At 45.2% G+C, this 253,630-nt stretch overlaps 5 protein-coding genes, 3 long non-coding RNA genes and 2 pseudogenes across 38 annotated transcripts; 4 read left to right on the top strand and 6 right to left on the bottom strand.

Moving 5' to 3' along the window:
• Nucleotides 1–49,286: 49,286 nt before the first annotated feature.
• LOC145525177 (ATP synthase F(0) complex subunit C1, mitochondrial pseudogene) lies at nt 49,287–49,690 on the top strand (annotated as a pseudogene).
• Nucleotides 49,691–59,486: 9,796 nt separating this feature from the next.
• Nucleotides 59,487–60,347, bottom strand: LOC145525432 (CBY1-interacting BAR domain-containing protein 1 pseudogene; annotated as a pseudogene).
• Nucleotides 60,348–80,080: 19,733 nt separating this feature from the next.
• Nucleotides 80,081–81,757, bottom strand: LOC145526162 (uncharacterized). The gene is made up of 2 exons (XR_014068726.1): nt 81,272–81,757; nt 80,081–80,596 (listed from the first exon to the last, which is right to left on the bottom strand). It is a non-coding gene; the product is annotated as an uncharacterized LOC145526162 (long non-coding RNA).
• Nucleotides 81,653–108,226, top strand: DDX6 (DEAD-box helicase 6). Of its 13 annotated transcripts, none has more exons than XM_081541165.1 (15): nt 81,653–81,689; nt 83,098–83,226; nt 84,691–85,158; nt 87,745–87,808; nt 88,701–88,805; nt 96,552–96,678; nt 97,564–97,710; nt 98,839–98,933; nt 100,298–100,420; nt 100,869–100,997; nt 102,069–102,185; nt 103,418–103,481; nt 105,695–105,796; nt 106,216–106,422; nt 107,566–108,226. In XM_081541165.1, exons 3-14 carry the CDS (start codon nt 84,959–84,961, stop codon nt 106,389–106,391), a joined length of 1,449 nt encoding a protein of 482 aa, XP_081397291.1. In that variant the 5' UTR covers nt 81,653–81,689; nt 83,098–83,226; nt 84,691–84,958; the 3' UTR covers nt 106,392–106,422; nt 107,566–108,226. The 13 variants fall into 13 exon arrangements, with proteins under 13 accessions (XP_081397291.1, XP_081397288.1, XP_081397284.1 ...); XM_081541162.1 differs by having other exon boundaries at nt 96,549–96,678; nt 106,216–106,398; XM_081541158.1 differs by having other exon boundaries at nt 96,549–96,678.
• Nucleotides 108,227–128,220: 19,994 nt separating this feature from the next.
• Nucleotides 128,221–153,294, bottom strand: LOC145526160 (uncharacterized). The gene is made up of 3 exons (XR_014068724.1): nt 153,154–153,294; nt 132,880–132,980; nt 128,221–128,622 (listed from the first exon to the last, which is right to left on the bottom strand). It is a non-coding gene; the product is annotated as an uncharacterized LOC145526160 (long non-coding RNA).
• On the top strand, nt 152,680–164,433 carry TREH (trehalase). Its single transcript, XM_081541154.1, is given in 17 exon segments — nt 152,680–152,768; nt 159,109–159,209; nt 159,345–159,489; nt 159,561–159,657; nt 160,844–160,944; nt 161,099–161,191; nt 161,301–161,417; nt 161,513–161,562; nt 161,565–161,634; nt 161,848–161,897; nt 161,987–162,181; nt 162,684–162,901; nt 163,166–163,275; nt 163,624–163,736; nt 163,996–164,051; nt 164,295–164,392; nt 164,394–164,433. Coding segments are annotated over 17 exon segments (1,743 nt in total).
• Nucleotides 164,434–164,735: 302 nt separating this feature from the next.
• PHLDB1 (pleckstrin homology like domain family B member 1) lies at nt 164,736–213,214 on the bottom strand. 13 transcript variants are annotated; one of them, XM_081541140.1, is made up of 26 exons: nt 212,970–213,214; nt 207,272–207,352; nt 206,485–206,608; nt 205,427–205,597; nt 197,248–197,373; nt 194,179–195,524; nt 191,339–191,620; nt 190,792–190,932; nt 190,546–190,683; nt 187,898–188,026; nt 187,382–187,537; nt 184,861–184,971; nt 184,596–184,685; nt 183,879–184,022; nt 182,151–182,324; nt 181,537–181,677; nt 179,999–180,139; nt 179,718–179,820; nt 179,203–179,247; nt 178,297–178,591; nt 178,110–178,200; nt 176,584–176,730; nt 174,916–175,032; nt 174,555–174,657; nt 167,084–167,169; nt 164,736–166,149 (listed from the first exon to the last, which is right to left on the bottom strand). In XM_081541140.1, the coding sequence occupies exons 2-26, from the start codon at nt 207,329–207,331 to the stop codon at nt 166,009–166,011; spliced, it is 4,602 nt and encodes a 1,533-aa protein (XP_081397266.1). In that variant the 5' UTR covers nt 207,332–207,352; nt 212,970–213,214; the 3' UTR covers nt 164,736–166,008. The 13 variants fall into 13 exon arrangements, with proteins under 13 accessions (XP_081397266.1, XP_081397269.1, XP_081397268.1 ...); XM_081541143.1 differs by lacking the exons at nt 181,537–181,677; nt 182,151–182,324; nt 183,879–184,022; XM_081541142.1 differs by lacking the exons at nt 182,151–182,324; nt 183,879–184,022; nt 187,898–188,026.
• Nucleotides 173,282–177,862, top strand: LOC145526161 (uncharacterized). The gene is made up of 4 exons (XR_014068725.1): nt 173,282–173,354; nt 173,450–173,530; nt 173,851–173,947; nt 175,510–177,862. It is a non-coding gene; the product is annotated as an uncharacterized LOC145526161 (long non-coding RNA).
• LOC145525247 (uncharacterized) lies at nt 209,218–213,629 on the bottom strand. Its single transcript, XM_081538059.1, has 5 exons — nt 213,578–213,629; nt 212,970–213,124; nt 211,433–211,908; nt 211,049–211,134; nt 209,218–210,789 (listed from the first exon to the last, which is right to left on the bottom strand). The coding sequence occupies exons 1-5, from the start codon at nt 213,627–213,629 to the stop codon at nt 210,173–210,175; spliced, it is 1,386 nt and encodes a 461-aa protein (XP_081394185.1). The 3' UTR covers nt 209,218–210,172.
• A 3,880-nt stretch (nt 213,630–217,509) lies between these two features.
• ARCN1 (archain 1 coat protein complex I subunit delta) lies at nt 217,510–248,116 on the bottom strand. Of its 7 annotated transcripts, none has more exons than XM_081541113.1 (12): nt 247,989–248,116; nt 241,254–241,384; nt 241,104–241,139; nt 235,048–235,311; nt 234,393–234,572; nt 234,058–234,263; nt 233,061–233,225; nt 227,110–227,275; nt 224,661–224,808; nt 224,255–224,363; nt 221,653–221,857; nt 217,510–219,562 (listed from the first exon to the last, which is right to left on the bottom strand). In XM_081541113.1, exons 4-12 carry the CDS (start codon nt 235,243–235,245, stop codon nt 219,473–219,475), a joined length of 1,467 nt encoding a protein of 488 aa, XP_081397239.1. In that variant the 5' UTR covers nt 235,246–235,311; nt 241,104–241,139; nt 241,254–241,384; nt 247,989–248,116; the 3' UTR covers nt 217,510–219,472. The 7 variants fall into 7 exon arrangements, with proteins under 7 accessions (XP_081397239.1, XP_081397241.1, XP_081397238.1 ...); XM_081541115.1 differs by having other exon boundaries at nt 235,051–235,311; XM_081541112.1 differs by lacking the exon at nt 241,254–241,384.
• Between the last annotated feature and the right edge of the window lie 5,514 nt (nt 248,117–253,630).

The raw sequence follows: 253,630 nt of genomic DNA, 5'->3' as shown, positions 1-253,630 counted from the left end.
GAGCACGGCTGAGCCCCATCCCGAGGGGTGATGTGAAGATGGAAGGAGGTGGGATTCAGGCTCTGCACCGGGAGCACCTTGTCCAGCATGCACCCAAGTCTGCACACTCATCTACATGTGTAACTCAAGAATGTTTTCAAAGCAACATACATGCATGCATTTGAACCCAATGCAGGCCAAGTCCAGCAGTGTGGAAGGTACACAGTGTAGGAAGTATATACCCAGTACTCCTTTACACGCCCTGTGTGTTAATGTGCCGTGTAAACTGTGGAAAGAAAGCCAGGTTTTGTAGCAAAAGGCCTGGACTGGAGGCCCAGCATTTCTATTTCCCAGCAAGGCTGCTTTTAGACCAGACCTGCCTAGATATTCCAAGACACATAAAATACAGAATGCCAAACAGGGCATCCTTAGGAAAGTGGGTCTCAAACATTCTGCCTCAGAGTCACCAGGAAGGCTTGTTGATAAGATGGCTGGGCCCTCCCTCAGGTTTTCTGATTCCCGAGATCTGGGATGGGACCTGGGAATTCGAATTCCTAACAAGTGATCAGGTGATGATGATGTTGCTGGCCTGGGAACCACACTTTGAGGACTGCTGCCCTAGGCTACACACCGTTGGCATCTGGAGATTGGCACCTGGAGTTGGGCTACAAAGCCCAACCCACCCAGCACGGCTCTCAGCCTCTCCACACAAACACTGCCATGGCTGAGGCTTCTCTAGAACAACTCACCTCACACAGTAGGAACCACAACCCACAGATGGTTTCCCCCAGAGCACTGGCTTCCCTGGGCCCCAAGCTGGCACTGCTGAAATTTAGGTCATGGCTCCCATCTCTGGCCCCTCTCTTGTCCATCTCGGCCTCCACCAGAACTTGTGAAGCTTCAGTCCTTCTTGTTAACCCTTCAGCACACTGTGTAACCCAGTCTCTTTGACCGTGGCCCATAGTATGAAATGTCTTATATCACAGACTTGTTGGCATGTGTACACACACACGTTTTCCCAATAATACTTATTCTTTACTTATTCTTAGTATGTGTGACATACTCATATTTTCTACCCATCCTTTCTTCCTCCCTACCTCCCTCTGGGTCTCTTTCCTGTCTCTGCTTCTCTGTTAATCTATTTCTCCTTGTTCCTTTTTTTCTTCAGTGAAACTCACTCCACCAAATTGCTTTAATGGATCCACAAGTTAAGTACAATCCCTGGGTATAGAAATTACAAATGAAATTTCTCTGAGCCTAACTTCCTAATCTGTACATTTATAAAGTGCCTGCACTGCCAATCTTGCTACTATTTATCTTGAATGATATCATATATGTAAAATGTCTTTTTTTTCCAACTAGAAATCCTGCATAGGTACAAACTGCTATTAAACACACACACTCTGAGTTCCTTGGTGGTCCAGTGGCTAAGACTCCGTGCTCCCAATGCAGATGGGGCTGGCTTTGATCCCTGGTCAGGGAGCTAGATCTTACAAGCTGCAACTAAGAGTTTGCGTGCTGCAATTAAGACCTGGTGCAGCCAACACACACACACGCGCACGCGCGTGCAAACACACACACACATACACGCTGGTCAAAGGGGCTTGGAAAGGAAGGAAGTTTAGGCAGGACTTTGAGGGAAGGGAATGGGGAATGCCTGAGCCCCAGCAGAGGTCTGCAGGTGGGTACAAGCATATCTTGCAGAGAGGATGGTCAGCAGCTTGTCTGGACTGGAGCCGAGGAAGATGTGTGAGAAGGCCAAGAGGCCGGGAAGGTAGGTTCTGAGGGGGCACAGAGAGCCTCTCTAGGCATTTGGATCACAGATGGAGAAACTGGGAAACGTGAAAGCTTCTTCAGCAGCAGAACTTCACAACAAAGATGGAATTTAAGGAAGTTTGTTCATTTCAACTTTCAAAAAACACTTAAGTGTCTACTACATGCCAGGGTGAAGCAGTGAACAAGACAGACCAGCCTCCCAGATGTCTCTTGGGAGAATCGGTAATGGGTCCTCAAATCATTATTCTTTAAGCCTGCATTACATTCTGGGCACTGCACCTATACTGGGAAAATAAAAAGAAACAACTCTAGACATGATTTCCGCCCATTGCACACGTAACTTACACTCTGGAGAGGAGGTTGGCAGTCAACAAGCCAACAATTTCTTAGTAGTTATGATATCTTATAAAAGTCTGTAAGTGCTCTAAAGGAAAGGAGCAAGATTCCCAGAAAGAGAACAATAATGTGAACTCAATCTCCACAAATTAATAACGGCAATCAGAATACTCCCAGATTAATTTACTGTTTATGAAGCCCTTTCCCACGCTTTGTCTCAGAAGGACCTCGTCTCAAGCCTGTGGAGAAAACCAGGCAGGAGTTCTTCAACTATTTTTTTTTTCTCAATTACTTTTTAATTATTTACTTTTATTTTCAAATTAATTTTTATTGGAGTATAGTTGCTTTACAATGTTGTGTTAATATTTACTGTACAACAAAGTGAATCAGCTATGGTGCTGGTGGTTGATTTAGTTGCTAAGTCATGTCTGACTCTTGTGACTTCCATGGACTGTAGCCTGCCAGGCTCCTCTATCCATGGGATTTCCCAGGGAAGAATACTGGAGTGTGTTGCCATTTCCCCCTCCAGGGGATCTTCCTGACTCAGGGATTGAACCGGTGTCTCCTGCATTGCAGGCACATTTTTTACCCCTGAGCCACCAGGGAAGCCCAAATGAATCAGCTATACATATACATATATCCCCTCTTTTTTGGATCTCCTTTCCATTTAGGTCACCACAGAGCACTGAGTGGAGTTCCTTGAGCCATACAGTTATCTAATTATACATAGTGTCAACAGTATATTTATGTCCTGAGAAAACCAAGGCTCAGCCCGTCTCATGAGTTGCTTGAGTCTATCCAGTAGGAAAGGAAGCCCAGTCAGTTCTTCTGACTCCAGACCCAGTGCTCTGCCCTCCAGGGAGCAAGAGATGAACCGGCCCCCAGTGGGGCAGTTAGCCTGCTTGTTCTGGAGGAGAAGAAAAGTGGCAAAAAGTTCATTTTCCCCACCTGCACGTCCTCAGAGCCTCTACAGTGAGGCTAGAGCAAGGAACTGTGGTCAGCAAGGGGGTAGATTAGGGGTCTGGCCTGGGATGGCCCAGAATGGGGCGGGCAGGACAGAGCAGCCTTGAAAGGCAAAGGCAGGAAACAAGAAGCAGGACCGTGAGCGGGCATCATCAAAGGCATCCACATCACACCTTCTCCGTCTCCGTCTCTGGCAGTGAAAGTGAACCGGGCCGAGGCGGAGGTGATGGGCCAACGAAACTCACCGCTGCATTCACCTCCGAGACTGGGGACACGGTGAGGCAGGCCCACCTGCCGTATCAGCACCTTGATCACGGAGCTCATCAGAGAGAGGTTTCCAAATGACTCGGCCCTGCTGCCCCAGGAAGGAAGCCTTCTGGGCTGCTGTGTGGGGGCTGCTGGGTGTGGGCCAGTCACTTAAAAGAGAGTAAACGATGACACAGCAGCGGGGGACAGGGCTGCTGACACTGTGGTTCCAGCTGCTGGGGAGGAGGCTGGGAGAGGCCAAGACAGGGCAGACACCTGGCCTTACCCATCAAAGGGGGATGCTGGGAAAATCCCTAATGGCTCTCTGTTAGCAAGAAAACAAGCACCAGATTTTGTAATTTGGCATTTTTGGTCTCTGTAATCTGGCCCAAATGTACTGTTTTTCAGGTAGTAAGTATTTAGAGAATGTCCACAACCTATTTCTTCTTTTCTAGAGGTGGGGCGCATGCCACATGGCATGTGGGATCTGGTTTCCTCAGTTCAGTTCAGTCTCTCAGTCATGTCCGACTCTTTGCGACCCCATGAATTGCAGCACGCCAGGCCTCTCTGTCCATCACCAACTCCCGGAGTCTACCCAAACCCATGTCCATCGAGTCGGTGATGCCATCCAACCATCTCATCCTCTGTCGTCCCCTTCTCCTCCTGCCCCCAATCCTTCCCAGCATTAGGGTCTTTTCCAATGAGTCAACTCTTCGCATGAGGTGCCCAAAGTATTGGAGTTTCAGCTTCAACATCAGTCCTTCCAATGAACACCCAGGATTGATCTACTTTAGGATGGATTGATTGGATCTCCTTGCAGTCCAAGGGACTCTCAAGAGTCTTCTCCAACACCACAGTTCAAAAGCATCAAATTCTGCGGCACTTAGCTTTCTTCACCGTCCAACTCTCACATCCATACATGACCACTGGAAAAACCATAGCCTTGACTAGATGGACTTTTATTGGCAAAGTAATGTCTCTGCTTTTAAATATGCTATCTAGGTTGGCCATAACCTTCCTTCCAAGGAGTAAGTGTCTTTTAATTTCATGGCTGCAATCACCATCAGCAGTGATTTTGGAGCCCCCAAAAATAAAGTCTGACGCTGTTTCCACTGTTTCCCCATCTATTTCCCATGAAGTGATAGGACCAGATGCCATGATCTTAGTTTTCTGAACGTTGAGCTTTAAGCCAACTTTTTCACTCTCCTCTTTCACTTTCATCAAGAGGCTCTTTAGTTCTTCTTCACTTTCTGCCATAAGGGTGGTGTCATCTGCATATCTGAGGTTATTGATATTTCTCCTGGCAATCTTGATTCTAGCTTGTGTTTCTTCCAGCCCAGCATTTCTCATGAGGTACTCTGCATATAAGTTAAATAAGCAGGGTGACAATAGACAGCCTTGACGTACTCCTTTTCCTATTTGGAACCAGTCTGTTGTTCCATGTCCAGTTCTAACTGTTGCTTCCTGACCTGCATACAGGTTTCTCAAGAGACAGGTCAGACGGTCTGGTATTCCCATCTCTTTCAGAATTTTCCACAGTTTATTGTGATCTACACAGTCAAAGGCTTTGGCATCGTCAGATCAAATTCATGCCCTCTACATTGGAAGCACAAATTCTCAACCATTGGACCACCAGGGAAGTCCCTCCACTGTCTATTTCTAAAACTCGAGCCTGCTATTCTCTTTCAGGTACATCATCTTCCAACCACACAGGCTCCTATCGTTTTTTCCCTTCCTTTCTCTACCCCTTCCCGCCTCCACCTTTTATTGAATGTATTTCCTTTAATCTCAGCAGTCCTTCCCCCATAGGCCAAGACAGGGCAGACACCTGGCCTTACCCATCAAAGGGGAGTGCTGGACCCAAAACCGAATATCTTCAAGGCCCATCTCATTGCCCCTTCTCCGCAAAGATTCTCCTAAATCAGAGTAATTTTTTCCTCCTGGAACTTGATCTAGCATTTTACTTACATTTCTTACTTTTCACCTGGCATCATAATTATTTATGTATACTCTTCTATTAGGCTATGAGAGTTTTTGGTGACCAAATCTTTTATGAGTCATTTCCCCACTGTCCCAAAGAGTTTTGCACCTAGTAGGTCCTCAATAATTGTCTTTGACTGACTCACTGAATGAAGGAACGAAGAGGAAATGAGAGTGAGGCCAGTGGAGGAGAGGTGGGAAGTCTGGGTAGGGCCCCAGGGGTTGGCTTTCCCTGAGTCTTTCTGTGGCCTGAGCCTGCAGTGTTTATCCTGGGACTGCCAGCAAGGTCAGGAGAAAGAACACAGGCTCGGTAGCTGTGTGACCTTAGGAAAGTCTCTGCCTTCTTCCTCATGTGCAAGCGATCTTACATGCATAGTCACTCAATCGTGGACTCTTTGCGACCCCATGGACTGTAGCCTGCCACGTTCCTCTGTCCATGGGATTCTAGCCTTTGTTCAGGTCAGAATACTGGAGTGTGTTGTCATGCCCCTCTCCAGGGGATCTTCCCAACCCAGGGATCGAACCCATGTCTTCTGTGTCTCCCACATTGCAGGTGGATTCTTTACCCACTGAGCCCAAGTGATCTAATACCTACCTCAAAAGTTTATTGTGAGGATCAATATATGATCAATACAGGAAAACAGTAGTGTTCAATAAAGTCACTGACCACTTAGCCAAGTGAGAGTGAGTTTTTTTTAACTGCTTCTTTTAGGTGGGGTGGGGTGGGTGGGGCACTTGCCTTACTCCTCTTTGTAGCAGAGACATCCGCACAAGGGTCCTGCTAGATCATGACTTAACACAGTGCCAGGCACACAGGGCAGTGGAGTCTGTAGTCCACAGAGGTTTGATGAATGATGGATGAACACATGCGTGATAATTGAGTCAATAGCCTCTGGAATCTAAAATCCTACTTCTAGAAACTAAAAGAATATAAGCTGTTTCTGTTATGGTTGTTCAGCTTCAGGCAGAGAAATTCTTTTCCTCCAAGCGGCTGATCCAGCCCTATGATCCTCCAGGGCTCCTGGCTAGATGCCGAGGGGAGGCTGTGGAGGCAGCGGTGGAAGAGAGGCTCAGCTTGTGCAAAAGGGCAGTCACCCTCTGCTTGACGGGCTGATCCAGAAAAGAAACAATGCTTTTTGTCCTTATCAGGTCTAGGGTGGGGAAGAGAAAGCCACAAGTCACTGAGTCTTATGAATCAGTGCAGTGCCCAGAAAATGGACATTGGCCAAGGTTGCACAGCTGTAGAGTTCTCTGTCCTGGAGACTGGCCAGGGAGGCTGAACCCTGGTCAGGAGCAAAGAGAGGGCTCCTCAGGCTGAACAGTGGGGAAAGACAATGGCTGGGGAGGGGCCTAGGGATGGGGTAGAAAGAGCCCAAACTGGCCTTGACAACATCCATGTGAAACAAGAGGGAAGGGGGCAGGGCGTAACCTTTAAAAGAATATCCTAGCCATAGGACATGACAAAAACTGGTTAGAATCAGCTGGGTCCAAGATGGCGGATGATTTGACTTCCAGTGGACCTTGTTGTTGTTTAGTCACTAAGTTCTGTCTGACTCTGCAACCCCAGAAACTGCAGCACACCAGGCTTCCCTCTCCTTCATTGTATGCTAGAATTTGCTCAAATTCATGTCCATTGAGTCAGTGATGCTATCCAACCATCTCATCCCTTTTCTTCCTGCCTTCAATCTTTCCCGGCATCAGGGTCTTTTCTAACGAGTCAGCTCTTCACATCAGGTGAAAGTATTAGAGTTTCAGCTTCTGCATCAGTCCTTCCAATGAATATTCAGGGTTGATTTCCTTTAGGGCTGACTGGTTTGATCTCCATGCTGTCCAAGGGACTCTCAAGAGTTTTCTTCAGCACAACTCAAAAGCATCAATTTGTCAAAGAAAGCACTCAGCCTTCTTTATGGTCCAGCTCTCACATCCATGATCTTGAGCCTCTTTATATCCTCATTGTAATACATTAGCATCTGAATGACCCACCCACAGGTGACAGTCCTGAGCTAACCATAAAAGACCAAAAAGTGGGTGGTGGCCCAATTCGGCAAATCCCCACCACTTCCCCCAAAACAGCTGGACTACTCCTCCCACTCATTAGCCTATGAAACTACCTACCTTTATAAAAACTGACAACCCCATACCGTGGTGCCTCTCACCCACACTCTGTGGAGTGTTTCTCTCTAAATAAATCCACTTCTTACCTATCACTTAGTCTCTCACCGCATTCTCTTTGTGAGGAGACATCAAGAACCTGAGCTTCGTTAAGTCCTGAGACCAGGTGAGTGATTGTAATTAAAAGATCATGGGTTCAAGTTCCAGTCTGGGTTCCGTGGTTTCACATGTGCCCAGTTCCTTCTGTGAGATGGGCCGAGTTTGGAACACATCACAGAAGTTTCTCGAACCAGTGGCACAGAAGGCTGATGAGGATCTCCTTCCTGTAATCTGAGACTAGTGCACCGGGATGTGGCATGTGTGCATGCACCCTGGAGCAAAACCTGCCTTGCTGCTGTCCAGAGGTCTCTGAGCTGCTGGTCAGAGGACCCTTGTGAAACCATACAGCTCACACTGGGACTCAAACCCAATCACACCTCAGATGGGACTTGAACCCAGCCAAAACTCAGGCTGGGACTTGAACTCCTGGGCTGGGACTCGAACCCACTGTCTTTTAACTGTAATTGCACTCCTGGTTTCGAGACTTAAAGAACAGTTTTGTTGCATGTTGGAGTCTCTCCTATGGACCAGACTTTTTCTTTCCAAAGAGGCTTCTTCCAGGCTTATTTTTTTAATCTAATTATATCATATATGAACACTGTATATACAGTTATTTTACAGTTATTTTTAGAAATGATTTACAGAAAAAGCCCTATGATCAAGACAAACAATGTGCTTTCCCTTCTCTCCAGATCTGTTCCAGGTACTGCCGAAAAGATAAGGTAAGCTTTGCTTCATTTTTCTGTCAAGGATGTCATGTTATTCCTATTTCAGTAAGTCAAACTTTTGTTTTAGAGACAATTTTAAATGAAATTGGAAAATAGCAAGAAATTCCTTGTAATGTTACAATGAAAACTAAAGCAACTTTTGTGCCCTGTCTTTTTCTTCTACATATCTTGCAAATTTGTAATCATAGTATCTGTGTGATTTTGTAGCCTTTTCATTTAGCACGCTCTCATAAGCATTGTTTGTAGATTTTTAGCAAGAAATGTCAATGCTTAAAATTGTTGTTTTCCAGACTCTTACTGTTTCCAAAATGATAAAAGAATAACTAGAGTGAATAGATATTAACTAAATATATTCACAATTATTATCAGGAATGTATTCAGTACTGTATGCCAGGTTTTGTTTTAGGATGTAGCAGTGAACAAAATAGACAAGGATCCCAGTCTTCACAGAGCTTACTTTCTAAAAGTGAAAGACAGAAAATAGGCAAAATAAATAAGAAAATTAGATAGTATATTAGATGAATAGTTTGTGAGAAGGACACATGTACTATTCAAAAAGGTAAAGCTGGAAAGGAGAACAGGGAGGGCTGGAGCTGCCAGGAAATACGTAACATTTAGAAGGGGACTTTTGGGTGAAGATTTGAAGGTTACAAGAATGAGCCAAGAGGATGACTGGGGTAAAAATGTTCCAGGCCTCTGCTAGCAAATACAAAGATTCAGAGGTGTGGGAACATGTGAAAGACTGTTGTGACTGCAGTAAAGTGAGCAAAGTGTAAAGAAGATGACAGCAGAGATGTGGGACAAGATTGTATACAACTTCATAGGTCCTACAAGGACTTTGAGTTTGACTGACTCTAAACAGGGAGTCTACAGCCATGTTGCCCTGGACGTGCCCGATCTCATCTGGCCTCGGAAGCTAAGCAGGAGTGGGACTTGGTTAGTACTTTTGGAGGCTTCCCTGGTAGCTCAGACAGTAAAGAATCTGCCTGCAGTGCAGGAGACCTGGGTTAGATCCCTGGGTCAGGAAGATCCTCTGGAGAAGGGAATGGTTACCCACTCCAGTACTCTTGCCTGGAGAATTCCATGGACAAAAGCAGGCTACAGTCCATGGGGTCGCAAAGAGTCTGACACAACTGAGCAACTAACACTTTCACTTTTCACTGAACTGGGAAGTACTGGAGGGTTTGGGGCAGAAGAGTATCCTAATATGACCTTTGTAAACTTAGTTAAAATAAGCTTACCCTGGGTGCTATGTTAAGCATAGACTTGGAGGGACTTCCCTGGTGGTGTAGTGGATAAGAATCCACCTGCCCATGCAGGGGACACGGGTTTGATCCCTGGTTAAGGAAGATCCCACATGCTGCGGAGCAACTAAGCCCCTGCACCACAATCACTGAGCCCAAGCTCTAGAACCCGCGAGCCGCAACTACTGAGCCCACGTGCCTAGAGTCTGTGCTCCGCAACAAGAGAAGCTACTGCAGTAAGCAGCCAGCACACCACACCTAGAGGAAGCCCGTGTGCAGCAATGAGGACCTAGCACAGCAAAAATAAAATTTTAAAATTTTTTAAAAAGTAGACTTGGGGATAAAAAAAACCAAAAAAGAATAGGCTTGAGGAGAATAAAAATGAAAGCAGGGACACCAAGAAGCTATTTCATTAGTCCAGATAAGAGGTGACAGTGACATGAACCAGTGTGGTTATAGTGAAGGTGGTGAGGAGTGGTCGGATTCCAGGTGTATTTTGAAGAAAGGGCTGATGTAATTTGCTAATGGGTGACTCCAAGGGCTTTGGCCTGAGCAGGTAGCAGGGTGGAGTTGCCATTACCTGAGACAGAGAAAACCTGGGAAAAAGCAGGTTTAGGGAGGGAGATGAAGAGTTCAGTGTGGGTCATGTGAGGCTTAAGATATCTATTATATGTCTAAGAGGAGTAGTCCATCAGGCAGCTGGGTATTGAAATGTAGAGATCAGAGGAGAGGAAGGAGCTCAAGGTATAAATTTGGAAGGAATCCAATGGTATTTAAGCAAAGGTAGTGAGTGTAGGCAGAAGAGATGAATGATTCTGGCCTAAGGCACAAGGTTCAGAGGTCAAGGAAAAGCATTCATTCATTTAACCTTCACAACAAAACCCTCTGAGGAAATTACTATGATTGTCACTATTTTGTTGTTTAGTCGCTCAGTTGTGTCCGAAACTTTTGTGGCCCCATGGACTGTAGCCCACTAGGCTCCTCTGTCCATGGGATTTCCCAGGCAAGAATACTGGAGTGGGTTGCCATTTCCTTCTCCAGGGGATCTTCCCGACCCAGGAATTGAACCTGCAACTCCTGTGTCTCCTGCATTGCAGATAGATTTTTTACCGCTGAGACACCAAGGAAGCCCTGTCATCATTTTACAGATGAAATTCAAGCATAAAGAGATGAAACAACTTGGCAAAAGTCACATAGCCGATAAGCAGCAGTACTGGGATTTGAACTAGCCAGTCTGGTTCTAAGTAACACACACTTAACCTCTAGGTTATATGGGTGGGTTCTAGTCATGATCACAGGTGAAGAAACTGAGCCTTGGGCTGAATAATTTGCTAATTGGTGACAGAGCTGGGATAGGAAATCTCTCACTGACTCTCTGCTTTGAGAGATCTCTGCTTCTTTTAAATCATTCTGCCATGGTGGTGGTTTAGTCGCTAAGTCATGTCTGATTCTTGCAAGTCCATGGACTGTAACCCACCGGGCTTCTCTGTCCATGGGATTTCCCAGTCAGGAATACTGGAATGGGTTGTCATTTCCTCCCCCAGGGAATCTTCCCAACCCAGGAATTGAACCAGGGTCTCCTGCATTGCAGGCAGATTCTTCACTGATCAAGCTACAAGGCAAGCCCCAACATCTCTCAAGTTAAAGCCTTTAAACAACAGGCTTTCCTTCTCTCACACAAACATTTTTTGACTTGTTACTGTGCTTGGAAAAATGGGATGCCAGGTCTAGCTGCCAAGGCAGCCTTGGACCCCGCGACACTTCCCCTCCCCTCTCTCCCAATCAGAAAGTCCATGGTTGGATATGGTTCCAACTTCCTGAAGCTCAGGTCTTAAGGTGATTCCTACAGAATGGTTCTGTGTGGCTATTAGCAAGTTGCTTCCCTTCCCAGCCTCAGTTTCCTCTTCAGTAAAACAAGAGGATTGGGTCAGGACAGTGGTTCCCAAGCTGGCTCCATACCTGATTCACCCACCTGGGGACTGTTCAGAGTCTGTATTACCCACAACAGACCTATTGAATCAAACTCTGCAGGGGTGAGGCCCCGCCAGGAACTTGATGGGTCTGACACATCTCTGGTTAGGATGCCCTGGGTGAGATGATCCTGAAGGCCTCTTCTCAGCTCAGTGTGCTGATCTTGGACTGAGCTTCTGTGATGTCTCTCAGGCACAGAGCAAGGTGGACCTCTGAATAGAGGTCAAGAACTTGAGTTTTCATTCTCGTCAGGCCCATAATTCAGCTCAAACAGGACGTCCCTCTGGACCTCAGTTTCCCCAACAGCAAGAATAGTTTATTGAGGGCAGGGCATAGGATTGCCCCAGAATCATTCACCCAGCAAGTATTCATTGAGCACCTACTGGACTCTCTACCAAGCTCTACAATTTGCTGGGTCTGAGTCTAAATCACATGGAAGGGTAATATCACAAGAGGTGAGGGTGGGAGGGTGGCTGCTGCCAGGCAACTGGTCCCAGTTACCTAGACTTCCAGGCATGGATGCCATACATCTTTTTTTAGCATAAGTGTGATGGTCCCTTCTCCCTAGACCCTCTTCCTGACCCTGGCAGCTCCAGCTGGTCTCCACAGCAACAAGCAAGCCTGCCAGACTCTGGGAGGGAAGAATATGCAAAACTGGCCAAATAAAAATCATTAGCTTTTCTAGAGAATCACAGTTCAGTTCAGTCGCTCAGTCATGTCCAACTCTTTGCGACCCCATGAATTGCAGCACGCCAGGCCTCTCTGTCCATCACCAACTCCCGGAGTATACCCAAACCCATGTCCATCGAGTCGGTGATGCCATCCAACCATCTCATCCTCTGTCGTCCCCTTCTCCTCCTGCCCCCAATCCTACCCAGCATTAGGGTCTTTTCCAATGAGTCAACTCTTCGCATGATGTGCCCAAAGTATTGGAGTTTCAGCTTCAACATCAGTCCTTCCAATGAACACCCAGGATTGATCTCTTTTAGAATGGATTGATTGGATCTCCTTGCAGTCCAAGGGACTCTCAAGAGTCTTCTCCAACACCACAGTTCAAAAGCATCAATTCTGCGGCACTCAGCTTTCTTCACCGTCCAACTCTCACATCCTTACATGACCACTGGAAAAACCATAGCCTTGACTAGACGGACTTTTGTTGGCAAAGTGATGTCTCTGCTTTTAAATATGCTATCTAGGTTGGCCATAACCTTCCTTCCAAGGAGTAAGTGTCTTTTAATTTCATGGCTGCAATCACCATCAGCAGTTATTTTGGAGCCCAAAAAAATAAAGTCTGACACTGTTTCCACTGTTTCCTCATCTATTTCCCATGAAGTGATGGGACAAGATGCCATGATCTTAGTTTTCTGAATGTTGAGCTTTAAGCCAACTTTTTCACTCTCCTCTTTCACCTTCATCAAGAGGCTCTTTAGTTCTTCTTCACTTTCTGCCATAAGGGTGGTGTCATCCGCATATCTGAGGTTATTGATATTTCTCCCGGCAATCTTGATTCTAGCTTGTGTTTCTTCCAGCCCAGCATTTCTCATGATGTACTCTGCATATAAGTTAAATAGGCAGGGTGACAATATACAGCCTTGACGTACTCCTTTTCCTATTTGGAACCAGTCTGTTGTTCCATGTCCAGTTCTAACTGTTGCTTCCTGACCTGCATACAGGTTTCTCAAGAGACAGGTCAGACGGTCTGGTATTCCCATCTCTTTCAGCATTTTCCACAGTTTATTGTGATCCACACAGTCAAAGGCTTTGGCATAGTCAATAAAGCAGAAATAGATGTTTTTCTGGAACTCTCTTGCTTTTTCGATGATCCAGCAGATATTGGCAATTTGATCTCTAGTTCCTCTGCCTTTTCTAAAACCAGCTTGAACATCTGGAAGTTCACGGTTCACGTATTGCTGAAGCCTGGCTTGGAGAATTTTGAGCATTACTTTACTAGCATGTGAGATGAGTGCAATTGTGTGGTAGTTTGAGCATTCTTTGGCATTGCCTTTCTTTGGGATTGGAACGAAGACTGACCTCTTCCAGTCCTGTGGCCACTGCTGAGTTTTCCAGATTTGCTGGCATATCTAGTGCATCACTTTCACAGCATCACCTTTGAGGATTTGAAATAGCTCAACTGGAATTCCATCACCTCCACTAGCTTTGTTCGTAGTGATGCTAAGGCCCACTTGACTTCACATTCCAGGATGTCTGGCTCTAGGTGAGTGATCACACCATCGTGATTATCTGGGTCGTGAAGATCTTTTTTGTACAGCTCTTCTGTGTATTCTTGCCACCTCTTCTTACTATCTTCTGCTTCTGTTAGGTCCATACCATTTCTGTCCTTTATCGAGCCCATCTTTGCATGAAATGTTCCTTTGGTATCTCTAATTTTCTTGAAGAGATCTCTAGTCTTTCCCATTCTGTTGTTTTCCTCTATTTCTTTGCACTGATTGCTGAGGAAGGCTTTCTTATCTCTCCTTGCTATTCTTTGGAACTCTGCATTCAGATGGGAATATCTTTCCTTTTCTCCTTTGCTTTTCGCTTCTCTTCTCTTCCAAGCTATCTGTAAGGCCTCCTCAGACAGCCATTTTGCTTTTTTGCATTTCTTTTCCATGGGGATTTTCTTGATCCCTGTCTCCTCTACAATGTCACGAACCTCTGTCCATAGTTCATCAGGCACTCTGTCTATCAGGTCTAGACCCTTAAATCTATTTGTCTCTTCCACGGTATACTCATAAGGGATTTGATCTAGGTCATACCTGAATGGTCTAGTGGTTTTCCCTACTTTCTTCAATTTAAGTCTGAATTTGGCAATAAGCAGTTCATGATCCGAGCCACAGTCTGCTCCCGGTCTTGTTTTTGCTGACTGTATAGAGCTTCTCCATCTTTGGCTGCAAAGAATATAATCAATCTGATTTCGGTGTTGACCATCTGGTGATGTCCACGTGTAGAGTCTTCTCTTGTGTTGTTGGAATAGGGTGTTTGCTATTACCAGTGCGTTCTCGTGGCAAAACTCTATTAGCCTTTGCCCTGCTTCATTCTGTACTCCAAGGCCAAACTTGCCTGTTACGCCAGGTGTTTCTTGACTTCCTACTTTTGCATTCTAGTCCCCTATAATGAAAAGGACATCTTTTTTGGGTGTTAGTTCTTAAAGGTCTTGTAGGTCTTCATAGAATCGTTCAACTTCAGCTTCTTCGGCATTACTGGTTAGGGCATAGACTTGGATTACCGTGATATTGAATGGTTTGCCTTGGAAACGAACAGAGATCATTCTATCATTTTTGAGATTGCATCCAAGTACTGCATTTCAGACTCTTTTGTTGACCATGATGGCTACTCCATTTCTTCTAAGGGATTCTTGCCCACAGTAGTATATATAATGGTCATCTGAGTTAAACTCACCCATTCCAGTCCATCTTAGTTCACTGGTTCCTAGAATGTCGATGTTCACTCTTGCCATCTCCTGTTTGACCACTTCCAATTTGCCTTGATTCATGGACCTAACATTCCAGGTTCCTATGCAATATTGCTCTTTACAGCATCGGACTTTGCGTCTGTCACCAGTCACATCCACAGTTGGGTATCGTTTTTGCTTTGGCTCCATCCCATCATTCTTTCTGGAGTTATTTCTCCATTGATCTCCATTAGTATATTGGGCACCTACTGACCTGGGGAGTTCATCTTTCAGTGTCCTATATTTTTGCCTTTTCATACTGTTCATGGGGTTCTCAAGGCAAGAATACTGAAGTGGTTTGCCATGCCCTTCTCCAGTGGACCACAATCTGTCAGACCTCTCCACCATGACCTGTCCGTCTTGGGTGGCCCCACACGGCATGGCTTAGTTTCATTGAGATAGACAAGGCTGTGGTCCGTGTGATCAGATTAGCTAGTTTTCCCTGTCGGCCGCCACCCCCGGCCCCCGGCCCCCAGCCCGGCCTAGGCCCTGTCGGCCGCTGCCGCTGGCCCCCAGGTCCCGGCCCGGCCTAGGCCCTGTCGGCCGCCGCCCCCGCAGTAACAGGTTCTAAAATATTAGATTAAATAATCTCATTCCAAATAGCACAACCACAATCTCAGTGATCAGCGTGTAGGCCCCAACACCACAGCAGCATCACCCCAGAGCTTGCTAGAAATGCAGAATCCTAGGCTCTGCCCCAGGCCTGCTGACTCAGAGTCTGCTTTTCAAGATTCCCAGGTGATGGTATGCATATCAGAGTTTGAGAAGCACTAAACTAAAAATAAAATCGCCTCAGAAAACCCCCTGACAAGAAACCTGTGCGAGACCAGCATGCAGACAAGCACGTGACTTCCCTGACAGACAGCATGTAGCACATTCCTGGATGGGGCGACTCAGCGGTGTGAAGACGTCTGTGTTTACCACCACAGAATGTGTCAAAGTGATTTGTGAAGTTCATCTGAAAGAATAAAGGGCCAAGAATAGCTTTTTTTTTTTTTTTAAGAAAATAAAAATAATGAGATGAGATTTGCCCTATCAGAGAGAAATGGGTGATAAGTAAGAATTCAGGTTCTGGAGGAAGCAGACCTGGTATTGAATCTGGCTCTACCACTTCCTTGAGTTTCCTTCCTTGAGCACATTTTAGGAGATAGTGGAGGACAGAGAAGCCTGGCATGCTGCAGTCCATGAGGTCACAAACGGCCAGACACAACTTAGCGACTGAACACCTTCTACCGCTTCCCGGACATGTCCCTGTTATGGCATGGTGTCCTGCCAAAATTCACATGGCCAGGCCTTAACCCCCAATGTGATTGTACCCAGAAAGAGATCTGTCTGTCTGTCTCTCTCCATGCCTGAAAACAAAGGAGAGGTCATGAGAGAACACAGCAAGAAGCAAGTCATCAGCAAGCCAGGGGAAATCAAACTCCATCAGAACCTGGATCTTAGACTCTCCAGCTTCAAGAACTGTGAGAAAATTAATTTCTGTTGTTTAAGCCACGCAAACTTCAGTGCTTTGTTGTAGCAGCCTGACTGGACTAATATAGTCACCTTTGGAAAGATTTCCAACATTTTGTAGCCTCAGTGTCCTTATCCAGGAGAATGGGGAGAAGAATACCATTTAGAGTAAAGGTTTTTTTTTAATTTTTTATTTTATATTGGAGCTTCCCAGCTGTCACAGTGGTAAAGAATTCTCCTGCCAGTGCAGGAGACGCAAGAGACATGGGTGTGGTCCCTGGATCTGAAAGATCCCCTGGAGGAGGAAATGGCAACCCACTCGAGTATTCTTGCCTGGGAAATCCCATGGACAGAGGAGCCTGGAGAGCTACAGTCCATGGCGTTGCAAAGAGTCTGGCATGACTAAGCACACAAATAGCCAATTAACAATGTTGTGATAGTTTCAGGTGGACAGCAAAGGGACTCAGCCATACTCAATACAGGTATGCATTCTCCACAGACTTATAATATTGAGTATCAGCTGGATGCAAAGCACTTAGCACAATGCTTAGCCCTCAACAGCTGTTCAATGAACAAGTACAATGATAACAACTGTGCCACTGGAGCAAGAATTCAGAGGAAGACCAATGGAACAGAATAGACAACTAAAAAACATACCTCAGTATTTACATAAGCTCTGGGAGTGAGAAGAAGGACTATATTTTTATTCATCGTTGTTTCATTCCCCCCATGCAGTATAGGTATGGCACATACTAGGTGCTAAAAATATTTGTTGACTGCCTGAACTAGAATTTAGCACATACTAAAGGAGGACTCATATTAATATTAATGGTGAAAGAAATGGAATGATAGATTATATCATTACAGTTTATAAAGAAGCTTTCAAACCATGACCCACAGTAAGAAATATGAGACACCTCAGCCAAGTAAATACACTCATAAATATAAATTCATAACTAAAGCAACAGATCATAAAGCAATATTTATCCTTATTATGTCAGATGGACTCTGATCTGTTCTATCCTATCCCATTCTACTCCTAGTCTATCCTATTAGAAAGAAAATTCTTGTCCCTACCCAGTCCATCAACAGTTTGAAGAATACTACCTTGTAAGATTAATTTCCAATTTGAAAAAGGAAAAGAAATTATAGCTAAATAATATAAAGTTCTGAAGTGAGAAAGGACTTGAGAATTAAAAAACGATGGGATAGGCACTTCCCTGGTGGTCAAGAGGCCAAGACTTCAATCTCCCAATGCAGAGGGCCCAGGTTGGATCCTTGCTCAGGGGACTAGATTCCACATGCCACAATTAAGACCCAGTGCAGCCAAATATATAAACATATATGTTAAAAAAAAAAAAAAAAGATATAACAAGGGCTTCCCTGGTGGCTCAGGGGAAAAGAATCCACCTGCCAATGCAGGAGTCACGGGTTCAATCCCTGGGTCAGAAAGATCCCACGTGTCTCGGAACAACTAAGCCCGTGCACCTCAACTATTGAGCCTGTGCTCTAGAGCCCATGCTCTGCAACAAGAGAAGTCACCGCAGAGAAGCTTGTGTCCTCTGATGAAGAGTAGCCCCTGCTCGCTGCAACTACAGAAAGGCCTGTGCAGCAGCGAAGACCCAGCACAGCCAAAAATAAATACATTAATTAAAAAAAGAAAAACGATATAATGAATTTACAGTAGGTCCTTGTTGGTTATCCATTTTAAATATAACAGTGTGTACACGACAATCCCAAACTCCCTAACTATCCCTCCCCTCGCCCCGGGCAACCATAAATTTGTTCTCTAAATCTTTGAATCTCTTTCTGTTTTGTAAGTAAGTTCATTTGTATCATTTCTTTTTAGGCTTCACATACAAGGGATGTCATAATATATTTCTCCTTCTCTCACTGTAAGCTCTTTTTTTTTTTTTTTTAAAGAAAATGATGGGGAAAATGCCACAGAGGCAAATGTTAACAGGTTTGACTATTTAAGCCTTTTAAAACATCCGTCAGAGGGATTTTGTGGGGGAAGAGGCAGCTGTGACTGAAACAAGACGTGGCTGTGACGGGAGGGAAAGAGGACACTCAATCTTACGCTTTCTTCTTCCTCAAGCTCACCTGCCTCTGAGCATCTCCAAGGCGTTTGGATTCGGCCTCCGTCTGTGCCCTTATCTCCCTCCCCGCAGCCTCATCTTCCCGCCACCATTATCTCTCACCTGAGCTGCCGCCTCCACCTCCTAACTGGTCTCCCCACTTCCACTCTGCACCCCACAGTCCTTTCTCCTCACAGCAGCGAGAGTGAGACGTTTAAAGTATAAATGAAGTCTCTCCCCTTTTAATACTCTTTACGTACAATCCAAACTCTTGGACGTGGCCTGGCTGCTGCCCACCCCCCGCCTCATCCTCAGACGCTCCCCATTCTCTTCCCTCCACACTCCCCTCTCAACTCTGGCCTGTCCTCGGTTCCATCTGAACTCAACACTCTTCCCTCAACTCCCTTCTCCCCTGGTTTTTCATCCCCCGTTCCTCAGCCTGGGTCACCTGCACCCAAACCCAAACAGCTCCCCTTCTCATAGTGTGTTTTTCCCCCCAACTGTATAAATATTTGCTATTTGTTTTCTCCTTTCTTTACTGCTCAACTCCCCTGAATAGTCTAAGTTCCTTGAGAGCAGGGACCACTCAGTCTTCTTGTCTACAGCAGCTTTGATATGCAGCACAGTGTCCGGCCTGTAGTAAATGATCGATAGTCACTGAGTATAATACATGCTAAGACAGGAGCAAGGAGGGCTCCAACTTTGTGCCTGCACTTCAGAAGCCCCTGTGTGGCCCTCCCATACTCTGCCCCTCCCTATAGGAAGCAGAGAATATGTGTCCACCAGGCTTCTCCCCTCAAGTCCATGTACCTGGGATCCTAGAATTCCTTTCCCAATGCCCCTCACCCTCTTCCACGGCCTTCAAGGGCCTCTTTCCTGGGTCCATCATCCCAAGGGCAGGTTGGCTCATCTATGTGTGCATCCCTAGGCCTGAAAAGTGGCCAGTAGTGACTGAAGTTTGGGTGTGTAGTGGAACTTAGACATGCTGGTTGAGGTGGCCACAGGCATGCCCCCAAGACCCTGTGCAGGATGGGGCAGAGGTGTGGGGTTAGAAGAGGGAGAGGCCAGCCCTGCCTGCACCTCCACATTCTGGAGAGAAACTCTAAGGAGTCCAGGAATTCTAAATTAGAGTCAGGACCGCCTGGTTGCTCTGAAGGTGTACTTCTCAAGGTAGGAGGATAGACTATATGTACGTACATACATATTTAAATGTATTTTATTGAAGTATAGTTCATTTACAATGTTGTTTCTGCTATATAGCAAAGTGATTCACACATACACACACAGATATATATATACACATATATACTTTCATTTATTTATTTTTAATTGAAGGATAATTGCTTTACAGTATCGTTTTGGTTTCTGCCAAACATCAGCATGAATCAGCCATCAGCTCAGTCGCTCAGTCGTGTCCGACTCTTTGCGACCCCATGAATTGCAGCACGCCAGGCCTCCCTGTTCATCACCAACTCCCAGAGTCCACCCAAACCCATGTCCATCGAGTCAGTGATGCCATCCAACCATCTCATCCTCTGTCGTCCCCTTCTCCTCCTGCCCCCAATCCTTCCCAGCATTAGGGTCTTTTCCAATGAGTCAACTCTTCGCATGAGGTGGCCAAAGTATTGGAGTTTCAGCTTCAACATCAGTCCTTCCAATGAACACCCAGGATTGATCTCCTTTAGGATGGATTGATTAGATCTCCTTGCAGTCCAAGGGACTCTCAAGAGTCTTCTCCAACACCACAGTTCAAAAGCATCAATTCTGCAGCGCTCAGCTTTCTTCACTGTCCAACTCTCACATCCTTACATGACCACTGGAAAAACCATAGCCTTGACTAGATGGACTTTTGTTGGCAAAGTAATGTCTCTGCTTTTAAACATGCTATCTAGGTTGGCCATAACCTTCCTTCCAAGGAGTAAGTGTCTTTTAATTTCATGGCTGCAATCACCATCAGCAGTGATTTTGGAGCCCAAAAAAATAAAGTCTGACACTGTTTCCACTGTTTCCTCATCTATTTCCCATGAAGTGATGGGACCAGATGCCATGATCTTAGTTTTCTGAACGTTGAGCTTTAAGCCAACTTTTTCACTCTCCTCTTTCACTTTCATCAAGAGGCTCTTTAGTTCTTCTTCACTTTCTGCCATAAGGGTGATGTCATCTGCATATCTGAGGTTATTGATATTTCTCCCAGCAATCTTGATTCTAGCTTGTGTTTCTTCCAGCTCAGCGTTTCTCATGAGGTACTCTGCATATAAGTTAAATAAGCAGGGTGACAATATACAGCCTTGACGTACTCCTTTTCCTATTTGGAACCAGTCTGTTGTTCCATGGCCAGTTCTACTGTTGCTTCCTGACCTGCATACAGGTTTCTCAAGAGACAGGTCAGATGGTCTGGTATTCCCATCTCTTTCAGCATTTTCCACAGTTTATTGTGATCCACACAGTCAAAGGCTTTGGCATAGTCAATAAAGCAGAAATAGATGTTTTTCTGGAACTCTCTTGCTTTTTCAATGATCCAGCAGATATTGGCAATTTGATCTCTGGTTCCTCTGCCTTTTCTAAAACCAGCTTGAACATCTGGAAGTTCACGGTTCACGTATTGCTGAAGCCTGGCTTGGAGAATTTTGAGCATTACTTTACTAGCATGTGAGATGAGTGCAATTGTGTGGTAGTTTGAGCATTCTTTGGCATTGCCTTTCTTTGGGATTGGAATGAAAACTGGCCTTTTCCAGTCCTCTGGCCACTGCTGAGTTTTCCAAATTTGCTGGCATATCGAGTGCAGCACTTTCACAGCATCACCTTTGAGGATTTGAAATAGCTCAACTGGAATTCCATCACCTCCACTAGCTTTGTTCGTAGTGATGCTAAGGCCCACTTGACTTCACATTCCAGGATGTCTGGCTCTAGGTGAGTGATCACACCATCGTGATTATCTGGGTCGTGAAGATCTTTTTTGTACAGTTCTTCTGTGTATTCTTGCCACCTCTTAATATCTTCTGCTTCTGTTAAGTCCATACCATTTCTGTCCTTTATTGAGCCTATCTTTGCATGAAATGTTCCTTTGGTATCTCTAATTTTCTTGAAGAAATCTCTAGTCTTTCCCAATCTGTTGTTTTCCTCTATTTCTTTGCATTGATCGCTGAGGAAGACTTTCTTATCTCTCCTTGCTATTCTTTGCCATAGGTATACATATTCTTTTTCACATTCTTTTCCATTATGGTTTATCACAGAATATTGAATATAGTTCCGTGTGTTATACACTAGGATCTTGTTGTTTATTCATTCTATATATAATAGTTTGCAGCTACTAACGTCTAACTTCCAAACCATCACTCCCCATCCCCCATCCCTTGGCAATCACGTTTGTTCTCTACGTCTGTGAGTCTGTTTCTGTTTCATAGATAAGTTCATTTTTGTCATATTTTAGATTCTACATGTAAGTGATACCATATGGTATTTGTCTTTCTCTTTCTGACTTTCTTCACTTAGTGTAATAATCTCTAGGCGCAGAGGATAGACTATATTTTATCTAATAAGTCTCTTAGCTTGACTTATGACTTCTACTTATTTATTTTCTTTTCAAATGATAATTTTATTTTTTAGTTGAAGTATAGTTAATTTACAATGTTTTATTAGTTTCAAGTGTACAGAAAAGTGATTCAGTTATATATGTAAAACTGAATATATATATGAATGTATATATGTATATATATATAAAAAGCTGAATATATATATGAGTATATGTATGTATATATATCTAAAACTGAATATATATATTAATATATATATAACTGATTCACTTTTCTGTACACTTGAAACTAATAAAACATTGTAAATTAACTATACTTCAATTAAAAAATAAAAATAAAAAATTATAGGAATAATTTGAAAAGAAAATTAAATTAATAAGTAAAACTATATATATATATATATAACAGCTTTATATTATATATAAAACTGAAAAGTGAAAAATGTTAGTCGCTCAGTTGTGTCTGACTCTTTGCCACTCCATGGACTGTAGCCTGCCAGGCTTCTCTGTCCATGAGATTCTCCAGGAGAGTATACTGGAGTGTGTAGCCATTCCCTTCTCCAGGGGATCTTCCAAACCCAAGGATCAAACCCAGGTCTCCCACATTGCAGGCAGATTCTTTGCTCTTTGAGCCACCAGGGAAGCCCCATATATAAAACTATATATATATAAATTAGTAACCATACACATATAACTATACATATAAGAATATATGTTAAAAAAAGAATATGTATTATTTTTTTTCAGATTCTTTTCCATTATAGGTTAATACACAATATTGAATACTGTTCATTTCCCTTTATTGACTGATAACTTAATTCAGTTCCCTGTATTGACTTATAACTTTTAAATATTATATATATGGTCTGTGGACGCCCATTTGCACTCTTGCCCTGGGCCTGGCTGGATTAGGCACAGGCATGGCTGAATGAATGGACAGTGACTTCTTGGGGCTGAGCTCTCCTTCCTGTGATAGGGAGTGGGGACACACACAGACTCTCAAATCTCTGATACCTTGATAGGAGGGGAGGAAATGAAAAACTGTCCGTTTCAAAGCTGACTTAAATCCACTTTCATTCTAGGGAAACCTCTTAAGGGGACTTTTAGTTATGCAAATATAGAGCAGAACTACGCTGAAAAGGAGATGCCTCTGGCCCAGTGGCCCGATGGTCCAATGGCCCAGGAGCACCATTTGTGGTCAGATAACAGCGATGGCCTTTGTTGTAGGCAGAAAGGCATCTCTTCAGATTCTATTTCCAAAAAAAGTTTTTTTTTTTATATAAAGAGTAATATATACAATAATATTAAATGAACAATCATGTGTCAGATATTATGATAAGCACTTTACATGGATTATCTCATTCAGTTTTCATGATACCCAATATTATCATCTTCATTCTATAAATAGGGAAGCTGAGGTTCATAGAGTTTGAGTAACGAGTGCAGAGGTCATTCAATTAGCAAGTGCAAGGCTGGGATTTGAACCTTCGTCTGACTCCAGAGACAGAACCACCTCTATCAACCGCTGGAATTGTTAGTAATCCTCTACTGTGGGATGGTCAGACAAGCAGAGCAAAAGAAGCCATCATTCTCTCTGAGGTGAATGCCAACTGGAGTCATCCTTCTGACTTCTAAACTTGTTTCTTGACCCAAGATGGAGAGGGTGGAACCACTTGACAACAAGGGCACAAAGATGCAACAGGCAGGAAGGAGACAAGGCCCTTTCCCACTCTGGGGCAGGCCAGGAAGAGCTGAGCCCCACCCAGGTGATCAAGCCAAGTTCAGAAGGGTGATGTTGAGGACAGCTTCAAGGTGATGCTGATAGAGATAGAGTGTCTCCCAGAAGCAGAGGGCCCACTGGACAGGGGCCAGTGGCCAGAGTGACTGCTGGGGTGATCCATTTCAGCAAGTTGAAGGAAATCTGAAAGCACTTCCCACAAGCAGCCTGAAGCCATCTCCTGGACAGAGCTGCCCCCTTGATGCATACTGGGGACTGGGCACTGTATTGGAGACCTGCGGGTCCAAAATAGAGGGATGGATGTTCTTATCCTTTTGGGTGTGGAGGCCTGTAGGACTCAAGAGAACTTTTGTTTGTGGATTTAGCATTTTTTACTTTAAACTTTTCAAACCACGTAGTTAGCAGAGCACAAATGCCGCCTGCCTCCTATCTACTCACTTTGCATTTTTTGGGAATCCAGGTCGGAGGTTGAGCAAAGAAATTGTAATAACTCCATCCTCTCCCACCCCTCCTCCAAGAAAAGAACCCTGCCTATTTGTTGCAGCTCAATGGTTGCACTTTTATCGATACTTCTTAACTTTATGTTGTAAGCTGTTGGTTCATATTTAGCTTGTGGTTGACCTAAACCACCAGATCTTTTTCACACAAACTGCTGTGAGGCCAGTTTTTCCCAGCCTAAGCTTCTAGTACACGTGCAACTGATCAAAAATAAAGTAAAATGTAAATGCAGGGCATTTCACTTTTTAATTTTATTTGATTCTGGTCTGCTGAACTACTGTAAATATTTTACTCTGTCACCTTTTATAATAATCCCTTTGCAACTTTGTATCATCTGCAAAACTGATGAGCATCAATTACTTTGTAGTTAGTAAAAATTAATTACAACATATTCATTAATAATTAATGAAAATGAAAAATAGGGCAAAACAGAGCCTTGTGGCATAGCATGACATTGGGGGTTCTCATAGTGTGGTCCGCAAATCCTGGAGTTCCCTGGGACCCTTTCAGAGGATCTGTGAGATCAAGACTATTTTCATAATAATGCTTAAATGTCTATCCCTCTCATTCTATCGTGAACAAACCTTGAATTTTCCAGAGGTTACATGACATGTGATGTTGCTCTAGACTATGCAGAAGTAGTTATGAGAATCCAGCTGTCTTCCATGATCCAGATGTTAAAGAAATTTGCAAAACTGTAGAACAAAACTTTTTTCACTATTTTTTTTTCTTTTTGGAAGATATAACCATTTTAAATTAAAAGTTTATATAATATAAAATAGAGAAACAACAAGGACCTACTGCATAGCACAGGGAACTATATTCAACATTTTGTAATAACCTGTAATGGAAAAGAATCTGAAAAATAATATATATATGTATATAAATATGTATATAAAATAATATGTATATATGTGTATTTACATGTGCGTATATATATATAACTGATTCACTTTGCTGTACATCTGGAACTAACACAACATTGTAAATCACCTATACTTCAATAAAAAATATCAAGTCTTGTAGAGCCTGTCCTCTGCAATGAGAGAAGCCACCACAAATGAGAAGCCCACACACCACAACTAGAGAAAGTCTGTGTATAGCAACGAAGACCCACTACAGCCAAAAAAAGTCTAAAAAAATTGTTTAAAAGTTACACAACATACAATAGATTTATCATGATTTTAAAAGCAATTAATAGAACATTTAATGTATTTTATTTTAATTTCTAATACAATAATTTTCCATTAAAAGATATAGTCCACATAAATGAAAATTCTGAGGGTCCTCAATAATTTTAAGTGTCAAGGGATCCTAAGATTACAAGGCTCAAGAATCATAATGTTAGACATATCCCTTCAGGCTGATAGCAAACCCTTACTCTATGAGTTGTCATAAATAATGTGAAGATTTGCAGAATTTCCCTAGCACTTTTCTTCTAAGGCAGAGGCAGTGTAGTCAGGCAGACACTAAAGATTAATGAGACTGGAGCTCTAATTCTGGCTGTGTCATTAACCAGCTGTGTGATCCTGGGTGCTGTGCTTAGTCACTCAGTCATGTCCAACTCTTTGCAACCCCATGTGGATTGTAGCCCACCTGGCTTTTCTGTCCATGGAGATTCTCCAGGCAAGAATACTGGAGTGGGTTGCCCTCCCCCAGGGGATCTTGGATCTTCCCAGCCCAGGGATCAATCTCAGGTCTCCTGCACTGCAAGCGGATTCTTTACCATCTGAGTCACCAGGGAAGCCCATGATCCTGGGTAAATCCCCTCATTTCTCTAGAGAATTGTTTCCACATTTGTAAAATGAGGAGCTTTATGGGATTGACCTTTAGGGTCAATTTTTTAAAAACTAAAGCACTTCAGGGGGACAGAGGAAGGGACAGGTATTTATTCTTCGTTTTACCAATAAGGAAGTTAAGGTCAAAGATGTTAATGAGAAAGAAATGCTCAAGGATATGTCTTGAGTTGGTATCAGATTCAAGATTGAAGTTGGTGTTCCTTGTCTTCTGGGCTAAGACTTGATGCATTCAATTGGTAATATTAATAATAATAGTATTTGCATGTATATAGCATTAAAAATAAATTCATATTCTGAAAAAACTCCAAATTTCAAAAAGTTGGACAGACAGAAAGAACTTTATAATTTTCATGACTATGGGAGCCAGCCTCTGAGGTGGCCTGCAATTATCCTTTCTTCTGGTATTTGTGGGCTTGGGAGTCTCCACCCACATTCAATAGTGCTGACCCGTGTGACCAACAGAATATTGGCCAGTAAACTGAAGCAAGAGGGTGTGTCATAGAAGACATTGCAGCTTCCACCTTGCTCTTCCTTAGACTGCTCTAGGGATATCTCAGATTGCTCTAGGGAAAGCCAGCCCCAGTGTTTTGAGGACACATAAGCATCCCTGTGGAGAGTCACATGTGATAAAGAACTGAGTCATCCTGCCAAAAGCAGCACCAACTTGCATTCATGTGGAATGCAAAGGAGGTCAGAGGTCTTTGTAGACTAGACGATGACAAAGGCCGAGGGAGGAGCTGATCAAGCCCTAGGATAGAGCAATGAAGGTATACTGCTGGACCTGCCAACTAAAAGAAAACTGCGTTGGATGGTCTCTTCTAAAAGGTATGGAGTAAAAAGCACTAGTCAAATCAATAGCAAACTAAGTACCATGGGATATGTTGATTTGCTTTAGCGAAGAAATCATACCTAGAATAGCAGTTGTGATTGAGTCATCAAGTTTGGATAATCCATTGTCATTCTCCAAGTTCCATCAGTCTTTGGAGAGACAAACAGGTGATCTGAATGGGGCATATGGTAGGAATAACTACCTCTGTATCTGTCAAGACCTCGTTGGTGACACTCATCTCTTCAGTCCTTCCAGGAATGCAATACCACTTTTGGTATCCTGTTTTAGGAAGTGGACACAGTTCTAGTGACTCCACTAAGCCTTTTCTTTTCTTTCTAAAAAATATGTATTTATTTGGCTGAACTAGGTCTCAGTTGTGGCACATGGGACATTTAGGTGCAGCATGTAGGATCTAGTTGCCTGACCAGGGATGGAACCTGGGCCCCTTGAATTGCAAGCAGGGAGTCTTAGCCACTGGACTACCAGGGAAACCCACTTGAATTTTTCTGTTATGATCACCTTTACTTCCTGGGTCAGGGGAATGTCTATCGGTTGCTGATTTTATCTTCTCAGATACCTGCTGAGTATTTCTAAGCTTCAGTGTATATCCATCTATGTATTCTTGAACTGAAGAAAAATAATGGGATGGTTTCTGGGAGCCACTGGGCTTGTTGTGATATGAAGCTAAGCCAAAACTCTGAAGATCATCTGACTTTCCTCAGCCCCTACTTTGACAGTGGATCACAGTGGCATTTTGAGTCTCCAGGGATTAGTAACAGTTCAGAGCCAACGTTCAGTAATCCCCTAAAAATCTGGTTATCTCCCCTTCCTAACGCACAGTTGCCATGGTAAATGGCTGCAGGTTCCTTCAGGAGAAAGGGTTGGTAGAAGATTTACAGTGTGACTTTTTGGCAATAGAGCAGAGTCCTTCCTTAGGTGGTTCCAGTCTTCCCTTCATTCCAGGAAACAGGAACCAGCTCCAATCTAAGAACTGGTTGAAGGGCTCTTGCTCTATTGTTAGAAGTCAGATTTCTGATTACCACAACTAGAGTGTTTCACTCACACTAACCAAGTAAAACTTCTGTCCCAGGGACACTCTGATCAGTTAGCTGCTGCCAAAGCTCTGTAGGCCAAACCACTTTGATGCCTCTTTGGGGTCTCCAGCCCATTAAAGTAAGTACACTAACTTGTCTAGGTTACTAAATGCCTCCATTTTGCTTCTGACACCTAATAGCCTGTCATTCCTGTTGAGTTAATTCAGGAATCCTGTTTTGATGACTGCGTTCCCTACCACCATGCCTGCCTTTAGAGAAAAGCCACTATAGCGCTCTTCAAGGATGCTGGTGTTCTAACCAATGTCTGTCTCAAAACCCTGGTGAGGGGAGTATCTTCTGGATCCTACCCAGGAAGACTGTTCATTGGTTTTATGTTATCCACCTACTCTAGTGTTCAGAATACTTTCCTCCTCAATATTGGAAATTCTGACATCTCAGCTTCCTTCAGTGAAAGCCCTTTTTGGATTTAATCAAACTATTAGAGCTATTTCCAGCCAACATGAGCAAATACATTAAATCCAGAATCTCTGTTTAGTGTACTCATGTTAACACATTCAGCCCAAACCACAATAATATTCCTTCCATCCTGACCCAACACCTTTAGGATCCATCCTCACACATTTTCTCTGGGTTTCTGTCCATATACATTGGCATCAGAGGGGGTCTGGATGAAAGGTAAAGAGTATCGTTTGTACTATTCTTGTAACTTTCAGTAAGGGTGAAATTCTGTCAAAACAAAAAGCGAAACGATATATGAACTGACAAACTTTCAATATTCTTTTGGTGTGTCTGGTGCTTCCTCATGGGTCACGCTGGGGCCTGCTGTCACTTGAATCAGGTCACAGATCTAACAGAGGTGGTGGGGTTAGGTTTCTAGGAGCATGAGTTGCCTGTGAGGCAATGACTTCTGGGGAGATCATTACAGGTTCTTCAGGTAAAAGAAGAATAACTTCATTTTTACTGCCCAGGGAGGGTCAGCAGAACTTAGAGGTTAAGGACTTCTTCGTTTCATCAGAATCTGTCCGTGTGTCCCCATCCTAAGATTCAGGATCTCATTCCTTCCCAGTCAATGTCTTATTTTACATGAGACCCTGCTTGGTTATGAATCCAATTTGTATGAAAATTCAGTTCCCTGCCAAGTAAAAATTGAGGGTTTGGTTATCAGAAATCTTGACCCTGAGGCTACAAGAGGTAAAAGTTTCCTCCATGGCAGTCAGAGAAAGTTTTTGGTCCCTTTCCTAGATTTGGGGCTGGGAATTTAAAGGCCTAGGTTCATTATTTTCTTTCTCGGAACTCTCCAGCACACTTAGAAGCAATCAACAAAGCTCACTGTTTTTACTAAAATGTTTTAGGACTGCAAATATTTGGTTACTCTAAGGTTTGCCTTCTATAGGCATTTATCACAGTGAGCATTATCTACAAGTGGGGATTAACTGACTGCTTTGCCACTGAATGCCTTGGACACCGATGGCCCCTGTCCCACTGACAATAATCATTAATGTGTTTAAATTTCATTAGATTAGAAAACCAATTCCAGATTCCCATCCTTAAGAATCTATTTCCCTGAGACCACAGTCAGAACCAGTAAGTGTATTAGTCAGGAAAGCTTAACCACTGTGAACTATGAAATAAGAAGTTTACTATGGGAGGGATTTCCCTGTTGAGTCAGTGGCTAAGATTCTGTGCTCCCAGTACAGGGGGTCCTGGGTTTGATCCCTGGTTGGAAACTAGATCCCACATGCTGCAACTAAAGATCCTGAATGCCACAAGTCAGAACCTGCATGCTGCAACGAAGATCATAGATTCCATGTGCTGCAACTAAGACCCGGCATGGCCAAATAAATAAATATTAAATAAACAAATGGCACCTCAGCCAATCACAGTGCAAGACTGTTAATAAAAGTGTAGTTTTCTATGGGAATTAGAGCTTACACAGTTTTGGAAGAGCTGAGAAGTGAAGGGCCAACAGAGAAGTCAGAGGATCAGGCAAGGCGTCACGAATATGGGAAACCCAGCACATCCAGCAGACACGGGACGCAGTGAAAACTGCCACCTCTGTGGGTCTACCAGCAAGTGTCTGGAAGTGGGCCCAGGACCACTGTTGGTCAGCAGGGTCAACAACTGGGAAGCATTGCAGGACTCTGAGAAGAGCAGAAGGGGACAACAGAGGATGAGATGGTTGGATGGCATCACTGACTCAATGGACATGAGTTTGAGCAAACTCTAGGAGACGGTGAATGACAGGTAAGCCTGGCATGCTGCCGTCCATGGGGTCGCAAAGTGTTGGACATGATGTAGCGACTGAACAACAACAAAGGCGAGCAAAGCAAGAACAGGCTTGAGCTCATTTTAAACACTTGTTTCCAACAATCACCACATCTAACCACAGTGATCTTCAGAGAATCATACTTGCTGCTTCTGCCCTCTGAATCGCATGCCCATCCCTCATTTGACTAATTCTACCCTGAAACCATCCAGGGAACAGGATTCTGGCAAACATAGCTCCAGCTGAACCAAGTTCTCATAGTACAAATCACTGCAGTACTGTGCAACATGTGAGCCTGGACTGGATCCTGGACTGGAGAAAAACAACCCGTACAGACATTTTGGGGGACTCCCTTGGTGGTCCAGTGGTTAAAAATCCACTTGCCAATGCAGGGGACATGGGTTGGATCCCTGGTCCAAATCCGGGAAGATTCCACATGCCTTGGGGGAACTAAGCCCACTCGCCACAACTACTGAAGCCCACACACGCTAGAGCATGTGCCCCGCAAAAGGAGAAGCTGCCGCAAGGAGAAGCCCACGCACTGCAACTAGAGAGTAGCCCCTGCTCACCACAGCTAAAGAAAGTCCAAGTGTAGCAGCAAAGACCCAGAGCAGCCAAAACTAAAATAAAAAAGACATTTTGGGGATATTGGGATGGTTTCTATATAGGCTAGCTATTAGATGATTAAAAGGGACTAATGGGTGTTTTTCTGGCCGTGATGTGCGACTTGTGGGGATTTTAGTTTCCCGACCAGGAGTTGAACCTGGAGTTGTGGCAGTGAAAGTCCAGAATTCTAACCACTAGACCACCAGGGAACTCCCATGAAAGAGATTATGTTAATTTTTATGCTTGATCATGGCACTGTGGTTATGTAAGAGAATGTTATTATTAGGAGCTAGGTGCTTAAATATTTAGGGGTGAGGTTTCCAGTGGTTTAGCATTTATTTATTTTTATTACTCATTAAGTAAATATGGTATATTGTTAATCATCACTGAATCTAGGTGGTGGATCTGCAGATGTTTCAACTTTTCTGTGTGTTTGAAATTTTTAATAATTAAAATATTAAGGAAAAGAAAAGACTGCTGTGGTCATTACTTCCCCTGGAAACCTTTCCTGCCCATCTCCCCTCTTCTCCTCCAAGGTGGTTATGTTGTTTCTTTTACTCTGCAAGCACCCCAGATGTAGCATTGAAGCATTTATCACATTGTACTTCAATTTCTTGTTTTCTCATCTCTCTCCCCCTCTAAACTTTGAAGTCTTTAAAGGACACAGGTGGGACTTCCCCAGTGGTCCAGTGACTAAGACTCCCCGCTCCCAATGCAGGGGGCCTGGGTTCCATCCCTGGTCAGGGAACTAGATCCCACCTGCTGCAGCTAAAGATCCTTCATGCCACAGCTAAGACCTGGTGCAGCCAAATAAATAAATGTTTTAAAAAGTAAAGGACACGGATGTCTCTGGTCTTTAACTCTTCTAATGTTTCTTCCTGTTTTTGGCACAGAGTAGGTACTCCATTAATCTTTATTCAGTCAAGAACAGAAGAAAGTCTAATTGAGGAATTTCCTTCAGGGATACCATCAGATTAGGGTTCAAGTGAATCTAAGGAAAGCAAAGTTTTGAGTTTAAAATTTTTTGTTTCAAATTACAAAAGTAATACATGCAAATAACAATAATAGAGTAGCAAAGAGAAAATGAAATTATTGTTTCATTCCTGTTTTATACATATACTCCAACCAGGAGTCAAGAGTTTAAAATGTACCCTTCCAGATAATTTCTATGCAATTATAAACACCCCCCCTACCCCCCACCCCTGGCCAAATGTTTGGTAACTTACTTCTTTCTTTAACTTGATGATCCACAACTTTGTATAGATAGATCTACATCATTCTTTACATAGACTACATTGTAATTCATTGCATTCATATGCATTTACTTATATAACAGCCACATTTAAATGAGTACGTAGACAGAGGAACAGTTTCTACCCGAAACCAGTACTGTCGACCAGGGGTCTCCAAACTCCAGGATCTAGTGCCTGATGATCTGAGGTGGAGCTGAGGTAATAATAATAGAAATAAAATGCACAATAAATGTTATGCCCTTGAATCATCCCGAAACCATCCCCGTCTCCCTGGTTCCTGGAAAAATTGTCTTCCATGAAACCAGTCCCTAGTGCCAAAAAGTTTGGGGATGGCTGCCCTATGGCACCCCACTCCAGTACTCTTGCCTGGAAAATCCCATGGATGGAGGAGCCTGGTAGGCTGCAGTCCATGGGGTTGCTAAGAGTCGGACACGACTGAGCGACTTCACTTTCACTTTTCACTTTCATGCACTGGAGAAGGAAATGGCAACCCACTCCAGTGTTCTTGCCTGGAGAATCCCAGGGACAGGGGAGCCTGCTGGGCTGCCGTCTATGGGGTCGCACAGAGTCAGACACGAATGAGGTGACTTAGCAGCAGCCCTACAAAAAGGAATTTGGTAACTCCAGTAATCAAAGGAGTAAGAATAGCTCAACGTTGCACTCTGGGTTCAGAGGCAGGGTAAACAGGCTAGGAAGGGACTTTACCAGAGTCTCAGCTTACAGAAGACTTGGCCTTTTCAAGGAATAAAAGAGAGAGCAAGATGATAATGATCAGAGTGTGAAACTGAACTGAGCCAAATGACAAATGTGTGACATGTAACCCCCTAATCTGCATCCACTGACACCTTCCCAGTAAATTAACACAGCCCTTCGCAGACTGCGCACAGACACCAGGGAACAAGAGAAAGTGGCCAGTGTATGGGCCTGGTTCATCTTGGAGGAGAAAGTCCCCCAGGTTTCCCAGTGACAACAGAAAGTTACCCAAACGAGTGTTGATGAAATCCTACCAGAAGTTTGTTTCGTGGGCCTTTCTGATCTCATCAATTGGGCCCCTCCACTGCTTTCGCTTTCCCTACTTGTTCCTCATGCACAAAAACAAGCTTGTTTTGTCCTATAGTTCTGCCTCCTCTTTAAGGGTCCTCATGCTCCCTAACTATCCAATCTTATCTCCCTGTAAATTTCTAATGCCCAGTTTGTGTTCCCCTTAAACTGTTACAGTGTCAACAAAAAGATGCTGGAATGCACTGAGACTGTTAAAATGTGTTGTATCATCTTGGTGGTGTTGACCTAAGCCAAAGCACAGCATGATCCCATTCACATCAATTTACCTTCACTGCCATCTCAAAAGTGTGTGTTTGGGGTTCTTTCTGCTGCTAACAGCAGGTATTCACATTCTCTCCAGCAGGAATGCTGACTTTCATTCAATAAAAAAAAAATTTTCTTTATGTTTATTTGTTTGGCTGAGCCAGGTCTTAGTTGGCACTCAGGATCTTTGATTTTCATTGTGGCATTCAGTATCTTTTCTTTTTTTAGTTGTAGCATGTGGGATCAGTTCCCTGACCAGGGATCAAGTCCAGGCCCTTCCATTGGGAGCTCAGACTGTTAGCCCTTGGACCATCAGGGAAGTCCCAAGAATGCTGACTTTTAAATACTAAATATTGGTAGCTGCTGCTGCTGCTAAGTCATGTCAGTCGTGTCCAACTCTATGTGACCCCATAGACGGCAGCCCACCAGGCTCCCCCGTCCCTGGGATTCTCCAGGCAAGAACACTGGAGTGGGTTGCCATTTCCTTCTCCAATGCATGAAAGTGTAAAAGTGAAAGTGAAGTTGCTCAGTTATGTCCGACTCTAGCGACCCCATGGAAGGCAGCCCACCAGGCTCCTCCATCCATGGGATTTTCCAGGCAAGAGCACTGGAGTGGGGTGCCATTGCCTTCTCCGAAATATTGGTAGCATTATCTCTCAATTTTTAAGACGATTTTTTTCTGGCATTGATTTTGTGTTAACTTTTTAGAGTGTCATTCAGTGTTTTCTGTTATCAAATGTCTGTATCAGGTAGAGATCATGTTAACATGTTATTGAAATACATAATCTTGTCACAATATATTGGTTCATAATAATAATAAATGTGCATTTATTATTACATTGCTTTTTTGTAGCAAGCCTCTGAAATGTTTAGTATAACCTCATTACAGAGAACTGATTATTATTATGATTACTCACTGTTATTTAAAACATGTAAATAAAGTGTTATGAAAAATACAGAACAGTTTATAACATTAAGAATTCCCGGGGATTTTTATTTCTTATTCCTAGATCCAGAAGGTTGTAAGTTGATAATTTTTGAAGCTGTTCTTATCATGAGGGGGTTCATCATACTGCTATATGTTGTCATATGTGTTTACATTTTTCTGTAATAAAAAGTAAAACAAAACTGGATCATGCTACATTCCTGCCTAAACTTCAAGGGCTTTCTAGTGCCTTTAGGACAAAAGCCAAAAGCTTTCAAAGCTTTGCATAAATTTGACCCTTTCAGCTCTCTGGCCCCAACTCATCTCAATCTCCCACTACTTTGCAGCAATGGTAGCCTTCTTTCAGTTCCTCAAACTTACCAAATATTTTCTTGACTCAAGATCTTTGCCCATTCTGTTCACTCAGCTTAGAACACTCTTCCTGGCCCTATTTCCCTGGTTAACTCCTACTTATCTTTAAATATGAGCTCCTGGGCTTCCCTGGTGGCTCAGCGGTAAAGAATCTGCCTGTCAATGCAGGAGACATGATCCATGGCTCATGCCACAGAGCAACTGAGCCTCTGCACCACAACAGCTGAGCCTGTGCTCTAGAGCCTGGGAGCCGCAACTCCTGAAGCCCACGTGCCCTAGAATCTGAGCTCTGCAACAAGGGAAGCCACCGCAGTGAGAAGCCCAGGCACCACAGCTAGAGAGTAGCCCCTGCTTGCCACAGCTAGAGAAAAACCCACACAGCAATGAAGACCCAGCACAACCAAAAGAAAATAATAAATAAACGAATAAATAAAATCTCTTGGAGGCTTTACTTGGAGCAACCTCCCCTACCTTGCACCACCAAGTCTAAATGAGGTCTCCCTGTGATAATCTTACACAATTTCTTCATAGCACTCAACACACTTTGTATTGGATAGTTATATGTCTATTCATTACTTATTGTTTAAATGACGATCTCCCTCAGTACATAGTAAGAAGAGACAGTATGTCTGTTTTTCTCACCTCTGTTTTGCCTGCACCTAGCACAACGCTTGGTACAAAATAGGCCTATAGAAAATATGAGTTTAAACAATCCCAACTGTGCAAGGGAGGTAGATATATAACATTTAGAAAATAAAGCAAAATTGTTCTTAATGAATATACAACAGCTTTCAGTGATCACCAAGTTTTTTGTATTGCTCACAAACATGTCTATAATCTCACCCAAGATCAACAATGAGCTTGCTTTTTATTGTTTCTGGAGTCTGCCTTTCTTCCTAACAGCTTTAACTAAGCCTAAAATGGATCCTTCAAGGTTGACTGAGAAAAGAAAATAAGCATAGGAGACCTAAGAGACAGCAACCAACTGTAATGTGTGGACCTTGTTTGCCTACAATTTGAAGTCTGACTCTTGTCCCAAGATTTAGTTTGGGGTGCAAGTAAAAAAGATGATTTTACTATAGATCTTACAGATTTTTAAAAGACAGCAATGGAAATACGAAAAACCTTATTCCAATAAAAATTTGGCAACTTAGATGGGATGGAGACAAATTATAACAACTGACTCAGGAAGAAATAAAGTATTTGAATTGTCCTATATCAATCAAATAATTGAATCTGGAGTGAAAAAAATCTTCCTTTAGGCCCAGATGGCTTCTTTGTTAACAGAATATTAGTAAATGGAATTCAGCAAGTAAAGAGGATAACACAGCATTCTCAAGTTTGGTTTGAAGTCCAAGATTGGTTTGAAATCAATTAATGTAACTTACCACATTAATAGAACAAAGGAGAAAAGCCATATGGCTATCTCTGTAGAGGCAGAAAAAAGAATTTAAACAAATTCAAAATTAATTTGTAACAATAGCTATAAAACACTCACTAAATTTTGTTTTGTTTTGTCCAAGATTCACCGTGTATGTAGCCTAACTTCCATGTGATTTCACTGTACTCTGAGTCTCCCTCTACAGCCAATCCTGAGGGAGTCAACACACAACCTTGAACAAATATTTGTGAGATAGGAAAGAAAGGGACAGGGTGCGACTTTTAAAAGAATGATATAGCCATTGAGGATACCATATAAACTGGTTAGAACCAGTGAGGCCCAAGATGGCAGAAGACTTGACTTCCAGTTGCCTTGAGCCTCATTATACATTCATTGTAATACATTCAGTTCAGTTCAGTTCAGTCGCTCAGTCGTGTCCAACTCTTTGCAACACCATGAATCACAGCACGCCAGGCCTCCCTGTCCATCACCAACTCCCAGAGTTTACCCAAACCCATGTCCATCGAGTCAGTGATGCCATCCAACCATCTCATCCTCTGTCGTCCCCTTCTCCTCCTGCCCCCAATCCTTCCCAGCATTAGGGTCTTTTCCAATGAGTCAACTCTTCGCATGAGGTGGCCAAAGTATTGGAGTTTCAGCTTCAACATCAGTCGTTCCAATGAACACCCAGGATTACCATATGCTAAAATGCACACCCATAGGTGCTATGATAGTTCCAAGGCTGAACATAAAAAGTCAAAAAGTGGGCAGTGGCCCAGTTCCTGGAAATTCCCAATCATTCCCCCAAATAGTTAAAATAATCTTTCCACTTTTTAGCCTATGAAATTACCCAGCCCATAAAAACTAACCACTCTGGCACCTGGAGGCCTCTCGCCTTCTGAGTCTGCTGACAACTCTGACTATGGAGTGTGTGTATCCCTTAATAAACTTGCTTTCATGTTGGTATGGCTTGCTCTTCAATTCTTTTCTGGGTGAAGCCGAGGACCCTCACTTGGCGGCCTGCCCCAGGGACTCACCCAAGACCTGGGACATGACCACCATCCTCTTGTGCCCCATTCTCTTGCAACATTTGAGTGCCTATAATGGGTTAGTTATGTTCTAGGAGCCGAGGATACAGATGTGAACCAACAGAAGAAGTCCCTACCTTAAAAAGTTTGGAAATAGGTTTGATATTATTAAAGGTTCTAGAAGAATTCTCTTTTCATCTTACACAAATCACTTCTGAAAAATCAGATCTGTGCCTGTCTTCAAAACTTCTCATCCCATGGGACTGCCCTGGTGGTCCTTGCTTCCAATGCAGTGGGTGCAGTTTCCATCCCTGGTCAGAGAACTAAAATCCCACATGTTGTGTGGCCAAAAAATGAAACAAAACAAAAACAACCCCCTCAAAGAGCCCCATGATAACATAAATAAAAACCATATTAAAAAAAAGAACTTCTCTTCCCTCCCCAATTCTCCAGAATTTCTCTTAGATTTTGGGGTAAATTCTGGGCTTTCCAGGTGGCACTAGTGGTAACAGAGCCCACCTACCAATGCAGGAGACGTATGAAACTCGGGTTTGATCCCTTGGTTGGGAAGATCCCCAGAGAAGGGGATGGCAACCCACTGCAGTGTTCTTGCCTGGAGAATCCTATGGACAGAGGAGCCTGGTGGGTTACACTCCATGGGGTCACAAACAGTTGGACACGACTGAAGTGGCTTAGCACGCACACATGCATAGGTTAAATAGTGACCAGTCCTACAATTTCTTTCAGTGCCCTAGGAGGTAATTTATTTGGGCTTTGGAGTCTTTAAAATACACAGAGGCTCACTTATTATCTTTCCTGTATCTTGGACTTCAATTCACATTTAACTCCATTCTCTTTAGTGGAGCTCTAAATAGGAGATGCATGTTTTTCTGTCTGTCACTTGCAAATCTGGAACCTTAGGCCTGAGCACTAGTTAATGATGCTCTTGTTCTAAACACTTTTAAAAAACAGCTTTATTGAAATATGATACATATACAATTGGAAGGGTTTTTCTATTTAAAGTATATAACTCAGTATCTCTTAGTATATTCACAGTGATCTAATTTTAGAATGTTTTCCTGTCCCCTTAAAGAAATCCTGTACCTATTAGTAATAGTCCTAAGCACTTTTAAAGTGGCTTTATGACTATTCTTAGCTGGTTTTCTCAGGCCTCATTCTAAGGGTGGTCTTCCTCCCTGGCTTCAGTCTCTCTAGAACTGCACACATAACTGGTGCACACATTCTCTCATATGTATATTTGAACTTGCCCTTCTTCTATTTTCTTCTCTTAGGATCATAGCGGATGTTTTCTTCACAATATCCAGCCCACCTCCCCCACTTATGCAGCAGCAAGCATAAGCTGGAGTTCCCGCTCCTGGTGAAAAGAGGTTCTGACTAACCTGCACTTAAAATCTTTACTTTCTCTGTACTTTTCAGTTACATGAGTCAATAAATTTCCTTTATTAAGTCAGTTTGAGTGGGCTTTTTTAATAAAACTGATTATGGGATCCTACTTACCTTATTCACATTAATTTTTAACAGCTTTATTGAGATAGAATTTTTTAAGATACAACTTATGTACATATGATCCATCCATTTAATGTGTATACACAGATGGATGGTTTTTAGTATAACCACAAAGTTGTGTGACCATGACCAGAATGAATATTAGAATACTTTCATCACTTTTAACAGAAACCCTGTGCGCAGTGCCAGCCACTCTCCATTTCTACCTGTGGTGGACTTCTGACTTCCACAGCTAAAAGATAATAAATGGCAGTAATAGAAAATGAATAAGCAAATTAGAAAGAATGACATTTGTAATTCTTCTCTAGAGAAATGTCTATTCAAGTCTTTGCCCATTTTTCAACTGGATTATTTACCTTTTTATTGTTGAGTTATAAGAGTTCCTGGCTTCCCTGGTGGCTCAGATGATAATGAATCTGCCTGCAACGTGGGATACCTAGGTTCAATCCCTGGGTCAGGAAGATACCCTGGAGGAGGAAATGGCAACCCACTCCAGTATTCTTGCTGGGAAATCCTATGGACGTGGTGCCTAGTGGGCTACATTCCATGGGGCTGCAAAGAGTCAGACATGACTGAGGGACTAACATTTTATAAGAGTTCTTTATATATTCTGGGTACAAGTCCCTTATCAAATAAATAATTTGTAAATATTTTCTCACATTCTGTAAGTTGTCTTTTCACTTTCTTGATCATGTTCTCTGATCTGCAAAATATTTAATTTTGATAAAATCCAATTTATCTGTTTTTCTTTTATTGTCTGTGCTTTTGGTGTCATATTTAAGAAGACTTTTTCTAACCTAAAGTCATGAAGATTTACCTCTATGTTTTCTCTTAAGATTTTATAGTTTTAGCTCTTACATTTAGGTCTATGATCCAGTTAAATTTTATGTGTGGTGTAAAAAGGGGTCCAACTGCATTCTTTTGCATGTGGATATCCAGTTATCCCAGCATTGTTCATTGAAAAGACTATTCTTTCCCCCACTGAGTTGTCTTAGCACCTTGTTGGAAATTGATTGACCATAATAGGAAGAGTCTATTTCTGGACTCTCGAATCTGTTCCACCTATATGGCTCTCTTTATATCAGTATCACCCAGTCTTTAAAAAAACTTTTTTAATTAATTAATTTGGCTGTGTGAGATCTCAGATGCTGCATGCAGGAGCTTCGCTGTGTTATGTGGGATCGTTTGTTGGGTTCCAGAGCAAGTAGACTCAGTAGCTGTGGCACTTGGGCTTAGTTGCCCCATGGCATGTGAGATCGTAGTTTCTCAACCAGACTGGAGCCAATCAAAAAAGATATTCTACATCCAAAGATATAAAGAAGTCCCAACAAGATGGCAGGAGGGGCATACTTGTGATATAATAAAACCCATATTCCCAAGGTGGGCAACCCATAAACTCGTGGTGGTTTAGTCGCTTCAGTTGTGTCCAACTGGTGCGACCCCATGGACTGTAGCCTGCCAGGCTCCTCTGTCCACGGGATTCTCCAGGCAAGAATATTGGAGTGGGTTGCCATTTCCTTCTCCTGGGGATTTTCCTGACCCGGGGATTGAACCCGGGTCTCTTGTATTGCAGGCAGATCCTTTACTGAATGAGCTACGAGGGAAGCCCAACTGGAAAACAATTATATTGCAGAACTTCTCCCATGGAAATTAGAGTTATGAGCCCCATGTTAGGCTCCCTAGCCTAGGGGTCTGGCATCAGGAGGAAGAGTCCCCAGGGCATTTGGCTTTGACGGCCAGCAGGGCTTGATTGCAGGGGATCCTCAGGCCTAGGGGAAACAGAGATTCCACTCTTGGAGGGTGCACATAAAGTCTTGCATGCAGAGAAACCCAGGGCAAAAGCACTGACCTCATAGGAGCCTAGGCCAGACCTACCTGCTGGCCTTGGAGGGTCTCTTGGGGAGAACCTAATTAAACTTAAAAACTTTTTGCACAGCAAAGGAAATCATACACAAAATGAAAAACAACCTACAAAATGGGAGAAAATATTTGCAAATGATACTACTGACAAGAGATTAATTTCCAAATATATGGTTTTTACAGCTCAATATAAAAAAACCCCAAACAACGCAATCAGAAAATGGGTAGAAGATCTAAATAGGCAGTTCTCCAAAGCAGATATGCAGATGGCCAATAGGAACATGAAAAGATGCTCCATTTTGCTAATTATTAGAGAAATGCTAACCAAAACTACAATGAGGTATTACCTCTCTCCTGTCAGAATGTCCATCATCAGAAAGTCTACAAATGGAGGGTTCCCTGGATGCCTAGTGGTTAGGATTCCAGGCTTTCACTGCCGTGGTCTGAGTTCAATCCCTGGTTGGAGGAACTGAGATCCCTCAAGCTGCACAGCTCAGTCCAAACAAAACAAAACAAAACAAAAACGCATTCAATCTTTCTCTATGCAAAAAGAAAAGTCGACAAATAATTAATGCTGGAGTAATAAATGTGGAGAGGGTGTGGAGAAAATGGAACCCTCCTACACTGTTGGTGGGAGTGTAAATTAGTGCAGCCACTATGGAGAACAGTATGGAGGTTCCTTAAAAAACTAAAAATAGAGCTACCATATGACCCAGGGATCCCACTCTTAGGCAAATATCCAGAGAAAACTATAATTCAAAAAAGACACATGTATTCCTATTTCACAGCAGCACTATGCACTATACACTATAGCCAAGACCTGGAAACAACCTAAATGTCCATCAAGAGAAGAATGGATAAAGAAGTTGTAGTGTGTGTGTGTATGTGTGTCTGTGTGTGTCTGTGTGTGCCTATATATATATATATATATATATATACACACAATGAAATATCATTCAGCCATAAAAAGAATGAAATACTGTCATTTATAGCAACATGGATGGACCTATAGATTATCATACTGAGTGAAGTAAACCAGATAGGGAAACACAAATATCATATGATATCGCTTATATGTGAAATTCGAAAAAAAAAAAGATACACATGAACTTATTTACAAAACAGAAATAGACCCACAGACATAGAAATCAAACTTATGGTTATCAAAGGGGAAGGGGGAGGAGATAAATTAGGAGGATGGGATTAACAGATACACACTACTATATATAAAATAGATAGCCAACAAGGAACTACTGCATAGCACAGGGAACTACACTTGATATTTTGTAATAACCTGTAAGGAAAAATAAACTGAAAAAAAAATCTCTATCTACCTGTCTGTCTGAATCATTTTGCTGTACACCTGAAACTAATACATTATAAATCAAAATACTTCAATGGAAAATTGTTCAAAAAAAAATCAAAAATTAAAAAAAGAAATCAAAGCATTTCCCCAATTTACTAGAAACTATGCAAAGCATCTTTTCTAATGATTGCATTAATGTTCTACTCTGGGAATAAACTGAAATGTATTTAACCAGTTTCATTTTTTGGTACTTAAGATGTTTCTATTTTTTTCAGACTCGTATATAACACTGAATATTTGTAAATAACTCTTTGTATATATTTTGGATAATTTTTTAGGATAATTTAACAGAAAAATACTTAATATGCATCACCAGATTATTTCTCTAAAAGCAGTATCAATTTGCCTTCCCATCAGCAGGACATAAGAATAGCCTTTGCATTGCATGCTTGCCAGCACTGGATAGTCTTATTTTTTTCTTTTCTTTTTTTAACTTTTGCAGGTTTTGATAGATAAAAAATGGTACCTGGTTTCAAAAATTTGCATCTCTTTTGTTATTAGTGAAGTTGTACATTTTCCCACGTGTCTTTTAGCCATGCATGTTTCCTCTTTTGTGAACTGTTCAAGTTCATTTACTTTTCAGGTGGGGTCCTTGACCAATTCTGACAAATTACTTTGGATCCTAGCTTTCCTGTTCCTAACCACCCTCTTAACACACCTGGGTCATTTGCTCAGAATATACAGAAAGCGGCTTTCTAAATAAAGAGGATATTAAACAATACATAGATATCTAGAAATGGGCTTTTCTTTGTAAAGTGGAGAGATTGAAAAAGTGGGGTCAGAGTACACATATCCATTTCTGAAAGGGCTATTAGCACTTTCTGACCAGATTCAACAGCCTGAAAAGTTGACAAATGTAGCCTTGGGCAAAATACCACTGGTCTTGAGAATTTCCATTCTTAAAAATCTCCAAATTTAAGTTCCCATTGTCTTACATACAACCTTAAATTTAAGTGCCTTAAGACTGTGGTAAAGATCTAAACGTGCTTCTCTGGTAGCTCAGACAAAGAATCTGCCTGCAGTGCAGGAGACCCAGGTTTGATCCCTGAGTCAGGAAGATCTCTTGGAGAAGGAAATGGCAACCCACTGCACTATTCTTGTCTGGAAAATTCCATGGACAGAAGAGCCTGGTTGCAAAGAGTCGGACATGACTGAGTGACTAACACACACAGAAAGATCTAAATGGTCTTGTATTTGGAAAAGATTTGGTATGGGGGGCCCTGCAAAAGTGATGCAAGGTCATTACCTATTTATGCCCAAGGCAGGAAAGGAAAAACTAAACACAAACTGTCTTAGGACAGGTATGGATTAAATATCAATAAGGATGAGCCAATTGTCAGCTGAGTGAGTTTCTGGCTCAGATCATTGAGAAAATCTGGTTATTTCGTAGGAAGAAATTGAGAATTCCTTGATAACTTTTTGGATATAATAAGCATGTCGTATGGGAGACTGAGATGGGTTAATTAATCTGAATTTCAGCTGGCACGTGGAAGGCAAAAGAGTATGATCTCAGAGGGCTGTGACATCATCACGTCATCCACCCGTGTCTAAATTAGACCAGTCGATTAACATGCAGGAATTCTGGGCCTGAGTGGGAATCCCACAGAAGTCACACTACAACGTGAAGGTTAAGGGGGAATACCAGACCGGAACCTGACATTTCATTCTGCTTCCCTGGCAGGACCTTTTCAAAGAAACAAGAACTGAAATGTAGCTTGAACTGGCATGCAAAGCAGGCCGCTATTTCAGTCTGAATCATGAATAGGGGCCTCAGTAGGCCATGTGAAACCTAGGGGCAAAAGAAAGCCGAACACCAAGGCAGGAGCTGCACGTGATAAAAAAAATTGAAACGGTCCGGGTGACCGGACAGTTCCAAGCATTAGCACCCTGGGAACCGGGCCAGGAAGCAGAATTTTATAGCATTTCCTTTCTGGCTAGAACCGTGCACCAGTGGTATTCTCTCTCCTCTTTCCCAGGATTCCTGCAGTTACGCCCCTGATCTGCCGCAGGACTGCAGGACAGCAGGTCTCTGAGAACTGCTTGGCCATGTTCTGCAGCATTGCCACGTCACCTGGTGCTCTGCCCCTCCCCCTGCCCAGCCCAGGGTCACAGCAGTCTGTGGGGTTGCCAAGGAGCTGGCATCACCCAGATCCAGAGGGCAGACCAGTGGCTGAGATGGCCAGCCACGTCAGTCATCTACAACCCAGAGTGTTTATGTTCCCTGCAGTCCAGTGACGCAAGAATCTGTCAACAGTCCTCATATTTATTCTGCTTTCTTGAGCCTTCAAGAAGTGAAGAGCTGTCATGAAAACAAAGCAAAGAAAGCTCTGATGGGCAAAAGGTTCAGGCTGCCTTCTTGAATTTCCTGCCTTTTTCTGCTAAGTCGTTTTCTTCCCTTCCTCCTGCGTGTCTCCCCTGATGAAAAGCTTTCCTTAACTGTGGCTGAGACCTGCTCACTCAGGTTCCTGTTCATCTCTCCTCTGACCATCAAAAAAGAGTTTTCATTCAAGGTCAAGTTACCTCCTAACCAGGGAAGCTGAAAGAGTGTTTAGAGAAAATAAATGGATTTTACTATTAGCTTAAGTTAACATATATGTCTTCAGTACATAGTAAGCTAGGAAAGACTGAAGGCAAAAGGAGAAGGGTCAGGGGGCAGAGGATGAGATGGAGGGGGCAGAGGATGAGAGGATGAGATGATTGGATTCAATGGACATGAATTTGAGCAAACTCCAGGACATAGTGGAGGACAGAGGAGCCTGGTGTGCTGGAGGCCACAGAGTTGCAAAAAGTATGACACAACTTAGCAACTGAAAAACAACACATAGTAAGCACCAAATGTATTTAATTTAATTGATAATATCATAGGGCTTCCCAGGTGGTGCTAGTGGTAAAGAACCCACCTGCCAATACAGGAGACATAAGAGACTCAGGTTCATTCCCTGGGTCAGAAAGATCCCCTGGAGGAGGACATGGCAGTCCACTTCAGTGTTCTTGCCTGGAAAATCCATGGGCAGAGGAGCCTACAGTCCATAGGGTCCACAGGCAGGCTACAGTCCACAGGCGAGCTACAGTCCATAGCGTCCCAAAGAATCAGACATGACCGAGGCGACTTAGCACACACATGTACTTGAGAGCCAAGGCAACTTTAATTTTTATATTATCTATGCACACATCATTATTGAAATCCCAGGATCTTTATTTAGACCGACCTAAGTTTAACTCTAGGCTTTACCACTTAGCCCAGTTGTGTCCTGGGCTTCCGGGTAGCTCAGATGGTAAAGAATCTGCCTGCAATGCAGGAGACCTGGGTTTGATCCCTGGGTCAGGAAGATCCCCTGGAGAAGGAGATGGCAACCCACTCTAGTATTCTTGCCTGGAGAATTCCATGGACAGAGGCTGTGACCTTGGACAATTCATTTCACTTCTCTGAACCGCTTATCACATGAAATGAAGATCCTAATATCATGCCTCATAAGGCTTTGCAGAGGATTATGTACAAGAGCCTCTTGTTCACACTCGTAAAGAGTTAAGTGACAACTGCATTACTATGTGTACACGTTATTTCATATCTTCTCTCTGTACACCTCTGCTTTGTGACCATGATCTCCATGAGGGTGGTGCCAGGCTCTACCACCTGAGTTGGTGGTTGTCCAGCTGATTGATCCTACATGCATCATGCCAAGAAAGCTGAGATACAGTCTCATGGTACTTGGGGTACCTTCCCCAGATGGCGCTAATGGTAAAAAAATCTGTCTGTAATGCAGGAGTTGCTAGAGACACAGGTTTGATCCATGGGTCGGGAAGATCCTCTGAAGGAGGAAATGGCAACCCACTCCAGTATTCTTGCCTGGGAAATCCTATGGACAGAGGAGCCTGATGAGCTATATAGTCCGTGGAGTTGCAAAGAGTTGGACATGACTGAGCATGTATACAGTAGAAAGGCCTGAACCATTGATTTTGAGAAACATGATTAATATCTGCATAATGAACCAAGCATGCTACATCAGGCCATGATACATAGTTGTGAAGTTTTAGGAAACTCAACTGTTTAATCATTTGATTAGTCACCCACATATTTATTGAACATCTGTTATGTTGGAAAACATACAAGTTCTCTTTCCACCTAAACTTAGAGTTTCCTTATTTAACCTAAAGAAATAATGGGGCAATTTAACTAATATTCATTGGCAAGCATTTCAACTATGTAAGAGAACATTGTGGTTTATTAAAATAACCAGAACCTTTGAAGCTTAGCTCTTGAGAGAAAATATCTAGATAGAATAACTGGCTGACCAGGGTCTTGACTCTGTCCCAGGTTCCCCCTCCTTCAAATTTCCTTTGTCTTTTTTTTTAAATTGAACTATAGTTGAGTTACAATGTCGTGTTCATTTCTGTGCTATCAGTAGGACCTTGTTGTCTATCAGATTTCCTGTGTCTTTGCTGTTTCCTCCCTAACCCTCTGGCCCAAGCATAGATTATAAATCTTTTGTGTATTGATGAAATCAGCCGCAGTACTCAACAAAATACTCTATTATAAAAAAGTATGGGAGGGGCTTCTTGATGGCTCAGTGGTTAAGAATCCGCCTGCCAATGCAGGAGACACAGGTTCAATCCCTGGTCAGGGAAGAACCCATGTGCTGTGGAGCAGCTGAGCACATGTGCCACAACTATTGAGCCTGTGCTCTAGAGCCAGGGATTTGCAGCTACTGCAACCTGCTCGCCCTAGAGCCCATGCTCCACAACAAGAGAAGCTACCGCAGTGAGAAGCTGCACACTGAAACTAGAGTAGCTCCTGCTCGCCACAACTACAGAAAGCCGGCACGCAGCAATGAAGACCCAGTGCTGCCAAAAATGAATAAATGGATTGAAAAAGAAAAAAAAAATAAAGAACAAAAGGACATTCGTGAAAGCAGTATGAAGCATTTTATGACTTCGGAGAATTGGTGGTATTTACTAAAGCCAATCACAATCATATACATGCAAAGACTCAGCAGGTTCATTCCTAGGAATGTACCCAATGTGCATTTTTTCACTAAAACCGTGTACTAGGACGATAATAGCAGGATTATGTGTAATAGCCAAATATTGGAAACAACCTAAATGTCCATGTGAAGTAGAATAGATAATTAGGGTATCTTTACACAGCACAACAAACAAACTACAACTCTAGGTAAAAAATGCGTGAATCTCACCAACACAATGTTGAGGGTTAAACCAGGCACGAAAGAGGATCTGCTGTATGGTTCTATTTATCTAAATTTCCCGAACAGGGAAATCTGGGGTGTTTGCAATCAAGTCATTGTCACTGGAACTAGTGACTACAAGGGGCACAGGGACTCCTGGAGGGCTAGTAATGTTCTCTTTCACTGATTTAGGTTCTGGTTACAGGGGTGGAAGTTCATTGAGGTGAATTCATTCGTGCACTTATAATTTCTGCACTTTTCTACATATACAGTATATCTCAATAAAATGATTTTTAGAAAATAGTATAGAAGAGTCTGATTTCCTGATCATTTTCTAGCTAACTTATGAGCTTGGTTTGAATGATCTGTAACCCGCTCAGACTGGGTGAATACCCGAGCACTTTGCATACGTTCCTGTTTCCTCTGTCCCCTGAACACTCACTGGGAGCAGGTGTGCTTTTATTTCCCACCACACAAGAGCTAATGTCTAGACAGTTGTGTCACCTTGGTGGCTTAGCTTACCATCCCCCTGGGTCTTCTAGTCAGTTTCTGTTTCCCAAATGAGGGATTTTCCCGACCCCAGAAAATTGGTAGGACTACGGTGAATGATTCAGCGAACGTGTGTGTGTGTTTAGTTGCTCGGTTGTGTCTGACTCTTTGTGACCCTTTGGACTGTAGCCCACCAGGCTTCTCTTTCATGTGATTTTTCAGGCAAGAATACTGGAGTGGTTGCCATTTCCTTCTCCAGGGGATTGTCCCCACCCAGGACTGAACCTGCATCTTCTGTGTCTGCATTGCAGACAGATTTTTTTACCCGTTGAGCCATCAGGGAAGCCTGATTCAAAGAATAGGCGTATCTTTTGGGTGAGATCCCAGCCTCTGTATCTAACGATGGCTACGCCCCTAATATGGGCTTCCCTAGGGGCTCAGATGGTAAAGAATCTGCCTGCAATGTAGGAGGCCCAGGTTCGATCCCTGGGTTGGGAAGATCCCCTGGAGAAGGAAATGGCAACCCACTCCAGTGTTCTTGCCTGGAGAATCCCAGGGACGGGGGAGCCTGGTGGGCTGCCGTCTATGGGGTCACACAAAGTTGGACACGACTGAAGCGACTTAACAGCAGCAGCAGCAACAGCCAGTACTCTTGCCTGCAGAATTCCATGGACAGAGGAGCAGGGCAGGCTACAATCCATGGGATCAAAAAGAGTCAGAAATGACTATGTGACTTTCACTTTTTCATGCCCCTACTCTAGACGCAATAATAAAGTAATCCTGTAATAAAATAATTATTGCATTCATGTCATAATTTCTCCCCTTCCTTAGGAAAGCTTTATGAGGGCAGGAATTTTGTTTTATTCAGTGCCTTATTTTATTATACTCATGGCTGCTATAGCCCTAGCACACAGAACAGTCTCTGGCACATAAAAGGCACTCAATTAAACTGTTTTGGGATTTCCCTGGTGATCCAGTGCCTAAGACTCCCAACACTGGGAGCCTGGGTTCACTCCTTTGTCAGGGAACTAGATCCCACATGCTGCAACTAAGAGTTTACTTGCTACAACTAAAAAGATCCTGTATGCCGCAACTAAGACCTGGCATAGCCAAATAAATAAATGAAAATAAATATTTTTAAAATGTTTTGAATGAAATAATTATTTTCAAAGAAAAGAAACATACACAGAGGATGAGCGTGTGTCCTAGAATTAGACTGCTTAGATTCAAATCCTAGTTCCACCACTTGCCTGCTATGAGATATTGGGCAAATTATTTATTCTATTCATGCTTCATTTTTCTCATCTGTCAAATGGAGGAAGTACTAGTATATCTTCCTCTTAGAGTTACTGTGAAGTTTAAAGAACACATGTAAATATCATGTATAGAAACAGCTTGGTGACCACTATGCCAAAAGTGGGCTTGTCCTGTCTCTTAAAAATGCAAGAAAATTGAAGTATTCTGACCATCTGTGTGGCGTACAATAGAATAAGTAATAAAAAGAAATTTAATAAAAACAAAATAAATGAAGAAAACACTTAAAAATGTTAAAATTCAAGATCCAAATAAGATTTTTTTTTTGTACAGACAAGTTTAACCTAAAATTTATATGGAGTCCTAGAGATAAAGCTGAAGTTGCTCAGTTGTGCCCGACTCTGCGACTCCATGAACTGTAGCCCACCAGGTTCTTCTGTCCATGGAATTCTCCAGGCAAGAATACTGGAGTGGATTGCCATTTCCTTCTCCAGGGAATCTTCTGGACCCAGGGATTGAACCCAGGTCTCCCGCATTGCAGGCAGATTCTTTATCATCTGAGTCACCAAGGAAGCCAGAGTTAAAGCTAAGAGACTGAAAAAATGCAGACCACCAGGGTACTACTCATTCCTCCTGCTCTGATCCGCTCTTGTACCAGGTCTAATTAGTCCTGTGTATGATTTCTTCCTGAGGAGGCCAGAGGTACCATTTGAACAGCCTTCCTATAGCAGTGTCCCAATCCAGGTGGCCAAGCAGAAGTTGAAGAAGTTGGCTAGACGAGACATTGACATAGCGGCCAAGTTTACTGGTGGTGTGGCTGCCATAGTTTGTGCAGCTGGTTCAGGGGCCGGCATTGGAACAATGTTTGGCAGCTTGATCATTGGCTGTGCCAGAAACCTGTTTCTGAAGCAGCAGCTCTTCTGTTATGCCATTCTGGGCTTTGCTCTGACGGAGGTTATGGGGTTTTTCTGTTTGAAAAACCCTCCTCATCCTCTTTGACATGTGAAGCTCCATGGAGGTTACCTACCCACCCTACTTCTACAACTCCATGCCTGGTGCTGGAGTGAGCTAAACTTCAACATTAAATACAATGTTTCTCTAAAACAAATAAATAAATAAAATGAATTCATATGAGGAGGCCAAGAAGCTAGAACAGTTAAAACAGTTTTGAAAGAGTAAAGTGGGAGGAATCACCGTCTCATGTTAAGGCTTATGGACACATAGATAAATGGAACAGACCAGAAGACCCAGGAATAGACCCACACAACTATGCCCAACTGAATTTTCACAAAGGGGCGAAACAATTCAATAGAGGAAGAATACCCTTTTCAATAAGTGGTGGTGGAGAAATTAAATATCTACAGGCAAAAGAAAGAAAAAGAAGAACCTTGACCTAAATCTCATATCTTATACAAAAGTTAATTCAAAATTGATCATGAATTTAAATGTAAATATGATATCTGGAAAAGAAAAAACCCTAATTAGAAAAGATACATGGGGACTTCCCTGATGGCCCAGCAGCTAAGACTCTGCACTCTCAGTGCGGGGGACCTGGGATGGATCCCTGGCCAGGGAACTAGAGCCCATATACCACAACTAAAAGGTCACATGCTGCAACTAGAGCCAGCGCAGCCAACAAAGAAAAAAGATACAAGCACCCCAATGTTCATAGCAGCACAGTTTACAATAGCCAAAACATGCAAGTGACCTAAGTGTCCATCCACAAACAAGTGGATAAAGAAGATGTGAAATATACATGTATGTGCTACTCAGCCATAATAAAGAATGAAATAATGCCATTTGCAACAACATGGATGGACCTAGAGATTACGATGCTAAGTCAGACAAAGACAAATATATGATAGCACTTACATATGGCATCTAAACAAAAATGATAGAAATGAACTTATTTACAAACAGAAACAGATTCAAAGACTTAGCAAGTGAACTTATATTTACCAAAGGGGAAAGTGGAGAGGAGGAGGGAAAAATTAGGAGTTTGGGATTAACAGATATGTATTACCATATATAGGCTTCCTAGGTGGCTCAGTGGAAAAGAATCTGCCTGTCAATGCAGGAGATGCATGTTTGACTCCTGAGTCAGGAAGATCCCCTGGAGAAGGAAATGGCAACCCACTCCTATATTCTTGCCTGGGAAATTCCATGGACAGAGGAGCCTGATGGGCTACAGGCCATGGGGTCGCAAAGAGTCAGACCCGATTCATTGACTGAGAAGAGCACTACTATGTATAAAATGGATACCGACAAGGTATACTGTACAACACAGGGAATTAGAGGTTATGCTTGTAATAACTTATAACGGAAAATAATTTGAAAAGGAATCTATCTACAGCCATAGGACCCAGCAATCCCACTGCTGGGCATACACACTGAGGAAACCAGAATTGAAAGAGGCACATGTACCCTAGTGTTCACTGCAGCACTGTTTACAATAGCTAGGACATGGAAGCAACCTAGATGTCCATCAGCAGGCAAATGGATAAGGAAGTTATGGTACATATACACAATGGAATATTACTAAGCTATAAAAACGAACACATTTGAGTCAGTGCTAATGAGGTGGATGAAACTGGAGCCTATTATACAGAGTGAAGTCAGTCAGAAAGAGAAACACTAATACAGTATATTAATGCATATATATGGAATTTAGAAAGATGGTAACGACGATCCTATACACAAGGCAGCAAAAGAGACACAGATGTAAAGAACAGACTTTTGGACTATGTGGAAGAAGGCAAGGCTGGGATTATTATAGAGAGGAGCATTGAAACATAAATATTACCATATGTAAAATAGACAACCAGTGCCAAGTTCGATGCATGAAGCAGGTCACTCAAAGCTGGTGCTCTGGGACAACCCAGAGGGATAGGGTGGGGACGGAGGTGGGAGGGGGGTTCAGGATGGGGGGACACAATGTGCACCTGTGGTTGATTCATGTCGATGTATGGCAAAAACCACCACAATATTGTAAAGTAATTATCCTCCAATTAAAATAAATTACTTTAAAAAGTTAAATTATAAAGAGAAATCTACCCATCTGAATCATTTTGCTGTACACCTGAAACTAACACATCATTGCAAATCAACTATATTTCATTAAAAAATTAAAAAACATAAAATATGAAAAAAGTCAATCACTATATGATTCCATTGATAATGACATTCTCGAAATGGCAAAACTGTAGAGAACGAGAGATGATTGATGGTTGTTGGGGCAGGGATGGTGTGTGTGTGTTGCTCACAAGTATGAAGTGATAGTGCATCTGTTGTGGTGATAGAACAGTTCTTTATCTTGACTGCGGTGGTGGCTCCATGGATCTACGTGGTTTAAAAATTGCGTAGAACTACAAACGTGTGAAAGAATGCATACTAAAAAATGGCAAAAGCTAAATAAGATCCAGAGTCTAGTTAAAAATACTATTCCATGTCAATTTCCTGGTTTTCATATTGTGCTACAATTCTATGAGATATTACCATAGGGGAAGCTGAATGAAGAGCAACTAGTAATCCATATTCTACTCCTTCAGCTTTCTGTGAATCTATAATTATTTCAAAATAAAAAGTGTAAAACTTCTCACAGCACATGATACAGTAGTAAGTGCTCGGTGAACATTAACCATTATTCTCTTCTTAATTATTGCCGTTATTATTATAAAAGAATTATTCATTCACACTCTTTGGCACATAGTAGGTGATCAATAAATATTTGTTGATTAAATGAATGAATGATAGGTATGGAGGAAAGATGGAAGAATGATATTAATAGATTTTAAAATTGTGGGCTTCCCTGGTGGTCCAGTGGTTAAGAACCTGCCTGCTAATCCGGGGGACACAGGTTCGATCCCTACTCTAGGAAGATCCCACATATCTCAGGGCAACTAGATCCGTGGGCCACAACTACTAAAACCACATGCCCTAAAGCTTGTGCTCCACAAAAGAGAAGCCACTGCAATGAGAAGCCCTCGCACTGCAATGAAGAGTAGCCCCACCTTGCCACAATTAAAGGAAGTTCACATGCAGCAACGAAGACCCAGTGCAACCAGAAATAAATAAATAAGGAAATCTTAAAAAAAAAAGATTGGAAGCAGCCTTCAGGGACCTTCCATGCTAAAGGAAGAACCAGACATGAAAATAACTAAACATTTATTTTTAGTGGTGGTTTTGTTGCTAAGTCGTGTCTGACTCTTGTGACCCCATGGACTGTAGCCTGCCAGGCTCCTCTGTCCACAGGATTTTCCAGGCAAGAATACTGAAGTGGGTTGCCATTTCCTTCTCCAGGGAATCTTCCCAACCCAGGAATCAAACCCGGGTCTCCTGCATTGCAGGAGGATCTTTACCGACTGAGCTGCTAGGGAAGCCCCTTCATGGAGGTGGTGGCTTTGAACGGAGACTTGAAAAATAAGTTGATGGAGAAGAAGGATGAAGAATATAATCAGAGATGAGAATATCAAGGAGATTGAGGAGGGTTTTGAATGCATTTAAAGAGTTTAGTCCTATATTATTCAGGCGGAGGAAGGCCATTAAACAATATATGTAAGATAATTCCAGTGTCAGTGTGAAGGATGGATGAGCATGGAAAAGACTGTAGGCCACCTGTAAATATATAGTCCCTTACTAGGAGATGGGGCTTCCCAGGTGGCACAGCGGTAAAAAATCCATCTCCTGCCAATGCAGGAGATGCAAGTTCGATCCCTGGGTCAGGAAGATCCCCTGGAGAAGGAAATGGCAACCCACTCCAGCATTCTTGCCTGGAAAATTCCATGGACAGAGGAGCCTGTTGGGCTATATAGTTCAGGGGGTTTCAAAGAGTTGGACATGACTGAGCACAGCACTAGGAGATTACAGTTTAACTCTGAATTGACAAGGTATATTTATGTTAACATGTCAGCAGTCACATGTCCATGACCAACTTTTCTCTGGGCTGGATAGACTTTGTAGAGGACTTTTCCTGACCTGTTACAAGAAGGAAGTAAAAAATATGAAGAAGACTGTTCCAGTCATCTCCATTTTGAATAATATTTATTTTCTAAAATTCCAGGACTGAATGGAAATGAAATCAGTATACAGGCCCCTTTCTTCAGAGATAGTTCTTAACTTCCCCCAAACAAATAGGTATCTTGCAGGAAAAAAATTAAATATGAAATCTAAAAACAAGTGATTTCTATAAAGTTAACACAAAGAAACTCTGCAACCAGTTAAGGATGTTGTGATTTGGGGATTTGCACTTCTCTTTCTTTCTCCACCTGGCCTATTTCCTGTTTCCAAGGTACTTTGGTTGCCATGGAAACATAAACAAACATAATTTTTTCCCCTAGTTGGACTGCTGAATTCCACCCTGAGCTCTATCCGTCTGCTTTCTCCCTCATGGCCACTTCCCATAACTCGGCAATTAACCACCTTTTTCTGCCAACCCACCTATCCCCCTTCTCTTTGTCCCCTTAAATTTCTCTCCTAATCTCCCTCTCCTGGTGTGATAGCACTCTTGAGTGTGTGGATTACTATTTGCCTCCCAGGTTATACATTCTTTGTGGAAACTAAGGTCTCACCAATGGGATTGCCTCCTGCAAAGACTTCCATTTTTTTTGTGGCACTAAATAGATTAGAATTATGAATACTTTGGGTATTGACACTTTGCTTTCCATTAAAGCTGTATAAGTAAATAGTAATCCATTTTTATAAGAAGATGAACAGCACAGAGCTTCAAGGAATTAGTGATATGTAAACAAATTGGTGGGCTTCCCAGTGGTAAAGAATCTGCCTGCCAATGCAGGAGATGCCGGTTTGATTCCTGGGTTGGGAAGATCCACTGGAGTAGGAAATGGCAACCCACTCCATTATTCTTGCCTGGAAAATTCCATAGGCAGAGAAGCCTGGTGGACTACAGTTCATGGGGTTGCAAAGAGTAGAACACCACTGAGCTACTGAGCGTGGCATGGCACATACAAATTGGTACAAAATAGTGATCCAAAACAATGAGTGACCTAGGTAAAATTAAGAATTAGAGGAAATGGGGGTGGGTGAGAGGGATGCATTCGTGGATTGGGATTGACATATATACACTACTATGTATAAAATAGGTAACTGATGAGAACAGACTACACAGCCCAGGGAACTCTACTCATTGCTCTGTGTTGACCTAAATGGGAAGGAAATCCAAGGAAGAGGGGATACATGTATACATGCGGCTGATTCACTTTGCTATACAGCAGAAACCAACACAACATTGTAAAGCAACTATACTCCAATTAAAAAAAAAAGAATTAGAGGAAATGTGTTGAGGGGAGCGAAGAAAATCTGGAAAGTTCATAAATGAACTATGTATTAACCATTCTTTCTCCTTCCTTCTCCTCATTCTCCTTCTTCCTAATAAAGTCATAACTTGGGACAAGCTGTGATCACAAACACTGCATGATGCATGCTGACATTCCTAATGGGTTGCGATATAGATCAGCTGGGGAGGAGATCTGACTAAGCAGAAGCTCCTAGAATGTCCTGTAGCAACAGGCGAATCTAACGTCAGAGCTGTGTGTGATATGGGAGAAGGGATGAAACATGTCATCTTCTGTGATAAGCACTGTCGATATGAAAATCCAAGAAAAACCTTCTTGTACTTTGTGTTGCCAGGGGCAGTTCCCACCAACATACACTCTGCTAAAAAGGAAACTACAAAAGAGAACACAAAGATTAAACCCAGATCTCCAGAGAGAGATGTATTTACACACTATATGTAGGTAAAGTGGGTATATTTTTAGCTCAGCAGATCTGGCCAAGCAAGCTTAACGTGAAAACATGAGTATTGTCCTATCTCAATAGACCCACCCAATTCAATATTCTGTCTTTGAGAGTAGAAGTGAAAACTTCATTTTTGTGTAGAGTTTATTATGTAAAAGACTGATTCAGTTCTCATTCTGCACTGCCATGTAATAAATCTACACCAGCTTCCCCAAGAGATTAACTTTTCTCTAGGACAGAGTCCCTGTTAAATCACCAGCTATCTGGAAACTTCGAGAAAAGTCATTGTAGATGGACAAGTTAAACACATAGGCAAGCACTAATTTTTCAACATACACAAAAATTTGCTAAATTGATAGCAATAGGGTAAAGATTATAAAGCAATTTGTACACCAAATGTCTCAGAATGCTGCATGTCTAAGTTTTCTTATCAGTTTCCCTAGTATTGGCTCCCACTTCTCTTTGCTCTTAGAGTAGAGCTTATTTATGACAGACTGTCTTCCCTTCTAATACAGTTTCTAATCTACTATCAGCAGATGATAAATGCTACTTACATTTGCACTACACTTTAGCAGTTGCAAAATGCTTATCTGACCTTTGCAGTTGACATCAATGTCTGTCAATAGCGTGACCAATCAGAATATTCCATCTCCCTCACCAAAGACTGATTCAAGGATGGACACATGACCCAATCTGGGCCCACTGAATCTGTCCTAGGATTTTTGTCAGATTGGTCGAGGAAACAGTACTTCTGAAGATTATCCTAATGCTATAAAATTGGGTAAACCTGGAGCTGCCCGTCTATCTTACTGCCAAGATCCTAACATACAGAAAAACAGCTGGGAGATGGAGGGACAGAGACCTGACAACAATATCGTCTGAACATCTGAATCCTAGACTTTTGAGCTTACATGAGCTCACTCCACCATACATATCCATTTTTCATTTATCTTTGTTGTGTATAAACTGGCTTGAGTTGGGCTTCTGAGTTTCTTTCATTTGTAACCAAAAGAGTTCTGACAAATACAAACTTCCCATCAACACTTTGAGATAATGGGAATATTATTATTGGTTTTACATATTGAGAAACTAATAATTTAGCTCACATATGAATACATGTCATTGTAACTAGAAAGGAACTTCAATCCAGGTCTCACATTTCTTAATCTAGGGTTCTTTTTTTTTTTTTGCTTTATTAAATTCCTAGTAACCAAATGTGTTAAAATTGCATATAAAACAGGGGAAAGTATGCTCTGAGAAAGGGCCCGCAAGTAAGACATCATGGGGTCTAAACATTCAATGCTTCTGGGGACAGATTTGCTGTGGCCTGGCTCCATCCTCTGCAACTCACAGCTCAGAAACTTCCACCCTTCAGTGAAAGAATCCAGTCAGTAGGAGCTCCAGGACTGCCTGGGGGACAGATTTTCAAAAGCAAAGACTCTCAAGGACTTCCCTGGCAGTCCAGTTGTTCAGAATCTGCTTGTCAATGCAGGGGACACAGGTTCAACCCCTGGTCTGGGAAGATCCCACATGCTGAGGGGCAATTAAGTCTATGGGCCACAACTAGAGAGTAGCCCCCCACCCCTCCCAACTAGAGAAAGGCTGAGAGCAGCAACATAGACCCAGCACAACCAAAAATAAATAAATAAATAGAAATAAACACCACCACCCCAATTAAGACTCTCAAAACAAGTTAACAGTTTCACTTTGAACATTTTCCCCTGATGGATATTCTCTTTTTCCTTCCTCCCTCCCTTCCTTCCCTTCCCTTTCTTTCTTCCTCCCTCCTCTTTCTCTCTCTCTGTCCCTTCCTTCCTTCTTCCTTCCTTCCTTCTATTTTTTTTTTCCCAGCCATGCACACTTGTGGGATCTTAGTTCCCCACCAGATATCAAACCTGGGCCCACAGCAGTGAAAGCACCGAGTCCTAAATGCCAGACTGCCAGACAATCCCTTCTCTATTTTTTTGGTTTTCTTTCTATGTTTAAAAATTTTGCAAGACTTATTACAAAAAACAAAAACAGTAGTCTCTTGCTCCCTCCAACCCATTTTCTTGCCTCACTTTTTACTCTTTTAACTGATTCCTTTGTATTTTCCAGCATATTTTGAATAACATGGTTATTACTGCTACTTACTGATTTTTCTGTTTTACATATTTTCTACTGGCTTCCCTGTTATGGAAGATGAAGATTTATCTCCCTTTTACACTTACACACCACCACCATTACCACTGGTTTATGTGTCCCATTCCTCATTCCCTAATATAATTATATCATAATTTTGGTTATTTAGACTTATTAAGATTATGAAGTCATTGTCATTGCTGTTTAGTCGCAAGTCGTGCGACCCCATGGACTATAGCCTGCCAGGCTCCTCTGTCCATGGGATTTTCCAGGCAAGAATACTGAAATGTGTTGCCAAATTTCCTTCTCCAGGCCATCTTCCCGACCCAGGGATCGAATGTACCTCTCCAGCATTGCAGGCGGATTCTTTACCACTGAGCCACCTGAGAAGCCTTATTAAGTCATTAAGGCTTTGTAAATACTGCTCATAAGTGAGTCATATAATATCATATTGGTGTTCCTTTCTTGCAAAACTTTTTGCTTCCTGGAAGTTAATAATTATCTTTTCAGTTTATTTGTCTGAATGCTTAGTTTTCTAGGTATTTATTAATTCAGCCCCAAACGTCCCCCCCACTATGAAATCCTCGCTCAATACATTAAGTGCTATGGATGTTCTAGTGCTTTTGTTTTGGCAACATCTCTCCAGGAGTCACTGGACCCACTCTGATCTGGACTGGTTGCTGTGGTCCCAAGTGCACAGTGTCTGCCCAGGACTTTTTTTCACCATCATCCTCAGCTTCCCTTCACTTTTCTCTGAGCTGGGTCTTTTCAGCCTGTGTTTTCCTCCTTGGTGTATTTCTTCATTTTGGCGAAGTACATCCCTCAATAACTTCCTGAATACAGCCACTATTTCCTGTAGTTGGGAAATTAATTTTTGAAGACTTTGCATGCTTGAAAATGTCTTTGCTTTCCTACATCATGGATAGTTGGGCTATACTGGGGGGTTCTAGGCTGTAAGTAATTTTTCCCCAGAATCTTAAAGATATCTCTTCACTGCCTTCAAGTTCTAATGTGGTTGCTAATAGGTCTGAAATCATTTGGATTCCTAAGTCTTTCTCTAGGTTTAATTAGTTTTGTTTCCTTTCTCAGATCTGTTCTTCTCATTATCCCAGATTTTCTGATGTACCTTGAAGATGTAATGTTCCTCGTTGTGGGTCTGTTTTCACTCACTGTGCTGGCTCTAGGTGGGACACTTCAATGTGGAAAGTAACGTCTTTCAATTCTGGGGAAATCTTCTTTAACTGTTCATCTGATAACTTCCTCCTCTGATTTCTCTGTTCTCTTTCTTGAGTACCTATTATTCAGATGTTGTATCTCGTGGTCTAACCCAATTATTATGGGGCTTTTTTGGTTTTTGGTTTTTAACCCCTTTATTATCTATCTTTATAATTTCTTCTGTAAGATTTCCTCAAGTTTGTCTTGCAAGCTTTCTGCTGTGTATTTTTTTTTAATTTCTGTTATCACACAGAGAAAGACAAATACTGTATGATTTTACTTGTATGTGGAATCTAAAAAGTAAAACAAATGAAGAACATAACAAACTAGAAACAGTCACAGATAGAATAAACAGGTAGTTGCCAGAGTTGAAGACGGTGCGGGGGAGGAAAGAAATAGCTGAGGGAGATTAGAAGGTACAAACTTCCAGTTGTAAAATAAATGAGTCACAGTCATGAAATGTGCAGTGTGGGGAATGTAGTCAATAAATGTGCAATATCTTACTATCGTGACAGTGTGTAAGTACACAAAAAAGTTCTGCTATCATTTCTTTTTTGGTTGGCATAAATTTCCTTTAATAATTTCTAAATTTCCAATAGGATTTAATTTTGAGGTTTAAAGTAATAAGCCAGTATTATGCTTTACAATTTTAGTAATTCTGGATTCCAGGTCATTTAAGATGAAAATGGAAATGCAAAGTTTACTTAAGAAATTTAATTTTCATCTTCTATAACATCTAAATCTTCATCCTCTTCATCATCTTCTGTTTGTTGATCCTTTCTTAGTGGACAGGTCAATCAATACCCGTCCTGTTCCAGATACACACTTAGCTGACAGTGATCTCTGAAGAGGTAACTTTGAATTTGCTCTTACAATATCTAAATGGGATGAATAATCTTGTGGATACAGAGAATGTCAGAAAACCTCTAAATCTTCTTCAACAATCTTTTCTATATTTTGGTAGGCAGCAGTATAGACCTCTAAAGCTTTTCTGTGAGGTAACATTTCGATAGTGGTAAACTCTGAAAATACAGTCTTTATATCCTTTATTTTCTGCTTTTCAAAATTGTCGGTAATTTCCTCCAGATGACGAGTTGTTCGGGTCACATCCATTGTAGCTCTTTGTAATTCAGTTTCTGCCTGCAAAATAACATGTCGATCAGATGGGTTTCTCTGACGTGTTCTTTCTGAGTTAACTGTTTAACTTCTCGATTCCTTGCTGTTAATGTTGCTTTGAGATCATCTCATTTCATTTTTACAATGGTTCCATAAGCTTTCAAAGGTTCAATTACTTTGGCTTCAAGTCTTTCAACCTCAGCTTGTGGATAATCCTGAAGTTTGGCAAACTCGTCAGCAAAGTTTTTCAGGCCCTGCTTTAAATGCGAGGTCTCGGCAGAGGCATATACATTGATTTCATTCACCAGGAGGTCTGCTTTGTCTCGCAGTCTGGCAGTTCTCTGCACATAAGCAGCAAAGATTTGGCACAGCTCTCCAAAATGTTTCTCCACATTTGTGACAGCATCTTGCAGTTGTCTGGTTTGAGCGTGCCGGTTTTCCAAGCTACGCCTTAACATGCCGCCTCACTCACGACTCGAGACCCCGGGCTGGGCCCAATGACAGAGTCTCGGCGCCTGGAAGTATGCCGGGGCACCCATATTTTTAATTTGCAAGAGTTCTTTCTTGTTTAAGTGTTTCTTTTCATAGTGTCTGTTCTTGTTTCATTAATTTGATAGCTACTCATTTCTCTGAGGATATTAGTGATATATTTTTAGTTTAATTTCTCTTTTTATCATGAGAGAAGTCTAAATTAAAAAAAAAAAAGACAAGAACAGGTTGTTTGTTTTGCTTTCTGGTGTCATGCAGCATGTGGAATCTTAGTTTCCCAACCAGGAATCAAACCCATGATCCCTAAGTGGAAGCATGGAGTCCTAACCACTGGACAACCAGGTAAATCCTCTCAAGAATAGATTAAAGAAAATTTTTCTTAAATCATTTGAGAGCAAATTGCCAACACGACACCCATCATTCCCAATACTCGACAGTATTTCCTCAAACAAGATCAACCTAACAATATCATTAGAATCAACACATTAATACTGATATATGACTGCCATCTAATCCACAGACCCCAGTTAAATTTCTCCAATTGTCCCAACGCTGCCTTTTGTAACAAAGGATCAAATCCAGGACCATTCACTGCATTTACTGTCATGTCTCTTTAGTTTTTTCAGTCTAAAACAATTATTCCACTGTTTCTTTGGATTTCATGACCTTGATAATTTTTTTACAGGTCACTTATTTTGTAGAATGTCCCTCAGCTGGAGTTTCCTCATGATTGAATTCAGGTTATGCTTTTTGGGAGCAAGAACATCATGAAATGATGATGTGTTCTTCTTATCGCCTCCTATCAGGTAATACTGGAGGCCTACACCTGCCTGTGCGTGCTCAGTTGTGTCCAACTCTTTGTGACCTCATGGACTGCAGCCTGCCAGGCTCCTCTGTCCATGGGATTTTTCCAGGCTAGGATACTAGAGTGGGTTGCCATTTCCTTCTCCAGGGGATCTTCCTGACTCAGGGATCAAACCCGTGTCTCTTGCATCTCCTGCAGGCAGGTTCTTTACCACTGGCGCCACCAATACTGAAGGAGGAAATTTCAACCTAGTCCAGTATTCTTGCTGGGAAAATTCCGTGGACAGAAGAGCCTGGCAGGCTGCAGGCCATGGGGTCACAAAGATTGGACACAACTGACCACACACACACACACACACACACACACATCAGTTAATACTCAGGTAATAACTGGTTTTAATGTGTCCCATTATTAAGACTGTTTTGATCACCTGATTAAAGTGGTATCTGCTAGGTTTCTCCATGTGAAGTTACTCTTTTGCCCCATGTCATTTAGTAAAAACTTTGTGCAGAGGTACTTTGAGACTGTGTATATATCCTGTTCCTCTTCAAACTTTTAGTCATTAGTTTCTCTGGCTTAATGAATTTTTACTATGATGGTTGCCAAATGGTGATTTTTCAATTTATTATTTGTTTTAATTTATTAGTTGTCATTCTAAAAGTAAGGAAAAAATTTATCTTCTACCCATTCACTTATTTATTCATTTTTTCATCACTATGGACATATAGATTCCTATTTTATTCAATGCATTATAACCTTTGACTGTCATTATTTGATGCTCAAATTTTGTTAATGAGAGTCCCCATTAAGCCCCTTTTATGTTTTTTTGCTTTGTCTGCATCATTCTTTAAGCATCTTTTTATTTCTGACACAGAAAGACGGTCCAGGTTTATCTTGTACTTTCCCTATCTCAATTCTGGAATCAATCATTTCCCCAAGGGTCCCATGTTTCTTTTAGTGGAGGATGGTATTTAGACACGAGGATTTAGGAAGTAGAGGTGTTAATTGCCATTGGAGTATTGTTGTTTCCGGGCTTCCCAGGTGGCACTAGTGGAAAAGAACCTGCCTGCCAGTGCTGCAGATGTAAGAAACACGGGTTCAATCCCTGGGTCAGGAAGATTCCCTGGAGGAGGGCACAGCAACCCATTCCAGTATTCTTGCCTGGAGAATCCCATGGACAGAGGAGCCTGGTGGTCTACAGCCCATAGGGTCGCAAGCCAAAGAGTCGGACACTACTGAAGTGACTTAGCATGCACGCACACACACTTGCATTGTTGTTTCCAAGCTCTCTCTCAGTGGATGAAGCTAGAAAATATGTGTATTCAGAACTCCACTTGCAGACACTTGCTTTCCCCGGATCCTAGTCATTCTTATTCCACTTAGATATCCATAACCTGTTTGGGGCCACTGTCACATCCAGCCCCCACCCCATTCAGATGCTATCTTCTCTCCTCTTTGGCTCTAACATATCACACTGCCTATGGACATAACTCCTTACTCTGCTCAAACTCTGATCTCCCAAACTGTATGGCTGCCCCTGCCTCCCCTGGACAAATACTCTCCTTGCCCTGCCCAGGCTCTGACAACAAGCTTGGGGCTAATGCCACCTACCCCTCAATGCTTTGGGCTTCTCAAGTGGTGCAGTTGGTAAAGAATCTGCCTGCCAGTACAGGAGATGCAAGAGACTTGGGTTTGATCCCTGGGTCGGGAAGATCCCCTGAAGGAGGAAATGGCAACCCACTCCAGTATTCTTCCCTAGGAAATCCCATGGACAGAGGAAGAACCTGGCAGGCTGCAGTCTATGGGGTCTCAAAGAGTTGGACATGACTTAGCAGCAGCAGCAGCAGTCTCAATGCTTGATGGCCTGTCTGACTCATCTGGCCTCTAATACCTTGGCAGGTGGCTGCTGCTGCCACTCTCACTCCCTCTGCAAATATTCTCTTTACCCAATTTGGGCTCAATATCTATGTTGAGTCCATGTCACTCTACTTAGACTTCAACAGCCTATACCTGGCTGCCAGTGTCACCATCACTGTCTCCACCCACAGAAGTCCTGCTCACCCTGCTGTTAATACCACCTCTCCCAACCCCTCATAGATATCTATGTGCTCATACCCATGGCTTTGGGACTAAATTAGTGAAGGGGAGTGGAAGAGAGGAAGACAGGAGGCAGGTTTCTACCTAGTCTGTTTTCTGTAAGTAGTTTTTTTCTGTTTGTTCTGGTCTCATCTTCATATAAGAGGACATTCTCAGATACCTAGTGATTTTTGGTTGTCTATGTGGGGGCAGGTGGGTGGAGGGGAGTGTTTGCTTATCCTCTGGGTACTTTACTGATCTTGCAGGTCTATTTCTTTGAGGAACAGCTAAAGGCTGTATCTTTAGGTCTTGTCTCTTTTACCTGCTCCAGAAACTAGACCTCCAGCTTTCTGTTGGAATAAGGGAAGAAAGAGGAGAGGTTGCCCAGCCACTTGGGGTCAGTGAGAGATTCTGGATGTCTAACAGCATTTTAACCAGACTCTCAATCCACCTCCTGTTCATAGTCCCTCCTCTCCACAGCTTCAAGAGGTACCAATGTCATCAGTTCCTGAGCCTCTGCAAGTTGTGGGGTGGAAATCCAAGTTGCTTCTTGGCTTTCTCTGTCAGTTTAGGAAGCCACTTCCCTGGTTCTGCTAACTCGGTCACCGTTCCTCTCCTTTCTTGTTCTCTATGTTCTTAAGAAGTGTTTTGTTCTGTTTTGTTTTTCCAGTCTCTTTTCTGTCATTTTAGTAGAGTTTCGAAAGGAAATGGAATTAAATGCGTGTTTAATCTGGTGTTGCTTACTGGAACTCCAATTTGAACTTTCAGGCTTTTAATTTGCCTTCATGACTCAGTATCGAGGTCAAAAACCCAAATACAATTTTTTTTAATTACATCTTCTTTTAATCCCTCATCTTTTTAGTTCTTTGTGTTTCTTTCCATTTGGCTGTTCTTACCATTGACCTATTTGCTATCTCTTTCACTGTCCTATAGAATCCTCATTGCAATAGCAACAATAACAGTAATAAACAAATCTTGATTTCTCCCTGTTGATGAATAATTATTTGGGCCAAACTGAAGAGTATAACTTGGGAACAGCCTCTCAGAAAGCGCTGAGAACAGTTCAGCCCATTAAAGGTCAAAACACCGTTATAACAGTTTTTGAGACAGAGGGCTCTATTATATTAAGTGATGTATTATTGGCAGTTTACACAATTCAGATTATGGGTCATTGTGGCTATAATATTTAAGTAAGAAGGATATCTCCTGAGGAGTTGTGACCCATAATGAGATCAAGAAAGATGTTCTCTCCTAAGGAGATCTAGTTAATGCAGATACACAATACACACCAAAGGGAAAGGAGGAAGCTCAAATGGGCAAAGAAAAATTTTGTTTAAATTTTTCTTGTCATGACATAAAATATAAAATTATAAAATTCATCATCTCTTAGCCACAGATCAAATTTATCCCCAAGGCCTGGTGATTCTTCTTCCTAAATATCTCTAGAACCTACCACTTCTCTCCCTCCACATTTGATTCCCACTCAAATCTTCATTTCTCACCTGGATTGCCTTCTGATCTTCCTGCCTCTTGCCTAGCTTCATTCCATGCATCTAATTTCTTTTTCTAAAAGACAAATACGGGGACTTCCCTGGTGGTCCAGTGGCTAAGACTCCACCCTCCCAATGCAGGGGGCCCAGACCCTATCCCTGGTCAGGGAACTAGATTTCACATGTCACAACTAAGAGCCCATATATTGCAACTACAGATCCCACATGCTGCAACTAAAACTTGGCACAGCCAAATAAATAATTAAAAAAGAAAAAAAGTGATTGTGGCTCTTGCCCAGGTCACAGTTTTAAAATTCAAAGTTGAGTGCTTTCAGGGAAGTGTGCACTCTGGCAGTCTTTGTGGGCCCCATTGCTTTCTCTGGGACATTGATTTAGGCCACCTGCCTTCCCCTGAAGGCATTTGAGCTTCTGATTCCCTGCTTAAATGATTTCTCCATTGCCCTCAGGCTTACTCCTTGGAAGGAAGGTTGTGGCCAACCTAGATAGCATATTTAAAAGCAGAGACATTACTTTGCCAACAAAAGTCCGTCTAGTCAAGGCTATGGTTTTTCCAGTGATCATGTATGGATGTGAGAGTTGGACGGTGAAGAAAGCTGAGCGCCGAAGAATTGATGCTTTTGAACCGTGGTGTTGGAGAAGACTCTTGAGAGTCCCTTGGACTGCAAGGAGATCCAACCAATCCATTCTAAAAGAGATCAATCCTGGATGTTCATTGGAAGGTCTGATGTTGAAGCTGAAACTCCAATACTTTGGCCACCTCATGCGAAGGGTTGACTCATTGGAAAAGACCCTAATGCTGGGTAGGATTGGGGGCGGAAGGAGAAGGGGACGACAGAGGATGAGATGGTTGGATGGCATAACTGACTCGATGGACATGGGTTTGGGTGGACTCCGGGAGTTGGTGATGGACAGAGAGGCCTGGCGTGCTGCAATTCATGGGGTCGCAAAGAGTCGGACACGACTGAGCGACTGAACTGAACTGAAACTACAAACTCTATCTGACCTATAAGACCTGCATGATCTGGCCTTGCCCACCTCTCTCCAGCCTCGTCTTTCCCCATAGCTCTGTTCTCTTGCCAACTGGAACTACTTTTATTTCAAATGTGCCAAACTATGTCTTGCCTCCAGGCTTTGTGTGTGCACTTCTCATTCTCCCCTCCCATTCATCTGGCTAATTCAGACTCACACCTCTGTCTCAGTCTAGACTTAATTTCTTTTGGAAAACCCTGCCAGTTATGCTCCCCCTCCTGCTGACTCTTGCAGGGAACTCTGTCTACTTCCTCTATAATAGCATTTATCACACATAATTCTAATTACCTGTTTATTGTTTTATTGTTCTATCCCCAGAATGTGTCTCAGTATTTCCACATAGGCTGTTCTATGCTTAGTCACTCAGTCATGTCCAACTCTTTGGGACCCCATGGACTGTAGTCTGCCAGGCTCCTCTGTTCTTGGGGATTCTCCAGGCAAGAATACTGGAGTGGGTTGCCCTCCTCCAGGGGATCTTCCCAACCCAGGGATCGAACCAGGTCTCCTGCATTGCGAGCAGATTCTTTACCAGCTGAGCTACCAGGCATGCGTGCTCAGTTGCTCAGTCACCTCTGACTCTTCATGACCCCTTGGACTGTAGCTCACTAGGCTCCTCTGTCCATGGGGTTTCCCAGCAAGAATATTGGAGTGGGTTGCCATTTCCATCTCCACAGGATCTTCCCCACCCAGCGATTGAACCTGTATCTCCTGCATTGCAGGCGGATTCTTTACCACCTGAGCCACCAGAGAAGACCAAGTTATAAACAATATTTCTGAAATAAAGTTGATCAATTTAATTCAGACCTCTAGGTTTCTGTCTTAGATGAATGACGATATCATTAACCAAGATACACAATACAAGAAGACCAGGGAGGTTGCGGGGGTTAGACACAGGATGAAAGGCTAGTGAGGCAGCCAGGATAGATGTATCTAGTCACTAGATGGGACACAAGCTTGGGGGTTATACAATCGATTGTTAACAACACACTAAATGCCTGGTGACCTCAGGATGGGTGAGATCATCTGCGAAGGACAAAAAGAGAAGCAGGAAAAGTGGAGTCCTTAGGAGTTAGGTGAGGAAGATATGGAGAAACAGTGACTATTCAACAATATGTAACACTGGAGAGTAACATGTTCCCGTGTGTGTTTTATAAATTCCCCCAGGATGTTTGGCGGTATTCTACTGGGAGTGTGAGAGAACAAAGAGAGCTATGGGCAATTGAGTTTGGAAAATCCTGATCTAAATACATTTGAACAAATTTCTTCTGTGTAGGGTTTTACATTTAGTATATTCACATTGTGATTTCCCCCGAGGGCAACATATTCATTCATTCATTCAATTCAACAATCATCTTTTACGTGCTAGAATATGGGACTATTCAGTAAAAATCAGGTAAGGGTCCCTGCCCTCAAGAACATTCATTTCTCAGAAAAGTCAGATATTACAAATTAATTGCAAGTGAGCTAAATGCTACAGAGTTGAAGCACAGGATGCTATAAAGGTGTTTAATAGGAGGAACAGGAACACACTTTTTCATTAGAGCCACTCAAGGGACCAGTGTTCTGTGGAACCAAATTGAGGAAGTGTGGCTGTCAAAAGGTCAAGTAGGCTGAGAAGTGGAGCATATGTCCGTGGATTTAAAAACAAAGAGGTCATTCATGGTACTAGTGAGAGCTGTTTCACAGAGTGGGAGTGGATGAGGTCTAGACAGACAATCCACTCTTTGGTCAAGTAAGGGAAGAAGCAACAGGGCTGCAGCTGCAAGGGGAAGAGAAAGTCGAGGGTAAATCTTTAGCCTTTAGTCTGAGGAGTCTTATACCTATTTGCAAGTTAAAAGAAAAGCTAGACAGTTTGCACTTAAAATAGTGAGGGCACTCATTCGTGTATTCACTTGTACATGTTTGGTATATTCTTTGCTCTAGGGACTGTACTAGGCACTTGGGATACAGTGGGGAATAAAATATATGTTGTGTTCCCTGCTCACCTGTATTCTAATAGGGCAGTCAAAAAGTAAACAAGTAATCATGGTGGACTTCCCGGGCGGTCCACTGGTTAAGACTTTGTATTTCCACTGCAGGGGGCAAGGGTTTGATCTGTGGTCAGGAAACTAAGATCTCACATGCCATGCAGCCAGAAACAATCAGACAAACACCTCCCCAAACCAAGTCATCATGAAAAAATATAATAATTAGAACTCTGATAAGAATTATGAAGAAAATAAACAAGATCCTGTGATAGAGGACAGGGTGTATGTGTGTTCGGGAGGGTCTTTGAGGAACGACATTTGTTCGAAGAACAACAAGAAGCCAGCTGTGTAAGGAGAGAGGAGAAGTGTTTTTGTTAGAGAAAACAGTAGGTCCTGAGGTGGGAAAGAGTTTGCTGACGTTAAGAACTTCCAAGGACCATTGTGGCTGGAGTAGAATGAGCAACGAGGAGAGTGGCAGGAGCTGAAATAGGAAGGACAGGTAGGACTTGGATAATACAGGTCCTTGCAGACCAGGGAAGGGAAATGGGAGCATATTCTCAGCATGTTGGGAAGCTATTGACAATGCAAGGTGCTGATGCTGTCATTTACGTGAAAAATATCACTGAGGCTGTGTGGAGAATAGATTGGGATAAGACAAGAATGGGCAGTTAGGGACCCCAGTTTAGGACACAACAGCAGGAAACAAGCCAGTGGAAAACAATTTTGTCTGGTTGATTATTGGAGGCAATGGGGTAATAAGGAGCAGACAGATTCAGGAAATATTTTAGAGATTGAACCCATAGGACTTGGCAATGCATTGGATATAAGACATCAGGAAAAGATCTAGGATGAGGAAGTAGAAATTGAAATAATATGTAATTCCTTTGGAAGGATTATTTTTGAAAAGGAGACTAAAGGGAATGTAAGGTTTAGTTTGCTCAAGAGCCCATTCAGTAAACATTTACTGAGCACCTATCAAATCTCAGGCCTTATGTCAGGTGTTGGACATATAAAGAATGAGGCATAGATAGATCCAGTACTTGTGAACCTATAACCAAGTTATCTCTGATACGAAGAGATGTGCACAGTAATAGAAATTTGCACAATGGTGGCAGCAAAGTGGGAGTGCTTCACTCTGTCTGGAGCATTAGAAGGAAGGGATGTCAGGGAAGATGTAAGGCTAGATTCTGTGGAAGATGAGTCTAGAGGTAGAAAAGGGAAACTGAGGACTGAGCTCTGTGACCTTGAGTTTTTGCACAAAGTAGCAAGCAGTCAGGCTGCCCCAGTGGCCCAGCAGTAAAGAATCCACCTGCGATGCAGAAAATCCAAGTTTGAAACCTGGGTTGGGAAGATCCTCTGGAGAAAGGCATGGCAACCCACTCCAGTATTCTTGCCTGGAGAATCCTATGGACAGAGGAACCTTGTAGGTTACAGTCCATAGGGTCGCAAAGGACAAAACTGAAGCAACTGAGTAGGCAGGCACACGGCAAGCAGTCATCTGCTGCCAGTCAGTAATAGGTTAGAAGACTTGAAGGAATGTTACATATTTTGTTTGTGTTCTCTGTAGGTGAAGTCACTGGTTTTGCACTTTCAGCAACCAGCCTGATGTCCTGACCTTAGTCACAGGGCATTTTGTGTTCATCCAGAGATAACATTGAGAGCATATCTCCAAAAATGCCATCATCTCCTCACGTTACTTATTACTCTATTATTTATTTAACATTTTTTGTTGTTGTTGTTCAGTTGCTCAGTCGTATCCAACTCTTTGTGACCCCATGGACTGCAACATGCCAGGCTTCCCTGTCCTTTATTATCTCCCAGAGCTAGCTCAAACTCATATCAATTGAGTCAGTGATGCCATCCAACCATTTCATCCTCTGCCGTCCCCTTCTCCTCCTACCTTCAATCTTTCCCAGCATCAGAGTCTTTTCTAATGAGTCAGCTCTTCACATCAGATGATCAAAATACTGGAGCTTCAGCTTCATCATCAGTCCTTCCAATGAATATTCAGGATTGATTTCCTTTAGGATTGACTGGGTGGATCTCCTTGCAGTCCAAGGGAATCTCAAGAGTCTTCTCCAGCACCACAGTTCAAAACCATCAATTCTTCAGCACTCAGCCTTCTTTATGGTCCAACTCTCACATCCAGACAAGACTGTAGGAAAAACCATAGCTTTGACTATACAGAATTTTGTCAGCAAAGTAATATCTCTGCTTTTTAATACTCTGTCTAGGTTTGTCATAGCTTTTCTTCCAAGGAGCAAGCGTCTTTTAATTTCAAGGCTGCAGTCACCATCTGCAGTGATTTTGGAGTCCAAGAAAATAAAGATTCTCACTGTTTCCACTGTTTCCCCATCTATTTGTCATGAAGTGATGGGACCAGACGTCATGATCTTAGTTTTCTGAATGTTGAGTTTTAAGCCAGCTTTTTCACTCTCCTCTTTCATTTTCATCAAGAGGCTCTTTAGTTCCTCTTTGCTTTCTGCCATAAGGGTGGTGTCATCTGCATATCTGAGGTTATTGATATTTCTCCTGGCAATCTTGATTCCAGTTTGTGCTTGATCCAGTCTGGTATTTCGCATGATGTGCTCTGCATATAAATTAAATAAGCAGAGTGACAATATATAGCCTTGACATACTCCTTTCCTAATTTTGAACCAGTTCATTGTTCAATCTCCAGTTCTAACTGTTGCTTCTTGACTTGCATACAGATTTCTCAAGAAGAAGGTAAGGTGATCTGGCATTCCCATCTCTTTAAGAATTTTCCACAGTTTGTTGGGATCCACACAGTCAAGGCTTTAACGTAGTCAATGGAGCAGATGTTTTTCTGGAATTCTTTTTCTATGATCCAACGGATGTTAGCAATTTGATCTCTGGTTCTTCTGCCTTTTCTAAATCCAGCTTGAACATTTGGAAGTTCTTGGTTCACGTATAGTTGAAACCTAGCTTGGAGAATTTTGAGCATGACCTTGCTAACCATGTTAGATGAGTGCAATTGTGTGGTAGTTGGAACATTCTTTGGCATTGCCTTTCTTTGGAATTGGAATGAAATCTGACCTTTCGCAGTCTTCTGGCCACTTCTGAGTTTTCCAAATTTGCTGGCATATAGAGTGCAGCACTTTAACAGCATCATCTTTTAGGATATGAAATAGCTTTTAGGATTTGAACTAGCTTTGTTTATAGTGATGCTTCCTAAGGCCCACTTGACCTCGCACTCCAGGATGTCTGGTTCTAGGTGAGTGATTACACCATCATGGTTATCTGGGTCATTAAGAACTTTTTTGTATAGTTCTTCTGTGTATTCTTGCCATCTCTTCTTAATATCTTCTACTTCTGTTAGGTCTGTATGGTTTCTGTCCTTTATTGGACATTTCATCGTTGCATGAAATGTTCCCTTGGTATCTCTAATTTTCTTGAAGAGATCTCTAGTCTTTCCCATTCTTTTATTTTCCTCTTTTTTTTTTTTTGCATTGTTTGCTTAAGAAGGCTTTCTTATCTCTCCGTGCTATTCTTTAGAACTCTGTCTGCAGATGGGTATATCTTTCTTTTTCTCCTTTGTCATTAGCTTCTCTTCTTTTTTTTTTTATTTTTTTATTTTTAGCTTCTCTTCTTTTCTCATCTATTTGTAAGGCAACAAATAAGTCAACATTTTTAATTGTAACTGAATTTTTTTTTCCTTTCAGCTTTATTTATAATTATTTATAATTGACATCCAGCACTGAATACGTTTAAGGAATACAGAATAATGATTTGATTTACATACATCATGAAATGTTTAGTGACCATCCATCATTGCATACAGATATAAAATAAAAGAAATAGAAACAAAAATTTTTCTTGTGATGAGAACTCTTAGGATTTTCTCTCTTAACCATTTGCTTATACACTATACAGCTGTGTTGATTATATTTATCATATTGTACACTACATCCCTAGTAATTATTTATATTATGCATGGAAGTCTATACCTTTTAATTGCCTTCATCCAATTCCTCCTGCCCCAACTTACCTCTCTGGTAACCACAAGTCTGATCTTTTTTCCTATGGGTTTATTTGTTTGTTTTTTATTCGAGTATAGTTGCTTTACACCACTGTGTCAGTTTCTGCTGGATGGCAAAGTGAATCAGCTACATGTATACATACATCCCCTCTTTTTTGGAGTTCTTTCCCATTTAGGTCACTACAAAGTACCAAGTAAAGTTGTTTGTGCTACATAAAAGGTTCTCATTAGTTATTGGTTTTATAGATAGTGGTGTACATATGTCAATCCTAATTGTTTGTCTGTTTTTGAAGTATAATTGATCTACAAGACTATGTTCATTCTATCACACAGCATAGTTATTCGATATTTCTACACATTTCAAAATGATCACAATAAGTTTAGTTACCATACATCACCTTACAAAGAACATAATTATCGATTATATTCCTCACACTGAATGTTTCACACCCACAACTCTTTTATTTTGTAACTGGAAGTTTGTACCTCTTAATTTTCCTCATCTATTTCTTTCTTCTGGTCACCCTTACTCAACAATATTTAATAAACATTTATTGTGTATCTGGCATAGAATAAATGAATGAACAGTGAATAAATGAACAAAAGAATAAATGGTTGAATGAATAAACAGGTAAAGAATTACAGCTATCACTGACACTAGAAACAAGATTTAACTAAAAATTCGATAGCAATTATATTTTTAGCTACCCCACCTTTAGCATCGAAACCTTTAGCTACCTAGATCACCCACTATAAAAATAGCTATTGTTTACTGAGGCTTGCAGTGAGTTAGGCCCTCTGCTAAACATTTTACGTGTTATTTCTCATGTACTCTTCTCACAACCACCCCAGAGGCAGAGGTATCCTGATTTTCAAGATGAGAAAACAGGTTTAGGGAGGTTAAATAGCTGAGGAATTCAAGCCCAGCTCTTATTCCAAAGTCAGGTCTCAACACTATGCATAGTTTTCATTCTTCCCCTACTTCCAAAAGACAGCTATGCTTATGCATAACTATTACCTACTCCTAAGCTCCAACTTTTGTTGGCTGGAAGAACACAAGAGGCATCATCTACAGAGAGGGAAGGTGATATTGAACCCTGGTGCCTCTGATCGTGCACACCTAAACTGATACCTCCTACCATGGTCATCATTTCACTCTTTCCTACAAATTACCAGCCAATGAGTGTGGAGAATCTCAGTGATCAACAAGTTTATAAACATGAACTAGTTTTGCTATGTGGAATAGAGAATTATAAGACAATGATGCTTGCCTTCAAAGAGTTTCCAATCTAGTAGAGGAAATAGGATCACACACACACACACAAAAACTCAATAAAAGCAAACTGGCTAGTGTGTACTTGGATACTAAATTATGTGGCACAGCCTATCAACAAAGAGCTTGGGACACATGACATTTGGAGTCAACTGGGGCAAAGGAAAGCAACATATATTGATCTGTTTTTCTTAAACCTAAAACACTTAGAATGTGTTAGATATTTTGCTAAACTCTTCACATATGTGATCTCATTTTAATGTATCAGCCAGTCTTATTTAACAAACACTTCCTGAGCTTTCTACTATATTTGTACAAAATACTTTACTAGGTGTTATTGATGAAAGACATAGGACATGACTTGTTTCCTGTCCTCAGTGAGCTTAGAAATAAGACATATGTACAAATGGCTATGAAGGCTTTCCCCATGGCTCAGCTGTAAAGAACCCGCCTGCAATGCAGGAGCTACAGGTTCTATTCCTGGGTCGGGAAGATCCCCTGGAGGGCATTGCAACCTACTCCAATATTCTAGCCTGGAGAATCCCATGGACAGAGGAGCCTGGTGGGCTACAGTCCATAGCATCACAAAGAGTCAGACACAACTGAAGTGACAGCACACACGCACAAATGGCTAGGATACAAGGCTATAAATAACAGTGGTTGTGTAATTTGTTGTCCGAATTGGGATATTTTTGAGAAGAAACAGAAACACTATTAATAATTACTGTGGAGCAATCCAGGCATTAAACACAGACTACTCTGAGCAATCCAGGTTGTATCATCTCAGCAGGGAAAGAACTTGAAGTGGTGGCCAGCACAAAAGAGCAACTGGCATGAATCAGTGAAACCAGAAATGGGCTGAGTTGGGCTTGCTGCTTGGGAGGCCACAGGCAATAAACATGCAAACAAAGGCATAGGCAATAAACAGGCAAACAAAATAATTTTAGGCAGCTTAATGTGGTAAAGAGTGAGGGGGGAAGTTGTTGAGTCACTGAGTTGTGCTCAACTCTTTTGTGACCCCATGGACTGTAGCCCGCCAAGCTCCTCTGTCCTTAGGATTTCCCAGGCAAGAATCCTGGAATGGGTTGCCATTTCCTTCTCCAGGGCATCTTCTTGGCCCAGGGATTGAACCTGTGTCTCTTGCATCGGCAGGCAGATTCTTTACCACTGAGCCACCAGGAAAGCCAGGGTAGGGAAGCAGACTACTTTAAAAGGCATGGTCAGTGGAAACACATCTCAGAGGCAATAACATTTAAGCTGAAACTTGAATGATGAGAAGAATCGAGAAATTGAAAGACCAAAAAAAAAAAAATCACAAGTAGAGTCTAACCTTAGCAGTAATCTGAAGGTCAGTAAAACCGGCCTCACATTCATAGAGTTTAGAGTGAGGAGGTTCTAGAGGCTCCCTACTTAGTGTGAAAAGAAAGGAGGGGATTTAAATTTTATTCTGTAGGTAATAGAGAATCATTAAAGCGACTTAAACAGAACAGTGATATGACTGGAAAAATTACCCTGGCGCTAGTGTATAAGGTGGGTTAGCAAGGGAAAGATGTTAAAGCAAGAAATCCAGGTAGCTATTGAAATAATCCAAGCAAGAGAAAAAACTCCGGGATTGGGACAGTGGCAGTAATAATGGAAAAGGAGAGATGGAAGTGATACCCCAGAGCAAGAACAGGTAGGATTTCATAACTGGATGATGTCACCTAGCATAGTGTCAGTCCTGAGGTAAATGCTAGCTCCTCCCTCCTCTCACTTAGGTAATGGAAGTGAGAAAGTTTTTTTGTTTGTTGTTTAGAATCAAGAAAATCCTGGACAGGAATTCAGGTTCAAGTTAAGAGGAAGAGCCATGGTCCAGTGCTTAAGATTGTGCTCCCAAAGCAGGGGGACTGGGTTTGATCCCTGATCAGGGAACTAGATCCCACATGCTGCAACTAAGAGTTCACATTCTGCAACTAAGACCCAGTGCAGCCAAACAAATACTTTTTAAAAAAAAAAAAATGAAGGCAGTTACCATGTTATATTTTATTTTAAAAGGGATAGATGTGAAGGGGGGTTTCCCTGGTGGCTTAGTGGTAAAGAATTCACCTGACAACGAAGAGAGGTAGGTTCAATCTCTAGATCAGGAAGATTCCCTAGAGAAGGAAATGGCAACCCACTCCAGCATTCTTGCCTGGGGAATCCCATGGACAGAGGAGCCTGGTGGGCTACAGTCCCTGGGGTCACAAGAGAGTAGGAGGCAACTGAGCAACTAAATGGCAAAAACAACAAAGATGTGAAAGTTAAGAGAGTCTAGAGATAGGAAATGTGATACTTTATCCTTCAAGACAGAATCAGCAGAAGTCTGTTGTGGGAGGTGGAAAGTTAGTGAAGCTTCTATGGAACATCTTTGATTTTAAGGTGGGCTTATGAATAGAAGGAAAAATTTGGAATGCTGCTGTGGGAGAAAATTTGCCCAACAGTGATTCTCACCCTTGACAGTACATTATACTCTTCCTGGGAACTTTCAAGCAAAAAATTATACTGGACCCCCTGCCCCAAGGGTTCTGATTTAATTCTTCTGGGTGGGACCCGGGAACTCACGTTTTCAAAAGAGCTTGTGTTGACACTAATGATTAGCCCTGATTGCGAACTACCAGGGAGAGTTTCTAGGACCTCAGAAAGGGCTCAGCTGAGCTGTAGAAGCAAGAATTTGTTGTTGAGCCGATTAGCTTGGTTTCAGGGCTCTCTCTAGCACCAACATTCCCTGAGCAGAAGCTATGAAATCAGAGCATGGCTCTTGTTTACTGAGGTTGGTAAGGCACTAAGCTGAAGAAGAATAGAGGCTAGGGGAAAAGAATTGATTGGCCCACCACAGATTGCCTAATCTGACAGAAAAAGCCAAGGTTCAGATGAAAGTTGATAAATCAATAATAGCGACACCACATAATTGGTTTTTGAGTGCTATCTACCAACTACAAAAATAAAGCAACTTATACAAATTCTTCGGAAAAGGAAATGGCAATCCACTCCAGCATGCTTGCCTGGAAAATCCCACGGACAGAGGAGCCTGGTGGACTACAGTCTGTGGGGTCGCAAAGAGTGGGACACAGCTAAGCACAGCATAGAACATGCAAATTCTCATTTATTCTCACATAGCTCTAGGTCTTAGGATTTCCCACTTGGCTCAGTGGTAAAGAATCACCTGCCAAAGCAGGAGATGCAAGAGACACAGTTTCAGTCCCTGGGTTGGGAAGATCCTCTGGAGTAGAAAATAGCAACCCATTCCATTATTCTTGCCTGGGAAATCCCATGGACTGAGGAGCCTGGTAGGCTACAGTCCATGGGGTCACAAAGAGCCAGACACGACTGAGCACTCACCACAGCTCTAAGTCCTATTTTCCCCATTTTATAATTGGGGAAACTGAAGCTCCGATGTTAAGAAGGTTTCCCAAGTTTGTGGAGTTAACAAGTGGCAGAATCGGAATTTGAACCCAGATCTGACTGACTCTAGAACCCAAGCTCTGATTGGGCAGGAAGTAGAAAGAGGGAAGATAGGAGCCTATGGAAATCTACTGGATTTGAATGGGCTTGAGACTGGCCCTGAGGAAAGGAGATGAGAGAGTTTCTGAGGGAAACAATAGAAGGTGAGGGAATGGATCCTGAGGAGACCAGAGCAACAGAGCATTGGAGGGAGAGTGGGAAATCAGACTGGAGAGGCACACTGACAGGCCTAATCTGTCAAGAGAATGTAGACGCCATGTGGTGAAAAGGTACTGGGAGATATTAAGGGGTTATTCACCAGGCTACCCTGGTAGCTCAGTGGTAAAGAATCCACCTGCAATGCAGGAGTCGCAGGTTCGATCCCTGGGTCAGGAAGACCCCCTGGAAGAGGGCATGGCAACCCACTCCTGTATTCTTGCCTGGAGAACCCCACGGACAGAGGAGCCTGGTGGGCTACAGCCTATAGTGTTGCAAAGAAGCGACTGGGCACACACACATGAACGCAAGGGGTTATTCAGGAGGTGGTTGATATGATAAAGAATAACCTTAAAATTCATCAAGCAGATAAAGAGCTAGGAAGTTCACTGAGGAAACCTCTGCACAGAAATACTTTTTATTCCTTTGTTCCCTGTCTTGTCCTGGAAGCCACAAATGTGACTTCACCCACCCATGGTATTCAGGGATACAGACTGCCCAGCCCTCAGCTCTAAGCTATCTTCCCAGGACTCATACCTAAGATCATAGTTCTATTTTCAAGGATCAATAGAAGGCTCTGCAAACTGACTAGTGGCAGGAAATCAGGCCCAGGCACTTTGTCATGATTGTTACTACTGCGGTAGAGAAGGTTATTCACAAATAAAATGTTGTTACAAGGTCCTGGGTACAAAGGAGGCACCATGCACATAGCAACAATTCCATGGGATTGCCAGGGTCCCCATCAACATCACTGGTTAGCAACTGCCCCAAGCTAACTCAGAAAGTACCCAAGAACACCAAGGCATCATAGATAGGGACAGTGTCAGTTCTTTCCTTACTGAATAAATCAAATTAAATTTATACCTAGAGAATCAGTTTCCAGATATCAGGATCTTTCCAGTCACACATATTTTCAAATTAATGAAAGTTAAAATTGCTGGTGTAAGTAAAGAAAACTGAAGAGGCAAAATTTACAGCTAGAGTTCTCTGAGTGATGACCAGAACATAAATAATCCTGAGACCTGAGGAGGTCAGAAGACACCTCAAGTGAGTTGAGCTAGCTGGTTGTGGTACCCAGGGAAGGGGGAGATGTTATCTGTCAAAAGGAATAAAATTCTGCAGACCAAACATGGTAGTTTGGGGGAAATGTGTTTAAGGCACTCACTTTCCTCCTTGTTTGTAATACTGCTTTCCTACTTTTCATCTTGAGTTTACTCTGGAAGTGGAACAATTTATTCCAACAAAACGTGTCTGGTGTGCTCTCTCAGTGATTAAAGGTGTCTGCTTTATATGCATTCACTTCAGTGTAGTACTTGCACCAGGGCTTACCTGGTGGCTCAGTGGTAAAGAATCTGCCTGCAAAGCAGGAGACACAGTTCAGTCCCTAGATTGGGAAGATTTCCTGGAGGAGGAAATGGCAACCCACTCCAGTGTTCTTGCCTGGAAAGTCCCATGGACTGAGGAGCCTGGCGGGCTATAGTCCATGGGGCTGCAAAGAGTCAGACATGAATAAGTACCCATGGCACACAATACTTGCACCTCTCTGAGGCTATCTTTGCTAAGCTCCCGGTAGGCTAACGCTACTTCATTTTGATGTATAAATCAAAGAGGCAAATTTTACCAGTTCTAAAGTCCAAAGAAAATGGTACTTGGTTCTTTGGGTTCATTAGCCTTGGTTTATTAGTCTTGGTTAGTAATTATTAGATGTTGCTCAAGCAAATTTGGAAAAGAACTTTGTTGAACTTTCTTTTGGAAAATCAGAACATTTTAATGCAAATCGTGGAGGGAAAATGCTGTACTAGAAAGCATAGCCAGGTGTGATATAGTCATTTTCTTGAGGCTATGGTGTGGGTGAACTTTTTTTCTTCTAGGTAACGAATACATTTGCTTATAGTTTGAGTTTTAAAAAAACCATAATGCTTCCTTAAAAAAATCTTACAAAAAGCACAAGTATGAAATCCATTTTAGCCTGTTGAAGGCATTTGGGTTTTTAAGATAGTATCACAGATGCATATATTCCAGGTTTAAATTACTTAGAATTCTAGGTTCTAAATATTATAAATTGCAGTTGAAATTTTTTGTCTAGTTATTTTTCAGTAAATAGCCGAGATAGGATGTGAAGCTGGCAAACAGTATTCACTGGGAGGGCCCATTACTATGATTGAATTCCAGGTAGTAATTTTCAGTTGCATCTCATTCTTACACACACACACACACACACACAAATCCTGTTGTTTTAAATGGAGATACTGAAAACCTCAATTCTATTTGTGAATCTTTTTCTTTTTTAAGATATCTTTCCTACAGACAGATTCTCTAGGAGCCAGCCAACAATCCAGGCCTAACACTTCAGCTTACAGCTTCATAGTTGAAAAAAAGTATGGGGAAGTGAGAGTGACTAAAAACAAAATAAAAATGACCAATACATTTTAGGAAACACTTTATTAGGTGACCTCACTGGGAATAGCACACCCTCCGTAAACCATATTTACCACAGATCTCCCAATATATTATACTCAGTAAGGCCAAAGGGTTGGATTTATGTAATATTTTTAAATATAAATTTTATAATGTGTGTGAGGTGTCATATTTTCTATCATTCTTGTTAATCTGTTTGAACTAGGGAGAAAAAAGATATTGAGCTAGTTGAATTGGATCCATCAATCAGTAAAACTGAACCGAGAAAAGATCTAAGGTTTCATCATTTAATTCTATACCATCCATACTTCTCAGAGAACTGAAAAGGGCTGACATAAATAACTCAGATGGAAGAAGATCTCATAAAAACATCATGCAGAATCTTTAAAGGTGTTAGCCCTGGCAGGATTCCTAGGTGAGAACAGGCAGCTATTTCATGTTCTACTCTTGGTTGCCTTCTCACTTTTGGTTTTTGTCATGACCTCAGCCAGGCCCCCTTTGAAGGTAAGAAATTTATTTGTGAATACAAACCCCTTTCCTTTGGCTGGTCTCATTTTTTGAGAGGTCTAGGGAAAGAGATCCGAGTAGGCTGAAGCCTGTTTTAAATCCCTAGGCTCCTCTCCCTCCTACTCACTTCTTGTCCTCCTCCACTTCACATTCCTGCTACATGGCAAGACTGTGGGGCCACAGACCTCAACATTTTATTAAACAACCACTTAGCCATTCTCTCTCCGGTGTGGACACAAGATGCTGGTTATTTCCTTTAGATGAGTGGGTTTTTTAAAAGCTGGGTGGGCGACCACATGCTACAAATTTAGAATTAAAAAAAACCCAAAAAACCGAAATACTGTTAAAGGACTCTTAAAAAAAAAAACCCACAAGAACAGCCTTTTCACATTTCTCTAACACCTCTTCTTTGGCTGTGTGGAAATAAAATAGACCACCAAATGAGAACAGGTTATTTATTCAAAGCTTGCTACAGTAAGTGAGCCAGCCACCTTCACTTAGCTGGGGACTCACACGCGGACAGTTAAAAATAAAGGGGCGGGTGGGGGTGGGTGAAGGAGGCTTCAGGGTTTGCTCTGATTGGAGGTTAACTCGGGGAAGCTGGAGGCGGGCTAAGTAGAAGCGGGGAGTCTAACGTGATTGGTTTAGGGGAACATATTTGGCTTTCTCTGATTGGCCCAGAGTTGGAAACACGGGCAAAAATTAGGGAAGCTGGCAGTCAATGACCGAGTCTGGCTCATTCTGAGCTGATACTGCAGAGGTTGTGGTTTGGCTTCGCGTGTTGGTTGCAGCAGAGATTGTGGGTCGGAGTTCTGTTGTCAACTATGGTCTGGTCATTGCCCGGTACATTGTCTCTCAGTTGAGTGAGACCCAGGTTTTTATTTTCCTTTGAAGCTAGCTAACTTGCTAGCTTCCGATTTTTGTTTTACCTGGAAAGAGACTGCATTCCTGTTATTTCTGTTAAGGATAAACGGAGACATTAGAATATGAAAAGTAATTATGGGAACAAATACATAAATATCTTTCCGATGAGGGTCAGGCTGGGGAAAGAATCACGCTTGGTCTTCTAGTTCATTTCCGTACAGAACTCCTATTCCCATCATAACTGACTCTAGCAGCGTTTCGTTCCTTCTGGGGAGGCTCGGCCTCCCTGGTTCCCTCTCTTTGAGGATTGCCCTTTAGTGCTGAGAAAGCGGAGATCGCTGCTCTAGTCTCCCCCTTCCCTCTCCGAGGCTCTCTTTCTGGGTTCCTGCCCCGGTCGCACCCCAGCTACCCAGCACCCCATCCCCGCCCAACTCTCCCTACAGCCTTCTCCACCCCCGCCCGCCCGCGCACAGCGCCCCCTGGCCCCCGCCCCGCGCTCTCCCCGGGGTTCTCCCTGCTGCACCCGTCCCGGCCGGTCCCCTTTCCTGTCCCCACACCCGGGTGCGTGCCGGCGCCTCCAGACTACTGGTTCCGCGAGTTCCTGGATGGAGGCGCGCCCCGGAGGGACTCGGACGCGGCCCCGTTGGACCTGCAGCAGCCTCCCTGGCCCGCGGGAGATGTCAGGTCAGCTCTCTCGTCCCCGAATCGCTACCGGGTCCTTGATCAGGAATAAGCAGATTCTCCTCGGGTCCCAAGCCCTCGACTTACACTTTGGGGGGGACTCTTCCCACCCACCATTCCCGGATCATTTCTCCTTAGCTGTGGAAAAGGCAGGCAGTCCTCCTTTCTCTTTGAAGGGACCCATATTTCCCTTTCAACTTCCCCTCAATTTCAGCCCCCGCAGGCTCCCCGTCGGTGGAAAAACACTGCCCTCCATTTTCTCCTGAGGAAGGCTCCTTGGCCCGGATTTCTCCTGACGCGAAGCAACGGAGGCCGAGGAGCCGCGACGGGTGCAGCGGCGGCAGCTGGGCGCTCGCCATCTTGCGCGGAGGAGGAGCCGCGGCGGCCGCCATGCGGAGAACGGGGGGGGGGGGGGAGCGGTCGGCGAGGGAGGGGGCGGGGGAGCCGAGTTAGCTCAGCCCGGGCGGCGGCTTCGGCGGCGCCTTGAGAGCCGGCAGCGGCGGAGGTAGGGCTGGGCGGCCGGGGAAGCGAGCGGGCGGGCGAAGGCAGGCCGGCCTGAGCGGCCCCCAGAGTGGGAGCGGGAGCGGGAGCGGGGGCGGGGCGGGGCGGGGCGGGGGCGGGAGGAGGCCGAAGCGAGGGGCCGGGTGGGGGCGGGCGGAGGTTTCCGAGGAGGAAGGAGCCGCCGCCATTTTGGGAGCTTCGAGTCAACAATAAAGGACCGAGGGTGCCGAGCGGGAGTGGCCTCGGTGGTAGGACTCGGGCCTGAGTCGCGGGGAGTGGGGTGAGGTGGGGGGGTGGCGGTCGGCCGTGTCGCGGGGGCTGCAGGAAGCCCCCAGGCTGGCGTGGGGGGCGCTCTGAGGCGGAGGCCTGAGGCCTGGCCGGGCCTTGGGGAGGAAGGCGGGCGGCGGGCGCCAGCTCTGGGGTAGGGGCGCCGGGAGGAGTTGCATAGAGCAGTATTGTGTCCAGCGGAGTCCGGAGGAAGAGCGGGAGAATTCCTTAGAGGAGCTTTGTGGGTGACAAGGGAGGGTGGGACCGTAGGGGGCGGCAAGGACTTAGAGAGATGGTGGAGGTTATAGGGTACGAGGCGGCCCTATAGGGGGCGGCAGGGACATGCTGTAGCGGAGGGCTCGGTTTGGAAGAGGACCGGCTGCTTGACGGAGTAAGGCCTTGCAGGTCGATAACGGGGTGATTATGGAGCCCCCGAATCTCGGAGGAAAGAAGGGGCTGTCTGACTTAAAAGGTTTCTCTTTTGGGGGAGTCCCTATTGTTTCCTAGCTGTGGAGCTGGTTCTCTGCTCTTGTTGCGCAGATACGATTGCAGGGCCTCAACCTTTTTGTGTTTATGGGCCCAGGGTGCTGACTTGAAGTGTGTAGGGGTTTTGGAGGGGGGTATGAAGAGGAGGGGAACAAAAAATTATTTGCTTGCAAATCAAAATCATTGGCTTCTTTCCTTTATCACTCACTCCCCTTTCTCGTCCTCAGTCCCCTTGCCCCTTCAAAATAGAACAGTCACTCCAACTTGCAGACCGAGCTTAGAGAAACTGCGCTGCATTTGCAAACAAAAGGTCTTTTTGGAGATGACGAGACTGTTTTGGGTGTGAAACTGTCAATCGCTAACTACAGTCTGGGAAGTGCTGTAATTAACTCCGCTAGGGTTCCCTCCCAACTAGTCTCTGTTTCGTTCGTATTTTTGAAAATGTAGAAATACAACTTGGAAATCTAAATTGGGAAGGGGTAGGAGGAATATTTCTTTACCTGAGACGTAAAGCTGCAGTGCAGGTTTTAGCTTAATTAAGAGGGGAGCAGTTCTCACATAGTCACATTTTGGCTCCAGGGAGATAGGAGGTCTTATGTGCATGATGGACAGTAATGATACCATTTAATCTTTTAAAATTGCCCTCTTCATCCTCTTAGTGCTTTGCAGATAAGTAATCTTCGGGTGTGAAATAGGTGATATCGCTGATCATAATATAAACCTGTCAATACAGGAAACCACCTACCTTGAACTGAAATTAGGTGGCTGTTAACTACCCTGCTTAAGAGGTCAGTCAGTTTCTGGGTGACTTCAAAATACATAGCTTTGTTTATGTGATAATCAGGATTTGCTTTTGAGCAGCTTTATTTTCAATTTAAAAAAAGACATCAAAGAGAATTAAAAATTTTTATTGTTTGAGAAGCTTTGGTGTATGGCAGAAGGAACAGTAATTAATTAGCTACCGTATTTTCGGTAAGAAATGTAAAGGTGTTAACACACCAGAGTAGGCCTTTATTCCTTCCCACCCGCAGTTGTTACATTAAGGTCTTACTTTAAAAAAAAAAAATTTATTTGGGGAATAATTTTTAAAAATAATTAGTACTCTGGGTGTCCTAGAAAGTTTAATTAAAGTTAGTAATGTCTTTTTTCTTTTGCAGATTTGTTTTTTTTTAAAAAGCACAGGTCATTTCCTCATTGGAAAAGACCCTAATGCTGGGAAAGATTGAGGGCAGGAGGAGAAGGGGGCGACAGAGGGTGAGATGGTTGGATAGCATCACCGACTCAATGGACATGAGTTTGAGCAAAATCTGGGAGATAGAGAAGGACAGGGAAGCCTGGCATGCTGCAGTCCTTGGGGTCCGTGGGGTTGCAGAGAGTTGAGTGAGACTTTGTGACTGAATAACAATAATTTCCTTTTTGTGGTTTTTTTTTAGTTAAAAAATTGCTACTTCAAGTTGGAACATACTTTTGAAAAGTGTTATATTTTAAAATGTAACAGTTTAACAGTTCTGTAGTAGTCAGACTTAAGGTAGCTAAAGGTTTTCTTCGCTGTTTTTTGAAAGGAAGATTTTGACATGTAGACGTATTTATGTCCCTTGACTGCTTTAGTTATTGTTTTAAAGGGCAAAAACTTAGGGGAAAAAAGAAAATGTAGTTTTCTTCAAGTTTAACTTTGGTTGAAATTCGTAAGGGCATACATAATGCCTTTCGGAAAGCACAAAGTGAAATCAAAAGCTCAACTCTTAAAGGATTCTCAGTTGTCAGAAATAGAAAAAAAAAATGAATGAGTGGTTTTGCCTTGTTCCTTTGTAGATTTACATTAATTAAGTTGTGCCATTCTTCATTGAGTTGTAATGCAATTGAATGTAATGAATCATTGACTTTAGAGGTGGCAGGAACTTTAGAGAATTCATCCAGGAGGAAACTGAAGGGAAGAGATTATCTTCTGACAGCTAATGCTAATTTAATCACAGTATTGTTATACCTGATATTTTCTGGGTTGCTTTGAACTGACAATTTAAAATGAGATCCGTCTCAGTGCAGGTTTGGTTTTTGAAGCAGTTCATTTCCCCCCCCCCTTTCCTATCCTGGGTAGTGATTTGATCTACATGCAGCTGTATTCTTAATTCTTTAAAAGAAGAGAGTGCTTCTAAAGGAGTTCTTCAAGTGGAAACAACAAAGGTTTTTTGTTTTGTTTTGTTTTTTTCAGAATTTACTGTGTTTGCTGATTTAACTTTTTTTCTTTGTTTCAGATTGAAGTGAGATTCAGATACATAACTCAACCTTGTTAGAGGGCTTTTTAAAAAATAGAGTTGATTCGTGCATGAGAGCAAGTTACTGCTGCTTACCATACAGAGACTTACAGGTGCTTGCCTGCATTGCAATAAAGGACTCATATATTGAGCAAGACTTATATTTATCTCTTCGTTTTGGAGAGCCTATAAAACTGTTATTACAGTTTCTCTACTGACTTTCAAAAGTTTTGAAGTTTGAAAGAGACATCTTTAAAATTAATACAGCATGAGCACGGCCAGAACAGAGAACCCTGTTATAATGGGTCTGTCCAGTCAAAATGGTCAGCTGAGGGGCCCTGTGAAGCCCAGTGGTGGCCCCGGAGGAGGGGGCACACAGACTCAGCAACAGATGAACCAGCTGAAAAACACCAACACAATCAATAATGGCACTCAGCAGCAAGCACAGAGTATGACCACCACTATTAAGTAAGTGTTAGAATAAATAATAAACATACTTGGGGGACCAAGGAGGTATATTTTGGTACTTTGTTGTTGACTACTTTATGTATACCATTTTAGTTTAACCATTTTGATTGTGAATAGAGGACAGATGACTGTTTATGGTCAATAGGTATTTGCAGTAGAAGAATGTATCTCTGTCATAATTAATTCAGGTTTGTTAAGTAACAAACATAGGCACAGATAATATGTGTTACTTTTGCATAAGAGTATTTTTTGAAACATTTCTGGCTTTTATAATGAGCTCAGATTTGTCTTGTTTTTGCCAGTATGGCTTTCTCCCTAGTGTTATAACTTGACTTTATCCTAGTTTGAATGACAGTTAAAGCCAATCTTAAAGACTTGTCCAGCTTTCTGAACTTCAAAAGTACTCAGAAAATTTATCTGCAACTTTTTTTTTTAGTCTATGACACTTTGCTTTTCTGTCCTATTTTATTTATTTTTAAAATATGCTTTCTCCTTTTACACATACACAAAATAACAAGCAGTTTATATCATAGGGAACTCAGGATTTTGAACTCTTTGGAAACACATCTCTGAATAGTCCCAAACCTCTTTGAAGACTTTTAAAAACTAAGAGCCTCATTTTACTACAGAATATTTTTTCTTTTAAATTTGAAAGCGTGTAGGCTGTCATCTTTAAGTGTACACTTTAAAGTATGTGAATGGTAACTATGATTCCAGAGAATCAGTTTAATAGAAAATTGACAATTAAGAATCTTGACCGATTTGATATTTGTCTTTGTTAAGAATCTAGCTGTGTAAGTTGATTTAACCTCTAGAAATATGATGAAACTCAAAAAGTATGTGTTTTATTATAATCTAAGGCTTTTCCATGCTTAAAGAAGCATTTACTAAAGAAAAATAGCCCAAATTTCCAACAAAATTCATTTGGTCACTGGGAGAATTGGCAATTAATGCATATTATTATTTTTGAGGTGAATACTTTAATTAGTATAGAAATAAAAAATGTTTTCTAAATTGCAGTTTGTCTTGACAAAATATGAATAGACGAGCAACATTTAGTCTACTTTTAATTTGAAACATAAAGCTGCATTATTCCATTTTGAGAGCATTTTCTACTTAAACTCGGATTTGAGACTGCAGTGGATTTTGCCTTTTTTTTTTTTTTTTTGCTTTTCCTAGATAAATGGTTTTTTTCCCAATTCTGTGACTCTTTAAATTTCAGTTGAAATACCATCTCTTCTGTGAAGACTCCTAGATCCCATGTCTCAGAGATAGTTAATACCTATCTCTGTTAGTTAATCTCTCATTAAAAAATTTTTTTTTAACTCTCTAAGATAAGTTTTTTTGTGGGCAGATTTTGCGTTGTATTGTCTGCATTTTTATCCACTGTTTTGTGAATTTGACAATGTGACAAGCTGACCTACTAGGATGTTTAACTGACAATACTCAGAAACTTTGGTGTGGTATTATAGACTGAGGTGAAAGGCTTTAGAACTGTTGGATTTGGTGGCAAATAGTTTCTTGTGATAGAGTATCTTGGATTATGTGGGATGAAGCTTTAAGTAAAAGACATCCTTATCTTCCTGAGTGAATACTCGAGATGTCTGGGGGGGCTCTAATTATGAGTTGTTATCATTAAATCAGTGAAAACTTTAAAGACAATTGAAAGCATTGTCTGCTTTATTGAGTCTTTTTTTCTGTTAGATGCTTTGGATATTATATTACTTGAAGTTTTTACATGACCAAAAAGAAAATTTTTTATGTTTTCTTTGTTATTTTCTTTCATGGTTTCAAGCATCCCCATTAAAAAAAGATTGAGAGATGTTTTTTATTAACAGCTATTTTTTTCCAAGCACTGTGCTGAGTCCTTTATAGAAGCTATTTTATATAATTTTTATCTCATTTTATATATGAGAGAATGGAGATTTGGAAAAGTTAACTGTTGCGGGGTCACAGAACTGATATGTAGAAGAGTCAAGACTTGAACTGAAGTCTGAAACTTTATAAACTCTTTGGTTTGAACTAGTCACCAGGAGCTACAAAATCAGATGCCTATAGGGGACTGCCAGATGCGAGGGGACTTGACCTATTTAAAGGCATCAGGTGCTTGATTTTAAACTCTAGTTACTAATGTCTATCAAACTGTTGCTATGCGGAAATTTGGAACCAGTGTTGCTGTTAAAGCTCCCCCCACCCCAAGAAAATCCAGAATCAACTTTATACAAAATTTCCTAGTTTTTTGATGTTGGCAACTTTAAATGAAGTAGTACTATTTAGGTCAGACAAAACACATGGGTTACCAGTTTTGAAAACAGTTGAACTGTATACAACATGCTTCTCATAAAGAGGATGGATATCTTTTCTCCTTCTATTCTTGATTTTTTAAGTTCTCGCTAGATTGTTGTGGTTTGTAAGAAAGAGTATTTTTTCTGGAGTTGTTTATCTTTGTTGTTACCTGTATTCTTAAGTAAATGGCAATATATTTAGTGTGCTTTTTAGAAATTATTATCAAGGTGAATTACCTTTGTATTTTAGAATAGTAATGGTGTGAACTCTGATACTTCAGTTTTACTGTATTCTCTCTAGACCTGGTGATGACTGGAAAAAGACTTTAAAACTCCCTCCAAAGGATCTAAGAATCAAAACTTCGGTAAGTTGGTTGTAACATTCAAGTGGAAAAATGATGTGGAAACTCTTAAAAGTGAAGTAGTTACTTGATGATGACAGTAGGCACTGTATGTTTACTCTTAAGTAAGTGTAAGTGGTTCAAATTGTATAGCTTATATATGATGAATTGCCAAGAATTTCCACTATTTGGAGAAATTGGTAATAATGTGTATCCATATTAAATATTGTATTTATTCATATGTGTATCTTATCTCACTTGTGGAACACTTAAGAGTTTTCATGGCATTTTCTCAAAATTCTCTTTTGTTTCTAGAAGCACAGTAAGATTCAGGTTAGGTTTTATCCACATTTTGTAGATGGAAAAACTGAAGCTGAGAGGTTAGTTCTCTTAGCCCAGCAGTGTCAACCAGGGGTGATTTTTTGTCCCCTCAGAAGCGTTTAGCAATAAATTACCACAGCCGAGGGTATGCTACAGGACAGCCCCCTTAGAGCAAAGAATTTTCTGGCCCAAATGTCAGTGGTGCTGGGCTTGAAAAACCCTGGTTTAGACTAGGATGTTTGTAGGCAGTGCATGGTAGAACTAGGTTTTGACTTTACATCTTGTGGTTTGCAGTTCACAGCATGATACTTACATAGAAATAACAGTATTCCATCACTCCTTAGAAGAAAATGACCACAGGGTGGCTAGTCTTTCCCCAAAATATAGTTTTTAAATGGCTTATTTGTGTCAGAATGGCTATTTTTCGGAAATAGTTGAACTGTAGATTAGGACAGAGAACTAATCTGCATATATTTATACTTTAAATGGGGTAAAGAATTAGTCTCTCAGATACTTTCTTAAACATGGTAATTACTAAAGGAACACAGTTGTACTTCATTCTTTCGATGTTGTTTGTTTGTTTTTATTTGACCAGGATGTGACCTCCACAAAAGGAAATGAGTTTGAAGATTACTGTTTGAAACGGGAGTTGCTGATGGGAATTTTTGAAATGGGCTGGGAAAAGCCATCTCCTATTCAGGTATGTTTCCCCTTTTTACCTCCTATGTAATGTTATGAGTTAAGTGTTGCATACTTTTTGATGGTTTAGTGAACCAGTATTGCTTGCCAGTGTGTATGCACTGTATGTATGCTTGTACATGAACGGACACTTTCTGAACCTTAAAATAAGGATAAGTTACAAAATCATGGCACTTCGTCTCTAAATATTTCACTGTGTGTTTCCTAAGAATAGGGATATTCTGTTGAATAAGCATAGTATAGTTATGTTCAGTCAGTTTAACGTAGTATTTCTAACTCATCTGTCATTTGTAGTCTGATTTTTAATTGGGCCCCAAATTTTGTCTTAAAGCATTTTTTTTTCTTCTGTACAGGACCCATCCTAGGATCAGATATTGCATGTAATTGTTATATCTCTTTTAGTAGTAAGTTTTTCCCTACTCTTTTTTTTTTGTCTTTTATGACATTGACATTTTAAAAATAGAACTCCCTTCCTTTTTTTATTCCAGTAGAATGTTTTTCATTTTGAGTTTGTCTCCTGTTTCCATGTGATTTGATTCAAGTTATGCATTCTTAGCCAGAATACTGCAGAAGTCACTTTTGGAGTTACAGTGTTCATTTATTCCAAGGGTGATTTTAATTTTGATTACCCTTTCAAAATGGTATCTTGATTTTTATACTACATAATTCCTGCTCTGACCCCTCCCCTTGAAACTAACAAACAGTCTATGGGGAGCATTTAAGGCAATGCCTATGTACTATTCATCAAAATTTCCCCCTAATTCCTTCTTGATATATCTGTATATTATCAGTGTAGACTTATAAATGCCTTTTTTATTAAATGGTATTTTTGTGCTTGAATTGTCCCATATTTGGCCAGTGTGAGCTCCTTCAAGCCACTTCCTTTGTTTTTGTAATGTGCCTCTTTCATTTTTTTCCTCTGATAAACTGTTTTAAGTTTATAGCAATTGAGCATAAGAGATTTTTCATAAATCTCTGCCAGCACTCATGCATAGGTTCCCTGATTATCAGCATTCCCCACAAGAGCCGTTTTTGTTAAAACTGATCAACCTATGTTGATGTATTGTCACCCAAAGTCCATAGTTTACAATAGGGTTCATTCTTGATATTGTGCATTCTGTGGGTTTGAATAAATGTATAATGACATGTATCCACCATTATAGTATCATACAGAGTAGTGTCAGTGAACTCTGTGCTCTGTCTTTTTACCTTTCCCTCCTCCTTCATTTTTCTTGCGCACGTCCTTTTTGGTGGTATATCATGATGCGAAGCTTATCTGTACAGCTACGCTTCCCCAGCCTCAGAATCAGCTGTTTCTCCAAAGAACTCAGATTCCAGTTAGTTGGGAATAGTATTAGAGACCAAGATCTAAACACTGGGTGCACTCTTTCAGTAGAAAGAGCAAGGAAAGATGTGTATATATACACACACGCATGTAGACCTATATACAAATTTGATGTGTCTTTTGACTTCACATAAGTTGAAGCTGTCAAATCCAAGCTGTACTCAGGACAAACTCTGTGACATCATTGAGCACTTTTTCATTGAACAAGTACGGATCAAGTGACCTAGAAAGTGTTAGATCCTGAGGATGTTATGATGAACAAGATAAATAGGGTTCCTGCACTCAGAGTCTGATGGAAAGGACTGCTAATTATACAGGTAATTTCAGTGTAATATAATGGGCACATATATGTAGATATTAGGAGAAAATGGAACAACCTGGAAGAAATGATCCATGTTCCAAGTGGAGAACTAGAATAGTGATTGCCTAGGAATGAGAGTGCCTTTGTGGACAAGCTGGAAGAATTTTGTTGTAGTTGGAGAAAGTATGAAGATAAAGTTATACCTCATCAGGCAGTCTGAGTGCAGAGACTGAAAATATTTAGGAATTTACATTTTTATAATGTAGTTCATGTTAATCTGTTTTATCTATAGAAATGAAAAGTTTTATGGGTGCTTTTCTACTGAATCATTCCACTTTGTAACTCTATACTTAGCAAGGTGTGTGACAGGAAATAGGCCCTCAGTTGTATTCTTTTGATGAAATTATGATTAACAGATGTCTGTAGGTGAACTTGGTCTAGAGAATCTGTTTGAGAGTACTAGCTTTGCGTTCCGATTGCCCAGGTTGAATCCAGCTCTGCTCCTTTCCAAGTTGATTATTTGAGATGTCTCTAAGCCTCAACTTTCTGGCCTATAAAGTTGATCCAGCAGTGTATACCATAGGGTTGTCGTAAAGATTAAGTGAGGTAACTCATGTTAGTATCCTTAGTACAGTGGCTAGTAAGTGATAAATGCTCAATAAATGTTATGGGTTTTTATTTTATGTAGTAGTTTTATCAAAAAAGATGGTTCATTTAGCAGACTTAATTCTTGATGGACCCTTAATGTCTCATGTTTCACACCTTTGTATTAAAATTTTAAATTCACTTTGTTATTTGCATCCTCAGTTTGGTATAGCATATAGGCAAGTAACTCTCCAGCCACTTAGCCAGTCTACCATATAGGTTTTTCTGTAAAGTAGAAATGATCTCCCTCACAGGGTTTTTTTTGTGAGGATCTAATGTACAGACATACTGCGTTTTACTGTGCTTTGCTTTATTGCATTTTGCAGATACTTCATTTGTCTTTTTGTTTGTTTTTTAAACAAATTGAAGGTTTGTGGCAACCCTGTGTTGTCAGATAATGGTTAGTATTTTTTAAGTATTTTTAAATTAAGGTATGTATGTTGTTTTTTTACACAATGCTACTACACACTGAATGGACTAGAGTATAGTGTAAACATTATTTTTGTATGCAATGGGAAACAAAAATATTTGACTCACTTGATTGCAATGATAGAAATGAATTTGCAGTGCTTCAAAGTGTATTTTGAAATAGCAAGCACAGTATGAATGTAAGGTATTATATATACCAGAGATTGCCGTTCACATTGACTTTTCCTGTAGAATTGCTTTGAGAATCCATGGAAAATATAAGATAACATGTTTCTTAGACTAGGTGTAACAAACCATAAATATTAGGACTTCAAAAATAAATTTAGAGGTTCTCTAGTGAAATCCAGCCTTGTGACTGTCATTTTTCTACTATTTTTATCTACCTTTTCTCCTTACTTATTTTCTTGTCTTTCTTGTCTTATTTTCTTCCTTTCTTGTTTTCTTTCTTCCCCCCTAAAATTGTCTGTTGTCTTTTATAGTACTTAGTTTTACAGTGTTAGGCAGGCATTTTTTTCCCCTCCAAGTGTAAAAGTCTCTTGATGGGTGTCACCTCCTTTTGAATCTTTTTTAAGAGATGAAACTTGGTTGCACTTTGGCTATGGTATCAGATTATTGGAAAATTAGACACTTAAAATCTTCTTTTGAAAGGACATAATTTTACACTGACAAACTGGAACTAGATACACTACAGATTGGTTCCACACGTCTTTCTTTGGTACAGCCGTCTGTGATCCTAGTTCTAGGTGTGAATGCTATGCGCAGTAACATAAGCATGCCATTCTAAAGGGATAGCTCTACAGTAACAGAGGCTTTTTTGGAGTACCTAAGAGTCTACTGCTTTTTCTGCTTAACATTGAAAAACCTTATATTAACTTGGAGATGATTGAAAGAGGACAGCTCTTGCTGTTTCCAGACTTTAGGCACAACTTTTGAGGACTTTATAGATAAGGTGATGGAATAGCAGGTAGTTAATTATTGAGAGAAAAATGGAAGTTAACTTCTGTTGGCAATCAAATTTCGTATCAAGTTGGGAATCTCAAGTTATTTTGAGGAATTATTTCGTTAACCAAGTCTAATTAGTCATTTATCAAATTTATAGTTAAGAATTAGAACATTCTTAATTTTTTTGTAATTCATTCCTCCTACTAACACATATTTATTATGGCTATAAGAATTGTTTTCCTAAATTCTCAAAAAGGCTTGCATGTCTTCATTGGATACTATGGTAAAACTGGAGTGTGTTCCTTAGGCTGGAGATAACTATCTTCCATCTCCTTTTTTTCCTAGGGAGCAGTAGATACCTTAATCATAACTACCTCCGCAGTATCCATTTTGTTCCCCCTGAAATTAAGATTTAAGTTCAACTGACCGTAGGAATTAAAAAGCAGTTGGTGTCTTCCATTTAGCTGCGGAAGTTGGCTAGACTATCCATCCGGGACTGGAGAGAATGTAATTCCTCAGAAAAAAGTTTAGGGTGCTACTAAGAAAGGGAAAGTGTTCGTCTTTCAGTCATTTGAGACCCTATGGACTGTAGCCTGCCAGGTTCCTCTGTCCATGGAATTCTCCAGGCAAGAACACTGGAATGGGTAGCCATTCCCTTTTCCAGGGGATCTTTCCAACCCAGAGGTCGAACCCTGGTTTCCGGCACTGCAGGGAGAGTCTTTACTATCTGAGCCACCAGAGAAGCCCTGAATGCTGAAGCTGAAGCTGCAGTATTTTGGTCATTTGATGTGAACAGCCAACTCATTGGAAAAGTCCCTGATGCTGGGAAAGATTGAGGGCAGAAAGAGAAGGGGGTGTCAAGAGGATGAGATGGCCAGATGGCATCACCAATGCAATGGACATGAGCTCTGGCAAGCTTAGGGAGATGGTGAGGGATAGGGAGGCTTGGTGTGCTGCAGTCAGTGGGGTCACAGAGAGTCGAACAGGACTGGGTGGCTGAACAACAGCAAAGAAAGGGAAGTGGATACTAGGGTTATTAAAACACAATAAATACATATTGGCTCAGTTCCTAGACCTTACAGTGGAACTGGAACATGGACTTTGGAGAGCTAAAGTGGCAGAATCAGACATACCTTTAAGTTCGTGGGATAGTTTTTATTTTGGGTGTTTGGTTTTTGTGTTCTGGTGGTGTTTTGTTTGCTTATTTTTTGCCTTAGGGTATAGGTCACAGAGATACAGTTTACACATTTTAAGTAATGCAATTCAGTGGGTTTTTTTTTTTAATCACAGTTGTGCAGCCAATTACTTTAATCAGTTTTAGAACATTTTCACCAAAAAGAAACTTATTTAGTAGTTACCCTTCTTCCCTTAGCTCTAAGCAACCACTAATCTACTTTCTGTCTGTATGGATTGACCTATTCTAGACAATTTCATGTAAATGAGATCATAAAATAGATGCTCTTTGTGACTTAGCTGTGACTTTTTGACTTAGCATATTTTTAGGATTCATCCATATTGTAGCATGTGTCAGTACTTTATTCCTTTCTATTGCTGAATAATATTCCACTGTATAGCTATACCATATTTGGTTTATCCATTCTTCAATTGGTAGGTTTGTTTCCACTGTTAGCTATTATGAATAATGCTTTTTGAACACTGATGTATATAGAATATTTTGTGGAGGTATTTTCATTTCTCTTGGGTATATACCTAGGAGTAGAATTGCTGGTTCATATGGTAATTTTTTATCTTTTTGAGGAACTGCCAGACTATGTTCCAAAATGGCTGTATATTCTACTTAGTAGTGTAGGTTCCAGTTTCTCTTATTTGCAGACCTAAGTTCAAATCCTGATTCTAGCATTTCTTGCTTAATCACTTTGTGCAAAACAATCTTGAGGATCCATTTTGCCCTTTGTAAGACAAAAAGTAACCTTAACTTGAAAGGATATAATTAACATTAAGTATCTAAGTGTAGTACCCATCACAGTAAGTTTTGAAAATTTTTTTAAGCTTCCTTCCTCCTTTCTCTTCTCCCTGGCAGTTCCCCATGACTTCTCTTGAGTTTCAAAGCTGTCTGAACCTGACTTGAATTTTCTCATTTCATATTGTTTAATCTTCCTAGCAAACAGTGGTAAGAGGCAGTGTGAATATACTGGATTCTCTGACTGTTAATCATAATAGCCACCATATGAGACAAAGTACAGTGCATCTTAACTTACAGACTAACTAGCTAGCTTTGTTAAAGCCCTATCCTTAAACAGTTTCTGTAGAACATAAGTCCTGTCAAAGAGCAGAGAAATAGAAGTCGGTGGCCCTTATTCTAAGTCACAATGTAAACCCCCAAAAGGAATTAGGATACCCCCAATCTAATTCAATCCTGTCTCACTTCATTGAGATATCTTATCCTTTTAAAGGACCTGACTCAGGAAGTCACTGAGAGACTAAAGTCTTTTTCTGCTGTCGAACTGAGTGGTATACTGGTAACCTGTTTAAAAACCATAGCAGAGAATGAACCCATGTGGTAATTGGCCTTTGGCACAACTGAAGAGTTGACTCAGAGTTATGGCTCAGGGGATAAAGAATCTCCCTGCAAAGCAGGAACTGTAGGAGACATGGATCCCTGGGTCAGGGTACCCTGAAGGAGGAAATGGCACCCCACTCCAGTATTCTTGCCTGAAAAATCCTGTGGACAGAGGAGCCTGGCGGGCTACAGTCCACAGTGTCACGAAGAGTCAGACATGATTAAGGAACTACAACTACACATGTGTGCGCAAGCAAGGAAGGATTTAAGACCAGAGGGTCAAACCAAGGTTTTCTTCTTTAACCTGCTTCACCCTACTAATAAGCACACTGTTTAATGCTGGCTGTCGGAGTAAGATAACAGAGTGTTGTCACTGAACCATTTTCACAGTTGTTCTGACAACAATGTTAGTTATTCTGATGGTATGGAACCTATCTGACCCCTGTGATTAGAGTTCTAAAATAAGTGTCATGGTAGGAAATGAAAGTCATGATGCTTACGACTTGGGTATTTCTCCAGTAACAGTTATAAATTGCTAGAGATACTTGTTTTGGTCATTAGCTCAAGCATGCTGCTGCTGCTGCTGCTAAGTCGCTTCAGTCGTGTCCGACTCTGTGTGACCCCATAGACAACAGCCCACCAGGCTCCCCCGTCCCTGGGATTCTCCAGGCAAGAACACTGGAGTGGGTTGCCATTTCCTTCTCAAGCATAGAAAGAACTAATTATAGTGATTGCGAATATTTTTCCTAATTTATTTTTCTAATTTTCTAGTTGTAGAAATTAAAATTTTTAGTTTTAGAAATAGAAGTGTTCTGCTTCTTCTGTTCATAGCTGTTTTACCTTTTTAATTTCTCTCTGTATATGTGTATTTAATATTTAGTAATTGTTGAGAATCCTTTGGTGTTGTCTAGGAAATTTGCCCTAATAAGAAATATTATCTTCTGCAAAACACTCATGTGTGCAAAACACACATGAGTAAGCCAAATTTGAAAATGAGAAGTCAGGGCACATCTCAGGACAGAAGTTGGCTGTGAGACAGACATTGGTCATTATGTAATACAATTTAAAAAAAAGATAGGACCCAAGACTAAACTTTTCCAGCTGAGTCCTATTTATGTAGGAATAAAATTGTCCAACCTACAATTTTTCATTGTGGTCAAGTTGGTTTACTAGTCTCAGAATATCATAAAGTCCTTCTTTTGAATATTGTTTGTGCTGTTTTTTCTTCCAGTTTTTAGTTGTGAAATGTCCTTTGCTTTTTTTCCTCTATGTGTTTATTGTGTCAGCCCAAGTTCCTCCTCTTTCTCTGTTGTTGATGCTCACACATACAAACTAAAAGGTTTTTATTACTAAATTTAGTATGTATTTTATGAGTAGTTCTGATAAATGTCAGTTGATACTAATGGTGATGTTGACTGGTCCTGCTAATTTATTTGGTCTCTACTTTTGTAAAATACTTCAATACCAAAGAACTTTGTATACTTTCAGTGTGTTTTAGAGAAGAATTTGCCTATGTACTGTTTTTATTTACAAGTAATATGCGTTGTTTGATCTATTCTAGGAGGAGAGCATTCCCATTGCTTTATCTGGTAGGGATATTTTAGCTAGAGCAAAAAACGGAACAGGCAAGAGCGGTGCCTACCTCATTCCCTTACTTGAACGGCTAGACCTGAAGAAGGACAATATACAAGGTTGGTTGTTTAAACTATAAATGGTGATTTAAATCTTGGAGCTGTATAGAAGATATTACCATCTTTTCTCAGTCAGAACTTAAATCATCTGAAATTAGTATTTACCCTTTTCACAGGTTTTGGCCTGGTTGTCTTGTAAAAATGATTCCTAACTTTTTAAAAAGAGATTTCTAGTTTTTAAGGTTCTTGTGTATATTACACAGTTATGACAACATTCCAGTGAGATAGGCAAAATAAGAATTATTGTCCTATAGATAGGGAAATTAAATTATCTGAAATAGATACTTAAAACTACGGAACTAGAATGTTTCTTGTGACAGCTGTGTCTGCAGAGTTCCTTGTAAAAGCAGGAACTTTTTCTCTCTGAAGCCTTGTGGCTTGGGGATTTTAAAATCTTAAGCAGTAGGGAAGAAACACATTTCCATAGCTGTTCCCAAAGTAAGCTAATAGATCTGTGTTTTCACCTCTAAAGCTTTTTCTAAAATTTTCAGTTTTTTTCTCCCCATGCTTTCTTGATCTATCATAATTATTTCTGCCATCTTCCTATTATGTTCATATGATATAAATAGAACTGGGCAGCAGGAGTTTCCTATTTGGGCATTTTGACTAGTGGTCTCTTACAAAAATATTAATAAATTTTGAGCTTTTAATTGCCAACTCAAAGAACCTTTTAAGGCTTTGTAACCAGGAAGAGTAGAAGAATTGTATAGCATTGTTACTGAGGAAAAGTCTAAATCTGGTACACTATAATAGGTTCTTTTTTTGAAATTTATTCATTTGAGTGTCTTGATTACAAGGGGCAATATTTCTGTAGCTTCTTAAACTCTTAATATATGGTGTTGTGTTTTTTTCCCCTCCATTTTTCTGTTTGTTGATATTTTCCAGCAATGGTGATTGTTCCCACTAGAGAACTTGCTCTACAGGTCAGTCAAATTTGCATCCAGGTCAGCAAACACATGGGAGGGGCCAAAGTGATGGCAACCACAGGAGGAACCAATTTACGGGATGACATAATGAGGCTTGATGATACAGGTAGGAAATGATTGGGTATAAGCTGGCTTGCTCTCTGTAATTTGACACACAAGTGTTTCCTTTCAGTAATTTATTAAAATTGTTTTTAAAATAGAGAACAAACATTGCAGTAGAAAAATAAATAAAGGAAATGACCATTTCAATCAAGAAGAAAAAAAATTATGTTAGTCATTGAAAGGATATTTAACCTTACTAGTAATTTTTTTAATTGTCTATAAAAACAGTAAAGGGATATTGTACCTATCTGATTGACAAGATTAATTAAGACTGGAAAGGCTAATTAGTAACCAGTAATATGCATTTGTGAAGAAATTTGTTGTCTTGCAACATGGGGGTATAGATTGATGCAATCTCTGTGGTGGGCAATTTGGCATTATGTTTCAAAATTATAAATGTATGTTTTTAACAATCTTTTTTTGAAGAAATAATTGGACAAATGCAAGGTTGTTTACTACAGTGTGGTTTGTAGTACTGAAAAACTGGAACAACCTAAATATCAGGGAAATTTGGCTAAATATATTGGGGTATAGACTGAATGGAATGCCACACAGCCATTAAAGAGTGCAGCTGAACTGTATTCATTTTCATGAAGAGTTCTCCATGATACATTATTTAGTGAAAAAAGAAAACAGCAAGAGTTGAAATCCACTTACATAAAGTTATACATTGAATTTTAGTCAGGATTTTATATATGATTGTTACCTGATTAGTTTAATTACTATATTCTTCTTACTGCCTTGTTAATTTAAAATGATCGTCTTACTTGATCCTGTTACAGTCTTTTGCAGACCACTGATCTATTAATAGATTAGAGGCAAGCTGCTGTATCAAAAGTTTGGCATACTTTTTGTTTTTCCCTGGGGTTTCCCTCAGACAAAGAACTGTGTTCCTTATTTGGAACAGGTGAATTGGAAAGCTGTAGCCCCCCGCATGCAGAGGTGAAACTAACTGGTATTCTCTAGCCAACTGAAGACAAGATGGAAATCCATATTCTAAAACATATCTTTGCCTCTTTGTATTATTCCTGCAGCAGTGTTTCTGATAAAATATATATGTGATAAACCTTTACTGTATCCTTTTTGCCCCAACTAAAATTAACGAAAATACATGTTTTCTAATCTTGTGTAGTGCATGTGGTGATAGCTACCCCTGGAAGAATCCTGGATCTTATCAAGAAAGGAGTAGCAAAAGTTGATCATGTCCAGATGATAGTATTGGATGAGGTAACGTTCTTTCATTTGGAAACATACTTTTCTGTACTGACTTGGCTTTGTTTATAACTGCCAGTGAATGAAGCATAACCTCTTTGTGTTTAAGACCCTCTGGTAAATGCATGACTCTTGTTAGTTTGTTCAAACTAACTTGCTTCTAAAACATGTTTTGCCTTTTAAAAGCAATAGATGATAAGTGTTTATAGGAATAATTGAGCCTCGTGTCTTCTTCTTAGGGAAGTCAGATAGTTTATTTTTATTTTGCAGTGAGAAGTCATTGAATAACCTCAAAGCCAAGGCCATTCTACATCTCTCTTCATTCTGTGATTCATTTTAAAAAGCATGTTAAAAAAAAAGGCATCTTAAAAACTCCTCATTTAACATATCCAACTTGGTGTTGTTTGGTTTTTTGTCTCTGTTATATGTGTTATCTCACCAGACTATAAGTGCCTTTTGAGAACTTGCTCAGCTCTGCATTCTTGGGACCTAGCAAGGAAGTGTTTTATATGTATATGAAATCATTGTTGATGTTTTGGGTTTTTTAATTTTTAATTAAAAGATAATAGCTTTACAGTGTTGTGTTGTTTTTGCTGTACATCAGGCTCCAAGTATGTGTACATTCTCTCCTTGAGCACCCCCACACCCCCTAGTGTTGATGTTTTGAAATGAAGTTATTTTCCTATTTGGTCTGTTTTAAGATAACTGGATCCGTTTCCTCTTGGTCTAATTTGAAACAGGTTTTTATCTTTGAGTAATGAGAGAGCACATTTATTAGTGACTGTGTTAGCACTAAGTGCTTTACGTGTTTTTTCATTGAATTTTTACCACAATCCTGTAAGGTAGTTAGTTATCCTATAAAGTAATTTCTACAGTAAGAAGACACCTTGATTTTTAAATTGTGGAAACTGAAATAGTAGTTAAGAAACCTCCCAACGTGGATGATAGCGAAGGAGGCAAGTTTTCTGTTTGTGTGTGTGAGGGGGTGAAGTAGAAAAGGATAGCTTTTATTATTTGCCAGGCAAAGGGAAACACACCCTGCTTCTGCCTCAAAAAACTGTATCCCTGAGAAGTTTTAAACACAGGTAGTTTAAGTAGCCTTTACTTCTAACTATTATACCATAATATCTCTTTAATCACATTAAAATTTTTTATAGGAATAAGGATTATGTCTGTCTAGGATTTTTTTTCCCTTAGAATATCAGTATTACAGACTTCCCCCTTTTTGTATCACTGAATGTGTCTTGGTGCCTTTGGACTATATAGTGTTTACAGCCAGGAACATTCTGTGAACTCTCTTGCTGGAATGATTCCTTATTAACCAAAAACCTTAGACATGATGTCATTGTGTTTAAGATCATCTTCTCTTTGTACTGCAGGCAGATAAGTTGCTGTCACAGGATTTTGTGCAGATAATGGAGGATATTATTCTCACGCTACCTAAAAACAGACAGATTTTATTATATTCTGCTACGTTCCCTCTTAGTGTACAGAAGTTCATGGTGAGTATAAACCCGTACGTAGAAGCAGTACCTTCCTGTTGCCCATGAGTGTACCTATATCCATAATTAACATTATATTACTAGTCTATATTTTATGCTGGTTTCAAGTTTTAAGATACAAAAGTATTTTGATTTTTATTTGTTCATTAAGCCTTTGGTGTCTGACATAGCCTTTGATGCTAGATAAATTGATTACAGATAATAACTAATCAATTATTTAAAATATCCTATATTTAAATCTAATCCTATATTTAAAGTACAAAATAGTAATAACTTAGCTGTATATCTGAATGTTAGATCTCCCATTTTATGGTAATAACCGATTATATATTTTAAAGAGAGCTGCATCCCTTCAGTTAAGAGTTTATCAGACAGACATGTATGAGGATATATTTTGAGTTAAAGAAATACTCTGCTTTAAGTATAAGACTTTTTTTTTTTCCTTCAGAATTCCCATTTGCAGAAACCCTATGAGATTAACCTGATGGAGGAACTAACTTTGAAGGGAGTAACCCAGTACTACGCATATGTAACTGAGCGCCAAAAAGTACACTGCCTCAACACACTTTTCTCCAGGGTGAGCCAGTTAGACTTCAGCTGCTGAATGTTATCCATTTCTTAACCTCGATAAAACAGTTGTATCAGTTTTCTCATCATTTTCAATGTAGAAAAAAAAAGTCCTTAGTTTTTCCTAAAAGGTAGTTTCAGTTGTTGATCTGAAGCTAATACTATATGATTGACAGGTCATAGGCACTTTTAATTTGATTCTAAAATAATTTGACCTTAATTACAGGTAATCCCATTATTCTCAGTAATTATAATTGTTCTGTTGTAAGTAGATTGTGTTTTTGCAAGTTTGCCTACTTGCCAGAATTTACTTGTCACCCTGAAGTCAGTACTCAGATGCTCTTTGAAGACACACGTGAAAAATTTGAGACTTCATGATCCCTCCTGCCCTCTTGTTTGAGCTTAGAAATGACAGTTTGAGCTTAGAAGTCAGTCTATTTAATGCCGCATTCCCCACTTTTTTGTGCTTTTTTCTTGATTCCACTATTTTAAATGGCCCCTAGGCATAGTGCTGACATGTTGTCCAGTTCTCCTAAGAAGGTTAATGCATCTTGCAGAGATGATGTATTAGATAAACTTCATAAAGGCCTGATTTATAGTGCTGTTGGGCATGAGTAAATAAGGTGTCTTTAAAACAGTAACACATGCAGCGAGTTCTCTGGTGGTTGGGTGGCTAAGACTCCACACTCAATGCAGGGGGTCTGGGTAGATCCCTGGTCAGGGAACTAGGATCCTGCAAGCCATGTGGTGCAGCCAGAAAAAACTCAGTAACATGCATAAAACCAGATTATCTGTTGATCTATTGATGAAAAATGTTACAAGTTCCTCACAGGAACCTAACCCTCTGTTTCCCCTGGAAGGAGTGGTCCTATATTAACTGTGCTTAACTGCAACTACTATTAAATGAATAGTACTTAAAATTTTTATAGTTTTGCATGTCCTGTGTCATGAGATTATAAGTCTTAGTGTTTTCAACATTTATTTGTTTGTCAATATTTTCAAGATTTGGCAAAGTTAATAAAGGGTTTTTTAAATTTTCTTTCTTACATCTTTTTTTTTTTTTTTTCTCTCCTGTGGTCAGCTTCAGATAAACCAGTCGATTATTTTCTGTAACTCCTCTCAGAGAGTTGAATTGCTAGCCAAGAAGATTTCTCAACTGGGTTATTCTTGCTTCTATATCCATGCTAAAATGAGGCAGGTGAGTGTAAAACTTGTACTTGCATAGATTTTTAAAAAACCTTTTTCTGAATATTTCTTGAATTTTGTTTTAATGCTCTTCCAAGTTCCCTGAGTTTAAGAATAAATTATTGTTTAGTAGGCAAAGGACCCTTCATTTTAACTTCTCTGGGGTAAGGTTTTCTAACTATAAACAGGGGTAATAGTACGTACCCTTACTTCACAAGGTTTTAGGAAGATTGAGATTGTGTATGAATGAATAGTTTGTCAGTTGCCAAGCATAATAGAGATTTTATCTCCTTCCTTCCCCATAATCTTAGATTTGGGCTAGTGTTTAGTACAGTAACCACTAGCAACATTAAGCTATTTAAAATTTAGTCTTCTGTCATACCACATTTCAGATGCCACGTTATGTGTGACTCTCAGCCACAGTTTTGGAAGATTTGTAGAAGGTTCTGGTTTATCTGTGTACCTTCTCAGGTTCATCTTTTTCCTGTTTGCCTTTAGAAAAAGGATGGAATCTGTTTCAGAGCTTGATTTAACAGAAAATAAATTCAAAACTATCAGAACATATTGTATTTGTGTGTGCTAACATTGTGAAATTTCATGATAGGAACGCAGTTTCTGTAGTCTGACAGGTTAAGAACTTAATCAGCTCACATATGGTTTTCAAAGAAGCTTATTGTCATGGATCAGGTACTATCATGTAGGCATCTAATATTAAAATTATCACAGGAAATGATGTATAAAATTGAAGAGAATATTTCAGAGTGGAAGAACATTGCATTGAAAAGACAGACCAGTTTGCCAGATGCTAGAGTTACTGATTTTGCTTGAGTTAGTATGTTTTCATTTTTATTTTTTAACTGAAAAGTAGTTATTTTTAGCTTTTATATATAATAACTGAAAAGATAAGTAGTAGATGTTTCAGTTAAGCTAAACTTTTGGCATCTTTTATTTGAAACATTTTAGAAGTAAATATGGTGAAAATTGTCACTTAAAACCCACTCCATCAAAAAAAAAAAACACCTTTAAGAATTGAGATAATATGAATATGTTTGTTTATTGCTTATTAATTCCCATGGTAGACTATTTTTTTTTCACCTTTTGTGTTTAATGTATATTGAATTTGGCTCCTTTCTCATTCATGTAAACAAATTTGGGTACAAAGAAACTGCTTGGGTAGGAGAAAAAAATGGAGATCTGGAAGCTTGTGTGAGTTGTAATCAAATAAATGCATTGCTTTATTCCTAGGAACATCGAAATCGTGTGTTTCATGATTTCCGAAATGGCTTATGCCGCAATCTTGTTTGCACTGGTAGGTATTTTCTATTCCTTTACCCATTGTTTTTCTTCCTAGTTTTGTTCTTTCTTTGTCCTGTCCCGCAGTGAAACTGCTTCCATAGTCAGCTTCCTCTCCTACCATTTCTAGAATTTCTGAAGTTGAGAATGAGCTGTAGGTAACTTTTTTTTTGTAGTTAACTTTTGAAATTAGTTTCCGTACCTGAAATTGCAGAACACTTATTTTGGTGCTCTTACCTCATCTCTGCCTGTTAAACCAGTTTTGGAGTTGGTATATTTTCTGAATAGTTTTAGCATATAGGAATGAGTTCTATTTAGCATATGCAAAATGAATTATGTTAAGAAACTATGTTGTGGAAGTTTATTATGGACTTTCTTTCTTTTAATCAGACTAGTTTGTGTTCTGGTGTATTTCACTACATAAAGAAAAGCAGGCTGGGGGTGCATGTGGACAGTTAGATTCAGTAGCCTCCTGTCTGTACATTGGGAATATGGTCTTAGTATTGATACTAGGTTTATAATCTAAACTAGGTTTCTGGATAGAGTGAAGAACCTAGTTTGTTTTTTTTTTTAATTTTTGAGCTATACACAGAGATAAATACAGAAATGCATGGGTTCTGAGGCCTGACTATAAAGTTATATGCAGATTTTCAACTGAGACCCTAACCCCCGATTTGTTCGTCAACTCTACAGACAGAAAGGTGTGATTTGCCATTAACCATTTCCTTATTTGAGAATGAAAAATACTTCTCTTTTTCCCTAGAAAGAGTTCTTGGTACTTAAAGAACTCACACATTGTTATGAATTACTACTGTGGTTACATGGTTTTATTTTTAAGCATTAACTTGTTGAGGCTGCCCTCAGATAAGTTTTTGAAGTGCCAGTGCTTTCTTCTTTCTCATTTTTCAGAACAGTGGGCAAGTACATCATTAAATAAGTACTGAACATTTATGTGTAACATGTATAAATACATACAGAGTACCACCCCTCTCAAGGAGTAGTTGTTTAATCAGAGATAAAAAGATGACATTAAGAACCTCAGTCTGGGCCTGCAAACTTTTTCTATAAAGTCCATGTAGTAAATATCTTAGACTTTGCACACTATGTGGTCTCTGTTTACAAGTGACTTGACTCTGCTGTTCTACCTCAGTGGCAGTATATTTAACAAATGGCCATGGCTACGTGGCAGTAAAATTTGACAAAAATGGGCATTGAGCTAGATCTCCAAGGAAGTAAAGGTAATTTGCAAGTGTGAGGTATATACAGTAAATAACCCTAAATTTTCATAGGAGAGGGAAATAACTAGCTGAGATAATCTGAGAAGATATGAAATTGTAATTTATAGGCTATAGTTGAGTTTTAGACTTGGATAAGAAGGAATATTTTGTTAGGGGCCTGGCATTAAAAGTAATCTATAGAGTGCTAAGAAGATAGTTTAAAGAAGTATAGTGGGTGAGGTTGCTATAGTGGAAGTTTTGAGATGTGTTACAACCAGAGTATAGAGCAGAGGACTTTGAATGTCAATTTTAAATTTTATCTGGAGACAGTTGAAAATAACAAGTTACAAATTCAGACCAGTATATTAGAAATACTTGTCTGACCATCATGGATTATTTTGACATGTGGAGCTGAGAAATGCAGGGAAACCTAGTTATTAGCTTATTGAGCTTATTGGAGTTGTTTCTACATGTATTTGCCAAAGCCTAAATTAGCATAATAATTGTGTGACTAGAAAAAAGTAGAATGGGATAGTCTTGCATATTAGGTTACCTCAGACCTGTTATAAATCATTCAGCAGAATGGGATGAAAGAATTCTGAACAAAGTATAAATTACTGCTAGTAGATTGCCTCTTTTTAAAAGTATTCTCCATTATGCAATGAACTTTAAAAATAATTTATTAACCTTGGATTAAATATTTAAAAATAGAGTGAAGAAAATTATACTTGTGAGCTCATTTTTGAGTATAGAAGCTTTTTCAATCATCCTTGATTTGCACTGTGTTACCTCAGACCATTTTTTAAAACTTTGATACAACACTGGGAAAAGGTAACTTGCGAACAGAAAGCTGCTTATAGTTAATGTGCATGAGAAATAATGCCAGTAATTTACAGATGCTTTTGAATTACTGCATGAAGTGAGTGAAGCTTAGGTTTTTTTAGAAATAAATGTTAAAGAGTATTATGACACCAAATTGAAGGATATAATGGAGTTTTTTTTTGTTTTAAAGATTTGTTTACCCGAGGTATTGATATACAAGCTGTGAATGTGGTAATAAACTTTGACTTCCCAAAGCTGGCAGAGACCTATCTCCATCGTATTGGAAGATCAGGTGAGGAAAAGGAAGGAGATGTTTTTTGAGAAATTTAATCACTAAATTTTGTTCCTTTTGTGAAGTAGAGTGTGGTGGCAATTAAAATAGTGAATTAAAACTAATTTAGTTTTTTGATATATACATTTCTAATTCTTTCAGAACATTTTTTTCAAAAGTTAAAATAACCTGATGCCTAATTTAAGATTTACAAATTAGAACCTCACTTTTGTAACTGTACTGTTTGCATTTTATACTGTGTATTTTGGCAACTTTTGACACTATTACTTTAGGCTGTGAATAATGTGTATATGGATTCATATACTCAGAGTGGCACTAAATAAAAACATTGATCCTATATGGATTTGCCACTTACAGACTAGTGCTTGCACTTTGACTCTCATATTTAACTCTTATTAATTAGAATTGTTTTTTGTTAGGTCGCTTTGGTCATCTTGGCTTAGCCATCAACTTGATCACATATGATGATCGCTTCAACCTGAAAAGTATTGAGGAGCAGCTGGGAACAGAAATCAAACCTATCCCGAGCAACATTGACAAGAGCCTGTATGTGGCAGAATACCACAGCGAGCCTGTAGAAGATGAGAAACCTTAACAAGCATGTGTGTACCTGACAAAATAGCCAAGTAAGCATAATGTTTAAAGGAAGGAGATCAAGGTCCTCTTTCCCCCAGGGGGAACTTGATGTCCTGCCATATACAATTAGCAATAAAAGATGAAATACCTCTTGGCATAAAGGACAGTAAACAGGAAGTACCTCAGTTGAAGTTGTGATCTTATTGGTGAATCCATAAATGTGGTTCTTGAATGCCATCTTCCTAAGTAATGTATGTGAACAGTACTTAAGACAATTTCAGACTTCTAAAATAATGGAAGCAAAAAAGAATTAGCAATTTTGAATATGAAAATATTTTTGCTCTTTTCCTTTATCACTCAGTCATCTGTTAGCATTCACTCTTTTTTTTTTTTTTGAAGAGTTGTCCAGGCCATTCTTTTAGTTATTTTTAAAATATTTATTTGGACACGGTATCTTCGATCTTCATTGTAGGAGGAACCTTTGTTTTTTTTTCTGAGTTGCAGCATAGCATTCACTCTTAATTTCTAATGGGTACCTTAATAAATTAGGTTAAATTATCTGTAAAACCTTATTGCTAAAGGTGTAATCAGGTTATGAGGATAACTGCCTTAGTTTAAATGGCCACTGGTCTTAAACGTGCATCCACCTTTTCATCTTTTGTTGACTATAGGACTCTGGAAGAAATGCTTAAAACATAGGAAAAAACCCTCCAAAACAGCCAATATTCCTGTAAGGCAAATATGATTTCAGAGATGGTAGTTTCCAAATTAGCAATGAACATTTTAACCATTAGTTTTAGATTCTCCAATTAGTCTTTTCACTTTAACCTTTTTATCCTAGTTTACTTGCCAAACACAAAACTCTTGGACAAATATAAATCTAGCCCATGTATGCTAGTACACTGACAGGCTGTTGAGTTCATATAGGATTTAAAAAAACTTTTATTTAAAATTGTCACAGGTGACTACTGCCTGCTACCAGAACTTTTAGGATTTCATTCTGTTTCTGGGATGTCTACTGGAAATTCCTTAATCCTGAGTGGATTCTATAGTGTGTAGAGAGGCTCAGGAGAAGCTGTTGTGGAGAGCATTTGGGATGGAATTGTGAACGCCTACTTCACATGTACTTCACGTGTGTGTATCCTAGTTTATATTGCTTACCAGCGATAATTTTAGGTTTCTTTTTTCTTCAGGCTTTGACAAACTATGGAAGGCTCGTTTGGATCTGTGACACATCGATTTTGGGGGGAATGCTCTTCTCTTTGTGGGTTTTTCATCTTCTTTTATTTTGGAACTATGAAGACTTAAGAGCTCAGACATTTCTTCTTTTTTTAACTGGTGAAGAGAAAAGCTGAAAAGGAATTTACCTTTTTTGTTCCACTTGTTTGCACTGTGTGCTGACTGAACATTAGTTGCACTAACTGCTGGTTTTTTAAAAATTTTCCTGGGGAAGGGGGGACAAAGAAGGAAGAGAAAGAAGGGGAGAAACCCTAAAAAGAGAAGAACCTTGATGAACACAAGCTTGTCTACGATTTCAAAATTCTCCAACAGCTGACTCTTGAGTGCATTTCAACTTCTCCCTGGTTACTCATCCGTTTTTAAGCCTGAAGAGCTTATTACTTATTTGTGCGAAGTGCCTTATGCTATGAGACCATTCAGAATATCATCTTTTAGACACAGCCCAAGGAATCAACAATAGTATTTTTTTTTCTTTTTTCTTTCTTTTAAAAATTTTTGTCTTTTCATTTTGGTTTCAAGTTGAAGTCTCTCTCTTCCCTTTCTACCCGATACTCAAGCCCAGGGCTGGAAGATGAAACGTATTAGTAATATTAAACACCATTTTCTTTTTCTTTATGTGGAGGAGTTGATATGCAACTGCAGTTCATCCGCACTGTAAATACATGTATTTAACAAAAAAAACAATCCCAAGTAAAAATTTCTTCTGGGCTGAGTAGATGCAACATCATCGCTCCCAAAGGAAAGAGCAGTCTATCATCGCAGGAGCCATATGACAAGCCTTTTGTGCTCTATAGCAGAACACTAAAGACTGGTTTACATACGCTTCCATTAGCAGTTATGGCACTTGATGTGTAGACATGTCAGAGCCTTTGACCCTCTTTCCTCTGTGGCAGAGCGTGTCCCATAGAAAATTGGGTGTGTATACTTGTATAAACTTTGTAAATAGGTTTTTTTTCTGGGTTCATATATATATATATATATACATATATATATATTTTTTTTTTGGATGAAGGTTGCTGGGATTAAGGGGATTAGAGTGATTATGGGAGCAGCTAAAGATGAGAGGGGCTCAGTTTTCCGCAACACTAAATCTAAAAAGTATTTTGGCTTCTTACTGTAGAGAGCAGACCTCTACAGGAAATCCTACATTGGAAAAGAGACCCAGAAGTCTGGGGTTCACTGCTGCCACACTGTCTCATATAGTACCTCTGGAGTAGACCTGACAGAGCGAGGAAGCTTCAGAAACCTGTAATTCAAGATACTATTTTTTTGAGACATTCTCTCTGATACTATTCCCCCTAGCTCTTTTTAAAAGTTTGAGGAACTTTTCAAGCTCTGCAAAAGGGGACAAAGAATTTGCCTTGCAGTGTGGGGATATGATTGAGCGGCAGTGTCTTTGAGCAGTATATGTATAAAGCATGGATTTGCATTTCAGAATATTAGCCAGTACCAGCTTTGGTAACTTTTAGCAGTTCTGGGGCTTACTTTCTGTGGATCACCTCCTGTACTTTGTGTGTTGCCCTCTGCCCACCTTGATACATAAACTAGCAGGAACGGGCAACCCCTGAGAGCTGTTAACTTTTCATGCTACAGAAAGCTGCTTGCCATCCTCTTGCTTTGTGACAAGAATTTTCTGTCATTTTGCATTGTAAATTGCTGGCAAATGCTTTACAGTCAATAGTGTTGCTTTAAATTGTGCCCCTCCCAACATGCTTGATGTTTGGCCTGATCTCCAGGCAAAAGGAGTGAGATGAATCAATACCAGTGAACTTTTTTTTTTAATGTTTTTAATTCCCTTTTAACCCAGTATACTAGGTCAATCAGGAGGCATCTAGGATTTAAAAAAAAAAAAGAAAAAAAAATTAAAAAAAATTGGTTTCCATTTGTCACTGTCTTTTAAAACCCTAAAATATTCCAGGATATGTCTTACATAAACTTTCATGCTTAACTCATCTGGATAAAGAAGTCAGTTATTCAAAGTTGCTTTTTTGACTCTGCCTAGTTCTAAGCAAAATTATTTGTGACTCCAAAATTCCTTGAGGATCAAAATCCTGCAGATGCCTCCTGATCAGACATAGCCCTAACTCCTTAAAATTGTAGCAAGAGCTGCACAGTACAAACCCAAAAAAAAAGAACTCATTTATCTGGTATCCAAGCCACACTGTGTCTCCAGCCAATGTTGGTTACTAAATGCAAATTAAGAAAGTAACCTTTTTTCCAGGGAGGGGTGGGGGGAGGGAACTTAAAAGGCCTCAACTTTTGACCAAAAAATCTTGCCCTTGTACTGATGCAGCTCTCTCTTTTCCCCCCCATCTCTGGCGAGATAAGAGGGATCATTCATTATAGAAGAAAAACAAGGAAAGTTCATAAATGCAATTTTGTGTCTCGCTGGAGTGTGTGTGGGTGACTAAACGAACAGCGCAGTCTCTCTCGCCATCCTCAGACTGCTCTGCCTGGTGCCACGCGCCTCTGGGTCCCTCTAGAAGCACAGACTTTAAGTTGAAAGTATGACTGAAGTACAGCCTCTGGTGAGGAGTGGCACTTAAAACTGTCTGGGACACCACTATTGGACATAGTCTTATACAGGCAGCTGTCCAGTTTTGGTGCTTGACTCTTGAATAGGAATTGTTAAATGGAAAGATGCTCTACGAACTAGGTCAAAGCCTAGTCTTTTTTTTTTTTTTTTTCTTCAATTCCCCATTATAAAAAGGAGCATTGTTACTATTAGTTGTTTTTCTGTTCCTTCCAGTATTGGGTGTTTAAGTAATGGTAATAGTTTTCCAATGGTTCATTTGGATAAAAACTACTCCCCTTATTTTTAATATTTAAATTACAATCAGCTCCCGGTTTAACCAGTGATTATATAGTCGTGTAATGAGTTATGGACTGTTACACAGCTTGCTGTCTCTCTCTTCCTTACATTCCGATGGAGAAACCTTCTTGCCTTTTCCCTTAGGAATGGAATGGAATAAATTTATTCTAAAATGCTCTTCCATGGGAAGAAGTAAGGGGGAGAGAAACCTAAATATAATCTCTAAATTATTTTCAAGTTGGTCCCAGCATCATAATACAGGTTGGCCCCAAGGGGTGGGGGGAGGGGGGAGGCAATTGGTTATCAATATTTGTTTTCAGAATGAGATGGGAGCATCTTTCCTTTGCCATGTGCTTTGTGTTTGATACCATCATGCTTGGATTAGAACCAGACAACTCAGCACAAAGCCTTGAGTGTACATTGTTGGAATCAAAACATCTCATTCTGATCACTTGGTTTACTTTTTTTCTTTTTTTCTTTTTTAATAGGGGTGGGAGGGAGGTTACTTTGCCCCAACAGGGAGGGTATCTGCACTAAGGATTTAGAAACACTTTGGAAGCTCACGACCTCATCAGAAACTGCCTTTAGTCACACTCCTAACCTTATTATAGATGAGTAACAAAAAGATGAAATAAATTCTTGGGAATTAAGCCATGTTTTTATTTGCTACTTTTTTCAGCGTTCTGTGTATCTTAAGGTGTTGTGGAATCATTTTTCTGGCAAAATACCTTTGTCAAGCCAAAAATTTTTGGCCTCTTGGGAGCTGATGTAGTCAACTTCTTGGTGAACTTTAATGGACCTTTTGAGCCTGTAGTTGTACTTCATACCTGTAGTTTGTTTTTGTTTTTTAACTTCCAAAGAAAACCCAGTCCTTTCTGATCTAAAAACTCATCTTTGGGGTAAAGAGTTAAAGTGTCCAAAGGTTCATGAGGTCAGAGGGAGCTAGTCTGACACCTGGACTGTGCCCCTGCATAGTGGACAGATTCCAACAGAAGTGTATTTAAATTCTCCAGTAGACAGTACTGGGCAGGGCAAGGGAGGGGTTAGGGTTGGGCTATTGAGATACAGGCTACTGTATTTTAACCAGTGGTTGTGGGGGAGGGGTGCTTGGAGAAAACAAAGTTGCTATTCCCTGTTTTGAAACAAAATTAAAACCAAAAGAGTTATTTTTTGTTTAGTAAAAACAGGATAGAATTCCAGTGTCCCTAGCCACAAGGGACCAGTTCCACTGAGAAGTGAACAGTGGGGACTCAATTTTGAAAACATCTGGGGAATGGGGAAAATTGGCTTTCTGTTAATTGGCAAATGTTCCAGTGGGGCTGTTTTTGTTGGGATGTCTTATGTTGTATGTACGCATATATTGACCAGAGTCTCTGCTGAATTTAAAAGAAAAGATGGTGGATAAAATCTTGATTTGTTAATTTATCTTAATAAAAGCCCACTGGAACTCCAAATATGTGTGTGGTGTGTCTTTAGCAGCAGCTGTTCAATCTTCGAAGTCATTTTTAGTTTTAACTAAAATGACTCACAATCTGAAAAGCAAGAAGACTCAGGACTACACCTCTGAGCCCAGTTCAATGAAATCTGAGAGCACCTTTGTCCAACCCTAAGGCTGTCTCACCATTTGCATTTCACTGTTTTCAAAGCCTAAACAGAACAGGAGCGAGAGCGGTTGGTCCACAGTATGTTGGAGGACTGCCAGTAATTACCCCCTAGAATTGTTCAGAACCTGCCCCTCAAAATTAGTAAATGGAATTTGTATTCTGAGAAATAGAAATTCTGATGAAAGAAATCAAAAGACCTAAATAATTGGAGAAAACCAGACAAAGCTGGACCCGACATCCTCACCCGTACACCCAAAAGACTTCGGTGTAACAAGGTATGTGCAAGACTTGTATCAGGCCTGAAGATAGTCTTCTAATCCATGAACATTACACCTCTGTTGTCCGCTCCCCAGTTTCATCTATAGGTTCACTGTATTTCCTTCCAGTCAACCCCAGCAAGCTTTATGACAAAAGCTGATTGTAAAATGCATGTGGGAAGGCAAACTGCCATAACAGCTTTAGAAAAGAACAAAGAGGACTCTTACCTAACTTCAGTTCAGTCGCTCAGTTGTCCAACTCTGCAACCCCATGGACTGCAGCATGCCAGGCTTCCCTTGTCCATCACCAACTCCTGGAGCTTACTCAAACTCATGTCCATCAAGTTCGTGATGCCATCCAGCCATCTCATCCTCTGTTGTCCCCTTCTCCTCCGTTGTCCCCTTCTCCTCCTTCCTTCAATCTTTCCCACCATCAGGGTCTTTTCAGATGAGTCCGTTCTTCGCATCAGGTGGTCAAAGTATTGGAGTTTCAGCTTCAGCATCAGTCCTTCCAATGAATATTCAGGACTGATTTCCTTTAGGATTGACTAGTTGGATCTCCTTGCAGGCCAGACCTAATTTCAAGGAAGTTGTAAATTCAGTTCTTTCACTACAATACACTGAAGAAATGGGAGACAAGCCACCAACCTTTTCAAAGAATGGGTATGTACAGTCCAGCCTAAGATGAACCATGTAAATATTTCCCCTGATCGCTGGCTTGTATTTGGGTTTACTCACCAGGGACTCCCACAGGAAATTAGATGAAAGAGGGAGTTTGTGCTTAGTTGCTCAGTCGTGTCTGACTCTGCGACCCCATGGACTTTTAGCCTGCTAGGCTTCTCTGTCCATAGGGATTCTCCAGGCCAGAATACTGGAGTGGGTTGCCATGCCCTCCTCCAGGGGATCTCCCCAACGCAGGGATTGAACCCAGGTCTCACATTGCAGGCGGATTCTTGACTGTCTGAACCACCAGGGAAGCCCAAAGAGGGAGTTTGTATTCCTTTAATTCCCTCCGTGTAAGATGCCTCAGGGCTTCCCTGGTGGTAAGGAACCTGCTTGCCAATGTAAGAGAAAAGAGTAATTCAATCCCTGGGTCTGGACGATCCCCTGGAGGAGGGCATGGCAACCCACTGCCATGGACAGAGGAGCCTGGTGGGCTACAGTCTATAGGATCGCAAAGAACTGGACACAACTGAAGTGACTTAGGATGCACGTATGCACAAGATGCCTCTAGCTGCTTTGTTCCTCACCTGGAGATCTCTGCAGCTAAGTGTCATTCTGCCTCCATTTTCTGGTCCCCTCCCCTTGGTAAATTTTCCCTACACCCACAGCTTTGTAAATAGGCATGATGAAAATAAATTCTCAAATTTTCCTACTACAAGTGTGCCATCTGTTTCTTGTTGGGACCCAGACAGAATAATTGATACCAGAAGTGGTCCCAGAAAACAGACTCTTAAAATGAGATTCTGGGATTGGGTTATTTATATTTGATGAGCTCAATGATAACCTCCTTAGCAGGGTTGGTGGGTGGGATAGAACATGAGTAATTCATGGACGTGGTGGCATCACAGTTCGGATTTTCGTTGGTAGTACCATGGGATTAAGTGCAGGTAAAGGATGAGACAGTAAAATCAAGGGTCTGTGACAATCAGTAATAATACAACCTGCAGACTGGGAGAAAATACTTGGAAATGATGTGACAAGGGATTAATTTCTACAATAGACAAATAGCTCATACAACTCAACAACAGAAAAACAAACCCAATGGGCAGATGATCTAAGATATTTCTCCAAAGAAAACGTACTGATGGCCAAAAAGCACATGAAAAAAATGCTCAATATTGCTAATTAGAGAAATGCAAATCAAAACTACAATGAGGGTCACCTCTCTCCAGTCAGAATGGCCATCATCGAAAAGTTTACCAACACTAAATGCTGAAGAAGATGTAGAGAAAAAGGAACCTTCCTAACACTGTTGATGCGAATCTAAATTGGTGCAGCCACTATGGAAAACAGTACGGAGGTTCCTTAAACAACTAAAAATAGAGTTACCATAGGATCCTGCAATGCTGCTCCAGGGCACATAACCAGAGAAAACTGTAATTAGAAGAGATATGTGCACCCCAATGTTCATAGAAACACTATTTACAATAGCCAAGACATGGAAGCAACCTAAATATCCATAAACAGAGGAATGGATAAATAATATGTGGTATGAGTGTGTGTGTGTGTGTGTGTGTGTGTGTGTGTGTAACGGAATATTACTCAGCCATAAAAAATGAAATAATGCCACTTGCAGCAACATGGGATGGACCTAGCAATTATCATACTAAGTGAAGTAAGCCAAAGACATATCATATGATATCACTTACATGTGGAATCTGAAAAAAGAGATACAAATGCACTTATTTATAAAACAGAAATAGATCCACAGATATAAAAATTTATGGTTACCAAAGGGGTAAGAGTGGGGAGGGATAAATTAGAAGGATGGGATTAACATATACACACTACTATGTATAAAATAGATTACCAACCAGAGGTCTTAATTCCCAAGAGAGAAATGCTTCCTCCAGAGAACTCATCAGAAGTTTCATTAAACTGGAAACTGAGCCTGCCACACTGGACTTCTGCCTACTTTGGGCTTCTCCTGCTAACCAACCGACAGGCTGCTTTGTGACCCTGATTTGAAAGGGAGAAATTGGGTTGTGATTACACAAAGACAGCAAGGAAGATTTTGTCTGGAATGTAGTAGATCTCCTGGGGCTACCTTTAATATACCATATAGTGTGATAAAAGTTAATGGAAAACTACAACAATCTAGTCAGACTGGATTAGTAATAGTCCAGACTCGTCAGGTTTGGGTCATTCCGCCAGGCAGGGAATCAAGATTATCCAAGATACTTGCAGAGAACAAAGGACATATGGAATGGGTAGTGGAAGAAGGAAGTTATGGATACCATATGACCACATGACTAGTTGTAGAAATGAAGATTATAATAGTTATGAGCATTTCTTCCTTATTTTATTATAAATCTATTAGGTATGTATCAACTAGTTCCTTTTCTCTCCTTTCATTCTCCTACCATCGAAGATAAGATTTATTAATAGGTGTCAAAAAGGGTTTTGACCCACTAGAAAAGGCTTGAACTTGCCTGAAAATATAAAGTGACATATAGGAATTTGTATCATCTTTGGGGAGAGGATTAGAATGCTTTTGATTTTCTGCTGGACAGTGAATTATTTAATCAGATGCATAATTTTGCTAATTTTTTAATTTGGAAGCTAAATATGGTTAATAGAAGTGACTGAATGTCATATTAACATGAGATGGAATGTTGTGGTGTTTTTTTTTTAATTTGTCCATTTAGCCAATCTGCAGCTACCTTTCCTAGAATCTCCTGTCTTGTTAAGTACTACTTTGGTAGATTTGTGGTGTACTAACTTGGTTAAGCTCCAATTAAATTTCCCACAATTCCCTTTCCTATTTGGCTCAGAATCAGAGCTGGCCAAAAGAAAATTTGCACAATATTTGGAAGGTGAAACTGAAGCAGCAGGAATCACAATCTGGTCAGAGGTGATGAGAGAGGTGCCAGAAAGTCCCAGTTTCCCCTTGCTCTTTATTTTTGCTGCACATTCTTGTTCTTGCTTCATGTCCAGCTCTTTTTTCTTATTGGAAGCTCTGCTGACCAATAGCAACACAGATCTATTCCCAGACCACTTGGCTGTGAATGCACTAACTTGTTCACCCAAACTAGTGATTAAGAGAGTCAATTAGTGATTTTCCCCTAGTTTTTTTTAACATCCTCACTTGGACCATTACTTCCCCAGTCTCTCCTCCAGTTATGTAAAACAGTGGCTCTCAAACTTCAGACATCTGAATTACCTGGAGGGCTTATTAAACCAACTTTCTGAGTCTCACCCCCAGAGCTTCTGAGTTTATAGGTCTGTGGTGGGGCCTATACATTTGCATTTCTAACAACCCTCCAAGTAATGCTGAGGCTTGATGCTGTTGATCCAGGGAACATATGCTGGAAACCACTGGAGTAAAGCCTAATTCCTCTAATAAATTCCTCATTCTATAATATCCATTGTAGTTCTGCTTCCTCGATTTAATCCTGGCTAATATAGGAATCTAGAACTGAACTGAACTGAGACCATATAAACTTCCTTCGTAGTACCTCAGTCAGTAAAGAATCTGCCTGCAATGCAGGAGACCCACATTCGATTCCCGGGTCGGGAGGATCCCCTGGAGAAGGAAATGGCAACCCACTCCAGTGTCCTTGCCTAGAGAATCCCATGGACAGAGGAGCCTGGTGGGTGACAGTCCATAATGTCTCACAGAGTTGGACAAGACTGAGCGAATTAGCACTCATGCATGCAAACATACAATTAGGAAGTTGCCAGTGAGGGCAGGAGAAGAGGGCTGCCTTCCAAGACTTCCTGCCAAGATAGAGTAATGGTGATCAAATCTACTCCCTTTCCTAAAGCAGCCAACAATGGACAATATATGAAGCAATAGTTTAAGACACCAGGCAATGAAAGACAGTGAAACTCAAAGATGGAGGCTCCATAACTACTGAATGAACAAACAGGATTTGTAGGTAGATGCTACTTCTGCCCGTGGCTGCAAAACCTAGATTTTTCAAATGTCTCCTTTGCATTATTAAGCATTTGACCATGTGGAGAAAGGCAAGATGAGCCCTGTGATTTTGAACACCCAACTTACTGCCTTGAGAGAGCTTTCCAGCTGTTATGCAGGGAAGGGAACCCAAGTGGAACCCAGCAAGCTACATGGGTTGAGGAAACAGAGCTAAGATTCTGAGAAGAGCAAGTAGATGGAGACTACAGGACAAAGTGCCAGAGAGGAGAGAGCTGCAGAGATAAAGAACTCCAGAGATATGCAGAGGATACCCCTTGAGTCTTTGGTTGAGCATTGATTTGCCAAGCATGCGTGGAAACTACTTGATACCAGAGAAAGAACCACCCAAAAGAATTAGGGGGGGAACAGTGCCCAGAGCTCACACAGGATTGGGAATAGTGCCTGTGCCCACCAGGCAGACTGGAATACCTCCTGATTTATGAGGCATTGGGTAGAGTACTCAGAAAGGTCTTGCCGTAGTAATGGGGAATCATTAGACTGCTGATAAGTCCCCACCAAACGCATCTTAAGGGCTCCCCTGGTGGCTCAGTGATAAAGAACCTGCCTACAATACAGGGGACTGGGTTCCATCCCTGGGTTGGGAATATCCCCTGGAGGAGGGCCTGGCAACCCACTCTAGTACTCTTGCCTAGAGAATCCCATGGACAGAGGAGCCTGGCAATAGGGTGACACAGAGTCAGACATGACTGAAGCAACTAAGCAGCAGCAGCAGCAGCAATGCATATTAAAAAGCAAGACCTGAGGCTTCCCTGGTGGTCCATGGCTAAGACTTTGCACTTCCAGTGCAGGGGGCCCAGGTTTGATCCTTGGTCAGGGAACTAGATCCCACATGCCACAACTAAAGATTCTGCATGCAGCAATGAAGCTCAAAGATCACACATGCTACAACTAAAACCCAGCACGGTCAAATAAATAAATATTAAAAAATTTTAATTTAAAAAATAAGACCCCAAAGGATTTAACTTTTTCCAAAATAACTGCTTCCCAGAAAAAAAAATTCAAGAATACTTATGAGAATATAAAAAATCCAGCACCCAAACTAAAATTCATAATGTCCGACAACTAAGTAATACCAAGCAAGTATGCAAATCAAAACCACAATAAGATTATCACCTCAAACCTGCCAGAATGGCTATCATCAAAAAGAGGACAAATAGCAGGAGTTGGCGAGGATGTGGAGACAAGGGAACTTTTGTGCACTGTTGGTGGGATTTTAAATTGATGCAACCACTGTGGAAACAGTATGGCAATTTTCCCCCAAATTAAAATCAGCACTACAACATGATCTAGCAAATTCACTTCTAGGTATTTATTTACCCAAAGAAAACAAAAACACTAATTCAAGATGATATATACACACCAATGTTCACTGCAACATTATTTATAATAACTAAGATAAGGAAGCAATCTAAGTGCTCATCGATAGGTGAATGGATAAACATTTGAGATACACATACCCACACAATGGAATATTACTCAACCAGAAAAAAACATTTACCATTTGCAACAACATGGATGGATCTAGAGGGTATTAGGGGCTTCCCTGGTGGTTCAGACAGTAAAGAATCTGCCTGCAATGCAGGACACCTGGGTTCAATCCCTGGGTTGGAAAGGTCCCCTGGAAAAGGGAATGGCTCCAGTATTCTTGCCTGGAGAATTCCATGGATAGAGATATTGTCCAGGGGTCACAAAGAGTTGGACACTACTGAGTGACTAACACTTTCAGAGGGTATCATGCTAAATGAAATAAATCAGACAGAGAAAGACAAATACTGTTTGTCTCGTTTACATGTGGAATCTAAAAAATAAAACAAAACAAAATGGAAACAGATTCATAGATACAGAGAACAAATGGGCGGGTGCCAGAGGGGAAGGCAACGGGGATAGGAGTGAAGGGAATTAAGTGATACAAATCCTTACTTACAAAATAAATAAACCATGGGATGGAATACACAGCATAAGGAGTATGGTCAGTAATATTATAATAACTAGTAAGATGGTTATTAGAAGCTAGATGGTTACTAGCTTCACTGTGGTGATCATTTCCTACTGTAAGCGAATGTCAGAATCATGTAGTATACCTAAAGACTAACAATACTGGACATCAACCATATTTTAATTTAAAAAATAAAAAAACACAAAATAAATTCTAGAAAATGCAAGCTCTTAGGGACAAGAAGCAAATATTAGTTGTTGCCTGTTGGGGAAGAGGTGGGAAGGAGGGGAGGATTATAAAGGTATACAAGGCAAAATTGAGAGTGATAGATGTGTTCAGTATTTTGATTGTGATGATGGCTTCACAGGTGTATACTTGTTAAAATATTAAATTACAGACTCTAAATATGGGCAGTTTAACGTAGGTCAATTGTGCCTCAGTAAAGCTCTTTAAAAAAAAAAAAAATAGAGCATGCAGAAAGAAGCAGAAGGCCTTAAGGGAAGATTTGAAGGAGTCATATGTGGTCCTAGGGCACAGACAACTGAAGACCAAGACCTGGGTCTGACTGCAAGAATTATAGAACCACAGGATCCATTAGAATGCACAGCCTACCAGGTTTCATATGTTGTACGATACTGGTGGGTAGGGAGGAGCCCTCTGAGATGTGGGATGGGGCATTTGGGCATACATAAACCAGGCTAAAAATTTTGAACCTTCTCCATTCTTTAAGAATGGGCTATATATAATGACTTTCTTCCAAAGAGGACAGTGTGGAAAGGAGAGAAGAAAAGAATCACTTGGTGGCAGAGAAATCGGACAAACGTAACTCGGCCGGGTGATTCAGGTCAAGATCAACAGTAAAGAGCCATGTTGACCGTATGTACCCTGATGTGATGCAATGAGAACAGCACTTTTCCTCTTCCTGCCTCAAACCCACAATTCCAACATAACCATGAGAAAAACATCAGGCACTCCAACTTGAGGAACATTCTAAAAATGTTCCTGGCCAGTACTGACCAGTACTCCTTGAAACGATCAACGGCATCAAAAACAAGAAAAGTCTGAGAAACTGTCATAGCCAAGAGGAGCCTAAGGAGGTGTGACAACTAAATGACACAGAGGCTTCTGGAGTAAAGAAGTGAAATAAAACGTAAGTGAAAGACTGAGGAAATCTGAGTAAAACATGGACTTTAGTTACTAATAATATATCAATGTTGGTTCATCACTTGTGACCAATATACCAGCAAATGTACGTTATTAGTTATATGGGAGGAAGCGGGGGAGTATACCTGTGTTTTTTAGATAATACAGGTCCTTGCCTTTTGAATGTCCTCACCAGCCATCCTTGTGCACTCAGATGAACCACCAGCACAAGGCTGCTACCTTTAAACTAGAGAGAGACTCTGAGGTTAACAGCATATCATGAATATAATGGAAGAGAAATACGTCTCTCATGGCAGTCAGCTGCCACAGGGCCCCACGTGCTACTGGAGAGCCACCTTGGGATTGTCCCCACAACTTTCTGCTCCCCGTCCTTATTTCCAGACATGTCAGGGCTCAAGGACGTTTCCTTGGCCTCCTGGCTGACCTGTCTCTTGTTGGGCTCCACATAGCAGGCTTGGAAACCTTGTATAATAATTGCCCAGCCTGGAGACCAAAGAACCCAGAAACAGTGACAGAGACATCAGTGGGTTATTGGATAGGGAATCTTACACTTTTGAAGCAAACGGTCCTGGAGTGATACCCCCTTTGCGTACGACGGGTGGGAGCTAGCTGGACCTTCACGACTCAGGGGAGATGGAGGCTACCATTTATAGGGGGAATTGCCATAAGGTTGGCTCATCAATTACCAGGGAAACCAGCAGCTGAGGCAGGGGGCAAGCATGTCGATAGTTACTGATTAAGCCCTGTAATTAATAGGATTGGATAGTCATGTGAGTGAAGCAGGGTCTGGTCAAGCAGGAGACGTACAGACAGCAGGAAAACAACCATCTTGATTGGCCTGACGATACATGGCCCTAGATAGTTAAGATGCATAAGGAATAATTTCCATGAACCCAGACTCTTGCATCTTTCCATACAGAGAAAATCACGAAAACCATTAACTTGAGATGCCTGTTTTCTGTGATTAACTGTAATCTTTAAATATTTGACTGCATGTTTGTTTGTTTGTTTCAGCAAAATCTCCTGTATATCCTGCCTCCTCTCTTACTTCTTTGGAGCAGTTCCTCCAAACTATCTGAGAGGCTATGGTCCTCAGCAAGGTCCCCTAGCAAAACACAACTTACAACTTTTAGGTTGTGCATTTTTCTTCATTTGACATGATTCTGTTGCTTTATAACTATGGTTCTGATAACTTACAGGAGGTTTACACCAACTGCCACTTTGTTTATTGATTGCAGTGAGACTCAGGATTCACTCCTGGTCTCACTCAACACCCTGGAAGACTCTGCCTTGATGGGATGGTAGAATTACCTGCCGAGAGACAGCATCATGCAGGACTGGGGTGCCATCCTACGAGATAAAGTATACACCTAAACTGGTGCCAATATATAGGGCCATTTCCCCATAGGCAAGATGCATGGGTCCAAGAACCAAGGGCTGGAGATGAGAATGGCTCCTTTTGGGACTTCCCTGGTGGTCCAGTGGGGTTAAGACTCCACGCTTCTAATGTAGGGGGTTGCAGTTCAACCCCTGGTTGGAGAACTAAGATCTCACATTCCATGAGGCCAAAAAAAAGAAAAGAACCCTGTCCAGAAACATGCTGGCAGAGGTTAAGGAGAACAGAGAATGGAAGGTGTAAGAAGGCAGCTAAGATTACCTTGGTCTTGGGGTCAGCTATAGAGATGGGCATGTAGCAGCCACATGAGATGATCTACAACTGTTTCTTTTTCTTACCTTATCTGAAGAACACCAGTGATTTCAGCTGGAAGCATAATAATTGGCATCACCCCAAGATGATACAGTAACTGATGGGACTTTATGAGTCCTTTGTGTTGGGGAAACAACATTTTCCTGTGGACAAAGGTCTAAAGCGGATGCTGAGGGCCAAAGGGGTGGACTGTGCCGTTTATCTTTTGTTTGCCCCTCCAGACCCCCCTGTCACCCTACCCCCACATCCCCTTCGCCCTGCCCTCTGACCCAGGAGGCTGATCTGTATGGTCCACATCCTGTGTCTTCAGCATCCTGGCGGAGCCCAACAGGAGATCAGAGAGAGAGAGAAAATAGAGTGTGGTCAGGTTACTTGTTCCCTCTCCTTGAGCTGGCTGTGTCCCTCAACCAATGACCACGTCTTCTCTCACCACAGCCTTGGGGCACAGCTCTCCTCCACCCACTCCCAGCCTCATGATGGCCATGCCTGGCTGCACCTAAACTTGGGTTCCTGCCCTATCCTTGTGGTTCCCTAATACCCACGTCTTTTTTTGTAAATAAACCCTCCTCAAATTATCCTATTTTGAATGTGCCATCTGTTTCCTATTGGGAAACTGACTGATGCAGTGGGTTTTATGCCACAGTTACTCTGTTAAAGGTTTGTGTTTGAACGTCAACTTGTGGTGTCCTGGAATTTTCTGCCCTTAAATGGGAGCTGCTTTGAGCCCCCTAGAAGTGTCTGAGCCACGGCAGGCCAAAGGGTGCAATAAGACAATGAAATCACCTACCACAGTGCCTGGTGCAGACTCAATAAATGCTAGAAGAATCACCCTCCCCATTGCACCAGACTCTGCACTGCAAACAAGAATAGTGGGGTTTGACATCTTGTGTGTGCCTGTCATGCATGTCAGTGATTTCAGTAGAGAGGGTTAAACTAGAGAAATTTTGCTCCAAATGACTATTTCACTAAAGTCCTGCTCAATTCTTAAATGTTGATACACCACAAAAGGCAAGGAGGAAACATATCTAATTTAAGATGTTTGGAAATAAACAGAATCGAACTCTAGGCAGGGCTCACCTAGTTGTGGCCAGCAGGGGTGGGTTTCCTGCCAAGTCAATGACACATAAACCCAGGGCCTCTCTACAGCTCTGAGCCTAGTTTTGCATTTGTAATTTGATTCCTTTTCTTAAAGAAGAAGTCCAAATTGTTTAAGCTTAAGGAGTACAAATTGTTTAAGGCACCATGATACCTTGGAACTCATGCTGCTGGGAAGTTATTACATTTGGGCTCCTCTCTAGGACAGGTGGAATGAGGGCGACTGAGAGGCCAGCTCACACCCACTGAAGTCACTCATTCTGGATGAACACAAACAAACCAAGGGCTGTGGGCAGATGTGAGCTGTGCTCAGGGACAGTGGTGCAGCTGCAGCTGTGACAGGAGAGCTCTTGGTCTCAGCTTCACCTACAATCAAGACACCTGAATGTGTGAGACTGTAGACACAAATTCTTCCCCATCTTCTACGGGGCAGGTTGTGCAACCACAAGCACACACTTCTCAGAGCATGGGCATTATTCGACTTCCAAGTGAGAACGAGATCCTCACCATGGCCATCACCACCTCTAACCGATGCCGCTTCACTTTAGAGCATGAGAACTGTCCTCTGCTACAAGCGGGCTCATTGCCTCCAAAGCCGAACCTTCTGTGAATCCTTTGACCCTGCAATTTCATGTGGAGGAATTTATTCTGAGGAAATAATACTACTGTTTATAATGAAATAAATATAAAGGCATTTTCTCTAGCATTGCTTGCAATAGGAAAAAAGAATAAACTTCAGTGTTTACGTTTATTCAGTGTCTGATGATAAAGCATTGATTAACTCATGGTCCATCCATATAATAGAATGTGGTGAGGCTGTTAACATTACAGGGAAGTGTTAATAGGATACATAATGATATGGAACGATAAATAAATTGTGGTGGACAGACCCTAGGGGGACCTCATGATTCTGACCCTGTGACTTGCTTGTAGCCAACAGAATGTGACAAAGGTGAAGGGGCTTGCATTTGTAATTAATGTCCTAAACGAGTTGATTTTGAAATATAGCATGTGTGTGTTCTCAGTTGTGTCTGATTCTGCGACCCCATGGACTGTAGCCCGCCAGGCTCCTCTGTCCATGGAATTTTCTAGACAAGAATACTGGAGTAGGTTGCCATGTCCTACTCCAGGAGATCTTCCCAACCCTGGGATTGAGCTCATGACTCCTGTGTCTCCTGCATTGGCAGGTGGATGCTTTACCGCTGAGCCACCTGGACTACAGTAAGTCCCCTACATATGAAAGAGTTCCTTCCTGAAAGCACGTTCGTAAGTCTAATTTGTTCATAAGGCCAACAAAGTTTAGCCTAACACAATCGGCTATATTGTACTATACTGTTATAGGTTTATAATACTTTTCACACAAATAATACATTAAAAACAAACACGAAAAAATGAAGAAAACATTTTTAATCTTGCAGTACAGTGCCTCAAAAATTTCAGCAGTACCAGCTACATCACTGCTGATCTGTGCTTGCTTCCAGACATCCTGGGCTTGAAATAAAGATACTGCATTGCTGTACTCTCTGCAGTACTGCACAGTAAAGCATGCAAAAGCACAACTACTTATAGATGTTGCACGCACATGACATGGAACACCAGACACATGAGCTAACTTACGTGGTTGGACATGTGAATGCATGTTTGCATGTTTGAAAATTCATAACTTGAACGTTCATAGGTAGGAGACTTACCATAGTCAAAAGGAAGTTATTGTGGATGGGTGAGCCTGACTTAATCAGTTGAAAGATTTTGAGTTGAAAGGCTTTGAAAGAGGATCTAGGCTGTCTCAAAGTCAGAGACTCTCTCTCTAGTGCTGGTTTTGAAGCTTTCATATTGTGGCAGGCTGAGTGTCACCCAAACTGACAACCAGCAAAAGACAGAAACTCTACAAGCATAAGGAAATGAATTCAGCCAACAATCCAAATAAACTAAGAAAGGACTGTTTCTCCACTTGAGCCTCTGTTAAGATCATAGCCCCTGCCGACACCCAAAACAGATAACCTTGGGTAAGCTGTGCCCAGACTTATGACTTACAGAAACTATGAGATAATGTGTATGGTTTTAAGCCACTAACTTTGTGGTGATTTATTACACAGCAGTAGAAAACTAACACACATGATGTGTTGTTACATGAAAAAAAAATCACGTTATAAAATAACATGCATAGCATGATCCCATTTTGATTTAGAAAATGAGATGTTGACATCTGCTTAGGAAAAAACCTGAAAGAACAAATGCCAAAATATTGGCCCAAGATGGTTGTCTTAGAGCATATTTTCATTTTGTTTATTTAAATGCTTCTAAATTTCCCACAATGAACATGTAAAAAGTTATGTTTAAAGAGAAAAATATCAGTAAATGAGACTAATATTTTTCATTACTTTTTTAAAATGGAGGGGCTTCCTTGGTGGCTAAGACTCTGTGCTCCCAATACAGAAGGCCCCGATTCAATCCATGCTCAGGGAACTAGATCCCACGTGCTGCAACAAAATGTTCACATACCACAACTAAAACTATCCTGCATGCCGCAACCAAACCCAGGGCAGCCAAATAAATTTAAAAAAAAATTTAATAAATAAAAATGGAATCCTAGACAATGGAGTTAAAAAGAAAAATCTAGACTTCTGTTTCTGAAAATATCAAAAACCCTCCTATAACGATTGCCTAAAATGTTGGATAAAATGTAACAAAGATCCTTTTTTATTTACTGAGATAGAGCTGACCTATAGCATTATATTAGTTTCAGGCATACAGCATAATGAATCAATAGATATATATTGAGAAACGATCATCAGAGTAAGTCTAGGTAACCCCAGAACCCTATGCTGCTGCTGCTGCTGCTGCTAAGTTGCTTCAGTAGTGTCTGACTCTGTGCGACCCCATAGATGGCAGCTCACCAGGCTCCACCGTCCCTGGGATTCTCCAGGCAAGAACACTGGAGTGGGTTGCCATTTCCTTCTCCAATGTGTGAAAGTGAAAAGTGAAAGTGAAGTCGCTCAGTCGTGTCAGACTCTCAGCGACCCCATGGACAGCAGCCTACCGGGCTCCTCTGTCCCTGGGATTCTCCAGGCAAGAGTACTGGAGTGGGTTGCCATTACCTTCTCCAGGTAACCCTAGAACCCTCTAGGAAACACGTAGATACAATTTTTTTTCTTGTGATGAGAGCTTCTAAGATCTAGGCTGTTAGCAACTTTCAAGTATACTGTATTATAAACTATGATCATTATACCATACATTACATCTCTATGACTTATTTTACAACTGGGAGTTTGTACTTTTTTACTCCTTTCATTTGTTTTGCCCACTGCCCACCCCCTCACCTCACAAAACCGACAAGCTATTCTCTGAGTATAAGGAAAAGCTTAGATTTTTTTCTTCCTGGGTATTTGTCTTCTCTGTGTCTCTTTTACCTTCACAGAAAACACTTCAATTCTGACACTTGTGGCCACCAAATGTGTGGAGCAAACCTCTATGACACTAGTGTCCTACAATTTAACTCAGTTCTGACACTAGCCAGAAATAGCATCAGGTCCCACAGCTTAAGGGCTCAGTCCCACAAGACTGCCCCACCATCACACACACACACACACACACACACACACACACACTCTCTCTTTCTCTCTCTCTCTTCAGATGCCAGTGCTTCCGACTAACTGGCATTGATCTGAAGTTCAGTGATCCCCCTTCTTGGGTTTAATTAATTTGCTAAAGAACCTCCCAGTGTGCATATGTTCACCAATTGGAAGCTCTCCAAACTCCGTATGTACTATTGGGATTTTATGGAGGCATCCTCACATAGGCATGATCAATTATTAACTTCATTTCCAGCCCCTGTCTCCTCTCTGGAAGATGAGGGTGGGGCTGAAAATTCCAAGCTTCTCATCATTGGTTGGTCTTTCTGATGACCAGCCCCCATCCAGGAGCCTCCAGGAGCCCGTTTGGAGGCACTTCAGTAGAACAAAACATGCTTCTAGTTCTCGTATCACTTAGAAAATTATTCTGCAAGGTAGTCAGTAATACCCAAGGGCTGTGAAGCAGAAAGGTAGAGCTGAGTCCTCACCTGATCCATAATCCTCAGAGAGTTACAACCGCAATGAAAAGGTCAACTAGGGAAGCATATCTGGAGAAGGCAATGGCACCCCACTCCAGTACTCTTGCCTGGAAAATCCCATGGACGGAGGAGCCTGGCGGGCTGCAGTCCATGGGGTCGCTAAGAGTCGGACACGACTGAGCGACTTCACTTTCACTTTTCACTTTCATGCATTGGAGAAGGAAATGGCAACCCACTCCAGTGTTCTTACCTGGAGAATCCCAGGGACGGCAGAGCCTGGTGGGCTGCCGTCTATGGGGTCGCACAGAGTCAGACACGACTGACGCGACTTAGCAGCAGCAGCAGCAGCAGGGAAGCATATCTTCCCTAGCTCAGGAAAATAGCAAAAAAGGATGTCTCAGCTTGGGTTCTGGGTAGAAAATGAAATTCTCCTGTTTAGAATTTCTAAACATAAGTATGTGTTTCCTGTTTGGGGCCTGAGTTTACTCTACCTTCATGATTATTTAAATAGGGTCCAGCAACAAGACAAGAGAAAAACATTAAAAAAAACAAACAAAACTTTTCATAGTGAGTGATACTGTTGAGGTTCCTAAAAGAAGCAATCACAAAGTAACTCTGCAATATCATGCTCTCAACCCAGATCACATGGGATCCCAAAGGATAAAGCCCCACTGGACATGAGCTTGCAACCCAGAATCACAGAAAAGAAAGAAAGGAGAAAGGAAGAGAGAGAGAGGGAGAGGGAAGGGAGGGAGAAAAGAGAAAGAGAAAGAAAGAAAGGTAAAAAGAAAGGAAGGGGAAATAAGCCATCATAATGAAAGACTCAGCGGACTTAACCTCAAAATTAGACTCTCAAGCTTCTGAGATGTTATATGAAGACTAAAGATATTATACAATAGATATGATTAAAATGTCTAGATGCATGTAAGGCATTGAAAGTATAAGAAAATAATTAAAAAAATAAAAAAATAAAAAAATAAAAATAAAAAAATAACAACAAAAAAAGAAAAGAATAAAATACTATGAATAGATGTAAAAGAACCAAATAGAATTTCTAGAAATGAAAAAATAACTGAAATATACAATTCAATAAATAGGCTAAACACCAGATTCAATACAAATGAAGAGAAAAATAGTGAATTGGGAAATTGATCTAAGAATATTACCCAGAGGAAGAAGAAGAAATAGAAATTTTCTATGAAAAAGAGGTTAAGTGATGCAAAGAATAAGATGAGAAGGTCCACCATTTGTCTAACAGGAATTTCAGAAGAGAATGGCCAAGGCATTATTGAGAGATAACAACTGATAATTTTTCAGAGTTAATGAAACATACCCCTCTTCAGGTTTAATAAGAATAGTAACACTTACTTCTAAACTATGGTATCTGTGTTTTATCCATCTTTGCTGCTGCTGCTGCTAAGCTGCTTCAGTCGTGTCCAACTCTGTGCGACCCCATAGATGGCAGCTCACCAGGCTCCGCTGTCCCTGGGATTCTCCAGGCAAGAATACTGGAGTGGGTTGTCATTTCCTTCTCCAGTGCATGAAAGGGAAAAGTGAAAGTGAAGTCGCTCAGTCGTGTCAGACTCCTAGCGACTCCATGGACTGTAGCCTACCAGGCTCCTCCATCCATGGGATTTTCCAGGCAAGAGTACTGGAGTGGGGTGCCATTGCCTTCTCCGATCTATCTTTGCAAATGTGCTTAAATCTTTTTTTTTTCTTTTCTGGAACGAGATCAAATAGAAACAGGAATTTTAATTAATTAATTTTAAAATAAATTAAATGAAGATATGAACGTAAAGTTTCACAGAGGAAGGACATCTGAATCAGGCTGGGCTGGGATATGTATCAGTTAGTACCGTTTCACTTGTAAATGGCATAAAAATCCATTTAAAACTGTCTTAAGGGATGTCCCTGGTAGTCCAATAGTTAAGAATCTGCCTTGCAATGCAGGGGATGAGAGTTCGGTCCCTGGTGGGCGAACTAAGATCCCACATGCTGTGGAGCAACTAAGCCCATGCACCACAACTACCAAGCCAGAGCACCACAACTGGAGAGTCCAGTCTGTCCCCTGCAATGGAAGATCCCACAGTGCAACGCAGATCCTGCATGCCGCAACCAAGCCCCAGTGCAGCTAAATAATTTTTTTTTAAATTGTCTTAAGAAACCATGGGCGTGGACTGTAGCCCACAAGATTCTTCTGTCCATGGGATTCTCCAGGCAAGAATACTGCAATGGGTTGCCATTTCTTTCTCCACTTATTCACTTTACATGGTGACAAATATTTCCTTATCTCCATGTAGTTTTTTAAATCATATTTCAATGGCTGTGTACCATTTTAATGTAAAAAGTTTTGATTTTAACTATGACATTATCACTTTAAGATTAGATGTAATGGTAATGTTTTTGTGTACCTCATACATTTGAACTTATACAATATAAGCCACTAAAAACATTTTTTCAGTTAGTTATTATTTTAATGATTTAAGCTCTTGAAAACATTGGAATCCTAAGGGTTAACTAACTTAATTCAACTTGAAAAATGTGAAAATGTACCTGGAAGATACAAATTACCTTCACAATAAACACCGAATGATTTTAATTTATTTAACATAAAATTTAAATACATTACATGTTTGTGTAGGGTATTTATATTATCTTTGAATAAGACAAGGAAAAGATAGTAGCTTTGGTAAAATTAGAATACAGTGAATTTGGAATATTAAGAATGGAGCCCTCTCTGTGACATTGTTATTGTAATATGCTATAACAGTAACATCTAAAACACAATTTGGTTTTTAATGAAAAAAAAAAAAAAGAAAGAAACCATGGGCGGGTCTTCCCTGGTGGTCCAGTGGTTAGGAATCCACCTTGCAATGCAGGGGACACCGGTTGGATCCCTGGCCTGAGAAGATCCCACATGCCGAGGAGCAGCTATTAACAAGCCTGTGTTCTAGAGCCCACAAGCTGCAACTACTGAGCCCTTGTGCCCTGGAGCCTGTGCTCTGCAACAAGAGAAGCCACTGCAGTGAGAAGCCTTCACACCACAAGTAGAGAGTAGCCCCTACTCTCCACAACTAGAGAAAGCCCAAGCACAGCAACAAAGACCCAATGTAGTCAAAAGGAAATAAATAAACAAAATAATTAAAAATATTTATTGAAAGAAACCAGAGGCAATGATCGCTAACATTACCGAAAATATAATGAGTGGGGTTGCCTTTAGGTATGGCATGATGCAGGTTTCAACCATGCATTCAAGTTTTGCTTTTCCCAGAACCTCAGTTCTGCTCTTCTGCATGCTGGCTTCATTCTCAGGCTCTGTGCCTGAGGACAGAGTCTCCCCCCATATGAGAATAGAGTCTTCCTCTTTTTTGTTCACAGTTTAATCCCCAACACTTAGAATAGTATTTAGTATATAGATACTCCAAAAATATTTGTAGGAGTAAGAGGAGGAGAAGGCAGAAGCAGTAATATCAGCATAATTTCTGGCAGGAAAAAGAAAAAGGAGACTCTACCAGATATGTTTTAGAGAGACTGCAGACCAATGGAGACAAACAGATGATTTTAAATCACCTGACCGATTACCTACACAGGAAAACAATTCACAGCAGCCTTCTCAACAGCAGAACAGAGGACGGAAGTCAAAAGCATGCTACATTCAAAGCGCTGACAAAAACTAACTCACCCTAGAGTTCAAACTCCCCTAAAATACCACTCAAGAGGGCTCCAGTTAGCTCTTGCTGCATAGCAAACCTCTCCATAATATAGTGGCTTAAGGCAACCATCCCTGTGTATTCGCTCACAGTTCTGTAATTTGGCAGAGTGGGGACAGCTCATTTTACATTCTGTGTGGTGTTGGCTAGGGTGGCCCATCAGAGACCAGAAGAAACAAGGCGGCTTCACTCACACACATGGCCCTCAGCAGAAGGGATGGGAATGACGGTGACTCTCTGGCCCCTTGTCATCTTTCATCCTCCAGGCCCCCTCTCTCTCTTCAGGGGGGCAATTGGGCTTAGCTTCATGGTGGTTGAACCCCAATTGGGTAAAAGTGGAATCAGTCCATCTTCTTATGACCTAAGGCTGGACCTGGCATGGTGTCACTTCCACATTCTACTAATCAAAGCAAGTCACAAGGCCAGCCCCTGTGTAAGGGCAGGGGAAAGAAACTCCATCTCCTTGGGAGGAGTGACATGGGCATCACAGGGATGGACAGAACTGTTGGTGGCCACCTTTGCTGACAATCCAACACAAGGAGTGAAAGTGAAATAAGGACCTTTTCAGATGAAGACTGAAAAGACTTCACTATAACATCACTGGGTTAGGGCTGCCAACACATTTATTTTAAGAGAAAGGAAATGGAACTCAGAAGGTGTGAGATGTAAAAAAGCAGTGAAGAGCAACAACAAGGACCTACTGCATAGCACAGGGAACTATACTCAATGTCTTGTAATAACCTGTAATGGAAAAGGATCTGAAAAAGAAAAAAATAATATATATTATATGTCACTGAATCACTTTGGGATACACTTGAAACTAACACATTATAAATTAACTACACTTAAATTTTTTAAAAAAGCAATGAAGAGCAAATACACTCTTGTAAACATGTGGGTAAATGGATATAAGCACCAACTGCGGAAAACTGCAACTGTGATGGCAGTGAGTTGGAGGTGTGAAAACTAAGGCAGACCCACAATGCTGGATGGTACTATGGAAGGTGGAGGAAGTGATCAAAGTATTCCAAGGGCCGTTCCCCCATCAGGGGACAGTCATGTTCCTAATTAACTAGAATCAGTGTACATGTGAAAAGAAGGGGAGAGAAGCCCTAAAGAGTAGGAATGAAACCTACAATTTCCAAGAAAATGAATGAAAGAAGCAAGGAATAAAAGTAGAAAAAATAACAAAAGAGGGTCTGATTTCCCTGATGGTCCAGTGGTTAAGAATCCACCTGCCAATGCAGGGAGCACAGGTTCTGTCCCTGGTTGGTGAACTAAGGTCCTGCCTACCAAGTGGTGCAGCCAAAAAGTAAAACAAATAAAAAAATAAAAGAGGCTCACTAAATTCGATCGATATAGGAAACAAGAGAAAAATGAAAAGGAAAAAACCATGAGAAAATTGAGGAGCACAAAATTAGATGGTAAAAATAAGTCCAAGTAATGACAATACTTAAACTTGTAAGTTGAAAGACACAGATTCTCAGATTAGACCTATGTATTAATATGGCTGAAACTCAGAAACATACAAGCACCAAAGAAAAAAGAAAAAAAAAAGCAATGAATTGCCAAATGACACAGTACAATACCCTCCATACACAGTACATAAGATTTTAAAACATGCCAAGCAGTACGGCAGTTCCTCAAACAATTAAACACAGAATTACTATATGATCCAACAATTCCATTTTTGTGTACATCCCCAAAAGAACTGAAAGCAAGTACTTGAACAGATATTTATATACCTGTGTTTAATTGCATTATTCACAATGGCCAAAAGGTAGAAACAACCCAAATGTCCATCAATTAATGAATAAACAAAACTTGACTGACATGCAATGGAATATTACTCAGCTTTTAAAAGGAAAGAAATTCTGACACATGCTACAACAGACAGGAACCTTGAAGATGCTACGCTAGGTAAGATAAATCAGACACAAAAGGAAAAATATTATATGATTCTATTCATACCAAGAACCATAAATTCGTTGTGATAGAAAGTAAAATGATGGTTTCCAGAAGTTGTGGGGGAGGAGGGAATAGGAACCTTATTGACTAATGGACACAGAGTTTCAGTTTTGGAACATTAAGAATTTCTAGAGCTGGACAGTGGTGATGTTACACAACAATGGGAATGTATTTAGTGCCACTGAACCGTGCAATCAACAATGGTGAAAAATGTTCAATGGGAAATTTTATTTTATGTGTTTTACCACAATGAAAAATAACATGCAAAGCTAATGCTACACGTAATTTGTCAATACATACAGCAACAGTATGAAGGCGTGCATGAGAATAGGAAACTGCAAATTCAGAAGAGCAGCGACGCCTGGGAGGGTCAGGAATGCAAGCAGGGACCTGTTTCAGCTCTAAAAACAAAGAAGAAAACAGGGCAAAGTCAGGCGGTAGGCATTCGCGTGTTTCTTGCCATTACACTCTCAACTTTTCAATACTCTGAGTTTCTCGTAAGCTGAAGTACAGGGTACCAGATATGCCTGCTAAGGAGGAGTCGTGACTCAGCCCTGTCTGCCCCACACAGACCCCATCGCCTCTTTGGAGACTCAGACTTAGGAATAAGCTCCTCCTTCCTCGTGTCCAGAGCAGCCTCCACTGATTTGCCACGTGTGGAGCAGAGCCTGGAACTTTTTTTTTAATTGATGTGTAATTGATTTACAACGTTGTGCCAATCTCTACTGTACAGCAAATGACTCCTAGACATAGACATAGATACATTCTTTTATATTCTTTTCTACTATGGTCTATCCCAGGAGATTGGATATAGTTCCCTGTGCTATACAGTAGGACCTTGTTGTTTACTCATTCTAAGTGTAATAGTTTGCATCTACCAACCTTAAATTCCTGGTGCATCCCTCTCCCTACCCCTCGCCCCCTTGGCAACCACACGTCTGATCTCTACGTCTGTGAGTCTTGTTTTGCAGACAGGTTCATTTGTGGTATATTTTAGAATCCACATATAAGTGATATCACACAGTATTTGGCTTTCTCTTTCTGACTTACTTCACTTACTGTAATAATCTCTAGGTCCATCCATGTTGCTGCAAATGGCATTATTTTGTTCTTTTTTCATGGCTGGGTGGTATTCCATATCTTGGCTATTGTGAATAGTGCTGCTATGAACTTAGGATGCATGCATCTTTTTGAATTATAGCTTTGTCCAGGTATATGCCCAGGAGTGGGATTGCTGAGTCATACGGTGATTCTATTTTTGATTTTCTGAGGAATCTCCATACTGTTCTCCATAGTGGCTGCACCAAATTACATTCCCACTAAAGCTGTAGGAGGGTTCCCTTTCTCCAACACTCTCCCCAACATTTGTTACTCATAGACTTTTTTGATGATGGCCATTCTGACCAGTGTGAGATAGTTTTGATTTGCATTTCTCTAACAATTAGTGATGTTGAGCATCTTTTCCTGTGCCTAATGGCCATCCACATGTCTTCCTTTGTGGAGCCTGGAACTTTCAATGTCAGAAGATCCTTCCAGGCTCATCCTCTCCAGGCTGCCCAAACCACATCCTTCTTGCAGGAATCCCCAGGAGTGGAGGGGCAGAGAGACGGCCTGAGGAATGCAGCTATTAATAAGCCATGAGCCTGGACTGTGAGTGCCACAGGAGGCCTTCTGTGGGGCATCCCGAAGCCTTCCAGTCCAGGGTCTCCATGGCCCCATGCTGGGCTGCAGGCCGCTGTGGGTGGCTGGCTCTGAGCAGCCTCCCTTGCCACCCTTCACTCTACCCAGACTGCGAGGCCACCAGAACGGCCCTCTTCTGTTGCCTGGACATCGGTCTTTGCTTGTCCAACGGCCAGTTATCCTTGGCACGATGCTCACTCAAATGGGCACCTGCTGGCCTACCGCCCACTGCAGGTTTGTGTCGTACAAAGCTCAGGACAGAAGGTCTGGAAGGACAGGCTCATGGGGAGTGGCTGACAAGGAGGTCTTCCGGGGGAGGGTGGGGGCTGAGGGAATCTTAACCTCACCTTCCCTCCAGACCTTGGGGACACTCATCTGCATGGCGTGAAGCCCGCACGGGGCCCCCAAGAGAACAGTCCTGCTCCCGCCCCTCCGCTGCTGGGAGGGACTCAACGAGGGCATCTCCACTCACAAACGCACCAGACGCTGCCCTTGACTGACTCTCTGTGTACCTGAAAACACACCACGTCTAATTCTTACAACACGCCAGCAGGAGAGGTAATAGCGCCACTTCACAAATGAGGAAACTGAGGTTCAGGATGGTCACCTGACTTGCCTGTACAGGGGAGACCGTGTGTGACTGAGACCCCCACTCAGGGGCAGACTTGGCTCCGTGGTCCTGGGGGCGGGAGTGGGGCCTCAGGTCACGGGCCCTACATGGACCAGCAGCCCTGATTGAGGAAGACGTGTGGGCGGTGACAGACGGTGGCAGGAGTCTCAGGGCCGTGCCGGCTGGCGTGTTAGAGGCAAGCTTGTTCCTTGCTTGCCCTTTCATTTGTTTTTTTAACTACTTCTCACCACAATAGAAACTGCTGATCTGCAGGTGTGCAGCTATTCTAAGAGAATGAACTGGCTGTTGCTTGATTCCATGGAGGCTCAGGTCCTGCCCACTCACCCTGCCCCTCCCAGGAGATGCCCCTCGCTGGCTCTTCAGGCCACTGCTGGACCGTCCAGCCCGCAGCCATCGCCGACCCTCCCCCTCCTGTCCAAATGGGCCAAATCCAGCTAGCTGAGGGCCTCTGAAATTTTCAAATGATTTTATTGTGAATTAAGATGCAATGCGGGAACGTCCACAAAACACAAACGATGGTGAACAGATCACATAAACCAAACACCTTGTCGTGGGTCATGAAATAGAACATCGCCAGCACCCCCAGAGCTGCAAGTGCCGCTTTCCATCTGTAGCCACTCACCACCCTGGCTTCACTGCCCGTGGGGAGGCCAGGAGCTGTTGGCACGAGTGATGATGAGGACTCAGGGGGTCTGGGGTTCGGTTCCAAGACTATGAGGACATTGTGCTAGGATTGATCCTATTTGGACTGATCTGCCCCTCCACACAGAGCTGGGCTGAGGTTAGACCAGGCAGGCAGGGGCACTGCCATCCTGCTGGGACAGGAGGACACTGTGCTAGGAACTAAGGAGAAAGTACTGACCGGAAGGCCTCAGAAGAAGGGCCTGCCAGAGCTGGAGTCAGCCAAAAGGGACAGAAATCTGAACACCAGCAGCTTAAACAACTAAGGGGTTTGTTTTTCTCATCTGAGGGGAGCTCAGGGCTGTGAAGGCTTCCCAGGTGGCTCAGATGGTAAAGAATCTGCCCACTGTGCAGGAGACCCTGGTTCGATTCCTGGGTGGGGAAGGTCCCCTAGAGTAGGAAATGGCAACACACTCCACTATTCTTGTCTGAAGAATTGCATGGACAGAGGAGCCTGGCGGGCTACAGCCCGTGGGGTCGCAAAGAGTTGGACACAATTGAGTGACTAAAACACATACATAGGGCTGTGTGACTCACGGCACCATCCAGGGGGCAGGTTTTCCATCTTTCTGCTCTGCCATCTTATGCCTCTGGTTTTCAGCCCTGGGTTCATTGCCTTGTGGTTGCAAGGTGGCTTCTGCAGATCCAAGCACTTCAGTGTGCTCAAGGCAGGAAGAAGGAGGAAGGGCAGAGGGCCCAAAGCAAAGCTGGCCGTCTCTCTCCTCTGAAGGAGCTTTCCCAGGAGCCTCTTCCAGTGGTTTTCACTTAACGTGTGTCAGAACTGGGTCCCCAGTCACCCCTCACTGCAGGGGAGCCTGGGAAATCAACCTCTTAAAAAAGGCCAATCACATCACTACCCTGAGGACAGAAGGAAACCAGTATTTCTTCCTCAAAGAAATACTCTGGGACCAAGGCAAGGAGACCTCTCCTCCTCCTCCTCCCATTCACCTCCACCCCTGCCAGCTGCCTTCCAAGAATGGGGGGGCAAGCAGCACTTTTACTGAGTGAGGTTGCAAGTTTGGGCCAGAGTTGTCTTACTGAGGGGGCCGAGAGAAACCTGGGCTGCCTCTCGGGGTCCTCCTCTCAATCCTTCCCCCACACAGCCTGCCACTTCACTGCAAAACCAAAGCTGAATAAATATTTTAAAGTATTATCTTTCCCACCAGTGACGCATCTGTTTGTAAATGTGCTAAGAAAGACTAGACAGACAAGTTAAATGGTGAGACCTGGCTGAGAACATCTAAGAAGGTCAAGGCACAGAGGACAATGAGGATCTGCATCCCTGTGGGCTGAGAGCTGAACCAGATCCAGAAAAAGAATGAACAGAGCATCATGTTTATCAACCATCCAAAGTTACTCTGTAGATTTTTTCCAAGCATGACAATATTACTTTTCCTTTTTGATTTGCAAGAGACCTTTACATATTAAGGATCTCAATCCTTACATATTAAGAGTATCTCGCTATAAAGGGCTTCCCAGGTGGTGCAGTGGTAAAGAATACACCTGCCAGTGCAAGAGACACAAGAGATGTGGGTTTGATCTCTGAGTCGGGAAGATCTCCTGGAGTAGGAAATGGTGACCTACTCCAGTATTCTTGCCAGGAAAATTCCATGGACAGAGGAACCTGGTGGGCTATGGTCCAAGGGGTCGCAGAGTCAGACACAAGTGTGTACACACACACATTACATTACACAGTAAAGGGCAATGCATGACTTGGGGTCAGCATCCAGGCTGACTCATTCAACAGTGGGGCTCTGGACACCATGGGGAAAAGGTAGTCCTATAGTGGTCTCAGGTCTCCTTCTTCCTACTCCTCACTTACACACAGGTTTGCACTTCTACAGGTACAGTCAGAATTTGGGACATCGAGACACTTAAAAATTGGAATATTTCACGTAAAATATGGATCTCCACCTTAAGTTGAGAAATTGGAAGAGGTAGCAAACAAGGAGCCCACATTCCCCTACACTAGCCAGCAGAAGAGACCCCAGACTGTGTTTTCTGGGGACTTCCCTGATGGTCCAGTGGTTAAGAATTCACCCTGCAATGCAGGGGACACAGGTTCAATTCCTGGTTGGGGAACTAAGATCCCAGTTGCCACAGAGCAACTAAGCCAGCACACTGCAACTACTGAGCCCTTGTGCCGCAACTAGAGATTCTGTGTGCTACAGTGAAAGACCCTGCATGATGCAAAGATCTGCGTGCCACCACTAACACCATCACAGCCAAAGCAATTAATTAATTAATTAATCAAATTTTTAAAAAGGAATGTGCTTTCTGGTCACCAAGCATCTTCCCCCTTGCATGGTTAGAATTCCTTACTCTCAACTACATCCCATAATTGTGTCCTAGAATTTTGAGTTTGCAACCCCTTGTGGCTAGCAAAGCCTTCAGGTGATACACAGATGACCTAGAATGGCAGAGTGAGCCGCTCAGGAGCCCACAGCCTTGTATCGCTTCAATCAGGGGCTCCTGGGGCCCAATTCTGGTTGACATCCTCTCTCATGGAGATTTACAAACATTGCTAATACCCTTAATTACAGAGCCTGGGTGGGAGAAAGGGTGTGTGACTTGAGTGGATCACCTGGGAGCCTGTGAATTTTGCTAATACTGGGCAGTGGCCCTGCGACAGCCAGTCCTCTGGGTGTTGTGGGAGTCCCTGCTCTCACAGGGAGAGGAAGCCGCCACAGTGGTTGAGGTGAGAACAAGAGGTTGGGCATCCTGGGTGGACAAAGGCAGCCACAGACAGCTGCCACAGGCTGGTGCCAGGCCCTGATGCACCCTCCACACCCTTTCTGCAAAAATCGCTGTCATGTGCAAAAATGCAGAAACGTGCAAAGTCTGAGGGTGCTCAGGAGTCCCCCCACCGCCTGTGTGCAGTCTCAGCCCCAGCCCCAACCATGTACATCTTTGGCAGCTGAGGATTTTAAAAAAGACGTGTTTTGATCTACAGGTGGCTGTGGTTTGAGCAGGGGGAGGGGAGGGGACTTGAGGCTCCCTTGTCTCGCTCCAGGCCTGGCTCTGGGAGGAGGGGCAGTACTGTATTGCACAGGCTGGTGGCTGAGCTACAAAGAAGCTAGTGCCAGGGTGTTCTGCCCTCCTCCTCTCCTCCTACCAGACTGCAGTCCTTGCCCTCAGTCTCAGTGGTGTCCTATCTGCTTCCTTTGTCCTCTGGGGCCCCTCCTGCCCCAGGTATGGCTCAGAGCAGGGCCTGGCCCAGGATACATGAGCATCCGGGTCGATGTGATCCAGCCCCTAGAACACAGATCAACACCCTTTTCCTGGGAACTCAGGAGCCCACGCACGCAGTAACATGATCTGAGAGGAGGAGCTAGTCACTGGCGCTCCTGGAGCTGGGAGGGGCCTGGCACTGGGGCTCTAGGCTCTCCATGCCCAAGCAGGAGGCTGGCTTAGCCGTCCCGGGGCCCCTCAGCCCTGGACCACCCAGGATTGTCAGCTCACTGTCTGAGAGGTGCGACTCAGTCCCCCACCCTCCTGCCCAGGGAAGCCCTGACACTCGAACCAGAGGGAACACACAACAGATTGAGAGGCTGGCGGGTAGGTCCTCACCTGGGGCCTCCATAAGGGACTTCATAGCGATTCAGGATGTAGCTATTTCCCCCGGAGCTCACAGAGATGCTCCTGTTCTTAGTCCAAAAGTCCAGCTCTAGGGACTTCCCTGGTCAGTGGACCCATGCAGGGGTCCCAGTGCAGGGGGCCCAGGTTCGACCCCTGGTCAGGGATCTAGATCCCACATGCCACAAATAAGAGTTCCCATGCCCCCACAAAAGATTTCACATGCCACATCTAAGACCCAGCACAGCCAAAAATAAATAAATAAAAAGTCCAGCTCCAAGGCCAAGGTGTCAGTGTGGTCACTGGGGTGGAGCCAGGCACCATCTCAGCCCAGATGCCCCGCCCCAGCCCCACCCTGGGAGGTCTCAGGAAGGGGGGTGCGGGGCAGCTCGGGGAGGGGTGCCCACTGTAGGAAGTCAGTTCTGCAGCATGCCCTTCACCGTCTCGGGCACCTCAGAGAGGAGTAGATCCTCCATCACCCAAGGAGTCCCTGGGGGAGGAGAGCTCAGGCGTCACCCATTGCCACCCTCTGTCCTGCACATCCTGACCACATCAGGGTGCCCACCCCATTCACCAGGTTGACCCCTCATTCACCCCTGCAATCCCCAGCCATTTGCCAGTAGTAGAACTCCACAAAGCGCCCACCGGGCACAATCAAGGGGTGTCTTGAGTAGATCAGCGAGAACTGCTCGGGGTGACTGAGGATCTCTGGCTTCACCTGGAGTCAGGAGAGAGGACACGGGTGCCCTGGGCCCATGTGGAGCAGAGGCTGGCAGCTCTGGCAGCCTGGGCTTGGGCTCTGGCGCTGCTCAGCCGTGTGGCCTTGGTCCAGACCTGGGCCGTGGGGAGTCTGGTCTGCTGGTCCCCACCTGCTGGCCTCTAGAATCCCAGAAGGAGCAACGGTGTGCAGGAGCCTGGACCCCTCAGCCCAGCACCCCAGTGCTCACCACACAGCAGCCGGTATTAGCAGCCAGCTGGTGGGAGATTCCTCTGGCTCCCGGTGCCACCCGAATCTCTGTGGCCACCGGGAAGCCAGGCCTAGGGGCTCAGGGCCCCCCAGTTCAGGCCCAGGCGTGGATGAAACCCCAACAGCTTTCTCCAGGGAGGCGGGTGTGGATGAGCGTGCCCGGGGGAGAGCACGGCAGCGTCAGAGCAGGGCTCGCTGCTCTACATCAGGTGTTCATCCCCTCCCAGCCCTACACACGTGAGGGGGTTTAGTGCGAGAGAGGTCAGCCTGTCAGAGATTTGGAGGGGAGCAGAGGAAGGGGCTCAGGTTTTTCCCTTTAGGTGGGAGCTGGTGAGGAAGCAGCCCAAGCTGGCACATGCATGACCCTGGAGCACCGCTCTGTGCAGTGGGTGCCAGGGCCCTGGGGCCGAGCTGGAGGACAGGAGCTGTGCAGCCTTGGGCAAACGGCTGCCCTCTCTGAGCCTCAGACAAAGGGGAGAAAGTGTGTAACAGATGTGCTGAGCACAGACCTGGGCCAGAATCAGCAGGAGCAATTATGGTTCCTGAGCAGAGGCCTGGCCCGAGGAGCTTAGGTAAGAGGGACCAGCAGGGGAGTGAACAGTCACCACGAGGTGTGAGGGGCAGGACGGGGCAGCTGGGGGTGGAGGATGAGGTCGGTCTGCCTGGGGGAGGCTGGGAGGGCTTCAGGGGGGAGGTGAGGAGTTAGAAGTAGATTGCCCTCCTCCTACTTAGTTCTTTCTAGAGAATTTCTGTAGGGCCTGAGTAGGGGCTCTGGTTACTCCTTTAAACCCAGTGCCTCCAGGAGAATGACTCCCAGGCTGTGAAATACTGAAATTTACAGAAACTGAGCTAGGTCACCCTGAACGCCGTCCTGTGAGACAAGGAGAAAAGTGACTGGTTCAAATATAGCCTTTAGCGTCAAAGATTTGGAAGTTTTACGCGTTTACCACACTCCTCTGGGCCGGCTGCTTCTCTGACCCGGACGATGTGGATAAAGCTCTGAAATACCTGGAGGTGAGAAGGCAGCATGGTGGGCTGCTACACCGGGGCAGGACCACCTGCTTGCTCCCTGACCCTGACCTGTGACCTCTGGCAAGTGGCAGCCACACACCCCGACTCCACCCAGTGTATTAGCCTGCAGGTCCCACTTCGGCCACAAGGGGGCGGCTGTGGGCCAAGAAGAGAAGGCCCAGGAGGGGGTCACCTGGCTTTAGGCGGGCCCAGCCTCTGGCAATGGTACCCCACTCCAGTACTCCTGCCTGGAAAATCCCATGGACGGAGGAGCCTGGTAGGCTGCAGTCCATGGGGTCGCGAAGAGTCGGACATGACTGAGCGAATTCCCTTTCACTTTTCACTTTCATGCATTGGAGAAAGAAATGGCAACCCACTCCAGTGTTCTTGCCTGGAGAATCCCAGGGATGGGGGAGCCTGGTGGGCTGTCATCTATGGGGTCGCACAGAGTCGGACACGACTGAAGCGACTTAGCGGCGGCGGCAGCAGCAGCAGCCTCTTGGCTCCCTGTCCAGCCCCCACCCACAGTCACCATAATGTCTGGAACCTTCTAGGACAGCCGGATCCTCACCTACCAGTATGGAATCCCGACCTCTCTCCAGAAGACAGGCCAGCAATGGGACTCCCCAGTGCCTGGGCCCCACCTGCAGGACCTGGTCATCAGAGAGGTAGGGAGGCAGGGAAGGGGCCTACCCCACCTCAGCCCCACGAGGGTAGAGGCTCGGCCTGCCTGGTACTGGGAAGGCGAGAACAAAGGATGCAGCGGCCTTTCTCTAGCTTCCCTGCTCTCTCAGCCTCTCGGCAAACAGTTACACCTGCCCCCACCTGTCAGGGGAACCAACCCTCTGCTCTCTTTAAGCCAACCTAGATTAAGAGCAGCTTGGCTTCTGGTTCCAGGAAGGAGGTCTTAGCACCTGGGCCTCTTTCCCTCATTGGAAGAATAAGGTTCAGGCCTCTGCTTCCCCTGGGATGGGGGCTCTGGAGATTCAGGGTCCTGCCTGGGAAATGAGATCCCACAAGCTACCTGCCCCAGCCAAAAAAAAAAAAAAAAATAGAAGACATACAGATGGCCAAGTGGCACATGAAAAGATGTTCAACATCACTGATTATTAGAGAAATGCAAATCAAAACTACAGTGAGATATTACCTCACACCAGCCAGAATGGCCATCATCAAAACCCCTAACAAACCATAAATGCTGGAGCAGGTGTATGGAGGTTCCTTAAGAAGTTAAAAATACAGCTACCATATCACCCTGCAATCCCACTGCTGGGCATATATCCGGAGAAAAACATGGTTCAAAAGGATACATGCTCCCCAGTGTTCCTTGCAGTGCTGTTTACAGTAGCTAAGACATATAAGCAACCTAAATATCCACCCACAGATGCATGGATAAAGAAGACGTTGTACATGCATACAATGCAATATTACTTAACAATAAAAAGGGATGAAATTGGGTCATTTGTCATGATGTGGGTGAACACTGAGTCTGTCATACAGAGTAAAGTAAGTCAAAGAGAAAAACAAATATCATATAGTAATACATATATATGGAATCTAGAAAAGTGGCACTAATGAACCTATTGGCAAGGCAGGTATAGAGATGCAGACATAGAGAACGATCTTGTGGACACAGGGAGGGAAGGAGAAGATGAGACAAATCGAGAGAGTAGCATTGATATATGTACAGTACCATGTGTAAAATAGATAGCTGGAGGGAAGCTGCTGTATAGCACAGGAAGTTCAGCTCTGTGATGACCTAAAGGGGTGAGATTTGGAGGGGTGACATGAGAGGGAGGCTCTAGAGAGAGTAGGTATATGTAAGCTGAAACACAACATTGTAAAGCAATTATACTCCAGTTTTTAATAAATAGATAAAATAGATAACCAACAAGCACCTGCTGTATATCATGGGGAACTCTGCTAAGTACTCTGTAATAACCTAAATGGGAAAAGAACTTGAAAAAAGAATAGATACATTGTTAATCAACTATACTCCAATATAAAATAAAAATTAAACAAAAAACAGAAAAAGACTAAAAAAAAAAAAAAAAAAAGCCATGTATGAGAAGTTGAACTGGCCCTGAGCCCAGTCTCCCAGGGTCCTTCCATCCAGGGTGAGATGGGGGAATTTATTGTTAGATTTCGTAAAGCCCGTGCCCAGCACATCCAGGGGCAGTGGCGGCACCTGGTGGTCATTCTTGGGCACTGCAGGGCTCAGTCACTGGCCAGAGCAGCCTCTCCCTGTAAGGGGCTCCCAATTCTTGCTTCCCTTAGAGGTCTGGTGTTGGGGGGCTGGGGCAGGGCTTGACCTTAAAGCTCATCCTCTTGTCCTCAATATGACATCAGCAACGGTGGAGAGCCAGGTGGTGGAGGGGAGTATGAAGTTCAGGTGAGTGGGCCACATCCTCCAGGGAGCTTTGGGGCTCTGCTGTCCCCATAACTGACCATGACCTCCCCTCTCTGGGCCTGCTTCTTCCATGGAGGGTGGATCCCAGGGAGGAGTCCGACCGGTGCTCCCTGGTAACCCTGGGGCTGGGGGGGCCTGGGCCTCTAGGTGGGAATCCCACAACCCATAAGAGGACTTGGGGGCCTGCCCCAGGGGTCTTGTCCCACGGACCTTACCTTTCTCCAGGAGGGGTTTGGCTGCACCAGTAGTGTGGCCCTGATGCTCCTGGACCGCTATGGGGACCGGCTGAGCTCGGGGGCCCAGACCGCTTTCCTGGAGCCCCACTGCCTCACAGCTGCCCTCCTGCTCAGCCTCCTGCCAGAGTGATGGGCCTTCAAGTCCCCATCTGGTTGCAGCTCCTGCCAATTCAACCCCCACACGAGTCCCTACCTTCTCCTGCCCCTTGATCCTTTATCCCTGGAGAGCCCACCCCCTCCCTCTCCCTTCCCCCAGCCCAGTCCTTGGTCATAGTGGAGTGGGGGGCAGGGTAAGGACCTGGAGGTCATGGTTGGGCCCTGGGTCCCTCCTGGAACATTTAATAAGGTGGAAATGCTGCACCGTGGATCAGACCTAGTCTCCTTCCCCACGAACCCCAACCCCACGCCCCTCACAACCAGGCCTCCCACATAGTCCAAATGCTTTATTGTTTTGCTGAGATGCTTGCAAATGCTTAAAATCACCCAGCCTGGGGTCCCTGAAACGAGGGGCCACAAGAGCTAAGAAGTGGAATCAGGACAGTGTCAAACACTGCCCTCCTAAACTAGCCCTTCAAGGGAGTTCAAATTTGAATGCATTAGTCTAGATCATTTTAGGTCTTTAGAGATTTTTTAAAATAGAGCAATCAGCCAGCAGTTATTTTATCAGCTGAATGTACTCAGGGAAAGAGAGGAAGATCACTGTCATCCCAGGGTTACTAAGTGTATAATCAAAGCTGAGCCCCCTAGAAGCAACATATGCTTCACACCAAGGGAGGGAAATAGCCTTCACTAAAATAAACTAGGCAGTCACTCCACACACACACATACAGATAACAATAACAAGCCCTGGTTGGGGGAAAGGGAGACAGTTTCCCGATTTGCTATCTTATCCTAAATGTCCATTTCCCAACAACAACAACAACAAAAATTATGAGACAGGCAAAGACACAAGCATCACACATGCACACAAAGCAGAGAAGAGAAATTGCCTGTAAGAGTGAACAAATGTAGATTTAAAAGTGAAAACTTCAAAGTGACCACTATAAATATGTTCAAGGAGGTAAAATACTTAAAGAAGTAAAGTATAGGACTCCCCTGGTGGTCTAGTGGTTAAGAATCTGCTTGCAGGGGACATGGGTTGGATCCTGGACCTGGGAAGATCCCATGTGCCGTCGGGCAAATAAGCCCATGCTCCGCAACTACTGAAGCCTGTATGTTCTAGAACCAACAAGAGAAGCCACTGCAGTGAGAAACCCACACACCGCAACTGGAGAGCAGCCCCGCTCTCCACAACTAGAGAAAGCTGTGCACAGCCGTGAAGACCCAGCGCAGCCAAAAATATAATTAATTAATTTAATTTTAAAAAGATAACATCCATGTTGATGTTTGACAGAAAACAATAAAGTTCTGTAAAGCAATTATCCTTCAATTAAAAAATAAATAAATTTAAAAAAGAATAACATCCAGACTCCTTTATATGTTTTTTAAAAAGAAATACATGATAATGTTGCACCAAATAAAGGATATAGAGAAATTATTTTTTTGAAAAACCAAACAAGAGTTTCCAGTTTCTAGGCCAGCACATAAGGAACTTGGAAGTCATCACTCTGTTTTAACAACACTGAAAATTAACAACTCTCAGATTTGTCAGAGATTGAGGTAACAGGGCAAATTGATAGCCCTCAAATCAGAGAGACAGGTGGATACAGAGAATCGCAACTTACCAGAGCAAAAACTTGCAAGTCAAAACTTCTACAGGAGTAACTATTAGGTTTCTTTTACCCAGTATACCATGTCCAGGTTTCAACAAAAAATTACAAAGCATACTAAAAGAAAAGAGAAAAACCAGTTTGAAGAAACAGAGAAAGCACCAGAATCAGATTCAGATATAACAAGGATGTTGGAACTATTAGATCAGGGATTCAAAAACAACTCTGGGCTTCCCTAGTGGCTTAGCAGTAAAGAATCCACCTGCTAATGCCAGAGATGTGGGTCTGATCCCTGGGTCGGGAAGATCCCCTGGAGAAGGAAATAGCAACCCACTCCAGTACTCTTGCCTGGAAAATCCCATGGACAGAGGAACCTGGCAGGCTACAGTCCATGGGGTTGCAAAGAGTCAGACATGACTTAGCGACTAAACAACAATATGATTAATATGCTAAGGGCTCTAACGGAAGAAGTAAAGTTGCAAGAACGAGATGGGTCACGTAAGCAGAGAGATGAACATTCTTAAAAAGAATTAAAAATAAATGCTTGAAATAAAAACACTGTAACAGAAACAAAAACTGCTTCCACAAACGTGGAAATTAAATAACACACTTTTAAACAATCAAAGAATCGAAGAAGAAAATATGAGGGAAATTAGAAAATCCTTACAGATGAATAAAACAAGGACACAGCACACCAAAATTTATAGGATGAAGCAAAGGCAGTCCTTGGAGGGAAATTTATAGCTCAGTCGTGTGGGACTCTTTTTGACCCCATGGACTGCAGCCCTCCTCTGTCCATGGGATTCTCCAGGCAAGAATACTGGAGTGGATTGCCATTTCCTCCTCCAGGGGATCTTCCTGACCCAGGGATTGAACCTAGGTCTCCTGCATTGCAGGTGGATTCTTTACCAACTGAGCCACCAGGGAAGCTGCAAATGTCCACATTTAAAAAGAAAAGAGATAGGACAATTGGCAGTTGAGTGAGCAGGACGCATGGGATCCCTGGGCAGCAGGGACTCATTGCCAGACCCGCAGGCACACAGCCTGGTGTTGATCCTCTTGGTGTGCATTTCCACAGTGACCGGGACCCAGTGACATTTTTTTCCAATCTTCCAGGATGAGGTATGACTGCCAGGGAGGGGACAGGTTCCTCCCTCTCAACACACCTCCTTGCCAATAAATAAATAAAAAATTTTTTAAATAATAATTTTTAAAAAATTGGTTCTTTAAAAATAATTGACAAAATTTTTACTAGAACAAAACATTGACAAAGTAAAACAAAAGACAGAAGGCACAAATCACTAAAATCAGAAATGAAATGAGGACATTACTATAGACCTTACAAAAATAAATACTATGAATAACAAATAAGGTATGCCAACAAATAAGATAACCTAGATGAAATGGACAAATTTCTAGAAACACACAAGATACCTAAACTGACCCAAGAAACAGAACATCTGAACAGACTTATAACAAGTTGTTCAGTTCAGTTTAGTCGCTCAGTCATGTCCGACTCTTTGTGACCCCAAGGACTGCAGCATGCCAGACTTCCTTGTCCAACTCCCGGAGCTTGCTCAAACTCACGTCCATCAAATCGGTGATGCCATCCAACCATCTCATCCTCTGTCCTCCCCTTCTCCTCCTGCCTTCAATCTTTCCCAGCATCAGGGTCTTTTCCAGTGAGTCAGTTCTTCACATCAGGTAGCCAAAGTATTGGACCTTCAGCTTCAGCATCAGTCCTTCCAATGAATATTCAGGACTGATTTCCTTTAGGATTGACTGGTTTGATCTCCTTGCAGTTTAAGGGACTCTCAAGAGTGTTTTCCAATACTAAAGTTCAAAAGCATCAATTCTTCAGTGCTCAGCTTTCTTTATGGTCCAACTCTCACATCCACAGATGACTACTGGAAAAACCATAGCTTTGACTAGACATTCAAAAAACAAAGATTGTGGCATCTGGTTCCATCACTTCATGGCAAACAGATGAAACAATGGAAACAGTGAGAGATTTTATTTTAGGGGGGCTCCAAAATCACTGCAGATGGTGACTACAGCCATGAAATTAAAAGACACTTGCTCCTTGGAAGAAAAGCTATGACAGACCTAGACAGCATATTAAAAAGCAGAGACATTACTTTGCTGACAAAGGTCCGCCTAGTCAAAGCTATGGTTTTTCCAGTCATCATCTGTGGATGTGAGAGTTGGACCATAAAGAAAGCTGAGAGCTGAAGAATTGATGCTTTTAAACTGCAGTGTTGGAGAAGACCCTTGAGAGTCCCTTGGACTGCAAGGAGATCCAACCAGTCAATCCTAAAGGAAATCAGTCCTGAATATTCATTGGAAGGACTGATGCTGAAGCTCCAATACTTTGGCCACCTGATGCGAAGAGCTGACTCCTTGGAAAAGACCCTGATGCTGGGAAAGATTGAGGGCAGGAGGAGAAGGGGACGACAGAGGATGAGATGGTTATATGGCATCACTGATTCGATGGACATGAGTTTGAGCAAGCTCCAGGAGTTGGTGATGGACAAGGAAGCCTGGCGTGCTACAGTCCACGGAGTCACAAGGAGTCGGACACAACTGAGCGACTGAACTGAACTAACTAGACGGACCTTTGTCGGCAAAGTAATGTCTATGCTTTGAGATTATAACTTAAAACCATCCAACATATAAAACTCTATCTGATAGTTATTTTAGGTGTCACCTTGGCTTAGCCAAGGTACCCTGATATTAAGTCAAAGATTATTCTAGATGTTTCTGTGAATATATTTTTTAGGTGAGATTAACCTTTAAATCAGTAGACACTGAGTAAATTACCCTCCATAAGGTAATTACCCTCAATTAGTTGAAGGCTTGAATAGAAAAATGACCGACCTCCCTGGAAAAAGAGAGAATTCTACCAGCAGAGAGTCTGTGGACCTGCACTGCACTCCTTCCCTGGGTCTCCAGCCTGCCGGCCTATCTTGCAGATTTTGGACTTGCCAGCCTCCCTCATCATGTAAGCAAATTCCTTAAAATAAATTCTTTCTCTCCCCCTCTCGTATCTCCCTGTTTTCTTTTTCTTTTTTCTTTTGGTTTGTTTGTTTTTCTGGAGAACCTTAATACGTTCCAAGAACAAGGGCTTCAGTGGTGAACTCTACCATACATTTAAAGAATTAACACCTGTCTTTTCTCACACTCTTCCAAAAACAGAAGAGGAGAAAACATGTCCTAACTCCTTCTATGCGATCAGCATTACCTGACGCCTAAGCCAAATAAAGAGATCACAAGAAAATTATGATCCAATATCCTCTACGCACATGATGAAAATATCCTCAGCAAAATACTAGCAAACCAAATCCAACAGCATATTTAAAGGATTATACATCATTGCAAGTGAGATTTGCCCCAAGAACGTGAGAGTGCTTCAACATAAGAAACTTACTCAGTGTAACACCGATAGTACATTAATAGTACGTGTAACATTACTAGTTGTTTTAGTCACTAAGTGGTGTCCAACTCTTTGCAACTCCATGGACTTGCATGTAGCCCACCAGGCTCCTCTGTCCCTGGAATTTCCCAGGCAAGAAAGCTGGAATGGACTGCCATTTCCTCCTCCAGGGGATCTTCCTGACCCAGGGATCCAACCTGTGTCTCCTGCACTGGCAGGCAGATTCTTTACCCCTGAGCCACCAGAGAAGTTGGAGGAAAAAACCCACTTGATCATTAATTGATGCAGAAAAGCCATTTGACCAAATCTAACACCCATCACCAACTCGGAGGGTATGGGTCTGAGCAAGCTCTGGGAGTTGGTGATGGACAGGGTGGCCTGACGTGCTGCAGTCCATGGGGTCGAAAAGAATTGGACAGACTCAGTGACTGAACTGAACACCCATCCATGAATTTAAAAAAAAAAAAACCTAAAAGCTAGAAATAGAAGGAAATTTCCTCAGTACAATACAGGGAATTTATGAAAAACCCACATCTAGCAGCATACTCATGGTGAAAAACTGAAAACTTTCCCCCTAAATCAGGGAACAAGACAAAGATGTCCACTTTCACCACTGCTATCCAACGCAGTTCCAGAGTTCTAACCAGAGTAACGGGGGGCGGCGGGTGGGTGGGGGGAAGGAATGGAAGTCACTCAAATTGGAAAGGAAGAATATTCTATTCACAAATGATGTGATTCTACATATAGAAAATCCCAAAGGATCCATAGGAAAGCTACTAGATCTAATATGCAGATTCAATAAAGCTGCGGGGTATGAGATAACACAAAAAAATCAATTGAATTTCAATACATTTGCAAAGAACAAACTGAAAAAGAAACTTGAAAAGGAATCCCATTAAAAATAGTAACTAAAAGAATAAAATACTCAGGAATAAGTTTATCCAAGGAGATGAAAGACCTGTATACTGAACACCAAAAAGCATTGCTGAATCTAAGATCTACATGGATGCAGAAGCATCCAGTGTTTGGGAGTAAGAAGGCTTAATATTGTTAAGATATCCTGAATACCTAATGGGATCTACAGATACAACACAATTCCTATCAAAATTCCAACAGCATTTTCTGCAGGAATGGACAAGGTGATCTTCTAATTCATATGGAATTGAAAGACACCCTAAATAACTAAAACCATCTTGAAAAACAAGAACAAAGTCAGAGAACTAACACTTCCTGATTTCAAAGCTTACTACAAACTTTTAAGGTCAAAAAACTTGAATAAACGTTTCTCCAAAGAAGATAAACAAACAGCCTATAAGCACATAAAAAATGCTCAGCGTCAGTGATCATTAGGGAAATACAAATCAAAACCACAATGAGACATAACCGCACACCCCTTAGGGTGGCTATTACAAACAAACAAACAGAAAGTAACAAGTGCTGGGAGAATGTGGAGGAAATGGAATCATCCTGCCTCGAGGGTGGGAATATATAAACTTCACTTGCTGTGGAAAACAATCTGACATCTCCTCAAATATTAAACATAGATTGACCATATGATCCAGCAACTCCACAGTTATATACATACTCAAAAGAACTGAAAGCAAGGACAGGAACAGATATTTGTATGCTCATGTTCATAGCAGCATTAGTCACAATAGCCAAAAAGTAAAAGTAAACCAAATGTTCGACGACAGACAAATGGTTAAAGAAAATGTGGTCTACAAACGAACTTATCTATGAAACAGAAACAGACTCACAGACATAGAGAACTGACTTGGGGTTGCCGAGGAGAAGGATGGATTGGGCATCTGGGATTAGCAGATGCAAACTATTACATGTAGAACAGAGAAACAACAAGCTCCTACTGTATAGCCCAGGGAACTACATTCAATATCCTGTGATAAACCAAATGGAAAAAAATAAGAAAAAATATTTTTATATGTATAACTGACTCACTATGCTATATAGCAGAAATTAACACAACGTTGTAAATCAACTTCAATAAAGTAAATGTTTAAAAAGTATACGCATCTCTACTTTTCTTTGCTGTTTGGTTTTGCTTTGGTAGCTCTGCTAGGCTTACAGGATCTTAATTCCCCAACCAGGGATCAAACCCAGGCCCGTCGTGGGCAGACAAAGCTCAAGTCCTAACCACTGGATTGCCAGGGAATTCCCCCAAATACACTCATTTCTAAAAGAAAATGCGGTCTAGACATACAATGAAATGTTATTCAGCTTAAAAAAAAAAGGAAGGAAATTCAGATATATGCTACAACATAGACTAACTTTGAAAACATGCTAATGAAATGACAAATACTGTATGATTCCACTTACATAAAGCATCTAGAATAGGTAAATGCATAGAGACAGAAAGTGAAATAGTGGTTTCCAGGGGTGGTGGGGAGAGAGGATTGAGGAGTGATTGCTTAAAGGTTATAAAGTGTGTGTTTGGGATGATATAAACAAAAAGGCTTGGAAATAAATAATGGTGATAGTTGCCAGACATCGTGAATGTAATGTAAATCCAATTGTGCACTTAAAAACGGTTGAAATGGCTTGTATTTATGCTGTGTCTATTTAATGACGAGAAAAAACTTTCAAGGAAAGAAAGAAGGAAGCAAGGGCGGAAGGGAGCATACAGCGTCTGGAGGCCTGAGTGCCAGGAAGGAGGTGGGCGAACCCGCAGAGCAGAGGACCGCTGGGGTGGGAGGGACAGGGCGCTGGCAAGGGCAAGCACAGGCCTGGCCACCCCGTCTGGGGGCGGACACCGAGCAGGCACCACAGCTCTGGGCAGCGAGCCCGAGTTGCAAAGCAAAGGCTACATGAGCACTAAACTCAGGCGGTGCTGGCTGGCAGCACCACCTTCCTACCCCACCCGACCCTCCATCATTTCAGGCCGGAGGCATGGGTCCTGGGTCTGGCTGCCGCCTCCTTACCCGCCCCTTCCCACCCCTCCCCCTTAATTCCCTGTCCTGGTGCCGAGGGGGGAGCTTCCTACAGCAGATCAAATCCTGCTGCCTCAGCTCATGGGCTTCTCTGCCAGCTCCCTCACTGGAACCCGCTGCCTCCTTGGCTTTGGCAAAGGTCCCCGACAGGCCGGTGCCAACACATCCCTCTGGCCTTGCCTTACTTCCCTCCCCTGCACCAACCCCGGTTCTCTCCGGCCAGGCTGAGCTTCTTGCAGCTGCCCTGCCACTGCCAACACCGGAATGGTCTCCAGTCCATTCCCTTGGCAAACTCCTATGTCATCTTCAACACCCACAGCAAATGTCCCCAGTATGGTGGGTCTTCCTCCCACCTGTACTCCCACAGCCTTCCTGGTAGATAATCGCAAGGGTCCCGGGCTTTCACACTGTACCTGGGACAGAATCTTGAGCCCTTCTGTTTGAAATGTTAAAGGAAATGGTAACCCCCTGAGGTGGGAGCCTCCAGGCCACGAAAGGGACTGGTATCTGGGTCACAGATGTGTGGCCAAATTTCGTCCCATCTCTCCACACTCACCCGGCCTCTGCGGGAAGGGCCTGAGCAGGAGGCACCAGTTGAGGCTGAGAAATGGAAGGGGAGGAAAAGACAAAGTCGGGGGGCAGGGGCAGCCCCTGTGAGCTGAGATCAGGAGCGGAGAGCAGTCTGTGTGGTCCAGCTCTTTGGGTGGCCACGCCTCAGTCCTGGACTTTGGTTGCCCTGGGTGGGCGGGTGAGGTGAACAGGCTGTGCCCCGGCTAGCAGGAGGCACCTGGCACTCCTGTTTGGCCGCAGCCACAGCTGTCATGCAGGGGAGGACCTGGGGGCTGCGTCTGCCGCTCCTGCTGGGGTTGGGGCTGGGGTCCCAGGAGGCACGGCCCCCACCCTGTGAAAGGTAGGAGCGAAGAAGGCAGCTGGGGATGCAGCTGGAAGGCCAGGTCTGGAGGGCCGGGAGGAGAGCTCAAGCATCGGTCGGGGTCAGCCCTCCAGAGAGGAGGGAAGGGAAGGAGATCAGGTCTCAGGCTCTGTGCTGGGCACTGACCCCCAGTGCCGGGAAGAGATGCGGCGGCCTGTGGGTGGCTGGACACAGGCCAGGACCCTGACACCCAGGGAGGGCTCCCTCCCTCTGCCCTCCCTTCTAGCTGCTCCTTGAACTGTGCAAGCCTTTTCTCAGGGTTGTTTGGGAAACTTTCTGCTCAAGTCCCCTGCCTTGGATGTGAGAGTGGGAGCAAGGACCTGTAAGGACCCCCTGGGTTGACCTCTGACCTCCATGACCAAACCTCTTTCCAAAGGCACAGTTTCCATCTCTCCAAATAGCAGGGATGAGTAACCCCATCCTGCCTCTGGGACTCACAGGGCAGCCACTCTCCCTTCATCTTGGGTTTATTGAGTTCTTGCTATGCCTCCTGGCTTGCAGCAGTGAACAAGAAAAATGAGGTCCATGAAGGTTATTATTCAGGTTATTATTGCATAACAAGCAAGAAAAGTAATAATAGAAGTTCCATGGTGATAGTTGCTGTGTTTTAGTCTCTAAGTCATGTCTGACTTTTGTGACCCCATGGACTGGAGCCCATCAGACTCTTCTGTCCATGAGGTTTTCCAGGCAAGAATACAGGATTGGATTGCCATGTCCTTCTCCAGGGGATCGTCCCAACCCAGGGATTGAACCCATGTTTCCTGCATTGGCAGGCAGGTTCTTTACCACTGAGCCATCTGGGAATCCCATATCTTCCACTAGTACTCACCAAATGTTTATATTCACTGTTACAGTTTAATACACACGAGGCATGCCCAGCCAGGAAGCCTTGGCATCCATGAATTTTTACTGGGGATCAGTAACAGGGATGTAATGTATCCTCACGGCGCCCGTAGTTACTCATTCTCCAGGTCTCTAAAGGTCAAAATGATAATGGGTGGCCCTCAGCCCCCACCTTAAATCACATTAATAGGATAAAATATCTGGCATGGTCCAAGGTCCCAGTAAACAAAAATTTATCAGGTAGGGCCCCAGGAGCTTAGAGAGTATCTCTTAGGCATGTATCAGACTGTCTTTGAAATGTACAGGGTGTGAACACAGTCAATCTGCTAAGTCAACTGTTCACTGCACAAACAACTTGTATAACAAAGAATTTGTCCAGTCTTTGTCCTGAGTTCCTGGAACACAACTTTTACCATCTTGGAAATTTCCCAAGTGACAGGAGTGTCTTTGGTATTCAGATTAAGCTCTAATAGCTTCTATGAGTGAGGTGACTCATAGTGAGTCCCTAGATGGGTCATGCTAATCAGATGACTAAAATAGGATAGGTCATGTTAGAAGATGAAGTGATTAGGGGATTGGGGCTTTGGGGTACCTGATACCAGCCTACCTCTTAACCTCTGGAGAAGGAAGGGGGCAGAAGATTGGGTTTAATCACACAGTTGATGATTTAATCAATCATACCCAGGCAATGGGGCTTCCCAGGTGGTGCTAGTGGTAAAGAACCCACCTACCTATGCAGGAGACGTAAGAACACAGGTTAGACCCCTAGGTTGGAAAGATCCCCTGAAGGAGGGCACAGCAACCCACTCCAGTATTCTTGCCCGGAGAATCCCATGGACAGAGGAACCTGGTGGGCTACATACGGTCCATAGGGTCGCAAAGAGTCGGACGTGACTGAAGTGACTTAGCGTACATGCTGGCACGCACCTATACAGTGAAACCCCAGGAAAAACTTTGGACACCAAAGTTCAGGGCAGCCTCATATTTGGTTGACACTTCAATGTGCCAGGAGGTTGAAGTGTCCTGATTCTATGGGGAGAGGACACAAGCCCTGTGTTCAGGACTCTCCCAGACCTTGTCCTATATGTGTCTTCATTTGGCCAGTCCTGACTTGTACCCTTATGATAACTGTAATGCAATCACAGTATAGTGCTTTTTTGAGTTCTGTGAACCATTCTTGTGAATCAGTAAAACTTTAATTCTAGCAAATTCTCATGGGAACCCCTGAACTTGTACCCAGTGGTCAGAAGTGGTGGAAACTTCGGGACCCCTGAACTTATAACTGGTGCTGGGAGTGAGGGCAATCTTGTTGGGGACTATAGCTTTGACCTGGGAGTGGCGTCCAATCTAACTCTTAGTGATAGGATTTTATTGCAATATTATAATTGTTGTCAGAACATGTGTGATTTGCTAGGATGATCTTGTCTCACTAAAACACGTGGTTTGGAAAGTACAAGATGAAAGGGCAGGGAACAAGCATCTTTTGATTCCTGGATGACCACAGGGTCACCCATGTGTTCAAAATAGCAGTTTTGTTGTGATCAGTTACTGCAGGTAAAAGTTACCAATGGAAGTTAGAGCTGATGGAGAATACTCTTGGGGTATTAGCTAACCAAATGCATAAGAAAATGTAAAATAAGAAGGAAAAAATAAAAAATAGAATTTCTTGGTTATTGTCATCTAGAATAGCAAAAATGAAAGTGAGAGATAAGCCAAACTAAGATTCTGGTCAGTCCTAAACACAGCCTCTGGTCCCAGGGCCTCTGCTAACAGAGTGTGTTGGGGAAGATCCTGCTTCTGGCTGCCCTGATGTGCAGCCACTAGCCCCAGAGCCATTTCCAAAGGAAAAAATTATTCTGAAACAACAAATAATGAAGAAAATGAAACTGATTCCCAAGAGAATGTGATAAGAGAATGTGATAGACAGAGGACAGAGCCAATGGTCTCGTCCCAGCAGGATAGGCATTTTGAAATAGTTATTAAGAATGGGGTGAGGACTTCCCTGGTGGTCCAGTGGTTAAGAATCCACCTTCCAATGCAGGGAACACAGGTTTGATCCCTGGTCTGGGCAGGTCCCACATGCTACGGAACAACTGAGCCTGTGGGCCTTAAATACTGAGCCCGAGAGCCCTAGAGCCCATGCTCTGAAACTAGCACCAAAGACCCAGCAGAGCCCAAAATAAGTAAATAAATAAAATTCAAAAAAAAAATGGGGTGAATAAGAAATTCCTTGGCAGTACAGTAGTTAGGATCTGCACTTTTAGTGTCAAGGGCACGGGTTCGAGCCTTGGTGGGAGAACTAAGATCCTGCAAGCCCTGCTGCATGACTGGAAAAAAAAAAAAAGAAGAATGGAGTAAATAAAGCAAACATTGATGGAAGCAAAACAAAAGAGGAAGAAAAGAGAGAGAGTTAAAGGACTGATTTCTTTTCAAGGAATGGGATGAATAAAGCAGCCATGCGTGCGTGCACGCTAAGTGGCTTCATTCGTGTCCGACTCTTTGTGACCCCATGGACTATGATGGATAGGGTCAAAAGAAAGGTTTTCATGCAGCATCCTTAGAGGTTGACTGAACCAAGGGGAACCCCTGCAGGTCATCCAAAATGAAAAGGCCCTAGACAAACCTGTTTTATTCACCCTACTTGGGAGCAGCTTGGAAAACTGCAAGACATAGACAGCAACAAGAAGACTGACCTCCAATCTGCTGGGGCAATGGTGCTGAAATATAATCAAGATAAAGGTTGATGGCTGGGTCAGGGTCCCTTAGCTCTATCGCACCCTGGAGACCCAAAGCCTGATGCATAGGAGTGGGCAAAATGCTCAGAGGGCAGAGGAGGCTCCTGGACTCTGTGACATGGGAACCCCATGCACTGAGGTACCAAAAGCCACTGGTGAGGACCTAAAAGAGGCTACAGTCAGATTAAGAGGATATAGAAATGCAAGAGTTGATGGGATGCAGGTGAAAGGTAGTATGAAAAAAAAATGGAATATTTAAACAGGCTTTATGTCAAGGGATTTTTTCTCCTTCGCCCGAATGTTTTATGGGAATGAACGTCATGATTGACGAGGAACACTTACCCTCCCTAGTACTCAAAACCCAAACCTTGCTGAAGTTCTAAGAGGTGCACAGTAAGGGATGCAAGGTTTGGTGCAACTAAGATGAAAGTTTGAACGAAAATTGGTGTTTGAACAGTTCTATTGGGAAGTGACTGAATCTATTTTACCTGAATGTATTACAGGAATGCGAATGGAAATTGTGCCTGACTGGGGAATGTTTCCACTGCCTAGTCTTATAAAGCAGAAGACCCGTAAAGCCATGCCTCAAGCAATATTAATTGAATGTTCCAAATGAGAACCAATAAGATTGCCACATAGATTGTAGCCTTCTTCTGCAGAGCACAGACTGGGACTTACAGGAAAAGCCTTTGGGTACCTTCCAGCTGAGACTTTGGACTAAAGAATTTCAACTGCAGAGGCAGTTACTAGTTTGCTATCAGATATTAATTGAGGCTTTCCCTATGACTGAAGGTCAAAAGATAATCTTGAAACCTGAAATGCCCATATTATCTTGGGTGATATTGGAAAATGCTCTGACGGAGGGACATGCCCAGAGGAGTTCCATAGAAAATGGAAATGGTTTATGCAGCACCATGTCCTGGGGGATTGGAGAGTTGTTCAGTGTATTTAAGAGCAGGCAGACTCTTTCCCCCTAGGAACGATGTTGAAACCACCTAAGGAACTACCAGATTCAATTGTCACCTAGGCAAGTGCCCTATGAACAGCTCTTGATTGACCAACAATGAACTGCTTGGTTTATGGATGCCAGTTCCAAGGTGAACATACAACATACTGTTTGAAAGACTGCCACTCTTATCAAAGAAGACAAAACCAAATCAGCTTGGTGGGCTGAGTTACATATCATTTGTTACTGTGTTTGGGTTTTTGCCCACTCTCGGTCAGTGGCCAATGGCCTGGCCATATGGTCAGGCAGAAGGGCAATGGAAAACTGGCGTATAAAAATGATGTCCTTTTGTGGCATGGTCCTATGGAAAACACTATGGGAATTTGAATATTGCATTAAAATAGAACACATTGATGTCTATGAATCAATATAAAGCCAAACATAGGGGCTTTCATCATTCAATTCTTCCATCACTGCAAGGTAAGTGAAAGTGTTAGTCACTCAGCTGTGGCTGACTCTTTATGATCCTATGGACTGTAGCCTGCCAGGCTCCTCTGTCCATGGGATTTCCCAGACAAGAATACTGGAGTGGGTTGCCATTTCCTTCTCCAGGGGATCTTCTCGACCCAGGGACCAAACCCAGGTCTCCTGCATTGCAGGTGGACTCTTTACTGTCTGAGCCACCAGGGAAGCCCCACTGCAAGGGAAACAGCTTGCACTTTAGCCCACGGGACTGGCTTGTTCTTACGTTTTCCAAAGATCTCCATCAGGCAGTTAGGGTGCAGTGGCTTTCCAACCAAGATACTGTCTGTCCTCTTGCAACTGCCATCAGTGAATGACCAAGTTTTTGCTTTGTCAGTAAAAAGCTATTCACAGAGCCCCTCCTGGTGGCTTCTCTGTTGCTTCCCCAGTCAGCCCTGCAGGAAGTGAGGCCACCTGCCCTTGTACACAAAAAGTACCTACTTGCACTCCCCAAGCAGCCTGCTCCTGCGGGAACCATTTCCATCATTAAGGAACTCTCGGAGCACTGCCTTCTTTATCAGAGCGTTTCTCTGACATCACCCAAGGCATTATGGGTATGTCATGGTTTCAAGAATATTTTGTGTTTTTCAATCATAGAAGAGGTTTCCATCAATATCCAATAGCAAGCTAGTGATCCTCTCCCATATGGTGTGTATCATACACTGCATCTGGAAATTTCCTGGTTCAAACTTTTTGTTACTGCCACTGAGAACAACTCACAGGGTTTTGCCACAGGCCCTTCCACTTGGGTCCACACGGAGCCACTGAACAGAGAGCTGGCCCATCCCACAATCGCTGATTAAAGCGCCCCTGAGCCATGCCTCGGGGCTTGTGTGCCAAAGTGGGCTGCTTCCTCACCAGCCCCCCGGCCCAGTGAGAACAGATCCGAGCCCCTTCCGCTCCTCCCGTCCGAATCCCTGATCTAAAACCACCTCACGTGCGTAGAGCAGGGAACTCCTGATGTGGACACGCTCTGAGCTGCAGCACCCTCTCTCCTCTTGTCCACCCAGTTTTCTATACTGTTTTTAATTAACCAGTGAGCTGGGCTCAGGCAACTGTTTAGGTCCTTTACTGCACAAGGACCCTCCGTGTTCTCTCAGCCCTGATGTCACCACCCCCCACAAACCCCTCCCACACACACAGGAACACATGTGCACATGCCCTGGCACACACACAGTCCTCGCCCCTCCCAGTCAACATGCCCCAGACTCCCATTTCCTTCTCCCCTGTTGGTGGTGACCTGACCGACTCCCCTCCCCGACTCTCCCTGCAGCCAGATTTACTGCTATGGGGAGCTCCTGCACCAAGTTCAGATGGCCAAACTCTACCAGGATGATAAGCAGTTTGTGGACATGCCACTGTCCTCAGCTCCAAGTGAGAACCCCGGGGGCCCCGCCTTCTCCTGAGCCTTCCACCAAAAGGCAGGGGCAAGACCAGGCAGGCAGGGGCCTCTGATCAGGGAAGGCTCCCTGGGGTCCCACTGACCCCTCCCTGCTGCCTGTCCCCCAGACCAAGATCTGAGGTGTTTCCACGAGCTGGCCCAGGCCCACAACCTCAGCATCCAGCTGCAGGAGCTGCAAGTGTTCGTCCAAGAACACTTCCAGGCTGTGGGGCAGGAGCTGCAGCCCTGGACCCCCGAGGACTGGAGAGAGAGGTACAACCCTGGACATGGAACAGGAGAGGGGCCTTCGCTCAGGGCTGCCACCCTCAACCCTGTGGGCCCAGTGGTCTTCCAGCCCCGTTTCTGCAGAAGATCTTGGACCCCAAGCTGCGAGCCTGGGCAGGGCAGCTGCACCAACTCTGGAAGAAGCTGGGAAAGAAGGTATCAGAGCCCTGGGCCTGGCAGAGGGAGATGGAGGTGGGGAAGCGGAGAGCCACCTGAGGCCCATCCTGTTCCCTCTACGCCCTCACCTGTGTAGAGCTGGGAGGGGATGAACAGAAAACACCTGACGTGGACCCAGCAAGACACTGGGACCTATTTCCTGAGAACACAGTCCTTGAACAGGACTCTCCAAAAAGAACTTCTGAGAGGCAGGAGGGCAACATCTACTTCTAACTCCTCACCTCCTCCCAGAATACCTCCCAGCCTCCCCTAGGCAGACCGAGCTCATCCTCCACCCCCAGCTGCCCCATCCTGCCCCTCACACCTCGTGGTGACTGTTCACTCCCCTGCTGGTCCCTCTTACCTGAGCTCCTCAGGCCAGGCCTCTGCTCAGGAACCATAATTGCTCCTGCTGATTCTGGCCCAGGTCTGTGCTCAGCACGGTCTGTTACGCACTTTCTCCCCTTTGTCTGAGGCTCAGAGAGGGCAGCCGTTTGCCCAAGGCTGCACAGCTCCTGTCCTCCAGCTCGGCCCCAGGGCCCTGGCACCCACTGCACAGAGCGGTGCTCCAGGGTCATGCATGTGCCAGCTTGGGCTGCTTCCTCACCAGCTCCCACCTAAAGGGAAAAACCTGAGCCCCTTCCTCTGCTCCCCTCCAAATCTCTGACAGGCTGACCTCTCTCGCACTAAACCCCCTCACGTGTGTAGGGCTGGGAGGGGATGAACACCTGATGTAGAGCAGCGAGCCCTGCTCTGACGCTGCCGTGCTCTCCCCCGGGCATGCTCATCCACACCCGCCTCCCTGGAGAAAGCTGTTGGGGTTTCATCCACGCCTGGGCCTGAACTGGGGGGCCCTGAGCCCCTAGGCCTGGCTTCCCGGTGGCCACAGAGATTCGGGTGGCACCGGGAGCCAGAGGAATCTCCCACCAGCTGGCTGCTAATACCGGCTGCTGTGTGGTGAGCACTGGGGTGCTGGGCTGAGGGGTCCAGGCTCCTGCACACCGTTGCTCCTTCTGGGATTGTAGAGGCCAGCAGGTGGGGACCAGCAGACCAGACTCCCCACGGCCCAGGCCTGGACCAAGGCCACATGGCTGAGCAGTGCCAGAGCCCAAGCCCAGGCTGCCAGAGCTGCCAGCCTCTGCTCCACATGGGCCCAGGGTGCCCATGTCCTCTCTCCTGACTCCAGGGGAAGCCAGAGGTCCTCAGTCACCCCGAGCAGTTCTCGCTGATCTACTCAAGACACCCCTTCATTGTGCCCAGTGGGCGCTTTGTGGAGTTCTACTACTGGTGAGCAGCCAGGGGGTTGCCAGAGGGTGAGGGGTGGGGAGGGGAGCCCAGTGCCAGCAAGACATCTTGAGTGGGGTGGGTGCCCTGGTGTGGCCCAGGTGTGTGGGGCAGAGGGTGGTGTGGGCAATGCCTGAGATGTCTGTCCTCCCTCAAGGGACTCCTACTGGGTGATGGAGGATCTGCTCCTCTCTGAGATGCCCAAGACGGTGAAGGGCATGCTGCAGAACTTCCTGGACCTGGTGCAGACGTAAAGTGGGGTGGGCACCCCAGCCAGGGTGGGGGGAGCAGGTGCCTGGGGCAGGTTTGTCTTGGCTCTGGCAGCCGGGTAGGCCGGTCAGCAGGCCTCCTTTCGGCAGGTATGGACATGTCCCCAACGGGGCCCACGTGTACTACCTGCAGCAGAGCCAGCCCCCACTCCTGACCCTCACGATGGACCGCTACATGGCCCACACGAATGACACCGCCTTCCTATGGTGGGCACCCCTCCCCGTGCTGCCCTGCACACCCCCTTCCTGAGACCTCCTGGGGCCTGGTGCCTGGACTGAGACGGTGCCCGGCTCCACCCCAGGGACCACATTGAGACCCTGGCCTTGGAGCTGGACTTTTGGACTAAGAACAGAGCATCTCTGTGAGCTCCGGGGGAAATAGCTACATCCTGAATCGCTATGAACTCCCTTATGGGGGCCCCAGGTGAGGACCCACCTGCCACCCTCTCAATCTGTTGTGTGTTCCCTCTGGTTTGAGTGTCAGGGCTTCCCTGGGCAGGAGGGTGGGGGACTGAGTCGCACCTCTCAGACAGTGAGCTGGCAGCCCTGGGACAGCTGAGCCAGGTGGCTGGGCCTCCTGCACGGGCATGGAGGGCCTAGAGCCACAGTGCCAGGCCCCCTGCTCTCCTCTCACCAGGCCGGAGACTTACAGCAAAAACGCAGAGCTGGCCGCCACCTTGCCGGAAGGTGAGCAGCAGGAAGAGAAGGGGCTGAGCGTGGGTCTGGGCTGTGTGTCAGGCCCTGGTCTCCCGTCTGCTGCTGCCTTGTCCTCACAGGGAACCGGGACACTCTGCTGGCCGAGCTCAAAGCTGGGGCCGAGTCTGGCTGGGACTTCTCCTCATGCTGGCTCGTGGGAGGCCCGAACCCCAATTCGCTCAGCAGCATCCAAACCAGCAAGCTGGTGCCAGTTGACCTCAACGCCTTCCTGTGCCAGGCGGAGGGGCTCATGAGCAACTTCTACTCCAGACTGGGTGCGCGTGCCCGCAGGGTGCGAGAAAGAAGGGTGCTAGCCCAGCTCGGGTCCCTGCCTTGGCAGTGGAGCTGGAAGGAGGACCGTGAGGGGAGGACCTCCAGCTCCCCGGCCTCACCCAGCACCCCCAAAGCAGCCGCGTCCCTCCCTTTCTCACTGAGAGGACCTAGGAGAGGATACCCTACCCCACAGATCCAAACCCCTCCGTTCCCTCTCCCTGCTCTTTGACCCCTCAGAGCCAGGGGAATCCATAGAGCTGGTCAGTGTCCCCATGAGGACAAACCTGGGGACAGGCCGGTGCAGGTCCTGGGAGCTGCCAGGGACCATGTGCTCAGGGGAGTCCCGGTACCAGAGGCCTGAAATGCGGAGGGCTCTGCTCCACATAGGCATGGCCCCTTGGTGCTCAGGGCGTCTGAGCCAGGGGGAGGACAACAGGGGGCCAAACTAGACCCTCTGGGCGGCGGGGGGCCCTGTGGCTTAGTCTAAAGGCAGTGTTGCCCCAGGGAATGACTCTGAAGTCGCAAAGTACAGAAATCTGCGAGCCCAGCGCGTGGCTGCCCTGAAGGACGTCCTGTGGGATGAGGACAAAGGGGCCTGGTTTGACTATGACCTTGAGAACAAAAAGAAGAAACTTGAGTTTGACCCATCCAACTTTGCTCCTCTCTGGGCTGGCTGCTTCTCTGACCCGGACGATGTGGATAAAGCTCTGAAATACCTGGAGGTGAGGAGGCAGCATGGTGGGCTGCTACACCGGGGCAGGACCACCTGCTTGCTCCCTGACTCTGACCTGTGACCTCTGGCAAGTACAGCCACACACCCCGACTCTAAGTGTATTAGCCCGCAGGTCCCACTTCGGCCACAAGGGGGCGGCTGTGAGCCAAGAAGAGAAGGCCCAGGAGGGGTCACCTGGCTTTAGGAGGGCCCAGCCTCTTGGCTCCCTGTCCAGCCCCCACCCACAGTCACCATAATGTCTGGAACCTTCTAGGACAGCCGGATCCTCACTTACCAGTATGGAATCCCGACCTCTCTCCAGAAGACAGGCCAGCAATGGGACTCCCCAGTGCCTGGGCCCCACCTGCAGGACCTGGTCATCAGAGAGGTAGGGAGGCAGGGAAGGGGCCTACCCCACCTCAGCCCCACGAGGGTAGAGGCTCGGCCTGCCTGGTACTGGGAAGGTGAGAACAAAGGATGCAGCGGCCTTTCTCTAGCTTCCCTGCTCTCTCAGCCTCTCGGCAAACAGTTACACCTGCCCCCACCTGTCAGGGGAACCAACCCTCTGCTCTCTTTAAGCCAACCTAGATTAAGAGCAGCTTGGCTTCTGGTTCCAGGAAGGAGGTCTTAGCACCTGGGCCTCTTTCCCTCATTGGAAGAATAAGGTTCAGGCCTCTGCTTCCCCTGGGATGGGGGCTCTGGAGATTCAGGGTCCTGCCATGGGTGGGGTCTAGGTCTGGCCAAGTCTCCTTCAGCCAAAGCCCAGGAAGTAGCTTTCCAGCTGGCCCAGAATTGGATCCGAACCAACTTTGATGTCTACTCCAAAAAGTCAGCCACGTATGAGAAGGTGAGCTGGCCATAAGCCCAGTCCCTGGGGTCCTCCTGCCCAGGGTGAGATGGGGAATTGTCGGGTTTCTCAAAGCCCGTGCCCAGCACATCCAGGGGCAGTGGCGGCACCTAGTGGTCATTCTTGGGCACTGCAGGGCTCAGTCACTGGCCAGAGCAGCCTCTCCCTGTAAGGGGCTCCCAATTCTTGCTTCCCTAGAGGTCTGGTGTTGGGGGGCTGGGGCAGGGCTTGACCTTAAAGCTCATCCTCTTGTCCTCAATATGACATCAGCAACGGTGGAGAGCCAGGTGGTGGAGGGGAGTATGAAGTTCAGGTGAGTGGGCCACATCCTCCAGGGAGCTTTGGGGCTCTGCTGTCCCCATAACTGACCATGACCTCCCCTCTCTGGGCCTGCTTCTTCCATGGAGGGTGGATCCCAGGGAGGAGTCCGACCGGTGCTCCCTGGTAACCCTGGGGCTGGGGGGCCCTGGGCCTCTAGGTGGGGATCCCACAACCCATAAGAGGACTTGGGGGCCTGCCCCAGGGGTCTTGTCCCATGGACCTTACTTCTCTCCAGGAGGGGTTTGGCTGGACCAATGGCATGGCCCTGATGCTTCTGGACTGCTATGGGGACCGGCTGAGCTCGGGGGCCCAGACCGCTTTCCTGGAGCCCCAGTCTTGCAGCCACCCTCCTGCTCAGCCTCCTGCCAGAGTGATGGGCCTTCAAGTCCCCATCTGGCTGCAGCTCCTGCCAATTCAACCTCCACATGAGTCCCTACCTTCTCCTGCCCCTTGATCCTTTATCCCTGGAGAGCCTACCCCCTCCCTGTCCCCTCCCCCAGCCCAGTCCTTGGTCATAGTGGAGTGGGGGGCAGGGTAAGGACCTGGAGGTCATGGTTGGGCCCTGGGTCCCTCCTGGAACATTTAATAAGGTGGAAATGCTGCACCGTGGATCAGACCTAGTCTCCTTCCCCACGAACCCCAACCCCACGCCCCTCACAATCAGGCCTCACAAACACATAGTCCAAATGCTTTATTGTTCTGCTGAGATGCTTACAAATACTGAAAAACATCCAGCCCAGGCCTGGCAACCATGGTCCAGGGCTGGGAAGGGGGATAGGGAGGTGGGCTTAGTGTTAAGGCGCAAAGGGCTGAGCCCAGACACCTGGAGGCCTGGGCCTCTGCTCTTCATTTCATCCCCATTCTGAGGGGAGGGCAACCAGACCCTCGGGCTCCCCCTCCTGCTCAAGACTTCCTCCAGGGAGCATCTGAACAGCCCTCTGTCCATCAGAAACTCAGCCATATACCAGAACCCCGAGGACAGCCCTTCTAGCTCCTTCTCCTATCCGATGGCTCCTCCTCTGGCCTCCAGTTCCCGGCTTCGTCCCTTCTGGCTCTAAGCAAGGCACGAATGGAAGGGGGAGGGCTGGATGTGGGAGCCGGCAGGCTGTGTATCAGGGCCTGAAGACACAGGCAGGGGGCAGGGTGAAGGTGTTTAGTCCCTTCCCCCATTCCCAGCAGGAGATGCCCAAGGGCCTGGGCTGGAGAGACGATGGCATGTACCCTCAGATGGGCCCACAGCTAAGCAGTGGGCTGAGCCACGGAGCCATGGCAATTAGTATGTAACCATGGCGATGAAGCAGTCACTATGGTGACCGTAGTGATGGGTCTGCAAAAAGGGGCTAGGGCTGGGACCTCAAGGATGACACTCAGTCTCTGGTCCTTGAGCAAAATCATAAAAAATACAAATGCGGCACAAGAATGGGATAGAGAGGGGTTTGAGAATTACACTGCCTGAGCTGTTAACCACTCTGGATGTGGCGCTACTCAGCCCCCAAGGCCCCTGCAACAGGGGCTGAGGCAAGAGGGGATCTTTGGCAGATTCTGGTACCATAATGTGTCCTTTAGAAAAGAGAACACAGGCTGGGAGCGCAGGTGCCAGGTCAGAGCCGGGGGGCCCCTCTGTGACGGCGCCTCAGCCTGGGTGGGCCCTGGAGCAGGACCCTAACAGGCTATTGCAAGTTCTGGGCTCCCAGGAGGCAGCAAAGCCCCCTCCTAAACTTTTATCTCCTGGCTGGTTTTTCAGGAGGGGCCAGAGCTCAGAAACTCACAGGACGAGCTCCTTACAGAACATTACTGAGTCTCTTCTTGTACAAAAGCCCCAGTCGTGCTCCGCCCTCCAGGGCCTCTGGGAGCCCAGGGTACGACTCCCTGTCCAGGGGCGGGTGGGGCAGCAGGCGGTTGGGCATGGGTCCTGGGGTTGGCCCGAGGGTCCAGGGGGCCCCGTCCAGTCAGTTCATGAACTGAGTGTAGCCCTCTGCCCCCGTGACAATGACGTCCATCCAGATGCGCATGGCCTCTGCAGAGGGGGCCACCATGTAGTACAGCCGGTCATGGGTCTTGACACAGAACGTGAGGGCCGGGTTCGGGCTCTGCGGAGGGAGAGAGGAAGGTCTGAGCCAGGGCCCGCCGCCGAAGCCCAGCCCAAAGCATCTCACACCCGCCTCGCCATCCACCCTCCTTCTCTGCCTCCAGGACGCCCTGAGTCTTCCGTAGGCCTGGAGCCCAGTCCCCACCATCCCAGGCTGGGAAGTGCCCTCCTCACATGTGGGGCAGCCCGCGGGCCTCGGCAGGGCCGTACCCTGCCAGGCAAAGACACTGTTCTTTGGTGTCCTCGGGCACAAAGAGAATATTCAAAGAATCAGACACAAAGGGCTGTTCCAGGGATGACCAGAGTCCCCTCCCAGTAAGAAAGGAAGAGATGGAAAAAGCTGTGAGCCGGGTGCTGGGCCCCAGGACCCGAGTGGAGCAGAGATGAGGACTGGAGCAGGCATCGCTGGCCTGGCAGGAGGGAGGCCAACCTGCGGGAAGGCAAATGGCCCCAGCCTCCCACAGCTTCTGTCCATAAGTCCTCTTGCCCAGACCTCGTCTCTGAGGCCTCCCCATACCCCCTGCAGCCTCCCCGCTGCACTGCCCGCCCCCCGGAGGGAGACAGCCTGCTGTCATCTCAGGAGCGGGAGGCCAGCAAGCTCCCTCAAGCTCACGGGGGCTTCCTGCTCTCTGCGCCCATTGCACTCCACCCTCAGGCCTGCGGGGAGGGGAGGGACTTAGGGGAGAGTCAAGGAAGGGTCAGGGGCCAGGGGGGTCCAGGAGGCATTAATACGCGGTAGTTCTGGTTAGAGGTGTATGGGGAGGGGTACCTCAGTCACCATAGTGAAGCTCAGAAACCTCTTCTGAGAGAGGGAGAGAGGAAGAGAAAGTTTACAAGAGAACGAGGAATGGGTCCGAGCCTCTGCAGTGGGCAGGCTGGAGGCCTCTGCCCCTAGAGCCCCGCTGGCCCACTCTTTCCCCAGGGCTGGCCCTCACCTTGGCGGCGCTGCGCAGGTGGTCATAGTACACTTCCTCGATGGCCTGGAAGTAGATGACCCCCTTCAGCTTCGTCTCGTGCTTGTCTGCAAAGGAAGACGGGCTGGGCTCAGGAGGCCTGTGGTGCTTTAGGTCAAGCTCCGCGGACACGGAATGTCCCACCCGGGAAGTGGGGTGACTCCCAGGACTCCGAAACAGAGCCCAGATTCTGTGTCACTGTCCAGTCTCGCCCAGAATGACAGAGGAGGCACATCAGAACTGCACTGAGACACCACTGCTCACCTATCAGAGCAGCAAAAATAAACGCAAAACACAGCACATTTGTGATACGTCTGTGGGGAGGCAGGCAGTATAATAAATCTGACAGGTGGGAATATAAATTGATAAACCTCTTGGAATGACTTGGCCTCTTCGACCAAAGTTAGAAAAGTGTTTGCCCTTTGAGCCAATTTCAGCACTTGGAAAATTTATCTTACACATGTACCTCTCTCTCTCTGAAAGTCACTCAGTCGTGTCCAACTCTTTGCAACCCATGGACTATACAGTCCATGGAATTCTCCAGGCCAGGATACTGGAGTGGCTAGCCGTTCCCTTCTCCAGGGGATCTTCCCAACCCAGGGATCAAACCCAGGTCTCCCACATTGCAGGGGGATTCTTTACCAGCTGAGTCACAAGGGAAGCCCAAGAATACTAGAGTGGGTAGCCTATCCCTTCTCCAGCAGATCTTCCCAACCCAGGAATTGAACCGGGGTCTCCAGTATTGCAGGCGGATTCTTTACCAACTGAGCTACTAGGGAAGCCCCACACATGTACAAAAGAAAACATTTACAAGATTCACCATGGCAGTAATTATAGTCACAAAAGATTGGAAACAACCCAAGTATCCATCAAGTGGAGGCGGCTAAGTAGAGTGTGCCATGTGATGAAATACACCTAGCTGTTTAAGAGAATAACGAATATCTGATATACATATTCAGAAATAAATCTACAAAGACTTCCTTGGTGGTCCAGTGTGAAGATTCTGTGCTCCCAATGCAGGGAGCCCAGGTTGGATCCCTGGTGGGGAACAAGAGCCCCCATGCCACAATTGAGACCCAGTGAAGCCAAATAAATATTTAAAAACCAAACAACACACTTCAAATAATCCGTGACCAAAAATAAAGTTTTTAGATAAATTAGAAAAAATATTTTTTAAAAATCTATAAAATACATCTGGATATCAACATCTAGACATTGATATATTTGAGATAGAAAGACCTCTAAGATAATGTAGCAGGAAAACAAGGAGTGTATTGGGTGTTACCTTTTGTGTAAGAAAAATGTTAGTCACTCACTCATGTCCAACTCTTTGAGACCCTATTGACTGTAGCCCACCAGGCTCCTCTGTCGGTGGGATTCTCCAGGCAAGAATACTGGAGTGGGTTGCCATGCCCTTATCCAGGGAATCTCCCCAACCTAGGGATCGAGCCCAGGTGTCCCGCATTGCAGGCAGATTCTTTACCATCTGAGTCACCAGGGAAGCCCCAAGAATATTGGAGTGGGTTGCCATTCCTTTCTCCAGGATATCTTCATGACCCAGGAAAAGGGGTAAGAATGTTAAGTTTGCATTTGTTTTTATTCCCTTAAAGAAACTCTTAGAAGGATACACAAGAGATTGATAAAGGGAGTTACCTGTAGTCAGAGGGGGTGTAATTCTAAATTTAAACCTTTTTATGTGTTTTGAGTTTTGAACTACATGAATGCATTTATCTATTCAACTCAAACAGTAAAAACACGGAAAGGAGCATACAGCATCTGGAGGCCGGGGTGCCAGGAAGGAGGTGGGAGAACCCGCAGAGCAGAGGACCGCTGGGGTGGGAGGGACAGGGCGCTGGCAAGGGCAAGCACAGGCCTGGCCACCCCATCTGGGCGGACACCGAGCAGGCACCACAGCTCTGGGCAGCGAGCCCGAGTCACAAAGCAAAGGTCACACGAGCACTAAACTCAGGCGGTGCTGGCTGGCAGTACCACCTTCCTACCCCACCCGACCCTCCATCATTTCAGGCCTGAGGCAGGGGTCCTGGGTCAGGGCTGCTGCCCCCTCACCCGCCCCTTCCCATCCCTGCCCCTTAACTCCCTGCCCTGGTGCCGAGGGGGGAGCTTCCTACAGCAGATCAAATCCTGCTGCCTCAGCTCACGGGCTTCTCTGCCAGCTCCCTCACTGGAACCCGCTGCCTCCTTGGCTTTGGCAAAGGTCCCCGACAGGCCAGTGCCAACACATCCCTCTGGCCTTGCCTCACTTCCCTCCCCTGCACCAAATCCAGTTCTCTCAGGCCAGGCTAAGCTTCTCGCGGGCCCTTATCGGTCCACTCTGCCGATACTGGAATGGCCTCTAACACATTCCCTTAGCAAACTCCTAAGTCACATTCAACACCTGTTGCAAATGTCACCACTACGGTGCCCAGTTGTGCTCTCCCACGCTCCCACAGCAGGGGTGCTCCTCTGTACAGAACTTACAGTGCTGAATCTGAATCTTCCTTTAGGAGACTTCCCTTCCCCGGTGGTCCAGTAGCTAAGACTCTGAGCTTCCCTTGCAGGGGCCCCAGGTTTGATCCCTGGTCAGGGAAATAAGATCCCACATACTATAACTAAAAAATTCTGCATGCTGCAACTAAGACCCGGCACAGTCAAATAAGTAAACATTAATATCTTAATGACCTGGATAACCACAATGGTGTGGTCAGTCACCTAGAGCAGACATCCTGGAGCGTGAAGTCAAGTGAGCCTTAGGAAGCATTACTACAAACAAAGCTAGTGGAGGTGATGGAATTCCAGTTGAGCTATTTAAAATTCTCAAAGATGATGCTGTGAAAATGCTGCATTCAATATGCCAGCAAATTTGGAAAACTCAGCAGTGGCCACAGGACTGGACAAGGTCTTCATTCCAATCCCAAAGAAAGGCAATGCCAAAGAATGTTCAAACTACTGCACAATTGTACTCATTTCACATGCCAGTAAAGTAATGCTCAAAATCCTTCAAGTCAGGTTTCAGCAGTATGTGAACCGAGAACTTTCAGATGTAAAAGCTGGGTTTAGAAAAGGCAGAGGAACCAGAGATCAAATCGCCAGTGTTCGCTGGATCATAGAGAAAGCTGGGGAATTTCAGAAAAGCTTCTGCTTCATTGACTACACTAAAGCCTTTGACTGTGTGGATCACAATAAACTGTGGAAAATTCTTAAGGAAATGGTAATAGCAGACCACCTTACCTGTCTCCTGAGAAACCTGTATGCAGATCAAGAAGTGACCGAACCAGACATGGAACAATGGACTGGCTCAAAATTGGGAAAGGAGTATGATAAGGCTGTATATTGTCACACTGCTTATTTAACTTATATGCAGAGTACGTAAGGCAAAATGCCAGGCTGGTTGAATCACATGCTGGAATCAAGACTGCTGGGAGAAATGCCAACAACCTCAGATATGTAGATGATACCATCCTAATGGCAGAAAGTGAAGAGGAACTAAAGAGCCTTTTGCTGAAGGTGAAAGAAGACAGTAAAAAAGCTGGTTTAAAACTCAACATTTAGGGCTTCCCTGGTGGCTCTGTGATAAAGAATCCTCCTGCGAGTGCTGGAAACACGGGTCTGGGAAGATTTCACATGCTACAGAGCAACTAAACCCTTGCACCACAACTAACTTGAGCCTGTGCTCTAGAGCCTGCGAGCCACAGCTACTGAAGGTGCACGCTCTGGAGCCCACGCTCCACGACAAGAGAAGTCACCACAATAAGTCCGTGCCCGGCACAACTAGCAAGTAGCCCCTGCTCGCTGTAATTGAAGGAAAGCCCATGCAGCATCAAAAACCCAGCACAAAAATAAATAAATTAATAAAAATTAAAAAAAACAAACCTCAACATTCAAAAACCCAAGATTATGGCATCCGGTCCCATCACTTCATTGCAAACAGACAGAGAAAAAGTGGAAACCGTGACAGATTTTATTTTCTTGGGCTCCAAAATCACTGCAGATGGTGACTGCAGCCAGGAAATTAAAAGATGCTTGCTTCTTGGAAGAAAAGCTATGCCAAACCTAGACAGCATATTAAAAAGCAGAGACATCATTTTGCCAACAAAGGTCTGTATAGTCCAGGAGTCATGTACGGATGTGAGAGTTGGACCGTAAAGAAGGCTGAGTGCTGAAGAACTGATGCTTTTGAATTGTGGTGTTGGAGAAGACTCTTGCGAGTCCCTTGGACAGCAAGGAGATCAAACCAGTCAATCCTAAAGGAAATCAACCCTGAATGCTCATTGGAAGGACTGATGCTAAAGCTAAAACTCCCAATTCTTTGGCCACCTGATGCAAAGAGCCGACTCACTGGAAAAGACCCTGATGCTGAGAAAGATTGAAGGCAATAGGAGAAGAGGGTGGCAGAGGATGAGAAGGTTAGATAGCATCACTGACTCAATGGACATGAATTTGAGCAAACTCCAGGAGATACTGAAAGACAGGGAAGCCTTGCGTGCTGCCGTCCATGGGATCACAAAGAGTTAGACACGACTGAGAGACTGAACAACAACAACAAAACATTAATGAACCCTCCTTCATCTGTTTGGAAGTGAAGCTCCTCCAATCTGGACTGCTATGTGCCTAGCAGGTCCTCAATCGATGTAGAATAAATGAGTTCAAGGCACTGGGATCCAAAGAAGTCAGAGACCCTTCTCTTAGGAGACCACAATTTAGCGGGGAAGAAAGAACAGACACACATCCACTTAGCTGTGTGACTTGGGTATGATTAGGACTCCAAGGGAACACCTACAGTCACTGGTGGTCACGAGCGTTAAGTAAGAGGACACACTCCAAGGGTTCAGCACAGCGTCTGGCACAATACATGTGGATCTGTCAGACATCATTATGCCCCAGGGCTCATGTCACATGGCAGAGGGACCCTGTGTAATGCAGGAGTTACCCAGAGGAAGGCAGGAACCACTCCCAGTGAGGTGGGGCTTCACAGAGGTGGGTTCTGATGTGGACCCTGTTTCATGGAGGAAGAGGGAGCAGGATCCAGGAAGGCCAGGGAAAATGGCAGGTTCAAGGGGCAGCAAGGCACACCCTAGGCGCTGATCCAGCCACAGGCCCACCTCCATCCCTCACCTCCTCCTCGGGACGGGGACCCAGCCCCATCCTGGCCCCTGTCCTGGCCACCCCTCCAGCCTCTGTTCTCTCCCAGCTCTTCCTTCACTGGAAATAGTAACACATTCCTGCCTCCGCTTCCTCACCACCCACCTATCCTCAATGAATTGTGTGCAATCTGGCTCCCGCCCCAGCAGTGGAAACCATTCTCTCATCAAGTTCCAATCGTTGAATCGAATGGCCTTTGGGTGCACATTACCCTTGGCCTTTCTGCAGCATCCATCATCACCGTGTTTCTTCCATAAATTACACTTTTTTATTCCATGACACGCCCTGCTGGCAGGCACACATCCACTCCTCTGCCTTCTCCATTTCCACCCCGCCCTCCCCCTCCCCCTCCCCCGCTGGTTTCATAGACATGAAGGAAGGTCACACATGCCAAGCGCCAGCCTGGCACCTGGCCTGTGACTTTCTGCCTCCTGCACCCTGCTTTACTGGAGCCTCCTTTCCCTTCTGCCTCACAAGGGTGGCCCTGCCCTAGGGTGCAGCTCTCTCTCTCCCTCTTCTCTGAAGCCTAATTGTCCAAGCTCAGTCTTAGCTCTGCCTCTCAGCAGCTGAGAGACCTTAGGCAAGTAACTTAACCTCTCTGTGCTTAATTTTCCTCTGTAGCTGAGTGCCGAAGAATTGATGCTTTTGAACTGTGGTGTTGGAGAAGATTCTTGCGAGTCCCTTGGACTGCAAGGAGATCCAACCAGTCTATCCTAAAGGACATCAGTCCTGGATGTTCATTGGAAAGAATGATGTTGAAGCTGAAACTACAATACTTTGGACACCTGATGTGAAGAGCTGACTCATTTGAAAAGACCCTGATGCTGGGAAAGATTGAGGGCAGAAGGAGAAGGGGATGACAGAGGATGAGATGGTTGGATGGCATCACCGACTCAATGGACATGGGTTTGGGTAGACTCTGGCAGTTGGTGATGGACAGGGAGGCCTGGCGTGCTGCGGTTCATGGGGTCGCAAAGAGTCAGACACGACTGAGCGACTGAACTGAACTGAAAACGTGTAAAAACAGTGCTTCCTTCACAGGATTATTATGACAATTGAATGGGATGATACATGTAGAGTGCTGAGCACAGCCTCTGGCTCATACACGTGTGCAGTAAGTATGATCTGCTACCATCATCATTATTATTACTATCCCAACAGCTTCTACTTTCACTCTGCCTCTAACCCTGACCCTTCTCATAACCTTAGACGCCCCAGGGGCACTTCAACCTCAACGTGCCTAAGATGGAGTTGTCCTTCCAGACCTAACAAGGTCCCTTCCCAGCCTAGGTGAAAACATGGGATACCCGTATGCCTCTCCACACCCAGGCCCCAGGTGGGCGGGGAGGGCTTCCTGGAAGAGATTGCATTTGGCTGGGGACCAGGTCAGAGGGGGAAGCTGGGTGCTCCAGGCTGCATGACTCCAGCATCACACACTTTTGGCCCTTTCCCTCCCGGCTCTGAGCAGCACGGCTCTCCTGGCTTTGTGGCTGGGTGGGGCCGGGTGACTGGCTGAACAGGCCCGCTAGTGACTTGGGGACAGACTCCAGCTGGGGAATTTAACCCAGTGCAAACCCAATCACATTTCTCTTTACTGTCTGCCACTGTAGCCAGCAGTGTTCCAGAAAGGCATGCTCTGAAGCAGCGAAAACATCGACACGGGGCAGACTCCCACCAACCCATGATGAACATGGACACAGATCAGGAGTAAGAAGAACTTTGGTTCTGAGCTCCTGGGATTGTAGGATGGGATTGCTTCCGCAGCACAGCACAGCCTGTCCTGACAAGGCTATGATACAACATTCCAGCCTCCAAGTGGGAACTGTCCAGAGGGAACTCCAGGGCTGGGAAACCAAGCTGCAGGCTGGGTGCAGAGCGCTGAGGGAGCAGGACGGCCAGGGGTGCTGCCCCCCGGGCACTGCTCAGCTGTCTCGGGAGTCTCTGCGGTAACTTGCCCAAGAGGGATCCACAGGACTCCATGCACCCACAGCATCTGGGGTCCCCTACAGCACCCCTATCATTTTTTGTTGACTGTTTGCCTCCCAGCAACAGGCTCCAGGGGAGAGGGTTGTGGCCCCCTTGCTTATCATCAGAGCCTAAGATACTGCCTGGGACTTAACTAGATGCTCAGTAATACTGCTGGAAAAAAAAAAATGAATCACTGAACAAAGAAAAGGAGGTAAGCCAGGTACACCCTGTATACTTTCAGGGAGGGGAGAACAAGACCCAGCTCAAGGCCCTGGCCCCCACTTGGAAGCTTCTGGGTAACAGAGCCCAGGAGTCCCAGCTCTGGGGCAGTCTAGGGGGAACTCACCCACGTAATAGGAAAGGGTGCGCTTGAGCCGGTCAAAGACAAACCAGCGCTTCTTCCATGACTTGATCTTGCCGCCCATCTTGACCAAGTAGCCACGGCAGACCTGGTGGGAAGCAGGGGTGAGGCAGGACCCAAATGCACAGCCCCCAAACCTTCTTCCCTGAGCAGCAATGTCAGCCCATCACCTGTGCCTATATTCACAGCAGGGCTGTCCCTAGCATCTCTTCAAGCCAGCACACCTGTCCTGGGACAGAGACCACTGGTATTAGGGCAGGAGCTGAGGCCACTATCCCGAGGACCCAGGAGGGGCCTCTGACTGTGGGGGCCCCACCATGCCCCCTGGAGCCCCACATGCCTGTACCTTGCTGCTGAGCACCACGTGCAGACAGGTATCCACGCCGTGGCCTGACGACTCGATGTGGGTCTTCAGGTCAAAGTCTTCCTTCCGGATTGGCAGGTAGCGGGTCAGGGGTCGTGCCTGGGGACAGAGGGCAGGATGAGTAGGGGCCACTCTTCTCCCCTGTCATTCCCTTTTCCAGGCCCCTTGGCTTCAGTCCTGAACCCCCACTCTGTCCCTCTGGTTTCATGGGGCTTTGGCCCAAACAGGGACCTGGTACGCCTGTGCTGACTCCACCCAGGCCTGGGCAAACTGCTGAATGGCTCTATGCCTCAGTTTTCCAGACACAGCCGTCCCTGCCCTGTCCCTGCCCCTCCTGCCCCAAATGCAACAAAGCAAAAGAGTGTGGTCTAGGAAGAAAAGACCAATACAAGCCTGGTCTTCCCGGGGGTGGGGTGGGGCTTTGTTTGGGTCACAACTGCTCTCTGGGCTTCATATGCTCATATGTAAACAAGGGCTTTGAACTAGAGAATCTCTGAGGTGTGTTCCACCTCAAAATTTCTGATACTTATCTAGAATTTTCAGTCAATGGAAATTTTCTTCCTACTCTATTTCTAGGAAGAATGTTAGAATGACGTGAAAAGGAAACACCATAGATTATTTAAAGAAGAAACAAAATGTTCAACTTTCCGGAGGTGCCGGGAAATGATGAGCCGACTCCATCGGCTTCCCCAAAGCTGGAGGCCTCTGCAGCCCCACCTGAGCCCCAGGGCAGGTGGAGAGAGAAGTTGAGTCCCCGAGAGACCAGAGACAGCAAAAGGGAACTAGGCATACAACAAGGATTCCAAGCACCAAGGTGAAACTCCCAGAGTTTCTCATTATTTCTGAATTCTCAAACCAGACAATCTGCCCCTTAGAATGTACGTCACTGCATCATTAGGAAATCAATGAGCTACGATCACCGGTCACTGCGGGGCAGGACCCCCCACCCCTGGGGAGGCCCATGGAGACCCCACAGGAAGGGACGGCCACAGGAAGAGTCTCACGGGCTCTACCGGGGGCCCAGGATCTGAGACTGGAAATGCAGGTAGATTTTCCTGCCTAACCTAACTTCTCCTTCTACCTTCAACTCCTCTGCTCAAGGCTCCCGGGTAATGAAACACCCCTGGGCTGGGTTCTGTGTAAGGATGGGGTTCTTGTCCCAGGGAGAAGCTGGTACAATTCTCTTTTGGAGATGTAAACCGCAAGTCAGGGTGAGCTCAGCCGCTGGCAGTGGGGCCTGGAGCCGAAAGGTCCGGTGGAGGGAGGCCGGGACGGACACCAAGCACTCGGGGCAGGAGGGCACAAGGATGCGGGAAGGGACACAGGGCAGACCCACGAGGCAGATGTGAGGCCCCCGAGAGAGGCTGCGGGGAGCCCCCTGATCCGGACACGGCTCCCACCTCTGGAAGGCCTGTGCAGACCCTCTTCTCTACAGGGTGGCCTGCCACACCCCCACAGCCTGATCGACACACACACACGCATACACACCCCGGCTTGAACAGGCCCTGGGGGGTCCCTGATATTTTGGGGCCCAGGTAGAATCCTGCTTGGGCAAAACTTCCTGGAGAGAACAGGCTCCACCGCCCAGCACGGGTACCCTGGGCCATCCGGACTCCTCCACAGCCCCACCCCAACCCTCAAGCCGCTCACCTGAGAAAACTGCTTCTCCCGCATCTTGACCTCCTTCTCCACGAGCTGCTGCCTCCGGGCGCTCTCGCTCTGCAGCCTCCGTTCAACCTGCTCTCGCCGCCTCCGCTCCTCCTCCAGGGCCTGCCGCCTCAGCTCCATCTCCCTCTCCTGTCCCCAAGGCTGGGGCTCAGTGTCCAAGGCTGCCCTCTTACCCCCAAGCCCCCCAGCACCCCTCCTCGGGCCGGGCCAGAGCTACAGGAGACACCCACCGCAGAGGGCAGCCTGGTATGAGGGGCCATGGTCCTCCAAGCCCACCCTCCTCTCCAGGAACCGTGCTGACAAGGGTAAATGCCTTAAAGTGAGACCACCCGGACTTCAAGCCCTGATTCTACCACTGTGAGCGCTAGACCCTGACAAGTTCCCTAAGCCTAGTTTCCTCCTCTGTGAGATGCGGCCAAGAGTGCCTACTCCTGGGACTGTAGGGGAAATTAAATGCGATCGTGTAGGTAAATGCCCATCATTGACACTGGCAGGATGGAAGCACTCAATTAAAAAAAAAGGGGTGGGGAGCTTTTGAAATTTGTATCTGAATTCCTAGGACATGGGTTATCGAAACAACTTTTTCTGACATCGAATGGATTCAGCAGTCCTGCCCTAGTCACTAAGTGAAGGCCCTTTGAAACTTCAGTCACAGTTGACCTTCAAATTTTATGGGAAAAAAAAAGAACTTATGAAAGCCATTATCAGATTTTAAGTCATTAAAACAAATCATTAAATACAAAGCACATGGCTGATGTTTTATATGTTTCATCACCGGTGACAACCTTCACATTACTAACTCCCACCTACCATTTCTTCCCAGCTCAAAATTTAGCAGAATCTTTTTTTTCTCCTTTTGCCAAGAGATGTTTGCAAATCTGCCCTCCTTTCAAGGGAGTTTAAGATTAAGAGGCCTTCTTTTCTGGTTGGTCTCCGGCTCCTAGGGCCCCACTCTCATCTCCAGGCACACAGATCGCCCCGGATAATAGAGACCGAATGTCTGCAGCAGATTCTTTATTCAGCCTCCTCCCCGGGCACGGTTTCCCGAGCCTGGCTGTGTCCCAGCCCCAGGTCCACAGGCAGGGAACGTGACGTGCCTGCAGCCAACACCTCTGCTCTGGCTTGGGTATCTGCCTTCTCTCTGTCCTCATCCTTCAACCCCAGTTCCCGACCATCTCCAAAAGGAGTGACCTGGCACTCAGGTAGACAGGCATCAAAATTTTCTTGGTGGCCAAAGGTCCCCAGAAGCAAACACAACAAAGACTGGAAGTTCCCGTGCAGGAAATTCACAGCTGGACAATGGTTACCGTGCTCCCTCCCCTTTTCCTAAGGGCTGTGAAACTTGTCATCTCGCCAAGCCTCCTGATCCCCCACTTGAGGAACCCAGGCTTGGAAAACACTCTTCTTCCTCAAGGGATTGCTGCGAGAACAATGTGGGGAAAGGGCTTCGGGAGGGGCAGAGGCCCCTGGCGGGCAGAGGGCAGCCCCAGGGCCCAGGTCTGCCTCACCCTCGACTCCATCAGCCGGCTCTTCTCCGCGTGAGCTTCTTTCAGCATCTTCTCCATTTCCTCAATCTTCCCCATGTCCAGGCCGCTGGCGCTAGGGAGGAAAAGGGGGGAGGAGGCAGCTGGTGGAGGTGGAGGCCCCGGCATGGGGAGGACAGAGGCCACGCCCGTCGGCGGCGGGGCCAGGTACCTGGACATGTTGTCGGGGGAGCAGACTGAGTTGCCCCCCGTGGAGATGCTGGTCTCCATGCTGTCGGAGCTTTCCAGGCTCAGCGTGTCATAGGCATGCTCACCCTCCTCGCCTCGCTCCCGCGAGGCTGGCAGGTGGTGCAGGATGGAGTGGTGCATGAGTGGCGGGAAGCCCATGGGCCCGGCGGGAAAGGGCGCTGCCCCATGCAGGGCGTCCCACTGGCACTGCGCCTCAGCCGCCGCCTTCTGCTTCAGCTCCGCCAGCCGCCGCCGCTGCTCCTCGATCACCTGCTGCCCTGCGTTGGGGGGGACAGGGGATATCACGGCGGGCACCCCACCCAGCCAGGGAGGACGCCGGCAGCACTACAGACGGAGGGAGGCGGCGAGCGGGAAGAGGTAACACGGAGCAGCCCCCTCGCCCCCCACCAGCTTCCCCGAAGCCCCCGCAGCTCTGGGTCCGGCTGCCCTGGCTTCATCGCCCGCACAACTGGCCACAGCCATCCGGTCTGGCTTCAGCATCCTCACCGCGTGCTGTGTCCAGACGGGGCCCTGAACCTGCCCGGGGGGCGCCCCGGCAGCACGATGGCCCAGTGGCTCCAGCTCACAACCCAGGCCTGAACAGGTGGGCAGGGCGCATGCTCCCAACCCTGCTGCTGGGAGGAGGAAGGGGTGCCGGCAACACCCGGCGGCAATGCAGAAGCAGGAGCACGCAGGGAAAGAGGGCGGGGAGATAGGTGGAGCTCTGCTGCAGCAGAAGAGAGCTCGCAAGGCCAACCCGACACCCCAGCCCAGCTCAGCCTGGGGGTCTTGCCCGGGGGGGAGAGAGGGCCTGGGCAGAATCCATCATGCGGAGGCCCGGGCAGGGGCCGCCCTGCCAAAGCAATGCCCTCGGTGACCAACGTTCTACCTGCTGGGTCGTCGGTTGGGAGGGGCTCGGCAGGAAGCGACTCGACTGGAGTGGGGGGCCCCGGGCAGAGGGCAGGGCAGAGACACAGAAGGGATGAGAGGAGAGAGAGGCACAGACATGGGCTTTCGAAACAACCAAAATGCACACCAGCAACCAGCACTCCTGGGTGTTCCCACGAACTAATAATATTAGGGAAGCACTCGTGGAGGTCGTCAAGTCCAATCCCCTGCCTCCAGACAGGGCAACATCTAGCCCTTCTCAGGTCAACAGGCATTCCCCTTACTTGCTGGGCTCTCTAGGAAAGATGCCACAGCCTGAGTCCCCTGCCCCTTAGCCTTTGGATAAATCTCCAAGAGTCTCTCTTCTTTAGGTCTCTAGTCTGGATCCCTTTTGCTCCCCATGTAAAGGGAACACATCCTGGGAAGGGTGTGGGTGTGGATAAGCTAGGGTGACAGGGCATGGCAGACGTCCAGGGCCCCTGGGACAGCAAGTGGGCTGGCACGGCGGCCACTCACCCTTCTGCTGCAGGGCCAGCTGGCGCTTGGTCTCGATGTCCTGCAGGGTGGCTGCCAGGTTGCGAGGAAGGCTGCTGGTGCCGTTCTGGGCAAGCAGAGTGCTCTGCGGGCGGGGGGGAACGGGGCGCTGGGACCCGAGGCTCAGAAGACACCCGCCCACCCAAGAGGGTTCGTGGGTGGCTGTGGTCCCTCCCCAGTGTGGCCATCTCCAAACCCACCCCCCCAACCACCACCACCACCACCACCCTGCCCCACACGCAGCCCACGCACTGTTCTCAGACCTTGGGCGAGGGGCTGCGGCCCAAGGTAGCCACGCTGAGCTGGGAGGAGGAGGAAGACGAGCCAGAGGAAGAGGGGAGCGGCCCACTGCGGGTGCGGGGCAGGGGGCTGGTGGCCTCGCCGTCCATCTTGGAGCGGTAAACCTGGAGGGGGGAGGTGGCGTCTGCTAAGGGGCCTCTGGCTCCCCCACTGGCCACCACTCCCACAGCACTGAGCAGGCTGGGATCCAAGCTGCCCAGCACCAGGCCCCTGAGGCCTCGGACTCTCACTGACCACAGCACTGAGCCTCCAGGGCCAGCCCAGCGGGCAGACATTCCTGGCAGCTGCCAAGCCTCCTTTCCAGGCTGTTCCTCCTTGGGTCCAACCCCGCATCGTAGAAAGGACCATGTAAATCGACCCATGTGAGGAGTTAACACCGACGGGCTGAGTTTTACAGGAGGCCAACTGGAAGCCAGGGATCCCTCTGGTCCCAGCTCTGCCAACTAACGGGGTAGGTGACCTTGGGCCACACACCTCCCCGCTCTGGGCCTCGGCCTCCTTATCTGCAAGAGGAGGGGGCAGGGCTAGACTAAATAACCGCCAGCCTCCCTCTCAGCACTCAGGTTTGGTGACACAGTCTTTGGAGTCAGGAACCCTGACTCTCAGTGTTGCCCTTGCCACTTCCTAGTCGTGTGACCCTGGAGAGATTACTTATCTGCCCCGGGCCCAAGTGTTTGATCTGTGAAATGAGAGTTCTCGTTATCTACCTCAAAGGTCTGTGGTAGAGATTACGTGAATCAAAACACGTAAAAACCTCAACCCAGCTGGGCACAATACAGAAAGGCCATGCAAACGACTCCTAAAGGGAACGTGGAATTTAGCTGAGATCGGACTTAGAGGTGCCATGTCTTCACTCTAGGAACGAATCTTGAGTGGGCGGGGGCAGGGGGCTGTTCAGGCACCACGGCCAGTCAGTGGAGTGGAACCTGGGGCAGAAGACTGCCCGAATACCCTTCCCCACACCACGGGCAGCAGCTTGCTTGGGGCTCCAGTAGACCCACGCCCCTCATGGCGACTCTGAGTCCGGGGCATGAACTCAGGGCCGTCACCTGAGAGTCTCTGACCCACTCTCTCCCGCCTCCGAGAGTCATCCCTGGGGAGAACAGGAGAACAAAGACCGGCAACTCTCCCAGGACACACAAGTGCCAAGGGCAACAGGCTCAAGAGTGTGTGAGGCCCCCAGACTGAGCGAGAAGCTCCGGGGTGAGAGCTGCCAGGGACAGAGTGAGCATGTTGAGTGCCACACGAGGCTCTGCTGCTCCCCAAGCCCCCTTCCATTGGACCATCCAGCACATCACCCTCCCATTTGGGAGGCTGGCCCTCCATGCTCCGAGGGCCAGGACGGCCGCCCTCGAGGGGACCCTCACTTCCCGCTCGGAGTCCAGAGGCCCCTGCTGCACTGGATTAATCCCCCACCATCTCTGCAGCTGTGTGGCCGAAGGGTCGGCAGGAGGTACCCAGAGCAGAGAGGGGCAGGGCTGGGCAGTGAGGGAGGGGTTACCTGCAGCTGGCGGGAAGCTTTGGCGGGCAGAGGCGGGGGGGAGGAGCGAGGGGAGGCGGCCGTGGGGCCCGTCCCCAGCCCGGCCATCAGCTCCTGGTACCACTGCTCTAAGTCTACAGCGGGGGGCAGCAGCTTCTCCATCTGGAGGGGGCATGGGGGAGGAGCACAGGGGACGGGGGCAAGGACGGAGAGGGAAAGGTCAGAAAAGCAAGAAACGAGGGCGAGGGCGGTGGAGAGAGGAGGAGGAGGGGGAAGGAAAGGGCGAAGAAAGGGCAAGGTCGGAGGAAGGGTGATGGCAGGCCATCATCGGGGAGACCGGAGGGGAAGGGACACGGGGAGGGTGGGAGAAAGGAGAGCATAAAGAGAAGAAAACACAGTGAGAACACAGCTGCCATGAACGCACTAAAGGCAAAGAGAAACAGGGCACAGCTCCCAGACCACAGACACGGACTACGCCAACCACGATGCCAGCCGGCCGCAGCCCGCCCGGCACACAGCGCTCCCCTGGGGTCGGCCACGGGCGGAGACACCACTGCGTGGTAGGGGGGAAGCACACACAGACAGAGCCACGCCACGAGTGTGCTGCGCGGGCGGCGGGGACACGGACCACCAACCTGGGGCGAAGGCGTGACAGAAGCGAAGGAGGAGGAAGAGGGCAGCGCGAGAGGAAGGCAGGTGGTGGGAACCAGGTCCTGGGAGGCAGGGGCCCAGGGAGGCAGGCCCGGCGCGGGGGCCGTGGGCACCGGCGAGGTGCCCCACATCGCCTTTAGCTGTTCAAGCGTCACGTACTTGGGGGAAGGCCGGGCGCGGGAGGGAATACAAGAGGTTAATGGGACTGGAACCCAAGAGACGGCCCTGCCCCAGGGTAGGACGCACGCACGGAGCCGGGGAGGCCTGCAGAGCTCAGGAAAAGCCAGGGCCCTCTCAGCAGCGGAAGGCCTTCCCACCTCGAGCCCTCAGGAGCTGAGAAAGCAAGAGAGGGAACCGCTCCCAACTCCCCTTACGCCAGCGGCCCTTCTCCATCACTGCTGAAAACAGACCCTGCTGCCCGTACCCCGCCCCACACCCCGGGGCAATGCAGGCTCATGGGCACAGGTTGGCTCACTCGGTGGCTGGTACCTCACTGTCGGGCAGGGGCTGAGCGAGCGCGCTGGGGGAAGTGGCAGAAGCATTGGGGTCCAAGCGGGAGCACAGGTGGAGAACCTCTGCCAGGCTCACATACTCCTAGGGAGCCCAGTGCGAGGGGAGGGACAGGCAGAGAACAGGTTAACAGGACTCCACCAGGCACCGGACACCACACTTCACGCCAAAGGGCCATCACTCCATTCCACACAAAATCCAAGGCAGGGGTGGGGAGCTCGCTGTGGCCACAGAGGGCTGTCAGGGGGGCTGGGGGGAGGGCAGAAAAGGGCAGGCAGAACTATCTGAAGGCTTTTTTTTGTTGACCACACTGTGCAGCTTGTGGGATATTAGTTCCCTGACCACGGATTGAACCCACGGCCTCGGTGGCGAGAGTCCTGACCACTGGGACTTCCAGGGAAGGCTCTTCTTGACCTCCACTTTTGAGGCTGCCTTGGCATCCAGGCCCCGCTGCAGGGCCTGGACAGGCCCTGAATCAGTCCCCTCATCACCCATTCCTGGCTTTGCCCTGGGTGAGGGGCAGGTGAAAAAGTCACGAGCCCACCAGGGATCAGGACCCAGCTCCCAGAGAACCCTTCTGTCTCCAACAGCTTGGGGCACACACATGTGCTACTGAGCACCAGCCACACCATTCCCGTGGGTCCTCTGGAGGCACCACGAGGGCCTGAGCAAGGTGGGTCCTGAGAAAGAGACCTGAGCAGGGAGCAGCTAAAAGCCCGGGCAGATAAACAGGCCCAGTGCGCAAAGGCTAGGACTTAGAGAGATCCTCACATGGTAGATCATGGGTTGGAAAGACATGCGCTGTTGTATTCCCTGAGCATATCCTTAGAATCCTGAGTTTGTCCAGGTCTGGGGGACACAGCAGGCACCCAAAATGCATGCAGAATCAAAGCCCAGGATCCTAAGCCTGCCCCACCCAGGGGAGCCCACCCTGGTCTAGCTCCAGAGGCAGACTGTCCTCCAGGGATCACAGAACAGGAAAATGAGCTGGAAGTTCCAGTGTGCTGTGGAAACTGATGAGTGGCATGCAGAATATATGCAAATTGATGCTCTGATTTTTGTGTGAGCTGCCCAGGCACCTATGGAACCACAAACTCTGGCCAGACAAAGGATTACTGCCACTTGCCCTTCAGCGGGGCTGGAAGGAGGAGTCGAGGGCAGAAGCTCATCAAGCAGGCAGACAAGCAGTGAGTGGTGATTACCTCTTGTGCTTTGAGGCAGAGCTGAGTGGAAGCAGGTGGGGTTAAGGGAACAGAGGAGGCCCCAGCCTGAGAAGACTCCGGGAAGGGGCCCAGAGCAGCCGTCCCCAGCCCCACCTCTGAGGACTCGAAGATGAGCAGGTCAGCCTACAGAAAGGGTACGGGTGAGGGGCCTCACCCCTCACACTCAGCCCTGCCATCCCACCTCAGGCCTAACTTACTTGTGCAATGAGGCGGAAAACCAGGCATGTCCTGGTGGGACCTCACATGCCAGGCGTGCAAAGACTCAGGAAAGAACGGCTGAAGGAGCCTCAATGCCCACATCTGAGCCCACAGCCCAGCTCCAGACAGAAGCCCGGGGAGCTCCAAGATCAGGACCCCGGGATCCCTATACTCCCCCTCAAGCTGGGTCTGCACGGCCCCATCCCGAGCTGCCATCTTCCCCACCCACGCCTCCTGAATCCCCCAGATATATGCAGTCACCCAAAATGGTAAGATCAGCAGGCTCCTGGGAGCCAGAGAAGTAGCTGAAAGGTAGCAGCTGGTAGCCATGGAGGATCCAATCCCAGACCTCAGGGCCATTCCTGCTACATCTCTCCAGTTCAGGAAAATGTCCCAACACTAGGCCTTAGCCCCTGGGGCAAAGGTGCCACATGTTTCTACAGAGCCTCCCAGGAGACCCTTGGGCTCATGAGGCTGGGGCTGACCCAACCACGTTACCTCTTTGAGGGTGGACGTGGTCTTCGGGAAAGGCCGGCCCCCTGTGAGCGAGTGGTACCTTCTTTCTAGCATAGCCAGTTTCTCCTTCTCCTGCAAGTCCAAAGCAGCAGAATCAGAAAGGAGTGGGAATGAAGCAAGGGACCCCAAATAAAGGGGGATTCCACATGGCTGGCCAGTCTCCACTGAGCACCCTGCACTCACCTCCCACTCCCCCAGCCCCGCCCCAGCCCTCCTCCCCTCCTCACTCCCAGTTTGATGGGGCTACCTTCTGCAGCAGCTGCAGGGCGGCATTCTTATCCCGGGCTAGGCGTTCCGACTCCTGCACAGCCTGGGACCGGATCTGCCCAGCCTGACTGTCCAGGACCACCAGGCGCTCCTGGAGAGGATGGGAACAATGAGTGAGGCAGCCCAAGATGAGGCCTGGCTGTCTTTCCCATCCAGAGACCTTGGGCTCGGGTGGAGGGAATCAACCAGCCCTTCTCTCACCCCCAGAAAACACAGGCTGCTGTGGTCAGCTCCTTCCCTCACCCCTTGACCAAGGAGCTGTGGGCCACCAGGCATACCGGCCAGATATGAAGTTCCCAAACCCCTCATCCCCCCACCCCCAAAGTCAACAGGTCCTGAATCCTGGAGATGCTGAATGGTCCTCCATCCGACCCCATGCCCCCAACCCACTGCCACCACGCCAAGCCAGGCCCTCTTCGTTTCCAGCCTCAACTTTTTTCACCAGCCCCTTGTTTCCACTCTCTCACCTTTCTGATCCACCCCACAAACAGCTTTCTAAAATGGCCTTTGAGGTTCATTCGTTTGTTTGTCTGAATTTTCTAGCGTTTTTGGAATGTATATTGTGTGTTAGTTGCTCAGTCGTGTCCAACTCTTTGCGACCCCATGGACCGTAGCCCGCCAGGCTCCTCTGTCCATGGAATTCTCCAGGCAAGAATACTGGAGTGGGTTGCCATTCCCTTCTCCAGGGGATCCTTCTGACCCAGGGATTGAACCCATATCTCCTGCCTTGTAGGCAGATTCGTCATGTCTGAGTCACCAGGAGAGCCCAGAATGTATATTACCCAAATAATTTTCTTTAAATCCATGAATAAGGGTAGATCACTCTTCTCAAAATCTTTCAGCAACTCCTCACTACTCACAGGATAAAGCACAAACCCCTCAGCCAGCACTCAAGGGCTCCTGGACCTGGACCTACTTTCCAGCCTCCCTCCCACCCTGAGCCCTTGGCATGCCTTCAGCTTGGCCCTGTTGTACCATCAGCCGTTTGGGTATACACTCCCGGGCCTTTCTTATACAGTGCCTTTTGCCAGGAATGCTGTCCTGTCTTCTCCACCCATCAGGAGCTTACTTCTCCTCCAAGACCAGACCTAACACTATCTTTTCTCCAACATCTTCCCTGATTATCACTCAATTTCTTTGCTCCTTGCTCTATGCTCAAATTATTCCATATCACCATTTGCCTTGGATTACTGCTACCTGTGAATATATATCTCTCAACACCACTGGCCTACCCCAGCTGTCTGATCCAAGGACAGGGTCAGTGTCTTTTCTGTCTCCATATCCCCAACAGGGCTTAGTGTAGTGCCTGGCTCAACAATCATGTGCTAAAAGGTAATGAAAAGATACTAAGTGAGAGAGAAGGATGGGGGCTAGTGGAAAAGAGCTGTGTTTATCCCAGGAGGCCTTCCTGAAAGAGGAGGCCTTAAATTAGCACCATTAAGAGCAAGACATAGGAGAGAAGGGAGGGAAGAAGGGAGCTGTACTAAATCTGGGGTCAGTCCAAGCAGACTGAAGCAGACCAAGTGGTAATCGGGCAATCTCTGCCATTTACTGAGAACCTGTCAGGACCCAAGAACGCTGCTAAATGCTTTGCTTTGCATGTGTTACTGCACTTAACTCTCTTATGAGGCAGGTGCCCTTGTGCTCATTTCACTGATAGGTAAATGCATTTGTAAAGCAGAGCAGCTCAGGGAGAGAAGCAAGGGATCTGGACTCAGGGGGAAGTTCAGTGATACCCCCACTTACCACCACACTCAGACTAGCCATCAAGCCCCACTTTTTGACACCCTTCCCCAATCTCACTGCATTCACACCCACCTACTCCCTCCAGCCTGGCAAAGTGTACATGCACACATACGTATGCACAAACACACCTGGGCCACCCGACCCCTTCTCCTCACCCACATCTTCCTAACTCTTGCTTAACACATCCTCACCCATCACCCTGTCTGGGTCTGGCTGAGATTGGGAGCCAATTTTATAGCATCTAAAGCACCAGACTTGACCAGGATAGATGCGATACCCAATCCCCTTGTTTCACAGCTCAGCGAGCCAGGGCTGAACTGTGGCTGGAACCCAAGTGATGCCTTTCTAGGACCCTGGGCTGGCTCTAATATCCAGGTCTCAGGTCTGTGTCCCAGCACTTCCATTGAACAGAGAGCTCCACAAGGGGCAAGCCTCAGCCCCCTCCTCCTCCTCCATCTCCATCTCTCACTTCCAGGCCCAGCCAGTGCCCAGCTCCCAATGTGAGCCCCATCCACTTTCCACTGGAGGACCGGACCGGGGTTGGGGTTGGGGGCGGCGCTGGTGTCAGAGCTTCTAAACAGTGGCTATTGTTGTTCCCTGAGTGCTTACTATGATCACATCCTATGCTGTTTCCACATACATCACCTCCTTTAATGCTCACAACAGCCTGTTACTGTTCCTGTTTTACAGATGAAGAGACTGAGGCTCAGCCAGGTGAGGTCAAGCCGGCACTGCGCGGGATGGGGCGGGCGCACCTTCCTCTTGGCGATGCTGCGGAGCAGTTCGGCCTTGCTCCGGAGCAGCCCCTGGCCCGCCAGCTCGCGCTCCTCCTCCACGCGGCTCTCCCGCTCCAGCTGCTGGAACTCCAAGTCCTCGAAGAGCTTCGTCTCCGTCTCCAGGGCCTCGGCCTCCTTGAATGACAGTGACAAAGGGGGTCGGGTGGTGCTCACGATCCCACTCTGCGCCTGGAAGGCCAGGCCACAGAGGCGAGAGCTTTGGGGGCTGGACCCGGGGAAACGGAGGAGGGGCCCTGCCCCCACCCTGCCCCCTTTCCTCCGCTCGGCCCTGCCGCTTTCCCGGGCAGCGCGGCCTGCAGCAGCAGAAAGGAGAACCTCCATCCCCAACCCCCCATCCTTCCCTGTCCCCTCCAAGCCACAGCACCGACCCTGGCGTCCGGCAGGTACTGCAGGGCCCGGGCGCTCCCGGCCCACCGCTCCTCTCTTCCGGGCGGGCGGCCCTCGGGGGCGGGGAGGGGGGCTGGTGAAACTGACCCTTCTCAGCTGCTCCTGTAACTGTTCCCGCACTGACTCGGGGCAGTTATCGAGCTGCGTCTGGAGCTCGGCGTAGAGCGCCTGGCGGGCCTCCAGGTGCCTCCGTCCCGCGGCCAGCTCCGCCCTCTCCTGGTCGCCGGAGGCGGAGGGGGCGGGCACAGGGGAGAAACAGAACACACACTCCTCAACTCCGGCCCGGGGCCGCGGCGGCGCGGGGCGGGGTGCGGGGCGGGCGGCCGGGAGGAGAGCAGGCGGGGGGTCAAAAGCAGCAGGACCGAAAGAGAGAGCCAGGAGGAGGGGGTGCAGACTGGGAAAGGCAAGGAGCCGGGGTGCGAGACGGGACTCAGGTGCAGGCGACGGTGTCCGAAGCAAGGGTGTGGGTCCGGGAAGAAATGTTGGTCTCTTGGAGTCCCCTGAACTAGAAAGGTTTGGGTGGGTGCTACGAGGAGGCCCTCTGTTTTCTCTCCAAACCGCTCAAAGCCAAAGCTGGTTCCACATCACAAACCCAGAGCCTCCCTCTCCTGCCCCTCCCCTTCTCCCACTTGCCCAGAGACCAAAATTTAGCCCTGGAAAAAAAGGGTAGAATTGGTGAGGGTTAGATCCAGGGGTTGCATGTGAATTGCGAGCCGAGGATGTTAAAGCTACAGCAGTGCGGCGGAGGGGACCCCAACACAACCCCCTTGGCCTCCCCTACTCCTGCCCAGGGTGGGGGTGGGGTGCTGGCACTGCAGCCTGAACTTCAGCAGGATGAGGGCTGCAATTAGTTCGGCCGTCGCCATGGTAATAGGAGCCCCAGGAGTGGGTACAGAGAGGAGGTGGATGGCTCTGTCTGGGGTGAGATGACACCTCTGAGGGCAGAAAGGGGGATGAGGGGAGGGGCTGGTGAGTCACCCCCTCCGAAGGACAAGCAGAGGAGAGACTGTGATTACAGATTCCAAAGCCATAGTGGGGCCGTGGGCTGGGGCGGGGGGAGGCCGCAGCTGAGGGAACCTTCCCCATTGCCACCACCATGGCCACCACCATCTCCATCACCACCACCACCTCAAATAACTGGGCCCAGAGAGAAGGCAAAGTCCACACCTCCAGGCAATGCCAGGGCAATGAGAAATGAGGTTAGGCAGGTTCCTGCTAAAATGCTGAGCATCACCCCGGAGTCTTCATGCTTCCTCTACCCACCCCTCTGTCCATGAGGTCCCCACCCCCATCCAGGAAAGGGGGACATGATCAGGCCAGTTTCTGAGATCCAAGCACTTCCCCAGGCTTGGACTCAGCCTATGATGCCCTACAGGGGAGAGGCCTACCCCTTCTTCCCGCCCTCTGGTTGGAGTATCTGCAGTTGGAAGCCCCAGAGGAAAACTCAGAAGGGTAGCCACTGGGTGGCAGAGAGCCCCTGTCCACGCCCTCCCTGGCCATGCCACCACCACTGGACCTCCTTACCCCTCTGCTCAGGAGGGAAGGCAGATGATGGCTGGAGCTCAGCCTGCCTCTCCTCTGTGCAGGAAACTGCCAACAGGCTATGGAGACCACACCCTGGCTTTTCCAACTGAGAGGAGGTCTTCAGGCCGAGAGGCTTCTCAACCAAGCCAACCTCCCCCAATCTTGGACCCCTCCTGCCAATGCCCCCTTGAGAAAATTCAGCTGCACCCACTGTTTGTTCCTTTCTGATCAAAACCCTGGGGTCCCACACCAAGAAAGGAAGGAGGCAACATTAGACGGGAGAGGCCAAGGGCACACAGGTGCCCATGGAGTTAGTGCAAAAGCAGGCACGGCTCAGCCCTGCCTGGGTGGGTGGCACTGGCAGTTAGGGGCATGCAGAGAGCCCATGACAGTGATTAGAGAGGGCATTAGTGCAGGCCTGGTTGGTAAGCGTGGAGTTAATTTGGCACAGAATTTGGGAGTGTGGTTCTGGGGGCCAGAGCCAAAGCTCAAAAAATAAAAAATTAAAAAAAGGATGGGAGGGTCAAAGAATTTTTAAGAGCTTCAAAATTGAGAGGCAGGAGGAAGACACTCTCCAAAAAATCCAGAAGGAAAATTAATTCTTGGAAAAATACTGTCAAGTCCAGAAAGAGGTGGCCCTTCTCCACTTCGGAGCTTTTGGCACGTTGTTGGGCATCTTGGGAGTGGCTGGCATGGCCCCTGTGGGACAGAGCGGCCCCTGCAGGCTGGCAGGAAATCTGAAAGGGGCAGGGGCAGGAGCTGGGACCCCCTGGGATGGGAGGCTGCAGATCCTGAAGGCTCAGGGGAAGCAGAGACTTGAGGGCCATCTCCCAAAGTTCACATCCTGAGTCCCAGAGCCCTGCTTAGAGGGGATGTCCTCCAGTGCGGGGACTGGACCTGAATCACTCCCCAGCACCAGTCCCCTGGGCAGTGCTCACCACCCAAGAAGGGGCTTCGACACTTCCAAGAAGGGGCACAGAGGGCCCAGAACGGCAGGCACCCAGGCACCCAGAGGGAGAACAGAAACCCAGGCAGAGGAGACCCCAAACACCAGCCCAGACCCTGGCAGCACCCTCCACGCTGGTACCTTCCACCGAGGACAAGACCCCTGCCCCTGCAGGATGGACGATGAGGTAAGAGGTAAAGGGCACCTCTCCTCCTCTCCCAGGCCACTGGCACCCAGCATGGAGCGGGGCCAGGTTGTGGGTTACCTTGTCCCTCTCCTTCTGGATGCTCGTCTCCAAGGTCACCAGCTTCTCCTGCAGCTGGTCCACCGCCTTCTGCTCTTTCTGCAGCAGCGCCCGCTCGGCCTCCCTCTCCCCCTGCAGCAGTGCCCGCTCCATTTCTGCCTGCAGGCCACAGCAGGGACCACGTCAAGGCCCCTCAGGGCAGCTCAGGCCACGCTTGGGGTGATCACCGAGCCTGGGAGGAGTCCCGCCCAGGGCCCTTGCTCTCACCTCTCGGGCCGACTCTTGCAGCTGCTGCTCCAGCTCCTTCACCCGGACTTTGAGCTGCTCTACTCGCCCCAGCACCTGAGCCCGCTCCTCTTCCAGGGCCAGCACCTCTCCCTGGAGCTTGGCGCCGGGGGCATCCTCGTGCTGGAGGGGAGGGGGGCTGTCAGCTTGGGGGAGACTAGAGCCTCCAAGGACGAGACTAAGAAAATGGATCGCCGTGTCTCAGGACACTCAGAAGGAGCAGCTGGACTGAGAGGAGGAAATTACCCTCCCTACAAGGAGAGCAACACGACTGGGCTGCAAGGAATAACAACTCACCCCTGAGAGCCAGGCCTGGGTGGGGCCCAGAGGAAAGGTAGGTCATAAAGCATATTTATAGCTTGGGAAACTCATCAGCACCTCCCCCTCTTCCTTGCCTCCTCATTTCTACACTTCTCAGCCCTGGGTGTCCCAAACTTCCGTTACTGCCCCCTCGCAGGGCCTTGGTACCCACCACCCGTGCCTGCTTCCTTGGCCCCCGGCCCTGCCCCTGGCCTCCACTGGGTCCCACCTCCTGCTGGGTGCTCTCAGTACTGCTGCACTCCTCCTTGAGATTCTCCTCGTCTGAGCGCTCCACACTCTCCCACAGGCGCTGGGCGGCACCTCCAGGCTCCTCACTGCCACGCCCTGAGGCCCCAGTGCCCGCCGCGAGGCCTCGTGAGGGCCTCCGGCCGGCCAGGGCCAGGGCTGCAGCCGCCTCCCCTATGCTGGGCAGCTCCCCGGCCTCAGGTCCCCCGTCAGCCCTGCTGTACTCGGCGCACAGGTTCAGGATGGTCTCCAGGCGCTGGCGTTCCTGGGAGGGCGGATGGAGCAGGGCATGAGTGGACGGTCCTGGGGCCAGGAGGCTGCCTAGAACCAGGCTCAGCATCTTGTCAGGAGCGAGGACACGGACGCTAGGGGCTCAGACTCAGAATCAAGTCAGGAGAGCCCTGGCCCCAAGGTCTGGGGAGGCAGACGGAGGGAGGGCGGGTGCCCCAGAGCAGGCGGGGGGAACCAGGCTGTGTGCCCCTTGCCCAGGTGACCAGTGCCTCCTGCCTTCCTGTTTCCTCGCCCTTCTCATTCTGTTCCAAGGTAGGTTTCCCTGTGGACACACAGGGACACACTCAGGAACGCACGCTGGTGAGCATGTTCTTACTAAAGACCACGGTGAGAATACACATAAATACTTCAGGTGTTCATGCTGACACGGATACATGTAGATCCAAAGACACCGGGACCCACAGAGCCACCCCAACACAGCAGCACTGACACACACAAGGACGCAGCATGTGTGCTGGCCTGCAATAACAGGCAGGTACACACAGAGACACCAGCCCTGACACGCACGGACGCACACTGGCACACACTCACACAGATAAACACAGTCTAGCACATAGACAGGTGGGCACCCACACAGACGGGGCTGGAACACAGACGCGGGGGCCCACAGGGACCTGACACAGGTTCACACGGTGAGGCGCTCAGTGCACATACACCCTGCTGCGGTCCTCACTCCCGTCTCGGCTCCCCGTCACCTCTGGCAGCTCTCCGCTCCCTGCCAGCATGGTGGGCTGCTGCCCAGGTCCCTGGCCCAGCCACTCCATCTGCCCCGTCCATGTACAAAGCCCACCCGACACCTCCCGGGGGCCTTGGAGGTGAAGGCGGGACACTACAGGCATGCCCCATCTCCCACTCATTACACCCCAGACCTGGAGCTTCCCCCAGGCTCCCTTGGCTCCCTGGCGTCCCACAACCTCTGGCGTCTCTCACCACAGTTTGGTCAGGAACCCCCCCATATACTTACCCAGCTTCCCTCCTGCTGCTTGCCCAGTTCCATGGCACGAAAACCAGGAACAGAATCTCAGCACCCAGGAGGCTGGGCCAGTGCCCCCGCCTCCTGCCCCAGGACCCAGATAAGCAGCCTGGTGAGATGGGAGGAGCGGGGCAGCAGCCTCCGAGATTTAAAGTGGCAGGTGGGGCAGGTCAGGGCTGGTGAGGCACCTGGGGGTGGGGTGGGGGCGGTGGGGGGAAGGCTGAATGGAGTTGAAGGAGGCTGGGCCCACTACTCTGCCTGCACCAGGTTCATTGTCCCCTCCAGGATGAGACCTCAGGGCGGGCCAAGCATTCTTGTCTAGGCCAAGGCACAAACAGAAGATATGGCCATGGAAGAGACTGGGGGGCCCTGCCTCGTCCTTCCCTGACCACCCCCCCCTACACACACTGTCCCACACCCTCACCTCACCCAAAGCCATCCTAGCCTCTTCCAAAAGGGCTCCAGACAAACCTCTGTTGACCCTCCTCCTTAAACCAATCCTTGGGTCCCGGGGCCCCCACGGACCCTGCTCTCCAGCTCACAAGGGAGAGAGGGAAGAAGCTAATTCCCTGTGCATATGCTCCAGGGTATAGACACCAGCCAGAGCCCCCAAGCTCCCTGCGCTATCTGGGGAATCCCAGCCCCCACCCAGCTCAGATGCCATCTCCAGGACAGCTGCCCAGAGCCACACCCAGCCCCCAAATACACCCATGCATGCATGTGCGTACACACACACACACACACACACACACACACACACACACACACACACACACACAATTACTATCACACAGACTGGCCATGGATCAGCCAGGGTTGCCTGTAGTGTTTTCTCCTTCTCCCCCATCTCCAGATGATCCTGCATAGGCCAAGGTGAGCAGCTCCCACCCACTGAGAGAGGCCTAAGAGAAACAAATGGCAACCCACTCCAGTATTTTTGCCTGGAAAATTCCATGGACAGGTAGTCTGGCAGGCTCCAGTCCACGGGGTCATAAAGAGTCAGACATGACTGAGTGACTAAACAACCACAACAACAAAGAGAAGCAAAAAAGAAGGACCAGAGGCTTTTTTAAAGAAAAGCCTGAAGAAGACAGGAGAGAAAGACAGGAAACTTGGCTTCCAAGTCCAGTTCTGCCAGGAACTGTGTTGTATGCTGTGTGACCTTGAACAGACCCACTCCCCTCTCTGGGCTTCAGCCTTCTAATCATTAAGCCCTGCATTCTCAAACTGAGAGGTACAAAGCCTCATCCATTTTCCTAGAGCTTCCCTGTATTCCAATAAATCATGTGAAATGTTAATTTGTACATGAAAACAAACACTGTGTTACAGAATAAATGCAAAGTTAGCATGCATTTGAAATAAGGCCTTAGAGACTTCAAAGGAAAGTCTTCAGGGAACCAGAGCCTTGGCACCCAGGTCACTGCGGTGTATCCTGGAAGTGGAGAAGCCTGGGAAGCCCAGGCTTTGTCCACGCGCCCCTCCCTCCTTGCCAGCTGGCCCGCCCACAACCTGGCAGAGCCCCTGTGGTGATGCCTGCAGCCTCCCTGGCATGCGCTCACCAGCCTCTCCATCTCCTGCTCCCGAAGCCGCTCTTGGCGCTGCCGCCGGTGGTACTCCAGGAGGTCATCCTCATTGTCACTGATCTCCGTGATGCTGTTTTTCCGCTCCCGGGTGACAGGCACCCGCAGGTCCCCACTGGAGAGCTTCCTCTGGGCGCGGGGGCTCTGGCGGGGTGAAGCCCCAGTCAAGGAGCCCAGACTGTAAGCCGGGCTCAGCCTGCCGCTGAAGCTGCCCTTGCGGGGGGCTAGGGACTCCCCGAGTGTGGGCGAGGGGCTCCGTGTTCTACGGCCCCGGGCCCCCAGCGTCAGGGAGAAGTCCTCCGGTGAAGCCCCGTGGGCTGCCCAGCGCCGGGGGCGGGGACTCTCTGCCACTTCCCTGGTTAGTTTGGGATCTGGGGCGGTCCGGGTGGGCATGGGGGAGAGAGCCCTGCGGGACAGAGATGGGCTCAAGGGAGGCAGTTCTCGCATGCTGTCCAGGCCCCGCCGGCCTAGGCGGGGGCTCTCTGGAGGCTGCAGGGTGCGGGTGGCTGAGCCATCAGAAAATGTTCGGCCCACCAGCTGGCGTGAGGGGCTGGTGGTCAGCACCCGCTCAGTGCCTGGTGGCTCCCGGAAAGGGCTGGGAGGGCGGTCCTGGAGCGTGCCAATCTTGTTTCGGGGAGCAGGGACTGGCGGCTGGAACTTGGGGCTGCCAGGAATGCTGGTGGGCGGGCCCCGGGCACCAGAAGCCGGGTATTCACTCAGGCTGATCGCCACCACAGGCAGCTGCCCACCCGGCCGGGGGCTCTCGGTGGCTCTGCGGGCCTCAGCCAGGACAGTGGCTGCAGGGCTGTCTGTCAGCAGACCTCGGAGACCAGGGCTGGGAGGCCTCTCATGACCCCCCTTCCTGCCCAGCCGGGGGCTCTCGGAGGGGCGAGTGCCGCTCGGTCGGGACTGTGGGGGCTGCAGGGCCAGATGGTAGCTGGAGGACCGGGCGGGCACCAGGGGGGGCAGGGAAGGTGCTGGTTCCTGCCCACTGGGTGAGTGGCTGGCACAGCTCCCACTACTGGCTGGCGAGGAGAGTGGAGAGAAGGCCGGAGAGGTGTTCTCATAGCTGGAGCCCACAGACATGGCGCCAGGGCTGGTTGGGGGGGACAGCAGGTAGCGCCCACCATTGGCCATTGGTGACAGTGGGGACGTTGCAGCAGGCTTCTTGCCAGCAGCTCCAGGCTCCTCTAGCACCAGTGAGTCCATGATTTCCTGCAGGTCCTTCTCAATAGAGCTCACCAGGGAACTGTGGCTGCCACAGGCAGAGGGTCCCCGGGTTGCAGGCTGCGGGGTGTGGTTCCCGTTCACCAGGCTCTCTGATTCTGTGAAGGGAATGCAAACAGCCTCAGGCCCCATCTTCAATTCCTGGGCCCTAGGGAGCTGCAAATACACAAGAGCCAGCTCTCCCTACCTCCTGCTAGCAGGGCGGAGCTGCCAAGGCCCTGGAAAAGCAGCCCGGAAGTCTCAGTCCCAGGGCCAGCTCTGCCACTGACCTGCTGCTGCACCACCTTCCCCAAGTCGCCTGCTCTTGGTTTTGCCTTCTGTAAAGGAAGAACGCTCCTCTGGCTCTAACATTTTATGACTTAGGACAGAGCTGGCAACAGTGCCGGGCACTTCTAGGTTCCTCCCTGTCTTGGTTTCCCCAACCTCCTTGACCTCTCCTTCAGAAAGGGCAGGCATGCATTCTACAAGAGCAGGGGGGCATGCTAGGGAGCGGGCCAGAAGCCAGAAGTTCCAGGGGGTCCCCGTTTATTAGGACATGAGCGCCTCCCAACACAGCAGCCAAGACCCAGGAAAACGTACAGACACACACACACACACACACACACACACACACACACACACACACACACACACACACAGCCTCCAGGGTGCAGCACCACTTTATCCAATCAGAGGCAAGGGAGGGGCCTGGCCCTGAAGGCCAGTTCCTCGAAGCCAGGCTGGCCAGCAACTAGGTGCAGCTCAGGGCCTCCAATTAGACCATTAAGCCACGCCGGCAGGAGCCTGCTTTTGCCCTGCCCCAGCCCTCATCAACCAACCAGGAGTCTCTGGAACCAGTGCCCCAAACAGCTGAGGGAGTGGCATGACAATCTAAGGTAGGGTAGAGCTACCCAGGGAGCAGACTGGGAGCCCAGGCTTCTGAGCCCCCAAGGGCCTAGTATACAGGAGGCAGAGGAGAAGGGAAAGCTTCTGAAAGCCTGAGTCTGGTCCAAAATTATGGGAGCTGTGTGGGACCAAGGCAGAGGGGTTGCCATGGATACTGGTGACCCCAGTGATGACCCATCTTTCCTCAGATCCCCAGGCAATCCATTGAAACCATTGATGCCAGCCTACTAGATGTACCTGAGACATGCGTCCACCTGTCCCAGTACCATGTTGACTCCTGTCACCCCACAGCCATCTGAATGCCTGTGCAAGGTCTGGGGTGGCAGGCCTACAGGCAGCCTCCTGGTCTGCACCACCCCCACAAGGCAGCTGGGTTGAGCTGGGGGCTGTGCTGGTTCCCTGGGACAATCACCGACTCTCCTCTAGGGATCAATAATTCACACACAAAGTGCAGCTGCTCCACTGAGTCATCAGCTGGCATGGCATGGCATGGCCTGGGGGTAGGGCAGAGCCCAAAGACACGATCCCAAGCAGGTGGGATCCCCCCCTAGAGCTTACAGCATCTCAGTCTGATGCTTCCTTCTGCCCCCTCAGGCCACCCTCAAGGGTAAGGATCCCTGGTGGTGACATAAGAGGGTCAGGGTCCCAGACACTGAGGTGGCACCGTCCAGGACAGTGGGACACAGGCTGGCAGAGCACCCCCCCACCCCTCAGGCACATGATTCTCCCCAGTTCCAGCTAAGCAGCACTTCTTGGATCTCTCCCCATGGCCAGACTGCCTGGCACTTTCCCCCAGTGGCCCATGGCAGGTGGCAGCAAGCCCAGATCATGGGTATTGTCCCACTCTGACACTACAAGTGTGGCTGGAGTGGGCAAGGGGGAGGACTGTCCACGGGGTGCCACCAAACCAGCCACCTGCCCCATCTGGGTACCTACCTGGGCCAGGACCATAGGGGGGGCCAGGGGCCCGGCCCCCTGCCGGGATCATGCTCTTCATCCACTTGGCTTCAGCTGGGTGGTTAAAGCGGAGGAAGGTGGACTGACCCAGGCACAACATGCAGCCTGCATAGAAAGCACACGCTCAGAAGGGCAGGGCAGGGCAGGGCTGAGGCAGCCTTCAGCCTGCAGCACCGGCAGGCTCACCCTAGGCTCCTAAGAGCCATCCCCACCTGCACTCCCAGCAGCCACATGGTCCACCCCTGACTCAGCCCGTGCCTGAGGCCCCAGCCCGGCTCCACAGCACACGGCCAAATGGAAAGAGCACTGGCTTGTAAGTCCTAGTCCTAAATTTTCTTCATTACCACCTGTGAGATCTTCAGGGAAAGTCACTTCACCTCCCTGAGTCTAATTCTCTCAGCAGAAAAATGAGGACAATACCACTGACTTGCAGAGTTAAAAAAGACAGTGTATGCCAGTACTCTGTCAATGGAAAAGGCTCTCCAGAGAACACAGACCCCCATGTGCCCCCACCCAACCTGGACTCATGATCCATCTATCTGCCCCTTGGGTGGAAGGGTCAGTTCGAGAGGCAGCAACTTCCAGGATCAAGCTCTGAGATAGGAGATGGGGAAACACACCATGGATTCATCAGATGCCCCAGTCACCCTTTCTGACCGTTGAAAGCGACTGCTGCCCTCTTTCTCTCTGTTGAAGCATTCTGTGGCCTGACATCGTCCCGCTCCGTGGACTCTCCTGCAGTGTAGCCAAGCCTAGGCCAATGGGCCCAGCCTCCGCCAAGCACATTCCCAGGCAGTAGACACAAGCCCAGTCCTGCCCAGGAAGTGCGAGTGCATGGGAGGGGGAGGGCATAGGGGAGTCAGAAAACGTAGCCAGGGGCACTGGGAGTGTGCACGGCGACAGGTGTGCCCACAGCACCTAAGCCTGTCTGGCAGAACTCCTCTTCCCGCCACACCAGGGGCTGGAGCGCTCCTGCCTAAGATGCTCTTTTGGGAGAAGCCAGAGACCTGGTGCTCTCTATCACCCACCCTTCCAATCTGTCCACATCCTTGGCCCTTGGCCCCAGGCTCCTGTCTACCCAATCTGCTGCCACTTGGCACCCCAAGCTTCATGCCAGTCTGAGCTAAGACTGGCAGGGAATTCTACATTCCTGGACGCTGAGACAGTTCAACTCAGGCAGGCCACAGGGGTATGGGGTATCCCGGGCCACGTGGGGTACCTTGGCGGGCCCCCCACTGAGAAGCTCAGCAGCCTGTTGTGGGGGGGACCCTGGGTATTGCCAAGGATGGGGGCTAGCAGTCTAAGAAACCCACAGGAGATAACATAGTAGACAAAACCGCCCACTTCGTTGGTACACCCACAGGCCCTCCCAGGCAGGCGGGCACAAACAATTCTAAAGGCTGATGGGTGGTTAGGAAAGGAGGGAGCCTTCCCTGCCAAGCCACCAATCAGAGGAGCTGATCACAGAGTAATTATAACCGGAATAAATATTAGCCAGCCACACCGTCCACCTAATTACAACCACAGCTGTTTCAGACAGAACCCTGCCATTCCCATCCCCCTCCTTCCAGCCATTTAACAAGCTAATTAATGATGAGTTCGCAGGGTCTAGACAGACCCACTCAACCCTAGGTTGACTGGGGCCGGAGGGGGGCGGGCAGAGGGGGGCAGCTCAGGAGCCTGACCACATAGTCCAGACTGGGAAGGACTGGGGAGCCTGGGTGGATTCCAGCCCATCAGTGCCAGGCCCACCCAAGGAGGCCGTAGGCAGGTAGGGACCCTCAGCTCTGGCTCCTCTAGCTGTGAGTCCCCTGTCCCCTCCTCTGCCCCTCACCCTCCTCTATACAAGGGGTGTGGCCACGCTGCCTCGGGGCTATAAATAGGTGATGCCAGGCAGCAGAGCTGGATCTGTATTAATAGAGTGGGCAGGAGGGCAGCAGGACTGATTGTAGCCCAGCTCCTGCCCAAATTAACTTTCTATTTGCACTCAGGGGCCCCAGACATTGCCCCTACTCTTGTCCCCCAGGGGCCTGGCCAGCCTGTTTCTGGGAAGAAACCTCCTCTCTGCTCACTCCTGCCCTGCACCGCCAAAGGTCAGCCCACGCAGGAAGCCCCAGAACCCCTCCTCATCCAGGCAAAGTTGCGTTCCTGTCCCCCCTCCCCAAAGGGGCTCAGGTCCCAGCTGTGTGCAGGTGGGTAAAGGAGCTGCACATCTGGAGGGGAAAAAACGGAGCTAAGGAGAGGGTGGGTCCTTTCTCTGAGAGATGCAGGGGGCCACTGCACACAAACACACCTACACACTCAGAAACACACAGACGCACCCAGAGAGGAGCAGACAGGCTCACACACTCAGAGCGACAGTCAACTGCCCTGCTGGCCACACAAACAGAATGAACTGGCCTAAAGGAAGCTGGGTATGGGGAAGACCGGAGAAAGGGCCTTGGCTCCTTCCATCAGAGACCCCTCTTCGCCATTAAGACAGGCTCCCCTAGTCCTAACTGGGACCCCTCTACCCCATAGAGAGGCAGGTCCCACGGAGGGGACCACCGAACGCGGGTTGGGAAAGATGAAGTCTGCCCCGCTGAGGAGTGGCCCCGAACCCAGGCGCCCCACTTGGATATGTTCAGGGCTCTCTCGCGCGCTCTCTCTCTCTCTCTCTCTCTCTCACACACACACACACACCAGACTCTCGCAGCCTCAGGCTCCCAAAGTGGGCTGGGGACCCGATCCCCCTCCTGGCATGCCTCCCCACCCCCTCCACGCCCCTCCCTGCCCGAGCTGCTCCGCGCCGGGCTGCCGGGGCTGCGGCGGCCGGGGGGCTGAGGACTCACCACCGAATTCGGACCTCCGCACGGCTCGCCCCAGCTAGCCCCGGCCCTCCAGGTCCCCGGCCCCCCCGGGCCTTTGAGGGGGCGGGCCGACCTCCTGCCGCCGGCTCCCGGCTCGGAGCGGCGAGGTAGCGAGGCGGCGAGCAGCCACCAATGCCCGGGGAGGGGCGGGCCGGCCACCGGCGGCGGGGGAAGGGAGCCAGGAGGGAGGGACAAAGGAGAGGAGGAGGGGAAGAGGAAGTGATGGAGGAGCGGAGGGGAGCGGGATGGAGGGCGCGGGGCGGGGCGCGGCGGGGGACGCGCCGACGGAGCCCGCCAGGGGTCCCGCAGTCCGGGGCAGGGGCAGAAGTGCGGCGGGGAGGAAGCGTTCACGAGAGAGGACAGAGAGAAGGAAAGGGAAGGGACAGACACAGAGGCCAGAGAGTGAGGAGCCAGGAGGCAGAAGTGAGGAGAAGCGGGGTCTCATGAGAGCCCTCTGCGGTGAGAAGTCACCAGACGCCAGGAAGGGGCCAGGCAAGCCCCCAGGTCAGCGTGGGCAGGCTGGCCTCGGTGACGGCAGAGGTTAAGCTCTGACATTCCACGGCTCCATGGATTAGAGAGAAGCCGCAAGCCAGTCAATCCTAAAGGAAATCAACCCTGAATATTCACTGGAAGGACTGATGCTGACGCTCCCGTACTCTGGCCACCTGATGTGAAGAGATGACTCCCTGGAAAAGACCCCGATGCTGGGAAAGATTGAGGGCAGAAGGAGAAGGGGGCTACCGAGGATGAGATGGTTGGATGGCATCACTGACTCGAAGGACATGAGTTTGAGCAGACTCCGGGAGATAGTGAAGGACAGGGAAGCCTGGCGTGCAACTGGGGTCGCAGTCGGATACGACTGACCAACTGAACAACAATATATTAGGGAAAAGAGTGAAAGTCCCAGGAATCCAGCCAGGTCACTGGACCCAGCTCTGGCCTTCAATCTGCCACTGTGACAAGTGGGAGTTCAGGCCGAGGCAGTGCTCTGTGAACAGTCTTGAGTCTAGCTCCTGTCTCCACCCTATACACCTCTTCCTTTGCCCCCACCCACCCACATTCCCAGCAGTTCACCTCACCCCATGACCCAAACTGGACCCAGGCACTGCCTCTTCCAAGCCAGCCCATTTCCTTGGGTTCCAGAAGCCAACTCACCCCATCCCAACCACAACCAAGTGTGCAAAGAGCTCCAGCAAAGAGCTTGCCCACCCCAAGGAGGTACCTTCCCATCTGGAAACAGTGCCACCCACCTCTGGAGCCCCTGGGACCATGCTGAGGTTCTGGGCCAGGCATAGTACCCACCACCCAGCCTCAGTCCCAGAAAATTCCTCACATTCCAGGACCTGGCCTCTGGACACCAGAACCTTAAGGGATACGCTGTGTTCCCTCAGACGTCCTCTGTACGCTCAGAGCTCACACAGTCCCACACATTTCCTCTCAAATACACACCAACACCTGCTCAGCCAGACACCACTCAACTGTGCATGCTCTGAATCACACAGACACCCCAGTTAATGTGTCTCAAACACATTTATTCTCCAACACACAACCCCTCAGGCACCAGTTCCTCTCTTGGTTCCACACTCACTCAGGCACAGATAGCCTTTCCCTCAGTCTTGGAGAGACTCTGAAATCAAAAGTCCACCTCCTGGGACTTCCCTGGTGGTCCAGTGGCTAAGACTCCACACTCCCAATGCAGGGGGCCTGGGTTCAATCCCTGGTCAGAGAACTAGATTCCATATGGGGCAACTAAGACCTGGAGCAGCCACATAAATAAATATTTTTAAAATATTTTTATTTATTTATTTGACTGCACCAGGTGTTAGTTGCAGCACATGGGATCTAGTTCCCTGACCAGGGATCAAACCCCAGACCCCTGCATTGGGAGCACAGAGTTTTAGCCACCAGACCACCAGGGAAGTCCCAATAAATAAGTATTTTTAAAAAGCCATTTCCTTCCATAAAAAAAAAGTCAACTTCCTTAGAGAAACAATCAAACAATTTTTCTATCCTCGCTGAACACCTACCCACACTGCCATACTACACACACGCGTGCATGCACGCACACGCATGCACACACACTCACACACTCACATGTGCACAGGCAGCTCATTCCCCTTCTGAAGGAAAAAGGAAAACCATATAGGGTCAAATGCAAAATAGGGGGAGGCTTAAAAAAAACCTCCTCAGGAAATGTGATTCATCGGTCTGGAAACTGTGACGGCCAGCTGGACAGACCCAGACAGACACAGAAGACACTGCCAGGGAGAAACAGGGCAGGAGGCAGGCACACAGAAGTGGGGAGCTAGAAGCTTTTGCTTTTTCTCTCCTTCCTTTGAGCTTTATTAGTCGAGATCTTTATCAGTCTCATCACAGAGGACAGTCAGAGGCTTCCCTCCCATTTCACAGAAGGAATAACTGACAGCTGGGTGGAATAGGAGACTCATCCTGGATCCCAGAGGGAGGCAGCTGTATTACTCAGGAATCCTGGCTCCAGCCGCATTCCAAGGAGCCTCCTGGCTGGCCCTCCCAGAAGCCCCTACCCACCAGCAAGGGGCCTGGGGAGCGAAGGAGACTCAGAAGAGGCTCAGAGGCAGGGGCTGGCAGCAAATGCTCCAAGAGGGTAGGGGACCTTCTGTCTAGACAGCCTGGGCCCCGCGCTGCGTGGCTTTCTGGGTCCTTCCCTACTGGGTCCCCTCCCGGATCTTTCTTGTGGGCTGGCACTGTGGTCTCAGGGTGGGGCAGCCTTGACCCAGATTGAGATTCCTCCTCATTTCCTTGGTCCTCTTCCCAGCTCCATCCACCTCTTGCTCTGTAGAGAGAGGGCCCCCTGGGATGTCCCAAGGTACCTGGGGACAAGACTGGAAGCAGGATCTTCCTGGTTCCCTCCCGTCAGGGCCCCATGGCCATAGCTCTCGCTCAAGTTGGCGTTGGCATCTGTTTTCTGCCTGCTTCCCCCCTACCCCGCCCCTGGCCCAGGCATATATATTCTTGCTCGAAGAGCCTGTTACTGCCACTCGGCTCGCTATGACGTGTGCCTCTCCAAGTTGCCTATGGCTGGGCACAGTGCCCAGAATGATGCAGCCAAGGACCGGCCCAGCCAGAGAGGGCTCCTTGTTATTTCTAGGGTAGTCCTCTGGTTTTTCAAAGAGGGGGTCCCCCCCCAACCAAGGCTGGATCAGGGAACAAGACAGGGAAAATGGTTCTCTTGCACATAGGCCAGTGGTCAGTGAGTTCTCCTATCTTCACAGGAGCACACCCGTGGATGGTTTGGTACCACCAGCCCTGAGTTCACCCTGCCCCCCAGTTGAACACTCTGATCCATAAACACAGGGCAAGACACAAACACAGAGATACACAAGTCTAGAGTCACAAACACATCCGGAGATACATAAACACACTCCAGCTACACAGACACACAGAGATAGCACTTGCACCCCCGAGCCACCCAGTTTCCAGGGAAACGCACTCCCAAGAATGTCCGGAGTGGGGCCAGGCCGGGCCGGGCTTGGTGCCTTGCTCCAGAGATGAGACAAGGAAACCCTCAGCTCCTGGAGCCCAGGGGAGGGGCAGTGCTGGGGAGAAGAACACCCGTTCCTTTGTGCCTCTGCCTACCCCTCCCCAGGCTGCCAAGCTTCTGAGACAGGCTAGCCTAGACAAGGCAGCTATGGGGTGGGAGGCAGGGAAAGGGAAGGGGGTTTAGGGTCAGGAGAGAGTGGGAGGGTACATACTTGGCAGGGTGGGCTTCTGGCTAGGGAAGAGTTGAGGGTCACTTGGGCCACAGGAAATGCCTGAGGATTCCATCTCAGCCCAGGCCCTCCCTCTTCCCATGGAGCTAAATGCTGCCCTGGGAAGACCAGGCGGGAGAGACCTGCAGAGCATGGGTTCCTCCACCCTGCTCACAACACACAGGGGCAGAGTATTCTTGCCCAAGAACATGAGGGATTTGGGGGTGGGCTCTTTCTCCAGCCTTCTCTGAACTCTGCCCCTGCCTCTCCTTGCTGCTCTGCGGTCTCACTCTCATGTACCCAAATCTTGGGGAAGACGCTCTCTTTGAAATGGAAGAGGACGATCTGGAGCCAGATGGGAGCACAGCCAAAGCCCCAGTTTATGGGGGGTCCCCCCTTAGTTGGAGTCCAGATAAGCCCTGGAAGAGATGAGGGCCTGTTTGCTGCTGCTGATGGAGTCAGCGGTCCCCTCATCACACCCCCCCAAGGGTAGGTCTTCTGGGTCTGCCTTGAAGGGAGAGACCCCAAGGGGTATGAAGAGAAGGAGAGGGAAACAATGGCGTGAGTGGGATTTCCACTACCAAGGAGCTTCCAGCCGGTAAGAGGTGTGAGTGTGCTTAGTGGCTCAGTCATATATGACTCTTTGCAACCCTATGGACTGTAGCCCACCAAGCTCCTCCGTCCATGGGATTTCTCGGGCAAGAATACTAGAGTGGGTAGTATCCCCCTCCAGGGGATCTTCCTGACCCAGGGATGGAACACACGTCTCTGGTGTCTCTTGCATTGGCAGGCAGATATTCTTTACCACTGACCCCAGAAAACACTGCCAGGGCACTGGTCCTCCTACTTAGAGCCGGGCTTAGTCCAAAGCTCCCATTCTTTACGGCTACCCAAGCCCACTTTTCGCATCCCCCTAATATGATGCTTCACTGTATACACTGATGCCCAGGGCAAACACACCTGGTCTATCAAAGTGCTACCTGGGCCAACCCCTTCCTTACCTGCCTAGTCACCATAGCAACTGGAGGCCCAGTTTTTAGAGCTCCCTTATACGACAGAGCGACCTGTCCCTTTGGGAAACAGGGTGGTAAAGACATTCGTGACCCAGAAGCTGTTGTCAACAGTGTTTTAACAGGAGTGAGCATGTCCTTGGATTTTTTTGCCCTTGTCCCATCCCCATTGTCCTGCTCTCCCCAACCTCAAGGGCTTTTTAGAACACCTCCCTCTTGGCATCGTGGAACCATGCCATTGTTCCCCTCGCTGCTGCTCCAGCTCTTCTCCCCTAACAACCACTAACGACTATTGCACAGCTCCCCGTGTCCTCCGACAGCAGGCAGGGGAACCCCTTTTCTCTCTTCCCACCACGGTGTGAGAGAGAGGGTGGGTCGACCAGAGAAAAGCCTGTCTGGATGCTGGCGGGGGTTTTGAAACGCACCTGATCCAGATGCACCTGAGCACCCCACCCCCAACTTGGCCACTCAGGCAGTTACCATGGCAACCAAAACAGCGGGCTTCTCCTGCACCTGTCATGCACAAGCTTTTAAACAGAGGCTCCCTGGCTTCAGGGCTGTTAGACCTTACCCTGAGTGAGCCGAGTGGGCTGCCGGACGGGGAGCCCATCAATAGTGCAGGCATTGCCGCAGGGGTAGAGGGTGAGGGTGCCCCGCAGGTTCTCGATGTAGCAATGCTCCGGAGCCAGGCCTGGACCCTGCAGTGAGATGTCCCTGGCCGCAGAGCCAATCACGGTCCTCCCTGAAGACAGGAGGCAACTGTCAGAGGGCCGGTCCAGGCTCAGGAGGCAGGGAGGACCTGGGAGGGCCACGGTGGGACCTCCTACTCCAGGGAGAATCACCGCCCACACCATGTGGCCCCTGAGTGGTGGAGACAGCAAGGGGTAGAAGCCCTTCTCAGCCCCAGAAACAGGAAGGCCCAGAGGGCACAGAGGATCCTCAGACTTAGCAGGAGCTTCTTCTGCAGAATTCCCTTAGTCCCCCCAAGCCCCTCTCCCCAGGACCTTTTTCTCCTTCCCTATCTTCTCTCATCTTTTCTTCCAGCTCTCCCTTCCCCCTCCTCTCCCTCCCTTCTGCCACCTGCAACCCTTGCCTTCCTCACACCCCGCCTCTCCCCAGCCCCTGGAGGGAGAGAGCTCCTGGACTGGTATTTGGAGAATGTGGGGAATGTAGTATCACCCGGGCAACAAGTGCAGCCAGGAGAGGAGACAGGAAGGGCAGAAGCTGCAAGGTGGAGGGGGCTGTGCCAGGGCCTAACTCGGAGGTCTGCCCCATGCCCATCTTGCCCATCTCTCCAGCTCCACCAGCACCTTCTCTCCGGCCAGGCATGGCCCTGGAACGGAGCCCCCTTTCTTCTTGGCTACACTGGGCTCACCTATTTCAGGGCTCTCCTCCTGATTTCTAAGCTGCTCTTTAATCCCAGTCATGGAGCCAGATTAGTCTGGCGAGGCATAGACAAGGGAAGCAAGCTGGGGGGTTGGGGGGGGCATTGTGACATGGCCTCCCATTTGGGGGAGGTGAACACTGCCAGTAGGTAGCAAGAGGGGTCCCCGCACACATGCCTGGATTCCCAAGCAGGAATGTCTGTGAGGATGGAGGGGTGGCAGGCAGGATGCACCCCAGACTCACCTTCCTCCAGCGGGAGAAGGGTGATGGCCGTGCTGAGCCGCCCGCTGCCCAGGCTCACCAGATGGGGTTTGTCCGTCTGCACTTTCAGCCCTTTGCCTGTTTCGATCAGGTCCAAGGGTCCTTTCTGCAGGTGGTGGAGGGAGGGGATGAGCATCATGAGAGAGTCCACGCTGGCACCTTGGCACCCTAGTCCCAGTCACACCAGCACTGTCTCCAGCGCCTGCCCTCTCTAAAGGGCTCTGTAGGTGTCGAAAGGCTTAGCACAAAATCTTGGGCGAGCGATATTCCGTTAAATTGTAATTAGATCTGAATCTAGGCCACTAACTCGTCCCACTGGATTTATCTGAAGTCTTGGTTTAACTGCCCCTTTTGTCTATTAGGACAGAAACAAGAAGAAAGTAAGGAGAGCTGGGAGGGGTTTGCTAAGAGTTGGGGCGGGGGCGTGCTATAGAGGGGACCAATCAAAACTTATCCCTGTAGACTTGTCCATGGCAATCCACTTGACCATGGCTTGCCCCTGTTAAACTGAATTACAAGAGAGGGCAGGGCGGAAATGGATACAGTTCCCAGTCAATCTATAAACCACTTCCTGACTTTCAAAGGGTATTTTCTGGGTGAACCAATTAACCTAATTCAGCCAAAGACTTAGCTGTGAATAGACTTGGGACCTGGGGACGAGCATGGAGGTAGTGTGGCTCTCATCCTTGAGCTGGGACCACAGGGAGGTAGAGGAGCCGACCGGTCCCCACCAGACCGCCCTCTTGCCCATGGCCCCAACCTTGCTCACCTGCACCAGGCCCGGGGTCTTACATCCAGGGCCCATCTGGTTCCTACTGAGAGTGTCCATGGTCCTGGGGCCCCAGAGCTCCTGTGAACACAGCAGAAAACAGGTGAGGCAGAGAGGCCAGGGCAGACGGGGCAAGGAGTGAGTTCTGCAGCGGTGTTCTCAGGGCAGGAGCAATGTCACCGCAGCTCCCAGCAAGCTCCTGCTGAAGGAGACCCGGAGGCAGTTCAGGAGCTTGGGGGTGGTGGGGCCGGTTGGGGGGGGGAGGGGGCGGTGCCACATCTTAAGCCCCAACACAGCGTCAGCGTGGATGCTACCCCACCACACCGGCCCTGACCCCCCACACACAGAGCCCCGCTCCAAAAGTCCTATAGGGCCCAGACCGTACGCTGGTCTCTCTTGCCTCTGTCAGCCAGGACCCAACCTTAGCAGCTGAGGACCCTCGGGCATCTGAAGCCATAAGAAGGTGGGGAAAATCTACCTTAGAGAGGAAAGCTAGCTCAAGGCGGCCCCTCCAGGGACACTGGTAGACAGGGGGCCCCAGGCAGGTGGCATGGCTGAGCCGGTGCTCCCTTCCACAGCCTCTTCCCCATCTCTTTCCCCAGGGGTCTCAGAAGGATGTTTTCTTAAAGGAGACACGAGGGGAAAATGCCACGATTTCTGCCACCTGTATCCTCTCCTCCTCAGAAAGCATCTTACCCCCACACAATCAGCAAAAATAAAAAATAAAACCCCTCAGTGGTGACTAACACTGAGAATATAGGATTCTTGGGTTCTCAACCTGATTTGGTACTGTAGGGAGCTGAGGTCCTTAGAACCAGGGATAAAACAGACTCCAGAGCTCCAGAGCCTTCCCCATCCCTCCCTCATGGCTCATAGCTTTGGTACCTGAGAACTGTGAGGAAGGAGCTTGGTGTACTAATATGTGCCTACATGCCCATCCCTTGGCCAACTTGCTGAGGTGAGAAACTTCCTATTGACTGCTGAAATGTTACTGGGGAAGCTGAAGAGAGTGTGACCAAAGGGAGGGAGGGAGACCCAGGAAGGCAGGGTTCCCTTCCACTTTCTCTTCCAGCCATCTTCTGAGAGACTTGGAGAGGAAATGGGGGCAGGAGCCAGCATTCCAAGGAGTGTCTGACCCTGGCAGTGGGGCCCAAAGGCCTTAGCAGTAGTGTTACTAATTTTACCCTCCCAGCTTCCACCCTTCCGGACCTGAACTGCATCGTCTCCGTCACCATTTCCACCCAAGCTGGAGGAAGAGAAGCTGGAACAGGGCCTGAGGCCCACCCCAAGTCTGGCTGGGAAGAGGGAAGGCAAAGGCCGTTAACCTACACCAAGGCTCAAGCTGGCCTGGCACCTCCCCAGGAGATCTGGCCAGGGGAAGAATTTCCAGGGACAGAGGTGGCTCTACTGCTTTCAACTCAGGGAAGTCCTTCAGCTTTCTGAGGGAGGAGAGGCAAGAGCGTGGGTTGGGGATATAAGCATATATAAAAGAGGGGGTAAGAAAAACAAAACAATGAACAATGGTGAAGGAAAGACATCACTGGGTAACAGAAAGAGCTTTAGGCTGGGATGCAAGAGCCTTAAATTCTAATCTTGACTTTCTTATTTATTAGTTGAGAGATCTTGGACATATTATTTAACTTCTCTGAGTGTCAATCGTTCTCTATAAAACTGGAATAATGATTTATATTAAAAAACAAGATCGTCTGGATTACTGCTTGCCTGGGGCTAGGTGTGGAATGGGTGAACCAATTAGACCTGTCAGAGGGACCATCTAATGGGCTATAAATGGGCAGATTTGGGGGGCATGATAGAAGTGTTCTAAAACTTATTTGTGATGATGGTTTTCCCAGATCTGTAAATATACTAAAAATCATTGAATGTACACTTAAGTGAATTTATGGTATGAACATCATACCTCAATAAAACTATTAGTTTGGTTTTTTTTTTTAAGATGATTGTCTTAGAGATTCAGAAAGTGAAAGCTGCTCAGTCCTGTCCGACTCTTTGCAACCCCATGGACTATACAATCCATGGAATTCTCCAGGCAAGAATACTGGTGTGGGTGAAGTGAAGTCACTCAGTCCGGTTGGTGGACTCTTTGCGACCCCATAGACTGTGGCCAACCAGGCTTCTCCGTCCATGGGATTTTCCAAGCAAGAGTACTGGAGTGGGTTGCCATTTCCTTCTCCAGGGGATCTTCCCGGCCCAGGGATGGAACCCAGGTCTCCCGCATTGCAGGCGGATTCCTTACCAGCTGAGCCACAAGGAAAGCCCTAGAGATTCAGGTATTATATCAAATGACACTCTGTGAAGTGCAAAGTACTGTAAATATGCCAGTTACTAGTAATGAGCTTCCTGAACTTAAACAAGTCACTTCATTTTTCTGGGCTTCAGCTTCTTCACCTGTCAAGTTTGTCACCATCACTCTGTGAGGGAGCAATGGGTGTGTTCACTTATTTACACCAAGGATTTCAAGTGGTGATAAAGCCTGGAAAAGGACGAGGTTGATGGGGGAAAAGAGTGATTGGAGGAGAGGAGAGAAGGGAATAAGGAGGTGAAAGAACAGGAAGAGATAAGGAGAGAGGTGTAGGGAGAGACAGAGAAGATAAGTAAAGATGTAGAGTCTGGGAGGCGCGAGGCCGTGGCTCCAGGTCCGAAACTCAATCCAGGTGGAGTGGAAAGATACACCAGACCGACGCGTCCCAGCCCGCGGGCGGTGCTCTGACCCAGGGGCTGCACCGCGGCCCGGAGAGCCGCCACCGGGGGGCGCCCTCTCTTCCCGCCGCTCCCCCGGCGGGGAGAGCCAAGCGGGCTGCGCTGGGGCGCCCCCCAGCGGCCGACCTGCTTCCGTCCCACCGAGCTGCCCACTGCCCGGGGCTGTAATTATACCCAAGCGACTCACCTCTCCGCCCTCTGCCGCGGTCCTGGGAAACCCCGCCCGCCCGCTGCCAAAAAAAGGCCCCTACGGTGCGTGTCCGGCTGTCTGGGAGGAGGGGCTGGGGAAGCGCCGCGGTCAGCCCCAGCTCTCGGTAGCGGTCTCGCACTGCGAGCTGAGACGCCCAAGCGCCTCCTCGGGCGCAAGGTGGCAGAGGCCTGGGTGTCTAGAGAGCCCCGTGTGGGCGAGGCCGGGTCTCCGGCAGGTGACCCCGCGCCGGGCCCTGCGGCCTCCCGGCCCAGCGCGAACGCCCGGGCATCCAGGCCACCGGGGATCCCCTCCCCTACCTGGACCCCAGCTCTCAGCCCGCGTGGGGCTCCCAGAGTCACCGCTTCGGGGGACTCGGTCGGTCCCCTAACGAGAGGCGCGGGAGGCCCTGGCGAGCGACTGGAAAAGTCCAGAACCAACAGGAACTGGAGGAAATTCAGCCTCCAAATCGGGCCCCAGAAGAAAGGTCGGACCCAGGAGCGAGAGCGGTCTCCTGTGGCCCGGGCGTCGCACGGCCCAGGAGCGAGGCCGAGTTGGGATCCTTTCGGCGCGCGTCCGCCCTCGAGGAAGGGCCGCTGGCAGAAGAAGGGGCCTGGAAGGGAAGGAAACTGAGGCCGGGAGCCCACCGGGCGGGGCGCCGGAGCCGGGCAGGGGCCGGGGAGGATGTAGGGGAAAGGACGCAGAGAACTTGACTGTTAGTCGCTCAGTCGTGTCCGACTCTGCGATCCCATGGACTGTAGCCCGTCAGGCTCCTCTGTCTACAGGATTTCCCAGGCAAGAATACTGGAGTGGGTTGCCATTTCCTCCTCCAGGGGATCTTCTCGACCCAGGATCGAACCCACATCTCTTACATCTCTTGCATTGGCAGGCAGGTTCTTTACCACTAGCGCCACCTGGGAAGCCCGCAGAGAACTTTAGAAGAAGAAAAATCTGGGGTCTGAGGAGGGATGGGGAGGGAGAGAAGATTAAGGGTTTGGAGAGAAAAATAAAAGAGGGAGACTGTAGGGTGAGGGAAAAGGAGGGCTGGGGAGAGAAGACTGAGGGCAGAGGATGGGGAGGAGGGGAAAAAGGTGGGAAACAGGATGGAGTCCGGGGGACGCAGGGGAGGCGGAGGGGGGGGGAGGAGAGGCAGGGACGGAGAGGGAGGACTGGGGGACGAAGGAGATGGGGGAGACTGGGGACAGAAGAGTGCTCAAGGTAAGGGGGTGACGGTCCGGGGGAGCAGTCGAAGGTACCCAGGGCCGTGGAGGAGGAGACCGGCGTGGGGACAGGAGGTGAGGCTCTGGAGTGAAAGAGGGGTCCGGAGGGCTGGCCTGGGGACCCAGATGTGGACAGAGACTGTAGGCGGGCAGCCGGGGCTGGAGCAGGCGGTGGGACGAGGCGCGAGTGTAGTTTGGGGCTGTGATTTTACTTGTGTGCGGAGTGGAGGTGGGGTGCCTCCGCACGGAGGGCTCCCTGCTGCCCCTCGCCGCCCTCCCCAGGGCCGCCAGGTGGGACAAGGCCGCAGTGTTGGGCCGCCCCGCCCGCCGCTGACGCCGGACAAGCGGCCTTTCTTTGGCCGGGCCGGGAGAAGGGGCCGCTTGTTTGCGCGGTCCGGGAAAGGCGCGGCCCCCAGACACCGCCGGCTCCCCGCGGGCGGCTGCGGGAGGGGGCCGCGCGCGTAGCATTCGTGTGTGCGGACTGAGTGTGTGATGGGTGTGTGAACCGCGGGCTGCGTGTGCGCGGGGGCCGCAGGTGTGAATGTGGGTTTCCTGAGAGGGCTGCGGGTGCTTGGCGTGTGTGCGGAGTGGGTGGAGGTCTAGGTGTGTGTTGGGTCCCACACGTGTCACGGCGGAGAGACGGGCGTGTCCGCGTGGCGTGCGCGGTGGGAAGGGTGCGTGGGTGATGCCGGGTGGGGCGCCGAGTGTGTCTGCGCGTGGGATGCCTGACGTGGTGGGGGAGGTTGTGTCTGTGTGTAACCGGCCCGATGAGTCAGTCTCCGGAGCCTCCGGGACGGCTGAGCTAACGGGCCCAGAATGCAGCTCCGCCCCGGCGCCCTGGGTCCCCAGCCGGGCCGCTAAGTCTCCCGGCCCAGCCTCCGCTCGCGCGCGCCTCGGCGGAAGCGTCCGTGGAAGCCTCGGCAACCCCGCGGCCCCTCCCAGTCCCCCCTCACGCCCCCGCCCGCGCGCTTCCCCTTCCCAGAGGAGCCCGGATGGCCTGGCTCAGCCCCGGCACTGGGGAACTCCGCAAGGGATTCGAATCTGGACTATGCGGGCGTGGCAAGGACCGAAGACTCACGGCCCCCACGGTCCCCCCTCCAGCCTCCTGGACCCCTAAAGACGCGAGGCCCTGGCAGGGCCCAGGAGGCCCCAGATGTGCCACCCTTTCCCTGAACACACCCAGCGGTCCCTTCTGGACAGCACTGCCTCCGAGCCCGACTCCGCATCCCTTTCCTGTCCCATCAAGGCGGCCCAGCCCGGGACGGGAGCTGAGATGCCCCCAGGGGACCCCGCTGTCCTGGCGCAGGGCTCAGTCCTTCTGTCGGCGGGATAGGGGAGGTGTGGGGAGCAGGCGGACGAGACCCCACGAGTGTTGCCCAGTCTCCCGCAGGAAAATCCTGGGACAAGGATCCGCGTTCCCCCCGGGGCGGTGGGCGGCGGTGAGGGGAGCGGAGCGCAAGGGCCCCCTCTGGCGGCGGCGCCGGCAGCGGCTCGGGAGGGCAGGAGCAAGCAGCTCCCGGGAGAGCAGCGGAGCCCGCTCCGCACAAAGCCCCCCGCGTCCCCACTCACTCACCTGCGGCGCCCCTCTTCCCCGACCGGCTTCTTCCGGGATCTTCCAGCCCAGAGCTGGTCTGAGGGCTCTCCCCAGGTCCCCGGGACTTCCTCTTATCCCGTCCCAGCCGCGCAGCGAGCGGGACCCGCAGGCGTAGCGGGAGGGAGCGCCCTCACCTCGAGGGGAGAGGGGTACGCCGGGTCTTTCGCCCAGCTCGGCAGCCGCGGCCCCAGGCTCCGGACACTCTTGCTTTTCCCTGGAAGCCCGCTGAGTAGGAGGAGAGCAAGTGGGTCCCGCCTTCCTACCCCCCCTCTGCTAGTCCCCGCCCCCGTCCCCCCGTCCCGTCCGCCTGGCCAGCCAGAGGAGACGCCCTTGCGGGACCGGAGCCCAAGGTCCCCCCACCCAGCCTTTCCCATAGCAGCACCTCCCCCCACCCCTGCACAGCGCGCGCTTTGTTCATCTCTGCAGCTGGGCTCTCCACTACCCCCACCGAGTGCACACCCCTGTCCCCACTCGCCCTCCCCTTCGGCCTCTCCTGGACCACCCTCCACCCCTAGGCCTTAAGGCTCTTCTAGGGTGTTTTCCCGTTTCTCTCTAGTCCGCCCCCTACTCTTTTTCACTTTAGATGCCTGAATCCTCCATCAGCTCCCAGTGAACTTCATGGTCGCAGCCGTATAACATGTTCTTAACATCACCAAATATCTGCTGAAGGTATCCAGGTCTATCTACCCTCTGTCGCCCTTTCTCCTCATCCTACTCCAAGCCCCTCCGCCAGGACGAGCTGTAAATGGGGTTAATAACCGTCCAGATAGGGCGTCACAGATATTTCTAAAGATAGGTATAAGAAGGCATGGTAAATGCCACGCAAACTGTAAAGCACAGGAAAACCGAATGGAATTATCATCTTGCCCCCGTGTCACTCCACCCCCACCACAACCTGCGGGACTACAGTTGGGAGGCAAACTGGTGCTCGGACTGGTTGAGCACAGCATCCTGTAGCAGTTTAGGTCTCCGTAGGAGTAAGGATTTAATAAGGAAGAAGTGGGTGGGGAGGACCTGAAAACCTTAGAGAAGCCTGGAAACTGAGCCTGGGAGAAAGTCATTCTCCTTTTCAACCACCACCCGAAATCCAAGCTGACAGCCGATCCTTACCTTGTAAAGCCAGCTCTTGCCCCAGGAGACTGATGGGGGAGGACCTAGGGATCTGAACTCAGCTAGGCTGGACCTTTTAAACCTGCACTGGAGGGACCCGAGACTCTTCATCCCTGAAGGATAGGAAGGAGAAAGCCCCCAAGGCTGTGACATTGCAGTGAGCAGAGGACAGCAGAAAATAATTTGTCTTCTTTGGGTGGACAAACCTTGTTCTGATTCAATGCTTTTACTGTGCACCCTCCCTGTTTAACCCAGGAACAGCAGGAGGCTGAACTGCAGGAACCTTTGGTCACTCATTGACAGGGCCAGCACTAGCAGGGTGACCCTCCCCACCCCAAGCTGGAGGCTGGAACCAACGGGACTAGAAGCAGGAGGGGGTGGATGGCTCTTTGCAGCTACCTGCTGTAGCTAACAGAGGTCAAACCATCAGGCTTCAGCATGTGCCATGGGTATCAGGAAGCCCCAGGATCTGGCCGGGGGTGGGAGAGCAGTGTTGAGAGTGGAAGCCTCTTATTCTTTCTTTATACCGTTTGAGGATCATAAAAGTATTTTAACTCTGACCACCTTTCATGAAGCAGATCACAACAGTAATTTTCAGGCTATTCTGTTAAATAAAAAGAAAAGGAAAGAAACCCCAAACTTGTTGTATGTTATGTGCCAAGACCCAGCATTTGAGGGAAGAGGCTCAGATTGGGGTGCCTCATAGACTTTTCACTTAACTGTGCTTCACAAATCCAACTCTTCCTTACTGTCTTGGTCAGGAGGAATTTGGGGGAATAATCAAGCCTGCCATGGAGGCAACTGATGCTGAAGCAGGGGGTTGAAACATCACCCAACTGCTGTCCTCCCAGCCCAGCAGTCTGCTGAGCCCATGACAAAAGCTCTGTGCAGTGTGTCCTTGCTCCCGCTGTGTAGGGGCCCTGTGTTCCCACAGTTAGAGCACTCAGGGGACTTCAGACCTACCATCCCCACCCTCCACCCCCACCCGCTCCACATCTGGAGCCCATCAAAAAGACTCAGTGCTCTCGCACAGTTACGCAAGAGGTCGAGCAGCTGGAAGCTCGGAAAGGGGGAGGAAGAGAGAAGAAAGCAGAAAACAACTTTCCAAGCATGCTTCAGACTTTCCGAGGTGGAAGCAGGGGGAGAGGGCAAAGGCTGGGTGTGGAAGGAAGAGTGGATTTTTGAAGGCCCTCTGCACTTGGTTATGAATGTCAGGAGTGGATTTCCACACCCACCCTGTCCTAGCCACAGCACATTTCCCAGCTGTCCCTCCTCTCAAGTGGTACTCCCTCCAGCCTCAGAAAGAGGTGATTATTGCTCATTACTGCAAGCAATCCTTGTAGATATACACCCTACCCCAGGAAGCTATCCTTTCTGGCGTCTTTGGATCCTGAACTCAGGCATCATTAGTGTAGGTGTGGTGGCACCAATGATGCCAAGTAACTAACTCCTCACTGCATCCAACTTGGGGAGAAAGTTCAAACCTTTCTTCAGTAGCTGCAGAAGAGGAGAAGGTCTCTTCTCAGCCTGTTTTTGAAATTACACAATCCACACTTCTAGTCACAGCTAAGATACTTCCAAGCTGAGTGGAAATTTTGTGTAGGATGGAAGACTGGACTTATCTACCTTCCGTGGCTCCGGACCTTCCTGTGAGCAGAAATGAACAAGCATTCATTTAGGCAAAAAATGGGAAACAAGACCTATTTCCATTTCTCTCAGAGCTTTGTAACACTTCTTTTCCAAACAGCACATGAACCTGATCACAGTGTTAGACCTATGGGAACTTCCCATAACCCCTGCCCTATGAACAGAAGGCAAAAAACCTTTCCTTTCTGGCCAGTGTGGGTAGGGGGTAGGGGGTAGGGGGTATGGGAGTGACCTAAGCTTCTAAAAACTGCCTGGTTTCTTGACCCCTTGTGTTGAGAGGGGACAACAGCTCAGTTTGGAAAAGTAGTCTAAACTTCCTAAAGGCTTGTCTCCTCATCAATCACTAACGCCCTAGGGTGAGAGGTGAAACTGACTCTTGTAGAGATGTTGTCTGCTCTTGGGTTAGGAGCAGTACACAGCAGCCAACCTACTTGTGGATCTTCTAGGAATTTCAGAGAAGCTCTACAGCTGCAGGTATATTTACCAAAGAGGGCAAAAAGAGGGAATGGAGAGAAAGGACGGTTGCAATGAGTTGTACATAGTACAGGAGAGTCAATTCTGCATTTTTGCTTCCTTAATTCCTTTAAAACCTACCAGACCAAAGCCCTCACCCTTAGAGACCCACACTGAGTATCCCTAGTTGCAGTTGATGTGTGTCTGCTTTAGCAAGAAAGCTCCACTTTTAAGGGGGTACAGCTGTTGCTTCCAGTTCAATTTCAATCTTCTTGAGGATGGGGACTTTCTTTTCCTCTCTTCCTCCAATGAGCCCTGCAGATATAAACTTTTTGTTTTTTGGATCTTAGCTCACCAACCAGGGATGGAATCCGCAGCCCCTGCAGTGGAAGGGCGGAGTCTTAACCACTGGACTGCCAAAGAAGTCCCACGTAACTTTTTAAAAAGCTATTCTGTATCGACTCTGGAAATCTCTCAGAGGCTACCTAGTGTGTACAATGTTAATAGAGGCCAATGTTTCCTGCAGTGAGGCATGGGCTGATTGATTTGGGGTTTGATACTGAGTAGATGAATGACAGACCTTTTCTTAAAAGGAACTCACCTCCCTCCCTACCTCCTCTATATGGAATTAATTAACCCAGAGCAGGAACCACAAACCTCCCACATCAAACAGAATGCTCAGTCAGATCTAATTATTTTGTTAGTCTCCCTCACAAGAAGCCAACAAAAAGTCCACTTGACACCATGGAGGTATCAGTTGCCAGAGGGTGTGGTGTGGGTTTGGTGTGCTTCATTTCACTGGATTAACGTTACAGCCTCAGGGAGCCAAGCTACACTTGAGCAACATTAGACAAGATACTTGCTAGTTCTCTTTAAGGAAAAAAATTCAACATCTTCCCTCTCACCATTAAAATACTTACTCATTCCAGAAACTTATTATTCATCAGAGATTTGCCTTCCAATTTGGTGACATTCTATAGTTTTTAAACTTAAATAAAGAGAGAGTAAAGCAGCAGCCTTTTCTGAGGCATTTTCCAAGGCATTCATCCCTCATGCCTGCATCACTTACTTCTTACCACTGTTTGTCTAATGGGGAAGAGATATCACCACCTATGGTTAACTCCTTCAAGATGAAGCTTCATTTTTCTCATTCTACAACTGCCCCTGACAAAATCAGGATGAAAAACCCATAATGTCATCAAATTCAAAAGCTACACTGTCAGGAGTACATGTGTGTGTCTGTTCTCAAACACAAGGAGGTACAATACCTGTTATAGGGAGAAAAGGCAATGAATACTCTTAGAGATTATTTCCTCTTAAAAGAAACATATCATTAATTTTTAATCTTAGATCCCATTACATCATTCTGAATCAGCATGAAGACACCAAAGTATGAGAGGGTCAACAGTCTAAAAAACATTCATTTTATAATACTCTTTATTTGATTAAAGAATCTGTCTTCTTTGTGTACACTGGAATGTTATATTCCCTATGTATTTTACAGGGTTACAAAATGTCTCTCATTTTAAATATTACCCCAAAAGTAATTTCAGAAAAAAAAGTTTCTGTGAAACTAAATCTCACTTTTAAAAAATCATATGGACAAGCAACTCTCAAACAAAACTGAATTAATAAGATTCCTTGTCTACGTAACTACATGACAGATTTCTTGTCCCAGTCCCCTTCCTCAAAAAACCTTATGTGGAAACCAAGCTAGAGATAAGGATTCTTCCCTGATGCAATTAAGGAGAAGGGAAAGGCCAGAAATTTCTTTGGCAAACAATTCCATCCATGGCCATTTGTGTGTGACTGCTTTGCTTCAAGTACAGTACACTCTTTGCAGGGAAGGCCAAATGTTGTTCAGAGTGGGAGTGGTACTCTCCAACCAGCTCAAAGTGCAGGAGGTCGTCTACTGTCATCTGTCTCTTCCCCCGCCTGTGGCTGCAGCCTGGCAACAACTCTACCCATCCCCAGTGCAAAACTGGGTTCAAAGCCAACACTAGGCTTGCCGATGCAGTCTTCTCCACTGAAGAAGTGATGGATGAGGGGGGCTGAGAAACCACCACTACATGATGACACTCAATAGAAAAGACTTAGGGGAGAAAAAGGAAGGATTTCAGAGATGAGAAGGATAGGCTGCTGAAAAAAATGTGGAGGCTAGAAAGGAGTATTATCAGCAATTCCTATATAGCAATAAAATCAGCTGCATCTTGAAAGGCTAAAAACCTGGTGGTGAAACTGGAGTCTCCTTGACAGTTTAGGGCCAACGGGATTGCCACAAAGACTCAGTGAGGGTTCAGCCTCCAAAATCATAACCTTATTTCAGATGGAAAGGAAAAAACTGATGACATATAGAGAACTTTCAGTAAGAGGGAGGTGGTGAATCTCAGGGATGTGAATGGATTACAAAGACTATGAGCTATCATGTATTAGCTGAAGTACCCAAAATGTGAAGGATGGAAGGCTGCGTAGCACCAGCAGCAGACATGATTACCTGCGGGTGTGAAATCCCTAACTGGACATGACCATTCTCCTTCCGGACACCTTGAAGTGACGGGGGCAGAGGGGGGCTATGCCATCTGAAAGCTGCTTCTCATCAGTCTTTATTATTGACACAATAGGATTCACAGTAGTGTTCTAAAGCAGAGCGACAAGCCTGAAAGGAAAATGGCTTGGCAAAGGAATGGAGGGATGAATAGATATAGGAAAAGGACATAAGACAACCTTATCTTTTAATGTGTAGACCTCATACCCCTCAAGTAGTTCACTTGTACAGTCCGAAAATCAAGACTGGATTAGATAAACCTGTTACGGGAGTGCCAGATACAATGCCTATATGCAGATAATCCCATATAAAAGAAAAAAACTGAAGGTAAAGAAGAAGTGTGAAAGATTAAAATCTTCTGCAGGGAATACTTTTAAAAACAAAGTATGAAATACAATATATTTAAGGATTCAAATAAAAGAACAACTTAGGCAAAGGGAGAGAATGTTTAACTGGGGGCATTCTCTGGAGAGCTTGCTTTTCTGCTGGCCAGTAAATCTGCCAAAGAAATCAGCAGCCTTCCCTTTACAGTGTGTCATTGCTTTGCCAAAGAATGTCTGTGACACTGAAACACTGAGGGTGAGCTGAGGGTCCTTGCGCTCAGAGAATCGTGCACTGTATTTGAAAAAAAAGGGTCTCCAATGGCTTGTGGGTTTGGAAAAAACTCTTCAGCCACTGTTGGCTTCTTCTTTATTTGAAAATTTTCCTTTTCGGTTCCTTCTTGGTATTACAGAATTTCATACTTATCCACTAGGAAAGTGGTCTCTGTGGAAAACCTTACAGGGCTGTTTCCATCTACCTGGGTCACTTTGGTAACCTAGGAAAACAAACAAAGAGTAAGGTAAAGCAGAAGAACAGCGGGTCTTCAAGGTGCTGGCTAAATTCTCAGTACAAAACAGATCAAATTCACTAAGTTCAGTTCAGTTCAGTCGCTCAGTCGTGTCCGACTCTTTGCGACCCCATGAATTGCAGCACGCCAGGCCTCCCTGTCCATCACCAACTCCCGGAGTCTACACAAACCCATGTCCATCGAGTCGGTGATGCCATCCAACCATCTCATCCTCTGTCGTCCCCTTCTCTTCCCGCCCCCAATCCTACCCAGCATTAGGGTCTTTTCCAATGAGTCAACCCTTTGCATGAGGTGGCCAAAGTATTGGAGTTTCACTAAAGCAGTATTAAAAGTTTAACTCAGAAATACTGAAAAAGTTCAGTTCACAACTGCAGCTCACAGCATCACTCTTCCCCATCAACATGATTAATCTGTTCTCTGACAGAAAAGACAACTCTTGGGATGACATGTAGAATGGTATTAAGGTCCAGAGTAAGCAGCCACTGCCCTATAAAACCCATTAAGGTCACCGACATTCTATGCTGCTGCTAAGTCACTTCAGTCGTGTCCGACTCTGCGCGACCCCATAGACGGCAGCCCAACAGGCTCCCCCGTTCCTGGGATTCTCCAGGCAAGAACACCGGAGTGGGTTGCCATTTCCTTCTCCAATGCATGAAAGTGAAAAGCGAAAGTGAAGTCGCTCAGCCGTCTCCGACTCCCAGCGACCCCGTGGACTGCAGCCCACCAGGCTCCTCCATCCATGGGGTTTTCCAGGCAAGAGTACTGGAGTGGGGTGCCATTGCCTTCTCCGGACATTCTATAAGGATGATCAATTAACATTTTGACCCAAAAGGTAATATTCTAACAACTCAACATTACTTGTTAAAAGTGCTCTCAAAGTCTCACTAAGCTACTCTATCATACTTATTTTCCAGATATGGCTGGGTCCTTCTTATGAGATTTCTTTTTATTAATAATAATAAACATCCAGTTTAATGAATTACCTGTAACAATGGTGCCTGTAATGGCACCAACACAAAACTTGAACCACTGACTCACATTTTCTAATGAGGTTCTGATAGAGCAATTTATACTGTCCTGTTCTTCAAATGGTCCACAACAGGAAAATGTCTCGGGTTCAACAATGTGCTCCAGTACTGATGGGGTTGAGCCAATAACTGAGTGGGGGCAGGGGAGAGAGAAAACTGACAGAGGAAAACATCTGACAGAGGAAATTATAACTTCCCAAGCACTTAGAGGAGAGACAGAGACCATCTGGAAAGGTAACAGTGCAAATCAACAAGTCACAGGGGAAGATGACAATATAAAGTCAGGGCTTGTACTGCAATTTCAAAACCTAGAAAAACAAGGAGTTAAAAATAATGACCTAAGAGTTAAAATAATGACCTAAACAGTTTACAGGGAATTCCCTGGCAGTCCTGTGGTTAGGATTCAGCACTTTCACTGCCATGGGCCTGGGTTCAATCCCTGGTTGAGAAACTAAGATCCCGCAAGCCATGTGGTGCAGCCTAAACAAATAAGTAAGGAACAGTTCACAAATTTCCACTGTTTTGTCTACCTAAAGGACAAAGTTTACAGCAGAAATGGCTTATAATGATCCGTATTAATGATGGGAACCAGTCTTAGGGTTCAAATCAAGTGACAATACTAAGTCATGTGCTGAATGCTTTGGTAAATGGATTCTAAGATACATGAGATTATTGAAAAAACAGGCAACTAAGAGATATGACTCCTGCACAACCCATAATACTTTTATACATAGACTCGGGTTTGATTCCTGGGTTGGGAAGATCCCGTGGAGGAGGGCACGGCAACCCACTCCAGTATTCTTGCCTGGAGAATCCCATGGACAGAAAGAGCCTGGTGGGCTACAGTCCAAAGGGCTGCAGAGTCGGACAGGACTGAAGCAACTGAGCACGCATGCCATACAATGAGACAGCAATGGAATCCATGGGGGACATCATTTTTTCTGATTTTCTGCTCTATGAAGTCATATTGCCTATTAAACATCTGTTCTACCACCTTCCCCGTGTAAGATTTCTACTAAAAGGGAATACCTGTATGTTACAGTAATTTTTTTTGGAGATGAAAGAGACTTGAACAGGGAAGAAGTCATTGGGCTGCCCAGCAATGCTGAACTCAAGGCTGCCACTCTTATTTTTGGCATCAATCACTGGCAGGCACCACTCCAAGGTATTTCGTCGACTGTCATGTCGATACTCGCCATCAATCTCACCAATCACTGGAGCGCCAACACCAGATCTGCCACAGGAAACACCCATGTCAAGTTAGCTGTCCAGAGTTAGAAAAACTCTGCCAAGGAAAACCAGCCCCAAATTTGATTATGCTTCTCAAATTGTCTGCTTTTATACAGTCCTAGAAAAAATTAGACTCCCTAATAACCTCAAGGACCCTTACACTGGCTAAGGGTTTCACTCATCCCTTCTGCAGGTACAGATATATACAACTGTAAGTAACTGGCACATAGTCATGAGCTGTTCCAACTTATGGACTAGATCTGGAGCTGGCAGGGGACTGAGACTGACAGATGTGTGAAGTGGGATATATTTCAAAAAATCCTGCACTAATGGTTTGCTGCATTGTCAAGAAGGAATTTTAACATGGTGTTGTTCTCTTTATAGATGCCAATGAGGGGAAAAACAGGTTGATAGTAACAGTGGGGGAGAACTTAAAATGCCTATAGTTATTTAGAATGGAAATGAATTTGGACCTCTGAGAGAATGTTTTCAAAAGATTTCAGAATGTTTCAAAACTTACTGTAGTTGATGCCAGTGGGTTTATTTGATTTACAATCCAGGAAGTGAACTTTTATTTGGTAAGTGAAAGAACAATTGCCCCTGGGCAAAACGTGAGCAGGATGGGAAAGAGAGATACACAGTTGTCCTAAATCTGCAGGAGAACCAGGGCTAGTTAGGATGTATTTCACACCCCCATACATGGCTGACAGGCAGTGTCACCTACTCCTACACATTCTAAATTTGCCACCTTTTAATTCACCAGTGACATCCAATGTTTGCATTAGGGGGTCGGTAAATAAGGGAGACCAAAAAAACTTTGATAAGGGTGAGAGAACACAAGTAACTCTTTTATGGTCCCAGTTGTATATATGTTTCTTCCCTTTGCCCTTGTTCCCATTCTGGTTCTGAACTCTAATTTGATCAGTTCTAGACAAAAGGGTAAAGTGCTGTCCAAGGGTCTCTTCTGGAGACTGTTGCAAAACTGAACTAAGACACAGGAAACCACCATAACCACAATTATAGGGTAGATGGAGAGGCCTAAAACTTGTGGCATCCTAAAAATAGTCTAGCAAAATAAATCTTGACAAAATAAAACCCACACCTGTCACCAACGCCCAAGTCTCAGGATGGTTCAAGGCAAACATCTATTGTTCTGAAATAACAACGAAGCTGTGAGGAATTAAGATGATTAGCCCATTAAAGGGGACACTGGTAATAAATCACGTTTTAAAAAATGGAAATAAGAATGACTAAAACCAGACCTGGCCATGTCAAGACCTGAATCAAACTACAAATTAATTTAATTTTAATTCAAATTAATTTAAAATTAATTTGAACAAACCTACATATTAAATTAGAACCATTTTCTCTGTAATAATAACTGAGCAATTTAGTAGTAAAAACACACTAAGAATATACTTACTAGGTATTCATTATTAAGCCCTGTACTTAATCATGGGGATGCTGAGAAACAGAGGAGAGGAGCAGGGTGAAATAATAATAGTGAATAGTGAAATAATAATGGTGAAATAATAATAGTTCAGTCACTAGAAATGCTAGTGAGAAGATAAAGTAGAGTATTTCTAGGTGATCCTAGAAAGTATGCCATTTAAGCACACATCAAAAACTTATTGGAACTAAACTTCTGGGGGTGATGGATTTTTGTTATTTTAATTGTGATCATGGTTTCACAGGTGCATATGGTCAAAACTTATCCAGTTGTACAATTTAAATATATGTAGTTTATTGCATGTCAACCATACCTCAATGAAGTTGTTAGAAAATTTCCTGAAACTAATGCAAATATCTTGTTTCACCAAGAATAGTACCCTGAAATCATACTCTCATCTTTAGCTGGTAACTCAGCAAAGAAGGTGAAAAAAGAAGAATTCAGTCTGACAGACTCAATTTCTTATTTAAGAGTTGCACAACAAAACAGAGAACTGGCTCCTCCTTCTGGAAACCTTCATTACTACAGGAACAAACTGAAGACCAACATCTGAAAACACAGCTTTAAACTACAACCAGCTTTGTATGTTTGGCTTTAAATCAGTAATATGCACTCCTTCAAAAGTATACAGTTTGATGCATTTTGACAAATGTATCTTGTAAGCACATTACAATCAAGTCACAGAACATTTCCATCATCTCCAAAGTTTTCTTGTGCTCTGCAATCAAATGTCTGATTTCTGTCCCAAGAGTATCACCTTTTCAGAATCTCTTATACATGGAATCATACAGTAAGTATGCAGTCTTTTGTACCAGGCTTCTTTCACAACTGGCCTTTGTATCCTATATATCTTAGAATGGATAGTCAGCTAAGTGTTGCCTCCAAAATTGAGTTCTAAAAGACTAGCTCTATAAGCTCACTATAGAAAAAGAGATCATGTGGGGAACTTACGGGAGTGGAATGGTGATAACCACATCATTCAGTTCTAAATTATCTTCTTGTAGCTCATATTCTATGTTGACATCACAACCATTTCCACTTTCTGAGGGCCAGCAATTAACTGAAGACAAAAGCAAAGCAAGTATACTAGAACATTAGGAAAAGAATGAAGCAAAGTTAAGATGGCAAATCAAAACTGATACCTGCAAGCCTTAAAACATTCTAATGTAAACTATTAAAAACAATGGTTTCAAAATTAAAGATATTGAAAATTAAATCTAATCATTAAAATACAGTCCCTTTTAAAAGGTCATTTTGTCAAAAAGAATTATGGCAATAAGGATAAGACTGCATAAGTCAGGGGTATTTCTAATTCTCAGTGTAGACTAGCTTAGTAGGACTAGCCAGAGGCACTTACTTGTCAGTGGAATAAAAGATTCCTCTGTGGTCTGTAGTCTCCACTTTAGCACCCCTACATCACTGTTGACTGGAAATGACTTCTCTGGATTCTTCAAACCAATTAGAGATTCTGCAGTGAAAAGCTTTTTATCCACATTTGGATGGGTCTGAAATGAGAAGTGAAAGAAAATTTCTGAGGTTCAGACATGACAAGACAGGAAATAAATTCTTTTTGGTCTTACATGGCCCATAATCTAAACATCTAAACTAGGGTGCCTAAAAAATTCCAATTATTTTTTATTTTGAAGAAAGATTTCCCTCTTTAAAGACTGTGTTCTAAAAAATTTTGTCTGCACTGGGTCTTCATTGCAGTGAGCAGGCTTAGCAACTCCACAGCATATGGAATCTTAGTTCCCTGACCAGGGATTGAACCCACATCCCGTGTTGGAAGGTGGAATCTTAACTACTGAACTACCAGGGAGGTCCCTGAAAGACTTTTAAAGATTTAAGACATTTTAAAAATTGCAATAAAGTAATTTTTACTCTAAACCATTTCATCTGTAAGTAACAAGTTAGTAATTTTGTAACTGAAGAAGTTAAAAGACCATCAGCCAAGTCCTTTACAAAAATACTTCAGGGGGAACAGCCTCATGGTGGGGCCAAGCTTGCCAAATAGAAGAGCAGGGTCAGAGGTTGATCAGCTGTCTGTGTCATATAGCAGTCCTCACTTTACACTAAGGAAGAAGGAGAGGGAAAAGCTCTGTGCAAAGTTTACTCGCAATTTTGTGTAGAGAGCTAAAGCTGTTCAAACTCAGGCCAAGTAAGATGGACTAATCTTTTTTAAAGAAGTCATATTAAAGGAAAAAAGAAGAAACTTTTGGATTGACGACTACATACACTTTATGAGCCAGAATGCTGTCAAATAATATAAGCACTAATTCCAAAAGACAATTGTGTGTTGGTTATGCTTTTGAACTGTGGTGTTGGAGAAGACTCTTGAGAGTCTCTTGGACTGCAAGGAGATCAAACCAGTCATTCCTAAAGGAAATCAGTCCTGAATATTCATTGGAAGGACTGATGCTGAAACTCCAATACTGTGGCGACTTGATGTGAAGAAGTGACTCATTTAAAAAGACCCTGATGCTGGGAAAGACTGAAGGCAGGAGGAGAAGGGGACGACAGAGGGTGAGATGGTTGGATGGCATCACTGACTTGACAGACGTGAGTTTGGGCAAGCTCCGGGAGTTGGTGATGGACAGGGAAGCCTGGTGTGCTGCAGTCCATGGAGTTGCAAAGAGTCGGATATGACTGAGCTGAACTGAACTGAACTATGAGGGAGGAAAAAAGTAGACAAAATCACCTTCTTCTCTGAAAAGGCTCTGTTCTTGTGACAAGAGATGTAAGGTCAACTATCTAAATAAAATATAACAATCTTCCTTGGTGGTCCAGTGGTTAAGACTCCACACTTCTAATGGAGAGGAGGTGGGTTTCATCCCTCATCAGGGAACTAAGACCCCATACGCCACACAGCGTGGCCAAAAATTTTTTAAAATAAAATAAGACAGGATTTCCCATGGCTCAATGGTAAAGAATCCACCTGCCAATGCAGGTGACCAATCCCTGATTCGGGAAGATCCCATATGCCATGAAGCAACTAAGCCCGTGAGCTACAACGATTGAGCCTATTTTCTAGAGCCTGGAAGCCTCAACTACTGAAGCCCGTGGACCTAGAGCCTGTACTTTGAAACAAAAGGAGCCACTGCAATGAGAAGCCTGCACACCATAGCTAGAGAGTAGCCTATGCAGCAACAAAGACTCAGCCAAACCTTCAATACATAAATAAAATTTTTGAAAATAAGTAAATAAAATATAACAAGAACAACTGTTATAAAGGTTTCTTAGAAAGAAGCCACATAGGTGGAACATACTTATTTTTAAGAATTTTATGTTTGTTTCGAATGTACCATTAGATACTGTCCTTCAGCTAACAAAACAAGCACTGGCAGTTTATCCAGTAGCAGAAGGTGTAAACATTGTCACAATTTGTTTTAATAAAATACCTGCCCATTAAGTTTTAAAACTTGTTTCTTTAACTATACTTCAAGCAAAATCCTAAATGAATTTACTTTTCCATAACAGTAACAGATAAGCATCTCTTTGTACCTCTGTTAGTGATATGAAGTCATTTATTAGATTTCAAAATGACCTTTCACTCAATTTCAATATTAAAAGGCCATACTAATACAGCTGTGTCAATCACTCACAATTGGCCTGGAAATGCATTTATCGACTCGAGGCATCCACTGTAGATAACAGATTAACTTTTTTCCTATGCATTTAGAATGGTACTAGTTACATAAAATAAATAATCATTTGTGTTCTATGGTTCACACAGGAACTCCAGCTGAAAAAGACTGTACTAAGTAGACAAAAGACTTAATGATCCCTTATTAAAAGCCTCTATGCACCTGTAGCTGTACTCCTTTCTTGTCTTCATTTTCCACATGAAGACGAATTCGGCCAAATTTATCATCTGAGATCCTGAGCATGATCATGCCGTGCAGCTCCATATTCTGTAATCCTCCATCTCGGCCACAGGTTAATGTGATCTTTTCCTCAATCTTCATGTGCACACTGTAGAGAAAGAAAAATAAATTTGTTCAGAAAGGTAAAAACCAATATTCCCTTTTTCTGGGGTTTAATGTTGATTAGCCATCAGCAACTTATTTTAAGGTGTTGCTGCGGCCATATGTATCAAAATTTAAAGCATTATACAAAATATTAAATTTTTTTAAAAATTTATTTTTGATTTGTTTTGGGTCTTCGTTGCTGTATGCCAAACTGTTACATTGAGAATGGATAAAAAACAAGGTCCTACTGTATAGCACAGGGAACTATATCCAATCAGGATAAATCCAGGATAAACCATAATGGAAAAGAATTCCTATATCTATATATGCATAACTGAGTCACTCTGCTGTACAACAGAAATGAATACAACACTGTAAATCAACTACATTTCAATTTTTTTAAAAAGTAAAAGAATACTTTATCACTATAGAAAATAAAATAAAGCATTATATCCTTCGGTTTAGTGATTCTTCATCGTACAGATAAGTCTGCACCTGTGCAAAACAATGTTGTGTTATTCACTGAAAAATTGTTTGCAACAGCAGAAGTTTAGAAACAAACGTCCATCACTAGGAGAATGACTTAAATACATAAAAGTATGCCGACAAAAATGAATACTAGGCAATTACAAGAAAAAGAGGGACAACTGACAAAGTTTTTATTTGAAAATAATTTCAAAAATTAAAAACTCAGGCACTTTCCTGGTAGTCCAGTGGTTAAGACGTTGCACTTCCACTACAGAGGGGGACGGTCAGGGAACTAAGTTTTCACATGTGCACGGTGTGGCCAAGAAAGAAAAAATTAAAATGGTAACAGGAATATATGTATACAATTTTTTATCTATTGCTAACATTTTATCCCATTTGTTTGATCATTCACATACTCTATGTAACCATATTTTACTTTTTCTCCTGAACCATTTACATGCAGATCATATACATCATGGCCCCTTACCCCTAAACATTTTTCAGAATATACTTTGTGAGAATAGGATATTCTCTCACATAACCACAGTTCTGTTATTAACTTCATAAATTTATCAGTTCAGTTCAGTTACTCAGTCGTGTCCCATTCTTTGCACCCATGGACTGCAGCACGCCAGGCTTCCCTGTCCAATACCAACTCCCGGAGCTTGCTCAAACTCATGTTTATTGTGTCAGATATGCCATCCAACCATCTCCTCTGTTGTCCCCTTCTCCTCCTGCCTTCAATCTTTCCCAGCATCAGAGTCTTTTCCAGTGAGTCACTTCTTTGCATCAGGTGGCCAAAGTACTGGAGTTTCAGCTTCAGCATCAGTCCTTCCAATGAACACCCAGGACTGATCTCCTTTAGGATGGACTGGTTGGATCTCCTTGCAGTCCAAGAGACTCTCAAGAGTCTTCTCCAACACCACAGTTCAAAAGCATCAATTCTTCGGTGCTCAGCTTTCTTTATTCAACTCTCACATCCATACATGACTACTGGAAAAACCATAGCTTTGATTATACAGACCTTTGTCGGCAAAATAATGTCTCTGGTTTTTAATATGCTGTCTAGGTTGGTCATAGCTTTTCTTCCAAGGAGCAAGCGTCTTTTAATTTCATGGCTGCAGTCACCATCTATAATGATTTTGGAGCCCCCAAAAATAAAGTCTGTCACTGTTTCCATCGTTTACCCATCTATTTGCCATGAAGTAATGGGACTGGATGCCATGATCTTGGTTTTCTGAATGTTGAGTTTTAAGCCAGCTTTTTCACTCTCCTCTTTCACTTTCATTAAGAGGCTCTTTAGTTCTTCTTCGCTTTCCGCCATAAGGCTGGTGTCATCTGCATCTCTGTTATTGATATTTCTCCCAGCAATCGATTAACTTTTCACTTAATTGAAGACAATATTTCCTTTTTAACACCCAAAAAAGATGTCCTTTTCATCATAAGGGACTGGAATGCAAAAGTAGGAAGTCAAGAGAAACCTAGAGTAACATGCAAATTTGGCCTTGGAGTACAGAATGAAGCAGGGCAAAGGCTAACAGAGTTTTGCCAAGAGAACACACTGATGATAGCAAACACCCTCTTCCAACAACACAAGAGAAGATCTACACATGGACACCACCAGATGGTCAATATCGAAATCAGATTGATTATATTCTTTGCAGTCAAAGATGAAGAAGCTTTATACAATCAGCAAAAACAAGACTGGGAGCTGACTGTGGCTCCGATCATGAACTCCTTATTGCCAAATTCAGACTTACACTGAAGAAAGTAGGGAAAACCACAAGACAATTCGGGTATGATCTAAATCAAATCCCTTATGATTATACAGTGGCAGTGACAAATAGATTCAAGGGATTAGATTTGATAGAGTGCTTGAAGAACTATGGATGGAGGTTCGTGACACTCTACAGGAGGCAGTGATCAAAACCATCCCCAAGAAAAAGAGATTCAGAAAGGCAAAATAGCCTTACAAATAGCTGTGAAAAGAAGAGAAGCTAAAGGCAAAGGAGAAAAGGAAAGCCATACCCATTTGAATGTAGAGTTCCAAAGAACAGCAAGGAGAGATAGGAAAGCTTTCCTCAGTGATCAGTGCAAAGAAATAGAGGAAAACAATAGAATGGGAAAGAATAGAGATCTCCTCAAGAAAATTGGAGATACCAAGGGAACATTTCATGCAAAGATGGGCACAAAAAAGGACAGAAACAGTATGGACCTAACAGAAGCAGATGATATTAAGAAAGATGGCAAGAATACACAGAAGAACAATACAAAAAAGATCTTCATGATCGAGGTAACCACAATGGTATGATCACTCACCTAGAACCAGACATCCTGGAATGTGAAGTCAAGTGGGCCTTAGGAAGCATCACTACAAACAAAGCTAGTGGAGATGCTGGAATTCCAGCTAAGCTATTTCAAATCCTAAAAGATGATGCTGTGAAAGTGGTACACTCAATATGCCGCAAATTTGGAAAACTCAGTAATGGCCATTTTCATTCCAGTCCCAAAGAAAGACAATGCCAAAGAATGTTCAAACTACCGCACAATTGCACTCATCACACACGCTAGCAAAGTAATGCTCAAAATTCTCCAAGTCAGGCTTCAACAGTACGTGAACCATGAACTTCCAGATGTTCAAGCTGGATTTATAAAAGGCAGAAGAACCAGAGATCAAATTGCCAACATTCACTGGATCATAGAAAAGGTAAGAGAATATCAGAAAAAATCTAATTCTGCTTTATTGATTATGCCAAAGCCTTTCACTGTGTAGATGATAACAAACTGGAAAATTCTTCAAAAGATGAGAATACCAGACCACTTTACCTGCCTCCTGAGAAATCTGTATGCAGGTCAAGAAGCAACAGTTAGAACTAGACATCGAACAACAGACTGGTTACAAATCGGGAAAGGAGTACGTCAAGGCTGTATATTGTCACCCTGCTTATTTAACTTATATGCAGAGTACATCATGAGAGACATTGGGCTGGATGATGCACAAGGTGAAATCAAGACTGCTGGGAGAAATATCAACAACCTCAGATATGCAGACGACACCACCCTTTATGGCAGAAAGTGAAGAAGAACTAAAGAGCCTCTTGATGAAAGTGAAAGAGGAGAGTGAAAAAGCTAGCTTAAACCTCAACATTCAGAAAACTAAGATCATGGCATCCGGTCCCATCATTTCATGGCAAATAGATGGGTAAACGATGGAAACAGTGACAGACTTTAATTTTTTGGGCTCCAAGATCACTGCAGATGGTGACTGCAGCCATGAAATTAAAAGATGCTCCTTGGAAGAAAAGTTATGACCAACCTAGACAGCATATTAAAAACCAGAGACATTACTTTGCCGAAAAGGTCCGTAGAGTCAAAGCTATGGTTTTTCCAGTGGTCATGTATGGATGTGAGAGTTGGATTATAAAGGAAGCTGAGCGCTGAAGAATTGATGCTTTTGAACTGTGGTGTTGGAGAAGACTCTTGAGAGTCTCTTGGACTGCAAGGAGATCCAACCAGTCAATCCTAAAGGAAATCAGTCCTGAATATTCACTGGAAGGACTGATGCTGAAGCTGAAACTCCAATACTTTGGTCACCTGATGCGAAGAGCTGACTCACCTGAAAAGACCCTGATGCTGGGAAAGATTGAAGGCAGGAGGAGAAGGGGACGACAGAGGATGAGATGGTTGGATGGCATCACCGACTCAATGCACATGAGTATGAGTAAACTCCAGGAGGTGGTGATAGACAGGGAGCCCTGGCATGCTGCAGTCCACAGGGTCACAAAGAATCGGACATGACTGAGCGACTGAACTACAGTGAAAAAAGCAAGTGGAATATGTGTCAAGTACACCACCACTTATGTATAACAAGAGAAAAACAGAAATTATACCATATTTTTATTCATCTATACATACGCTATCTCTCTTGGAAGATACACACAAAAACCAGTTAATGCTAGTTGCATCTGAAGAGAGAACCTTGAATGGCTGGGTGGGAAAAAGTTTTAGTGTAACATCCTTTGAACCTTTGAACAACTACATGAATGTATAATCTAGTTTTTAAAATAAGTAAAATAAAAGGTACTGCTGCTATGGGCCATTATTAAGTACAATCTATCCATATTCCTCACTAAAACAGCTTTTATAGCTGGGTGAACTGCAGTGGTTTAAAAAACTATGCTGGTGTCCTACTTTATTCTGTTCCAACCTCTAAGTCTTCCCAGAAACAAAGGCATGAGACTCAAGACCACAGGGATGTGTATCTTAAGACAATACAGGGTGTCATTTACCTTCATAAGCATTTGCTCCATGCTCAAGAAGTATTCCCACATTCAGAAAAGAGTTTCAAGGTCTCTCTAGTTCATGATAGTCTCCAACATCTTATTAAAATAGTGTCAAACCTGTCTCCCTCAGAGTAACCACTAGGAATAACATAGGAGCTTTAGTGATTTATAAGATTTATTCCAACAAAACTCTGTTCATTTCATATAAAATAAGACACACAAAATACTCCTCTTTGAAGCACACCTGATAGAGGTATCCTCCCAGACTCATCTTTCACTTGGCCTCAAAACCATCAGTAATAGTACCAAGTCTGGGCTTCAAGACAAGAAATCTGAGTCATGAAAATGTGAACTTGATAACTACCACTTAAAAATGTTACCAACCAGTACCATAGTCCTGAGATAAGAGATAAATCAAAATATTCTATACCGGCTTTAAATACTTAAAAGGCAAAAATAACACATTAATTTGCTACTAAAGATATTTATAATTTTTGTCCTAATTTAGACAGACATGCCAAAATATAGTACAGAGCTAATCACTGTTCTAGTACTCTAATTCAAGTCCATTTTAAGAGACAAAGTATAAACTAAGCATGAATAAAAGTTATTTTTTAATTTAACCACCACAGAGTTGGTAGAAAGGTTAAGTTCTAAACAGAAAACAGATGGCTAAGAGTCCCTAATCATGGTTCGAAGAGGGCAGAAGGGGAAGATCTCATGTTAATACCTAAAATTTTACTGAACTGTAGCTGATTTACAATGTTGTGTTTAATGTCTACTGTACAGCAAAGTGACTCAGTTATACATATTTACATTTATGTTTTTTTCATATTCCTTTCCATTATGGTTTATCACAGGATATTGAATGTAGTTCCCTGTGTGATAATATACAGTAGAACCCTGCTGTTTAGAAAATACTCTTAAGTCTTTTAAATCTGGAAAAATTAAAAAACGCAAAAAGAATTTATAAAGTATTGAGATAAAAAAATTTTTAACAGCATGTGGTCTATTCCTACTGGAAAAGTTACCACTTACCTCTCCATATTAATGGGTGGAGCATGCACTTTGGTTGCTTCAGAGGTACGCTTCCCCATATTGGAGGATATGATATTTTCACCTTCAGATTTCAATTTGTCAACAAAGTTATCTACTTCCTTTCCTTTGGCTCCCAGTTTCAGAGCCTTGCTAGGGCCTGAAGGTCTAAGTGGAAGAATGCAAAAATAAGAAAAAATACACGCATGATTTAAAAAGTTAAAAACTAATTAATAATTCCCTATCACTAAAGCTTTCCCTAAAGCTGTTCTTTAAGAGAAATGTGAATACCTCAAGGGAAAAACTAAAGTTTCCTAGAGTTTAGTGGACCACTAAACTATTTCTTGTTTGAACTGGCAGCTGGGTCACTATTAACATGTAAGTTTCAGAGATTCTCTGGTGGTCCAGTGGTTAGGATTCTGTGCTTCCAATGCAGGGCACAAGTTCACTCCCTGGTTGGGGAACTAAGATCTTGCATGCTATAGGGGCGTGACCAAAAAACAAACAAACAAAAATACCACATAAGCTTCAAGTAACCAAAGACCAAAGGTATACTTTGATAAGCATGTGTGATCTGAGGAAAACTTTGTACCTTCTATCCAGATAAATATACTTATGTACAAACAAACTTTTTCATGTAATTTTAAGTAGTTTAGATTCTCCCTGAAATCCATTTATGAACACTAGATTAAAAGTATGTGTCCCTTAAACAGTTAAATATCTCTTCTTTCAAAATAAGGCAACTCTCATAGGAAATTGAGCTTCATGGTATAATTTGTAAAAGAACTCTCTTTCACACAAAAAGAAAAACACCGCAATCAGTTTTCTCCCTTATCCCCATATTATCAATATGCAGTCAAATTTAATATTACAACTTACTTTATCAAGGCACTCATTATTTATAGTTTGCCTAGAAATCAGATATTGCTCTGAGATACACACATATAGCCTTCACCTGCCATTCCTGGACTGTACTCTAGGTGATTACACTAGATTATACCTGGCTGGTGCGGGTGCCACTTTTGGTTTATCAGTTTCAATGATGGTCTCTGTGATCATAGAAGCTGTGCTGCCTCCAGACACTGTGGAGCTTCCAAAGCCCCCAAATCCTGGTGCTTTTTTGCCCTGTCTCTCTGCATCTCTTCGGGCCTGCTGTAATTCTTTTGCTTTACGCCGCATTTCAGCCTTGGCTTCACGCTCTTGAGTCTACGAAAAGAGACATACCTGGATGCAGCTTTGAGTTCAGACCAGACGAGCAAATGAAAATAGGAAAGTCAGACAGAGAAGCCTAAAAGAAAAACACAAACCAGCAGTCTCAAAGAAGACCCTATTTACCTCTCTGACTGCTCTGAACACTTTCTCCTCATGGGAATCCATTTCTGTGAAGGTTCTGATCTGTGCCAGGTTAACATTCTCCCGGTATCCCAAGGCAACAATTTCATCAAATGCAAAAATCAAATCAAAACAGTGCTCAGATATTTCATTCTCTTCTAAGGCTCGGCAATATTCAGGAATCTAATCATGGGGAACAATGGAAAAGAAATATTTAGAATGTATCAGCAGTTATGCTTTCCAATTCTTATCCTGTAAAATACATAAATTTCAATATGCCCGAATCGCTTTACTAGCTCCTTCCACTACTCTTTAAGCAAGTCTTTGGCATAAGCCTTTGTATGTGTGTGGCTACATCAACAAATCTCATCGAAAGAATATTATCTAAAATATGGCCAAACAAGTGTCAGAACCACAAGGGCAGGTTATAATTACCGCTAGAGAACTGAGAAACAAAAGGGCAATTTTCATACTCTCCTTTGTAATATTTACAGTCTTAGGATATGCAGTAAAAGGAGATGTGACATAAGATGCTGGGATGGGGACTAGGTGCATAAAACATGCAAAATGATAAGCATCAGCTGCTTTGGGGAAAAAATAGTTTCACACAAAAACCTTAAAATCCGAAAACCTTAACCCAGTATTACAGGACTCTTACCACTCTTGAGAAGAGCCTTAGGGTCTCCAGATCTTCTAAGATGTTGCTGTTTTTGGTAGTGATCAGTACCATGTACAGTTTCTCCATAGGCTGGTAAACATATCTGACACTCTCTGTTTCCACAAATGTATGTTGTTTTCCAGTGTTCATGAGCTTTGGAAAAGCTGCTAACAAGCCCTCAATCCGAGTTCGAGTCATCTCTACGAACTGTCGAGAAACAATAGCTTTTCCTGCTTTTGTACAGACCGCTGCTGCCAACAGCACCTGCAAGGAACATGTAAGTAAGTACTAATCATTTTTTTACATGTGATTTCTCAACATCCTCAGATCTTCCGTAGAATGCCACACTCAGTTATTTAGTGATGTAACTACTACTAGAATGCTGACTTTCAGACTCTACTTCATTGCTCTTTTAATCATACTATGTCATTCGTAAGATAAAGGTGAAGTAGAGGAAAATGAAGCTACTACTCCTGTTTTTCAATAACACACCTAGAGAAAAACTTGGTAAAGAAATACTGTTTTCTAAGTCTACACACATTATTAATGGGTCCCCTGTGACTCAAAACTGGCTTGCTCTCTGCTTTGGCAGATCCATAAAGAATAGCTTAAACTTTTTCAAGGAAAAACGGAAATTTCTACAGAGGTCTCATCAGGCAGGCTGAATATTTATACAAGGCCCCCAAACTTTCATTTTTACCTAAAATATAGAACCAATCTAGTGAGTCTAAATTTATCTTCTGCTCTTTGATTAACCCACACTAACTTACCTCCAGACACACAATCTGCAAAATGAAAAACTAAGTGGCTCACTGTTTCACACAGGTTTTGACAATGGGCAATGATCAAGACCAACAGCCTTTTTTTCAGTCTGGCATTTCGCTAAACAAAACGAAATACCAAAGAAGATACGACCAAATGTCATTAGCAGAGTAGTAAGAAAATTAAGCACAGTGTTAATAGTCTCTTCATTGCAGGAACCCAGAAGTTTATAGGGACAAGTAACGGAAAGACTATTTACACATACTGGAACCCTCAATACTAGGATACGACTTCTGAAATATCAACATTCTATTGGTCAGGCTCCTCAGTTTCACAGAAATCTTTCCTCTACAGGTGAGCAGCTTGAAAAAAAAAACAAGTCAGTCAATTTGAGTAGATATTCTTTTAGTTTCAAAACATCAATACAGTTTTACAGTGATTACAGGAGAACACAATGTCCTTATTCATCAAGAATAGGTCATCAAGGTATTTGGGAGATAATTACCATCACACTTCTGTCCAAGCAGCTAGGTAAAAACAATTTATAGTGAAAAAGTGTTTGAACTATATCTTGCACAAATAACTTTCCTCTACCAAACAGATCTTTATTTTTACTGATTGATTTACTTCCCATGAACACTGTGCAAATTTTCCCACATGAAATCTCAAGAATAAATCCTATCAACCGCTCTATTTCCCGAATAACAACTGCAAGTTTAGAAAGAAACACATTTAAGAGAGTAATACAATTTTATGCTCCTGAGTCTATCAATTCTATGTTGAAACTTACCTTAATTATGCTGGCATAAAGTTATGTAGTATAGAATTCAAAAGTTAAAAAAAAATAGTAGTTCTACCTCATAAATAAATACTTTTAGGAAGAATCTTGCTTTGTAAATTATATCCTTTTAAAAATATGTGTGCTTAGTTGCTCAGTCGTGCCCGACTCTTTGAGACCCAGGAACTGCAGTCCGCCAGGCTCCTCTGTCCATGGGGATTCTCTAGGCAAGAATACTGGAGTGTCTCCCACATTGCAGGCAGATCCTTTACTGTCTGAGCCACCAGGGAAGCCCAAGAATACTGCAGTGGGTAGCCTATCCCTTCTCCAGGGGATCTTCCCCACCCAGGAATCGAACCAGGGTTTTCTGCATTACAGGTGGATTCTTTACCAGCTGAGATACCAGGGAAGCCCCTAAAATAGCCCCTGTATGTCTAAAATATATTTTTATAATTTACAAATATAAAAATATATTTTTATATTTATAAAATATAAAAATATATTTTTATATCTTATATTTAAAAATATAAGATGATATTTTAGACATACAGAAAAGTATAGAATATAAAAATTACAGTTGATTACTTTAAAAGTGGTAAATAAGCTAGCTTAAAAGTCCCAGAACAGTCATCTTTCCCCAAAATACTTATAATTTTTTAAAATAAATAAATAGTTTTGTACTTAAGAAATATATCATTCACCATCACAACCACTTGGGATGTTGTTGTCACCACCCAGGCAAGAGGAAAGAAGATATACTGAGGGAGTAAAGTATCCCCCAAAAAGAATAAAAATGCAACAAGGTTATGACCCATTCTTTTCAAAAGAAATCTTCCACTCCATGTCTTTATTATTTTGTTGCTGTTGTTGCTATAGAATTTTTTTTTTAATTCTGCTTTATTGAGGTAGAATTAACATATAAAGTTATAAGGTATTTTAAGTGTATATGGTGATTTCACGTCTTTAATTTTATTTTTTTCTTCCAGTTTAACTGAAATATAACTGACATACAGCACCAAAAGTTTAAGGTGTATAGCATAATGATTTGACTTATATACATCATAAGTTTGGTGAACATCCATCATCTCATATAGGTACAACATTAAAGAAATATAAAAAAGGGAATTCCCTCGTGGAACAGTGGTTAGAACTCTGCACTTTCACCGCGAAGGACCCAAATTCAATCCCTACTCAGGGAACTAAGATCCTGTAAGCCGCCTGGCGTGGCCAAAGATAAATAGAAAACTTTTTTCCCTTGTGATGTTCTTCTTTTAACAACTTTCATATATATAAGATACAGCAGTGTTAGTTATATTGATCATGTTGTACACTGCATGTCCAGTACTTACTTAGCTTATAACTGGAAGTTTGCATTTTTTTGACTACCTTCAGCCAATCTCCCTCCCCCTCTGCCGCCAGTCCCTGCCACTGGTGACCACAAATCTGATCTCTTTTCTATGAGTTTATTTTTTTAACAGTAAGATTAAATTTACTTATTTTTAATTGGAGGATAATTGCTTTACAATATTGTATTGGCTATTTTTAAAGTATAAATGACCTACAACACTATGTTGGTTTCTGGTATACAACATAGTTATTCTATATTTCTACACATTTTAAAATGTTCACCATGATAACCTAGTCACCACCTGTTACCATACAAAAATATTACATAATTATTCCCCACACTACATATTCCCCACACTGTCCCCATTCATGTCTTTAATAGTGTGAAATAAAGAAAGATTTCTTCAAATAAGGGCAAGGACTTCTGTAATTCTTGGTACACACGTGTGCTTAGTCATTCAGTCATGTCCAACTCTTTGCAACCCCATGGACTGTAGCCCACCAGGCTCTTCTGTCCACAGGGATTCTCCAGGCAAGAATACTGGAGTGGGTTGCCATGTCCTCCTCAGGGCATCTTCCTGACCCAGGGATAGAACGCAGCTCTCCCGTATTGCAGGCAGATTCTTTACCATCTGAGCCACCAGGGAAGCCCAAGATTACTGAAGTGGGTAGCCTATCCCTTCTCCAGGGGATCTTCCTGACCCAGGAACTGAACCAGGGTCTCCTGCATTGCAGGTGGATTCTTTAACAGCTGAGCTACCAGGGAAGCCCTGGTACACATAGTATACACATAGTAATACCTTAATCTTGAATGAAGAGAAATTGACCTAAAATTATCACCAGGCAAGAGACTTAGACCTGTTTAGAAAAATAAAACCAAATATACTCAAAAAGTTGCTTTCACATTAATTTTTATCATATGAGGTTCATGTTTGAACCATCTGCATATTTCTGGCAGAAAAAGAAAAAAGAAAAGGTAGTTGCTGCTTTAGTTTATGAGTGATAAGGAGGTATGTCTTTTATGTGTCATATTTGATTTATATGACACATATATCCAAATAAAGTAAGATTTCTGTCCCAATATGAGCCCTCATAAAAGAGCTATGTCACATAAAAATGTGCACACATGTTCATAGCAGCATTATTCAAAATACATAATAAAAAGTAAAAACCGGGAATTCCCTAGCAGTGCAGTGGTTAGGATTTGGCACTTTCACTGCCATGACCCATGTTCAATCCCTGGTCAGGGAACTAAGATCCTGGAAGCCACAGTTCAGTTCAGTTCAGTTCAGTCGCTCAGTCGTGTCTGACTCTTTGCAACCCCATGAACTGCAGCACACCAGGCCTCCCTGTCCATCACCAACTCCTGAAGTCCACCCAAACCATGTCCATTGAGTCGGTGATGCCATCCAACCATCCCATCCTCTGTCATCCCCTTCTCCTCCTGCCCTCAATCTTTCCCAGCATCAGGGTTTTTTCAAATGAGTCAGCTCTTCGCATCAGGTGGCCAAAGTATTGGAGTTTCAGCTTCAACATCAGTCCTTCCAATGAATATTCAGGACTGATCTCCTTTAGGATGGACCCGTTGGATCTCCTTGCAGTCCAATGGACTCTCAAGAGTCTTCTCCAACACCACAGTTCAAAAGCACCAATTCTTTTTGACGCTCAGCTTTCTTTATAGTCCAATTCTCACATCCATACACGACCACTGGAAAAAACATAGCCTTGACTAGACGGACCTTTGTCAGCAAAGTAATGTCTCTGCTTTTTAATATGCTGTCTAGGTTGGTCATAACTTTTCTTCCAAGGAGTAAGTGTCTTTTAATTTCATGGCTTCAATCACCATCTGCAGTGATTTTGGAGCCCCCAAAAATAAAGTCAGCCACTGTTTCCCCATCTATTTGCCATGAAGCCACAAGGCAGGGCCAAAAAAACTAAAAATCTGTGTATTTAAATAAGTAAATAAACAGTGAAAACCCAAATATCCACCAACATATGAATGGATAAATACAATGTGGTACATCCATACAATGGAACATTATTCAGCTATAAAAAGGAATGAAGAATATGCTATAGTATGGGTGAACTTTGAAAATATTACACTAAATGAAAGAAACCAGACACAAAAGGCCACATCTCACATGATTCCATTTACATGAAACATCCAGAACAAATTCAGAGAGAGAAAGTAGATGAGTGGTTACCAGGGGCTGGGAAAGAGGAAATGGAAAGTGACTGATAATTAGTATGGGATTTTTGGGGGGGTTATGAAAATATTCTAAGCTTAGGGATGATGGCTGCAAAACTTATGTGAATATACTAAAAATCAATGAATTATACACTTAAAAAGGCTGAATTTTATGGTATGTGAATTATATCTCAATAAAAAAAGGAACAGAGGGCAAACCCATAGATTAAAAGAGACATGTCAACCAATCACAATGTATAATCTTATTTGAATCCTGATTCAAACAACTGTTTAAAAAAAATTATAAGACCAATGGGAAAATATGAACAGTGAATGACATTAAGATATTATTGATAAATTTAAGGTATGATATACCCATTAAAAGTATTTCTTAAACAAGGAATACTTATCTTAAAAAAAAAAAAGAGTTGTATAGATTCAAATTCTTCTACAGTCTTTCATATTAAAGATTTTCTCTCAATTACTTTATGTTGAACATCTAAATGAATTGTGTAGGGTAGATTTTATCCTCAGTCTCAAACTGTGCTAGTTTTACATGTACTAATAAAAGGTCATCTGATTTATAAATTATCCTGAGGATCAGAACTCACAATTTCATGTGCTGGATGTCAGTAATGATTTTTTTTTTCTTTTTCTGTACTATGTGGTTTGTGGGATCTTAAAATAGTTCACCAACCAGAGACTGAACCTGGGCTCTTGACGGTGAAAGCCCAGAGTCCCAGCCACTGGACTGCTAGGGAACTCCCAATAAATATTTCTTTTATTTATTTATTTATTTTTTCAGCCCACCCGGGCCCAATATTTCTTTTAAAATCAATTGCTCTACTGTAATACAAATGGTTTTTATGACTCATAATAAAGTTTCCATAAGTATCAATATGATATATGGATTCAAAAAGTGCTAAATATTAAAAATCGCATGTATAAAAGTTCTAGAAAATGGTAATTCAAAAAGCATACCTAGTGATGATGATGCTTGTGAAGAATTTGGATAAACTGTTTCAAGAACATAAGAACAGAAAAAAATGAATTATTTTTCAATTTAAAAATCAACAGTATATTTAAGTAAATTATTAAATACTTTAAGAACATAAGTAAATTTTTAAATACCTTAAATATTTGTGCTACAGTCCTAAAAGTTTATATATTCCAAAAAGTTTTCCTTAATATTCTCATCAGGAAAGTGAAGAATTTCCTTGTATTTGAGATGATCTCACATTGGTTTCTTCTTTTCCCAAAGACTATGTGAATTAGAAATAGTGTTCTAAATTTGCAAAGAATCAAGTTAACATACCAGGAAAGTTAAACGACTGAAAGTGAGAAGATCTGGATCCTAGTTTTTGTTCTATTTACTATCTGTCTGATTTAAGTTATGTTTCAACCTCTCAGCCTCAGTTTCCTCCCTTAGAAAATGGAGCATCATCTGACAATCTCACAAGTTATTATGAGGACCAAATGAGTATAATAAAATAAGCCAAAGCACTATACAACTTATACCAAATATACTCACAATGTAAAGCAGCATCATTATTAATAATAAACTTGCCAAGAAATGCCTCTTATTAAAAACTTTGTCATTTCAAAGCAATGGATTTTTACCTTTATGGATTTGGCAATATTTTAACAGATTAAAAATGGACACACACACTCCCTAAAAAATTTTACATTTAATGTCAGAAAATTCATAGATCCTCTATAGTAGTAATTCTCAAATGAGCCATAGAGAAATCACTTTATGCAGTGAGAAATATTACTAATAAATGGGAGCACATTATAAATTTAATACTTACAAAGGCCCTCCTCACCAAAAAAAGGCTGAGAATCACAGTCCTAGGAAGTACGATTCCCCCACCCAAGAATTTTACCATGTTTTGAAGAATAAAATAAGCCACAGTAGAAATACTAAGCACAGCACAATTGAAACACTTTAAGTCAAAATTCTGCCCAGAGAAAGGAATGCTCAGACCAAACCTTCAGACCTATATAAATATGCTGCTTAACTACAAAGCCAATATCTAATACATCTAATAACAGTAACTCTATTAGAAACAATGTTTATAGGCTTCAGGATAGTTCTCAGGCAGCTAGAACTCAAAACACCTCCATACGATACAGATAGAGTTTAGGTAAAAATTAACATCAAGGCAACATTAAAGGGAAAAAGAAATGAAAGACAACCTGTGACCAGAAAGGTGTATGCTATGGAGGGAGGCAATCCATTCACTTTGCTTTATCAATTGGGCATGGTCAAAGGCTAATTGTACGTACTGGCAATCTCCATTTTGGCTGTATTACTATAAGAATTAACTAAATAATTATTTATTGGATACCTACTATACATACTAGATGCTCTCTGGGAATACAATGAGGAAATTAGTAGGACTGGCATTCTTAAGAAATCTAGTAAGATCTCAAAAGTTCTTATCTCAAGAAAAATAAATTATTTTCTAACTATGTATAGTGATATTAACTAGACTTATTTTGATGATCATTTCACAATACATACAAATATCAAATTATTATGTTGTGCACATGAAAGTAATATGCTGTATGTCAATTACACCTCAAAAAAAAAAAAAAAAAAAAAGGCGGCAGCAGCCTAGCAAAGATAAGACACAAACTAGGCAGAATGTGTAAAGTAATGCACTATGGGAATTCAGAGGAAGAAGAGATTACTTCTAGCTCACAAGTTCATGAAGATTTGATGGAAGAAACACTACTTAAATTATGCTTTGATCAATCAGGAAACTTAAGTGTGTAAAGATGAAGGAACAGTAGGGTAAAATAGTAGGTCCTCCCTTTGAGTCATTCCATTATTCAGACACAAGCAAATAAGGCTCCCAAAGTAGGACCAAAGTGCCCAAGACTAAGTATGACTTTCAACTTCAAAACATCCAAGACATCACAATCACAGTTTCCACAAAGTTGACATAGGTTTCTATTCACTATTATTCATGTTAATGCAGCAGTTAACAAGTTGGTTGGAAGGTATGGTCAACAAAATAAATTTAACTTATTCTAGATCAACATTCGTCTTCTTGAATGCCTTGAAATAATTTTCTCTTCACATCAATGTTTACCAATTATTAAAATACAGTATACACTAAAAGGTAGGTTAATTTTTCCTACTGTAATTTGACCTGATTTTCTTTGGGAAACAGTGAATAAGTATGATTCTCTATACAGTTATTTTACTTGTTCTTTACATTTTTGGAAAAGAGCATTTAGACCTAAAACAAACTTTCAAGAGTCCTTGCGTTTTTTTGTTATTTTTTTAAATATTTATTTATTTGCCTGTGCCAGGTCTTAGATGATAAGGGATTTTTTTTTTATTTTCCTTGCAGCATGCAAGATCTTAGTTGCAACATGTGGGACCTAGTTCCCTAACTAGGGATTGAACCCAGGCCCCCTGCATCTGGAGCACAGAGTTTTAGCCACTGGATCACCAGGGGAGTCCCTCTGGGCCCAGAGTTATGGAGATGATCTCCTCAGGATTGTTATAAAAAATAAAATTCCCCAATAGGTTAAACTTTGTTAGACAACTTTTCTCTTAATATACTTAAAATACTTTGAATATATTATCATTTGTTTTTGGATTAAATAACAACACTCTCCTATCCAAGTTCCTTGAGTAAAGAAAGCTGGAGAATTAGATTTCTGTTCTGCCTCTACCACTAATTATATTACGTTGGATGTCACTTAATTGCTTCTTGAAATACCCTCAAAATAGAGGTTGAAGTGAAGTGAAAGTCACTCAGTCATGTCCAACTTTTTGCAACCCCATGGACTGTAGCCTGCCAGACTTCTCTGTCCATGGAATTCTCCAGGCCAGAATACTGGAGTGGGTAGTTATTCCCTTCCCAGGGCATCTTCCCAAACCCAGGGATCGAATCCAGGTCTCCTGCATTGCAGGTGGATTCTTTGCCTTCTGGGCCACCAGGGAAGCCCAAAATAGAGGTTAGTTTATGTGAAAGTTCCTTTGCATCTTTAAGATACTGTAAGTCTAAGCATTTGAAAACTATAGCAACAGAAAATTTGCACTGCCTCCATTTCATACCCACTGCTCCAGTGTTAACTACTTTGGAACCATGTTTTGCATTAATATTAAGCTGCCAAAAGGCAAACTGCCTAATCAAAACAAATCATATGTATGCATATAGCATATGTGTGTCAGATAGCTGCCATATCATCCCTTCATCTCCACTAGCTATAGAGGTCCAAAAATAACAGGAAAAATATGAACAATTCACCAAAGAAAAAAGTCAAAGACTTCCTTGAACCTCTAAATGCTTCAGTATTCCTCACTTCCACAATTAGCCAGTAACTCTGTTCTTTGTAATTCACTGTAATGATGATCTCTATATAATTCATGATCATATTACCGCTAGTTTCTACAACTGTCACAGAGTATCATTTTGTCTTTCTTGTTTGCATGAAGTGATTACAGATAATATCAAATTGGGGGAGATTACAATAAAACATAGAGCACAAAACAAAATCAAAACTTGAAGTTACTCAGTGAGAGTTTTAAGCTCATCATCAAGTTCCTGTTCTAAAACAAAAAACTTGTAGAGTATAAAAATAAAAGGACATTGTTCTCAGTTTCTGGAGTGTACTTCCTATTTGGAGAATAAACAAGATGGCAAATCAACAGAAACTCAAGAAATTATTTTCATTCTTTGCTCTCCTCTGAAACAACAATCAAAAAGATACATAAAGAATACAACAGGTGTGCAGCTGCTTATTGCATATGAAAAAGAAAAAAATAACTCTCTATTGGGAACTGTTATTACTGTGTAGGATTTCAGTGCCCCCTGTCCCAGCCCCCAATCTCAGCCATAGAAACCCAAATCTAGCTTTCTAATAACTAATGATTCTTGGGAACTGAACATACTGTGATCACTGATATTTAATGAGATCACTACAATAAATTTACTCACTCCCCATACTTAGTAAATAAGAAAAGAATAGCACTCTGTAGACAAGTAAAGACTTCACAGATTAGGGCTACAATGAAACTAAATATCAAGTTCATTCAAATATAAGTTTATTAAGGAAAAAAACTGACTGTAATGATACCTGACAAATGTTAAGAAAATAAGAACATGTTCTCATTAATTTGATGAAAACTAGAAAAAAGATTAAAAAAAAGTGTTCTTTTGTACTTGATTTTATAACAAAGTCATCACAAATCATTTGTTTTTCCATTTGTTCATTTTATTTCTCTACTAGGACTTTGCAGTGTAGGACATTTTGTACCAAGTTCAGTCACTAAAGCTAAAGGAAATTTACTATTCAAAAACCAACATTTACATACTGATATCTACAATTGGAGAAGGAAATGGCAACCCACTCCAGTATTCTTGCCTGGAGAATCCCGTGGACAGAGGAGCCTGGTGGGCTGCTGCCCATAGGGTCGCACAGAGTCGGACACGACTGAAACCACTTAGCATAGCATCTACAATTTATTTTAAAGTGCATTTTAAAAATATATATTTATTTATTTGGTTGTATGAGCTGTTAATTGCAGCATGTGGGATCTAGTTCCCTGACCAGGGATCAAACCCGGGCCCCTTGCATTGGGAGCGTGGAGTCTTAGCCACTGGACCACCAGGGAAGCCCCTAAAATGCATTAAAAAAAAAAAAAAAAGATGACCACAGGATGGATGAATAATTAGATGTGCGATAAAGCAAAAATAGTGAAATGTTAATTACAGACTAGCTGGTGGTTAAATGGGTGTTCACTGTAAAGCTCTCAACTTTCCTACACATTTGAAAATTTTATTATAAAATGTTAAGGTCAACTTTTAGAACTTTGGATACAGCTTTTAGATTCAAGAAATCTTTGCAAAATGTTACCCTATTTGGACATTTCTTTGTCCAGGGATCTCTTTGTAAAGGAACGGAACCCATAAATATTACACAGAAAAATACTTAATAATGCCTTAAGACTCAACAGAGCAGAATGTACTGAGATAAGTTGTTCTCCAGAGTACACAAATCTGTAGGTATCTGGATCATGCCAAGTTCCAAATAATTCAGAACTATAGGCATATTTAAATGTGACACAACTGTATGTATATGTAGTGTCCAAATAACATGCAAAATTTATGTTTTTATGTTTACCACTCAAAACCTAGGGCCCTGTGGGCCCTCTGGTTATTGATGAATTAAAAATACTACTAGGGAAAAAAATAGCATGAGGTTCCCAAGAACTTTTCAACAAACAAGGTTTTTGTTAAGATTATCTACATTTGGTTTATATAATAAAGGACCCAGGTTCTTGCTTTAATGTTTAATTTTGCTTTTAATGTTATAATATACTCTGAAATGCACTACATGTACATCCAAGATATAAAAAGAAAGTAGTTTTAAAATCACCACCCAAATACTAAGCCTCCTAGTGGAAATGAAGAAAGGAGTTTTTGGAAATTTTATGTCCAACATAAAAGTTTTATGAGACAAACCTGCTTGATGCAATTTATATGCCTGAAGCTGAAGAAAACTGTTGAGCGATTTAAAGCCCAAGCCTGAATCTCCTCACCAACCAAGTTTTCATCTAAAAAGGTTGTGAACAGAACTTGGTATAACTGGCACCAAATTATACTGTCATCTCTGAAGTGTGCAGGAAGGTGCTTTAAATTAAATTATTAATCTAGTGACAAAAAGAGAATTAAAAAAAGCACATCCTTCAAAAGATTAAAGGACATAAAGTGCACTTTAAAAATTACTAGCTTGTTTGGAACCAAAAAACTTCTACTTCATAAATATTCACAAATCGTAGTGATGAAGCCAGATGTAGTGGAGTGAGCACTCTGTTTTGTTTCATCTCTCACAAACATTAATTTTAACCTTCTCTATAACAGATGAGGTGGAGAAGAAAATGGCAATCCATTCCAGTATTCTTGCCTGGACAGAGGAACTTGGTGGGCTATGGTCCATGTGATCGCAAAATAGTCAGCTTAGCCACTAAACCACCACCACCACAGATGAGAACACGAAGATAATTCAACTGAAGGCAAGTAACAGGTCCCAAAGAATAAACTCCTTCTCACTCCTGTGAGACATCTTATTATGATATGCCACATCCACACTTCACCTGAACTATAAGCTCCTTGAAGACAGAAAACCTGTGTTCTCCGTAACTGGCTCGCATCTTCCCAATGTTCTACACACAGAGTATACCCAATCACACCGACAAATGGACACACCTAAGATCTACAGAAGCGGTTATCAGGTTTCTGGGTTACCTGGGTCCTACAATTAGTGCTATATCACTGTCAGAAGTTACTTCTTCCTGTTCTGTGCCTCCCTATGCACTTTCCTCTATTTCTCCTTTCCGAACAAACTAAACAAAAAGTCCTCAACACTAATGATTTAAATTTCAAACATCCAAGGCCTACGGAACACCGGGGATAAGAGGTGAGTTGATTACAGAACGAAACGAACCCCTGACAGAAGCCCAGCTTGGGGCGCCGAGACACCCACTGAATCTGCAGGACACCAGAAGCCAGGTCCGCAGCGTGGGGTCCAAGACACATCACTAAGAGGTAGGTTCTTGCAGAGCAAAAACCCCGGGCCCGCTTTAGGGCCCGGGTCCCGGCAGAGGAGGGTGCCTAGCTGATGGCGGGCGAGGGGTGTGGGCGCGACGATAGAGGGACCGCAGTCAGGTCCCTCGGATCTCCTGGGGAGTCGAGCACAGGGTGGAGAAACTCCCAGAGCCCCGAGGAAGTGTCCGACTCCCGGCCCCCGGGGCGGGGCTCCTCTAGCCCCAGCACAGGCCGGCGGCAGGGAGAACGGTCGAGCAAGGCCGGACGCGGGAGTTGAGCCCAGCTCGGGTCTTACCATGGTGACGGCGGTGATGGGGCGCACCCGCGCGCTCCGGCTCCACTGCGGCTAGGGCTGGGGTCGGGGGAAAGGGAGAACCAGCTGCTCCGGACCTGCTGCCCCCCTGACAGCAGCGCCGCCGACTCGCCTCTTACCAAGATGGCGGCCTCGAGCCACGTCTCCAACCGGAAACGGCGCGGGTCAAAGGGCGGGGGGCGGGGCGCCGTGGGGCTGAGAGACTGGGCGCCGGGTTGCAACGCAGGTTGTGCCAGGGAGGCCTGGGGGCTCAACCTCCGACGTGGAGCTGTAGGCTTCTCTCCCTTCCGTGTTTGTCAGCGCTTTTGGTTAATTTGCGGTATCTCTTGCAGTTTATAAAGCTCTCAAAGAGACCGTATCATTTGATATACACGATAACTGGTGTTCATAAGGGACTAGTAGCCAGAATATACAAAGAACTCTTAAAATTCAACAATGGAAAGACAACTAATCCGATTTTTAAATGGCTAAAATAGCCATTTCTCTAAAAAAGGTATATAAATGACCAGTAGGCACGTAAAAAGATGCTCAACATTTTTAATCTTTAGAGAACCCCACTTCACATGGATTAGGATGGTTGTAATAATAAGTGTTGCTGAGAATGTGGGAAAATTAAACACTTCTACACTGCTGGTGGAAGCATGAACTAGTGCTGCTGCTTTGGGAAACAGTCTGGCAGTTCCTCAAAAAATTAAACATAGTGTTACTGTGGGATCCAGCAATACCACTCCTAGGTATAGATGCAAGAGAATTAAAAGCACATATCCAAAGAATTCACCTGTCATTGCAGGGGACATGGGTTTGATCCCTGGTCCAGAAAGATACCACAAGCTGCAGAGCAACTAGGCCCATGCACTGCAACTCCTGAGCCTTCTCTAGAGCCCCCATAGGGCAACTACAGCCTGTACTCCAGAATAAGAGAAGCACTGCGATGAGAACCCTGGGCACCCCAACAAAGAGTAGCCCCTGCTTTCCACAACTAGAGAAAGCCCACTCACAGCAGCAATGAACATCCAGCACAACCAAAAAAAAAAGTATATGTCCACACACAAATTTGTACTCTAATGTTCATACAAGCATTATTCATAATAGTAAAAAAATGGAGACGGTCCAACTGTCCCATCAATTGATGAGTAAATAACAAAACGTAGTATATCTACACAATGGAATGTTAGTCACAAAAAGGAATAAAATATTGATATACGGCACAATATGGATGAACCTTGAAAATATTATGTTAAGTGAAAAATGCCAGTTACAAAAAACCACATCTTACATGACTCAGTTTATATGAATTGTTCAGAACATACAAATACATAAAGACAGAAAGTAGGGCTGCGAGGGACTGGAGGGGGAGAGAAACAGAGAATGAGATTTGGTTTTTGTTCTTTTTTTTTTTTGGCTGCGCCTAGAGGCATGGGGGATCTTAGTTCCGCCACCAGGGATAGAACCTGTGTCCCCTGCTTTGGAAGCATGGAGTCTTAACCACTGAACTGCCAGAGAAGTCCCAAGGTTTGTTTTTTGGAGTGATGAAAATTTTCTAGAATTAGATAGAAGTGGTGGTGACATAACTTTGTGAATACACCGAACACCACTGAATTGTACACCTTAAAAAGGTGATTTTTATGGTAAATTATATCTTTTTAAAAAAAATGTGTAGACAGCAGAGCAGTTACTGTGCTTATGTCCATTTTGTAAATGAAGAAAATGACAAGTTTAAGAAACTACCTAAAGTTCTAGTTCTATAAAAGAAACAAGATTCAAATCTGGCCTTCTGATTGTACTGGTGTTCTTCCATGACAAATGTCACACTTTACAGAGTATAGGTGATTCAGGGGTTCTTCGCTATATTATTTTACCCCATGTTAGTAGCTTAACTCTCATTATTGCTATAATAATTGTATTGGGTGTTTATTTTGTATCAGGCACTTTACACACGTTATCTCTAAGCCTTGTAAACAACAATCCTGATAAGGACACTGAGGATCAAAGAAGTTAAGCATCTGCCCAAATTCATACAGCCAGCAAGTGGTAGAGCCAGGATTCAAACTCAGTTTTTCTCATTATGTCACATTGCCTCTCTATATCTCCTGTGTATTCCTTAATGTTTATTGAACATTTACAATGTACCAGGCTTCCTTCAAAATCTTCACACAGATTATCTCACTTAATATTCACAAGAATTCTCCGAGATATGTACTATTTAATACCTCCCTTTTGCAAGTGGGGAAACCAAGTAACAGAGAGGTACATTTTACCACAGGTCTCAGGACTAGAAAGTAGCCATGCCTGGATTCCAATGAAGGGTGCTCATCTTCACAGCCTGCACCCTTGAATACTGCATTTTAAAATTCTCACTCTCACTCATTTCAATTCCACTTCCAATGGCTTTCCAGTAGAATCTTAACAAAACAAAAACTTTTAAACTTTAAATGTCTGGTAGGGTATATCAGTTCAGTTCAGTTCAGTTCAGTTACTCAGTCGTGTCCGACTCTTTGCGACCCCATGAACTGCAGTACACCAGGCCTCCCGGTCCATCACCAACTCCCGGAGTTTACTCAAACCCATGTCCATTGAGTCGGTGATGCCATCCAACCATCTCATCCTCTCTTGTCCCCTTCTCCTCCTGCCCTCAATCTTTCCCAGCATCAGGGTCTTTTCCAGTGAGTCAGCTCTTTGCATCAGGTAGCCAAAGTATTGGAGTTTCAGCTTCAGCATCAATCCTTCCAATGAATATTTAGGACTGATCTCCTTTGGGATGGACTGGTTGGATCTCCTTGCAGTCCAAGGGACTCTCAAGAGTCTTCTCCAACACCACAGTTCAGAAGCACCAATTCTTTGACGCTCAGCTTTCTTTATAGTCCAACTCTCACATCCATACATGACTACTGAAAAACCATAGCCTTGACTAGATGGACCTTTGTTGACAAAGTAATGTCTCCGCTTTTTAATATGCTGTCTAGGTTGGTCATAACTTTCCTTCCAAGGAGTAAGCATCTTATAATTTCAAGGCTGCAATCACCATCTGCAGTGATTTTGGAGCCCCCAAAATTAAAGTCAGCCACTGTTTCCACTGTTTCTCCATCTATTTGCCTTGAAGTGATGGGACCAGATGCCGTGATCTTAGTTTTCTGAATGTTGAGCTTTAAGCCAACTTTTTCACTCTCCTCTTTTACTTTCATCAAGAGGCTCTTTAGTTCTTCGCTTTCTGCCATAAGGGTGGTGTCATCTGCATATCTGAGGTTATTGATATTTCTCCCAGCAATCTTGATTCCAGCTTGTGCTTCCTCCCACCCAGCGTTTCTCATGATGTACTCTGCATATAAGTTAAATAAGGAGGGTGACAATATACAGCCTTGACGTACTCATTTTCCTATTTGGAACCAGTCTGTTGTTCCATGTCCAGTTCTAACTGTTGCTTAGGTCCCTGTGTTACAGAGTAGACTTTGCTGTTTCTCCATTCTATATAAAATAGTTTGCATCTGCTAATCCCAGACTCCCAATTCAACCCTTCTCCACCCTCCTTCCCCTTGGCAACCACAAGTCTTTTCTCTATGTCTGTGAGTCTAAAAAGGTGAACAAATTCTTAATTTAAAAAAGTGAAAATTCTGCCTAGAATTATTGCTTTAAATGGCAACTTCCAGGGGCCTTTAGTATAGACCACTGAAGTTCACAAAAATCAATAGATGCTGGTTCTTTGAAAATATGAAAATAGCTGAAACTGCAGAATAGAAGCACCTGTGTAAGCATGCTTCTGGAGGAGCACCTCAGTGGCAGTACATCACAATGATTAAAAGCAGAGACTTGGGAATTAGACTGACCCATTTTCACCCTTACTGCCTAGGTGACTTCAGGCAAGTTTTTTTAATTCTCCTAAACTTAAATTACCTGATCTATATATTGGCAGTAACATTTACCTCATAAAGTTATGAAGTTAGAGAACATCTTAATAAATAAGATTATCTACTCTTAAGTGTCCCTATATACTAAGTGCTCAACAATACATACCTCCTATTTTCAGCCATAACATGACAAAATATTTTTTTGTTTTGCAGTTCCCTTTTTAACCAGAAGTGTCTCAGAAGAGGTGTCTCTGGTTTTCTTTTTCAAAGGAAAACCACTTTTTGCTTTCCTCTGGCAGGTTTTCATGAACAAATTTCTAAAATTCTTTTTTTTTTCTCTCCCTCTGACTCCCCAAATTAACTATGTCTGTAATTTTTAAATGCTTGTTCCTTACATTTTCATTCACTCATTCCTTCATTCATCCACTCAATAAGCAATTTGAAACAACCTAATCAAAAAAGCAAGAGAGTTCCAGAAAAACATCTATTTCTGCTTTATTGACTATGCCAAAGCCTTTGACTGTGTGGATCACAATAAACTGTGGAAAATTCTGAAAGAGATGGGAATATCAGACCATCTGACCTGTCTCTTGAGAAACCTGTGTGTAGGTCAGGAAGCAACAGTTAGAACTGGACATGGAACAACAGACTGGTTCCAAATAGGAAAATGAGTACATTAAGGCTGTATATTGTCACCCTCCTTATTTAACTTATATGCAGAGTACATCATGCAAAATGCCCAGTTAGGTGAAGCACAAGCTGGAATCAAGATTGCCGGGAGAAATATCAATAACCTCAGATATGCAGATGACACCACCCTTATGGCAGAAAGCGAAGAAGAACTAAAGAGGCTCTTGATAAAAGTGAAAGAGGAGAGTGAAAAAGTTGGCTTAAAGCTTAACATTCAGAAAACTAAGATCACGGCATCCGGTCCCATCACTTCATGGCAAATAGATGGGGAAACAGTGGAAACAGTGGCTGACTCTAATTTTGGGGGCTCCAAAATCACTGCAGATGGTGACTGCAGCCATGAAATTAAAAGACGCTTACTCTTTGGAAGAAAAGTTATGACCAAGTTAGGCAGCATATTAAAAAGCAGAGACATAACTTTGTCAACAAAGGTCTGTCTAGTCAAGGCTACGGTTTTTTCAGTAGTCATGTATGGATGTGAGAGTTGGACTATAAAGAAAGCTGAGCGCTGAAGAATTGGTGCTTTTGAACTGTGGTGTTGGAGAAGACTCTTGAGAGTCCCTTGGACTGCAAGGAGATCCAACCAGTCCATCACAAAGGAGATCAGTCCTGGGCGTTCACTGCAAGGACTGATGTTGAAGCTGAAACTCCAATACTTTGGTCACCTGATGAAGAGCTGACTCATGAAAAAGACCCTGATGCTGGGAAAGATTGAGGGCAGGAGGAGAAGGGGACGAGAGAGGATGAGATGGTTGGATGGCATCACTGACTCAATGGACATGAGTTTGGGTAAACTCCGGGAGTTGGTGATGGACAGAGAGGCCTGGTGTACTGCAGTTCATGGGGTCGCAAAAAGTCGGACACGGCTGAGCGACTGAACTGACTGAACTGAATCGAGGCAATGCACTGACGCTATGAAAAGCTTAAAAAGTAATTGGACACAGACCCTGCCCTAATGAAGTCCAGTTTTCTTGAGATAAAAATGCAAGAGAATGAGTTAAATTTGAATCTCAGGTAAACAATAATTTGTTAGTACTCTAAGTATGTCTCATGCAATGGGAAACAATGGAGGGAAAGAGGACTAAAATGTAA

This window comes from Giraffa tippelskirchi, chromosome 11 (genome assembly GCF_054371585.1).
Source record: "Giraffa tippelskirchi isolate mGirTip1 chromosome 11, T2T-mGirTip1v1.2.pri, whole genome shotgun sequence".
Lineage (NCBI taxonomy): Eukaryota > Metazoa > Chordata > Mammalia > Artiodactyla > Giraffidae > Giraffa > Giraffa tippelskirchi.
This window is presented reverse-complemented; position numbering and strand designations above follow the sequence as displayed.

Bases quoted from the DNA above. Each gene is read 5' to 3' on its own strand.
- DDX6 (XM_081541161.1), top strand. From the start codon at position 84,959: ATGAGCACGGCCAGAACAGAGAACCCTGTTATAATGGGTCTGTCCAGT. The intron at 87,809-88,700 runs GTAAGTTGGTTG...TTATTTGACCAG, and splicing joins ATCTAAGAATCAAAACTTCG to GATGTGACCTCCACAAAAGG. The intron at 103,482-105,694 runs GTAGGTATTTTC...TTTGTTTTAAAG, and splicing joins CCGCAATCTTGTTTGCACTG to ATTTGTTTACCCGAGGTATT.
- PHLDB1 (XM_081541140.1), bottom strand. From the start codon at position 207,331: ATGGACACTCTCAGTAGGAACCAGATGGGCCCTGGATGTAAGACCCCG. The intron at 206,609-207,271 runs GTGAGCAAGGTT...CACCACCTGCAG, and splicing joins AGACCCCGGGCCTGGTGCAG to AAAGGACCCTTGGACCTGAT. The intron at 195,525-197,247 runs GTAGGTACCCAG...TTCCCTTCACAG, and splicing joins CCCCTATGGTCCTGGCCCAG to AATCAGAGAGCCTGGTGAAC.
- LOC145525247 (XM_081538059.1), bottom strand. From the start codon at position 213,629: ATGTTATACGGCTGCGACCATGAAGTTCACTGGGAGCTGATGGAGGAT. The intron at 211,135-211,432 runs GTACCTTCGACT...ATCCCTCCTCAG, and splicing joins CTCCTCCTCCACGGCCCTGG to ACCCCAGATTTTTCTTCTTC. The intron at 210,790-211,048 runs GTAAGAGATGTG...CTTCCCTTCCAG, and splicing joins TGCCTGCCAATGCAAGAGAT to GCCCCTTCTTCTGCCAGCGG.
- ARCN1 (XM_081541110.1), bottom strand. The intron at 234,264-234,392 runs GTAAATAGGGTC...CTCTTTTCGTAG, and splicing joins TGTTCAGAGCAGTCAGAGAG to ACTCAAGAGCGTGAAGCCAA. The intron at 219,563-221,652 runs GTATTCCCTTTT...TTGTTTTCCTAG, and splicing joins AAAATTACTGTAACATACAG to GTTACCAAAGTGACCCAGGT.